Consider the following 249,371-nt stretch of genomic DNA (forward strand, 5'->3'; position numbering starts at 1 on the left):
CCCTGCACAAGTCGTGCAACCTCTCTGATTGGACCTGTCTCAGGTCACATGCCCATCCCTAAGCCAATCGCTGTGATGGGGAAGGGGATGCAATGTGTTGATTGGCCAGGCCTGGAGCACGGGCTCCAGCCTTGGTCCTGGGACATGAGGTTTCCGCAGAACCTCCGGGATCCCATGGGGCAGCGCCTGAACAGAAATCCAGGCTTCTGTGCTGGCGGGGGAAGAAAGAGAGGCAGAGGAGGCAGAGTGCAGGAAGCCGCTACAGCCCACTTCCTTCGCTGGAGCTTAGTGCTCCATTTATATGTTGTTTGACAATGATGTCATGTGTCAGGTTCTAAAGTGGGTTAGGTCCTTGAGGTCTCAGTAGGGCAGGGTGACGCCGATGCGAAATTCTTTTTTTTTTTGAGACAGGGTCTCACTCTGTCGCCCAGACTGGAGTGTGACGAAGTGATCTTGGCTCACTGCAGTCTTTACCTCCTGGGCTCAAGTGATCCTCCCACCTCAGCCTCCTGAGTAGCTGGGACTACAGGTGTGCACTGCCTCGCCCATTTAATTTTTGTATTTTTAGTAGAGACAGGTTTATGCCATGTTACTCAGGCTGGTCTTGAATTCCTGGACTCGAGCGATCTGCCTGCCTTGGCCTCCCAAAGTGCTAAGTGCTGGGATTACAGGGTTGTGCCACTGCGCCCACAGCCCTGGATGTTAGGACGGATTGCTAATAAATCTCTCATCAAGACGTGATTTGCATAGTTGTCGCTTTATTATATATTATTTTCCTTCTGTGACCTTTCCAAGTCTGAAACAGTCCCAGAGACTTCTTTTGGTTAGTTATTTGCAATCACCTGCAGGACACACACACAAGAAAATCATCAGGTTCACCTAACCGCGGAGCTGTGCATGGCAGTTTTCTGTCTCTGTCCTCCTGGGCTAAGCTACTCATGTGAGTTACAGGCAGCCCACACTACAGTAGCTCCTGCCTGAGGAGTTCTGATGATGCTTCGGAAAAAAAGATGTGATCAAGCTTTTCATTGACCTGTTAGGGTCTTCGTGTAAAGGGGGTCTTAGCCAGGAGTCCTGTGTGGGCTTCAGGGTAGGGGGCCTTTGAACCCCTAAAAATTATATTCCAAATGCGTGGATGGCATATTTTTAGATTTCATTTGTTTCTCAAATCAAAACTGCTGTTTGCAAGGCAGTTATGCACTGTAGTTGGGGCTATAACTGTTTCCAGAGGCTGTTGATCAGTGTCTGGTAAACGTTTTTTTTTGTTTTTTTTTTTGTTTTTTTTGAGACAGTCTTACTCTGTTGCCCAGGCTGGAGTGCAGTAGGGTGATCTGGGCTCACTGCAACCTCCACCACGCAGTTTCAAGTGCTTCTCGTGCATCAGCCTACCTGGTAGCTGAGATTATAGTCATGTACCACCATGCCCGGCTAATTTTTTGCATTTTTAGTAGAGATGAGGTTTCACCATGTTGGCCAGGCTGGCCTCAAACTGCTGACCTCAAGTGATCTACTCGCCTCAGCTTCCCAAAGTGCTCAGATTACAGGCCTGAGCCACCGCGCCCGGCCTGTTAAACATTTTGATATGCCAACTTCATGTTCCAGTGCTGTAAACGGCAGGAGATCCAGCTGCTACAGCACAAATACTCAGACCAGTGTGCAAGAATTATGTCCAAGGATGTTCATTGCACAATGTCAGAGTGAAAAATAGGAAACATGAAAGCTTCATTCATTATACTCAAACTATGGAATACTAGCTGTTCAAAAGAATGACATGTATGTACTAACATGTAAAATGTGATCAGGAGTTAAGTGAAAAACAGCTGCAGAACAGTATGAAGACTCAGATCCTAGTTTTTGCTTAGAAGACAGTGTCTATCTATGTAAATATATAGCTGTATATGCACATAAAGTTGAGACCGCACACAAGCTGTTAACAATGACAACTTGGCCAGGCACGGTGGCTCATGCCTGTAATCCCAGCACTTTTGGAGGCCAAGGCGGGTAGATCACCTGAGGTCAGGAGTTTGAGACCAGCCTGGCCAACATGGTGAAACTCCATCTCTACTAAAAATACAAAAATTAGTTGGGCGTGGTGGTGTGTGCCTGTAATCCCAGCTACTCAGGAGGCTGAGGCAGAAGAATCGCTTGAACCCGGGAGGTGGAGATTGCAGTGAGCCAAGATCAAGCCACTGCACTTCAGCCTGGTGACAGAGCGAGACTCTGTCTCAAAAAACAAAAACAAAAACAATGATTACCTCTGGAGAGTGGAATTAGAGATGTAAAATGAGGGGGGACTTCTACTTTTTTACCTGATACTCTCTTATATTCTTTTAATATTTTTACAAAGAGTATGTATTACCTTCTGGAAAAAGAATAAAAACTAAGGATTGCTGAAGTTCATGTGTGACTGTCATTCAGCAGACATTTGTTGAAAGGATGAATGCCCCAGGCCATTTGTCTCCTCTGCTTCTCTGCCCTTATCTTTTGCTTGTACTTCCTGACCTTGGCTTGTCACCTGTCTGGGTTTATCCAGCCAGGTGCTCTCAGGCACCCCCAGGGCTCTAGTGGTACTGACTCCAGGCTGCACACACTGTGTCCTTGGGTTGGGGCCACTTCAAGGTTTCACTAGCCCCTCCGCCGCTGCCAGGGGCAGCCCCCACGTAAGGACTGCTGGTTGCTTGGCTCTCCCCCTTCTGAAACCCATTACCGGGCATCTGTGCCTGTCCCGACTGCTATCCCATGAACACAGGGCCTCTGCCCAGCTGCCTCGGGAGATGTGCTGCCCCGTGGATCCCTGCTGCCATCTGGCCATGCTTTGGGATCTGGCCTGTTCTGTTGTGCTTGTGTCTGTGGCTGGGAACAGCTGATGCTGGGAACAGCTGATGCTGGGACAACAGATCGGGACATTTGCCCCTGCCCCTGCTTCAGGTCCCCAGGGAGCTGCCAGGACCAGCTGCACGGTGACTCCCACAGCAGCTGGGGCTGGAAAACGGTCTTAGGATTTGGCTGGGAAAGGCCCCTAAGCAGCCTTTCGTCCAGTCAGTCTCAGGCCAGACTCCTTTGACGTGCGTGGCGCCTCCAAAGGTGGACTCAGATGGGTTTTTCCCAATTTATATATAAAAAAGCACCAATTAATGATTAATGGCTACTGTCTTTTTGATTTTCCATTTTTCTCCAACAAACGTGTTTGGAATCTCTGCCTGTGACCACTTGTTTGCAAAAAGATGTCAGCAGACAGACAAATGAACAAGGAGCTGGCAAGAATCAGTGGGAACACTTGGAAGCAGCCACCTGCTTATTTTGACAGTTTAGTTTTCCTCCTATGACCATGTGCTCATGGCTGCAGTTTCATATTTGGCTTATAAGTGTCAGTTTAATTCAGTTTAACACTTCTCTGCAAATTAAACTTAGTGAAGTCAGATGCCAGCTTTCCCCTTCTTTGGGGGCTCTGCCACGAATACCATCACTCCCATTTGCTCTAGCGCCTAAATTGTGGTGGAGTCCTGGTCTAGTTCAAGTCCCATCTTACAGAAGAGCAAACTGAGGTGGTCCCTCATCGGCATAGTGTCCGACTCTTCCCTCGCAGCATCCAGTACCAGACATGGTGGCTCCTCTGCCCTCTCCCAGGCACCCGTTTCTTTTTTTTGTCTGGTTTTTTTTTTTTTTTTTTTGAGATGGAGCTCGCTTTGTTGCCGAGGCTGGAGTGCAGTGGCGTGAGCTTGGGTTACTGCAATCTCCACCTCCCAGGTTCAAGTGATTCCCCTGCCTCAGCCTCCTGATTAGCTGGGATTCCAAACACGTATCACCACACCCAGCCTATTTTTGTATTTTTAGTAGAGTCGGGGTTTCCCCATGTTGGCCAGGCTGGTCTCGAACTCCTGACCTCTGGTGATCTGCCCATCTTGACCTCCCAAAGTGCCTGGATTACAGGCGTGAGCCACCAGGCATCCCTTTCTTGTGACGGGGTTTCCTGTTCTGGCTGCTTTCACCTACTGCTGCATGTATCCATGGCTGCTCCTTAATATTGATGCCAGTTATTATTATCATTATTTTTGGAGACAGGGTCTTGCTATGTCGCCCAGGCTTAAGTGCATTGGTGCGACCTTGGCTCACTGTAGTGTTGGCCTCCCAGGCCCAAGTGATCCTTCCACCTAAGCCTCCCAAGTAGCTGAGACTACAGGCATGCAGCACCATGCCTAGGTAATTAAACAAAAAATGTTTTGTAAAGACCAGCCTTGCTATGTTGCCCAGGCTGGTCTTGAACTCCTGGGCTCAAGCAATTCTCCCTCCTCATCCTCCCAAAGTGCTGTGATTACAGGCATGAGCCATGGCACCTGGTCTATTATTTTTAGTAAATAATTTTAATGCTCATTGTTATAAACAAATATGTGTTCAGTGTTAAAAACAAATTGAGTTATTGTGGAAGCTGAAAGGAGACAGCTCTCTGAGTTTGCTTTTACAAGACAGGGGGACCAACTCGGCTTTATTTGCCTGAGATGGTCCCAGTGTAAAACAGGAAGTCCTGCATCCTGGAAAACCTCTCAGTCCTGGGCAAACCATTATGGTTGGTCACCCTACAGAATAGCTGGAGGACCCTCGAGGGGGACTAATTTCCAATAATTAATGCCAGCGGGGTCTCAAAGTATCAGATTTTGGGCTTTGCAGATAAATATACCTGTTTATGGCACTGGATGGTGGAGTATGGGCCTACTCACAGATAAACAAAAATAGAATCACCAATTCTATGGAACACACTTTTTTTTTTTTTTTTTAAGATGTAGTTTCACTCTTCTTGTCCAGGCTGGAGTGCAATGGTACAATCTCGGCTCACTGCAACCTCCATCTCCCAAGTTCAAGGGATTCTCCTGCCTCAGTCTCCTGAGTAGCTAGGATTACAGGCATGCGCTACCACGCCTGGCTAATTTTTTTGTACTTTTTTTAGTAGAGATGGGGTTTTGCCATGTTGGTCAGGCTGGTCTCAAACTCCTGACCTCGTGATCTGCCCACCTCCGCCTCCCAAAGTGCTGGGATTACAGGCGTGAGCCACCACACTGGGCAGAACTCACTGTTAATATGCCTGAGGAGTGTCCAACCTCTTTGGACAAGGCCACCCTCTGTGTTCCTTTTCACTCAGCTTTACCCACACAGAAATTTTGGGGACCCATGGGGGGCTCAGCAGTTGCCCAGGTCTGCAGCCTCCTCCACAGAGTTCCCATCTAGCTCTCAAGAGGAAGGAGGGGGTTCTCAGTCACCAGGTGGGCATGGCACTCCCGAGGCCGGGTGAGCAGGGCAGTGCCCTGGGGCTCAGGGCTGGTCTGGTTCTTACCGAATTGATCCAGTCATTGTAGTTGGAGACCCGCGTGAAGACGGAGGGCTTGTGGTAGTAGTTGCAGCCTAAGATGTACCCGAAGCTGACGATGCCATGCACCTCCCACCGGCCGTCAGACGCCTGACAGTTCAGCGGCCCACCGGAGTCTCCCTGAGGAAGGCCAGAGTTATAGGGAGGTAAAGGGAGAGAAAGGGGCTGCCCATTGGAACCATTGTTCTCAATGCATGTCTATTGTTCTGCTGCAGGTCACTGTCCTCTGAAGTCGGCCCTTGTGGTCATAGCTCAAGGTGGTACCATAATTCCAACAAGAGCCAACACTTATTCTTCCTATGTGGCCAGAGCTGAGCTAAGCATGTTCTATGCCTCATCTCATTAATCCTCGCAAAATCCTATGAGGTAAATATTCATAGTATCCCCAGGCCACGGAAGAGGAGAAACTGGAGTGTTGAGAGGTTGGGACTTGTCCAAGGTTGCACAGGCAGTTTGTAAAGGAGCTGAGGCCACATCCCAGACTTCAGCTGCCAGGCTCTTCCCCACTGGCTCCGTCTTCCCACGGGTGGTCTATGTGGGCAGAGTGTGTAGGGCACAGTGTGATCTGAAGGGCGTGTGGATCTCCTTCCTACTCCATCCCCACTTCACTGCTAAGTCCAACACAGAGCAATTCCTGGTGGTCAAGACACTGTCTCCAGGAAGGTTTCCGTGGCAGCTACCTGGAGGGGACACACTGCGCCATTGATGAGAGTAATTCAACAGAAAAGCCAGAAATCATCGTAGAAAGGCCTTAAGCCAGGGAATACTTTCCTTTGGTTCCCTTCCAGCATAGAGGAAAGGATATGGAATGACAGTCACGAGAGACCTTGATGAGACCCAGGGAAGGACTTCCCAGCAGTGAGATGGGTGGACACTACAAAGAGAATCTCAAAACATCTCAAAACAAGAACAAAAAAGAATCAAGATCAAGTTTTTTTTTTTTTTTTTTGAGTTTTGCTCTGTCACCCAGGCTGGTTTGTAGTGGTGTGATCTCAGCTCACTGCAACCTCCACCTCATGGCTTCAAGTGATTCTCCTGCCTCAGCCTCCCGAGTAGCTGTGAGTACAGGCGCCCGCCACCATGCCCAGCTAATTTTTGTATTTTTAGTAGAGACAAGGTTTCCCCATGTTGGCCAGGCTGGTCTCGAACTGCTGACCTCAAGTGGTCTGCCTGTCTTGGCCTCTCAAAGTGCTGGGATTACAGGCGTGAGCCACAGGCCTGGCCAAAGATCAGGTTCTGATATATCTGGAACATATTTCTCGGTACTTCTGCCAGGAGGTGGGAGGATGGACCTGTGGAGGGATGGACCTCTATAGCCTTATTCCCAGCCACATTTTGTCATGGAGTGGGTCCCCTGATTTTGGTACTCACGTTGCAGCTGGAGATCACGCCATCACCCCCAGCACAGATCATATTGGTTTTCACGCTGCTGCCCCACCAGCCAGAGCTGGAGCAGGTGGCATAGTCCACAACCAGCAACCGGCCCTGCTGCAGGACATCAGGAAGAGCCCCGTTGGCTGAATGAGATCAGAGAGAAGCCATTAGGAATGCAGGGACTCCTGAGAAAAAGGAAGTAGTGGACCCCTACTGGGTTTCCCCTGTTAACTGTCTTCCATCCATTGCAACATGCGAACAGCCATGTTTGTCTATACTGTGTCCTCACGGTTGATTGGTCCACAGTGAACACCTGACTCAAGCTAAGCCAATGAGCTCCCTCCCCTGGGATTCTGAGATGGGGTCTGAGAGATTCCGGTTTCAGAGGACATAAATCTGGGAAGCTGCTGGCAATGACTGACATTTTGTTTTATGTGGAGAATGAAGTAGACCCACAAAGAAAAGAAGTACTAAGTGAGTGTTTCCTGAGTTTCTTACAGGCTTCTAGCCCCTGGTTCTAGCCTGTTCCTGATGCCTGGCTATATCTCTGCCCTTGGGTTGAAAGTTTTCAATCCTTATAACAGTTTCCTTTTTTTTGCTGAGGTAGTTCCATGGCTTTCTGTCACTTATCTGAAATAAGAAAGTGAGCCTCCTGGCAGTTAGAGCCCCCTCCTTGGGAAAATATGCTGGTGTGGTGAAGAGAGGGCTTTCATAATGGCCCCCAATGACACAGCCACCATCACCTCCATTACTGTTACCACAGCTATGAGTGGCAAGGATGAGATTAACATAACTCTTCACTTCTGATTGAAGCCTAGGGAAGTTAAGCGTCGCTGGGCGCGGTGGCTCACCCTCTAATCCCAGCACTTAGGGAGGCCAAGGTGGGCAGATCATTTGAGGTCAGGAGTTGAGACCAGCCTGGCCAACATGGTGAAACCCTGTCTCTACTAAAATATTAACAGTTGTATAACATTTTGCAATGTATGATGCATTTCCACCTTTCACCTCTTTTAGTCTTCACCAACAGTGTTTCCATTTTACAGAGGAGGAAACTGAGGTTCGGAAGTGGCTTGCCCAAGGTTTCACCGTGACCGACAGAGCTGGGCCTAAAAGCCAAGCATCTGGATGCCTCCGTGCTCTCACTGTCTCAGATGAAATGCACTTGCCCCAGTGTTGTCTGGGGAAACAAACAGGTGGTTGTGCTTGTGTCTTAATAAGCATGAAATGCCTCTTCCACCGCCGCTCACCGCAGGATTTGATGTGTCCTTGTGTTTACAGATAAGTCAGTGAAGAGGCCAATGGGAGTTTATTTGAGTGTATGTATGTGGATGTACCCCTGGAAAAATATGTCATTATACTTATGGGTTTATGTCATTAGGAAGAAATGTCATAATGTCATTATCACTCATAATCTCATTATGGTCATAAGGTCATTATCACTCATCCCTTCCTAGAATCTTCCAAACCTCTGGTGATTTCAAAAGGGAAGGCGGGAACGCTGTTCCTCTTGGTGGCTACCGTCATTGGATCTCTGACCCTTGGAGTCTTTGTCAAAGGAAACCCGCCCGCAGCCAGGTTCTGAGCAGCAAGACCGAATGGCACAGGGGACAGCTTTTGCTATGGGGCACGGAGGGTCTGATGAGGGCTCCAGGGGCCTCAGGTCAGAGAGGAAAATGCTGTTCTGAACTCTAGCCTTGGGCCACACAGAAGATGTCACATGGTCTCTGTAACATTCTCTCCATCATAGGGACAGTGACAACAACTAACACACAGCACCTACCCCATTCCAGGCTTCCTGTGGATTATCTCCTTTAATCCTCTTGACAACTCTGTGATGTAGGTGCTATTATTATGCCCTTTTTTTTTTTGAGACGGAGTCTCGCTCTGTCCCCCAGGATGGAGTGCAGTAGCAAAATCTTGGCTCACTGCAACCTCCACCTCCCAGGTTCAAGTGATTCTCGTGCCTCAGCCTCCCGAGTAACTGGGACTACAGGCGCACACCACCACACCCTGCTATTTCTTTAATATTTTTAGTAGAGACGGGGTTTCCCCATGTTGGTCACGCTCGTCTCCTGACCTCAAGTGATCCGCGCTCCAGGCCTCCCAAAGTGCTGGGATTACAGGCGTGAGCCACTGCGCCCAGCCAATTATTTGCATTTTACAGATGAAAAAAGTGCTGCATGGAGAGGCCTAGTAATGTGCCCAAGGTGTCACAGTCATTAAGTGGGAGAGCTGACATTTGAACCCAGGCAGGCATCAGCCTATGCCATCCCGTCTCTCCGAGGCAGCCACACACCCTGGGATGACAGATGAGAGGCCCTGGCCAGACAGGAGTGACATCAGTCGCCTCCCTTCCCTCCCAGGCCTGGGGGCTCCTGGCTCCCACTTACTCTGCAGCCTTCCCCAGCCCGTGACGTAGCAGGGGTAGTTGTTGGGTAGAATGGTGCCGGCAGGAGGGAGGCAGGCCAGCTGGATCTTGTCGGTGAGGGAGACGGGGTTAGCCAGTTTGAGCAGGGCAATGTCGTTCCTGGGTGAGTGCAGAGGCGGAGCATGAGGACAGGGTTGACTTTTCCTGCCCTGTGGGCTTTGGAGGGCTGGGAGACCTTGTCATTTTCCCTGTATGTTACCCCAGGTTGCTCTGACTGGCAGGGCCCCAGGGCATCTTTGAAAATGCAGAGGGCCTTGTTGAAAGGGGGAAGGCAGGAAAGGCTGTGTCCTACTCCAGGGACAGTCACAGGGTCGACAGCACTGTCCCTGTGTCCCCAGGACTTGGCATGAAGTAGATACACACTCAGCGGACAGGGGCCCTGCAGGCTTAACTGGCAGCAAACCCAGGTCGCTCTGGCAGTCTTTGCTTCACCCTCCCCAGGTCACATCCCCACCCCAGACATCTTTGGAGCTGGTTCCACATCTAAGAGGCCAGAGCTCCTTCCCCCTCCCTATAGAAGAAGCAGAGGGTGTGTGGTGGAGTTGAGACCCTTGCCTCTGTGAGACCCCCATCTGTTCCCTGACAACCTTACCCCGAAGTGAACCCAGACAGAAACTAACCCTTCGGAGAGCTTGGAGTTCCAATCCGGGTGTACGACAATGTGAGAGACACTGACGGCCAGCGTGCCGGACTCCGCAACGTAGAGGTTGTGCCGGCCTAGCCCCACGCGGTAGGTCCTGGAGGAGCTGGGAGAAAGGGGGCCCAAGGAGAGGGTCACCTCCAGAGGCCTGGCTTTGGATAATGCTGGGGACAGACCCAAGTAACTGGCTGCTGCGTGAGCCACTAGATGGGGCTTGGGGATCTTTCCTCCCCTGGGACAATCAGTTAGTTATAATAGAGCCTAAAGTATATAACGTAAGAACTATGATCATATAATAATTGTTACTATACTAACTATAAACTACAATTTAAAATAAAAGTTATAATAACACAAACTCTATAGTATTATGGAGGGAATAAGATGAACACAGAGGAAACAGGAGTCATTTGCTCTCAAGGACAGTTTTCCCACCTTTCATTTTCAGATGGGGAAACTGAGTCCCAGAGAGGTGTAACCTGGCCCAGAGTCCCACTGTTAGTGAGAAATCAGAACTAGAAGCCAGGACTCCTGACTGTAGGCCTCTATTAGTATCCCCATCACCTCCTAGAGCTTATTATAAATCAGATGGGAGAAGGGATCACTCCTGGTAGGGAATCACACCGACCCAGCAGAAACTCTGGTGAGTTCCAGCTGTGATGAGCAGAGGTCACGGACAATGAAGAGGATAAGTGAACAACATTGCAGAACCTTGTGGGCCTTTATAATTCATCCATAATTCAGAATTAGCTTTCATTGAGCACTTACTAAGTGCCAGGCCCTTTGATAAATCAACTCATTGAATTCATACTAAATTCTGTTACTCCATTTTTCTGCAGGTGGTGGTACCAAAGCTTTGAGAAGTCAGTTAAGTTGTTCAAGGGAACCCAGTTCCAGATCCAGAGGCCACATGTAATTTCCCCAAGAAGGCAGAGATTAGGCCTTCCCCTTCTCCTCATCCTCCCTCAGTACCTGGCACAGGACACTCCATCCATGCCATGTACTGACATTGACGGGCCAACACACTGAACCATTGACTGACTGCAGCTTGTGTCTCAGCCAGGCTAGTGGTTATTTGCAAGGCTGCTTTATGTAGCGTGGTTGAGGCCCTTTGAGCCCCCAGCTCGGAAATGAGCACCGGCTGGTGAGCAGGCCAAGCCCCCAGGGAATAGCAGTTACCTGATGCAGTGGGCAGCCGTCAGGACCCAGTTGTTGGCTATCAGGGACCCTCCGCAGGTGTGGTACCACTTGCCATTGGAGCTGTACTGCAGGGAGACCTGCGGAGAAACACAGGAGCTTTGTGGCTGTGGCTGAAAAAGCAGGGCCTCCCTGCACTCCAATGTCCCAAGAACAGGGCTGGGACAAGGGTAAGGGGGAGTGAGGCACTTGCTTCAGGAGCACAAGTTAAGGGGGTACCCAAAACCCCATCTGATAAGGTTTGGGCTGTGTCCCCACCCAAATCTCATCTCGAATTGTAGTTCCCATAATCCCCATGTGTCGTGGGAGGGACCTGGTGGGAGGTAATTGAATCATGAGGGTGGTTACCCCCATGCTGTTTTCATGGTAGTGAGTGAGTTCTCACAAGATCTGATGGTTTTATAAGGGGCTTTCCCCCACTTTTGCTCGGCACTTCTCCCTGGTACCGCTGCGTGAACAAGGATGTGTTTCCTTCCCTTCTGCCATGATTGTAAGTTTCCTGAGGCCTCCCCAGCCACGCTGAGCTGTGAGTCATTTAAACCTCTTTCCTTTATAAATTACCCAGTCTCAGGTATGTCTTTATTAGCAGTGTGAGGAAGGACTAATACATTGTCTCTACAACAAAAATAGCCCAAAATGAGCCGCTGGGTGCGGCAGTGCATGCCTATAGTCCCAGCTACTCAGAAGGCTGAGGTGGGATTATTGCTTGAACCCAGGAGTTTGTGAACCAGCCTGGGCACCATAGCGAGAACTTGATCCTACCAAAAAATTAAAAAAAAAATAAAAATTAACTGGGAGTGGTGGTGCACACCTGTAGTCTCAGCTACTCAGGAGGCTGAGGTGGGAGGATTGCTTGATCTCAAAGTCCAGGTTGCAGTGAGCTGTGATTGCGTTGTGCTCAGCCTAGGTGACACAGCAAGGGCCTGTCTCCGCTCTGCCCCCCTTCCCCCCAACAAAAAGCAACAACAAAATTAATGCCAAAAATCTGGGATAAAAAAATAAAAAACATATAGACTATCAAAAAATAACTATTCTGCCAGGCTTGGTGCCTCATGCCTGTAATTCTAGCACTTTGGGAGGCCGAGGCATGTGAATCTACCTGAGGTCAGGAATTTGAGACCAGCTGGCCAACATGGTGAAATACCATCTCTACTAAAAATACAAAAATTAGCCGGGTGTGATGGCGGGTGTCTATAATCCCAGCTACTCAGGAGGCTGAGGCAGGAGAATCACTTGAACCCGGGAGGCAGAAGTTGCAGTGAGCCGAGATCGTGCTATTGCACTCCAGCCTGGGTGACAAGAGTGAGACTCCGACACAAAAAGAAAAGCAAAAAACCCCCAGAAAACCCTGTTCTGAACATCTTTCTGCAACTGGATTGGTTGGGATCTTCCCCTCCTTGGGAGCTCTTTACTTAGCTCCCTCCAGTTTAGTATGTCCAAAACAAAACTCCTGAATTATCCCAAACATGGTCCTTTCCCAGGGTCCTCTGTCACAGCCAATGGCAACTCTGGTGCTACTCGGGCTCCAAACCTTGGTGTCATCCTTGGCTTCTGTCTTTCCCTCTGATCCCTCATTCAAGTCCATCAGCAAATCCCATCAGCTCTAGCTTGGGAATATGTGGAGTGGTTGCTACCCCTTGGTCACTACCTCAACTGCGTGTCGCAATCATCCTCTCTTCTGGATGATCACTCTAGTCTCCCATCTCTTCTCCCCACTCCCGCCCACATTTTCTCAACACAGCAGCCGGAATGATCCTTTTTGAATGGAAGTCACATGACTTCTCTTCTCTGCTCAGGCCCTCCAGTGGCTCCCCCTTTACAGTTTATAAAACCTAAAACTGTCTGATGACCTACTAGGCCCTCCATGGCCTCTCTGACCCCATAGGCTCCCACTCTCCTCTCCTCCAGCCACACTGACTTCCATGCAGTTCAGCAAATACACCAAACCCGCTTCTGCCTCAGGGCCTTTGCACTGGCTCTTCCTCTTGCCTGGAATATTCTTGCAAATATCGATGTAGCTCTTTCTTTCACTTCCTGTTAGTCTCTGCTCCAGTTTACCTTCTCCATGGGGTCTTCTATGACCGCGCTAACCTAAACAGTGTGCCCACACACATACATGCACGCTCATGTACATATGCACACACACACACTCATCTCCTTCCTCTTGCTCTGTGTTACTCTTCATCATAGTATCTTTCATTTCCTGGCATGTTATGAATTTACATGTTTATTGTCTCACTCCTCTACTTTATTTTATTTTTATTTTTTGAGATGGAGTCTCGCTTTATCCCTCAAGTTGGAGTGCAGTGGCAAGATCTTGGCTCACTGCAACCTCTGTCTCCTGGGTTCAAGTGATTCTCCTGCCTAAAGCACCAGAGTAGCTGGGATTACAGGTGCCTGCCACCACACCTGGCTAATTTACTTGTATTTTTAGTAGAGACGGGGTTTCGCCATGTTAGCTGGGCTGATCTTGAACTCCTGACCTCAGGTGATCCTCCCACCTCGGCCTCCAAAAGTACTGGGATTACAGGTGTCAGCCACCGTGCCCGGCCACTCCTCCACTTTAATAAAGGCTTCATGAATTTTTTTCCCCCACTGCTATGTGCCAGGTGACTAGAACAGTGCCTGGTACATACTGGGTCTTTACCAAATGCTTACTGATTGAACAAGTGAGTGAATAAGCAAATGAATAGAATGAAAGAGATCACCAGGGGCGGGTGATCTTGTCTCCTGCTGGTCTAGTTTCTCCCTGAAGACCAAATCCACTCATAGGACCATGAGACTCTATAAGTGGACTTTACTCTCCTGCCCCCCGGCTCCTCATTTTTTTTAAAAAAATTTTTTTTCAGATTAAAAAATGGTTCCTAGGCAGGGCACAGTGGCTCACGCCTGTAATCCCAGCTACTCAGGAGGCTGAGGCAGGAGAATCACTTGAACCGGGGAGGCGGAGGTTGCAGTGAGCTGAGATGGCGCCACCGCACTCCAGCCTAGGCGAGAGTGAGACTCTGTCTCAGAAAAAATAAAATAAAATAAAATAAAAAAGGTTTGTGTTTAGGTTGACAGTTTAACAGGTGTGGGGTACAACTTTAAGGTGGTGGGGGCCAGGCACGGTGGCTCACGCCTGTAATCCCAGCACTTTGGGAGGCCGAGGTGGGTGGGTCACTTGAGGCCAGGAGTTCCAGACCAACCTGGCCAACATGATGAGACCTCGTCTCTACTAAAAATACAAAAAGTAGCTGGGCGTGGTGGTGTGTGCCTGTAATCCCAGCTACTTGGGAGGCTGAGGTAGGAGAATCACTTGAACTCAGGAGGCGGAGGTTGCAGTGAGCCGGGATGGCACCATTGCACTCCAGCCTGGGTGACAGAGTGAGACCCTGTCTTTAAAAAAAAAAAAAAAAAAAAAAAGAACTTTAAGGTGGTGACATTTGACACTGTTTTAGTCTCTAATGAAGCTGTTCCATGCCCTTCCTGTTCCTTCATTCCTCCTCCCCTGTCTTTCAATTCCCTGCCACGGCCAAGCAGACGGGAGGGAGGTGACAGTATGTCGTGGACTGCTCTGATCGGGCTTCCTATAACTGTGGGGAACGATGACCTGTTTGTTGGCAGATGCCTTCTTTTCTCTGAACATTCTTGTTTTTAATTAGCCATTCGGCATTTCTCGTTTGTGTGACATTAAGAGGTCTTAAAAAAGATGTTTAAGATTAGAAAAAGTGAAAAAAGATACTTAAAATGATGTACCCCCCCCCCATTTAAAAATGTGCTGAAACCATCCTACAGATGTGAAATTTAGTCCACATAATACGTATTACGTGTGGCCAGCAAAGTGTAGCTAAAAGAGGTAGCACTGAACCAAATTTGAATCCTCATTCCCCCCAGGCTAACTCAGTGCCTTTGGGCAATTCTGTAACCTTTCCAAGTCCCAGTTACCTTCTCTGGAAATGGGGAACATAAGCCACTGTGTAGGGCTCTCAGGATGATTAATACTGTAATTACAATAGCTGGCTGGGCGGGATGGCTCACGCCTGTAATCCCAGCACTTTGGGAGGCTGAGGCAGTTGGATCAGGAGTTTGAGACCAGCCTGGCCAACATGATGAAACCGCGTCTGTTACTAAAAATACAAAAAATTAGCCGGGTGTGGTGGCAGGCGCCTGTAATCTTAGGTATTTGGTAGGCTGAAGCAGGAGAATTAATTGCTTGAAACCAGGAAGTGGAGGTTGCAGTTAGCCGAGATTGTGCCACTGCATTCCAGCCTGGGTGACAGAATGAGACTCTGTCTCCAGGAGAATAAAGAAAATTGCATTAAAATATTATTCATTTTGGTTAGTGAGGTTTTTTTTTTTTTTTTTTGACGGCTAGCTATGTTGTCCATGCTGGACTCAAACTCTTGGGCTCAAGCAATCCTCCTGCCTCAGCCCCTTGAATAGCTAGGATTAAAGGTGTGTGCCACTGTGCCTGGCTGGTTGCTGAGTTTTGTGCTACCCCCTTACATTTTGCCTCCAGAGTGAATGTCTTACTTGCCTCATCTGAGTCCCCACCCAGCTAGATCTGCCTGTTATCTCAGTAAAAACATTTCCCCAGGGAAACCGAAGCACAGAGCATAGGGACTCTTCACAGACTAACATACACTGGTTCTCAAGGCAAGAATACCTTTGTGCAAGAGGGTGAGGAAGTATTTTTGTAGGCAGCAATGATTAGTTCTCAGCACAAATGCACCCGGTGCTATGGGGCCCTGTAGCAGAGGGACTGTGGCCCTTCTTCCAAATTCTCAGGGAAAAAATACTGTGGGACTATGAGAAAAGCAAAAGAACTGGCAAAAGTACACAAAGCCAAGTATATAAATTGCGAGGCTGGGTTGAGTGGCTCACGCCTGTAATCCCAGCACTTTGGGAGGCTGAGGCAGGAGGATCACTTGAGCCCAGGAATTCAAGACCAGCCTGGACAACATAGTGAGACCCCATCTCTAAAAAAAAAAAAAAAAAATTAACCGGGTGTGGTGGCACGCACGTGCGGTCTCAGCTGGTAGGGAGGCTGAGGTGAGAGGATCGCTTGAGCCTAGGAGTTCGAGGCCGCTGTGAGCCATGTTTCACCAGCCACTGTACACCAGCCTGGGTGACAGAATGTGACATTGTCTCAAAAAAAAAATTATTATGGCTGAGCACTGTGGTGGGTGCCTGTAATCCCAGCACTTTGGGAGGCTGAGGCAGGTGGATAGCTGGAGCCCAGGAGTTGGAGGCTGCAGTGAGCTATGATTGTGCCACTGCAGTCCAGCCTGGGTGACAGAGCAAGACTCTGTCTCAAAAAAAAGAAAAAAATGTGAAATATCTGCCATCATTCTATCATTCACAGTTTTTTTTGTTTTTGTTTTTTGACAGAGTCTCACTCTATCACCCAGGCTGGAGTGCAGAGGTGCGATCTTGGCTCACCACAACCTCTGCCTCCAGTGTTCAAGCGATTCTTGTGCCTCAGCTCCCGAGTAGCTGGGACTACAGGTGCCCACCACCATGCCTGGCTAATTTTTGTATTTTTAATAGAGGAAGAGTTTCACCATGTTGGCCAGGCTGGTCTCAAACTCCTGACCTCAGGTGATCCACCTACCTTAGTCTGCCAAAGTGCTGGGATTATAGGCCTGAGCCACCACGCCTGGCCTATCATGGACAGTCTCTTAATCAAGGAGCAGATGAATGAACGCTGGCCTCTCTAAACACAGGGACTGCTGCATGGGTCACTCTGAATGCTCAAGGCTAGTGGGCTGCTAGTTGCTCCTCCTACTTAAGGTAGAAACTCATCCTGATTCAGCTGGGTTTGCTCCTAAAGCAGTTTATATCAATTATGCTTGCAATAATGAAGTTTGATTAAACATGTAACCAATGAAATATGAGTTCAGAAAGACAGTCGTTATTTATATGGAAACAAAGTTAAATGCTTGGAAGGGACTGGATCACTGTGACTCTTAAAAAATTCCTCTTGAATTAGTGTCTGTGAGAAAATGGAAAGATTGGGGGGAAGAGTCGTAAAAGTCGGGATGGGCTCATAACTCAGATTGCTTTGTGAACGTCTCAAAGTTACTGCTCTGCTTAAATGGACTTGTAGATGAGATATTATGGGGCGTGGTTTATATGAAAAAGGCAGTTAAGAACTCAAGAAATTGTTTACATAGTCTAAGATAAAATGTTTACAACATATATGTATGATTTAAAATAATTTCTTTATAACCAACTTTTCAATTACTCAGTCCCAATTACATCAGATAAATGAGATTTTACTATATTTGTTTACGTCAATGTAAACTGTATACATTTCTCTTAAAATCCCCACCATTAACACGTCTGAGTAATTTGCACCTGTGCCCCAATCAGCAGTTTAGTCTCGATACCACTATGATGATATCAACTTAAGAAAACACTTTTTTCATTGGTAACATTGATTTGCCTGTAGTTAAAGATTAATCTGCACAAATAGCACTGATTGGTTCCTTAAAGCAAGGAATGTTTGCATAGGTAGTCTTGAATGGTTCCTAGACTAATGGTACATTTGTAAACAAGCCTCTGATTGGTTAATAGAGTAATACTATATTTGCTGCCTATGGGCAGTGGGGAGGGGGCAGCTCCTTACTGCAGCTGGAGGAGGCACCTCTCTCTCCACTCCCAAGGTTGGCCAAGGCCACAAAAATGTATTTTTTTTTCTTTTTTTTTTTTGAGACAGAGTCTTGCTTTGTTTCCCAGGCTGGAGTGCAGTGGTGCGATTTCAGCTCACTGCAACCTCTGCCTCCTGGGTTCAAGCGATCCTCCTGCCTCAGCCTCCTGAGTTGCTGGGATTACAGGCGTGTGCCGCCACGCCTGGCTAATTGTGTATTATTAGTAGAGACAGGGTTTCACCATGTTGGCCAGGCTGGGCTCAAACTTCTGACTTCAGGTGATCCACCCACCACGACCTCCCAAAGTGCTGGGATAACAGGCATGAGCCACTGCGCCCAGCCGGAAATGTATCTTGTTGGTGAAGTTGCCTGTGCTGCTCTCTGAGTCCCATCAATCCTCACTTTGCCAGCACAATAGACTCCATGGTGGAAGGGCAAAGCGGGGATGTAAATGGAGTGGGGCAGGGATGGGAGGAAGTACAGTGTGGTTGACTCACCTGCCAGGGCCAGCTGTTGGGCCTCGCTTCTTCACCTCCAACCACCCTAGTCACATAAGGCGGGTAAGTGGGGTCCCCACAACTGAGGGCTGTGAAAAGAGAAAGGGTCTTGAGTCAGGAAGCTGCGACCCACACAATATAAACTACACTTGCTGCATTCTGAACCCCCAAATAGAAAACCCTGGTTCTAGAAGGATCCCAAGAGGTCATGGAATCCTGCTCTTTGCTCCAATTCTTTGAAACTCCATTTCGGTTTTCTTATGATTACAGGTCTGAATGCAGTAGGGGTTAGGTGGGGGCGAGAGGGGAGGACAGGAAGATCCTATTCCCAGCCCCACCAGGGCATGAGAAACCAGTAGCTCTGGGTGACAGGACTTACCTCCAGCCACCAAAGTGGACAACAGCAGCGTCCTTATCATGGTGTGTCCGTGGGAGTTCTGTATGCGTGGCCCTGGATAAGGCCCTGGTTTTATGAGCGAACTTATCAGTGAGAGATACACTAGGAGCACGCAAGATGGGGATTTTCTCAAAGCCCAGTGGAAAAAAGAGCTTGTGTCCAAATATTTTTTTCCCATTTCCTCCCAACTGTCACCCTAGAAATACTTTGAAAAAGATGCCAAAGGTAGATATTGGAATATGGGTTCCATCTGTTTTGAAGAGATTATGTTTTGTGTTGAGAAGGAAGAAAAATACTAATTGTTGGTCCTTGGAGTTGTGTTTTCTTTTTTTTTTTTTCCTCCCTGGGTAAGACTGAGGAGAGGAGTTGTGTTTCCTTTCTTTCTTTTTTTTTTTCTTTCTGAGATGGAGTCTTGCTCTGTCACCCAGGCTGGAGTGAAGTGGAGTGATCTCAGCTCACTGTAACCTCCGCCTCCTGGGTTCAAGCAATTCCCCTGCCTCAGCCTCCCTAGTAGTTGGGATTACAGGTGTGTGCCACCATTGCTGGCTAATTTTTGTATTTTTAGTGGAGATGGGGGTCTCATCATGTTGGCCAGGCTGGTCTCAAACTCCGGGCCTCAAGTGATCTGCTCGCCTCGGCCTCCCAAAGTGCTGGGATTACAGGCTGAGACACTGCGCCCGGCCAAGAGTTGTGTTTTCAATGAAAAGATTAAGGTGGCATGCTGAACCCACAGTGTTCTAAGGCAGTATTTCTCAATGGGCTGGTTCCGCCCATCAGGAGACCTTTGACAACATCTGGAGGCATTTTTGGTTGTCATGGCTGGGGTTGATGTATATTGGCATCCAGTGGGCAGAGAGCAGAGATGCTGCTAAACACCCGACAATGCACTGGGCAATAGGACTCACCCTGCCCCAAATGTCAATGGTGCTGAGGCTGAGAAGCCTGTTCCAGGCCATACCAGGGGTTGCAGTGTGACCTTGACTGAGTCATGTAAGTCTCTAGACCCATCTGTGAAACAGAGAGAGAAACCTGTGCCCGGCATTGTTTCACAACACTGTGGTAAGGATTTGTATAATGTGGGGAAGGTGTGCACGTAGCAGAAGGCAAGGCTGACATGCACAATTAGGATCTGGCCGCTCTAATGATGGGGGGAAGCAGAACGCTGGCAGAGAAGGGCTTCATCTGGTGGATGAAAATGCACTTTATGGCCGGGCACGGTGGCTCACTCCTATAATCCCAGAACTTTGGGAGGCTGATGTGGGCGGACCACCTGAAGCCAGGAGTTCAAGACCAGCCTGGCCAACATGGTGAAACCTGGTTTCTACTAAAAATACAAAAATTAGTCGGGTGTGGTGCTGCATGCCTGTAGTTCCAGCTACTCAGGAGGCTGAGGCAGGAGAATCTCTCAAAACTTGGAGGTGGAGGTTGCAGTGAGCTGAGATCACACCACTGCACTCTAGTCTGGGCAACAGAGCAAGACTCCGTCTCAAAAAAAAAAAAAAAAAACCCAGCTCAAGACTCTTAAGACTTGAGTTCAAGTGGTTTTTTTTTTTTTTTTTTTTTTTTTTTTTTTTTTTTTTTTTTGGAGACGGAGTCTTGCTCTGTCACTCAGGCTGGGGTGTAGTGGCGCGATCTCGGCTCACTGCAACCTCTGCCTCCCAAGTTCAAGCGATTTTTCTGCCTCAGCCTCCCGAGTAGCTGGGACTACAGGCACCGGCCACCACGCCCGACTTATTTTTGTATTTTTAGTAGGGACGGGATTTCACCATATTGGCCAGGCTGGTCTTGAACTCCTCATCTCGTGTTCGTCCGCCTCGGCCTCCCAAAGTGCTGGGATTACAGGCATGAGCCACCGCGCCCAGCCGAGTTCAAGTCTTTGATCCATCAATTTTGAGTGTGGTGGTCTGGACAAGCCACTTACCTTCTGGGCCTTAGTTTCCTAGATAACCATCCAGGCCTGGATTGCAGGATTGTTGTATGGGTAAGAAAATGGGTGGGAAAGAATTCTGTAATCTCCCTAGGATGGTGCAAAGGTGAAAGATTAGGTGGGGGGGCAGAATCCCATGGGACTGGATGTCAGAAGACATGGGTTCCAGTCCCAACTCCATCCCATACTCCCCGTAACAGTTTGGACTCATTTATGGTCTGTATCAGTCACTAAAGCAACCAACTATTTCTTAAGTCTCATATTTTATCTTAAAGGTTCATGTGAATTTGGCATTCTGCTCTGTATCTTTGTTTGTTTTAATATAAAAATAAAGTGTCCTGTATGAGGCCACTGAACAAACACCTGCTGTGAATTTGCTGTGTGACCTTTGGCCAGTCCCACAGGCTTTCTGGCCCGGGTGCCTATCTACAAACAGGGAGAGGAACAGATGCTCAGTCTGTTCCATCATGTTGCTGTCAGGATTTTTTGTTTTGCTTTGTTTTTTTGTTTGTTTTTTGAGATGGAGTCTCGCTCTGTCACCCAAGCTGGAATGCAGCGGCGCCATCTCAGCTCACAGCAACCTCCATCAGGAGGTTCAAGCGATTCTCCTGCCTTTGCCTCCTGAGTTCCTGGGATTACAGGTGCCTGCCACCATGCCTCGCTAATTTTTTGTAATTTTAGTAGAGTCGGGGTTTCACCATGTTGGCTAAGCTGGTCTCGAACTCCTGACCTCAGGTGATCTACTTGCTTTAGCCTCCCAAAGTGCTGAGATTACATGCATAAGCCACCGCGCCCGGCCAGATGTGAAATTCTCACGGGGTTTGTGACTCATTCAGAACAACTACTCTGAGGAGCCACGTGGCTTAGGGGCTAGGGGCCTGGGCTTAAGACCCCCAGTGCCTCTGTGTAGTGAGTCTGTGGTTTGGCTCCTCTCTACAGAGTGTGGCCTGGGCCAGCAGCATCAGCACAGCTCAGTCGCTGGTTAGAAATGCAGAATTTCCCATCTTTGGTGTCTGTAGTTTAATAGGATCCCCAGATGATTTTGTTCCTCTGCATGTTAGCATTTGAGAGGCACTGGGCTAGGGTACATTTCACTCTCTATTCCTTGAGTTTCTCACCTATCAAAGAGAAACAATAACAATACTATTTATGTCTTAGGGTTGTTAGAATCAAACAACAGTTTATTCACTGAAAGCACTCAGAATAGTAACTGTGCAATTAACATTTACTCTTAATTCCTTAGACCTGCGGGCCTCAGATATTAGAACAGCACAAAATTCTTGAAACCTTTTCATCAAAGAATCCAAGTAGTTTAGCGGCTGGCAAACTTTCTGTGTAAAGGGCCAGATACTAAATATTTCAGACTTGCAGACCATATGGTCTCTGTCACAACTAGTCAACTCGGCCGTTGCAGTGCAAAAGCAGCCATATGGGCATAGCCGTGTTCCAATAAAACTTTATTTACAAAACAGATTTGGTTTGCAGGCTCTAGTTTGCAGTAAAGTGATGATCTGGGGTCTAGCACGCAGCACTAACAATAGCAAAATGTCTTGGAAGTCTCATTCTTCATCTGAAAGCTTAATTTGAATTTTGCAACTTCGTAATATAGCTGGGTTCATTTCAATGTAAAGTTTTTTCTTCCCTCCTGGTCTTCACAGAAATGGATGTATGGGAAGATGCTGCGTGTTTATTCTCTGCCTTCACGTGGTCCCCTGGCTCCCTGCCATGAGGAACTTTGTAGACTCAACCTGTATCTCAACTTGATAGGACTCAGTTTCTGGGAATTGGACCCCCAAGGATACGCCAGAGGCCTGAGGCCTGAGGCCTGTGAGGAATGAGGCTTCCTCTCCTAAGGAACAAAAAGAGAGAGGGAAGAGTGGGTGCAGTGGCTCATGCCTTTAATCTCAGCACTTTGGGAGACTGAGGCGGATGGTGGATGAACTGAGGTCAGAAGTTTGAGACCAGCCTGGCCAACATGATGAAACCCCATCTCTACTAAAAAAAATTAAAAATTAGCCAGGTGTGGTAGTGGGTTTCTGTAATCCCAGCTACTCGGGAGGCTGAGGCAGGAGAATCGCTTGAACCAGGGAGGTGGAGGTTGCAGTGAGCCGAGATCATGCCATTGCACTCCAGCCTGGGCAACAAGAGCGAAACTCCATCTCAAAAAAAAAAAAAAAAAAAAGACGGAAGATTTGAGTCCAGGGAGTGAGGTCAGTAGTAGTAATGGCCCCCTCCGCCCTATTCACAAGCCTCTGTCATTTCATTGGCTCCCCAGTAAGGAGACAGGGCAGGTGTCCATTTCACAGATGGGGAAAACTGAGGTCCAGGGAGGTTAAGTGACTCAGCCACTGACTGCCTGTCGGTGGTGAGTTCAGAGCTCCAGCCCAGTGAGTGCCCTCCCTCTGCCCTGCCCTAGTTTATGCTTCTCATTTGAGTCAGAGAGAATGTGGATGTGGTGGCTGACCAAGATGGCCCTGATTCTTCATCCTCCCTGCATCCATGCCCTTTGCCATGCAGTGCCCTCCCGGGAGGTGGGTGAGACATGCAGAGCCAGGCTGCCCAGTCTGACCCACACTGGATCAGCCAACCCTGGCTGACCCCTAAACATATGAGTGAGTCCAGCCCAAATTAGCAGGGCTGCCTGACACCCCCAACTGTGCCCAGATGTGTCAGCAATAAGTGCTCATCACTGCATGCCACTGGGAATTTGGGGTTGGTTGTTAGGCAGCATTATCACGCCTCTGGTAGCTGATACAGTGGCTCGAAGTCTTTCGTGAGCATCTGGGAGCAATAATTCTCCTCTCAAGCCTCTGTCTCCCTGGGCTTATTGCTGGTTTTATTGAGGCTTCTCGGCACCCCCACAGCCTACACCTCCCTGGTCACTAGAGGAGGTCAGCATGCAAGGGCATCCTTAGACTTTAGGACTCATGGTAGAACCACAAGTTGTTAGTTGCACAGGCTCTGGAGTTAGACTACCTGGGTTTAAATCATGGTGCCCCATTGCTAGCTGTGTGATCTGGGCTGAGGTTTGAAATCTCTCTGAGCCTCAGTTTCCTCGTCTGTAAAGAGGGATAATAAGCAGGGTTGCCATGAGGATGAAATGAGGTCATATATATGAAGCCTTGGGCGGAGCCTAACACAAATTAGCAAGTGCTCAATACATGCTAGCCACACAACGGCTATTAGGCACCCAATGGCACCCTAGTGGATCAGTGGCTCGTGGGGCTCTCAGCAGCCCCTTCCAGGCCTCCCAGCCCCTAGGCAGAAGGTGGAGGTGGGTGGGTCAGTACCTAAGTTTCCAGTTTCCCTCCCTTCCAGCCACCAGTTTGTGACCTCTGGGACAAAGTCCACAAATCCCTACTGTCACCCGAGCCAGATCCCAGCGAGTCCTTCCAGACCCCTCCTTCTCCCTCCCCACTACACCCACCACAGTGCGCTTTGGATTTTGCCTTCTAACACGGGAGGAAGGATGGTGAATTTGGTTCCTATTGCTGTTGTAACAAATTGTCACAAACTTAGTGGCTAAAAACACACACATTTATTATCTTGTAATTCTGGAGGTCGGAAGTCCACAGTTTGTCTCACTGGGCTAAAGTCCAGGTATGGGCAGGACTGTTCCCTTCTGGAGGTCTAGAGAAGAATCCATTTCCTGGCCTTCACCAGCTTCCAGAGGCCGCCTGCATCCCTTGGTTCATGGCCCCTTCATCTATCTTCAGAGCCAGCAGCGTAGCATCTTCAAATCTCTCTCTGACCCTGACCCTGACCCTCTTGTCTCCCTCTTCTAAGGACCCTTATTGATTACACAGAGCCCACCCAGATAATCCAAGATGGTCACTCCATGGGAAGATCCTTAATTTAATCATATCTGAAAAATCTCTTTTGCCGAGTAAGGTAACATGTTCACAGGTTCTGGGGATTGGGGTGTACACATCTTTTACAGGGAGCATTATTCTGTTTACCACACATAGGCATTGATTCTTGGGCATAATAGTGGATCCTGTCCCCAAAGCTGAGAATTTTAGACTCTTTTTTTTTTCTGGAGACAGAGTTTCGCTCTTTCGCCCACCCAGGCTGGAGTGAAGTGGCACGATCTCGGCTCACTGCAACTTCCACTCCCCAGGTCCAAGTGATTCTCCTGCCTTAGCCTCCCGAGTAGCTAGGATTATAGGCGCCTGCCACCACGCCTGGCTAATTTTTTGTATTTTTAGTAGAGACAGGGTTTTGACATGTTGGCCAGGCTGGTCTTGAACTCTTGACCTCAGGTGATCCACCCCCACCTTGGCCTCCCAAAGTGCTAGGATTACAGGTGTGAGCCACCACACCTGGCCAAATTTTACAGTCTTGTTGAACAAACTGAACTGTGGGTTGTGTTTCACCACGTATTAGCTAACAAATGGTAATTTTTGTTGTTGTTGTTGTTTCTCGTTTTCTGAGACAGGGTCTTACTCTGTTGACCAGGCTGGGGTGCAGTGGCACAATCACGGCTCACTGCAGCCTTGACCTCCTGGGCTCAAGTGATCCTCCTGTCTCAGCCTCCCAAGTAGCTGCCACCACAGGTACATGCCACCACGCCTGGCTAATTTTTGTATTCTTTGTAGAGACAGCTATGTTGCCCAGGCTGGTCTCGAACTCCTGGGCTCAAGCACTCCTTCTGCCTCAGCCTTCCGTGTAGCTGGGACTACAGGTGTGTGCTACCATGCCTGGCTCCTGACAAATAATCGTTTTGATAATTAATCAGATTCCTGGAAGTTTATGTAGATATGGGGCTGGAGGCCTGCTGCTTAACACTATAGTTGTGCCTCTTAAATAATTACTGAAACCTCCCTTTTCTCCTTTTATTACCACGTCCATCCGGGCTGCGTTATTTCTGGCCTAGACTGCTGCAGCAGCCTCCTTACTGGCCTCTCTGCCTCCACTCTTGCTTGCTCTAAATCACCCTCCCCACAGCTGTCTGAGGGACACTTTAGTGTACACATCGGACCACAGTGGCCACTTCTTTATCTAAAAGCCCTCTACAGCTCCCACTGCCCTCAGCATGAAGTCCCAGCAGCCCGTACCACTGCACAAGGCCTTCCTTAAGGGCGTTTGCTTCCTCTCCAGCCTTGTCGCTTGCCCCTCCCTGCCAGGGTGACCAACCATCTTGGTTTGCCTGGGACTGTTCCAGTTTTAGCATTGAAACTCCTGTGTCCTGGAAAACTCAGTCCAGGCAAACCAGGACAATTGGTCACTCTGCCCTTGCCCCTGACTTTATGCTCTGGCAACACCGGAGTTCTCTTCCAAGCAGTCACTATAGCTTTGCTCATGCTGTTCCCTTGGCTGGAAAGTGACCCATTCTGTTCCCTAATGAATTGATTAGCAAGTAACTGAAAACCTTCTTCAGTGGCTAAAACAAATGCAGATGTATTTTTTTCCACATAGCCAGACATTCAGAGGAAAATGGTGGCTGGCACTGGACCTACAGCTTGATGAGGTCTCAGCTGACATCTCTGTAATTCTCTTGGTCACAAGATGGCTGCCTTAGCTCCAGGTATCACGTCCATATTCAAGGCAGGAAGAAGGGGAAGGGGCAGCATCAGCTATGTCAGATCCTTCTTATCAGGGAAGTTTTTTTTTTTTTTTTCCAGAGGATGTTTTACATTGCAGGGCAGCAGAGCATGGTGGACAAGAGCACAGGCCCTGGAGTCAGATCACTAAAGTCTGGATTCCGGCTCCACCACCTTCTAGTTAAACATTGGGAAGTCACTAACCCTCTCTGGCCTCAGTTTTCTCATCTGTAAAATGGGCATGATGTTAATAGTAACCTACCTCATGGGATTGTTTTTGGGGATTGAGATAATGTAAAACCCATAGGATAGTGCTTGGCACATACTAAGTGCCCAATAAATGTTAGATATTATTTAACATTTCTTAAATAACATTGTAATATTAATTAACATTGTAATTAGCTCCCTAACTACAAGGGATCTGAGGACAGCAAGCATTTAGCATTTATAACCCCCAAAATAAAGACATACACAAAAGAAGATAGCTGGGAATGAGACCGGGCATGGTGGCTCACACCTGTAATCCCAGTACTTTGGGAGGCCAAGGCAGGCAGATCACCTGAGGTCAGGAGTTTGAGACCAGCCTGGACAACATGGTGAAACCCCATCTCTACTAAGAAAATACAAAAAAAAAAGCTGGGGCCGGGCGCGGTGGCTCATGCCTGTAATGCCAGCACTTTGGGAGGCCGAGGCAGGTGGATCACGAGGTCAGGAGATCGAGACCATCCTGGCTAACACGGTGAAACCCCATCTCGACTAAAAATACAAAAAAAAAAAATTAGCCAGTCGTGGTGGCTGGCGCTTGTAGTCCCAGCTACTCAGGGGGCTGAGGCAGGAGAATGGCGTGAACCTGGTAGGCGGAGCTTGCAGTGAGCCGAGATGGCACCACTGCACTACAGCCCAGGCGACAGAGCGAGACTCTGTCTCAAAAAAAAAAAAAAAAAAAAAAAAAAAAATTAGCTGGGCATGGTGGTGCGTGCCTGTAATCCCAGCTACTTGGGAGGCTGAGGCAGAAAAATCGCTTGAACCTGGGAGGTGGAGGTTGCAGTGAGCTGAGATCGTGCCACTGCCCTCCAGCCTGGGCATCTGAGCAAGACTCGGTCTCAAAAAAAAAAAAAGAGAGAGAGAAAAAAAGAAGAGGATAGGTGGGAATGAAGTTTAGATTAAGCAAACTTAAGAAGGACTACGTTCTGTACTTGGGTACCTTCTAGTCAAATTTTAAGACCAAGCTTGGGCATCATCACCTCCAGGAAGCCATCCTGGATTCCTCCCGCCAACTGACACTGGTTTAAGTGTCCTGTTTCTATGCTTCCGGTCTGTATTTCTGTTTTCAAATGTATACCAGGGAATTTAATGATCTATTTACTGGTCTGTCTCCTGCACAGCTGGGGTCCCCCCATCCTGGATTCCCGGGTCTGGGTGCTGCTGGGCTCCCGGTAGCCCCCACTGCTTGTTAAGTAAAATCAAGTCTTTCCTGAGACTTGCCTTGGCATCATGGGGGTGTGGGAGTCACACCATGGTCCCCACTCCCAGGCGACAAAGTCTGGTGGAGAAAAGGACAACTCTTGGGCCAGTCTGAGGTAGCTGCAGCCAAGGGCTCTCCAGCGAGGGATCCAGAGGCTGGGCTGGGGGAACCCCTACAGAACAGGACATTCCCAGGAGCAGGCCAGGCCAGAGGCCCCTATCATCAGGGTCTGATCCCGCTAGCATGTCCCTCCCTGGACACTGGGTCCCTCTCATCTCTGGCCGCCCCTGTCATCAGGGTCCGATCCCGTTGGCATGTCCCTCCCTGGACACTGGGTCCCTCTCATCTCTGGCTCCTCTTGGCCTCTTGTCAGCCTCAGGAGAACTCTCTTCTCCTGGATCAGGCATTGCCGGTTGTCCCAACTCCTTCCTGTCTCTGGGCCTCAGTTTCCCCACCTGTCTAATGCAATGAAAGCATATCCAGCTCTGACCACTGTCATTCTGTGTGGAAACCATTGCCTTCTTCAAACGTATGTCTCCTGAGGATGATGCTGGGGTCTCTTCCTCTTCCTCTACCCTCACCATGCCCAGCACAGGACTAGACACAGGGGCTCGCTCACTAAACAATTCTCAAAGCAGAGAGCCCCTGCCAACAGCAGCCGTGGGGTCTGTGCTGTGGAGTGGGGGTGGGGGGAGTCCCTGCTAGGGAGCCCCTTCCCCAGGGGTGGTTGTCCCTGAGCTTTGGCCATCCTCCTGTGGCCTGGTCTCTCTGGCCTGGGGGACGCTGCTCTTGGGGAGACCCTGTCTTCCACCTGCTGCTGGGGGGCCGTGAGGACTTCTCAGGACCCTCGGTGGAGGTAGGATCGGAGAAGCGAGTGATTTCGTCAGGGTCTCACCTGTTCGCAGCTTGTGAGATGGAGTGGGGAAGGTGTCTGATGTGTCCTTAATTCCCATCCCCTCCGGCTTCACGCGGGACTCCCCGGGCTCTCCACCGCAGCCCCCTGCCTCCCATTAATGCCCCAGCAGGCTCCTTCCTTGGCCGTCTCTCCGGGCCTCCGTTTCCCCAACTGTCTAATGCAGGGTGGGGGAAACTGGCTGAGTGGGGTCTCTCTTTGGTTCCATAGTGTGGAAAGGGGCAGCACCAGAGAGCTGGGAAGCAACAGAGGCCGCGCAAATCAAGGATCCAGGCGGCCCCAGGAGAAGGAAGTTTATTGCTGTTGCAGGGACTCGCTGCCGCCGCTCCCAGCAACAAATCACAGCTGCGTTTTCTGGAGGAGCAGAGAACAGTGTGAGAGACTCAGGGCTGTGCCACCTTCTGGGGCGGTACAGGGCTCTGTCCGGAGGGTGGGTCCATGGGAGCGTGGTCAGCAGGCCCCGGCCTTCACATGCCAGCCTTGTCCCTGTCCAAGGGGTCTGAGGCCCTCAGCATTTCAGGCCACTGTGCAAATGGGTCTTGGAACACACTCTGTCCCCAGCAGGGAAGCCCCCAGCCCAGGGTGACCCTCTGTTCCCCTACTCTCAAGATGATAAATGGCCATCCACACCATCCCTCTCCTCTGCTGGGCCATACCCTCAGGGGGTCAGTTTTTGGGGGAGACTGGTGTGGGGCCTGGATGGGGACATAAGTGCTTGATGAAGGCAGTGGATGGATGGATGGAGGAGTCGATGACTGTTTCCTTATTGGCACCCAACTCAAGGCCTGCTACTGGAAGCACTCAACCAATATTTCTTGAATGAGAGAGTGAATGTGTGAAGAAGTGCATGAATGAATCACTGTATGAATCACTGAATGAGCAAATGAATGAGTGAATACATGGATGAATGAGTGAATAAATGCATGCATGAATGAATGAATACATGAATGAGTGAATGAATAAGTGAATAAATGAATGAATAAATGCATGCATGAATGAATAAATGCATGAATGAATGAATAAATACATGAATGAGTGAATGAATAAGTGAATGAATGAATGAATAGATGTATGAATGAGTGAATGAGTGAGGGGATGGGTGAGTGAGGGGGAGGGGCTGACAGGTGCAGGGACAGCTGTGGAGGCAGCACCCACCTCGTTGATCCAGTCGATGTAGGCAGACACCCGGGTGTAGACTACCGGCTTCTTGCGGGTGTTGCAGCCCTGCCGGGAGCCAAAGCTGACGATGCCAAACACCTCCCAGGAGCCGTTCTCCAACTGGCAGTTCAGTGGGCCACCGGAGTCCCCCTGCACCAGACCAGGAGGGCATCAGCCACCAGGCACCCCCAGAGGCAGGCTTGGGAAGCAGGGCTGGGTTGGGGTGGGGGACGTGGGTTGGCTTCTCAGCCTTAGTTAGTGGACAGTTTTGGCCTCAGCCTGCCCATGGTGAGGGAGGCAGAGGAAGTGTGGTTTGGGGCTGCCTTGGCCTTATTCTGGGAGGCCCTGGGGTGTCAGACTAGTTCTTGGTTTGCTGTGTGATCTTGGGATGATATTAATCCTCTTCGTGCCTCAGTTTCCCTAGCTGTTCAGGTCTCCTTATCTAAGACTCTGTGAGCTACTCAGAGCAGTGAGGATGCTGGCAGCTGTGCTAGAGGCCTGGGAAGGTGAGGAAGGAGGGTGAGAATGGGGAGAGGGTTGTGTGTTTGAAAACAGGACATCCCTGATTGTCTTAGATGTTTTATGGTTCTGGTCTCCCTGGACTGGTGGAGCAAATGGCATGGAGGAACATGTGTAGAGACTTCAGTGAAACCTCTTCTGTGTCCTTTAAACTCATTTAGTCCTAACCCTGTGAAGTGGTTACTGTGACTCCATTTTACAGATGGAAAAACTGAGGTCAGAGGTTCAACGGCCTTCCCAAGGTTACGCAGCTCATAAATGGTGGGACTGGGGCTTGAACTCAGATACTCATGCTTAATGCTCATGCTCTCACCACAGTGATGGGGGGTGATGGGCTTACCCTGCGCCTGCTGGGCCCAGCCAGGGCTCGCTCAGTCTACTCCCAGGAGAAGGGTTTGGTCCATCGCACCCCCCTTTGCCCATGTCCACTTGGCCACTTGGAGTAGGGACAAGGTGCAGAATCTAGCCACTCACATTGCAGGCTGAGATGACGCCATCGCCCCCAGCGCACACCATGGTTTTCTTCACACTGAAGCCCCACCAGTCAATCCTGGAGCACGTGGCGTGATCCACCACGGGCTGCAGGCCCTGCTGCAGCTCATCAGCAATGGGGCCATTAGCTGGGGAAAGAGTGAGCAGTGACCAGGGAGGCAGCCGGGAAGCCCATCCAGCCCCTCCCCAGGCCTTCAGGGAGCAGAGGCCTGGGACAGGACCCAGGGGAGCGCCGGCTGAGACGCTGTGCCAACCACACACCTGCCCTTCATCAAGAGGCAAGCCAAGGTCCCAGAGGGTTGGGAGCAGGCTGCCGGCAGAAGGAAGCTACAGCGTTGAGTTGTCTTTAAATTGGATTCTGGGGGTTTAATTGTCAATCATTTCCTGTGGGTCTCTGTCTTTGCTGTCACCCATTAAAAAGCCTTTCTCACCCCCAAGATTTTCTATTTCTCTTTCCTTCTTTTTTTTTGTTTTTTGATACAAGGTCTCACTCTGTTGCTCAGGCTGGAGTGCAGTGGCAAGATCATAGCTCACTGCAGCCTCAAACCCCTGGGCTCAAGTGATCCTCTTGCCTCAGCCTCCTGAGTAGCTTGGGACTATAGGTACACACCACCATACACAGCTATTTAAAAATTTTTTTTGTAGAGGCAGGGTCTCACTATGTTGCCCAGGCTGGTCTTGAACTCCTGGCCTCAAGTGATCTTTCCTCCTCAGCTTCCTAAAATGTTGGGATTACAGGTGTGAGCCGCCACACCTGGCTTCTCCCCCAGGATTTTCTAAATAGTGATCTGCATTTTCTTCTAAATCTCCGATAGTTTCATGATTTGCATTTAACTTTTAATTCAGCTGGGACCTATTTGGGCATATGGTATACCATAGATGTCATCCCCTACCCCTAATGGTTTATTTTAGTTTATTTATGCGACACTTACTATGTGCCAAGTGCTGTTCTGAGCACTTGACAAATTCTAATTCATCTAAACCTTACCACATCTCTCAGAGACCCTTGTTAGTGTCTGTCACATGGTATGTGCTTAGTAAATATTAGCTGTTATTGTTACAAAGTTTACAATGACGTGAAAATGTGAAGGCAAAAAGGCAAAGTGGTGGGCAAATGTGGGTGGCATGCTGCTTCCTTCAGGAAGGCTCTCGGGATTTGTCAGGGACAATACTCACTCCAGAGGCGGCCCCAGCCAGTGACGTAGCAGGGGTAGTCCTTGGGGAGCAGGGAGTCCTTCTCCGGCAGGCAGGCCACCTGGATGGTGTCACTCAGCTCCACGTGCTCTGCAAGCTTGATGAGGGCAATGTCGTTGCTGGAATCCAAAGTGGAGAGGGTGAGTGGGCAGGACGGCCCTGGCCCCACAAGCCCAGGCTAAGGGGCTCGGGCTGTGAGCTGGGAGTCAGGCCCACGGTGCTCAGGGGTCCTTCACAAGCATCCTGACTGCCAGCTTCTTCTTGGCCTTTGGGGATATCAGGACAAACGATTCACCATCTAACATGATCACCCGCACTGTTGACATAGCTTCTTCTCACATGTCATCACCTCGGAAAAGGGTTAACAGAGGGAGGCGAGGGTGGGAGTGTTGGAAACCACTGCTGGCGGTGCGTCCATTGAAACAGAGGCCATAGCAAGTTGAGAACTCTAATGCCAAAAGACAGCACTCGCGGATGCCAGTTTTAATATTTTCATGTTACAAGAATAAAAGCTGGCCAGCCCAGTCAGACCTGGTTTGATTCCTAGTTCTGCCACAAAGTGGGCTGTGTGGCCCGGGACACAGTTCTTAACCTCTCTGAGCCTTGGTTCCTTGTCCAGGGCTGTTGTGAGGATAACATAACAGATGGCATATAAAGTGTCTATTGCAATGTGGGCATACAGTAGGCACTCAATAAAGGTGAGCGCTGGCCCAGCCTCTGGAGAGACACTGTGGGGGGGCCTTCCTTGTGGACTTTCCTGGGAGTCTTGGCCAATGAGGGGGATATGAGGGGGTATTTGTCTCCGCTTAGCATTTTGCCATTTTGTGTAAGACAGTCATTCGCTGGCTTTCCAGGGTGAGGATGGGGTGTCAGGTATGGCGTGCGACAGGCTCTGTGGCTCCGTCTTGGGGACCCCTCCTTCCACACTGCCCCCAGTGGCTGTGGGATGGGCAGTCTGTCACTCACCGCAACAGGAGGGCGTTCCATTTCTTGTGGACGTAGATGGTGTCCACACCCACAAACAGGGATCCTTCTTCGTCTTCCACCTCCAGGTTGTTCTTTCCCACGCCCACACGGTAGGTCCGGGTGTTGCTGGGCAGAGGAAGGGGACCAGGTCAGGGTGGCCCCCTGGTCTTCCCAGCCAGTGGGATAGAGAGGGAGCTCGGGGCTTTAGTGGGACTCATTTTGGGGGAAGAGAGTGTCCTCATTGTCCTTTCCCAGGGTGAGGGGAAGGGCCTGGGACTTGGGATCAAGGGACTTGGGTTCATGCTGTGACTTTGCTGCTCCTGGCTGTGTAGCCTCGTGCCTCAGTTCCCTCATCTGTAACGGGGAGGAAATGCTGGAACTTACTCCCAGGGTGGCTATGAGAATAAACTCATCCAAGCTTCCACCGCTCTTGCCTGCACAGTTACGGCATCCATCTATCTCTCACTTGTACGCTGGCCTACTCCTGTCTATTCTGAACCCAGCAGTGTGGGTTTAAAAATATCTCCAGCCAGGTGCGTTGGCTCACGCCTGTAATCCCAGCACATTGGGAAAGCCGAGACGGGAGGATTGCTTGAGGCCAGGAGTTTGAGACCAGCCTGGGCCACATGGCAAATCCCCATCTCTACAAAAAATAGAAAACTTATGGTGAGGTTTGGGCTTCTAAGTTAAAAAACAAACAAACAAACAAACAACAACAAAAAAAAACACAAGAAGAAAAATTAGCTGGGAATGCGTGGTGGCTTGTGCTTATAGACCCAGCTACTTGGGAGGCTAAGGTGGGAGGATCGCTTGAGCTGAGGAGGTCAAGACTACAGTGAGCCATGATGGTGCCACTAAATGAGACTCTGTCTCTACCAAAAAAAAAAAGTGTATATGAAATATATAAAATGAAATATGTTGCAATATATATTTTTTATAAAATATATTAAAAATATTTTATGGAATATATAAAACTATGTCAGCCCACAACTCTCGTTTGCTCAGAAACCCTTCCAATAGCTCCATCTTACTCAAGGTCAAAGCCAAGGTCCTGACACTGACCTGCACTTATTTCCTCTCTAGCTCACCTCCCACTCTCCTCTAGCACACGCTGCCCCTGCCACACCGGCTTCCGCGTTATTTCTCAACCATACTGACAGGTCTCTTCTCCAAGGCTTTGCATGGCTGTTCCCTCCAGCTGGAACACCCTTCTCCTAGATCCATGATTTCCTCCGTCCCTTCCTTCAGGCCTTTGCCCAAATAACCCCCTTTTAGCTCTCCAAAATGTCCCAAATATTTGCCAAATATCTCCCTTTCAGCTCTTCCCCTGGCCATCCCTTTTAAAATTGAACCCCTCATTCTATTTGTCCTTTTCTGACCTTATTTTTATTTTTTATTTTTTTGAGATGGAGTCTCACTCTGTTGCCCAGGCTAGAGTGCAGTGGCACCATCTCGGCTCACTGCAAACTCTGCCTCCCGGGTTCAAGTGATTCTCCTACCTCAGCCTCCCGAGTAGCTGGGATTACAGGTGCCCACCACCACGCCTGCCTAATTTTTGTATTTTCAGTAGAGATGGGGTTTCACTATGTTGGCCAGGCTGGTCTCGAACTCCTGACCTCAGGTGATCTGCCTGCGTCGGCCTCCCAGAGTGCTATGATTACAGGCGTGAGCCACTGCTCCTGGCCAATACCTTATTATTATTATTATTATTATTATTATTATTATTATTTTAAATCACCTGAGATGTTATATATTTGTTTAATTGTCCGCCGCTCTGCCTTCCACAAAAATATAAGCTTCCCGAGAGCACAGACTTTGTCTTCACTGCTGGTTCCTGGCACATAATAGATGCACAATGAATACTTGACTGACTAAATGCACAACTGAGTTACTGGGTGTGAGTAGCTTATGTAGCCCAGTGCCTGGAGTGTGGAGAAGCTGCTCAGAAAAAGCAGAGTATCAGGCTCCCGCCCCCGGGTGATGGCCAGGTCTCAGGGTATCATCCCCGCACACCTGATGCAGTGGGCGGCGGTGAGGACGAAGTTGCTGGCAATCAAGGTCCCGCCGCACGTATGCCACCACGTGTCGTTCTTGAGGTACTGGAGGGAGATCTGCAGGCGGGTGAGGAGGGCTGTGTGTCAGCCTGCGGGTCCCTGGGACCCTCACCCCACCACCCTCTCTATCTCTACCTCCCAGCCCCACACAGGCTTACCTGCCAGGGCCAGCTGTGGGGCCGGGCACTCTCTCCTCCCACCACACGGGCGGATAGGTTGGGCGGGAAGCTGGGCACTCCACAGCTGGAGGCTGGGGAGACAGGAGGCCAGAAGAGCCGGTGAGTAGGGCTGGTAGCCCACGGGGAAAGGGGTGGGAGGGTGAGCAGGTGGAAGAAACACAGGTTTGGGGCTGGGCAGACATGGGGTTGATATTTTACTGTGTCACGGGGGGAAGCCACCCAGGTCTCTAGGCCTTGTTTTCCCTTTCTGTGAAACATGAAGAATCACACTAACGCGGTGAGTTTGTCCTGAGAACTGAATTAGACAACACATAGAAAAGAAAGCATTTGGCCGGGCACGGTGGCTCACACCTGTAATCCCAGCACTTTGGGAGGCCAAGGCGGGCGGATCGCTTGAGATCAGGAGTTTGAGACCAGCCTGGCCAACATGGCGAAACCCTGTCTCTACTAAAAATACAAAAATTAGCCGGGTGTGGTGGTGCATGCCTGTAATCCCAGCACTTTGGGAGGCCAAGGCGGGTGGATCGCTTGAGATCAGGAGTTTGAGACCAGCCTGGCCAACATGACAAAACCCTGTCTCTACTAAAAATACAAAAATTAGCCAGGCGTGGTGGTGCATGCCTGTAATCCCAGCCACTCGGGAGGCCGAGGCAGGAGAATCGCTTGAGCCCGGGAGACGGAGGTTGCAGTGAGCCGAGATCGTGCCATTGTACTCCAGCCTGGGTGACAAGAGCAAAACTCCATCTCAAAACAGCAACAACAACAACAACAAAACAAAACAAAACTGTGGCTGGCATGTGTGCGAGTGCCTGGTACACCTGTGTTCTTCTATCTCTTTTTAGGCCCCGGCATCATGGTGTGTGTGTGAGAGAGAGCATTAAATCCACTGTTATAGCTGGGAAGCTGTGTGGAGCGGTCAACAACACGTGCTGTTCCGCGAGACAGACATGGACTCAAATTCTGCCTCTTCCGCTAACCTGCCATGTGATATCAGGCAAGATACTAAGTCTCACTGAACCTCAATGTCCTCTTCTGTAAAATGGGGCTATTAATAGACTCTACCTCTTTTTCTTTTTCTCTTATTTTTATTTATTTATTTATTTATTTTGAGACGGAGTTTCACTCTTGTTGCCCAGGCTGGAGTTCCATAGCGGGATCTCGGCTCACTGCAAACTCCTCCTCCTGGGTTCAAGCGATTCTCCTGCCTCAGCCTCCTGAGTAGCTGGGATTACAGGCGCCCGCCACCATGCCTGGCTAATTTTTGTATTTTTAGTAGAAACGGGGTTTCATCGTGTTGGCCAGGCTGGTCTCGAACTCCTGATCTCAAGTGATCCACCCACCTCGGCCTCCCAAAGTGCTGGGATTACAGGCGTGAGCCACCATGCCTGGCAATAGACCCTACCTCTTAAGGTTGTTTTGAGGATTAAATTGGCTCCTACATGTAAGGGGCCTAGCATAGCGTCTGGCACATAGTAAACACACAGGAAACAGGAGCTGTGATTATTACTGTTGTTGTTGTTAGCTGGAAGGACTCTTCATTAAGTGCTCTCCTTTGCCAAAAAAGTCAGTGAGATTTGGAGAGGTGAAATGACTTTTCCAGGTCCTGCAGAGAAGAAGTGGCATTTAAGCTAAGTCCCTGGGCTCCTAATCTGGGAAAACACCACCAAAATGATAGAATGGAGAATCCTCAAGGGAAAGAGAATGCTGGGAAAGGCAGGCCCCGATGGTCCCTGGGGTGATTCCGGGATGAGGCATCTCGTGTCCCTCCCCATAGCGTGGTGCTTTCCACGCCTCATTTCTAACTGGGGACAGGTCAGATCATCTTCCCTGTTTTGCAGATGTGGAAACAGAGTTGGCAGGCAGGCTGTGGCTTGTCTGACACACAGCTGGTTGGTAGCATCTGAACCCACAGGGGACCCCACAGTGTCTTACCTGGAGAGCAGAGGCCCCCCAACTCCCCATCCCGTCCTTGCCCTGGAGGCCAGCCCGAGCTCACAGCCTGCTAGCTGCAGCCCTACCCCACCGCTTACCACAGGCCAAGAGTGCAGCGAGGACAGTGATGCCCAACATGGTTAGGTGCTCAGGACTGGCTGACCATCAGGATGGGCTGGGGACACTTATAGGCAGGAGCAGGTGAGTCCACCTGGTCAAGGCCAAACCGCCCCTTGGAGAGAAACCTGCTCTGATAAGGCCCTTTCCCTGACCTTGGGTGGTTACTGTTTAATTTGGGCAGGAGACGGGGCTTTCTTAGAGGTATGGATTTTCCAAATATCCTGAAACAGAAAATTCTGAGTTGCAGTGCTTTTTGGCATCCCCCACCCCACTCTGTTTGATGTGTGTGTTCATTCTCTCTCCCTACCTTATACTATTTATTTATTTATTTGGAGACAGAGTCTTGCTCTGTTGCCCAGGCTGAAGTGCAGTGGCGCAGTCTCAGCTCACCGCAACCTCCACCTCCCAGGCTCAAGCGATTCTTGTGCCTTAGCCCCTCCGTGTAGCTGGGACTACAGGTTCCTGCCACCATGCCAGGCTAATTTTTTGTATTTTATTTATTTATTTTTTGAGACAGGGTCTTGCTCTGTCACCCAGGCTGGAGTCTTGGCTCACTACAGCCTCCACCTCCCGAGTTCAAGCGATTCTCCTGCTTCAGCCTCCCAAGTAGCTGGGACTACAGATGTGTGCCACCATTTTTTTTTTTTTTTTTTTTTGTATTTTAGTAGAGACAGGGTTTCACCATGTTGCCTAGGGTGGTCTTGAACACCTGAGCTTAGGCAATCTGCCTACCTCAGCCTCCCAAAGTGCTAGGATTACAGGTGTGATTACAGGCCGTTACCTTATTCTTTTTAGTTATTTATTGGGCACCTACTGTGTGTCAGGCATTGCGCTCAATTCTTCTTGCATTATCTCACTTAATTCTTCCAACAACATGAAATAGACACTATTATCTGCTCTGAGATGAGATGAGAAAGGACCAGGCGCAGTGGCGCATGCCTGTAGTCCCAGCTACTCCTGAGGCCAAGGCAGGAGGATCGCTTGAGCCCAGGAGTTCGAGGCTGCAGTGAGCCATGATCGTGCCACACTGCATTCCCACACGGGTGACAGAACAAGACCTTGTCTCTGAAAAAATAAAATAAAAGCGAGGAAGCTGAGACTCAGCGGGTAAGTGACCATCTAGGGTCACACGGCTGGGCAGCAGCAGAGCCAGACTTTGAAGCTGAAGATTCTAACACCAGCCTGGGGCTTCAAGCTGTGGAGACATGCTGCTCCTTCTCTGCCTTTCTAGTGCTATTAGATCGCTTCCTGGCTCTCTTTCTGTCTCATCTTTCTAATTTCCTGGGCTTGATGCAGTCCTGCACCTGCTTCCAGGGCTGTGGTTGGAGGCGGAGATGCAGCAGGCTCTGGAAGGTGCTTAGTTGGCCAGATTCCTTCCTGGAGTCAGCTTAGTTGTAGGTCCTCAGTTTCCCCATCTCTAAAATGGGCAGATAGGACCAGATGGACTTTCAGGCTCCTTTCAGTCCTACGATTCTGTGACTTGAATGTCAAGGTCAGTGGCAGATCTGAGGGCCCAAAGCACTGAGTGACAGAAGTTCTATCAGAGCCTCCGGCATTCGGGGTTGGCCATCCCTTGGAACATGTGGTTTGATCCGTTCGCCCCAAGGCCAGGCCTCAGCCTGATTGGTTAGATTCTGTCTTCCTTTTCCCCTCTACTCACACCGATCTCCCCTTGAAGGTCATTTTCTGAGCTGGGCCTACTGGCCACCTTAGGAATTCCTTCCTGATAGAAAAGTTCAGAGTGCTACACACCCCACCATTCATAGCGGTGATCTGGGGGTGAAGGAGGATTCTAACTTATACTTTTTTTTTTTTTGAGAGTCTCGCTCTGTGGTCCAGGCTGGAGTGCAGTGGCGCGATTTCAGCTCACTGCAACCTCCACCCCTGGGTTCAAGCAATTCTGCTTCCTCAGCCTCCTGAGTAGCTGGGATTATAGATGCTCACCACCACGCCCGGCTAGTTTTTGTATTTTTAGTGGAGACTGGATTTCACCATGTTGGCCAGCCTGGTTTTTTTTGTTTTGTTTTGTTTTGTTTTTGAGATGGAGTTGGAGTCTCGCTCTGTCACCCAGGCTGGAGTGCAGTGGTGCGATCTTGGCTCACTGCAACCTCTGCTTCCCAGGTTCAAGCAATTCTCCTACCTCAGTCTCCTGAGTAGCTGAGACCAGTGCCACTGGCTAATTTTTGTTCCTTTTATAGAGACGGGGTTTCACCATGTTGGCCAGGCTGGTCTCGAACTCCTGATCTCAAGTGATCCACTCACCTAGGCCTCCCAAAGTGTTGGGATTACAGGCGTGAGCCACCGTGCCTGGCCTCTAACTTATACATTTTTATGCAGCTTAAATTCTTTTTTAAAACAAACATATGTTACTTTGGTAGTATAAAAATCAATAGGTTTAATTTTTTAAGAAAGATACACAGACAAGGAGTGGGAATGTGCACTGGGGGCTTTGTTCAGCTGTGGTGACATCAAGGCCTCAGTCGTGGGGTGTCTGGGGACTTCAGCCTGTGGGGAATTTTCTGTTTCATTTTGAAGGTTGGTCATGCATGATACAGGTTTATCAGTGGCTACTGGCCAGTCTGCTTCAGACCCAGGGGTTTTGGTTGCCAAGCCTTGCAAAGGGTCATTCTAGCCTGGAGACTGGGAACATAAGCAGAGATATGGCTTGAGCTAGGTAATAGGTCTTGGAAATTAGCAGGGTCTGAAGGGGGGAGACAAGACACCTGGTTTCCATCTCAGTCAGTGACAGAATGGATGACCCAGACCCTGAGCAACCTCTTTGAGCCTCATTTTCTCTCATGTCCCTTGATCAACTTGGGAAAATGCATTAACTGGGCGTCTCCTCATAGGAGCTCATCAATTTATACTCGGAGATACAGCAACTTCTTAGCATGCATCTCAGCTGTGTATGCATGCCCATGGATTCACAAGTATACGTGGACAGGTGACGCATACACATGCCCACACACACACATGCCCACACACACACATGCCCACACACACATGCACACACACATGCACACACGCATGCAAACACATGCACACACATATGCAGACACATATGCACACACATGCACGCACGCACACACACACACATGCACACACACGCTCCTCCATGTCCACAAAAATGCACACACCAATGATATAATACATATAAAGCATTCGGTTATGTGTAGAGCCAAGCAGAGCCATGGGCCATGCATTCAAAGATGTACACAAACATAGAAATAGCCAAATGGATTGATGATGAGGTCCCAGGTGAAGAGAGTTATTGTTAGCTTTTTGAAGGTTCACAGAGAAACTGACCTTTTTTGGAGGGAGGTTGCTGGCTGCTCAGCTATAGGGAAACTTGCTTGTTTTGAGACATCTACAGGGAGGGACCTTTTATGTAAGGTAGCACCAAACAATTGTCCCTGGAGAAAACTGAGACCGCCCTTAATCTGTTTCAGATGCTGAAGACAGGATGTTGAGTGCTTTGCTTAGGGTTGAACTAAACCCACCACTATTGCTTCATAGCTCTATGGCCTTATACTTGTGACTCAACCTCTCTGTGCTTCCTCGTTTATAAAGTGAGAGTGAAAACAGTACCTCTGGCCAGGCACGGTGGCTGACGCCTGTGATCCCAGCACTTTGGGAGGCTGAGGCAGGCAGACCAGGCTGAGGCAGGCTGGTCAGGAGTTCAAGACCAGCCTGGCCAACATGGTGAAACCCTGTCTGTACAAAAATACAAAAATTAGCCGGGCATGATGGTGGGTGCCTGTAATCCCAGCTATTTGGGAGGCTGAGGCAGGAGAATTGCCTGAACCCGGGAGGCGGAGGTTGCAGTGAGCTGAGGTCATGCCATTGCACTCCAGCCTGGGTGACTGAGCGAGACTCCGTCTCAACAAAATAAAAATAAAAAGAAAGAAAATGGTACCTCCTTCCTAGGGCTGTTGGAAGAAGTGCCTGGCATATGGTAAGGACGTTCTAAATGTTTGCTATTACTATTATTATTGTTTTTATCTGGTTCTTATGAGAAAGCTTGAGACTGGACTTGGTCACTGAGTACTTTTGCCTTCATGGGCCCCTTTCTCCATTAAAAAAATATTAAAAACAGGCTGGGCATGGTGGCTCATGCCTGTAATCCCAGCTACTCAGGAGGCTGAGGTGAGAGGATCCCTTGAGGCCAAGAGTTCAAGACCAGCCTGGGCAACACGGCGAGACCCCTGACTCTAAAAGAATTTTAAAAATTACCTGAGTGTGGTGGCACATGCCTGTAGTCCCAGATACTCTAGAGGCTGAGGCGGGAGGACTGCTTGAGGCCAGGAATTTGAGGCTGCAGTAAGCTATGATCATGCTACTGCATTCTAGCCTGGGTGACATAGAGAGACCCCATCTCCAAAAAATAAAACATAAAAAAATGAAAAATTATGTTTCCTTAAAAAAAATAAAAATTATGTTATTATTCATAACATATTATAACAATGAATATAATCCAGTTTGGATCCTTTTCATTTTTTTCTTACTGATTTTAAAAAAATCAAAACATTTTTGTCGGCCCCTAAATGTGTCATGGGCTCCAGGCCCTGTGGCCCCTCCTTCCGTGAGGTTCTAGATGACCCAAGGGCTGAGAGAGAGTTTGGGGAATGGTCTATGGCTCCCCCTGAGCACCTTCTCCAGGCCCTGGAGGTGCCTTTAGCTGTGTCCCAGGGCAGCCAGGAGAAACTTGTTCTTGCTGGAAAAGGTGGATAGGCGTAGGAGCTGCCTTCGGGCACGTGCGTGGCTGGTGCCAGCCCCTCCTGACTCCAGGCCTGGTGCAGGGAGCAGCCAGTCAGGCGACACCATGATCCCAGTGGCTCAAACTGCCTAAGTTACGGTGGTGACGCTGGGTTGGCTGACCTGATTTTCTGGCCTTGATCACCGAGACTGAAGAAGTACCCCAGAGGGGGCCTATGGATATCTGCTGACGGAAGCCCTGGGAGGGTGGATTTTCTGTGATGGGAGGGGTCAGGGCTTGAAGTTGGATTAACTTGCATATTTATTTATTTATTGAGGCAGACTCTTACTCTGTTACCCAGGCTGGAGTGCAATGGCACAATCTCGGCTCACTGCAACCTCTGCTTCCTGAGTTCAAGTGATTCTTGTGCCTCAGCCTCCTGAGTAGCTGGGGGTACAGGAACAAGCCACCACGCCCGGCTAATTTTTGTATTTTTAGTAGAGACAGTGTTTCACCATGTTGGCCGGGCTGGTCTCGAACTCCTGACCTCAAGTGATCCGTCCACCTCAGCCTCCCAAAGTGCTGAGATTATAGGCATGAGCCACCACGCCCGACCTAACTTGCATGTTTAAAGAAGTGACTGTTTTGTTTGCCCAGGCTGTGAGTCACTGACATACCATATGTCATACACAGAAACATAACATACACAGAAAACATTCATTCACTCACTCATTCATTCACTCATTCATTCCTCCCACATTCACGGAGCAACTACTGTGTGCAAGCCCCATGATAGGATTGGGTATAGAGATAATAAGACCCGTTCAGCCATGGGGAGCTCCCTGCTGGACAGGGGGAGTGTTCCTTGGAGATAGTCTCCCTTGGAGAGATGGGCCAAGAGCGTGGAGTTCTGCATGAGAAGAGACTGGTTCTGGTGGGAGCCTGATGGGGACAAGCAGGGAAAGGATTCCTTCTGTACAGAGTCCATGTCCAAAATGAATCTGAGGCCTCGAGGGTGAGAGAATGCCAGAATCCACCCCCGCCCCACTGCTGAACCCTGGGATTTTTCAGGACCTGGAGTGGGGTCTCCCAGGACCCAGGACCTCAAAGTCCTTGAGCCACTTGGGGCCAGACTATGCTGGAAAAATAACCATGGGCGACTTGGCAGAGGCACGTGGAAAGGGGTGGGGGACGTGGTCAGGTGGTGCCCCGGGGCCTCAGGAGGAGAAATGCCAAGGTGGGGGTGGGGCGGGATAAGAGCTTGAGAAAAGAGGCAGGTGTCACTGACAGGGCTGGGATTTTCTGGCCGCTGGGACAGGACTCTCGGGCGGCAGCTGTTATGTTTCGGGTGAGGCCCACTAAGGGGCCGGCTGAGGGGCTGGCAGGGCTTCTCCTCCAAACCAGATGGAAGCACTGGGGGTTAGAGAGGGTTGTGGGGCCCAATGAGGGGTTGGTGTTCAGCAAGGGGTTAACAGTTCAGAGAGAGGGGCTGGGGGGTTCCATGGGGATTTGGAGCTGGGACTCAGTGCAGGGAGGCTTAATGAGAGGAGGGAAACTGGGAGTTGTTTTTTTTGTTTATTTGGTTTCTTTTAAGCGACAGGGTCTTGCTCTGTCGCTCAGGCTGGAGTGCAGTGGCACAATCATAGCTCACTGCAGCCTTGAACTTCTGGGCTTAAGTGATCCTCCTCCTGAGCTTCCTGAGTAGCTGCCCAGCTAGTTGTTTTAAATCTTTTTCTAGAGACGAGGTCTCGCTATGTTGCCCAGGTTAGTCTTGAACTACTGGACTCAAGTGATCCTCCTGCCTTGGCCTCCCAAAGTGCTGGAATTATAGGCATGAGACACTGTGTCCAGCCCTGGGAGGGTTTTAAGGAGTCCTCTCTCTTGGTCCTAGGATCACTCCAGGTCCCTTCCCTCCTCAACCTGCTTTCTCTGCCAGGGCTGGGAGTGGGGGTCTTGTGCAGACCCAGGCTGGGGGCTCCCGACAGGCTGAGACCCTTGGTGGAGGGCCCTGGCATGACACAGGTAGCCCTGGTCTCTCACGGTCCAAGGACTCGAGGCCCACGGCCATCACCATCAGGAGCTTCCTTTTCAGTACGATTTGTTATTATATTTTGTAGAGATCGGGTCTCACTATGTTGCCCAGACTGGTCTTGAATTCCTGGCTTCAAGTGATCCTTCCACCTCGGCCTCCCAAAGTGCTGGGATTACAGGTGTGAGCCACCATGCACTCTTTCAGCGTCCCCGTCCCTTGTTCCCGAAACCCTTTCCAGCAGGATGTCAGGGATGCGGATGTTCCTCTCTTGGGGAAGGGGTTTTGAAAGGCAGTGTGGAACTGAAAGTCCCAAGTTGGTGGTGGCGTACAGTGGCGTCTCAGGCCCTGGGTAGCAGGTGGGGAGGACACTGCCTTCCCCAGGCATCCCGGCTGCTGTAGTACCACCCCTGGCCACCTGGGGGCAGCGGTGCCCGGCCTAATCCAAACTCCATTTCCCACACCCTGCCTGGGAAGACCCCAGACCCTCGCCCACCCTCGCATGGAATAGATGGGGAGACTGAGACCCAGTGGGGGCCTGATCTGTCTAAATCCACACACAGACAGCTGCTGGTGTCCGCCCCATCACCCCTGGGGTTTTCCAGCCCGTGGAAGACTTTGGGTGTCTCCATGGCAGGGGTGCTTGGGGATCTCTGGGGTGCACAAACCATAATTCCCAGGGCCTTAATGCCACTGCAGGCCACCGTGTGGCCTTGTGGACAGGCAGCCCCTCCTCTCTGCTCACCTGGCAGGTTTGTGAGCCATGACCTCGACAGCCTGGGCCCTGCCTCTTGCCACCCCACTCGCCTGTGTGTCTCTGGGAGACTTTCCAGGCCTGTTTTTTTGTTTTGTTTTGTTTTTTGAGGCAGAATCTCTCTTTGTCACCCAAGCTGAAGTGCAGTGGCACAATCTTGGCTCACTGCAACCTCTGCCTCCCAGGTTCAAGCGATTCTCCTGCCTCAGCCTCCCGAGTAGCTGGGATTACAGGCGTGTGCCACCACGCCCGGCTAATTTTTGTATTTTTGGTAGAGACGGGGTTCCACCATGTTGGCCAGGCTGGTCTCGAACTCCTGACCTCAGGTGATCCACCAGCCTCGGCCTCCCAAAGTGCTGGGATTACAGGTGTGAGCCACCACGCCCAGCCACCTCCCTGTTCTTATCTGCAAAAGAGGAATAAAAATATCACCCTTTGCATGGGCTGGTTGCAAGGATTTAAATGAGTTAATAGACACAAAGCACCAAGACTCATGCCTGGTGACAGCGTCTGGGCATCAAACACCAACCTCCTCCACTAAGGCGGGTCCCCTCCCCTCCCAGGCTTTGACAGCACTGTCCCCACACCCAGGTGACCTTGTCATTTCCCTGCCCACTCACCATCAAGAACCATACACACGTAAGAATATAGAATTTTATCTTCTTTTAGTTAAAAAAAATAATCGTACCACGGAATGAAGAAGTAGCTTTTTTTTTGGGGGGGGGTGGAGTCGGGGAGAAGGGAAGGTGAGAAGGGGAAAAAAAAAAAAAGCAAAAAGCCCAAAGAAAAAAACATTTTATATTCATCTGTATAAACATATCCGCTAAGGCAAACGCAATCCGGGGCCGAGGCTGCTGCGCTGGGCTCGGTGCCTCCTAATTTCTGCAGATTCTAAGGCCAAAAAATAAAACCTCTGCAAGTCCGCGTAGCTGCAAGGACTCCTGGGGCATTTTACTAAAATAAAGAGTTATCGAGTTTAAAAAGCAGTGACGCTGTTATGACACACACTGAAAGTTGCATAACTGTGGCCTTGAGGGCCACTCACTTGTTTGGACTGAGTGACGGTCACAGTTTCACGACACAGCAACAGACACCACACACAGGCACACGTATGTCAGCAAGCACGTGGGAAGCTGTGGCTGAACCAGGCCAGTGGCGTGGGCCTGACCACGGCCTGTCTGGTGCAGGGCACCAGGGGGTTGGGGTCCCCATGCTTCCTCAGGGGGTGGGCATGACAGGCAGGTCGCTGGTGACAAGGCAGTGGACATCACTTGGGGAAGGATGGCGGGAGAGGGCTGGACAGGCCCCCGCTGCCCACCGCCTGGCGCATGCAAACACACTTAAAGCACTTCTCGGACGCTTCTCGGAGAATCAAGACAAAACGCTCGTCTCCTTCCCTAGGAAGGCGCCAATTCTTCCTCCCACCCCACTCTCTCCAGAGCCCCCTGAGACCCTCAGGGTGTTCTGGCTGGGGTGCTAAGCAGCGGTGTCTCCGACCCCCAGAGCCTTCCCTGCCTGTGATCCCACGGCATGCCCGGCAGGGGGTGGGCCTGTGAGGTAGATTGGCACAGCTGCCCCCACACCCTGCCTGGCTGGGCCCCAGAGATCTGGGGTTCTCCAAGTCAGCATGGGGTGCTGGGGGCCTGGGTCCCTTCACCAGAACAGAAGCTCCCCACCCCCTCTCCCATTTCAGTAGATGGAAGAGGCAGAGGTGGAGGAAAAGGCCCTGGGGAGGGGTCCCCTCGTGCCTCCAATAAGCCCCTTGAGTCCCACTCTGTGGGGGCAGCCCTGATTCTCTCTCTTCTGCTGTCTCCCAGCCTGGGAAGAGGCTGGCAGGGGGCCCCAGGGGCGGTGCGGCCTGCTGGAGGAGGGCAGCGGTTCCCAGGTTGGGGGGACAGGGATGTGTGGAGGGCAGGCACATGGGGCCGGGAGGGACCTAGGGCCAAGAGCTGGGCCCGGGGCAGTGCTGGAGCAGGCAGCGGGGCAGTTAGGGGTGCAAGAGAGCCCAGGGATTGCCAGGGAAGGCCAGACCGGGCAGGGAGACAGCGCCAGTGTCTCGGCCTCGTGAAGAGTGGAAGGGAGCGGGGAGGGGCCGGGCTACCTCCATGAACCCCTGAACTTGCTCCATTCACAGACATTTTCAGGTTTTTAGTAGTGGTCCCATCAGACACAGGCAAGGATTCAGGCTCGGCCTCCCATGCGCCACCCTCGCCCACCACACTGGGGCCGGAGCAGGGCGGTTGGCTGCAGCCCCCGCTACTTAAAGGTGGACTGCAGCTCCTTGAAGGCTGCTTTCCGCTGCTTCATCTCCTCCGCCTGCTTCTTCCTCTCCTCCTGCTCTGCCTTGATCTCCTCCTCGAAGCGGCTGGACACATTGATGGCCTGGACCTGCGGGGGCATGGGGGTGAGGGGGTCAGGGCTGGATGGTGTATGTTGGGGGTTCTCTGTGCTACAGCTGCTTTTTCTTTTTTAATTTTTTTGAGATGGAGTCTCGCTCTGTCGCTCAGGCTGGAGTGCAATGGCGCAATCTTGGCTCACTGCAACCTCTGCCTTCCAGGTTCAAGCAATTCTCCTGCCTCAGCCTCTTGAGTAGCTGGGATTATGGGTGCCCTCCACCATGCCTAGCTAATTCTGGTATTTTTAGTAGAGATGGGGTTTCACCATGTTGGCTGGTCTCGAACTCCTGACCTCAGGTGATCCACCTGCCTCAGCGTCCCAAAGTGCTGGGATGACAGGTGTGAGCCACTGCACCCGGCCTTATGATTGCTTTTCCTGGGGTCCCTTCTGGCTCAGGCTTCTGCTGAGTCCTACCCAGCAACACAAACAGCTTGACCTCACCAGCTCTGGCCCTGGGTCAGGCACTTCATTCACCTTCCTGAGTCTCAGTTTCCTCGCTTAGAACCTGGCACCCAATAACTCTGATCTTATGGAGTTGTTGAGAGGATTGAAAGACAGAACGTATACTCTGTGGCTGCTGCAGAGCAAGGGCGCTCGAAGGGGGTCGCTCAAGCTGCTGCCATCCTGATCCTCTGCTTCCTGTCTGGGGAGCCCAGCGGCACACCCAATTCCACTGATGAACCCTGAAAAGTTCCACCAATGCTCCGAAGCCCAGAGGGAGGTGGGAGGCAGTCTCTGGAAGGAATGTTCTTAGCCAGGAAAGACAGAAACAAGGTGGGAGAGCTGGGGCCCTGGGTGGGCAGGACCCAGGAGCCTCTAGATCACAGGTGTCTCCTCCATCTGAGAACCTGCTGAAAGGGGAGGGTATTGTGCATGCAGGTGGTCTCTGAGCCCCCAGGCTTCCTCCCAGGCTGGGGCTGGTGGGATTGGTGTCTACCGGGGACCCTGGAGAGCCAGTGCTGTGTTTCTGGGCCTGCCCTCCTAAGGCCCAGTCCTCTGCGTTACCGGCTCAGTGTGCCATGGCCAGGGCCAGGGCACCTCAAGGTAATCCCTGTCCCCTTTTCAAGAGTACACCCCCCTCACCCACCCCTTGGTGGCTGCCAAGGATCTCAGCCAGGAGTGGGAGGAGACAGAAGACAGAGCATGTGGGCCTGGCCCAGCCTGGCAGGGAGTCAGCTCCCATCTCTGTCTGCAGCCTCAGCAGGGACGGGAAGGGGACGTATTAACTTCGCACCAACCCAGGGTCCCCTTGTCCTGGAGCGTGGGTCAGAGCACCCCTCGGGCTCCTCACCTTGGCCTCAAAGAAGCTCTTGGCCCCCTTGACGCCCTCACTGGAGACGTCGATCTCGGAGAGGCGAGCCAGCACGCACAGCCCGCTGTCCTCCTGAAGCTCCCCAGCTGCTGCCTTGCGGAAGATCAGGAGGAACTGCAGTGGGGAGAGAGGTGCGCGGTGTCAGCAAGGGAGGGAAGGAGGGGAGCCGGAGTCCCTGGTCGCACCCAGGCCCCTGCCTCAGGCCTCCGCTGCAGAGAAGGACTGGGGGGCAGTGAGCTGGGTCTCGCCCCTTGTGCTCCTGTGCTCCCCTTCACTGGGCCTCTGCCCAGCTGTACAATGGGAGGTGATATGACTCATCTGCCACCCAGGATGCTGGCCTACTGCAGCCCTGCCCCGCCCACACCAGCTCCTGACGACACGGCCTCAGCCTACTTCTTACCTCTGTCTCCCGCTGTTGCCCAGTGAACCTACTCTGCGTTCCATGTATCGAGTCCTACAGCTGTCATGACAGAATGAGGGGGCCTCTGAGACAGTAAAAGACATGCCTCAAGTCTCAGCGCCTGAACGTGTCAGAGGGACGGAACTCTGCTCTCGAACTCTAAGCTGTTACCCTGCACTGCCCACACCTCCCGCCCAGCCACTCGCACTCCCCAACCTGCCCCTGCCACCTCTCTCCTTCCCTGTATCCTTCATGCTTCCTGCCAGACCTCCTGGGCCCCAATTGGGCCTCGAGTCCCCACACCTAACCCTGTGCTTCCTGGGGTCCATCCCTGTGCTTCCCGGGGTCCAGTATCATCGCTGTCTGGCTTGGGCCTCCATTTCCTTCCCTGCGAAACCGGCTTGCCCCTAGCTCCTGTCTTGGAGTAAGATCCTGGGCGTGAAGTCACCCAGTGCCGTGGCCCTCTTCCTCTGCATCACAGCCCTGATTTCCTTCTGTGGTGTCTCCCCCTCTACACTTCCAGGAACCTTCGCGCACAGGGCCTTTCTCTACCCCAGAGCCTGCACAGGATCAAGTATACAGAAATCGCTCAATATATGCTCCCTCTGTGAAGGAAGGGATATCCCTCCCTCCTCTTCCTCCCTGAAAGGATCTCAGGACCCTCCCTGGTGCCTGCTCTAACAGGCCCTCTGAAGCCTCACTCAGCCAAGCAGCAGCTGCTCACAGCTGCTGTTCAATGGCAATGTCATTCATTCATGGACAAAGGGTGGGGGTTGGTCTCTCTCGGGCCACCAGGTCCTCAGGTGAAGCCCTTGGTAGGGGAGTGGGGCTGGGGGCCGGGCTTACCTCCCGGAAGCTCAGCTTGCTGTCAAAGTCCTCATCAACCTCCTTGATCATGTTTTTCAGGCCCAGGTGGGTCTGAGGGGCCCCAAGTTTCTCCATCATGAGTTTTAGCTCCATCAGGTCGATGAAGCCGTCCCGCCCGGCATCATACCTGCAGACGCAAAAAGAGAGGACATCTTGGCACTGGCTCAGTCAGAGAGGCCGCAGGCCTGAGTGCAAGGAGACTGGGGAATTAGAGGGCACCTCCCACCAACCATATCATCTTGTCACTGCTGGAAGGGATCTCAGTCCAGGCAGAGGACCCATATATGGCTCAGCTCCTGCTTGGTCCCCTCTGATGACGGGGAACTCACCACAGGGCCTGGCAGCCTCCTGCATGTAGAATAGCGCTAACTTTTGGACAAGCCTGAGGCACAAGGAAGCTGAAATGACAGGCTCCGTGTGCTGAATGTGATGGCACAGACAGTGAGAAGGAATTCTCTGGGGTTTTTTTTTTTTTTTTTTTTTTTTTGAGACGGAGTCTCACTCTGTTGCCCAGGCTCGAGTACAGTGGCTCAATCTCGGCTCACTGCAGCCTCCGCCTCCCGGGTTCAAGCGATTCTCCTGCCTCAGCCTCTCAAGTAGCTGGGACTACAGGCATGCATCACCACACCCAGCTAATTTTTGTGTTTTTAGTAGAGACGGGGTTTCACCATGCTGGCCAGGCTGGTCTTGAACTCCTGACCTCAAGTGATCCACCCACCTTGGCCTCCCAAAGTACTGGGATTACAGGCGTGAGCCACCGTGCCTGGCCGAGAAGGAATTCTCAATACCATGGCAGGGTGGATCAGGCTCTGAGCTGAGCACTCGCCACCTCCATGACCAGCTGGCTTACTAGCATCTGCATGGGCACTTGGGGGGACATCTCACCCTCACCCTAGAGGCAGAACCTTGCAGGCAAGGGCATGGTTTCTCAACCTCAGACCTTAAACAATCTGGACAGAACAAATCCTTGCCGTAAGGGCTGTCCTGTGCATTGTGGGACGTTTATAGTAGCATCCCTCCTGAGTTGTGACAGCTAAAAATGTCTCCCAGACATTGTCAAATGTCCCCAGCGGGATGAAAGCATTCCCCGTTGAGAAGCACTGGAATAGGGGATGTGACGTGGGTATGGAAGGCGGCCTCTTTCCATGTGATAAATGACTCTTCTTACTCAGCACCCTCTGTACTGGGGGGTCTATTTCATGCCCCCCAGCTTGCCCTAGGTACTGGGAAGGAGGTTAAAAAGCACACGGTAGGTGCTCAAAAATGTGTAATGAAGAAATAAGACGTGAAGAAATGAAGGGGTATCTAAGGCAGGGCCTCTGCCTTTGTCGAGGGCACAGAGCAGAAGGGGGGCAGGAGGCAGGGCCAGGTGGCAGGAGGCGGCCTGGGTGTGTTCAGGGAAGCGTGGTGCAGTGCCTGCAGGGAGTGGCGGAGATTGGCGGGGTGATGGGGAAGCCGGGAACAAGCATCGGGCGACAGAGATGCCTCCCCTCCGCCCTGCACGCTCAGGTTCTCTTTTTTTCTACCACCAACAACCTGGCAGAGACAGGGGTGGGGTTGGGGGCAAGTCCCTCTTGACTGGCTTCTGTGTAGTAAGAGTCTAGGTGGCCTTTCTGCCTGTTGCCTGGCTGGGAAGGCACCACTGGTTCCTGGAGCACACAGCCTGGTGAAAGAGGGCGAGGCGCTGTTTGCCCAGCTGGGCTCTCTTATCAACCAAACACCTGCCCTACTGGTCTCTGGGAACAGCGTGTGAGGAAGACAAGATGGGGGCTGGGGAGAGTGATCCCAGAGTTGATAACATGGACTTTTCCTTTTTTCTTTTTTTTTTTTTTTGAGACGGGGTGTTGCTCTGTTACCCAGGCGCAATCACAGCTTACTGAGTCTCTACCTCCTGGGCTCAAGTGATCCTCCCGCCTCAGCCTCCCAGGTAGCTGGGAATGCAGGTGCATGCCACCATGCCTGGCCAATTTTTGTATTTTTTTGTAGAGACGGGTGTCAATATGTTGCCCAGGCTGGTCTCGAACTCCTGGGCTCAAGCAATCCTCTACAGCCTCCCAGAGTGCTGGGATTACAGGCGTGCACCACTTTGCCCAGCCAAAATGGGTTTTTCTGCACCTTCTTTAGGTCCTTGAACTGGCTGGGTGACAGTGCTGGTGACAGCAGCGCAACACAGGGGGCTGTGTTCCAGAACCCTATGTCCCGGGCGCTTGAGCTTCTGCATGAATATGTCTCATTTCTGCACCTTCTTCTGGGCTCCCCAGCTCCCTTCGCCTTCTCTAGTTAGGTGTACTTTGAACACCTGATAGCAACCATGTACTGAGATCTGTCTTTATGCTGGGAACTGCTTACTTTACTTAATCCTCCTAATAAGCTTATTTTACAACCAAGGCTCAGAGAGGTTGAATGACCCACCCACAGTCACACAGCAGTAAGGAGGGAGCTGGGCTTCCGACTAGATCTGCTGGGCTCATAAACTTGCACATTTGCTCTGTACCCAGCCCCTCCCCAACGTGTCCTGGGGCTGCTGCAGAACACAGACGGCTGCCTGGAGCGTGAGGGGAGCATTTGTGCGAGGGGTATAAATAGTTCACGAGCCAGTGAGTCAGTGGTTGGGAGTGACACAGCAAAGATGGGTCTTGGGAGCCCTGGAGGGAACACAGGGTCCTGAGGCCTTCTGCCCCACTGATGGATGAGGGTTGGGGTGGAGGTGGATGGGCCAGCAGCCCCTGTGGGCAGTGGCCACCTCTGTGGCAGTAGAAGGTGTGGGACTCAGAGGGTCAGGCAGGCCAAAGCTGCTGTGGTCCAGCCTCCACCTGGAGCTGGAGGGGCTCTGGGGGGCATAGTGGAGTCCCCTCCTGCCATCTCTGGACCCTGTTTGCTGCCCAGTGGAGGGCTGTGCAGGGGCACCTGGTGAGGGACTCAGTCTTTCCTGAGCCAAGTCACAAGGACTCCCCTCCTCAGTGCCCCCCAGGAAAGCAAAGCCCCTGCCGCTTTCTGACCCTGGGCTCCCATGAAGGTCAGCGATGACAGTCAGGCTCTGGAGCCAAATTGCCGGGCTCCTCAGCCACAAAATGCAGCATCTCATCTTTTTTTTTTTTTTTTTGAGACGGAGTCTTGCTCTGTCACCCAGGCTGGAGTGCAGTGGCGCGATCTAGGCTCACTGCAAGCTCCACCTCCGGGGTTCACACCATTCTCCTGCCTCAGCCTCCCGAGTAGCTGGGACTACAGGCGCCCGCCACCACGCCCGGCTAATTTTTTGTATTTTTAGTAGAGATGGGGTTTCACCATGTCAGCCAGGATGGTCTCAATCTCCTGACTTCGTGATCCACCAGCCTCGGCCTCCCAAAGTGCTGGTATTACAGGTGTGAGCCACTGCGCCCGGCCAAAATGCAGCATCTCTTAAGCTGGGGTGCATGTGCCCCTCAGGAGACATCTGGCAATGTCTAGAGATGTTTTTGGTTGTCATACCTGAGGCGGGGTGGAGGGGGGATGCCCGTGGCATCTGGTGGGTGGAGGCCAGGGAAGCTCCTATAGCACACAGCCTGGCCCCATCGCAAAGAATGACCTGGCCAGCTGGGTGCGGTGGCTTATGCCTATAATCCCAGCACTTTGGGAGGCTGAGGCACGCAGATCATGAGGTCAGGAGATCAAGACCATCCTGGCCAACATGGTGAAACCCCGTCTCTATTAAAAATACACCAATTAGCCAGGCATGGTGGCAGGCACCTGTAATCCCTGCTACTTGGGAGGCTGAGGCAGGAGAATCACTTAAACACAGGAGGTGGAGGTTGCAGTGAGCTGAGATTGCGCCACTGCACTCCAGCCTGGGTGACAAAGTGAGACTCTGTCTCAAAAAAAAGGAATGACCTGGCCCCAAGTGCCAGTGGTGCTGAGGCTGAGAACCTTGCTGCAATGGGGCCTCTCTCATGGGCCACTGTGAGGAACGACTGAGCCCATCCCTGTCAAGCACTCAGCACAGCTCCCAGCACACAGAGCTAGCTGCATAAATGGCAGTTGCCGCCACTAAAACGAGATTGAATCACCTTCACTAAACTCCCAACGCGCCAGCACTTTCCCTTTACAACTCCTGTGCTCAGCAATCCTCCAGGTCCGGATTAGGTCAGGAGGGCTGTTATCGGTGAGGCCACAGGTCCCATAACCAGCAGGTCAGGGGTTCACGCCCCAGCCCCTGGGTCCCCCCAGCTTTATTTATTGCTCAAGTGCATGGGTTTCTTCTGCAGCCAGGGGCAGCTCAGTTTCAGAGGAAGTGCAGATAAAGTGTCCAAACTTGGATGGAAACGTGGGCTGTGGATCCCTCTGTCTTTGGCAGCTCCCAGGCCTGGCTAGGCCGCAGCTCAAACCACGATTTGAACGGCCGCCTCTATCAATCAAGGGCCAATCAATTACTGGGGCTGGGCTCCATCCAGGGCAGGCTCTGGCACCCAGGGGGACAATATAGGGGCTGGCTGTGGTGCCAAAGAGTCCATCACCAAGAGGAGGTGACGGCGGCTGCGAGAGGCCAGGTGCTGGGGTGGGAGGTGAAGACCCCAGAGGTAGCCGTGGAGGAGGCCATTCCCAAGAGACTCCTGGAGAGTGGCCATCTGCCCTGTGCCTTGGGCACTGATGTGGTCTAGTGCAGGGGATCAGCCAGGTTCCAGGGTCAACCTGATTGAAGATGGCCTTGAGGGTTTGTGGTTACATCAACTCCGCTGAGACTGACCTGGGTCCAAACCCCAGCTCTGCCACCTGCTGGCAGAATAACCCTGGTCAAGTCACCTAACCCGACAGACCTCAATTTCCTCATCTACATCATGGAGATCAAAGAACTCATCTCAGGATGGAGGCAAGGATTAAAAGAGACAATACAAGCAGACTCTTGGCACAGAGCCTGGTCCACAGGAAGCACTTCATACATGCCTACTATGATACTAAAACCCAGTTATTATTATTCCTAACATCTACCTTTAAGATTATTAAAGAGTAAATGAGGCTGGACGTGGTGGCTCATGTCTATAATGCCAGCACTTTGGGAGGCTGAGGATCACTTGAGCCCAGGAGTTTGAGACCAGCTTGGGCAAGATAGGGAGACCACATCTCTATTAAAAAAAAAGGGCCAGGTGCGGTGGCTCATGCCTGTAATCCCAGCACTTTGGGAGGCTGAGGCAGGCGGATCACAAGGTCAGGAGTTTGAGACCAGCCTGACCAACATGGTAAAACTCCGTCTCTACTAAAAACATAAAAATTAGCCAGGCATGGTGGCACGCACCCGTTAAGTCTAGCTACTCAGGAGGGTGAGGCAGGAGAATTGCTTGAACCCAGGAGATGGAGGTTGCAGTGAGCTGAGATCATGCCACTGCACTCCAGCCTGGGTGACAAAGTGAGACACTGTCTCAAAAATAAATAAATACAAAATAAATAAATAAAAAATTAGCTGGGAGTGGTGGTGTATGCCTCTGGTCCCAGCTACTAGGGAGGCTGTGGTGGGAGGATCACCTTAGCCCGGGAGGTTGAGGCTGCAGTGAGCCCTGATTGAGCCACTGCTCTTCAGCCTGGGCAACAGAGTGAGAACCTGTTTAAAAAAAAAACAAACAAAAAAGGAAAATGAAAATGAGATTACAGATATAAAATGCCTGGCACATAGTGAGTCCTTAAAACCTGTTAATTTTATCATCATCATAATAGTTGTTATATTGAGAAGTTTGTGTGTGTCACATATACACATCATATACTTCACATATACAATATAAAAAGGGTGATGATATTAGAAATAATGATAAAAAACACACTGGCTTCTGCCACAGGCTCCAGTCCTGATTGGTGGTACATGGCTGGGAGGCAGGGCTTGTGGTGGCTTGGCCTGGAGGCAGGGGTGGACATGATGAGCCAGGGGATCCCTCCAGCATGACCTCTCCTCTGAAGGCCCACTTTTCCCCTACTAGGCCTGATGCAAAGCCCCAGCATCTCTGGGAAGTGGGAAGACAGATGGCCGCTGGACAGAGCCCTTGAACAGGGAGAGAGGAGCCTGAGAGAGTGAGGAACCTTCCCTCGGGGTTGGAGAAAAGTGATGAAGGGGCTACTCTCATGGTGCCGGTGTGTGTGTGGGACAACTGGCAGCACAGGAGAGAACGAGGTTCCATGATGGCTGGAAACAGGCATCTCCCGGGCTAGAGGGCTTCTCACCCACCATCCCTTCTCCCTGAGCTGGAACTGAGGTTGCAGGTGGCTTAGAGGATCCAGAAAAAGAGAGGTCAGCCCGCAAGATCCACCCAGATGGCCTGGTCTACTCGTTTTACATTACGAAGGGAAACTGGGGCCCAGAGTGGGTAGTGACCGGCCCAGGGTCACACAGCCGGCAGATTGCAGGATTCCAACAGCTGGAAGTTTTCTCCTCCCTGGGCCCCCTCTCTTTTTCCTGGTCCCATGGAGGGTCCCACATTCTCAAGCTTGCAGGGCCAGTGGAGGCTGGACTGAGAGCCCAGCTTGGTGCCTGTTTGGGAAGGCCAATGCCATTCGGCAGGACTGGCAGAAAGCACCCAGCCTGGGAGCTCAGCACTTTTCTCCAGCACCGGAGGGAGGCTGCGGGGCCTGGCACCGTGCCTGCATTCCTATCTGCCTCCCCTTGAATAGTTCTCGCCAGGGAGGGCTCAGCAGCTAGCTGCACCCTGGATGCTGGGGACAAAATCCCCATCCATCCCCCTCTTGAAAGTGGAGCAGCCAGTTACCCCCCAGGACGACCCCTTCCCTTTGGGGTGAGCATGGTCCCCAGCTGGTTGCTTCCCTGCACCTGCCCCTCTCCCCAGTTCTGATAACCAGGGAGTCACAGGAGTAGGCAGTGGAGGCGTCAACCATGCGTAGTGCAGATGTCCCAGCCTTGCATCCAGGTGAGCCCCACGTCATAACCTACCATCATTCCTGGCTACTCTGCTGAGCACTTGCTATGTGCCAGGCACGATGCCAGGTGTTCTGCATCAGATCCTCACAAGAAGTCTATGAAGCAGCATGAACATGAACCGACAAGGAGACTGAGGCTCAGAGGGGAAGCGACTTGGCCCAGGTCATAGGTGACAAGGGTGTCGCTGGGCTCTGAACCAGGCCTGATCAAACACATGCACTCTTAACGACTATGCTATGCCCTGATGCCTATCGGGACACAGCAGAGAACTTCAGGGTTGGAAGGGATATTGGAGGCCATCTTATTCAGTCCTTCCTGAAAATCAGATTCCTGATGCAGTTTGTTGTTTAGTACCTTGAATACATCTGAGGACAGGAAGCTCATTGCTTACTTACCTAAGGGGGCCCATCTTGGCTTTGGAACTATTAGAAAGTTGCGGCTGGGCACGGTGGCTCACGCTTGTAATCCCAGCACTTTGGGAGGCCAAGCCGGGCGGATCACAAGGTCAGGAGATTAAGACCATCCTGGCTAACACGGTGAAACCCCATCTCTACTAAAAATACAAAAAATTAGCCGGGCGTGGTGGCGGGCGCCTGTAGTCCCAGCTACTCGGGAGGCTGAGGCAGGAGAATGGCATGAACCCAGGAGGCGGAGCTTGCAGTGAGCCCAGATGGCGCCACTGCACTCCAGCCTGGGTGACAGAGCGAGACTCCATCTCAAAAAAAAAAAAAAAAAAAAGTTGCTCCTTGACCAGGCGCAGTGGCTCATGCCTGTAATCTCAGCACTTTGGGAGGCTGAGGCGGGCGGATCACTTGAGGCCAGGAGTTTGAGACCAGCTTGGCCAACATGGTGAAACCCTGTCTCTACTAAGAACACAAAAATTAACTGGGTGTGGTGGTGCATGCCTGTAATCCCAGTTACTAGGGAGGCTGAGGCAGGAGAATTGCTTGAACCTGGGAGGCGGAGGCTGCAGTGAGCCAAGATTGTGCCACTGCACTCCAGCCTGGGTGACAGTGAGACTCTGTCTCAAAAAAAAAAAAAAAAAAGAAAAAGAAAGTTGCTCCTCATGCAGGTCCCCCCAAGCTGCACTGCACAGTCTGATGGCAGAAGGAAGCAGAGTCATCGCAGCCACTGCACATGGGAAGGTAGGAGCACAGGGGACCCCCATCCCAGGCTTTGCTGATGGCCCCTCTGGGCATGTGGGTCCCAGGAGGACAGACAACTGGACGGGGTGGGTGTTGGGTATGGGCTCAGGAGCCCTCAGGCCCCTCTGGCTTCCCCACTTCCTGCATGTCCCCACCCCCAGACCGCCTGACTCATATGGGGAAAGCCCAGCGCTCGCCACTTCCTCTAGTCCTATCTGGGAATCTCACACTTGATCTGTTGCCCTGGGTCAGCTAAGTGGGGTATGGGGTGGGGGGAGAAAGAGAGAGAGAGACAGAGAGATAGAGAGATAGAGAGCACACAAGTGTGGTGCTTGGGGCTCCCCCACGGAGGATAAAGAGGGAAACCCCAAGTAATTTGCTGGGGGACTCTGAGGGCTCAAGGGCATCCTAACCTGGAGTTCAATAACCTCACACTGCACCCGCGGCACTCCCTGCCGGCCGCCCCCTTTCGCTTCTTGCTCTTCATAATCATTATTGTTATGATAGTGATTATAAAGAATATTTATTGAATGCCTAATATTAACGTAACCCAGTGTTTATAATGTAACTTAATCTTTACTCCACTCATCTTATCCTCTTAAGCTCAAACAAAGTCACCTGCCTAAGGATAACCTTAGGTCAACCTCAGGAAGTGGTGGGAAGACGGCTGTGCGGGGACCTGAGCTGCGGCTTAGCGCTTCTTAAACGTCAATGTGCACAGCTGGTGAAGCTGGTTACAGTGCGGATTATGGGCTGGGCGTGGTGGCTCATGCCTGTAATCCCTGCACTTTGGGAGGATGAGGTGGGAGGGTGGCTTGGGGCCGGGAGTTTGAGACAAGTCTAAACAACATAATGAGACCCCATCTCTACAAAAATAAAAAAAAATTAGCTGGATGTGGTGGCATGTGCCTGTAGTCCCAGCTACTCAGGAGGCTGAAGTGGGAGGATCACTTAAGCCAAGGAACTTGAGGCTGCAGTGAGCTATGATCGTACCACTGCATTCTGTGTGGGTGACAGAGCAAGACCCTGTCTCTTAAAAAAAAAAATGCAGATTACAGTCTGGTAAATCTGGGGTGGAACCTGAACATCTGCATTTCTAACATACTCCCGGGCGGTGATGCTGCTGGTGTTTGGGCCACTGTAAGGGTTCAGAGGACTTGGAGCCGGGGAGGCCCAGATTCAAATCCTGCTTCTGCCCCTCACTAGCTGTGTGACTTTGGACAAGTCACGTAACCCTTCTGAAAGCCCAGCCTCCTTAACTGTGAAATGGGCGAGGATAATGTTGCAGGATAAGTAAGGACTGAACGGGAGGCAAAGCATCTGGTTTGAAGCATCTGTGGCTCAGAACTCCCCGGGCGGCCCAGCTCCCATCTGGCCACACCTTTCTGGCACTGACCCCTGCTTCTCTGCTGTCCTTGAAAAGCGGAAGTCAGCCAAGGAGAAGGCTGCCCGGCAGTCAGGGGAACTCAGCTGCTCCAGGGTGGGCGGACCTTCCCTGCTGAGGCTGCAAAGTGACTCTGCCTCTGCCGGCGGGGCTGGCCTTGCAGAAAGGACCTCTGACATCCCCTGAGGCAGCAAAGCCTAGACTCTCACAGTGGAAGCCAGTCCAAGCCACCAGGCCTTGGACCCAGGTAGCATGGAGGAGAGCGAGGACAACGGAGAAGGCAGGAAGGGCGGACCAAAGAGGAACCAAAAGTCCTGGGCTGGGGGTGTGGGGAAGGAGAGGTGACTCAGAGGCTGATGCATAGCGGAAGTGGGAGGAACGGAGTAAGGACCGAGGCCGGGAAATCCTCCCTCCCCAGGGGTGCAGGGCATTCTCACCACCCACTGACCGTAAGCTGCCGGCGAAGGACCCCACCTCTCCACCTCTCTAAGGCTCTGGGAGGCTCCCTCAAGCCCCAGCCACAAACACGCCTTCACTTGGCCTCCAGGAGCTCCTTGCAGGAGGATCTGGTTCTAATTCTGTCACTGCCACTTAATATAATCTTAGACAAGTGACAATCGCCTTGAGCCTCAGTCTCCTCATCTGTCAAATGGGGATAAAAATGATAGTATCAGGCTGGGAGCGGTGGCTTTCATCTGTAATCCCAGCACTTTGGGAGGCTAAGGCGGGCAGAACACTTGAGGTCAGAAGTTCGAGACCAGCCCGGCCAACGTGGTGAAACCCCGTCTCTACTCAAAAATAAAAAAATTAGCCAGGCGTGGTGGTGTGTGCCTATAGTCCCAGCTACTTGGGAGGCTGAAGCAGGAGAATCACTTGAACCCAGGAGGCAGAGGCTGCAGTGAGCCAAGATCACGCCACTATACTTCAGCCTTGGCAGCAGAGCGAGACTCCATCTCAAAAAAAAAAAAAAAAAAAAAAAAAAAGGGAAAACAAAGACAGTATCAATCTCATTGTGCTGGTGTGAGAATTCAATTCAATTCTCTAAATAATATACATAGGCTCCTCCAGGAATGGCTAGAACTAGTGGCTCTGTTTAACAAGGAGGGGGCACAGAGGTAGGGGGCTGGCTACAAAGAGAACATCAGCATGGTGTCATTCATGAGAGCCTTTGGTCCTCATGGCAGAAATAAAGAAAAAAACCTTCCACTGCTAACCTTGTGGGTGCATCCTCTCTACCCCCAAACCTCTATACATGTTTGTTCTATATAAGACTGTAAGCCTCTTGAGGGCAGGAACTTGATTCATTTAATTCTCTGGATCTTGTAGCGCAAAAACTTAATAAAATATCTGTTGGAAGAATGATCACATACGAGAACCTTATATTTTTCAAAAACATCATCTATCATGCAAACAGCCCAGACACCATGATGGGCTCTTCACAAAGACTCAGGGTGTTTTTATACCTAATCCTCAGAACCTTACCAGGTAGGTTCTTGAGCCCCAGAGGAAACTGAGGCTCAGAGATGCTGAGTCCCCTGCCTGGAGCAACCCAGCTGGGTGGTGGCAGACGGGAATCCCCGTTGTGCACCCTCCAGAGCTGTTGTTTGTTCTCCCCTTTTTTGTGCCACCTGCCTTCCCTGTAACTAGGTGATAATGAATTCATTTCTCCCTTTTTGTTATTTATCAAAGCCATATGTAGCTGTCAATCAGAGTGGCTGTTCAGCAGGAGAGAAGGAGGGCTCTAACCCTGGGTCCTGTCACTAGGGCCCAAAGCAAAGGGTTGTCGACAACCTGGCAGACCTGGAAGCTCTGCTGGTGGTTAAGTGGAGGCAGCCAGTGGGCATTGTGGAGCTGCCTCTGAGCCAGCCACAGTGACCGCTGCCAGGGCCCTATGAGGGGCCCAGGAGAGGGTGTATGCTGAGCTGGGGATAGTGGTAACAGTCATTTAGTAACGACTTGCTCTGTGCCAAGCACTGGGCTAAGCGCCGTACAACAACCCTGTGATGTGGGTCCCCCTGTCCCCTCTGTTCCAGGATGAGGAACAGAAGCTCAGAAGGGCTCCATGGCCCACAGCTGTATTCAAACCCAGGGCTGCAGACTCCAGAGGCCCTGCCAACTGCGTCCAGGAAGGGCTCCTGGGACAGGTGTGTCCCCTGGAGGTGGAGGGGTGGAGAGGAGGGCAGGAGGCTCCCAGAGCTTGTGCAGGGAACAGCTGGCCAGAAGGAAAGGAAAGCCTGCCTCTCTGACGCAAGGTGTCCTGAGATGAAGTGGCTGGGGATGACGGTGGGGACAGGGCCTGCAAGGCTGGGCTAGGCGGGAGACAGGGATCTAGGGCATCGTCCTCAGATTCCGCGGCAGGTTCAGAATTACACGGCTGCCTACCTTTCCGGCAGGTCTCAACTTACAAAATCCTCCAGAGCCCCCCCCTAGGCTGTTGTCAGCCCAGGGGTGGGCACTCCCGAGGCTCTCCAGGGCCATTCTACTTGCCTCTCTGACAGGAGGGTTCCAGAGCCAGCCCTGGAGGAGCAAAGAGAGGGAGGGAGCAGCTGGGGAATCAGAGATGCTGGATGTAGCCTGAGGCCGCAAGGGGAGGGGGATGGAGAGTCCTGGCTGCGAGGGCCAGGGAGACGCAGAGCCTCCTCGTGCCTGGCACTGGGCCAGAACTCTAAGTGTGTCATGTCCTCTGAGCTCCACCCTGAGACACCGGGACCACTCTCCCCATCATACAAGGTTTCAGCCTCACTGAAAACCTCTCCGTAACCCTGAGCAAGTCACTGCCACACCCGTCTGGGTCTTGGTTCCCACTTCTGTCAAATGGGGAGAGGGGTTGGAGTCAACCCTCCAGGTCTCTCTCAGGAGGAACCTGAATGACTCTAGGTGTGAGACCAGTGATGGCCGAGAGTCTGTCTATCTTCCCCCATCCCCTCTCTTCCCCCTCGATCTCCAGCCTCAGGAAGTACCTGCTGAATCAACACGGATGGGTGGGCCAGAAGGCCCTGGAAGGCAGTCCCAACATCCAGAAGGGCTCAGGACTCCTCAGACATACGCAGGTCAGGGCTGACGGACCTTTGGGGGTCATGAGGGATAGCCTGCTCCTTTTACAGGTGGGTAGACTGAGGACCAGGGAGGACAAGCAGACTAGGATGGAAGCCCAGGTTCCTCGCTCCTGGCCCGCAAGGAAAGGCCGGCTCCCATTCTCCTGCTGACCTCACGGTCTCCTGCCTCCTGCTCCGGTGACTGGCCTCCCAGGAGGGCAGGCTCCCCTCCTCCCTGCCCTCTGCTGTCCCCAGAGCCCTGGCTCTGATGCCCTGGCTTTGATCCCAGGACCCTGCTTGGATCCAGGAGGCTGCAGCCCCACTCGGACAGCGGAAGCAGAACGGGGGTTTGTCTTCCACGAGAGCCCGTCTGTTGGCGGCGGGGTTGGGCTCGGTTGGCACAGTGAAGCCTTGTTTCCTTGAATACACAATCTGCAGCTTTCCACCCTCACCCAGGCCCTGGCGGGCAGCACTTGCTTCCCTAGAGGTCCAGCTTCCTGGCCCCTGCCTGCCCCATCAGCCCTCCTAAAACCCTGGCAAGAAGTGCTGGTGCCGGGGGTAGCTTGGAGGGGTCCAGCTCCCCTCAGTCTCCCTCAGAGTACCTCTCATCAAACTAGACCAGAAACAGCCTATGTAAAAAAAAGTGAGTTTGCTGTGCAAATGAAGCTTCCAGACTGTTCCCTCAGCCGTATGCCACTTCCAACCAAACTGCAGCCTCCCAAGTCCCGCTCATTTGAAGTGTCTGGGTTCTCCCAGAACAGCTCCATCTTTGTTTTGGTGGCCAGTGGGCAGGGAAGCTGTGGAAGCCCAGGAGAAGGCAGGCTCTGGGGGAAAGGAGAGACTGGGGCTGGGGGTGGGGACATGAGTGGACAATCCGCCACGAACACGGAAGCGGGTGTTGGAGAAGGTTTTCCAACGTGAAAGCGGATGTCTGTGATGGGAAACCCAGAAGGGGAAGAACTTGGGATTTGGAGTCACAGACCTGGGTTTCAATCCTGGCTTTATCATTTTCTAGCTGTGTGGTCTTGGCAAGTTATTTATGACTCCTCGTCTGCAGAAAGGTGACGAAGAGCTCTGTGTTACGGGGCTGTTTGAGGGACCTGGTGAGCGCCTCAGCACTATCAGCACAGGGATCTCTGTGGTGTCTGAATCAGCTCTGCATTCCCTGATGGGGGCAGTGACAGACAGTGATCCATACCCACCCCTGCGTCTGCAGTGACTGACAGTGATCCATACCCACCACTGCGTCTGCAGTGACTGACAGACAGTGATCCATACCCACTCCTGCGTCTGCCCACCCGGGAGCATTCAAGTTACTCTTCCAGGAATCCTGGAAATCCTGCTCTCCCAATCTCGCCAGTCTTCCACTGGGAAGAAACTTTAGAAGAACTCCAACCAAACACCGTGGCGTCAAGGAGGTGGGCGCCCTGGGACTTTCTTGAAGAGGTTCAGGGCACTGGGACTTTCTCAAAGAGGTTCAGAGGGGCCGGGGGTCAAGGACTTGATTTTCCCCCAGAAGGACCTTTGGAAAGTATGGGACTCCTCAGCCACCCCCAACTGGGAACCAGAAATCCTTCCCCCTGCCTTGGGGCCAAATGCAGAAGCTGCTGCAAGCTGTGGTGAGTAGGGGCAGAGGCTTTCTCAAACTGTGCGGTTGCAAAACGCCCCTTCCTGGGCTTCCGGCTTGATGTCTGGGCACTGACAGCTGCATGTGGCTGAGGCTGACACCCCTGGTCTGCCCCCACCTCCTGCCCAGCCAAGCGGGAGCCGGCCTTGCGGAATCCCTCCCTCAGCCTTGGGCTGCCTGTGCCGGGTGGGGCTAGACCTCCTGGCTCACCCCCAACACTCAGCCTCAGGCCAGTTCTATCCCCTTCCAGAACCACTCCAGACCAGCACCCAGATCGTGGAACAGAGGCTGTTCCCTCTCCAGGAGCCAGGGGCAGGGGGACAGGGAACAGGAGGTGGGGAAAGGTACCAAAGGGAGGGGCACTGGCACCTTCCCCATCCCCTGGGCACACACATAGCTGGGAGAGAGTGGCTGTGCATCTTAGACCCAACAGAGTGGGACCCAGGGATGGGCCGGACGGAGCTGGGCCCTCTCTCTCTAGCCCCTCCACAGAGACACTAAGATTGTTTTTGTGGGAGGACAGGGGGATGAGCCCACAGGCCTAGGGGTGCCCATCTACCCTGGTGAGGGCACAGAGTGTGGAATCTGATGGAATAAAGGGTAGGGGTGGGGGTAACAGGGCAAGTCACGTAGGAAGGGGCCCCTTTTGACTAGGGTGGGTGTGGGACATGGGGGGTTCCTGTGGGGAGGGAAGGGGATATATGGAGTGGGGAGGAGAGATGGGGGGCCTTGTGACAGAAGCAGGGGAGCGGTGACTGCAAGCTGCTGGGTGCAAGGGGGTGGGGCGGGCAGGAGGGGTAGGGAGGCCTTCCAAACCCGGGGGGGACTTGGCCCACAGAGACGACTGGAGTGAGGTTTACACCAGAGGGGGAACAGGGGCCGAGGGGTCCCTTCCTAGGTAGACCACTTGTGAGTGAAGGATTTGGGTCCTGGCTAATGAGTGGGTGGGGATGGAAAGGGCAAGTCTTTGCCCCCAGTTTGCTGGTAGACGCTAAATAACTGGAGAGGAAGTTGGGGGGACCCCTGCCCAGAACCCACCTTCAGGGAGACCTGAGATCGCAGAGGAAATGAAGAGACCTTAAGGGAGGGAATGTGGTTGGCATGTGGTGTCGAGGGGCACTGGGGTGGGTGTCTTTGGCCAGCGTGTGTTGGGGTGGGGGTGGGGAACGCGAGTAGCTGGGATCGGGGAAGGAAGGCCGCTGGGTCCTCAGCCTCGGTGTGTGCGGTGTGGGGTGGTGGAGAAGCCCCACTAACAGGGCGGGGGGCCCGGGACCCACACGTGTGGGGGTGGGGTGGGGCTCGCGGGGCCTGGCGATTATCTGGAAGGAGGCTTGGGGTCCCCCACTCTGTGGACGCGTCTATGGTGTACCGGAGGCAGCACAAATACGAGTCGCCACCGCGTGCCAGGGGCCGGGGATCCCCCAGACTAACGTGCGTGGTGAGATGCCGGGTCTCGATCTGGAAGGGGCCGCGGGGTCCCCAACCCCGGTGCGTCTGGGTTCGAGGAAGCCTGGCTGACGGCAGGGGTCCCGGGGCGGAGCGGGATCCGGGGATCGGGGGGTTCGGGGCCCGAGACCGGGTCGCGGGGCGGGCAGGGGGCCGGGTCGCGCGGGCACTCACTGCTTGAACATCTTCTCCATGTCCTTGATCTGCTTCCTGGAGAACTCCTTGAACTCGGTGTAGGGGTTGAAGACGCGGCGGCTGGGCGACTGGGGCTCGCCGATGCCCTGGTTGAGGTCTGCGCGCCGCAGCAGCTTGGCGCTCAGCTCGCAGTCCGCGCTGCCCAGCGCCTCGGCCGCCTCGTCGGGCGCCCCCGCCGCCGCCGCCGCTGCCCCGTTCAGCCCGGGCTGCTCCGGGGTCTCGCCGCCGCCCTCGCCCTCCATCTGCAGCCGCCGGCTCAGCTTGGTGGCCAGTTCGTCCGTGGCCATGGTGGCCCGCGCGGCACTCGCCTTGGCCGGGCCCCTGCTCGCAGCGCAGCGCCGCCGGCCGCGCTCTTCCTCTTCCTGACACTCCCCGGGCCAGGCACCGCCCCCGAAGGTGGGACTTGGGCCCTGGCGGGGACCGTGCGCCCCGCCCCCGCCCCCGCCCCCGCGCCCCGCCCCGGGCCCGGGCCTGCGCGGCGTGCGCGTGATCGCTCCCGGCCGCCGGGGGTCGAGTGTACTCTGCGCGCCCCGCCCGCCGTCGTCTGCCCCCCGCGAGGCTGGGGAGCGCGACGGAAAGCCATGCCCCTCTTCGTGCCCACTGTAGCAGCTGAGCGGGAGGGGTCCGGCTGGGGGCCCGGGCCCGGCGGGAAAGAAGAGGGCTCCTCCCCCGCGGCTTGGGTGAGGAGTGGGGCTTGCCGGGGGGCGGGGAGCGAGGGGGGGCGCCGCCCCACCCCCTTCTCCGGAATCCCCACGCCGTGAAGTCATAATCCTGTGTCTGTGACACCCTGTCGGTTGCTATGGAAACGACTCGCTGTTAAACACTGGCGTTCTCAATGAGGGTTGCAGGGGTTCCGAGGCGGACCTGGGGAGCAAAAACCCGTTTAGGGTGAACCGTGGCGGGCGCCGATGGCCTCTTGGAAGAGGACAGACTAGCAGCTGCGAGGGAGATGGGACTGGGCTTCACCCCTGAAAGGGCCCCTGGAGACAGCCGGTGAGGGACAGGGGAAGGGGCTGGTGGTCCTCTCTCCCGAGGCCCCGCACCATCACACGGATGACTTGGCAGAATAGCTGCTGGGCCAGTGTTGTCACCTGTGACTGTACTTTAGGGAAACTCACAGGGAGATCATGATGTCGCCGTTTTGATGGGGTCCCCAGAGGAGAGATGTCCTCCCCCATGGCTCCTGGACAGGACTGGGGAAAGAGTTCAGATAAGTATCTCTGTGGTCTGGGCTGTCACCTTACAACTGCACAACTCTGGACTTCCAGCATCAGAACCACTGGGGCCTAGGTTAATAACACAGATTTCCAGGCTCCAATTTGGACAGACAAAACTGATCTCTGGGGTGGGACCCAGGAATCTACGTGTAAACAAGCACCCAGGGGAGTTCTGCTCACCGAAATTTGAGAATCCCAGATTTAGAAGGAGGACTATGCTCTGTGCATGTTCTCTGAAATGTTGGGTCAATCAGGACGCGTCTACTGAAACTGCTCCAATCAGCCAAGGTGCAGAGAAAAGATGCGTGCAGGGCCCTAAAACCAGTGTGCTCTGGAGGCAGGGAGCTCTCGAGAATGTAATCCAGCAAGCTGTTACAGAGTGATTTGCACAGAACAGACACTCAGTTGATATTTGTCAATTTGCTGTGTTTAAGAACACTGCTGAATTAATTTAAAAGGTATTTTTAAAAGAATGAAATTGAGGAAAAAACCTACAAGGTTCAGAAAATGTGAAGTTCTCATTTACTTGTTTATGAAATTGTTTTTGAGTCCAATAAAGATGCTCAGCTAAAATGATTTTTTTTTAAATCTCAGAATTAAGTTTCTCTTAGTTTTGGGCAGTTTGGTCCAGCTACTTGCAAAAGACAGGCTTCCATATCTCCTGTATGCAGCCCTGAAGGACCCAACAGAAGTAAAATAGTTATTTAAGGAATGCAAAGGACTAGGGACAGGATGCAGATTAAAATGTTTAAGATGATGTCTGCAGATGATGTTTGTAGATGCTTAGGTTTGTTGAATTCTTAGTCTTCCTCACAAAGCAGCTACTTACTTTCAAGACTCTAGTGAGCCTCAATTTACTCCAACTTATGATTTCCAATGGTTCTGCATAAAACTGGGTTGCCGTTTTATGAAATTGTTTGCATCTGCTTGACGTGGGCGCAAACTTCACAGTGAGGAGATAATGTGAGGGTTTTGCCTTCTTGCAAAACAACTTACATATATATGTGAAAAAACTGGGGTTGGGGTTTGAATTATGTGGACTGCCTGTGCGTAGTAAGCTCGCTGGTCAGTTACCTGTTTGGCTTTGTGTGGACACAGCTCTTAGGAGGGAGGGTGGGGGAATTCCTGCTCATTATCTATAGCATCTTGCAGGAGGGCTGCTGAACGCCGAAGCCTTACAACTGTTAAACTCAGGCAGAGCTCAGGAAATGCTGCCCGGATGGGTGAGTCCTTTTAACACCTCTTGGGCTGATTTTTCTCACAGGTTTTCGGGGTTTGCAGAGCTCTGAGACTGTGACCACACGGTGAGACCTCAAGCTGCCCAGTACTGTGGCCCCATTTCAGAGGCCTTGGGCCTGGGGCAGAGGTGGACACTGGGGCTGCCTTTTACTCCAAGTTTTTTTCTTCATTGGTCATTGGTCATTGGGCTCCAAGAAAAGCACTTTTTCAGGAATCAAAGAAGCAGTGATGGAAGGAAAAGCAGAGAAAGCCGATGAGCCCTGAATGGAGGTGAAACTTCCAGGAAATATCACTTGCCTCTTGATTAGGGGAAATCACTTTTGAATGACCCTGAGTTTTGTGCCCCAAGCGCAGATTCTGGCAGAAAGAAACGATCTGGACTGATGACACACTACAGCATTTGGTCATGTGGAAAGAATGATCTTCAGGAAAAATCACACCCTTGGCTTTCAAAGGCTTTTTACAGAGGCAAGGGCGAGCCGGCCAATTCTGACAATATTCCAGTGGCAAGGGAGCCAGGCTGACTTAGTCATCATTACTTGTGTTTCTTCTCTTCCTCCCACATCTCCTTGTATAACTGTCTTTTGGGGAGGGGTGAAGTGATAGTAAGAAAAACAACAGCACTTTGAAAAAGGGACGGGGGGAGAAACAAGAATGGGAGAAAGAGTTGGGGAGAGCTCTTGGGTGATGGGGAGATAGCACTGGGGACGTTCTGAAGCCTGACAGAACTGCGTGGTCCCTCCAGCTGGAGATGCTGGGAAAACAGGAAGGGATTCGGGAGACGGTGGAGATGAAGTTGGCTCATGAAATGCAGGGCTCCCTTAGCACTTTACAAATACCAGCTTACAAGCACTCCACAGTCATCAGGAAACCCTTGATGGATGGAGAAAGATGCACAGAGATCAAAGTTCAGGGGCAGCACCAATATTCATTTGGGGCAATTGGAGTGAGAGCAGCACAGGATCACAGCCTGATTTGGCCTCAGAGGCTTTCTCATCTCTTGCAAGATCTGGAAGCCATGCAAAAGGTGTCATGGGGAGAGGCGCTGATGTCAGGCATTTATGGGACCACTGAGTGGGGGCAAAGAGGCAGGAGAAAAAGCCAGTGATGATGGGTCGACAGCTGCAGGTAGACCCATTTGCAGGTTATTAAACACTAGCTTATCTATTCAGCTCTTTTTTTTTTTTGAGATGGAGTCTTGCTCTGTCGCCCAGGCTGGAGTGCAGTGGCGCAATCTCGGCTCACTGCAACCTCCACCTCCTAGGTTCACGCCATTCTCCTGCCTCAGCCTCCCGAGTAGCTGGGACTACAGGCGTCTGGCACCAGGCCCGGCTAATTTTTTTGTATTTTTAGTAGAGACGGGGTTTCACCGTATTAGCCAGGATGGTCTCGAACTCCTGACCTCGTGATCCACCTGCCTTGGCCTCCCAAAGTGCTGGGATTTCAGGCGTGAGCCACTGCGCCCGGTCCTCCAGCTCTCTTTTTGTGGTTATCTTAGACACTATGAATCTACTTGAAAACCAAGACGATCGATCCTTCAAGTGAGCTGCAGGTGTCCACCTGGGCGTGTTTTCTGCTTCTAAGCCACAGGCAACTCGGTGTGCAAGTTTAACACCCTGATAGGCCCTAGCCTTAGCTCTGTTTTAAACTCCCAAAAAGTGTTTTTGTGTTTGTGTGCATGTGGGGGAGACACCTTAAAATCCAGCAGTGCTGTGTCCACAGTGCTCTCCTGGGCCCCTTCCAAAGATGGGAATAATATGGGCAGCTGGTTTCGATTTTTATACTTGCAACAGCTACTCTGTGAAAGCGGTGTGCAGCAACAGCCAGGCAATCCGGACATACTTATTAAATGTGCTGGGCACTGGGCACTGGGCACTGGTCCTGGAATTCTCCTGGTTGTAGGCAAGCTGGGGGACAGGGAGGTGAGAGCTGGAATAGTCATTTTGAAGTGTGATATTTATTGGACCCCATACTAGGTGACTGATGGAGAGGGCTACCACTCTTCCAGCTAAACTCCGCTCTGGTTGGGACCCAGCAATTATTTTCCATAGCGAATTGTTAATAAAATATCTGTTACTCCCAACACAACCTCCTGGGGGAAGGGACCTGTCTGTCTGCTTCAACTTTGGATCCTCAGTGCCCACATCAGGATACTGGCCTGAGGTGAGTGCTGTAGAAATAGTTGTTGAATGAATGCATGAGGGCCTGCTCTGCCTGAGGGCTGGGGACAGATTGGGTGTTTTCTGTGTCCCCTCCAGAGCATCCGGTGACCCAGTTTTAGGTCTCAAGGTCACTGCCAAGAAAGAGAAGCTGCTAAAGTGACACCTCTGTGCACCCACATGACTTAACACAAAAGTTAACAGGAGCTCTTCAAAAACAAGCCTCTCAAGTGTCTGTCTCTTGTTTTCCCTGAGGACAGCATCAGTGGCATCAGATAGGGGTTGGGGCTGGGTGACCTGCTGGTCCTCAGCCATCACTGTGGCCCAGAGGTCATTTAAGTAGCTCTCTGCTGAGCAGACAGGCAGAGGGAATAGATGGAAGGTACAGGTCAACACTGCGTGTGGTCACCGCGAGGACACCCCAGAGCCTGGGAAACAGACAGGGACATCGTAAAACCAACACATAATGGACCAGTGCAGAGACAGGTAAAACCAGTCAGAAGAAATAGCATGGTGCCTAGCCCAGGGACACCTGACTTAAGGTATTTTTGTTTGTTTGTTTTGTTTTTTGAGACAGGGGTCTCTCTCTGTCACCCAGGCTGGAGTGCAGTGGCATACTCACTGCTCACTGCAGTCTCAACCTCCCAGGCTTAAGCGATCCTCCCACCTCAGCCTCCTTAGTAGTAGCTGGGACTACAGGTGTGCACCACCACATCCAGTTAATTTTTGTATTTTTTTGTAGAGGTGGAGTTTCGCCATGTTGCTCAGGCTGGTCTCAAACTCCTGGGCTCAAGCGATCTGCCCGCCTCGGCCTCCCAAAGTGTGGGGATTACAGGCGTGAACCACCACGCCTGGTTGACCTAAGGTATTAACTAAGAAAGCAGGTGATTCTCAGGGGGGCTGTGAAAGCAGCATGCCTAAGGGAAGGGAACGTACCATGAAGGTGTTGTCTTTTGAGGCTCAGTCCAGGAGAAGCAGGTCTTTTAGACCCAATGACAACGCTCCCTAGTGTGCAGGTGCATCTCTCTGATGACAAAAGGCAGTGTGATTGTGATATTTTATATATATAGTTTTTGTTATTGTTGTTTTTGGGACAGGTCTCACTCTGTCACCCAGACTGGAGTGCAGTGGTAAGAATACGGCTCACTGCAGCCTCAAACTCCCAGTTTCAAGCGATCCTCCCACCTCAGCTTCCTGAGTAGCTGTAACTACAGGCATGCACCACCTGGCTAATTTTTCAAATTTTTTTGTAGAGACTGGGTCTCACTATGTTGCCCAGGCTGGTCTCAAACTCCTGGGTTTAGGCAATCCTCCTGCCTCGGCCTCCCTCAGTACTGGGATTACAAGCGTGAGCCACTGCACCAAGCTGTATTTTGTTTTTTGTCCACGGTTCCCAGCTTATAACGCCCATGGCCCTTGTTAAAGTAAACACGATCTCCCTCCCTGACATTCTTCTACCCTCCTTTCACCTGCCCGCAGCAGGACTCTAATCTGATTCTGGGTGTAATCTCATTGCAGAGAGGGGTCCTGCTGGATACCCTGGAGGAAGGAATGCTACACAGAGGCCGATAAGAATTTGGACAGGCCTTGCTGGGTTTACATCTCTTTTTGTCCAATCCCATTTTGACACAGTTGTCCATGCTCCAATCATGCTTATCCAATGAAGTTTCCATAACAGGCCTGAGAGGACAGGGTTCAGGAGCTTCCGGACAGCTGAGCAGGTGGAGGGTCCTGGAGGGTGGTGTGCCAGGGAGGGTGTGGAAGCTCCGCCCCTTCCCCCATACCTTGTCCTATGCATTCCTTCATCTGCATCCTTTATTTTATTTTTTTTGAGACGGAGTCTCGCTCTTGTCGTCCAGGCTGGAGTGCAATGGTGCGCGATCTTGGCCCACTGCAACCTCCGCCTCCCAACTTCAAGCGATTCTCTTGCCTGAGCCTCCCGAGTAGCTGGGATTACAGGCGCCCACCACCATCCCTGGCTAATTTTTGTACTTTTAGTATAAATGGGGTTTCACATGTTGGCCAGGTTAGTCTTGAACTCCTGACCTCAGGTGATCTACCCACCTCAGCCTCCCAAACTGCTGAGATTACAGGCGTGAGCCACAGTGCCCGGCCTGTATCCTTTATAATATCTTTTATAAACAACCAATCAGTAAATGTGTTACTCTGACTTCTGTGAGCTGCTCTAGCAAATTAATCAAATCCACAGAAGGGTCATGGGAACCCCAACTTGAAGCCTGTCGGTCAGAAGTTCCAGAGTCCTGGACTTGTGACTGGTGTCTGAAGTGGGCAAGTCTTGGGGACTGAGCACCCAGCCTGTGGGATCTGATGCTATCTCCATGCAGATAGCAATGGAATTGAATTGGCGGGCACCTGGCTGCTGCAGAGCTCATCGCTTGCTTGGTGGTGGAGAGAGGTCTCCCTCCACATGTGGTCACAGCATCTTCTGTCTGTGTTGATTGCCTTTGATGTTGATCGAGAGAACAGGAACAAGCACATTGAATGGTGTTCTTTTTTCCCCATATTCAAAGTGGTGTAATGGTTAGGAGGTGGGTTTGGAAATCCCAGTGGGGTGACCTTGGCCAAATTACCTTTCTGGCCTCAGTTTGTCTATAAAATGGGATCCTCTCAAGCACTCCTATCTCTTCCTGGAGTGCTTGAGAGGATTCAATGAGAAAATTTAAGGAAAGTGTTTACTGCAGTGCATGGCACATAGTAAAAGCTCAAAAAGGTCTCAATGATGAAGATGACAATAATCTGGCTTCTAGGTTGTTATGTGGCAGGCAACAGCTGTGCAGATCCTAATAATCTACTCTGGGTGACAATTTAACACAGGGGTTGGCAAACGTGGCCCACTTCCTGTTTTTATAAATAAAGATTTATTGAAACATGGCCATGCTGATTCTTTTACGTATCATGCTGCACTGCTAGAGTTGAGTGGTGGTGATAAGACACCTATGGTCAACAGAGCCCTTGACAGAAGAAAGGATTTACTATTTGGCCCTTTACAGAAAAAGTCTGTCATCTTGTCCTCATTCATTAGTAGACAACCAGCTGGTTCCTGGACTTCCTTGAGGAAAGTGCTATATTAAGCAGTTGTGGGTATAAAGTCTGGGCTCCGACACTTGCTCTGTGGCCTTGGGCAAGTTACTTACCTAGTCTGGGCTCATCATTTTCACAGGTATAACAGGAGTCATGACATGGTGGGGATGAAGTGGGAAATTGTCTGGACCACGCTTTGCATAGTGTCTCATGGCTAGGAAGTACTCTATACAAAGTAGTTACTATTATTAGCTATTATATTTCAACTGATGAAAGGTACAAAGAAACTCCCAGGAAGCGGGTCATTGCTGCATGCCGCTCTCTTTAAAGAACGCCCAGCAGTAATCCCATACGTAGCCAACAAGATATGTGGACGTCAAAAGTAAGTGCTCCTTGGGTGCAGCACACCAACATGGCACATATATACATATGTAACAAACCTGCACGTTGTGCACATGTACCCTAAAACTTAAAGTCTAATAATAATAAAATTAAAAAAAAAAAAGTAAGTGCTCCTATGCAACATACCCAGTAAATTAATGATTCCAACTTCCTTTTCAGTTAAAGCAGTGGATCAGAATTTGAGAAGGAGTAAAGGTCAAGGCTATGAGGTCTAACTAACATGGTAGCATCAGAGCCTGGCCCATAGTAGGCCCCCAGTGTCTACTGGCTGAATGGATGGAGGCTGGTTGTTTAACTGTCAAACCATACTCTCTGGGGATAAGACCACAGTTAGCCAGAAGATAAAGTTTCTGCCTCCAATATTTTTGGGTCTTAGAAAGGAAAACAGTTTGCTAAAGATGACAGGAAACTCAAAACAAGGACCTGTTAATGCTTCCCCCAACTGGACGGAGGCATTGCAAAAGGATTCCTGGGCAACAGATGGGCAAAGAAAAATGTTTAAAAACAAAAGCAGGCACATAAGGTCATGAATTGGCCCAAAATAACCTGGGACACTGAGCAGACGGATGCAAGCAGTGCACCTGATGGAAATGAGGCCAAGCTGATGAGCTGAAATAGCCTCACTGGTGCCCTCCGTCCTGCTTTAGGAGCCTCAGCATGGAAAAGAGGCATGCATTAGCATTATCAGGTTTAGGTTTCCTCACATCCTTAGTGGGTTGCTTTCATTCCTAAGTCCCTAAGAAATTGGAAACCACTCCACTTATCAGGAGCACACTTTGGAATGCAGATCTGGAAGCTATTTTTTCCCTCCAGACATTTCATGACTTTGGTTTCTACAACAGCAGGCGATGGTGATGCTGCCAAGTTTCAAGAGAAGGGCACCTTATCTGCAAAGTCACGAATCCAAGGATCCACATGGGTTCCCACTGGCAAGGGCGGAAGGAAGTTGTGTGTCTTAGCTTCTTGAAAGATCAGAAGAAGATTGGGAGGTTTGGGTATACAGGTACCTCATTGTACCATGGTGCAACCCCCAGGGGAAAGACTGCTGGTAGCTTCTCAGAATCAGTAGTGGGTGGGGGCTGTGTAGCAGAGCATCATAGTAAATGCCCATTTGGTTGCAATGAACAGAAACTCAAACCAGCTAAAGCAAAAAGAGGGCATCTATAGGGAAGAAAAGCCAGCTCCTGATGTCCAAGCCTGACTCTTCAGCTTTGCTTAGCCACTGATTCTCTGACCTTCCTCATTTCCTCCTAGTAAACTCTCTTTCTGTTTAAGTTAGCCACAGGAGGTATCTGTTGTTTACAACCAAGGGATCTTGAGTGATACAAAGGGTCCTAGTGGAACCCAAGGGCAGTCACTGGAACTGGCCTTTACAAGGAAGGGAACTGGGAATCAGAAAGTCACTGGGAATCAAGGTAACTTTCTTCTGGGTCGGCTGGGAATGTATTCAGCTTCAAATAGCAGAAAACCCAATGTGAGTAGATTGTAAAAATCTGGAGCTCCTCCCACACAGACTCTGGCTTTATCTGATGGGATATTAACAAACATAAGGCAAGTAGAGACTTGAAAAGTGCTTGTGCATTGGGGCTTGTTCTCACCTGCTGTTCTTGGGAACCTGTGGCCACCACATGTGAACGAGCCTAGTCCAGTCAGCTGAAGGATGAGTGGGCCTGCTGAGCAGAGACAAAGCGTGGCAGTGGAAGGCCTCTCTAGACCAGGTTTCTCAACCTCAGTGCTATTGACATTTTAGATCAAATAATTCTTTGTTGTGGGGAGTTCTTTTGTCCATTGTAGAATGTTTAGCAGCACCTTTGGCCTCTACCTCTAGAAGGGCACCTGCCCTTCCTTTGTTGTGACAACTAAAATTATGTCCAGACATGGCCAAAGTTCTCTTGGGGGGCAAAATTGCTCCTTGTTGAGAACTACTGCCCTAACCCAACTTGCCTGCCAAGGCCAGGTATATGAGGCCAGGTGTATGAAAGAGGCCATTCTAAACCATCCAGCCCCAGCCAAGACAGTCCAGACAGGAAAAGTGTGCAGCTTGACCCATGGAATCAAAAGAAATAGTATTTGTCATTTTAAGTCACTCAGTTTGGGTGGTTTGTTCCACAGCACAAATACATAGACCTGACTACAGTGGCTTAAATAGATAGGGATTTATTTGTCCTATACAACAGGAAGTACAGAGGTAGGCATTTCATTCATGGTTCAGAGCCCAGTGATTCTCAGAGAAGGCTCACCCGGGCCTTCTCGTCCCTCCACTCCACTATCCTTTGGCCTGCTGCTGGTGTCTGCTGATCCCCAAGGTGGCTGTTCCAGCTTCTGGTCTGAGCTCCAGGAGTGAGGAGACATGACAAAGGTACCAAGGGTGAATGCTTTCACCTCGAGAAGCTGGAAGGGAAGCCCTCCACAGGGGCTTTTCCTTACATGTCATTAGCGAGATTGGTCCAACATGGCCCATCCTAGCTGCAAGGGAGGCGGGAAAATCATGGCGATTAGCTTTGAGCCTATAAGGTAGAGGAAAGTGATGGCTGAGCAATGACTAAGTAGACTTAGTATCTGCTGAGCAGCTGCAGTATCTGCTGCACTGCCTCTGTGGGTTTTTTGTCTCTCCTTGCTGCATATCTATTCTAGCCTCCTTTTTTCTGAAGACTGGCTTTGTTTCCCTGAACACAAGTGGGGAAATGTCTGCTCTAGCCCTGGAACTGCATCAAGATTCTCAGCTCTATATTTGGGGATATAGTACAGTCTAATACCAGGTTCTTTAATATATTAGGTTTTTGAACATTTCTGAGATTTTCTAGAGTATTTGTAAAGTCAAGTTACACTCTCCTTTCTTACTGAATTTATTTTTTTTTTGAGACAAAGTGTTGCTCTGTTGCCCAGGCTGGAATGCAGTGGTACAGTCATAGCTCATTGCAGCCTCAACCTCCTGGGCTCAAGCGATCCTCCCAGCACAGCCTCCCAAATAGTTGTGACTACTGGCACACACCACCACACCGGCTAATTTTTAAGTATCTTGTAGAGACAGAGTCTCACTGTGTTGTCCAGGCTGATATGGAACTCCTAGGCTCAAGCAATCCTCCTGCCTCAGCCTCTCAAAGTGTTAGGATTACAGATGTGAGCCACCATGCCTGGCCTCTCACTGGCTTTAGATCCTAACCATGTGTAAGATGTGCCTCCGGTGGAATATCACACGGAGAGTTTGTCCTACTTCCCCCAGGTTTAATGGGTTTAAAGAATATATTTGGTTTTAAAATATAAAAAAATTTTTATTGTGGCTTTTTAAAAATAAAGTAGGCTGGGTGTGGTAGCTCATGCCTGTAATCCCATCACTTTGGGAGGCCAAGGTGGGTGGATCACCTGAGGTCAGGAGTTCCAGACCAGCCTGGCCAACATGGCGAAACCCCATCTCTACTAAAAATACAAAAAATTAGCCGGGTGTGGTGGCGGGTGCCTGTAATCCCAGCTACTTGGGAGGGTGAGGCTGGGGAATCGCTTGAACCCGGGAGGCGGAGGTTGCAGTGAGCGGAGATTGCGCCATTGCACTCCAGCCTGGGCAACCAGAGCGAAACTCCGTCTCAAAAAAAAAAAAAAAAAAAGTATTCATGATTTCTGGCTCTTCCATTTTTTTTTTTTGGCTGCCTGGCCACACAAGAATGGCAGTGAGGGCACGGATGGATGGAGAGAAGGCAGAACTTGGAAGGAGCAGAGAGTGCAGCAAGGAAAATGGGGGTCTCTCCAAACACCGTGGAACAGGAGTGTGTGTACCTAGGCAGTGTGTGCTCTTTGGTGACTAGGGACTTGGTCTGTCCTTGTGGCCTGGGACTGTAACAACTAGGCCATCTGGTGTATCAGAATGGACAGTATGAGATGGAATTAGAAACCTGGGTTCAAGACCCAACTCTTGAGTTGACTAGCTGTGTGATTTTAGGCAGGCCACGGAAGCCACGGAAGTTCTCAGGGCCTCTGCTTCCTCATCTGTCAAATGGGGAGTGTAATACTATTTACCTCCCAGGGATGACGGAGGATTAAATGAGATGTGTTTTGAAAATTGTAGAGTGCTATATAGACGTTAGTCATTATTACGGAAGCAATAAAACTGATTGGTGTTCTAAATTTATTACAATAAACTGAGATTTTTTTTTTTTTTTTTTTGAGATGGAGTCTTGCTCTGTCACTCAGGCTAGAGTGCAGTTGTGTGATCTTGGCTCACTGCAATCACCACCTCCCAGGTTGAAGTGATTCTCCTGTCTCAGCCTCCCGAGTAGCTGGGATTACAGGCCCGGCCATTTTTTTGTTTTTTTTTTAAGACGGATTCTCACTCTGTTGCTCAGGCTGGAGTGCAATGGTGTGGTCTCGGCTCACTGCAACCTCTGCCTCCCAGGTTCAAGTGATTCTCCCGCCTCAGCCTCCTGAGTAACTGGGACTACAGGCCTATGCCACCACACCCGGCTAATTTTTGTATTTTTAGTAGAGACAGGGATTCACTATGTTTGCCAGGCTGGTCTCAAACTCCTGATCTTGTAATCCGCCTGCCTCGGCCTCCCAAAGTGCTGAGATTACAGGCATGAGCCATCCTGCCAGGCCATAACTGAGATTTGAATTCACTATCCCAAGGCCCTGAGAGCTCCAAGGTTACAATTCTGCCCTAAGGCTCCAGTAGAAGTCTTAGGTTTTCTCAAGTGTGAGTCTGTTGGAAGTCTTAGGAGGTTTGATATTTGGGAACATCATGACCCAACGTGGACCACATAATTATATCTACCAGGCCTGGACATCTGGGTTACACACTTCTATTCTTCATATACCTGAGTCTGTGTACATTCATAGGTATTTTTAAAAAAGAACCCTTCTCCCCACACACTCCAAAATATAATATTGTTCAAAATACTGGTCTAGGAAGCGAAACACTAGGGTAACAATCTTTAACGTCCTACAAAAGCAACTCAGTATTTTGACACAGATGACACAGAAGAGTCACATGAACTCACAGAGGATCACACGAGGCCTGGTGGGACGAGGTTTCTCTAGTACTTTCCACTTTGCTTAGAATGCAAAAGGCTCTGGCTGGACTTGCTGGAGGTCTCTTTTCTCAGCATCCCTCTTTCTTGGTCCATCTTTAGGGAGGCTTTTCTGGTTCCAACCTTTAACAAGCAAGAGAAAAAACACACAAACTCCATTCAGCAAGACTCCAATTGTTCCACTCAAGTAGTTTTGTTATTTTTTATTTTATTTATTTATTTATTTTTTTTTTTGAGATGGAGTCTTGCTCTGTCGCCCAGACTGGAGTACAGTGGCACAATCTCACTGCAAGCTCACTGCCAGCTCCGCCTCCCGGGTTCCCGCCATTCTCCTGCCTCAGTCTCCCGAGTAGCTGGGACTACAGGCGCCCGCCACCACACCTGGCTAATTATTTTTGTATTTTTTTTTTTTAGTAGAGACGAGGTTTCACTGTGTTAGCCAGGATGGTCTCGATCTCCTGACCTCGTGATCCGCCCACCTTGGCCTCCCAAAGTGCTGGGATTACAGGCTTGAGCCACCGCGCCCGGCCTTATTTAATTATTTTTAACATGAGGAGAACTAGACACTTCCCATGTATTTTATTGTATTGAACTTATTTATTTACTTATTATTATTATTTTTTGAGACAGAGTCTTGTTCTGTGGCCCAGGCTGGAGTGCAGTGGCGTGATCTCTGCTCACTGCAACCTCCACCTCACGGAGTCAAGTGATTCTCCTGCCTCAGCCTGCCAAGCAGCTGGGACTACAGGCACATGCCGCCACACCCGGCTAATTTTTGTATTTTTAGTAGAGATGGGGTTTCACCATGTTGGTCAGGTTGGTCTGGAACTCCTGACCTCAAGTGATCTGCCCGCTTTGGCCTCCCACGGTGCTAGGATTACAGGCATGAGCCACTGCACCCGGCTGGTTTTGTTATATTTTTGTACATAAAATAAAATGTTTGTTGTAAAAAATATATATATACACACACACGTAGATATGAGCAAAAAAGAGATAAAATGACTCATCATTATCACATTACTCAAAGATAAGCCTTAGTAAGGTTTTGGGGTACACCCTTCCAGGTATACAGATATTGCTTTCCCTTTCTCTATTTTCTCTTGATATGGGGTCTCACTCGGTTGCCCCGGCTGGAGTGCTGTGGAGCAATCCCCGCTCACTGCAGCCTTGACCTCCTCAGGCTCAGGTGATCCTCCAACCTCAGCCTCCTGAGTAAGCTGGGACTATGGGTGTGCACCACTATGCCCAACTAATTATTTTATTTTATTTTATTTTTTGTAGAGACGAGGTTTTGCCATGTTGCCCAGGCTGGTCTCGAATTCCTGGGCTCAAGTGATCTGCCCTCCTTGGCCTCCCAGTGCTGAGATTACAGGCGTAAGCCACCAAGCCTGGTCCATTTACATATTTTTTAGTTTGAAACCAGGAGGTTCTTATGGTAAGCACATTCATTGTAATGGTGTTTCTCCTGAAAAGCTGTTACTGAATTGAATGTGTCTGAAGTCTCTGATGGCTTAGAACTGGGTGTCCAATCTTTTGGCTTTCCTGGGCCACAATGGAAGAAGAATAGTCTTGGGCCACACGTAAAATACACTAACACTAACGGTAGCTGATGAGCTAAAAAAAGAATTATCCCATAATGTTTTAAGAAAGTTTACGAATTTGTGTTGGGCTGCATTCAAAGCTGTCCTGGGCCGCGGGTTGGACAAGCTTGGCTTACAAGGAGAAAGTGAAGTATATTTAAGGGGGTCTGTTTAACCCCTTGAGCACTTCCCAGCTTGAAGGAGGGGGCATCCTGGTGGCCATGTGCATGACCCCACTCTCGGGCCATATTTGTTGGACACTTGGCACAGCTGGGCTTTTCCGACGCCCACTCCTAGGAGTCGGGGTAATGGGCTGTGAGATGCCACCTGCTCCCTGGGCTGGCCCTTTGAACTGGGGGACTGTGAGGCTGTCCCTTCTTGTCATACCACTGGAGAGAGAAGAAATCAGCAGAGGTATGGAGAGGGGCAGAAATGACACGGAGACGTGTGTATGCCCGAGCGCGTGCATGCACAAGAGACACGATGCCTGGGCTATCCTCCCAGTTCTCTCCTGTAGCTTTTTTTTTTTTTGAGACAGAGTCTTGCTCTGTCACCCAGGCTGGAGTGCAGTGGCGTGATCTCTGCTCACTGCAAGCTCCACCTCCCGGGTTCACGCCATTCTCCTGCCTCAGCCTCCTGAGTAGCTGGGACAACAGGCGCCCGCCAGCATGCCCGGCTCATTTTTTTGTATTTTTTGTAGAGATGGGGTTTCACCATATTAGCCAGGATGGTCTCAAACTCCTGACCTCATGATCCGCCCATCTCGGCCTCCCAAAGTGCTGGGATTACAGGCGTGAGCCACCGCGCCCGGCCTTTCCCATAGCTTTTATGAGGCATTCATTTCTGTATCTTTATAAAAGCCCCCCGCCCTGCCCCCTTTCTGAGTAGGTTTTTGTTAACCGCAACCCAAGATCTCTCTCGCAAACAATTCTGGACACACTATGGATAATACTGTGGCTTGCAAGTTTCTTTCCAACAGGATTTACCTTGCCAACTCTGTTCCTGCAAAGCTTTGCCACCAGCCTTCAGGCTGCACATACACCTGGGGCAAGAGGGCTGGGTGGCTAGTCGCGTTTCAGCTCTGCCACCCACTACATGACCCTCCGTTTCCTCATCTGCCACATAGGGATGAATATCGATCCTGCCTTCCTCAGAGGGCAGAGAGGAGATTCTGGGAGGATTTCAATGGAAGGGTCTGTTAGGACCATCGCTTAAGCTCTTTTCACCTTAAGATGGATTTAAAAATCACCTCCTGAGGCCTGTGACAGTGGCTGACGGGAGCCTCAAACGTGTTTTGAGACTCTGCATTCAAGATTGTTTCAGGGCAAGAAAGGGTAAGTCAGTCCCATACCAGCCCACAAAGTAAATATTGGTCCAAATGCGCAGGGAAAAAGAAAACAGACAGCAAACTCAAAAGCCTTCCCCTCTAAACAACCCTTACTTTATATTCCTTTTCATTTGATTTTCAATAAAATTGCTGACTGTGGATGGTTTCCAAATGCCAGTGCCTTGAGCCGGTGTGGAGTTGGCTGTCACAGCTGCAGCCAGGGAGTTTGTTAAAGAGTCCCAGGTCCCCGGGTCTCCAGCCCCAGTGCTGCCAGGAGCATGGGATGGGAAGCACCATGGAAGGGGCTTTGTTCTCTTTATGAAATGACAAAGGATGGGGCAGCAGAAGGCAGCCAGGACCGCTGACCTGGGAATGGGGAATGTGAAATGCACAGATTCCACTTGAGATATTTGGAACCACGTGCCTTACCCTTAGAATGAAAAGGCAGGGGTAGAAGTCGGTCATTTAAATAGCCACACCCAGGTGTGAATGAACTCAGGCCATCCTGGGGTGGCTGCTTCAGGAAACTGCAAGCCTCGGCTCTAGGAAGCCCCCTGCCCACTCCCACACAACCTCAGGTCTAAGTTTAAATATACGGTCCTCAGGGAGGCCTCTCCTGGAGCTTGGACTGGGGGTGAAGACATCCCTGTGAAATATGCTCAGCTCAGTTCAGGGGCCTTTGTCCTCCAAACACTGGGCACAAAGTTATTATTTAATCATTATGTGTATTTACTTTAAAAAAAAAAAAAAAAAAAGAGGCCAGGGGCAGTGGCTCATGCCTAAAATCCCAGCACTTTGGGAGGCTGAGGTGGGAGGATCACTTGAGCCTGGGAAGTGGAGGTTGCAGTGAACTGAGATGGTGCCACTGCACTACAGCCTGGACCACAGAGCAAGACCCGGTCTCCAAAAAAAAAAAAAGCCCAAGACTGTAAGCCAGGCAGGCAGGCAGGCAGGGATCTTTATGTCTTCGTTGGTCTAACTCTGTGTTTCTCAGCCTTTCTTTCACTATCAACCTCGCCCCCTGAGAATTCTTAGAGGTTTTTTCCCTAGCCCCTCACCCTTTTACAGATAGCAGTGTGTGTGTGTGTGTGTCCACATCTATGTAGATAGGTCTATTGCTTTATACATAAAAAGAATGAATTTTTGGCCAGGCGCGGGGGCTCATGCCTGTAATCCCTCCACCTTGGAAGGGTGGACCTGAGGTCAGGAGTTCCAGACTACCCTGGCCAATATAGTGAAACCCCGTCTCTACTAAAAATACAAAAATTAGCCGGGCATGGTGGTGCATACCTGTAGTCCCAGCTACTCGGGAGGCTGAGGCAGGAGAATCACTTGAACCTGGGAGGTGGAGGTTGCAGTGAGCCGAAATTGTACCACTGCACTCTAGCCTGAGCGATAGAGCAAGATTCTGTCTCAAAAAAAAAAAGGATGAATTTTTGCCCCCTCGGGGGTGATGCTGCCCCCATTGAGGATGCATCATCCAACCTTAACACCTGGACAGCCCCTGCCACGTTGCTGACTCTTAATATCTGTTGTGCGAATGAGGGCCAGGGCAGTCTCTCTTTTTGTCCACCCTTCTCTCCCCAGTGCTTAGCACAGTAGGTGGCCTAGCCTAGGTACTCAGTAAGTACTTGTTAACTGGAAGATTTTCCTTTTTAGCATATAGCCCACAAACAAAAGACTGTTGGCCAAAATGGAAAAAAAAAAAAAAATCAATGAATGGTATTTTGGAGGACAGAAAACAAAAACCCATAGGGCCTTGAAAAGAAAGGCACAAATCCAGTTCGGAAGCTTGTTAGGGATGGACACTTTTTTTTATAAGCAAGCAAGCCTGAAAGAGTAGATTTTCCACGTCCCATCTTCCTCAGGGTGGTGGTGATGACTCCATCACCTTAAGGACTCGAAGCACACTATAGAGGACGGAGACCCCAAGCTACATATTTCAAGGAACCTGGAGGAAACCTTTTTTTTTTTTTTTTTTTTTGAGACAGAGTCTCGCTGTGTCCCCAGGCTGGAGTGCAGTGGTGCAATCTCGGCTCACTGCAAGCTCCGCCTCCCAGGTTCACACCATTCTCCTGCCTCAGCCTCCCAAGTAGCTGGGACCACAGGCACCTGCCACCATACCCGGCTAATTTTTTGTATTTTTAGTAGAGACAGGGTTTCACCGTGTTAGCCAGGATGGTCTCGATCTCCTGATCTCGTGATCCGCCCGCCTCGGCCTCCCCAAGTGCTGGGATTACAGGCGTGAGCCACCGTGCCCAGCCTGAAGGAAACCTTTTTGCACCAAGGAGGTCCAAGCCATCAAACCCCTTTGCCTTTTGCATCAGAGAAAAATGGATTTTTTTTCTCAAGCTGTGGCTGGAGGGCTGCATAAATGGGAAGATGACTCTGTTCTTAGGCGAAGCACCATCTGCCCCCATTCTGTTAAGCCTGAAATTCCAGGGGGCTTCACATCTAAGAGCACCACAATATCCCTACATCTAGGGCCCATCCCAATGTCAACACTGTCATTTTACATCTCCACGTCATTCTCAGCCAATACCTGGCAGCAGGCCGGTGTCTGCCTGCTCCAGTCTCTCCAAGTGTGTGGATGAGTAAGCAACAGGCCTCCCCTTCATTCCCACTTTGCAGGTGGCAAAAGTCTCAGGTCTAGGGGGACCCTGGGGACACTCTCTACCCTCCTAACACCCAGAGCAGCAGCCACCTTCTAGTAGTCTTAAGACAATGGTGTCAGTTAAGAAGAGGCTTCTATTTTCCAAAAATGTCCGTTGCATAGAATATCTTCAGTTTTTCCAATGATAATTTTGTTGTCTCAGAATAACTGTGGCCTTTTATCAAACTTGTTAAATAAGCCTTTCTTATTCAACCAAAATGTGTTTTGCTTTCAAGCTTCCTGATAGCTTGCCTCTACTTTCTGCAAAGCAGGAGTGTGGACTGGATCAATTCCAGTTCCAGGGCTGATTTGTGAATGGCAATGATTCAACATGTTTAAGATTTTATAGACTTGATTAAAAAAGAGTGTTCAGCTGGGCGCGGTGGCTCACTCCTGTAATCCCAGTGCTTTGGGAGGCCGAGGCAGGCAGATTACGAGGTCAGAAGATCGAGACTATCCTGGCTAACACAGTGAAACCCCATCTCTACTAAAAATATAAAAAAAATTAGCCAGGCGTGATGGCATGCGCCTGTAGTCCCAGCTACTCGGAAGGCTGAGGCAGGAGAATTGCTTGATCCTGAGAGGTGGAGGTTGCAGTGAGCCGAGATCTAGCCACTGCACTCCAGCCTGGACAACAGAGTGAGACTCCGTCTCAAGCAAAACAAAACAACAAAAAAAGAGAATTCTAGAGGATGCTTTTTCTGCTCACCTGGGAATTTGAGTTCTGCATCCTGTTCTTCACCATCTCTACAAATACTCGTCTCTTCAATACACAAAGAATAAGAACAAAATTTAGCTTAGATTCCTCTTTGCCTTTTGCATCAAAGAAAAATGGATTTTTCTCCACTTTTAGATGCTACCCATTTGGAATGCTGGGCCTTCCCAGGGACAGCATTCCAAACAGGTGGCATCTGAAAGTGGAGAAAAATCCATTTTCTCAACAAGAAGGGGGCACAGCTTTTGGGAGCCACGGTGCCCCATCTTGCTGAGTCTCTTGGGGGTCTCTGTTCTAGATTCCAGCAGAGGTGGAGGCTGGTTAACCCAGGGCCTGTGAGGAACACTGCTCTTCTCGGAGGACACGTCTGTTTTAGCTGGAGGCAGCGCCTCCCAGAGCAGGTGGAAGGGGCTGCAGATGCCCAGTGGTTCACACCTCAGCATCCCAATGGCTCAGGGATGGTGGGGCCCATGATGGTTGAACTCCCTTCAGGGGGCCTGTTTGAATGTCATCATCACCCGGAATCTGAAGCTTGCTATTTCCCTGGGGTTTGGTTTACAGTTGCTGACCCTGGGGTCCCCAAGATGTGGCACCTCAGGGACAGTTCCCTGAAGAAAGAGCAGCCTCAGATACTGGGGACACCTCAGGGAGGGAGGGAGCTGGGCCCCCCTCTCAGAGATCCCCGACCTTCCGCAGGGGTCGCCAACCTCATGTCTACAGGGGCCAGGAAGTCAAAGAAGGCGGCGAGATGGAGATGGCAGCAAACCCAAGGGCCGAGGTCCTTTCTAAGGGGCTGGAAGCTGGTGGCGTGTGGGACTGTGGACCTAGTGTCACCAGCAGATCCAAGCAAAGAAGCCAGAAATCTGGAGTATTCTCTTAAAGTGCCTTTTTTTTTTTTTTTTTTTTTGAGACAGAGTCTTGCTCTGTCGCCCAGGCTGGAGCGCAGTGGTGCGATCTCGGCTCACTGCAACCCTTTGCCTCCCAGGTTCAAGCAATTCTCCTCCCTCAGCCTCCCAATAGCTTGGATTACAGGCGCCTGCCACCACACCCGGCTAATTTTTGTATTTTTAGTAGAGATGAGGTTTCACCATGTTGGCCAGGCTGGTCTGGAACTCAAGTGATCAGCCCGCCTCATCCTCCCAAAGTGCTGGAATTACAGGCGTGAGCCACCATGCCCTGCCAAAAGTGCCTTATTCTGAAATGGACCAAATGAGGCATAGCCGTGGGCTGCCATTTTGTGATGTCTGCCTCAGGGCTGCCCTGCTTGGCATCTAGCTGGTGCTCAGTGGATTGCTGGTGCGTTACCAGATAAAATACAGGATACCCAGTTACATTTGAATTTCAGAATGAAAACAAATACTTTAAGTATAACTATGTCCCATGCAATATTTGGAACATACTTAACACTAAATCACTATTTGTTATTTATCTAAAATTCAAATGTAACTGGGTATCTTGTTTTATTTTTTTCCTTTAAATCTGGCAACCCCATTTGGCATTCTCCAGACCCACGGGGACAGTGAGTCAGGCTGTCTTTTAGGATAGGGGCATAGGTGCTTGTAAGTCTCCACCGTTCTCCCAAAGCAACAGTCTGCGAAGACTCGTGGCCTGTATTTAGCTGACAGTTGCCCTCTAGAAGGCCTGGAACCTGCAGCCACTCAATATTTATCACAAAGTTAGCGAGAGGAGCAAATTCAGCAGACAGCCATCATTTCAGATATTGTCAAGCAATGGGTTTAAACCTCTCTTCCCTCCTTTCTCTTCCAGCAGGTTTTTTTTTTGGGGGGGGGGGACAGGTTCTTGCTCTGTTGCTCAGGCTGGAGTTCAGTGGCACGCTTATGTGGCTCATTGCAACCTTGAAATACTGGGCTCAAGACATTGTCCCACCTCAGCCTCCTGAGTAGCTGGGACTACAGGTGCACGCCACCATGCCTGGCTAATTTTTTGTGCTTTTGTAGAGCCGGGGTTTTGCCATGTTGCCCAGGCTGGTCTTGAACTCCTGGGCTGAAGCCATCCGGCTGTCTCGGCCTCCCAAAATTCTGGGATTACAGGCGTGTCAGTAGGATTCTTTACCCCCCCCCAAAATCCTTTGAGGAACTTGGTATGTAAAACATCTGCTCTGGTGGAAACAAGATGTGAGGGTGTTGGGACTCATACCCTTCCACGAGGCGCAAGGGCTCCAGGAACGCCAGGTGGAACACTGCTCCACAATCCATCCCTGGATTAAGTCTGCTCAGTGGATATCTGAGCACTGGAGAGCAGAGCCCAGCCCCGTACAGATCTGCTTTTACTGAACTTTACTGGATTCAGTGGGATGTCATGACATCGATCTGTCTCAAGATCTCAGCCACGGCTCAGCCACGGCTCAGCCCACGTCACCCCACGAAGGCTGTTCTTAAAGAAGCTGCTCTTTACGTCACACACCATCCCCTCTAGGGGGAAAGTCCAGCAAGGTCTTTGTTCTAAGAGCACTTGCGAGCATCCATCCATTGTATCTCATGGACACTGTGAACTGTGACCAAGTTTGTTTCCCATTTCTCGTTGGCTGCCAGGAAGGTCGGAGTCAAACAGGGCTCCCCCTTGGCGGGGGTAGAAGTGCTTAAGCAAGGCACTTTCATCCTTATTCCTGGCTCCGTTTTGTAACCACTCCCACCTTCTTTCACCCCCTCATTTCATTCTTAGGACAGGGGTTCCTGAAGCTCCTCACTCCTCCCTTCTTTCTTCTCTTAGGACCTTGCCTCCAAGTCCCCAAGTTACTTAGTGGCCTAGGATGGCTGCTCCATGAGCTAAAGCTGTGCTGGAATATCCCATCTGCCTTCTCACCTTAATGGATGGACGGGGTTGGACACGTGCTTGTCTCTTAGGTCATCTGTTCAAACTTCAGGCAGGTGGGCAGGGGCTGGGGAGGGAAGGGAGGGAGGGAGGTGGGGCAGGGCTTGGGGAGGGAAGGGAGGGAGGGAGGTGGGGCAGGGCCTGGGGAGGGAGGTGGGGCAGGGGCTGGGGAGGGAAGGGAGGGAGGGAGGTGTGCGGTGCTCCTTGGGCAGCGCGTGCAGGCATTTGCACGCCATGAACTCTTACCCCTAGTTGAGACTGTCTCTACTCTGTGTCTGCAACATCAGAACACCTCCCATACCTGCCTGTCTTTCTCTTTGAAGGCACAGTTGCAAGGTGTCGATTCTTTTGCGTTTCTCGGTTCGTGCTCCTCTACACTTTCCTGAGTGAAAAGTATCAGGTTAGCAAGAGAGTGCTAACCTTAGTGTGTCCTTACCTGTTCCAATCTGGGACAGGCCTCTGAGGTTTCTAGGAGACGCTGGGACTCACTGAGATAGGTGGGCAGAAGATAGGGGATCACTGCGGGGGAGTCTTTTTCTTTTTTATTCAAGACAGGATCTCACTCTGTCACACAGGCTGGAGTGCAGTGGCACGACCACGGCTCACTGTAGCCTCGACCTCCCAGGCTCAAGCGGTTCTCCCACCTCAGCCTCCCAAGTAGCTGCGACTACAGGCGTGCGCCACCACACCCAGCTAATTTTTTTAATTTTTAGTAGAGACCGGTTTTTGCCATATTGCCAGGCTGGTCACCAACTCATGGGCTCAAGCCATCCTCCTACATCACCCTCCCAAAGTGCTGGGATTACAGGTGTGAGTCACCACACCCAGCTAATTTTTTTATTTTTTGTAGAGATGGGGGTCGCGCTATGTTGCCCAGGCTGGTCTCAAACTCCTGGCCTCAAGTCATCCTTCTGCCTCGGCCTCCCAAAGTGTTAGGATTACAGGCATAAGCTGCCGCACCCAGCCTGGTGTCTTTTTCTTGAGCCATCTTCTATCCACACACTGCACCACTCTAGCCACATTTTACTTTTCCATTCTGGTGAGGGCGCGAGTTTACCACCCCCAAACCCCCATCCCACTCTCATCCCACACATCTACCAATTTCTACTTTTTGGTCAAAAACACATAGTGGCGCTGAGGAAACCAGGATCTTGAAAATACCTGGGCCCAAGAAAATCTTGGGAAATAGTGAGTTAAATAAAAGACTACTGATATGATGATGTATAAAACAGTACTGATATGATGGCTGAGTGTGCTGACTCACGCCTATAATCCCAGCACTTTGGGAGGCCAAGATGGGCAGATTACTTGAGCCCAGGAGCTCCAGATCAGCCTGGGCAACATGGTAAAACTCTCTACTAAAAAATACAAAGATTACTCTCTACTAAAAAAAAAATACAAAAATAAGCCGGGCGTGGTGGCAGGTGCCTTGTAATCCCAGCTACTTGGGAGGCTGAGGTGGGAGGATCATTTGAGCCTGGGAGGCAGAGGTTGCAGTGAGCTGAGATTGTGCCACTGCACTCCAGCCTGGGCAACAGAACAAGACTCTGTCTCAAACAAACAAACAAACCAAAAAACAAAACAAAAAAAGAAAAAGAAAAAAGAAAAAGAGAAAAGAGCATGATTGAGAGGTCGTGTTTGCTAAGGGTTTTATATGTGTGCCTTCACGGGATTGGCTCCTGTGGGTTAGGCACATTTTTATTTTCATCTTAAAGATGAGGGACTTGAGCTCATAATGCAGAGGGAAGGTTAGGGGTTCCAGCCCAGCTGAGACCGCGTGGCAAAGCTGTGGCCAAGCCCCTTGGGGAGGATTTGATTGGCTGGAGCCCGGAAGGGGAGCTGGGCTGCTCCCCAGCCAGAAGCAGCTAGTGCATTTCAGTGGTTCTCACACTCAAGTCCTAATAAAGGCCGAAGAACGGGCTTGCATCCTTCTCCAAGGGCAACTTCTGTGCATTTAAAATGTTCCTATTGAAAATCCCAGTCTTAACCCATTCACGAAAAGTGTCGGCTGTTTCTTGGCTGTAGCCCTAGCTGTATTCACTAAATAGAAAAGACAGCTTTACAAAGGCGCTGCCGGCTCTAGGAGGACCCGGGAAAAAGTCTCGGGGTCTGCAGGACTCGCCAGCGGGCAGGAAGCTCATTGAAAACGATGCAGACACTGCCCCCGCCCCCGAGTGGCCTTTTCTCTTCCCCACAGTAACTGAGTAACCGAGCTTGCTCTGTGACAGGCTCTGCCGGCATCACACCATTTAACCACCCCACAAAGCAGGTCCCGTTGTTTCCGCTATTGTTGCTGTTGTTGAGAAACCTGCGACAGAGGTAAAGTCACCTACTGAGGCTCACTCAGGGACAGAGGTGGACTTGAACCCTAAGCCCTATCTGTTTGACTCCAAAGTCTGCCTCTTATCTCAGAGAAACTCTGCCGCCTTGTTTAGTGATGTGGGAAGTGGACTAGATTGGGCACAGCCTGGGCCATTGTCACTGTCACACTGTCACTGCAGGGAGCTGTGGACCCAGGGCATCCCAGAGTCAGGAGGCTGATGACCACGAGGTTCTCTGTGAATGACCAGCACTGAGGTTTTCCCTAGCATTTATGTCAGGTCTGATTTGCACAGCTAGAGGTATTAGTATAGAACTATGCCTTTTTTCTGTTTTAAAAGAGACAAGGTCTTGCTGTGTTGCCCAGGCTGGAGGGCAGTGGTGCGATCGTAGCTTACTGCAGCCCCAAACCACTAGGCTCAATTGATCCTCCTGCCTTAGCCTCCCAAGTAGTTGAGATTACAGGTGTGTGGTGCCATACCTGGCTAATTTGTTTATTTTTATTTTTAGAGGTGATGTCTTTCTATGTTGCCCAGGCTGGTCTCAAGTGATCCTCCTGCCTCAGCCTCCCAAAGTTCTGATATTACAGATGTGAGCTACCCTGCCCAGCTGGAAGTATGACTTTGGACTCTGGGACGTTCTGCTCCGTGAAGAGATGTTCAAGTGCTAAAACTACAGTGGTTGTCTGTGTGTCAGGGGCGGGTAGTTCTGAAACTCAAGGTGAGTAATTTCGTTTCCCAGAGCCTCAACTGTTCCATCTTTATGAAGGGGCGCTGAGATCTTATACAAGAGACTTGGGAAAAAATTGACTCCTTGTGAAAATGTTAGGTGTGAAACTTAAAAGAATTCTACTTTCCTTTAACTTTCATTTAATGAAAATATACTCCTAGGAAGCAGCTGCTGCCCAAACAGATGTATACAGGTTCCCTTTTGAGTCTTGCAACACTGAAAAAAAACTGTTTTCTCTGATGTTGTCAAACTCTCAAACAGCAAGAAAAAAAAGATTTTTCCCCCTTTTTTTTCCCTTGACAAACAGGAGTTTCCGATGACATGTTAGTCACAAACCTTAAATGCAAACTGAGCCTGGGGATGAACCCCGAGAGAAATGGTGATGGAGTAGGCGGGGTGCACCCTAGAAAGGAATGGGGTGGATGAGTGGATGGGCTGGGAGGACCGGGATTGGAGGTCGCTGACGTCCCGTTTCTGTAGCTGAGTAGCCGGGTGACACCACCTTCCGACCTCCTCAGTTTCCCCTCTCAGTGGGCAGACGCCCGGCAGCCCTCCTCGCAGGCTGATGTGAGGTGAGGGTGGGCCGTGCCCTGTGGGGTGCGTGTGACAGCAAGTGCTCCGTAAATAATACCATCAGCCTTACTGTGATCGTGTCTCTACTTCCTATCAAATCTTTCCCTACGTTGTGAATTCCATGAATTTGAAAGTTCCCAGCTCCAGCTGGGGACCCTGACACAGGTTTGGCTTGGCCGCTTGGGACCTTCCTCCTCCCGCTCCGTGGAAGGCTGGCCAGCCCGCACTGTGTGTGCATAGGGAGGCCATGAATAATGCATGCGGACTGATTATGTAAATCTGCAGGTTTTCTTTCATTTTCAGCCAGTGCATGACAATGGGCTTTTTAGGGCCCTCTGCCATCCCGTTCTGTGGTTTGGTGTCTCTGCTGTGGGCCTAGCCGGCCAAGCCCTGGGGGACGCTGCCTCGGGAAGGAGCGAACTCTCCAGTGGGCACATCAAAGAACATCTCAGGACTCTGTTGCTGCCCAGATCTCCCTGGCATGGCACAGCGTCAAAGGAAACCGTCCTCTGCCCGAGGCAGCCCCACGACATGTGCAGATGGGGGCCTGTGATGTTTAATTCAGAGTGGTGAGTGCTGGAAAGGCCACGTCCAGAGCAGGGCGCTGCCTTCATTTTTGGGGGCTGCAAGCCAGCGAGCCTATGGTCTGCAAGGTTTGTGGGATGAAGGCCAGGCCTCTGCAAGGAGCTCACCTGGTTGGCGGAGGGGGCACCCTTCTCTGGGGGTTTGGCTGTCTGAGCTCAGGCAGGCAACACACACAAACACACACACACATAGCGTCACACACAGGCAAACCCTCATGCACATGGCACACATGTGCACACACACACGAGCATGCACACACACATAAAAGCTGACAGTTACAAGGAGGGGACTCAGGGCCAACCCCGCAGAGAGCAGGAGAACCAGGGTCAGAGGGATCTGGGGTCAGGTCCCAGCCCTCCTTGCCAGCCACTGTGTGCACTTGGGCGTCTCTAAACTCTCTGAGGCGCAGTTTCCTCATCTGTAAACTAGGGATCATCGTACCAGGCAGGGCTATTTGAGGCACTAATAAGCCCTATCACGGCTACAGAGCTCAGATGAGCCCAGTCCCTGGCCTGCAGACGGTCATGAAGAGACGGTGGCTGTGGTTCTTTCCCTTACTTGCCTAACCCCAGCCTCGTGATCTCTTCCACCTTAGGCAAGAGTGAATGAAGGGAGAGTCTGGCTCTATTTAGAAGTCGCTGTTCCAGTGTCTTGTGAACTGCAGGAGTGGATGATGAATATGTCAACAGCAAAGCAGACAGGAAAGCCCCTCTGCCAGCTTTCAGGGAGCTTCGGAAGCCACCTGGGTGCTGCTCATGTGTGACTTGCTCTGGGGAAACTTTCCAGTATGTAGACCCTACCAGGTCTGAGGCAGGACTCACCCAGGAGACCACGTGCGTGGGTCACAGGCAGCACGGGGAAGGCAGTGTCTACCGGCTGGTGCCAGGCCCTGGACAGGTGCTTCAGAGACAGGACAAGCACCCTCACCATCCAAAAGCACTTGGTTCCCGAGGTCTGACGACAGCAAGAGTGGACAGCAGATAGCGAGGGATGCCTGCATTCTTTCATCCTCACCATCTGCCTGCGAGGCAGGGGCTGGAAGCTCCCATTTACTAATGAAGAAAGCAAGGCTCAGAGAGGCGAAGAGACCTGCACGAGGTCGCACAGTTAATAAGCATGGGGATTTGAGCCCAGCACCAGCTGACTCCTGTACCGTGTTACAGATGAGATGTGTGTGTGTGTGTGTGTGTGCGCATTTGTGCACATGCGCACGCGTGTGTGTGTGTTGGGAGGGGGACCCATTTTCGCTGGGTCACCAGCCTGAGATTGGAATCTCGGTTTCTCAAGCCAGTGCTATTTCCAACTCTGTGCCAGGGAGCAAATCTCATCCTCATGCCTTTCCTCTGCGGCTCCTTCAGCCGGGAATGTCCACCCTCTCATCCCTTTGGTGCGCAAGCTCCAGCTCTCCTTTGCGATCACTGGCGGTATTGTGGCTTTGGCAGGCCCTCCCTGCATGTTCTAACCAGGCTGAGTGCCCTCCCTGGACTGCACAGCCTCGATACCCTTCAGCTATGAAATCCACCAGAAGTCAGCTCTCTGTTCCACACTAAGGGATATGTTCTTCGAGGACATCCATCTGCCTATCCACCTGTATACTCCTCAGTCCATCTATTCTTCCACCTGTCCATCAATCAACCTGTCTGTCCTTCCACCCATCCATTCACCAAATATTTACTGGATGTCTACTGTCTGCCAAGCACTCAGAATAGTGACTCCAAATCTCCACTCTCTGAGAGCTTATGTATCCCTAGCACCTGGCAGATTGATATAAATATGAATAACAACCACCATTAAAAAAAATACAGATGAGCACCATGAGTCTCAGAGAGGTTAAGAAACCTATCTAAGGTCACACAGTAAGTGGCTGAGCTCTGGTCTAAATCTAGGTCTGTCTGATGCAAAAGCTATCCAGTCGCCTCCCTTTGCATCCATCCCTGTGTTCTGTGCTACCTGGATACTCCAGGGACCTCCCTTGGCCATTGCTAATGGGAGCTGCAGGACAGCCTGGGAGGTTCTGCCTTGGGCAGCAGCTCCTCACCTTCTGCTGCCGGATGGCCCTGTTGATCCTCTTCTCCTGGCACAGCTGGTGCTCCATGCGCTCCAGGGCCTCCTTCAGCAGGGCCTTCTCTTCAGCCTCTTTGTAGATATCATCCTCCAGCTTTGCCACCTGCGACTGGTACATCTCAATGGACACTTTGCTCCGCCTGGGTGCACAGGAGAGATGGCGTCTCTTTTTCCCTTATCTTTCCCAATCATCATCAATGTGCCAGACCCAGAAGTCTCTCAAAATACAACCACAGTGGGGGCTCACTCGGGAGTGTCGTCACAAGCAGGAGAGCATGACGAAGATTTGGGGTACAGAGAGCAGAACGAGCCATTCATCAGCGGAATGTGTGTAGCAGGAGGGGATAAAGGATGTGCTACCAGCCCCTCCTGACTTCCTGGGGAGCAGGGAACTGTGACTCTTGAAAATGTGACGGAGCTGTCAATGCCACACAAGTGGGAAACCGTAAGTCCAGGGTCACGAGAGGTGCAGCTTGCACAGAAAATAGTCCACAGAATGGGGCAACCATGCACTTCTGCAGCCGTGATCTCAGGGACAGAATACCCTCTACCAGGCCTAGTCAGTGCCTTCCCTGTTCCCCTTCTGACATTGTAGGTATTCCACACTCGGGTCTCTGTCCTCCTGTCCCAGGCCTAGGGGTCTGCTGCTAGCCTGAGTTTAGCCAGGAGAAGGGAGGCCTGGGCCTTTCCGTGGGGACCTGGGGATGCCGAGGTACCTGAGCTGTTCAACGTCCTTTTCATATCCTCTCAACAGCTCCTCTTTCCTCCCCAGCTGGTTCTTGAGTTGGGTGATCTTATCAAACACCAGGTCGAGGTCCCTTTGTCGAAGCTGGTTGACCTTCTCCCTCTCCTGGCGGGAGAGGTATTTCATGGACACGTGGCCTGACATATTCTTGATGTTCATCAGACTTCCGAGGGTTTTGCTCATATCCAGGTACTACAAGGAAAACGTTCGCGCATAAGAGGCATTACCCGAGGCCGCTGGTGGCCGCTTTAAGGAGGCCAACGTCTAATTCTGTTTCATTCACTTTCTGCAATTGCAGAGAACACACACATGCTTTGAAAGGAGTGCAACTGGGGCTTTCAGCATGACTTTCCTTTCTCCCACATCCATTTACGCTATGCCTTTTTTGAGAACCGGGGGTGAAAAATGACAACAGATATAAACACTTCATTCTAACCACCCAGTTTTTCAAGGAATTTGGCTATGCGATTCCTGACCCATGCTGGGATAGTAGGTAGGTCTTGCAGAGTTATTAGAGCAACTAAACATGCATGTGAGGTTGATATTTAAACTATCCTGTGTTCAACACTGACTGCAGGGGACCCAGGCTTTGGATAGGAGCGGGTTGGATGCTGGATGTACGTACCAGCTTTTCACTGAGCTCTAAAGCCTCAGCCACATCCATCTTCCCTGACTTCTCCATGGCTGAGCTGAACCTTGCATTGCAAAGGCCATTCTGAGGCTGAAATCAGAAAGAAATGAAAGGCCTCTCTTGACATTCCATTATTACTTTCTATGACTGGAAGCTAAAGCACTGTGTGATTACCAAAGATTAACTCAAGAGAGTTGATTTTCAGTCCGCATCCCAATCATTCCGTCTGATTCCTTTGTCAACTGCTTTCTTATAATTGTATTCCTACCCTTAAGAGAATGACTGTCTTTGAAGTCTCTGTAATTATACACCACTTGTCTTGTTCTTCAATCACTGCCTGTCTTCCCTCTAGAACAGTGGTTCTCAGTTGGGGTGGTTTTGTCCCCTCCCCTGGGCCATTTGGCAGTGTTTGGACACATTTTTGATTGTCACAACTGCAGGCGGGGAGTGCTACTAGCATCTAGGGTGTAGAGAGCAAAGATGCTACTAGACATCCACACATCCCCCCACAAACCGCGCCAGATTGCGGGGCCCTAAAATATCAACAGTGCTAAAGCCTGGAAACCCTGGTCCAGACGAGAGTGCCATAGAAGCAGGGACGGTGTTGCTGTTTGCTCACTCTCCCCCTCCTTGTGCCCAGCGTGGCGCCTGGCACAGAGTGGGCATGTTTGTCAAAGGAATGAATACAGTTTAAATAGAAAATATCCCCCCTCCTTTTATTAAAAGAATGGCATTTTCATGCAGCGGAAACTGGACGCTCACTTCCGACCCTTTCCAGAGATGATGCAGATGGTGAGTGAGCATCACTTCAGACCCTTTCCAGAGAGGAGACAGCTGTGCACCTGCTAAGACCCTGCTCAGCCGGCTGCTTGCTGAAAGCCCCAGCCAAAGGCATAGAAAAGCCACCAGGCCAAGCGGGTAGTCTGGAGGCCACGGACAACCCCCATACATCCCCTGACAACTAAATTGGGTTTTAAGTGCTCGCCATGAACACCAAGAGCATGTCAGCTTGCAGCATTTACTGGCTCTACACTGTAAACCTGGGGGATTAAAAAAAAAACAGAAACAACCCATTCACAAAAATATAAAAGCCTAAAGGTGACTGGGACAGGTAAGTGTGACATATTTGTCCATATTAAGAGTGGACACATTTATCTATCTATGAGATGAGAATAAAGCAGATATTTAAAGATGACAATAAATTGGGCAGTTTTGCTACAAAAAGAACCTAAAACGCAGCTTGGTGTCTCCAGCTTCCTGAACTGCATCCTCTGCACTCCCCTTCAGAATCCCCTGTCTTTTCCTGCAGCCTGCAGGAGTCCGGAGAGAGGGTGACCTAAGGAAGAGTCCGGGCTGCAGGTTCGATCACACCATCCCCACCTCCTTCTCTGCAGACCAGCAGGCTGCAAGAGGCGGACCTCCAGGGACACGGTCCTGGCTCTGTCATTCATTATCTTTGTGACCTTGGGTGAGGTGCTTGACCTTCTGAAGCCTTAATTTTTCTTTTTCTTTCTTTTCTTTTCTTTTTTTTGACGGAGTTTCACTCTTTCGCCCAGGCTGGAGTGCAGTGGTGCGATGTTGGTTCACTGCAACCTCTGCCTCCCGGGTTCAAGTGATTCTCGTGCCTAAGCACGGATGTGCACCACCATGCCTGGCTAAGTTTTGTATTTTAAGCAGAGATGGGGTATCGCCATGTTGGCCAGCCTGATCTCGAACTTCTGGCCTCAAGTGATCTGCCTGTCTCAGCCTCCCAAAGTGTTGGGATTACAGGCGTGAGCCACCGTGCCTGGCCTAAAGTCTTAATTTTTCTTATCTGTAAAATGGGGATAACAATGGTAACTGACCCAGGCTGCTGTGTGGATTAAATGAAATAACACATGTGAAAGGCTTTGCTCAATGCCTGGTACACAGTAAGCACTCAGTAAATGCCAGCTGTTCTTCCTCCTGCTCTTTCTCTTCTTTCTTTTTTTTTGAGACAAAGTCTCATTCTGTCACCCAGGCCAGAGTGCAGTCATGTGATCTTGGCTCACTGCAGCCTCCACTTCCTGGGCTCAAGTGATTCTCTAGCCTCAGCCTCCTGAGTAGCTGGGACTACAGGCGTGAGCCACCAATGCCTGGCTAATTTTTTGTAGAGACAGGGTCTCGCCACATCGCCCAGGCTGGTCTCGAATTCCTGAGCTCAAAGTGGTCTGCCTGCCTCGGCCTCCCAAAGTGCTGGGATTACAGGCATGAGCCACTGTGCTTGGCCCCTTTCTCTTAATTTGAATTGCTGCCAGTGTTGTGTCGGAAGATTGAGGACTTTTGAGAGAGTGGAGAGGTTTCCTGCTGCGTGGTGTCCGGGGTGGCACTGAGGCCCTGTGGAGGGGAAGGCCCGTCTTGGGAGCGGGTCAGTCTGTGGTAGGACTGGAGCACTGTCGAGGGGACGGCCTGTCTTGGGAGTGGGTCAGGCTGGGAATCAAACTGATCCCAACCTGGAGGCTGTCCCTCCACTCCCACCCTCAGGGAAGTAGGGGTTTGATTTTCTCTAGAAAACCAGCTCATTTCCAAAGACCCTCTTCCTGGACTCTTGCAAATGTCCAGAAAAACTGCTGAGAGAATGTAGGATAGCCTCATTATTTCTTCTAGAAGCCTGTGTGGTGTGGATCCAGCTGTGGCAGCACACGTGCCCTCGGCGGGTCCTGGGACAGATGCTGACCTGTCATGTGTCCATCAAATGCCCAAACATCCATTTAGGGTAAAAAGGCACCTTCAACTGCACAATCAAATCACTTCTGGAAATCCTATTGTCCCCGCTGGAGAGCAGTGGCACGATCATAGCTCACTGTAGTCTCAAACTCCTGAGCTCAAGTGATCTTCCCACGTCAGCCTCCTGAGTAGCCAGGACTGCAGGTACCTGGCACCATGCCTGACTAACGTATTTTTAATTTTTTTGTAGAGATGGGGTCTCGCTATGTTTCCTAGGCTGGTCTCAAGCTCCTGACCTCAAGCGATCCTCTTCTCTTGGCCTCACAAAGTGGTGGGATGACGGGCATGAGCCACCACACCTGGCCTATTTAAATAATATTTAATAATAACATCTATCATTTATTAAGTTTTTCCTCTGAGCCAGGCACTAGGCTAAGCACTTTCCAGAATTATCTCCTTCAGTATTTTCGTCATCATTTTACAGCTGGGAAATGGAGTCCCAGAAAGGTCAAGAGCCTTGCCCAAGGTCACACAGCTTGCAGAGCTCGGATCTGGACACAGGTCCCTCTGACTCTAGGAACTTGTGTGCTCTGAATCACAGATCCCTTCTCCTGCCTTTTATGTGGTTGTGTTTTTCAGGTAACAGCGAAAAGCAAACTTTAGGCAAACTCATGGCATAACATGATCTATTAGCCTGCTGAACACGTTCTGCAGAATATCACCCGTGATCGGCCGGGCGCGGTGGCTCACGCCTGTCATCCCAGCACTTTGGGAGGCTGAGGCGGGCAGATCATGAGGTCAGGAGATCAAGACCATCCTGGCTAACACAGTGAAACCCTATCTCTACTAAAAATACAAAAAATTAGCCGGGCGTGGTGGCGGGCGCCTGTAGTCCCAGCTGCTCAGGAGGCTGAGGCAGGAGAATGGCGTGAACTTGGGAGGTGGAGCTTGCAGTGAGCCGAGATAGTGCCACTGCTCTCCAGCCTGGGTGACAGAGCGAGACTCTGTCTCAAAAAAAAAAAAAAAAAAAAAAAAAAAAAAAATAAATAAATAAATAAAAAGAAAAAAGAAAATAAAGAATATCATACATGATCTGGAAAGGGGGCCCGCCATGCTTCAGCGATTAACGAGGCCCAGTGTCAACACCATGCCAAACCATGCTGTGCACAAGTGGAAGGCTACCTTTCTGTGCAAACCTTGGACAACGGGTACGGTCGGGGCACCAGCTAGTGAGTACAGACAGCAGCCAGCCCCAAACCACTGACATGTATGGCTGTGCCAGGGAACGCAGCTAGTGTCTGCCCTCAGGCCCCTCCTCTCCACATGCCAGTCACAGCAGAGAGAATTTTCTGTGGTTACCGCTAGGATGTCTATTCTTGAGAGAGTTGGCAAATCCGGTTTTGCATCCAGTAGTATTTTCTGGACATTGTTTTCCATTCTGAGGTTCTTTAAATCTAGAAATGATTCATTCTTGTGGTCTTTATGATCTGTAAAAGAAATAAAGTAGACCCAAAAGAAAGGCTCAGGAAGAAGTCATTTCACGTAATAACCATAGCAACTATTTACAGGACACTTACACAGGCCTGTTTTGATCCTTACGACCTCCCGTGGCAGATGAGGACACAGACCTAGAGAGATTAAATGACCTGGCCAAGGTCACCCGGCTCATAGGAGGCTGCAGCCACACAGGTATCAGCGCCGAGGCCATTGAGGGTGGACTTTGCTAAGGTCCTTCAGCCACGGAACCAAGATGGAACTTGAACCCAGGTTTCCAGGTCCTAGACCAGTGCCCCAGCCTGCAGTGGGCCCCAAGTCTTAGGAGAGTTCTATCCCCTCTAAAGAGGGTACTCTAAGTGGTTCTCCAACATTGATCCTTAGACAGTCTTCATCCATGACAAAGTTCTCACCCAGCTGCCGTGAAATAAGAAAAAGTAGGCCGGGTGTGGTGGTTCTCACCTGTAATCTCAGCACTTTGGGAGGCTGAGGCAGGTGGATCCCAAGGTCAGGAGTTCAAGACCAACCTGACCAATATGGTGAAATCCCGTTTCTACTAAAATATAAAAATTGGCCAGGTGTGGTGGCTAGTTCCTGTAGTCCTAGATACTAGGGAGGCTGAGGCAGGAGAATCACTAGAACCTGGGAGGTGGAGGTTGTAGTGAGGCAAGAATGCACCACTGCACTCCAGGCTGGGTGACAGAGCGAGACTCTGTCTCAAAAAAAAAAAAAAAAAGTACAATAGTGAGTTATGCATGAAATCCTATTTATTTAATATCAAGGCCTGCACTTGACTCTGAGATCACGGTCTGCCCATCTTTTTGTGTATTACAACGTCCTCTGAGTTCTGGGATGATGCAGATAAAACACGGTAGTCCTGGCAAACTGGTCAGTCCCCAAAGTGAGCCGGAGTCTGGGGTCCACTGCTCTGACTAGGAAGGAGGAGACTTACCTGGTGAGCGCGCCTTCTCGAGTTCTTTAACTCGCACTCGAAGTTCAGATAAGGCCTTTTTCTGACGCTGAATGACCTCCTCGTGCCGGGACCCTTTGCACCTGACCCCTAGATCGCTGAAGGATTGCTGCTGTGGGCAGAATGGGGCGGGCAGCATTTGATCAGGGATTAGAAGATTTCTCTTACATTCACAGAAACGTGAACAATTCATGTATAGAGGAACCCAGTCACTTAGCACCTTTGGAAAAATAGCATTAGGGCTTCAGCAGAGATAGAATTTACATTTTTCATCTCAAATATCGGGTCACATGTAGGAAGACTTCCAACTTTCTTATTTAGCATTACTATAAATAAAAGAGCCCCTCCACGTTCCCTCTCCACGTTTTATTTTTTCTTCTAATACTGTTCTACGCCTAGGTTTCCATTTGCTGTCATGCTGGTCTTGTTTCTGAACAATCACAGCCAATTCTACTCCCAGAGGGGCATTTTCAGATGAGAACCCATGATGCTTTCTTTTAACTGGTGATAAGGATGATTATTTAATATTTGCTAGGGGGATTTGATAGATTGGCTCTTGGTTGGGCTGGAGAAATGAAAACCTTCCTCTGAGGCTTCAGAGCTTCTGGAACCCCACGGAACTTTCTGTGGTGAAGGGAATGTTTTATACCTGCACTGTCCAATATGGTAGCCACTAGACCCAGATGGACCATCCTAAACAGCTCAGGTTAGAGTTGGGTTTGTGTGTGTGTGTGTGTTGTTTGTTTTGGTTTTTGGATCTTGCTCTGTTGGGTCTTGCTCTGTTGCCCAGGTTGGAATGCAATGGCATGATCGCGGCTCACTGTAGCCTCTACCTCTGGGCTCAAGTGATCCTTCCAGCTCTGCAGCTGGAACTACAAGTGTGTGCCACCATGCCCGACTAATTTTTCTCTATTTTTTTGTAGAGACAGGATGTCACTTTGTTGCCCACACTGGTCTCAAACTCCTGAGCTCAAGCAATCCTCCTGCTTCCACCTCCCAAGGTGCTGGAATTACAGGCATGAGCTATTGCAACCAGCCTAGAGTTGGGTTTACTAAGAGCACAGACAAAGAAAGGCCTTTTTCACCTTTTTTTTTTTTTTTTTTTTTGACGGAGTCTTGCTCTGTTGCCCAGGCTAGAGTGCAGTGGCGTGATCTTGGCTCACTGCAACCTCCACCTCCCAGGTTCAAGCGATTCTCCTGCCTCAGCCTCCTGAGTAGCTGGGATCACAGGTGCATGCCACCATGCTCAGCTAATTATTCATGTATTGTTGGTAGAGATGGGGTTTCACCACGTTGGCCAGGCTGGTCTTGAACTCCTGATCTTGTGATCTGCCTCCCTTGGCCTCCCAAAGTGCTGGGATTACAGGTGTGAGCCACCGTGCCCAGCCGTCTTTTTCATCTTTTAAGGGTCATGTACCCTTTTAAGATTTGGAAGCATGCAGGGTTTTTTTCCTCCAGAAAAATTCACATCGACACAAATATTTGCATACAAAGTCCAGAGGGTCAAGACCTCCTGAAGTCCATTCATAAACTCTGAGCTAAACAACGCTTCTCTAGGGTAAGAAATTCATTCATTCATCTCACATCGATTTATTGAGCACCTCTATGTGCCAAGGCTTATTCTAGGCTCTGGGGATTCAGTAGTTGCTAAACCCAGCAACATCCCTGTTGTCATAGATTTTGCATCCTCATGTGGGCAGACAGACAACAAGGTGAAAATATCTGGTAGAAGTTATAAATGGTAAAGAGAAAATTAAGTGGGGAAACAGGGTGGGATGTTGGGAACGGTTTTCAGTTGTAGATAGAGTTGCCAGGGAAGGCTTCAGTCAAACTGGCAAGAAAGAGAAGAAATTGACAATCTGGCTCTTCTATAATACTTTTTAAAATAACAGTTTTGGTTCACTTCATGCATATACATATACATATATAGATAGCTATAGATATGGAAGATAATATATATGTAGTATGAAGTGAACCAAAATTATTTTAAAAGTTGCCTATCCATCTATCTATTGAATGGTAGCAGTGGCTGCGTGCCGGACACTGTTCTAGGCACTAGGGCGAGATCAGGGAGCAGGCAGACCAGCCCTTGCTGCTGTGGGTGCATTTTCTATGGGGCAGACAGATAGCAGACAGACAGGTGCACAAATACTCTGATTCTGGAGAATGATAAGTGCTCCAGGAAAAGAACGCAGAGGAGAGCAAAGGAGACATCTGTTTGTTCTTCCTCCTTTGATGGTTCAAATGCTTATCAGAGGCCTGTATGACACATCCCTGGCCCTGCGCTAGCCACACTGCCACCAGGGGAACAGGGCCCGTGGCCTCCTACGAGGGGTTCAACAGTGCCGTCTGAGGCCCTCCTGGGACGGTCCCCTACCCCCATCCCCATGTCCCTACCACTCGTTCCCTCCCTTCCTTCCGGCTCTGCTCCAGGTCTCCTCCAGCACAGGCCTCCCTCACCACCTGATCGCCTGACCCCCCCCTCCCCCCACGTCACTCTGTTCTGAATCCTGCTGTGCAGTTCCTCAGAGCCCTTATTCCCACTGGACATTTTACTTGATCTTGGCTTGTTTATTTCTGTGTCTCTCCTCCCAGACGACAGGCTCCGTGAGAGCAGTCTTTATCTCCTTTGAAGACTGTGCTATTCCCAGGGCCCAGCACTGTGTCTGAGCACAGTAGGTACTCAATATAATAACGGAGCCTGTCAGAAACAGGAGCTGTAAGGAGCTTGCCCTGGCTTTCCAGCTGGGACCAGGGCCCAGCAGCTGTGAGAGAGAGGCAGCCCACCCTGCCTGCGCTCAGTAGGGCCTCGCTTGTCCTCGGACCCTGGCTTCAGCCTGCTCACAGGACGCATGGCTGGTTCCCTTCCGGGGTTGGCTGTACACTGGCCTCGGTCACCTCTTGAAGATGCGTGTTTGCCCTGGGAGTAAACAACCTGGAACGTTCTCCCTCTCTCTCTGTCTCTCTGTGTATAGCAGGGGGCAGGAGATACTGAATTTTGGGGGCGTAGGGGTAGCCACGCATTAAGGCTGCGTCACAGCCTGTGCTTGGCCTGAGGGGTACCAGGGGCTCCACGTGACCCCTCCTTGCGGATCTCCTGGGAATTTATTTATTTAGAGAGGATGGAGATTCTTTCTCATACAATTCTTAAGCCCTCTGACCCACTCTGGCTTAGAAAGCAGGAAGGAGCCCGAGGGAGGAAAACCATTCTAAGAAGGAACAAATACATTTTCCCTTTTATCTTGCAGTCTCCCTCCCCCATCCTCCTCCACTAATCCTTCCACATAATATAAACTAAAAATCAAGGGCATCCCAGTTCAACAATCCAGTCCAACAGACGTGCACAGAGTCCAAGGGCGTTTGGTGTGGGCAGGACCCTGTGCGTCTTCTCCTATCCCTGGCATAGGCCTGACACACAGCAGGTGCTCAATAGTTGTTGAACGAGTGAATGAATATGGGTCAGGTTCTGCTCTAAGAGCCTGGGATTCCAGGAGTGCCACACACCCCCTGCCCCACGGAGCTTATGGCCACGTGGACCTGCTGCAGCCCCTGCCTTCCTGGTTGCCCTGAGCAACCAGGAGATACTTCTGTTAAAGTGCTCTGGACAGCAATCGATGCCAAGGACAGCTGGCTGGACCTCGAGCCCTTTCGTTCAAGCTGTTTGCGGCCCTGGCTCAATGCTGTCTGGCAGGGGAAAGGCATCTCTGAGAGAGCCGGAAAGCAAGCTGACACATTTGGCCTGGCTTTCCAGTGAAAATCCAAAGCCCATTACTGGAACGCCATGCTCTCTAGGCTCAAAAAGCCCTGGGGAAAGAAAGCCCCAGGCTCCAGGAAACCAGGGCCTTGAGGAACCACTGAGTCTCACAATTGCATGCTGTAGATCATGGGGAGAATCACAGCCCCAGCCATAGGGACAGAGTGTGAGCGCCCGCTTCCAGGACGGCCCAATGAAGGCTGTTCTCACTCAAAGACACACTCCCATCAGATGCTTCTGGGCAGGCGCATGGAACAGCTACCAAGACACAGCCATGGAGCACTCACTACGTGGCTCATTGGGAAGGCAGTTTGGTCCCATCAAGCACAATTCAGGAAGAACAAGTACATTAACTACAGCATTGCACAAGAGGAGAAACAACCTAAGTGTCCATCAAGAGGGGACTGGTTGGAAAAAAGAAACACAGTGGAATTCTACACAACCACTTAAAAGGGTGAGGCAGATCTTCATATACTTGCAAAGATGCCCATTAGTGTTATGTAAAAATAAACTCATGTTGCAGAATGTACATGGTTTGATACCTTTAGCAAAAAAATTATCTACTAAACAAATATCTATATGGGCCAGGTGGGGTGGCTCACACTTGTGATCCCAGCACTTTGGAAGGCTGAGGCAGGTGGATCTCTTGAGTCTGGAAATTCAAGACCAGCCTGGGTAACATGCTGAAACCTCATCTGTACTAAAAATACAAAAATTCGTCGGGTGTGGTGGCGTGTGTCTGTAATCCCAGCTACTAGGGAGGCTGAGGCAGGAGGATCATTTGAACCTTGGGAAGTTGAGGCTGCAGTGAAGTTGTGATTGCACCACTACATTGCTGCCTGGGTGACAGAGTGAGACCTTGCCTCAAAATAAATGAATGAATGAATAAATAAATATATGTATGGGTTTGTGTGTGTTTGTTCAGGTGGGTATATACATAAAAGGTATTTCTCAATCAACCCATAAGATGGGGGTGGTCATTACTGTCAGAGCAGGGAACTGGTGAACAGTGACCTCCCCAAGGTCACAGAGTTTCTAAGTGGAGGAGTTGGGATTCGAATGCAGGTGGAGTGAATCCACGCCTGATGTTCAGTCACTGCATTTTCTTGACCGTGTGAGAACGTGGAGGCCTCTCCGAGGGAAAGATCTCATGACACGCACATCACACCGTGGACAGCTGTGACCTCTGGTGACTGTGACTGAAGAGGCAGGATTCTGCAGTTTACTTTATACATTTCACACAAGCAAGCCATACTTTTGGAACTTAGAATGAAAATATCTTCAAAAGGAAAGAAAGCCACCACTGGGCCGTGTCTTAGCACATCCTTCCAGGTGCCCAGGAGTGGGTGGCACTCACCTCTTGGCTGCTGGAGAAGGCCTCAGTGTGAATGGGTTCTATCTGCACAGAGGTGTCACACATCTGGGTCTTCTTCCGGGGCTTCTGTTCCTTCTCTGTGTTCAGCTGGAGTCTGTGTTTCTCTTGGGTAGCCCTAGGGTACAGAAGAGGAGGATGGCACGAGGTTCTGGGAACCACAAATTACTTTTACACTCATTGGAAGACCAGGACATGGAGCTCTATTTTTACAGGAAACAGAATTATTTTGAGACTTGTTTCCTGTTTCCATATTTCTAGAGAATTCAGTTTCAGGGGACTTATGGGAGAGTGGCCAGGGCAGGGAGCACCTGCCCTTGGTTCCTGCACTGGGGCTGAGGACACCTGCTGTGGCTTTACAGGGACATTCACTGCATGCCTGCTGTTTCTAACACTTTATGTGTGGCTAACCCTTCTATCTCTCATAACAATCCCACAAGTTAGGTACTCTGCTTGTCTCATTTTACAGACAAGTAAAGAGACACACAGCAATCTGCCTGCAGTCACCTTGCTTGTAAGCATGGTCTGGCTATTTTTTTTTTTTAGATGGAGTTTTGTTCTTGTTCTTCCACCCAGGCTGGAGTGCAATGGTGTGATCTCGGCTCACTGCAACCTCCGCCTCCCAGGTTCAAGCAGTTCTCCTGCCTCAGCTTCCCAAATAGCTGGGACAGGCATGCACCACCATGCCCGGCTAATTTTGTATTTTTAGTAGAGATGGGGTTTCACTATATGTTGGCCAGGCTAGTCTCAAACTCCTGACTTCGGATGATTCGCCTGTCTCAGCCTCCCAAAGTGCTGGGATTCCAGGCGTGAGCCACCGGGCCTGGTCTAGGGTGTGGCTTTGAAACCAGGCAGCCAGGTCTAGAGTCTGCTCCTCTAGCCACTATGTAAATCTGCTTTGGCCACGAGGCACACAAAGCTACCAGATACCCACAAAACATCAATTTCAGTCCAACTCTTTTTTTGTGAAAACAGGACTCATTCTAAAATATGGATAAGCTGCGGGTAAAAATGCAACCACGGGTATTTTTAAAGATGAATCCACAGGACAATGACAATATTTTGTATGTATTTTAAGCTGACATCTCCAGCTGATTCATTTGTTAAATAAATATTACGTTCCCTTATGTGCTGGGCTGGGAAATCAATAGTGGGCAAGGTCTACACAGACCCTGTCCTCATGGGGAGGGCAGACAATAAACAGGCAATGGGGCTGGGCGCGGTGGCTCACGCCTGTAATCCCAGCACTTTGGGAGGCTGAGGTGGGTGGGTCACTTGAGGTCAGGAGTTCGAGACCAGCCTGGCCAACATGGTGAATCTCCGTCTCTACTAAAAATACAAAAAAATTAGCCAGGCGTGGTGGCTTATGCCTGTAGTCCCAGCTACTCCAGAGGCTGAGGCACGAGAATGGCTTGAACCCGGGAGGCAGAGGTTGCAGTGAGCCAAGATTGCTCCACTACACTCCAGCCTGGGCAATGGAGCAAGTGAGATTCTGTCTCAAAAAAACAAACAACAACAGCAAAACAGGCAAAGGTAGCCCTGCTGTGTGCTAAGTGGTAGGTTAGACAGAGTGCAGGGGCTGAGGAAGTCCAAGCACAGCAGGATCCCTTGGCTATGTTTGGTGAGGGTGATTGAGGGAGGGCTTCCTGGAGGAAGTGGCATTTAAGCAGAGACCTGTCATCTGGAATATTGGACAAGGAAGTTTGAGAAGCACAGAATAAGCCAAGCCATGAAACACATATCATTCATTCATTCAACTCCTCAAGCAGCATGTACTGAGCCCTCTCTCTGCAATACTCAGGGGCTCCCCACGCCAGGCAAACCATGCCCCCCACCCCACCCCCGCCCACCCAACCTGAGTGCCTCCTTGAGGGCCTTCAGCTCCCGGTCTTTCTTTTCTACCAGGCTGCTCATCTGGGCCATCTTCTCCTTGAGCAGACTCAGCTCCTTGCTCTGCTGCTGGACCAGCGCCACGTTCCACTCCAGTTCCATCTTCTGCTTCTCATTTAGCTCTCCTGGGAGTGACAGGAGGGCCAGTAAGGGGGTCTCTGCCTCCCGGGTTCAAGTGATTCTCCTGCCTCAGCCTCTTGTGTAGGTGGGATTACAGGTGTGCACCACCACTCCTGGCTAATTTTTGTATTTTTAATAGAGACAGGGTTTCACCATGTTGGCCAGGCTAGTCTCAAACTCCTGACCTCAGGTGATCCACCCGCCTCAGTCTCCCAAAGTGCAGGGACTACAGGTGTAAGGTAGCTACTATTAGCATCCTTACTTCACAGATGCAGAAACTGAGGCTCAAAGAGGTAAGGGACTTACCTGAAGTCACACAACTAAGAGTGAGCAGATATAGAACTGGGCCCAACATCTCCCGTGAACTTGGCATTGTGGCCTCTACCCCACACTTTCTCATATCTTATTACAAAAAAACTCAGCCATAAATGTCTTGGGAGTGTTAACAGGAATAGCTACAGGGAGCAGATACCCTGTAGGGTTTGGGATGGGGACAAGATAAGAGCATTCTTTTCCCTTCCTCCACTTCCCCGGGCTTAGTTCCATCTTCCAGCTCCTGCCTGTTTATGCCCTTTGGCTTGAGGGAGAGTAGAGATGGGAAAGAGAGGCTGCTATCAGATGCAAGAAGGAGGGAGGCAGAAGTAAAAGCACAGAGATAAGGAGGAACAAAACAGGAATATGAAGGCAGCATTGTTTGTGTCTGTCCAGAACAGCACAGAACTCAGTTATTTTGCCCCTAGTCTAGGGGCCACTGATGTCCATGTCAACCCTAGGAAGAAGGCGTGTTGTCTCTACTTGGCATCTGAGGAAGAGAAGTCCTGGAGAGGCCCCCTTGCCTTAGGTCCCAAAGCTAGTGAGTGCCGGGACTTGTGCAAACTGGCCTGCCGCAGGTATACCCCAGGATTGCCCTCCAAGCCTTTGCGTCCAGAAGCAAATCTGTGCTAAAGGAAAATTATCCCTGAAGAACAAAGTTGCATTTCAGTGCACAGGTCCAAAGTCCTCTGGAGAATGTGCCCTGCACCCCTTGGCATTGAGTCAGAGACTCAGTTGCGGGTAGGAATCAGGGACATATCCAGGATACGGCTTTTGCTGACCCTGAGTTACAGGTGCTGGGACAGCACAGGGAAGCAGGATTTTTTATGCCAAGGTTTTTAACTCTTTTTTTTTTTTTTTTTTGAGACAGAGTCTCGCTTTGTTGCTCAGGCTGGAGTGCAGTGGTGCGATCTCAGCTCACTGCAACCTCCACCTCCTGGGTTCAAGCAATCCTCTGCCTCAGCCTCCTGAGTTGCTGGGATTACAGGCGCCCACCACCACACCCGGCTAATTTTTGTATTTTTAGTAGAGGTGGGTTTTCACCATCTTGGCCAGGCTGGTCTTGAACTCCTGACCTTGTGATCCAACTGCCTTGGCCTCCCAAAGTGCTGGGATTACAGGCGTGAGCCACTGCGCCCGGCCGACTCTTAAGCCTCATCTCCTTCCTTTCTCGAGTGGGTCAGGAGGTCAAGAGACACCGGAAATTGTTCAAACCTCTCAAATCCGACATTCTGCTGTGGGCTTCGGTAAGGTCTTTCCTTAACTTCATGATGACCTCCTGCTGAGACAGAATTTCCTTCTGAGCAGCCAATAAGTCATCTCTGAAATTCACAAAAACAGGTGAAGTCAGTTCAACTCAAACTCCATGTTATCTCCTGAGTGTCAGGAAGGGGCCAAACACAAATGCAAAGAGATTCTCAATCATGGTCCATGCGATGCCAGGTCCCAGCAAAGGATGAGGACAGTCTTCAAAAACTCTAAAACAAAAATGACTTTTTCATGCACCTCATTTAAGAAAATACATTAAGGCCAGGCACCGGGCATGTGCCTGTAATCCCAGCACTTTGGGAGGCCAAGGCTGGAGGATCTCTCGAGCCCAGGAGTTCGAGACCAGCCTGGGCTACATAAGTCAGAACCCCATCTCTACAAAAAATAAAAAAAAAAAAATTAGCCAGGCATAGTGGTGTGTGGCTGTTGTCCCAGCTACTCGGGAGGCTGAGGTGGGAAGATTGCTTGAGCATAGGAGTTGAAGGCTGCACTCCAGCCTGGGTGGCAGAGCAAGACCCCATCTCTAAGAAAAAAAAAAAAAAAAAGAAAGAAAGAAAAAAAGAAAATCCACTGAGATAGAACACAGGATCTGGCTGAGTTGAGTCTGCGGCTCAAACATGCCTTGCATGAGACTGATACCCACTACCCACCATCATGAATTGATGTGCCTGTGGACTTCTGATGGTGGAGGGATGGGGAAGACTATTTTGGGGAGGTTCAGGGATTCTTTGGGGACAGGGAAGAAAAAAGAGAGGAAGACAATGTGGCTTTGTTCTCTCAGCAGCCCCTTTGAATTCCTGGTGGACAGAGGTGGGGCCAGATGTGAATGAATGGTGTTCTTCGGGGAGCCAGTGGAAGTGTGGCCCAGGCAACAGGGGGACAGTGACGGTGATGGGACAACTTCCCCTCCCACACCCCTGGAGGGCAGCACACCTTTGGCGCCCTGAGACTCAGGATGGTTGATGGGAGGGAGGCTGCGCCCAGTGGAGGGGTGAAGGGTGCCCAGCAGGAACAGCAGGGGAGGCGCCTTGGTGGGGAAGAACACAGGGTGCATGTCTCAGCAAGTTGAGAAACTGCAGCCTGGCGGAGATAGGTCATGTGTGTGTTGCAGGGAGTGGGTCTTGCCCTTTTGGAAGGGTGTTAGGAGCCTTAGTCTTTGGGCAGGTATTAATGCCACTTCATTTGAGTTCACAGGCTTTCGAAATCCAGGCTCTTCTTATAAATACTTTATTTTTATTTTTTTGAGACGGAGTCTTGCTCTGTCGCCCAGGAGCAAGTGGCATGGAGTGCAGTGGCATGATCTCGGCTCACTGCAAACTCTACCTCCTGGGTTCAAGTGATTCTCCTGCCTCAGCCTCCCAAGTAGCTGAGACTACAGGTGTCTGCCTTCACGCCTGGCTTATTTTTGCAGTTTTAGTAGAGACAGGGTTTCACCATGTTGACCAGGCTGGTCTCAAACTCCTGACTTCAGGTGATCCACCCGCCTCGGCCTTCCAAAGTGCTGGGATTACAGGTGTGAACCACTGCGCCCAGCCTTATACAGACTTTAGAAGGTACTGTGTTTATTATGAATTAAAGCAAAACACTGGCAGATTGCATGTCAAACAAACAAGCAAAAAGACTGGTGATCATCAGAATGAAAATAACTACATATATAGAGTATATTCTGTGTGTGCGTGCATGCGTGTGTGTCCATGTGAGTGTGTCCTTGGCTGCAACCAAAAATCTTCCAACTTGAGGATAAAACCTTAGAACTCAAGCACATTCACATGCCAAGGAAGTGGACCAGAGCAGAGCCGGGTGGTGCTGGGTCTTCTCCAAGTCATGGGCACCACTGTTTCTAGACTTTAAACAGGAGGAGGAATCAGGAACTTTTCACAGTGCGGAGGCTGAGTATCCTTGTCTTTTTGGGGTAAAAACCCTGTGACATTAGACTTTGGTCACTAGGATTTGGTGCAAGGGTCAGGCAGGTGGTTCTCCTCTTGGGGGAGCTTCTGAATCTCTCCACTGTGTCCCATCAGTGCCTCCTTCTTTATGTGCTGCTTTCTGGATCTTTCCCATTCACACGTTTGTTTCTCTGAAAACTGTCAGTTCTTTGAGGATAGACTTCTTTATAGACTCACTGGCTTTCAGGGTCAGGAGAGTTGAAATCATTTATTTAAGGTCATTTAGCCAACCCCTTAACTTCTTCCCCTTTACAGGGCCCCGCCCCACCAAGTGGTCTCCACTGTTTGAAATCTCTGTTTAATAACACCTATGAATGGGCTTCCCTCTAGCTGATCCTCGGGAAAACTAGCTAATAACAGTATTAGCTAGATTTCCCAAGCACTAGGCATGTACAGCCTTACTTCACAAACGTGGAAGCTAAGGCTCAGTGAGGTGGTGTGACTTGCCCAGGGTCACACAGCTGGAAAGTATCGAGTTGGAATCTGCTATGTTTGAATGTTCGTCCCCTCCAAATCTCAAGTTGAAACTTAACCCCCAATGTGGCAGTATTGAGAGGTGGGGCCTTTATAAAGCGATTAGGTCACAAAGGTACAATTATGGATTAATGGATTTATGGACTACTGAGTTAGTGGATTAATGGGTTATCATGGCAGTGAGACTATGGAATTATAAAAAGAGGCAGGGAGACCTGAGTTAGCACACTCAGCCCCCGGACATGTGAAGCCCTGAACCACTCCCAGACTCTGCAGAGTCCCCAACAGCAAGAAGGCCCTCACCAGATGCAACCCCTCAACCTGGGACTTCTCAGTCTCCATAACTGTAAGAAATGAATCTCTTTTCTTTATAAATTATCCAGTTTTGGGTATTCTGTTATAAATAGCAGAAAACAGTCTGAGGATCTGAATGTAGATCTACTTAAATCTTTCCACGACACTGCCCTGCCTTGCTGAAGGAATGGGGAAGTGGAAGCAGCACTGGGAAGGCAGCAGGCCTGGCTCCTTGTTTGGCTTCTGACAATGTGGTCTGGGCTGAAGGAATGGGGAAATGGAAGCAGCACTGGGAAGGCAGCAGGTCTGGCTCCTTGTTTGGCTTCTGACAATGTGGCCCAGGTAGGGGCTGGTTGCCTGTTTGCCCCCACCCAGGTGGCGCCGGTGAGAATGCCTGGCGCTCACACACCCGCGGGTACTCACATCAGATGTTCGTACGCCATGTCTTTGGCACTGCTCTCTGTCGTGGGAGCCACCAGAGGGTCTTGCGGCCTTTCCTCCTTTTGGGCTGTATCAGAGGGACATGTGATCGTTGTGAGAGGAAACTGTCCTTCCCCTTTGCTTACAAGCACACCTGTGTCTTTCACAACTTACAAACCCTGCCTCCACCTGCAGCCCTCTCCACCTTGTGAGACCTGCACGTGTGCCGTGTCACAGGCTGGGGGCTCTCCCCAAGTGTGTGACCATGTGATCTTCCCAGCTACTTTAGAAGGCAGGGGCCATCAAATCCACTTACAGACAGGGAAAGGGGTACCAGAGTGATGGAAGCTGCCAGCGAACAACTTGGCTAAGCTGGTGAGCAGTGTGGTCTCAGCCCCTGGTCCCACCGCCTGCCTGTCTCTCGTGGAAGAAGAATCTGTGTTTAGCGCCTTCCTCTCCTCACCTTCCATTTACACCTCAGTGCAGCGCCTCTAGCGTCCTGTCTCACTACTCAGTCACATGTTCACTCACTTGTTTATCCTCACGTGTTCACTCGTTTATCCCTTCAACAAACATCTGTGGAGTGCACACTGGTCTAAGTACGGGGGTGACAAAGATGCAGTCACCCTTCAGGTCCCAGCTCAATCTCAAACACCCTCCCTCCGACCTGGACGTCACCCTTCAGGTCCCAGCTCAATCTCTCTCTTTTTTATTTTTTTTTTGAGACAGAGTCTCGCTTTGTTGTTACGCTGGAGTGCAATAGCGCGATCTTGGCTCACTGCAACCTCCACCTCCCGGGTTCAAGCGATTCTCCTGTCTCAGCCTCCCGAGTAGCTGGACTACAGGGGCGTGCCACCAGGCCCGGCTGATTTTTGTATTTTTAGTAGAGACGGGGTTTCACCATGTTGGCCAGGATGGTCTCGATCTCTTGGCCTCATGATCCGCCGGCCTCGGCCTCCCAAAGTGCTGGGATTATAGGCGTGAGCCACTGACCTGGCCCCCAGCTCAATCTCAAACACCCTCCCTCTGACCTGGACTCTGGATTGGGAAACTGAACTCCACTCTTTGTCCTTGTCATGGTGCCCTATTCATCCTGGATCACCTGTCAGGGCAATAATTTTGTTACTACGGGGACAAAAACTGGTTTGTCCATCACTGGATCCTGAGTGCCTGCATGAGATTGGAACATAACAGAAGCTCCACCGAGAGAGCTGAGTGAGTGAATGAATGAGGTAAGTCCTGATGGCTTGCCAACTTGCTGGGGACTAGAGCCACGTTTCTTAACCAGGAGTGAGTTTGTCTCTAGGGGACATTGGGCAATGTCTGGAGAAATTTTTGGTTGTTGCAACTGGGGTAGCGGTGCCACTGGCAACTGGTGGGTGGAGGACAGGGAGGCTGCTAACACCCGATAGTGCCCAGGACAGTCCCATCCATGAAAAAACGATCCTGCTCTAAATGTCAACAGGGCTGAGGCTGGGATACCCTGGCCTGATTCCTCTACTTCCAGAACTTTCTTCAAGAGCTTACAATAATACAACTTACCTTGGCCATTTGGGGCAAATAAGTGCTCACAAATCTGAGTTCTTTTTTCAGCCTCTTTAGGGTTAATTTTTTAAGGGATAAATCCTGGCTGGTAATGAGTGCATTAGTGAAGATGCAAAAGGCCGATGGCAGAGAGAAGCCTTTGAAAGGCCCCTGCGTGAGATGTTTTCATGTGGAAAAGATGATTCCACTTCGTGCTGCTCTTGATGGCCCTGACAGCCCCGGTAGCCTGTGTGTCTCGCCGGCTCACTGAGTAGGCACAAAGGATGTCCCAACTCATTGCCATGACTTCTGCTGAACCTGGGCCTCGGAGGGTTTCTGACATCGTTGTGTAACAAGAACAAAAGGGGGCCTCAGAGAATGAATGAGCTTTCGAATGAGGCACAGCCTTTTTCTTAGCCATCAGCCTGTTGGGACCCAGCGGACAATCAGAATCTGCCCTGAACACTAAGATTTCCTTGGCCTCTCTTCGGACTTACCTGGGTCGTTGTCCTTCAATGTTGCAATCTCGCCTTCTATTTTTTTATGGTGCTGAGTGACTTTCTGGAGTTTCTCTTCAAGGCTCACAATTGTCTGGGAGTGCTGTCTGATTTGCTCCTTATATTCCATGATCTCATCTTCAAACCCGTGTCTCTGTGATTCCTGCTCATCCTGGAGGGCCTTTACCATCTTCTGCTGCAGGATCAGCCTCTCTTCCACCGTGATCTGAGAAACGGAGAGTCACTCAGTGAGGTCTTGGGAGCTGGGTATGACGACAACAATAATATGCCCCCTGGGCACACACACAGGTGCTAAACTGGGCCCCAACCCAGGGCCTTAGCACGTGCAGTTCCCTCTGCCCTGTACACTTCTTCCTCAGCTCCTTGCATGGCCAACTCCTTCTTGACTCTCAGGGCTCAGCTCCAGCATCACCTCCTCTGAGAGGCCCTCCCTGACCACCTATCAGGAGCAGCCCCAGACACTTTCTGTTCCAGCGCCTGTTTCATTGTTCCTGAAGCCTTTAATTTTGTTTCTTTGTTTCTCATGCCCGCTAGAATGTACACTTTTTTGTTGTTGTTGTTTGTTTTGAGACAGAGTCTTGCTCTGTCACCCACATTACAGTGCAGTGGCATTATCTTGGCTCACTGCAACCTCTGCCTCCTGGGTTCAAGCGATTCTCCTGCCTCAGCCTCCTGAGTAGCTGGAACTACAGGTGTGCGCCAACACATTCAGCTAATTTTTTTTTTTCTTGTTTTTTCTTGAGATGGAGTCTCGCTCTGTCACCCAGGCTGGAGTGCAGTGGCGCGATCTCAGCTCACTGCAAGCTCTGCCTCCTGGGTTCACGCTATTCTCCTGCCTCAGCCTCCTGAGTAGCTGGGACTACAGGTACCCGCCACCACGCCCGGCTATTTTCTTGCATTTTTAGTAGAGATAGGGTTTCACCATGTTAGCCAGGATGGTCTCGATCTCCTAACCTCGTGATCTGCCCGCCTTGGCCTCCCAATAATTTTTGTATTTTTTTTAGTGGAGATGGGGTTTCGCCATGTTGGCCAGGCTGGTCTCGAACTCCTGACCTCAGATGATCCACCCACCTTGGCCTCCCAAAGTGCTGAGATTACAGGTGTGAGCCACTGTGCTCAGCCAGAATTTGCATTTCTTGAAAACAAAAAATTACTAATGACCTCCGAATGGCAAATCCACTGCTTTCCCAAGCCTACAACCTCCTGAGGCTCCCCTTGGCGTTTCCATCCCAGCACCTCCTCCTCACTGCCCTCCTTCTGCTGCCACCTCACCCTGTCCTGCTCCCTATTCCCAGGTGATGTGCTGGGCCTCGGCCTCTGATCTCCCCATGACAGGTACATTCTTTGCCTGAGACACTCACACATGCCTGCTCTTCCAAGGACCCTGCCTAGGAGGCTGCCTTCCAGATTAGGCTCTTGTCTTGCTTTTTCTCCCAAAACTATTGTGCACCCACATCTTGGGGGCTTTTGAACTTTGATGCCCTATCCTCGCCTTCCTCCTCTTGTCTCTTCTCCAAAAGAGGGTCGCTCCAAGAGAACCCCCAGCCATGACCCCAGACCTCCATACTCCCATCCTTATGTCGTCCCTATGCCATCAGGTCCCCAGGCGCCCTGGCCTGAAGTGTGCAGTCTCCTTCGGCACTGTCCTCTCCTTGGCGCTCACGTCCTGCCAGCAGTTATCAAGTCCTGCCATCGTAACTCTCTCCAGTGACTCCCTCCCTCCCACGCCTCCCTCAGCTCCCGCCAAGGTCAGGTCCTTATGATTCTGGTCCACACCACGTGCCACACCCAGAGCTGTTCTCTCCAACGCCACACCCTCGTGAAATTTACTTTGTGCTCTTCTGGGAGACTCACCTTCATGACTTCCTTGCCCAGATACCTGTCGGTTGAACGTGTGGATGACAGAGGGAATGCACATCGAGCCCTAATTGTGGAGGGCCTCGAATGCCGAGCCTATGCTTTAATGCATTGTCTTAAAGCCTGTGAAATCGTCATTCATCACTCAATCCTGAGGCTCTCCAGGCGTTCTGATCCTATGAGGACCCTGCATTACAACATCTCAGAACACCCTGCAGAGAGGGCATCCTAGCTCTGGGTACGTTTCGTTCTAAACCAACGCTTCTCATTAGGGGGCCATTAAAGGACACTTGGCAATGTCTGAAGACATTTTTGGTGATCACAACTGCGGGGAGAGGGCTCCTGGCATCTGGTGGGTAGAGAACAGGGGTGGTGCTAAATATCCTAAGATGCTCAGGACAGCCCCTAACAGGAAAGAGCTACTTGGCCCAGAACATCAGCAGTGATGAAGCTGAGAAGCCCTGGTTTAAACCACACATTCTCGCGGCACTGTAATCTTCCACTGAGAGAAAAATTCTCCCGTTCCCAGAAGGCATCGACTTACCATTTTTGTCTTGGTAGTTTCCAGTTCGGCTAATGTTTCATTTAATTTCAAGGCGAGGCTCTCTGCTTTTAGACTTTCAGTTGCCTTTGTTTTCTGAGTCTCTTCAACCATGGCCAGTGCATCACTTAATTTATTATTTAAAACTTCCTCTTTTTGCTCTTTTAATTCTAATTCCTAGACAAAAAACAAGTAGCAAAATAACAGACATTCAGGAATACACATTTACCCAGTCCCCTTATCTCCCACCTTCAGGGACGGGGCAAAGTCTATTCTCTAATTATTCTGTCGATTCTTTTAAAGCACAAAGTCCATGCCTTCTCTGGAAGGTTCCAATTATTATAGAACTCGTCTTTATATTCAGCGGAGATCTGTCTCCTTGTGATTTCTGGTCTCTGAGCTCAGTTCTGTCACCTGGAGCTCATTGAGTACGTTTTATTTCTCTTTTATGAGACAGCCCTTTAAATATTTGAGGAGGGCTGTCATGTCTGTCTCTAAATCTGTTCTCCAAGATGAATGTGCCAAGTCCCTTCTCTCCTTCACTGCAACACCTGCCTCCAGGACACCCCCCTTTCCTCCAGGGCTCCAGCGGCCCTGTCCTGGGCATCTCTTATCCCTCCTCCTGGAACCCATTCTTTTTTTTGAGACGGAGTCTCGCATTGTCACCTGGGCTGGAGTGCAACGGTACTATCTCAGCTCACTGCAACCTCTGCCTCCCAGGTTCAAATGATTCACCTGCTTCAGCCTCCCAAGTAGCTGGGACTACAGGCGCACACCACCACACCTAGCTAATTTTTGTATTTTTAGTAGAGGCGGAGTTTCACCATGTTGGCCAGGCTGGTCTCGATCTCTTGACCTCGTGATCCACCTGCCTCGGCCTCTCAAATTCTGGGATTACAGGCGTGTGCCAGCGCGCCTGGCCCCATTCTTTCGATCTTTCATAGTCAACATTCCATTCTCTTTGAGTCCCTCTTGCAACAATGCGAAGTGTGGGCTTCTTGAGTGGCACTGTGCTGGGCATCTTATGAACATTATTTAATCCGATTTAAAATATATTCGAAGTACTGGGCATTCTTAAACTCTGTTGGTAGAGGTGCAAACTGCTGTGACCTTTCTAGACACTCAGGAATGTGTATTATGAGCCTGAAAATGTGCATATCCTGTGACTCTGCAATTCCACTTTAGGGCATTTTTCCTAAGGACGTAAAGACTGATGCACAGGGTGGGTCAGCCAGGCAGCTGCTACACTAGTGAAGAGTGAGAAACCACCCCAGGGGAGAAGAAAACAAATCGGGTTCCATCTAGCACAGTGCAAACCCAGGCCATGGAAGATTGTTCGATGACATTGAGACATTCTACGCAACATGAAATCATCCAATTTTTTTTTTTTGAGATGGAGTCTCGCTCTGTTGCCCAGGCTGGAGTGCAGTGGCGTGATCTCAGCTCACCGAAACCTCCACCACCTGGGTTCAAGTGATTCTCCTGCCTCAGCCTCCTGAGTAGCCGGGATTACAGGCACCCACCACCACGCCCGGCTAATTTTTGTATTTTTAGCAGAGATGTGGTTTTGCCATGTTGGCCAGGCTGGTCTTGAACTCTTGACCTCAGGTGATCTTCCCACCTCGACCTCCCAAAGTGCTGGGATTACAGGTGTGAGTCACTGTGCCTGGCCAAAATCATCCAAACTTAAAGCGGTTGAAACCTTAAATTATTTTGAGACTCGAGAGGAATGTGGCTGTGTGGCCTGGGTCACGTAGCAAGCACCTGCAACTTCTGTTCTTTTCTGTAAATGAGTGGGAAAGCCCTGGCTGCGCCAGAGACGACTCCTTCAGATGATCACCCCTCATCCTGGAATAGTAAAGCGATTTTCCCAGGAATGTAGCAAGCCGTAACCAACCAAAGGGCTATAACCGCATGTGCTGACCTTGTGTGGAAGACGTTGCGATCCTGTTAACTCCTATCAAAGTGAAATTTTCACCTCCCTGCTTTGGAACACTGACTCATTCTTTTGAAGTCTGTTTTCTGGGTTGCCATCCTCAAGCTTTGAGCTCGAATAAACTCTATACTTAGAGAATCTCATTATTTAAGGTTGACGCATCATATGGTAAATATCAAAAATAGCATCCGAAGCAGTGTGCACAGTGTCACAGTGTAAATCACTAACTTGGTCATAAATTGGTATTTATCGATGTCAATGCTTAGGCTCAACACAAAGGCTGTCTGGAAGGAGTCACATCAAAATGTCGATAGTGGCGACTGTGCTCAGTAGACTCTCTGTTAGTCACTATTTTCTTCGGAGTGATTTTCTGTTTTTTTTTTTGTTTTTGTTTTTTTTCAAGTTTTCTAGAATGACAGGTGTTTTTTTTTTATAATCAGGAAAGAAAACACTTTTTTTTGAATAAATTAAATCCCTATACCATTTTCATCGTGTTACTCCTGCAAGCCTCGCCTGGGAGTTGCTGCATTCTCTGTGTACCTCCGCTTAACTCCGTCTGATCCTTTTTCAGGGTCTTAACCTCGCTGTTACTGTTGGGATATTCCACGGAGGACCTCATGTAGACTTGGCCTATGGAGGTGCTCACTGGGGACACTGGCAGGCATCCCATGGAGTAGCTTGTCACGTACAGCTCAGCGACGCACCCCAGGGGTCCCAAATAATCCACAACAAACTGCAATTGTTTCTTTGAAGAGCTGTGAAGCTGCCCTGCTTACAAGCAGATCATGCAGCCTGCCATCTTTGCTCCCTGGCAGCTACTCAGCACCTTGTCCAAGGATAGGAGAACAAAGTTCACCGGTCCCATGCGTTTGAAATTCTTTTCCTCTCTCCTCTCTCCCTTTCCTATTTTGCCTGTATAGATTCATCTTTGATGAATCTTTCAGTAATCTTTGATTACTCTTCCGAGTGTACAAATAAAATAATGTGCAAACAAGCAACTCTCTGCCTGACTGTACTTCTGTTTCCTTGGATTTTCCTGGTAAATGGTGAATCCCTGGGCTGGGTCCTGTTCCTGCTTGTCTAGGTTAATGTCACCTGTCTACTTTGAGGGATGCCATAAGACCCCACTTTTTTTTTTTTTTTTTGAGAAGGAGTCTCACTCTATTGCCCAGGCTGGAGTGCAATGGCGTGATCTTGACTCACTGCAACCTCTGCCTCCCGGGTTCAAGTGATTCTCCTGCCTTAGCCTCCCAAGTAGCTGGGATTACAGGCATGCACCACCATGCCTGGCTAATTTTTGTATTTTCAGTAGAGACGGGGTTTCACCATGTTGGTCAGGCTGGGCCTGAACTCCTGACCTCAGGTGATCCACCCGCCTTGGCCTCCCAAAGTGCTGGGATTACAGGTGTGAGCCACCGCGTCCGGCCAAGACTCTACCTTCTGGTGTTACTGTTTTAAGGACATTGCTGAGAAGGTTGCTTGTTGCAGAATCCTCTAAGTAATGACCCTTAGGAGAGATTCTCTCTGGTCTAGTACCAAGAATGGTCATATTTCCACGAGCAGTTGGTCCATTTTTGTCTAGTAAATTGTACAACCAGCTGGGCCTTCCCTTGCACTGTAATTGCTAGAGTAAAAATTGTGACTCATTCATTGATTTCATGATATAATTTTTTTTTCATTAGTCTCATTCTGGATCCCTTTTATGTCCCAACTTACCTACTTTTAAAACTTTAACCTCTCCTTTTTGCCTACCCATAGTGTATTTCACGGAAGATTCATGATACATCATTTGGGGGACACGGCTGCTTGGGAAGAGACTGCCTTTCTCGGGCTCTCCCACAGCCTGCAGCATGTGCCTCCCTGCAGGGGTCCTCTGGGCTGACAAGTCCGGCATCGCTTCACCCAACTCTCGTCTGCCTTCTCTGGACACATGCCAGTTACTCAAGGCCCCTCTTAAAGACTCGTGTCCAGGGCTGACGTGCAATCTAGATGTGCCTTCCTGACTATTCTCCCTAGAGCAGCGTTGTTTAACGTGCATCAGAGCCACTCGGGCTGCTTGTGAAACATGCAGCTTCCTGAGTCTGTCCTCCACCCAGGGGGTCAGAATTTCTTGGGGTGGGGTCCAAGAGACAGGCATTTAAAATAAATTCCCCAAAGGTTCGAATGCATGCTAATGTTTGCAAACCTTTCTTTGAAGAAAATGATCCAAGGTTGATGTGAATAGAGACCTTTTTAGTCCTAGCTGGTCCTGAAAATCCTTTGAAGTCATAGTCACCTATATTTAAATTTAACCCACTATTGCCAGGTTGCATGTTTATCAACTGCTTTGACTTTGACATATTGGTCATTGTGTGTGTATTTTGTACTGCTGGGACCCAGAAGAAATGAATTATGCTCTATTGCTTATGAGGTACCCAAGACAGGGTCAGGTGCGAAATCCACTTCTATTCCTACTGTATTTACAATTCTCAGTGATAACAGTAAATGCATTTTGATTATGAAGGTGATGACAATTATGATGACAAACTCTGCTGGGAAAACTGATATCAGCCTGATCAGAAATCCAGGTATCCATACCCTAACGTCCCTCTCTTTTTTTTTTTCTGAGATGGAGTCTTGCTCTGTCACCCAGGCTGGAGTGCAATGGCGCAATCTCGGCTCACTGCAACCTCCGCCTCCCGGGTTCAAGCGATTCTCCTGCCTCAGCCTCCTGAGTAGCTAGGATTACAGGCGCGTGCCACCACGCCCAGCTAATTTTTGCGTTTTTAGTAGAGATGGGGTTTCACCATGTTGGACAGGCTGGTCTCGAACTCTTAACCTCAGGTGATCTGCCCACTTCGGCCTCCCAAAATGCTGGGATTACATGTGTGAGCCACCGCGCCCGGCCAACATCTCCTCTCTTAAGCCAGGCAGCTGAGCCCACACAAAGCTGAAGTGCAGTAGAGAGGGAGGGGTGAAGATTTAGCGTTGGGGAGTCAGACAGTCCAGGCTTCGGATCCTGTCCCTCCACTTCCCAGCCATGAGTTCGCCATACTAACACGGGCAGCTGACATATACGTGTGGAGTGCTGAGTGCTGGGTGCCTCTCCATGTGTTCTGTGTGTATAACAGTAGTCATGTCTCATAACAACTCAAGGAGATTGATCTGTGTGTATTGAGTGTATTTCATAAGTGGGTAACTAAGGCACAGAGATGGTAAGGTACTAGCCTGAAGTCCAACAGCCAGGGATGGGGAGAGGTAGGATTTGAACCCAGAGCCTGGCTCTAGAGCACTGCCCTTCGCTGTGCTGGGCCCCTCTCGTCTCTCCCTCCCTGCAGCTCATACCTCTTTCTGCTGGGTTAAGCGATTCTCCAGGTCTTGCACCTTTTTCTTTTCCTTCTCCACGGCCTCCTTTGCTTTGCGTTTCTCGTAGGCAATGTTGCTCTCTGAGATCTGGAAGTCAATGAAAGTGGTTTGAGGGCCTGTGCCCTCAAAGGGAAATGACACCGGAAAGGGAAACCAGGACGAGTCACTGTGGAAGCCACCAAGTCAGGGCTGGGGAGAAAGATCTCAAGGAACAAAGCACCCACTGGGGACAGAGGTGAGAACCGTGGCACGCCCACCATGGTGAGAACCCGGGAGCCATATCTTAGTCATGTGTGTAAAGGAGAGAGTGAGTCATCATTCAAGACTGCAGGGCTGGTGTTCAGGAAGTGACATGCTGGTGAGTGGTTGGGTCCTGGTGTTTGGCACTGAGTCACTGAATAAACTGGCATGTGCTGGCACCGATGCTGGCCTTTGTTGGAAGTACCTGGCTCTTTGGGAGGTGGGGCAGGAGAGACAGTGCTGGGGAGGTGCCTTCTGTCCCTGCAGACGCATGCCAATGGCTGCAGAGGAGGACCCGGGCAGCCACTTCCGGTCTACAAAGGCACGTGTTTCCAAAACTCCTGTCTAGGTCGGTTTGGAGCTGAGAACACAAACGCCATCGACCTGGTGATGGGGAGGGAACTGGAGGCCCAGACTCACCTCTACACGCCCTGGGAGGTAAACAGCTAGAGAGGGTTTGAAAAACTCTATCTGCAGCTGTTGAAACTCTTGCAATTATACACCTCCCCCCGACCAACATAAAGTTCACAAGAAAAGGATTTTAAATATACGTGTATATGGACAACAAAAGACCAGAGGGGTATGTACTGAAATGTAAGTGATGGTTTTTTGGGGGGAATTGGGATTCTAGCAACTTTTATTTTGTTCTTTTCACAGGTCTATATCTTCTAAATTTTCTTTAATGCGCAGGTATTATTGGCAAAAAGAAAAATGAATGAAAATCTTTACAGGGCATGCAGTGATTGGAGATGGGAACATCCTAATTCAAGGGACAGTATGAGACTCGAGGTGTGTGTGGCCCTGAAGGAAAGACAATGTTCCCAATGTTCCCGGTTTTAACATCACGTGTGTGGCACCCACCCACCCCACTCGGCTCTGCACATCCAACTCCCAGGCCCCCACCTCAACCACATCTCCCAGTGCAGACCTGGCTTTTTCTCACTGTCGAGTCTTGGCTTAAGACGGTCCAATCCTTGCCCTGGAGGGCTAAGTCCTGCCTGTCCTACAAGGCCACCCACACTCTTCTGCATGCCCCGTGGTGAGGGCTCTTTCCCTTCTCTTATTATGCACCGCTTGGTGCGTTACAAATGAAAACAGTCACAGTGACCCTGTGCACAGAATGTATTAGTGCATCCAATCTGCAAACCCCCAGAGAGCATCTATCTGATTATCCCTGTTTCACAAGAAAGGAAACGCAGGCTGTAACCGAGGCAATATAAAGACAAGCAGTGTTCCAAGGTCACACCACCAGGAAGCAGTGGTGCAGGCTTAGATGCCAGTGCCCTTGTCTTAACCACTCAGCCTCTGGGCCTTGATTCAAACCCCGCCCACTTGGAGGCAGGAGTCTTTTTCTTTTTAATTTTTAATTTTAATTTTTTTTTTTTTTGAGACGGAGTCTCACTCTGACACACAGGCTAGAGTAAAGTGGTGTGCTCTTGGCTCTCTGCAACCTCCGCCTCCCAGGTTCAAGTGATTCTCCTGCCTCAGCCTCCCGAGCAGCTGGGACTACAGGCGTGCACCACCAGGCCCAGCTAATTTTTGTATTTCTAGTAGAGATGGGGTTTCACCATGTTGGCCAGGCCAGTCTTGAACTCCCAGCTCCAAGTGATCTGCCTGCCTTGGCCTCCCAAAGTGTTGGGATTACAGGCATGAGCCACCGCGCCCAGCAAGATGTGTTTATATGTTCATACCCAGGCTGGCACAGAGCCCAAGACACTGCCTGGCTGTAGCCTGAGCTTCAGGACCCCATCCCTGGCTCGTAGGTATAAGGGAGGCTCTGGGGGCAGTGGTGACCACAGTTTGGGTCCCACCCCTTAGCGTGTCTGTGCTCCCTCTGCCTACCTGGACCCTGACCTCACTTCCCTCATGGGCTTGGCATTGTCCCACTGCCAAGGGCTTCGCTTAAGGCTGTGCAGCCCCACCCTGCTGTGCCCACTCAACTGCCCACCCCACTTGGACTCTGACCTCACCAGGGCAGGTGCATCCCAAGCCATGAATATACTGACTCCTCATGTTACACCTCTAGGGCGGTTCTGCCACCACATCCACATGGCAGATGAGGGCACGGAGAGGGCAAGGGGCATGCCCAGGGTCACACAGCCTGTTAGGGCAGAGCTGAGATTTGAGCCCAGAATGAACCCTTTAGCCCACCAAGCTCTGCGGTTCCTTCCCCACCTCTCCCACCTATTTCCTTCCCCTGCGCCCTGGTGCCTCCCATCTTGGGCCAGCTTTGGTTTCATTCCTCACACCCAGTCTCCCCCGTCTACCTCCTGGCAAGCTCAGGTCCTGACCTTCACACCTGTGCCACTTTATCCAGTGGTCCTCTCTGCCCCCAGGCTCCTTTTCCCTTCCAGTTCTCACTGGAATGTCACTTCCTGAGTGGTCCTGCCCTCTGGCACTCTCTAGCCTGCTTCTCGGCTTTGGTTTTGTGGCCCTGGAGCCACCCCTGCTTCCGCAGCCTGTCTGTCTCCCCTGCGCTAGGATGGAAGCTCTGGCAGCCTGGCCCTGGTCTGTCTTGCTCACTGCGGTGTCCGTGGCACCCAGAACCGGGCCTGGCCCACGATGGGTGGATGAATGAAACTGAAATCGGTGGGTGGATAAATGAATATTTATGGGCAGATGAATGAAACTGAATTGAACCATTCACTGAGCCATCAGCTCTGTTTCTGGAAGTTCTGTGGGGGCCGGCACGTGTGTGTCTGTGCCACCTCTGTCCCCGAAGCCCAGCTCATGGAGATGCCATGTGGGTCCCTGAGTGACCTCCTCCTGGCCCCCTGGCTCTTACTTCCAGGGTGTGACTCGGGCATCCGGGCTGACCTGAGGGCCTGCCTTTCATGCTGCTCGGGGCAGGTGTGTCTTGTGGGCTGGGTCCCTAGGTTGGTGGCGTTGGGGTGGGTGGATGTGGATGTCTCCAGCTCTGACCCCTCCTTTCCTCCCTGTGTCATTCTGTCCTGGGGTGCCCATCTTCTCGTCCATTCCAGAAGGCACTGATCCCTGGGGCTTATCTGATGTGACAACCATACGTGCTTACTATGCACCTACCTGTGCCATCTCTCTTTGTGCTCTTTGTGTCTTTTACTCCTCAGCCAGTCCAGGGAGGGCCTGCTCCGGAGTCCATGACACCAGGAGGCCGGGCCAGGGGCAGTGCTTTCTCCCTTGGCCATGCCAGGTGTGGCATACATGCCTCTCTACTGTGAGAACCATGCTCGCTAAGCCCCTGACCCTGGCTGAAACCCAGGGTTCTCTCCTGGGAGGATCCCTCTTTCCTAGGTAGCTGAACCAGAGAGCAGAAAAAACTTCCTGAGGGCCCTCTAGGATGCAGGGTGCAGTCCTATGTACTTGACACCTGAGAGCATCTAATCCGATGAGGCAGGGACTGTTAGCATTCCCATTTCATAGATGAGGAAACTGAGGGATGGGGAGGTGGCAATCTGCCGGAGGTCACACAGCCAGTAAATGGCAGATCTTGGCCACTTCAAAGGGAGGCACAGCTCTGATATCTGCCCGATTTCCCACCGTACTCTCCCTGGGATCGGGCTTTGTAGTTCCTTCCAGAGGATTCTTTCCTGCTGCTGCTCATACCTCCTTCTGTTGGGTTAAGTGGTTCTCTAGATCCTGAACTTTTCTCTTTTCCGACTCCAAGGCTTCCTTTGCTTTTCTTTTCTCATGGGCTATGCTGCTCTCCAAAACCTGAAAATCAACGACCAGTGTTCTTGGTGGCCAGCACATTTGGGGGGAAATTGCTAGTAATGATAATAACAATAGTAACAATAACAGCCAAAGTGTTGGGGCGGCTATTAGATACGCCTGGGCCCCTGGCCAGCCCTTCAGTCTCACAGCAACTCTGTCAGAGAAGTGCTGAGAGTGGCCCATTTTACAGATGAGAAAACCGAGGAGCAGGAAGTCAGAGAGGGCCCAGAGCCACACCCTTTGTCAGTGGTGAGGCCAGGATCTGAAGCTTGCGCAGAGGAAAGCACGGAGCCTGAATAAAGAGCTCTCGACAGGGGACCCGGGAGCAGTGGGGGCAGCTTCCTATCACGAGGCCAGGCAGCCTCTCTGATCAAAAGAAGAGTCTCGTTAATATTGGAATTTCCATTATTGAAATAAGTCTCTTCGACACAACCCGGTTTCAAGAGAAGGGCAGTATGTTGGATTAATGAGCCACAATATGCCAATTTCTGGAAGGGACAAGCAATGTTCTGGTAGGATGTAGGGAAGAAAGTGTGGCCAGTATTTAGTGGCCCTAATCAAGGAGTTTTCTCTGGGAAGTTACTTGCTGGTAAGCTATTCAACTAAACAGCTTAATGCAAATCACCAAAGGAAATACATTGCCAGCCTGTTTCCAGTCACCATGAGAAGGGCTACCTCGGTTTTCCAATGGTTTGTCTTTCAAACACCAGGTTCACTGTCAGGCATTTAGAACTTGGAACATGGTTTCCATTATAACCAGTGGTTAGGGCCCCAGATGAGCCTGTAAAGAGTGTTTAATCCAGAATATGGCTGAGATATTGTATACTTTGCAGTGAAAAGTAGTTGACAAAACTGTAACACTCTGCTGTCCCAACACCAGCCTTAAAGCAGAAGAAAAGTGACATCATAAGAATTTCACATTTATTTGGATCCTTTGAAGTGGATTTCAGGGTAGGACATTTTCCTGTGAATTGTGAAAGAGACTTTGAGGCACTTCCTAGGGACTTAGGGTTGGCTCTGCCATGTCTGACTCTGCGTCTACACTCGCCAGGCCTTCCTCTGGGCAGCTTCTCTGCAGCCGGGACAGGTACTACTGGGAAGAGAGGCCTTGCCTGGCTGACACACAGGCCCTACATGCTCAGTTGCTGTGCTTCCAAGTTCACAACGGATAATGGGGATTAACTTTGAACATGACCTCAAGACCCAGATTATGACCTAGTGATTCTGTTGACCTTAAAAACCCTGATGATGTGGCGGAAGATCTAATGAAAAGAAAATCAGGCCGGGCGCAGTGGCTCATGCCTGTCATCCCAGCACTTTGGGAGGCCAAGGCAGGCAGATCACTTGAGGCCAGGAGTTCAAAAGCAGCCTGGCCAACATGGTGAAACCCCATCTCTACTATAAATACAAAAAATTAGCCAGGCATGGTGTGTGCACCTGTAGTCCCAGCTACTTGGGAGGCTGAGGCATGAGAATCATTTGAACCCGGGAGGCAGAGGTTGCAGTGAGCCAAGATCATGCCGCTGCAGATCAGACAGAAAAAAAGAAAATGAAGTAGCCACTGGCAGTTGAATGGAGCCTGTGGCTGGGGCTGCTCTTTCAAGTTCTCCCGATAGGAAGCCACAGAGAAGTTCTGCCAGAAGTAGGCTGACATTTTAACAGACGCGGGGTGACCCAACCACAAATCCTCTTTGCAATGAAGCTTGAATTTTTCTCCTGAGCCCCGTGGCCTCAAAGTCTCTAAATTCAAGGATCTTCCCCAGGCCTTTGCTGTTGACATCTTGGGGCATTTGACTCAAGTGACTCTTTGGAGACCCTCCTCCTCATCCCCACCCCTGGAGAAATCACTTGGGGGCAAACCTCAGTGACGCTCTATGAGAGGGCTGCAGGGCACAGCTGTGCCAGAGACTCCAAGGGAGAACCGACATGTAAACTCCTCCCTGTCCTGGGTCAGATCAAATGGCACAGGCTTTGCCCAGAGGTCTTTTTATTTCTCCTGCAGCAGTGGGTGGGCAAGGATTTTACTCGAGGAGTCAGTGTTGATGAAAAACAAATGCCCAAACAGAAGAAGGGGCACAAGTGGCAGCAGAAACAGTAGTAACAGCTGCCATCTACTCGGCAATAATTCCGCAGGCCAGGCCCTCCGTTATACACTAGATCTGAGCCCACAGCCGCCCCTTCGAGAAGGGAGGTAGCGATAGGTCTGCTGCAGCCAGGAAGTAGCCCAGCTCAGATTTGAACTTGGGTCTCATCTAGCTGCAAAGCCCGTACTCCTCTGTGCTGTGTCAGGATTGAGGAATTCATAAGCAGATGTGAAAAAGGATCAGGGATCTGAGGGTGACCACAAGCTAAACATGAATCCACAAATGTGACAGAGCTTTCCCAAAAGCTAGTTTGGATGCATTAACAGAAGTGGAACATCTTCAATGAGGGAGGGAAGAGTCCTCCCCTAGGCTACTGTGGCTGGAGAACAGTGGTTCTGGCCACCTCCCTTTAGGAAGAAATGGGTGATGGGTGACAAACTCAAATGCCTATGAAGCCCAGACAGATACCAAAAATGATGTGGGCTGTGTTTAATGCAATAGGGAGTGGTGAGGACTCTGGCAAACTGCTGCTACCCAGTAAGGCTTCTAGTCCATTTTTGCTGAGTAGAAACAAGGGCTAGATTTTCTGACTTTTCAGGAGAAGCTGGAAATCTGAACTTTTAAATAGATTTTATGAATTCAAAGTAAAATATTCCAGGGCCAAATATAACCTCCACAGGCCCTTTTTAGTCGCTGAGCTACCAGTCTGTGACTTCTGGAGAGCAGCACAGGCCACAGGAGGTGGCCAGGGCTAGGCTCCAGTCCTGTGAGGGACCTGAGGAACAAGGGCGCTTGGGCCTGGGGAGGAGCAGACGTGGGGTGCAGGTGCCTCTATTTTCACACAGCTGAGTCATCGTGTGGAGGAGGAAGTGGACATGTCTTGCGGGAGCGCAGGGGAGGGCGGAGGACTGATACTCTTCCGGGGCGTAAGAGTTTGACCCAACTCAACCTAAAGGGAAAACTTTCTGTTGGCCTGAGGCATCCATGCTGGGACGGACTGTCCTGGGGTGGCGAACATTCCTCAGTGGTGGTGCTGAAGGCTGGAGGCTTTTAGGATGCTGGTGGAGGGTCCACGCAGCCCTGAGGTCCCATGACTCTGTCATTCTCCCATTTCTGTGCTTTGGAACACAGAAGATGCCCATGTCACCATTCCTACTTGTTTCCCAAGCGCTCTCTCTCTCTGACTGTGTTTTACACTGTTTACAATTTTTTCCCAACTGGTTGTCAAGGCTACAACTCTGGGGTTCCCTCCTTGAGTCTCCCACGCTTTCCCAAAGTAGCTGAGCCCACCCAAATGCAAACTCCACGAGGAACGCTCCACCACACTCTCACCCCCATCATCGCTGCTCTGAACTTCCTTCCACACGGCCCTCAAGCTGACTGGGGCTCAGCCGACTCTATCTCCCCGAGCGTACCTCCTTCTGGCGGGCCAAGCGTTTCTCCAGCTCTTGGACTCTTGTCTGCTCTTCCTCTAATGCTTCCTTCACTCTGTTCTTCTCCTGGGTAATGCTTTCCACCAAAGCCTGAGTCAACGATCATTGTTCAATAGACATGGTTACCATGGCAGGAATCTGGACTCTGCCAGGCACCACACAGGTTTCCTTTTCCCTCCTGACTGCACCTCCCTGTGGGGACTGCGGGCAGCACAGCCCTGGAGCTCAGAGCCGGTGGGCCCAGACCAGAGCCCCACATCCACCCCTTCTAGCTGCAGTGGGGCTCGAGCTGACTCTGTCTCCCTGAGCCACATACCTTCTGCTGCTGGGCCAGGAGGCTCTCCAGTTCTTGCATTCTCTTCCGTTCTTCCTCTAAAGTCTCTTTCGCTCTGTTTCTCTCCTGAGTAATGCACTCCTCCAAAGCCTGGAAACCAATGACCATTGTTTAATAGACATGGTTACCATGGCAGGAATTTGGACACTGCCAGGCACTGCATGTGCTACCTCTTCACTCCTCACCACACTCCCCTGGGGAGGCTGTGGGCAGCACAGCCTAGGAGCTCAGAGCATGTGCTCTGGAGTCAGGAGACCCAGGGTAGAGCCCCAGGTTGATCCTTTCCAGCTGCAAGGCACTGGGGAAGTGAAGCTACCAGAGCCTCAGTTTCCCTGCCTGTACAATGGAGACAGTAATAGTCTTCCTGTGTTGGGCTGATGTGAGGGGTGGATGGGATGATGAACATGAAATGCTTGGTATAGTGATAACCATGCTTCCCACCTTGCAGAGGAGGAAACAGGCTTACATTCAGGAATCCACCCAGTTTACCAGTAAATCACAAGAGGAGGGATTCTAACTCTGACCCATTTGATTCTGAAGCCTGTGTTCTAAACCAGAGGTTAGCAAACTACGGCTTACAGACCAAATCTGGTCTGTTTTTGTAAATAAAGTTTTATTGGAACACTCTGTGCTTGCTGTGTACTGTCTATGGCTGCTTTTGCAGAAGAGCAGAGAGCATATGGCCTGCAAAACTGAAAACATTTACTATCTGGATCTTTATGGGACAATTTGGCCAATCCCTGATCTAACGCATTGGTGTGTGCACAAACCAAGGGATTGTTGTCAACAACTAGCAATAAGAAAAGAATGCTAGATTGATAAAGGAACATAGAATTTTTTTTTCCCTTTGAAACAAAGTCCTCAAACAAGTCAAGATTCATGAGAAGGAGACTACTTAATGACCCTGGACACATGTATTTTCAGAAAGGGCAGGTGATGGGAGTCAGAAGGTCTAAGGAAGGCTCATTTAGTCAGGACACTTGGCACTGAAGTCGCAGAGGTAACTTTCCAAGGAGTCCCCAGGGTCAAGTCCATCAATCCGAGTGTCAGAGGAAGGGCGACCTTCGAGTGTCACAGTCTGTCTGGCAGGGACCTGATGTCGCTTCCTTCCTCTGCAAGGAGGGTGGGGTGCACCGAGGTTTGCAGGTTTAAAAGAGGGGCTGACACCAGCTCTTAAAACACTCTGCCAGGCCAGTGTCGCCATGGGTGTCTAGGAAGACTAGGAAGGTGCCCAACGCAGTGTTTAACATGGTGGGGCTGAAATACCAAACCCTGACAAGGGAAAAAGTCCATCCAAAATTAAAAAGAGAAAATAAGGCATTTGGAATGCTGATGTTAAAAGGAGAAGGTAATCAGAGAAGAAAAAAGGAAGTCAGTGGAGAGTTCTGTGAAGATTTTGAAGATTTCTAGGTACTTTCTGGTTTTATTTTCTTCTCTATGGAACGGTGCTGGCTTTTTCCATATCTAAATGCCCTTCAAAATGTGCTCGTCTGGATTTATAGCTATCATTAATATTACCCTTATGCGGATTGCACATGATTTGGTCAGATGGCTCTTCTTTTTTAATCTTTTATTTCGTGAATGCAGAAAAGCAGAGAAAGAGGCAAAGAAAAGAGGGAGGAGGAGACTGATGTCTTGGGGTAACTGGACACATATGTGAGGATGGAGATGAAAGAGGGAGAGGTCTGGAGGGCAGGTGTGTGTGGTAGAGAAGGAGCTGGGGAAAGATGGAGAAGAGGGCAGGTCCAGTACTCTTCTGGGGAAGAAAGGAGATATCTGGGAAGAGTTGGGGTCCGGTGGATCTGGGGGGCTGCTGTCTTGAGGGGCTGTGAGGAGGGGCAGCATGCACACGCTGCTCCACACCCACCCACAATGGTGGCTCGCAACCGTGGCTGCACTTTGCGACCACCCGGGAGTGCTTAGAAATCCCACAGCAGGGCCCACACCCTCACCCCACTTAGATCAGAATGTGGAGAGTTGGCGGGGAAAGGTGCAAGGCATTAGTAATTTTTAATCTCCTAAATGATAAAAGTCATAAAGACAGTGAAATTCATGGGAGGGGTCCCTGAATATCAAAAAGGGAAAATGCCTGTAATCCCAGAACGTTTGGAGGCTGAGGTGGGAGGATCATTTGATGCCAGGAGTTTGAGACCATCCTGGGCAACATAGAGAGAGACCCCATTTCTACAAAAAATAAAAATATTAGCTGGGTGTGGTGGTGTGTGCCTGTGGTCCCAGCTACTTGAGAGGCTGAGGTGGGAGGGTCACTTGAGCCCAGGAGTTCAAGACCAGCCTGGGCAACATAGCAAGATCCCATCTCTACAAAAAAAAAACCAATAATAGCTGGGTGTAGTGCCATATGCCTGTGGTCCCAGCTACTTGGGAGGCTGAGGTGAGAGGACCACTGCAGCCTGGGAGTTCGAGGCTGCAGTAAGCCATGATCACACTATTGCACTCCAGCCTGGGCAACAGAGCAAGACTCCATCTTAAGAAAAAAAAGGGCCAACTCTAGGACAGTGATGAGAATCAGCTCATCAAATAATACAGTTTCCTGGCCCTCTCCAGATGTTCTGATTTAATAATGGGTCTGGGGTGGAGACCAAGATCTGTATTTTTAGCAAAGCATCTGGATGGTTCTTATTGGGAAACTTTGGGAAAACCTTCCTCTAAGACTTCGCCCTAAGAAAATGTGGATCTGCAGACTGGTAGCGTCAGTACCATCTGGGAGCTTGTTGAAAATGTAGCGTCTCAGACCTGCCGAGACAGAATCTGCATCTTAACCAGATCCCCAGACAATTCATGGGCACGTTCGAGTTTTAGAGATGCTGCTATCTTCTAACTGGCTTGGTTTCTAGAAAAGTCAGTAGCAATTTTGGCCATTTGTTTCCCCCGATATGTATAAAGAGAAAGCAAAAGACTGAAATTTGTCATCTGAAGTTGATATTGCCCACATTTAGAAACAGTCTGTCAGCTACAAACCAGGACCTGCAGCGATGACTCAGATTTCATAAAGCCGACTGCAATATATACACAAACAAGGCACCGTTTCCTGAAATTTCAATCATGTTGCCTTTTCAAGTTGATTTTGCTGTGAGTTTTAGAATTCAAACTTCATGTTAAATCCTCCCCAATTATTCACCCTGTTTAATTAATTTAGTTTCATAGCACCAAACAGAGTAGCTGAGATTTCTCTGTCTAAGTACATGCCCTCAATTTCCCATAGAAAAGGCCATTTCATCAGTTTCCAGTAGTAAAGCAAATGGCAGGGACCACCTTACCGCCTTCTCTTCCGTCAGTTGCCTGATTTTGGCTTTGTGCTTCTCCTCTTGCTCAAGCCTCTCCTCGTTCAGCTTCTCCTTCTCTGCCAGATGCTCCCGCAGCTTTTCTTGCAGTAAAGACTGCTGAGTTTCCTGAGAATTGTTGAACTTGATCTGACATGCGAGAAAAGTAAACCGATGCTGATGGGGGACAGGCCTAACTAAAGAGTCTTTCCACATTTGTTTACCAATTGTTTACCTTTCTGGGGACAAACATTTACCCAAAAGTTTCTTAAAATCACAGAACACTACAGCATGCTGTGGTTAAGAATTCAGACTCTGGATCTAGAAAGAATCCCAGCTCTAGTTGTTTCTAGATGCTTCCTCATTTAGAAAATGAAGTTAATAACAGTATTGACCTTTTAGAGTTGTGAGGATTAAGTGAGATAATGATGGAAAGCTTTTAGCACAGTACTGAGCACATAGTAGGTGTTCAGTAAGTGGTAGGTGGGTGTGAGGAAAAAAAGCAGTCATGTAGGAGCCAGGAGGTTTGAACATTTGTCTTGATTCTTCACCCATTAGCTGTGTGACACTAAAATTGTCCTTATCTGAAAAATGAGGAGAAGGGACTAGACCAGGGGTTGACAAACTACAGCCCACAGGCCAAATTGGGCCCACTGCATACTTTTGTAAATAAGGCGGTGTTTTTGTTTTGTTTTGTTTTGTTTTTGAGATGGTGTCTTGCTCTGTCGCCCAGGCTAGAGTGCAGGGGCACGATCTTGGTTCCCTGCAACCTCTGCCTCCCGGGTTCTAGTGATTCTCCTGCCTCAGCCTCCTGAGTGGCTGGGATTACAGGTGCCCACCACCGCACCTGCCTAATTTTGGTATTTTTAGTAGAGACGGGGTTTTACCATGTTGGCCAGGCTGGTCTCGAACTCCTGACCTCAGGTGATCCACCCACCTCGGCCTCCCACAGTGCTGGGATTACAGGCATGAGCCACCGTGCCCACCGTAAATAAAGTTTTATTGGAACAGTGCCATGCTTATCATGCCCATTGCTTACATATTGTCTATGGCTACTTCCATTTTACCATAGCAGAGTGGAAGAGGTATGAATATGGTCTGCAAAGCATAAAATATTTACCATCTGGCCCTTTACAGAGAACGTTGCCAATCCCTGGACTCATGCCTCTGTGGCTGATTGGCATGGTGGTCCCTTCTTCACCCCACTCTATCCACGTCTAGGGCTATGTAACTTGCAGTGCCCGCCCATATTTTGCCTCCAGACACTGAACTCAGCCATGTGACTTGCTCTGGCCAATGGGATCTTAGCAGACATAACACAAGCAGAACGTTGAAAAACACTACGTGATTGGGCCACTTTCTCTTGTACCTCGCAGTCTCGGTGAGAACAGCCTAGGCTTGCTTGCTGGGGGATGAGAGACACGTGGAGCTGAGTCGCTCCAGCTGAGGCCAGTCTAGATCAACCAAAGGCCAGCTAACACCCAGACAAGTGGGTGGGCCCATCCAAGGTCAGCAGAGCCGCCTTGCCACTGACCCCAGACACGTGAGCAGTAAATAGCAATTGCTGAATGCCGCTGAAGTTTTGTGGTTGTTTATTATATAATACTATTATGGCAATAGCTATCAGAATGATATAACCCGTAAAGCTCATTTGCCTCTAGAATATTTCTTTTCTTTTAGTAATTCTGCTGCCTGTGCTATAGACAACTGTACTTTGTCCACTGGATTTAGTAAACACAGTTTTCAAAATCTGATGGCATTAAGGCCGGTGCAGTGGCTCACGCCTGTAATCCCAGCACTTTTGGGAAGCTGAGGTGGGTGGATCACTTGAGGTCAGGGGTTCAAGACCAGCCTGACCAACATAATGAAACCCTGTCTCTACTAAAAATACAAAAATTAGCAACACATGGTGGCAGGCGCCTGTAATCCCAGCTACTTGGAAAGCTGAAGCAGGAGAATCACTTGAACCTGGGAGGCAGAGGTTGCAGTGAGCCGAGATTGTGCCACTGTACTCCAGTCTGGGCAACAGAGCAAGACTCAAAAAAAAAAAAAAAAAAAAAATCTGATGGCATTAAGTCTTCTGGGCCTTTGACAGAGGAAAACAAACAGTGTGGTTGGCCCAGGAGGCCAGAGAGAGGGCAGCACCCTGTCATTGTCCTTACCCTCCTGGGAGATCTTAGCCAACCTTTTCTGTACCTCTTTGTTGTGCAAATGGAGAAATCATTTCACCTGTTGGAGGGTGTGGACTGGACTAGCTGATAAAGAAAAAACAGGTTTCAAATGCACAGTGCTATATAAATGCCAACCAGGGGCCGAAATAAACTTTGGAAAAAAAGAAATTAAAAGAATTACCTGAAGTTCCTGGGCCTGGCTCATAAGTTTTTTATAATGTTCCAGAAGATATATCAGATACAAGGAGAACCCTTAAAAAAAGAGAAGCAGGAAGAATGTAAGTATTAATTCAATTCAACTCAACTCCGAAGCTTGCCAGACAGGTGGATGAAGGCAATGTTGCCATCCCATCAAAACAACATGAGTTGCCATCCAACCTGTGGTTTTAAAGTAGTTGATAAGCAGCCGGGCACGGTGGCTTAGGCTGGGCATGGAGGCTCATGTCTGTAACTTTGGGAGGCTGAGATGGGCAGATCACCTGAGGTCAGGAGCTTGAGACTAGCCTGGCTGGCCAACATGATAAAACCCCATCTCCACTAAAAATACAAAAACTAGCTGGGTGTGGTGGCGTAGGTTTGTAATTCCAGCTACTTGGGAGGCTGAGGCATGAGAATCGCTTGAACCTGGAAGGCAGAGGTTGCAGTGAGCCCAGATTGTGCCACTGCATTCCAGCTCAGGCGACAGAGCGAGACTCAGTCTCAAAAAAAATAAAAATAAAAATAAAGTAGTTGATAAGCATTGGTTGAGCTCACATCCAACTTTCTTTTTGGAGGTGGAAAACAACCCATCAACAGAACACCTATTTACTGTCTACTGTGTGCGAAGCATGGTGCTGAGTGTGGGGGATGGTCTAAAGCCAAGACCTCCAGGGGCTTACAGTTCAGTCTGACAGACAAGGTGTGAATGCCTGCTGGAAACATGCAGTGACCCCAGGTGGCATGTAAGTGACTGCTGAAGGAGAGGGGAGGGGGAGGGTGTCAGAGGAGGGAGAGATCATCCACCTGGAGTGAGCGAGTAAGACCACTGGGTTGAAGAACCACTGGGTGTGGGTGCTGTTGGGTGGGCAGAATTCAGTGAGCCAGGGGAGGGCGCTTCAGAACAGGGGTGTGCGGGGCTGAATGACGACCCCCTACGATTCCAGGTCCGAATCCCTGGAACCTGTGGGTGTGACCGTACAGGGCAAAAGGAGCTTGGCAAATATGATTAAGTTCAGGATTTCGAGATGGGGTGTTATCCTGGATTATCTGGGTGGACCCAATGTCATCACACGGCTTCTTATAAGGAGACAGAGGGAGGCTTGACTGCAGACAGAGGGGAAGGTGACGTGATGGAAGCAGAGAGTGGAGGATGCCACATCGCTGGCTTTGAAGATGGAGGGAGGGGCCACGAGCTAAGGAATGTAAGGAATGAAGCTCTAGAGGCTGAAGAAGGCCAGGAAATGGATGCTGCTCTAGAGCCTCCGGAAGGAACTTTAGCCCAGTGAAACCGAATTCATCCTGAATGCTAAGAGAATAATGTGTTGTTTTAAGCCACTCTCTTGTGGTCGTTTGTTACAATAGTCACAGGAAGCCACAGTTTTATACTGGGATGTGGGGGTGGTGGGGGTGGGATTAGGAAAAGGCAGTGCTCTTCCCGGGAAGTGCTGAGCTTACTTGGGCTGGAGTAGATGACGGGAGAGGGAGGATCAGACAGTGGAGGAGGCACGGAAGGGTGAGGTCAAGCCGTGACACGCCTGAAACCGTTGCCTTGAGAGAGGAAACTTGATTTAAACATGACTGAAATGTGCCCAGTGGGTCCCCATTTTATAGATGAGGCAGTGGCGTTCTGAGACGCAGGCCTGCCCAGTGCCACACAGCAGGCCAGTGGCTGAGCCAAGACTAATTGGTGTGACTCAAGGTCTGAGTCACTCCTATTCCAGTGGCCGACAGAACAGTGAAGTGGCCTGATGAAGAGCGTTGGTGTTTTTTTTTTTTTTTTTTTTAAAGAAAAATAACTGGGCTGCATTCGAGAGGCTGGAGCTGGCAGGGTATCTTTGCTGCAGCACTGCTGCTATGTCAGGCTGTATTGCTGGTATTGCACTGCTGATATTGTCGAGTCTTTGCTGTTGGGGCTGTCTTAGGCATTGTGGGATGGTTAGTAGCATTCCTGGTCTCTACCCACTGGACGCCAGGGGCACCCCTACTCACCCCACCCCAGTTTTGACAACCAAAAATGTCGCCAGACGATCCTGGGTGTTGCCTGTGATAAGCTCCCCTCCTCTGAGTGAGAGGCAGGGAGCTCTGCTAAGGGCCCGAGAGACGCCCAGGTATTCGGTACTCATCCTCTAACCGAGGGTGGGAGAAGCGAGGATGAGACAGAATAAAGGGAACGCCTTTTAAAGGGGTAGAATGGTGGCCTCGTCATCAGACGGGAGAGAGACAGGTTGGGGTTGGGGTGGGGTGTGGCAGGGAGAGAGAAGGAGCCCCAGGCTGTTTCAGACATGCTGAATTTGAGGCGCTGGCAGGACTCCAGGGAGGGAGGGTCAGCAGAGAGCTGGACATGCCAACTGGCAATGCCGGCCCAGCCCAGCCCATCCAGGGTCCTTGTGTGAATGAAGAAAGAGGCCCCCTTCCTCCTGGTGGCCATGGCCCCTGGCCAGGGACCCCACCTGCTGCCTCGGCTGGACTGCCTACACCACTTTCCCGGCAGCCCCTCCTGCAGAGGCGTCCGTGTGGATAACACACAGGAGTGGCTGGGGAAGCCTGGAAGTGCAGAGTTTCTTCGTGAGAAAGGAGATGGGGTGGACCAAGGGCTGACTGCACAGGAGAAAACACCCTCCTTAGGGACAGGAGTTGGTGAAGGGGGCTGCTGGGAATGAATGGAAAAGATCAGGAGGGAAGCAGAGTGCCAAAAGGGTTTCGAAAAAGAGAATGATGAGTTTTGGGCAGGTCAGAGACACAGTCCCCGGGAGGGTGGTGGCCTAGTCAGTGCTGCAGGGGGCCCGTGTCAGTTACTTGGCAGAAAGGCCAAGAAGCTGGCAATGAAGACTGAGGGTGCAACACCCTTCTTAAAGATCACAGGTGAAGGCAGGAGTAAGAGCAATTGAAAACGAGCGAAAGAAGCGATGGATTCCAGAGAAGAATGATTTTTTCAGGACGGTACAGTCATCTTGAAGTGCCCCTTTGATGGCAAAGGGAAGGAACTAAGAGGAAAAGAAAGGCCGCCGACGCCAAAGAAAGAAGAATTTTGTGCACAAGTTCCCTGGGAAGGAGAGGAAAGGGGAGACAGGGCAGGGTACGTGCTGCGTCTAGGAGGAAGACCTAGTGGGGATAATGGAGGGAAGGAATAAAAGATGGGCAAAGAGAGAAAAAGGAAGCGAGGAGAACATGCTCTTGTGTGGGGCAATGCACCATTCAGAGGATTTCCAGCACAGAAGCGTGAGAACAGCAATATTATAATAATAGCACACCTGCTGCGTGCCAGTGCTATGCCAAGAGTTTGATACATTTTTCTAATCATTATAAACAACCCGGCAAGGAAGTGTGTTCATATTTATAGGTGAAACGACAGAAGCTCCCCAAGATTAAGCTACAGAGCTGGTAAGTGTTAGAATCAGAATTCAGACCTAGATCTGCCATTCTCTTTTCAAAGGGTTTGGAGGCTTGAGAGTACAGGGTTGGGTTGGTGAGTTGGAGAGGTGCATTGCAAGGATACCAAGATGGCAGAGGAGGTGAGATGGCCGGGCTGACATTGGCTTGGCCCATTGAACCTGGTGAATACAGGGATTTGTGGAGGCTCTGTTGGGATGAGTCTGGGATTTTGCCCGGCTGCAATGTGTGACCCAGGAATCAAAGGGGAAGGATGAAATCATGGTTGGGATCTGAGGAGGACTAAGGGGAGAGGTAGTTGAGGATGCTGAAGGGGAGGCCAGTATTTGATCACATTTCTATTTCTAGATTAGATGACTAACTGTAATAATAATGGGGATTTTGCTCTTTGGGGGAAGGAACAAGTCTTTCTTATACTTCTGTTTACAAAAGTTATATATGTTGGTTATAAAAACCCAACTGTTACAGAAATTCATAAGGTGGGAAGTGTTTGCCTCTGCATCTTCATGTTCTGCACAGTGGCTGGCACACAGGGGTCCTCAATGAACAGTTGTTGAACAACTGAATGGAAGTCAAGGTCCAGTGCAATCCCACCCTGCTGGGATAATACTCCTAACAGTTTGATGTCTTTTTCTCAAGGTTGTTCTTTTGCTCAGATACTGACATTTTAAAAAAAATAAAAGCACACCAAGAATATTGTATTGCAACTTGCTTTCTTTTCATTTAAAGACACAGTGTATCTTGGATAGTTGAGTGATTTGCCATTCATGCAAGAAAAGTCTTTTATTTGTAACAAAGTCTTGCAGAAATAGACACAAACGACGGAGCTTGTGGAGAAAAATGTAAAAAATCCTTTCCTTCCCTTATCAGAGGAACCCTGAGAAACCAGGCAGGAGGAGTATTCAGCTGACTTTCAAGGTGCCGCTTAAACATTCTTATCCTCCCAGCTGAACCACACAGCAAATCCTCCACCCTTCCAAACACACTGGACCCCAGCAGGCCTCACCTTGTGGGCTGCACGTGACATCTCCCAACAACACCGCAAGTTGTTTCCCTGACATTTACCCGGCCTGGATTCCCCTGGGGGATTCATTTCAGGATTTCCGTCCTAGTTTGTGACGCGTGTTTTATCTCGTAGGAGGATGTTCTAAAAGGCAGGTAGCCTGGTGGTCAAGAGTAGGGAGTTTGAGGTTGGAGGGGCGTGGACTGAGTTGCAGCTTGGCCACTTGGCAGCCGGGACCCGAGGCCCACTGTCAGATTCTAAGGAGGAGGCCTCTAGAAAGGGCTCTTGGCTTCACCCAATTGAGGGCTTAGGGCTAAAGAAACCCCATTTGCTGCTGAATGGAGACAGGGCAGAGGCTCCAGAGGATGTCACCTGGGTGCAAGTAAACCAGGCTATGCGGCCCACATGCCTACCTGGCTGCTGGCTACCCATGTTTAGGTCAGATGAAGTCAACAAGTATTTGAGGCTGACGATGACAGCAGCCCCCACCGATTACGAGCTAACTGTGACCAGCACTGCATGCATGTATCCCATCACTCAGTCCTCATATGCCGCTAGGAGAATGGATGGCCATTTCACGAGCAAGTAAATGGAGACACAGCCATGTCACGTAACTGCCCACACAGCTAGTAGGTGCACAGCTGAAATTGAAGCCTTGGCAGTGGGTACCCAGAGTCCCAGCTTGGAACATTACTGTGATACAGACAGGGCTTTTCGTGGTTATGGCTTAGGGGAGGAATCAGATGCGGTTTACCTTAGGGAAAGACAACTCTTAGCTGTGTTGCTGCCCGAGCCAATGACAGCACCCATTCTCTAGTGACTGGACATGTGCCTGGTACCTTGCTGCATCTTCAGAGGAAGTGTGTATGTGTGTAGGGGGTGGGGGTGAAGGGGCAGGGGTCATAGGGAAGACACAGGTGTTAGGGTCACAAAGACCTCAGTTTGAGTCCTATCCCTAATGTACCAGCTGTGTGAACCTGGGCAACTTTTTAATGTTACTGTGTCTCAGTTTCTTTACTTTTAAGATGAAGGCTGGGCGCAGTGGCTCACGCCGGCAATCCCAGCACTTTGGGAGTTGAGTGGGTTGATTGAGCCCGGGAATTTGAGACCAGTTTGGGTAACGTGGCGAAACCTCATCTCTACAAAATCACAAAAATTAGGTGGCGTGGTGGCACATGCCTGTAGTCCCAGCTACTTGGGAGGCTGAGGTGGGAGGATCGCTTGAGCCTGGGAGGTGGAGGTTGCAATGAGCTGAAATCATGCCACTGCACTCCAGTCTGGGCAACAGAGCAAGACTTTTACTTAAAAAAAAAAAGATAAATAAAATAAAGATGGTAATCATACCTGCCTCATTGGGAAGATGGGAAGATAAAAGTACACAGTGCGTGTGAAACACTGAACACAGTGCTAAATCCCCAGGAGGAGCTAAACAACCCGTGCTTTCTACCCTTCTCTTAGGAGCTAGAAACGCAGGCAGCTCCTGGGAGTGTGCGGGATTGCGATGTATAGACTGGGGACTCCCTGTCAGCCTCTGTAACATGAAGTGCCTCAAATCACCTTATCCTGGTGGAGTAATCAGAAAACCAGCTTTGAGCCAGTTTCCTCATTTCTAAAATGAGGAAAATGGGCAAATTATTAACTCATAGAATTATTGTGAGGATGAAATGAGATCATGTGTATAAAATGCTGAGAACCGTATCTAGAATATAAGTCCTCAGTGATGAATGACTGTCGTCACCATAATCACCATCATCACTGTCATCATCATCGCCCTCCTCCTTCCTCCTCTTCCCTCCTCCTTCCTCCTCTTCCCTCCTCCTCCCCATCCTTCCTCCTCTTCCCTCCTCCTCCCCATCCTTCCTCCTCATCTTCCTCTTCCTGCTCCTCCTTCTGGATTAGCTCTGGGCTAGGAATTAGGTACAAGAGTAGAGAATATGGGGCATACTCTAGCTCACCCTTTTCTTTCAGTCTTTTGGGTGCTTGACGTAATATTGCTTGTACTGGAAGAGAAGATGCCTTTTACCATCAACTTCCTCTTCTGCTGAGTAGACAAAAGATGGGCCCTGCTTACTAACCTTTCTGTTATTCTCTATTCTTTTTTTCTTGACTTCTTAGAAACAACTAGTTGTAATCACAGAATATGTAGCCAGCAGACCACCGTTTCCCCAACGAGTGTTCCATGGAACATTATTCCAAGAGGTTAGTTGGGGGGGCAAGAGCATCAAGAAAGGAGACTAGTAGTTTGGAAATACTGTTTTCTTTATCCCCTTCTTGTTGACCCAGGGTGCGTGTTAACAAGGGAGGGACTCTGCAGAAACCTGCTTAATGTTGTTCAAATCTCACGACTCCATGAAGTCAGGAGAAGAAAATGGCTGGTCTGAGGAATGCTTGCCTAAAATCAGTCTTCCTTAGCCTTGCTGGAATTACTGGCCTGAAAGCTTAACTTTACAATCCGTGTTTATTTATTTTTAGACAAGGTCTCGCTATCACACAGGCTGCAGTGCAGTGGCGTAATCATAGCTCACCGCAGCCTCGAAATCTTAGCCTCAAGGGATCCTCCTGGCTCAGCCTCATGAGTAGCTAGGACTACAGGCCTGTGCCACCATGCCTGGCTAATTTATTATTATTTTTTAAATTTTTTGGAGATGAGGGGTTTCACGATATTGCCCAGGTTGGTCTTGAACTTCAAGCCTTAAATGATCCTCCTGCCTCAGCCTCCTACATTGATGGGATCACAGGCATGAGCCACTACACCTGGCAACAACCCACATTTCTTAACAGTAATATATGACTAGATTTATAGACTTAGTCTAGATGACTAAAATGGTCTTGGGAGTGGGAAGGGGACAGTGCACATGCAGCTTGGCTCTATTATTGCCAGGATGGAGATCATAGTCTTTGTTTTAGTCCCGGTCTTGAAGAACAACGAGAACTCTGCTCCGTGTTTTACCTCATTTCAAGTAAGCTCACGACTCTGCCTTGATTGCAAGAACAGTAACACTCTCTGCTATATGATGAGGGGAAGGTTCCTACATAAAAATTAATGTTGGTTTTGCTTTTGCTTTTTAAGAATGTTACCCCACCTTCTGGATACTTTGGAAGCATCCTGCTGCAGATGTTGAAGCGCCAGGGTTGAAAATCACTTCTCTATTCTTATTCATTGTGGAAAGAATATAAAACTGATGCGGGCTCTCTGGAGGGTGATTTGGCCAGAAGCAGTAGCAACAAGCTTCAAAATGTTGGAGTTCCTTAAGGTGAGGCCCTGTGCTCTTTCCCTTCTCTCTCATTACTTTCATGTAGGTCATGAGCTTACATGAAATCAGGCAAAACATGGAGCAAAGTTCCCTGGCTGTTCTTCAAGAATGAAGAATAAATAATCTTCCTAACTGATTCCGTTCACATCTACGGCTTTAATCTTCCTTCCTTCCTGCCTGCTTGCCTTCCTGCCTTCCCTCCCGCCTTCCCTCCTGCCTTCCTTCCTGCCTTCCTGTCTTCTATCCATCCATTCATCCACCCACAGACCCACCCACCCTTCTATCCACCCACCCTTCTTCCCATCCATCCACCCACCCACCCACACTTCCATCCACCCACCCACCCACCCACCCACCCACACTTCCATCCATTCTTTCTTCCATTTTTATTTATTTTTAGACAAGGTCTCACTATCACACAGGCTGCAGTGCAGTGGCATCCATCCATCCATCCATCCACCCACCCTTCCATCCATTCTTTCTTCCATCCGTCCGTCCATCCATCCATCCACCCACCCACCCACCCTTCCATCCATCCTTCCTTCCATCCATCCCTCCATCCCACAGATATGTATTAGGCCCCCGCTGTGTGGCACATGCTCTCTGGATGCTGAGGATACATCATTGTTACCTATCCCCAGACAAGACACCCGGGGAAACAGCTGTCTCTTGGGCATCTCATCTCAGATGTCTCACAGGCACCTCACACTCCTCTTCCCCCTCAAACCTGGGCCTCATCCTGCATTCCTTGCTCTGAGTTTTAGTGAAGAAATCACATCCGTCTTTTACACACACCAGAAACCTAGAGGTCTTGTTGACTCTCCTCTGTCACTTTCCTTCCAACCATCTCCAGTCCTACAACTAAGGCCTGTTGATTTACCTCTTACTCGCCCCTGAATCTTCTTTCTCCATCCCCACCCTGCCCTAGGGCAGCCTTGTCATCTCTTACAGGAGCCTGCCCACCCTCCAGGACGTTGTCCACTTGCCACCAAGATGATTGTCTCAGAATGCAAGCTTGTCCAGCTCCTTACTGAAGGCCTTTCACAGGCTTCTCTCTGCCCTTAGAATAAAGCTTCTTACCAGGGCCCTGCAAGACCCCACATGCATGGCCCTGGGAAGCTCCCTGGCCAGCCTGCCCTGCCCTGTGCCCATTTCTGTTAGCCCCTTGTGCTCTCCATGCTACCTCTGCCAACATGCTGCTCCTGTGCTCAGAATGCTCTCTCCCCCTTCTTTGGCAAACAACTCTTATGCATCCTGCAGATGCCCTGCTCTCCCTGACCAGATCGAACCCTGCACTTCATAGCAATTGTCACCACTCAACTTTCCTGTTTGTTTGAGTGGTTTTCCCATTAATGCCCACCTCATCCTTCCCCCTGAGACCATAAGCTCTTGCAGGGCCTGTTTTTTTTCCCCAGTATTTTATTATAAAAAATTTCAAATGTATGGATATATTGGAAGAATTTTACAGTGAACCATACAGCCATGACCTGATTCTACCTGTTCCTGACCCCGTTACGTCTCTGCCCTGCACAACATGTGGCGTCTGGTAAGCATGCATGCAATCAATCTTTGTTGAAAGAAAGCGGTTCATACCTCTCCACCTCTAGGAGAATAAAGATAATATGAGCAGGTATGTGTGCAACAATGTTCATCTCAGCATGATTTATGAATGTGAAAAACTGGAAATCACCTAAGTGCCCATGATAGGGGATTGTCTAAAACAATGGCACATCCTACACAATGGAATCAGTAACCGCCGTCAGTAACAGCGATGATGTAGGTCTGTGTCTACTGACATGGATGACATACCATTAGGAATAAACCAAAGAAAATTGAGGGTAACGTGACACTATTTTTTTGTCAAATTAAAAGTCAATAAACATTCAGTAATGCCTATTGTGTGCCAGGTACTATTCCAAGCACTTTCCATATATTCATGCATTTTAATGATCACAACAGCCCTAAAGGGTGGGTACTCCCTATTAGCCTCATTTTACAGATAGGGAAACTGAGGCATAGACAGGGTAAGTGACTTGCCTGGAATCACGTGGCTATTTCCATGGGAAAATGCCTTGGAAGTTAAACAGCATAATTAGACTTTGCATAATTTTGATTTAATTTTCCTTTTGCCTCTGTTTTGTTTCATTTTTCTTCAGTTATCGTGTCTCACTTGTATGTGTGTGTGTGTGTGTGTGTTTTAATGGAAAATTATGCCTCAAGCAGAGAAGCAGGGGGTTCTGGAGAAGGGAATAGACTTGGCCAGATACCCAGGAAGACTTCCTCAACAGATGTCCCATCATGCTGAGATTCAACGCGACATTTTAGAGTCATGCAACCATGTGAGAAAAAAAGTCCCAATAACCTTTGTTGGGGCTGGAGCGCGAGATCCCGAGGTCCTGGAGGAGCTGCTCCACCTCCTCCAGCCAGGACAGCGAGTGCCTCAGGACGTCCAGCACCACCTTCTGGAGCCCCGAGACAGGTGGGCTCACCTGGAGGTGCTGAAGAAGGTCGACCTCCTTCTTCAGGTCATGGCTGCAACAGGACATTTTCATGCAAGCCTGCAAAGAGGTGAGATCATGAGGAGCCCAGGCCCTGTGGCCAGAAATAGCCCCCGACGTGACCTTGGAGAAACAGCGTTCTCGACTCTGCCACGAAGCAGGCAGCGCCACGTATTGGCCGCCTTGGGAGGACTCAGTTTTTTTCTTTTTTAAAATTTTTATGTTTTGACAGGTTTTTTTTTATACTCTAATTTGGACTTTTGATGGTCAAAGCAAACCCCCTTTTAGGTCTATGAAACCCCAAAGCCAAAGTACCATCAACAGTTTGGCTGCAATGAGAAGCAAATGTGGCTACTTCTTTTTTCCATTCGTCAGAATTCCTGCCAAGATCAACACACAGGCTGGTGGGAAAGCGTGGTTTCCTGATTTGAAAGAGTGCTGACAAGCCAGCATTTGCACAAACTCCCCAAACAGGAGCTGCTGATTTCCAGAGAAAGCAGAAGCCACCGCCTGCTCTGATAAGCCATGTCCCAGGGTGGGGCCCGCAGGGCTGTGGCCAAGTCCTCCCGTCCCTGCTTCTCCAGAGTCAAAGGCAACGGTATGGAAACTGCCTTTTGTGGCTGGGCTAAAAAAAAGAAAATGCAAATAAAAAGCAGGAATGTTTCTTTGGTTTCTCTGGAAATAACATGGGGGTTATGAAAACAATTTCTTTTTGGCTGGGGATGCGGGCTGCTCAAAGTCAGTAATTGAAGATGCTCAGGCATCTTTTTTGGACACGCCAAGTTCTCCTGGGAGGCATTTTTTGAGGCCCTTTGTTTTTTCTTCTCCAACAAGTTTCTCCAACAAGAGGAAAAAGTGGATAGAAAAGCCAAGCATTTCTGCCCAACTTGCTCCAAAAAAAGCTGGGCAATTTCCCAAATAAGCCGCACAAAAATTAGACAAAGAGACCATTTGTGGAAAGCATAAGGAGGGGCCACCTGGCAGCTGTCCAGCGACGTCCTCAGCTTCTCGATGTTCTCGGTGGTCTCCTCCTGCTTGGAGTTGCTCAGCTGGGTCTCTTTCTGGAGGGTCCACTTTTTCTGCTGAAAACTGATGTTGTCCTCAGTGACCTGGGTAATTTTCTCTATTAACTGGTGAGAAAAAGAAAAAGAAAAAGAAAAAAAAAAAAGATGTAACATACAGGGGTGGGGGGCCCTGGGGGAAGGGGAATGGGAGAGGGAGAGATGCAACTTAAGTTCCTGCCTCAGCACGGGAGGACAGAGGTCCTGATATATCTCGGTGATGGCTGTTAAGGGGAACGTTGGTCCTGTCACCAGGGAATGAGTCCCGGAATCAGAGGTTTTCTTTTCTTTTCTTTTTTTTTTTTTTTTTTTTTTTGCGATGGAGTTTCACTCTTGTTGCCCAGGCTGGAGTGCAATGGTTTGATCTCAGCTCACCGCAACCTCTGCCTCCCGGGTTCAAGCGATTCTCCTGCCTCAGCCTCTGAAGTAGCTGAGATTACAGGCATGCACCACCACGCCCGGCTAATTTTGTATTTTTAATAGAGATGGGGTTTTACCATGTTGGTCAGGCTGGTTTCGAACTCCCGACCTGAGGTGATCCGCCCGCCTCGGCCTCCCAAAGTGCTGGGATTACAGGCATGATCCACCACTCCCGGCCGATCAGAGATTATTTTTACGATCCAAAGGTCTGTCTTGTGGCCTTGAGTTTGTTCCAGATTCTTCCGTGTTGTATAGGGATTCAGAACACTGAGCCTGATATTATGGGCTCATAAGCAGCAGGTCAGGTTCTCCTATGCCTGCTGAGGGCAGCCCGCGGCACATTTTCCCATCTGTGCTTTGACACAGGGGGCTAGAAAGTGTAGTGGAAGAACAGCAAGGCAATCATTACAGCCAGACGTCCACCCTCACTGCCACTGTCAACTTTTCTCCTCTGAAGGAACGCGCCAGAACGCACTGGCTGTGGGGAGGCAGCTCCCTTTCTCCCAGTGCTAATGGAGGCTAAACATGCATGTCTGGAGACCAGAAGTAAGCCCGAATGGTTTAATTTGATTTTCACAGACACATTTCAAGGGAGTTTTAACTGGCTTTTACTTTAAAAGCCAGGAAATCCCATAAAATCAAAACAAATCTTTATGGTGTAGCAACAGTGTGAAAAATATGCCACCAACAAAAACAGAAACATATGCTCCCAGGGTCTGGAATCCAGATCCCCGAAGAAGAAGAAGAAGAAAGTGAAGGAGCCATGTGGTACGGACGGCAGACTAACCTGTTGGTCGGTGACGGGCTTGTCCGGGAACGGCTTTGCCCGTCCGTAGGTGGCCTTGATGACTTGACTTCTGAAGTGCTCCAGCTGCAGCAGAAAGGGGGCAACAGTGTCAGGAGGGCAGCGGGGGCCAGCAAGCGGGGGCAGCGTTTCCATGGCAGGGTGTGGGAAAAACCACTTAGCAGGGTTTGCACGCCTGAATGACCATTCCGCGTTATCAGAATCTTCACCACTCACGGGGAGTGGCGGGACCCACAGAAGAAAAGAGAACAGCAGGCTTTAATTACTTTTTAGGCACGCCTGCCTAACCCGAATGATGCCCGTGGTCAGTGCACACACATGTCTCAAACCCTCAGAAGAGCCTCTTGCTGCCAATTATCCAATGGGAAGTCTGGGGCCGGGAGCGCTCTTCCATAATTGCTAAGTTGGCACCAGACTGTGAAATAAATATTGAGGCTGTCAGTCCAAGTAAATTGTGTAGTCAGCAAGGAACGCCGGGGAGAGGAGAATGTTCTCTCTTTCTCCATTTCGTGCCTGAGCCCATACGCATCCTGAAGACTATGCCCACTGTGTTCATCTCGGTATCCCTGGAGCCCACTACAGTGCCTGGTGTAGAGGAGACACTCAGACACCCAACTAACCTTTGCTGGATGCCTGTACACTGAAACATGAACTAAAGCCAAGGGCCTCTACTTCTAGCGGCTTTCATTGAGCCCCTCCTGGGTGCTAGTGTTTTCAGGTTAAGGCTGATGAAATAGCAGTTACATTAAGTCCGGGCTTACAGAATGACAGGTCCAAGGTGTCCCGATTCCATTAGTAGTTAGAGGTAAAACGGAGCCCGACTTTCTCTGAGAATTTACCAACATGGCAGCCCCTGGCGTGAGTCTCTGGTTCACTGGCAAAATGTGGTTATTAAAGGCTCCAAAGCAGAGCCTTGAAGGGACCAAAAGGGCTACTGCATCAACCTGGGGCCCAAGACACAGGTATTTACTGCACAGGGGAGTTCTAATGGGAAATGTCTTAGGGACATCTCTGCAGTGACCCTGCCATGAGAAGACCAGGTGACATGAGGTTCTCAAAGCCATCCTCTGGTTTCATGGCCAAGCAGAGGGTCCCAGCTCACCCAAAGAATTGACTGTGTAGAGGAGGCCTTGTGAATGATGGTCCCCCATTGCCATCAGGGGCTCCCCACAGGAATGGCTGCCCAGGGCCATTGGGAGGGAGAGGTCATCTTAGACGTGGCCTTGGGCCTGGGGTCACTTGGCTGGGGAAGGGCAGACTATTGGACAGGGAGCAGGGCCTTGGAGATACAGGAGCGGGAAGGTGCTGGGAGGCAGAGAGAGGGCTTGTCCTTTCTCTCAAGTCTAGACCTGGAGCAGTCTCAGGACCTCCAGGGCTCCTCCCGGATGACCTCTGCTCAGAGCTGGAACAAGAACCTTGGCCCTTGGGCAAGGAGTACAGGTCAGACCCTCAAATCAGGTATGTGTTGGGGGGAAGATTGGGGGTAGCCAATGGGCACAGGGAGAGGCCCAGATGGGCAGGTTCTCTGCCCTTGATAAGGGGCTGGTGCCCCCACAGGAGAAATGGTGCTGGCAGTGACAGTGGTGAATATTTGAATTTTAGGGTGCAGGGACAAAGGCCTGGTCACACTGCCTGGTAAGGCTTGGATAGTAGAAAATGGAAGGGCTTTGGGGGCTGAGCTGGGTGGTTTGAGAGATCCTGGCTTTTAACCTTTCTTGGTAGTTCACAGACAGTCCTGAGAACCCAGTGGGAGACATGGGGGGCCCTCCTTCCCAGTAATAAAAATACACACACACACACACACACACACACACGTGCGTGCGCAAACCATTCTGTGGATCCCCTGGAGTCACGGTTTCCAGGAGAAGGACCCCTGTGGAGGAATCTAGGGTGGGCTGCCCCTGGGGGGCCACATTCCTGAGGGTCACATGCCCTCCCATCTTGGTTTCCTGTTTGCTTTCCCTTAGCTTTTGGTAAACTCTCGTCTGCACATTCTGGCCCCCACAACTGTGTCACATGTGCCAGGAAGGGCCACCGGTGATTTCAGGCCACAGCATCAGAGAAAAGGCACCTCCAGACCAGGTAGGAGTGGCTCACCTGCAGCTGGGAGCTTCTCCATCCAGCATGCACTTTGGACACTCTGGGGTTTTACCTTATTAAGAAAAGTGGCAATTCCTTATAGACACTGACTGTAATGTCTGCTGGGGCCCGAGGGGAAGAAAGACTGTGGTAAATGTCAGGACTAAAAACATTAGAGAGAAAATGCTAGAAACACCACCGAGCCGGGACTGGCTACTTGGTCCGGGTCTCGGGTCATCGTAAACTATTTGAGTGGGAGGCCTCCCAGCAGCAGAAACCTGTTTAGCGATGTCCACGGGGGTGGGGAGCTGCAGACAGCCTCTGCTCATGAGATAAACGGGAGAATTAACGCACGTCTGTTTTTCTACCTTGGGCGTCCTCCTCTCTCACCCCCACCAACTGCTTGCGTGCAATCATTGGGGAGCGTGGGCCAATAAGGGGGGCTCTGGAACACGCCTACCTGACCTACTGCCCTCTCCAAATTGATTTTAATGAGGCTCTCTCTGTTCCCCATTTCTTGCAGCTGAAGCAATTTCCTTCTGGAATCCTCCTGAAGCTTCTCTTCAACCTGAAATGACGATGAAAGCGAGCACTTGCTGCTAATGTGATCATAATGCACTCTGAGGAAATTCCTCTAGGATGTCTAATGGCTGTGGGGGGTCCCAGAGGGGTAGGCACAGCTGCAGCCCATGTGGCAGGGGTCATAGGCGTGCACGGGGTAGAGGCAGGCTCGGGGGGCACTGTCTGTTGGGGGAAAGGGCTAGGCTCTGCACCCTGGGCTCAATATTTGTCCTACCCCAGGCTCTAATCCCAGCCTGGTCCCTAACAAGCTGTATGACCTCAGCAAAGTCATTTCACTGCTCTGTGATTCAGTGTCCTTATCTGTCAAATGGGGTGATACTAGTTCCCTCTTCGCAGAGTTATTGTGGGGATTTAAAAAAGCTTGGAATAGTGACAGCGCTTCATAAGGGCTCTACAAGTGTGTTAGATGTTGTGACCTAGAACAGGTGGATGACAGCAGCTACTATGCAGTGTCATCCTAACACCATAAGGAACCACCGCCCATCGTGGGCACTTGGTAAATGTTAACTGCTGGGCTTATTATTGTAACTGTTTATTGCTACCACTTCTAGCACACTTACCAAGGGAAACTGCTCTGGGAGACTCGCTAAGCAATGGCTAGTAAAGAATTGTAGCATGCAAAAGAAGGCGTTTAAAGTGGGGAAACGTGCCCATTTTCCCCCGCTTGCTCGAGTAATGGACAACTCGAGGTGAGCTTGGGCGTGTTCGGTGCTGCCCTCTGCTGGCCATTACAGGACCCTGCAGCTGCTCAGTTCATATCTGAACCATTAACATTTTGGGCATCTGCTGAGCCAGGGCTCAGGCACTTCCAGGAAATGAGACAAACTCTCCTAGATGAGAGGATTTTGTTCTGAAACAACCTCACAAGTGGTTTATTAGGGGGCTAGAGAGGGGTCACACAGACTTCATGTAAAACACCCAGAGCAACCTGTAAAGCTTTCTTCTGAGTGGCAGGGTGCAGCCAGTCCCCAGCGAGCTGTTTTCCGGGAAGGCCGGCTAAGCTTGCTGGGCCTCAGTTTCCTCACTTACATCCTCTCAGGTGTCAACATACCCCAGCTTCTGTTTCGGCAGACGTTTTTCAAATGCTGTGAAAGCAGAGGCTGTCCAGGGCTCTGTTCTGGCTCCTCTCAATGAATGGCTTCCCCGCCCCCAGCCCCAGCTCTGGCAGTCCTGTTCCTCGTATCACTGCCACACAGCAGGCCCTTGGCACCAGCTGTCAGAGATTTATTTATTGAGCTCCTCCCCTGTGCATGGTGATAAGGTTTGGCTGTGTCTCCACCCAAATCTCAACTTGAATTGTATCTCCCAGAATTCCCAAGCGTTGTGGGAGGGACCCAGGGGGAGGTAACTGAATCATGGGGGCCGGACTTTCCCGTGCTGTTCTCCTGATGGTGAATAAATCTCACGAAATTGATGGGTTTATCAGGGGTTTCCACTTTTGTTTCTTCCTTATTTTTCCCTCGCCACTGCCATGTAAGAAGTGCCTTTCGCCTCCCGCCATGATTCTGAGGCCTCCTCAGCCGTGTGGAAATGTAAGTCCAATTAAACCTCTTTTTCTTCCCAGTTTCGGGTGTGTCTTTAACAGCAGTGTGAAAACGGACTAATACACATGGTCTCAGGCTAGGCCCTGAGCACCTTTGGCCGTGACGCCTCCTTGCCTCTAATTTATTTCCTTCCAGAACATCCTTCATGGTCCTGTGAGAGGGTTACCAAGTGGTGGGGCAGCACTGTCTGGTAGAACTTTCTGCAATGATGAAGTGCTCTAACTCCATACTGTCAAATAGGGTGGACACTGGCCACATCTGGCTATTGAGCACTTGAAGTGTGGCTCATGTGACTGAGGGACTGAATTTTACATTATATTTAATTTCACCTAAATGGCCACACGTGGCTAGTGGCTGTGCCACAGTAACTGGAGTCAGACAGGCCTGGCTTCCCCCAATCTTGGCTTTGCCACTTACTGACTGTGTGCCTTTGGGTAGTGACTTGACTCTATGCTTTGACTCCCTCATCTGTAAAACAGGCATCTTGAAAAGCTCCAATATATTAAAAAAAAATAAAATGGGCATAATAATTTCTAGGTCAGAGTTGTTGTGAGGATGAAAAGAGATGAAATGTTTGGCAGAATGCTGAGTCCATGCAAAATTGTGGCTATCATTTTCACCATTATTATTAATCACAAATTTAAACATATTAGTTCCCTGTTCAGGAGCCTCAGTAGCTCCCCACTGCCTAGGTAGTACACAGCCCACACTCCAAAACTAATGAAAAACAGCAAGCCAAAGATTCAAGAAGCCCATACGAACCCCAATAAGATAAATAAAAACGAATTCACACCTAGATACATCCTAATAAAACTGCTGTAAATCAAAGGAAAAGAAACATTTAAAAAATCCAGAATATAAAAAGATTATACAATGGTGCAATAGTTAGGTTATAGCTTACTTCTAAATAGAAACAATTGAAGCCAAAAGACAATGGAATGATAGACTTACTGTCATCTATAATGTGCTGAAAGAAAACAACTGCCAGTGCAGAATTCAATTCCCAGTCAAAATATGTTTCATGAATGAAAGATAAATATAGAAATTTTCAGACACATACACATGCATACACACACATGCACACACATGCATGCAAATATGTTCATGCACACATGCACAATCACACATATGCACACAAGTGCTTGCACACACAAATGTACACACACACTTCTGAGAGACTATGCACCAGCAGAACCATGCTGAAGGAAAACACTAAAGGATGTTCTTCACACTGAAGAAAAATGATCTAGATGGATGATCAGAAATGTAGAAAACACATAATAGTAATGTGTAGATATGGATGTTGACTATAGAAAAAATATTAATAATGTCTTTTGGAGTTTCAAATATAGAGAGAAGTTTAGAAAATGACAATGATGGCATGTAAGTCTGGATGGGGTAAATGAAGTTAAAGTGTCAATCTCTAAGTCATTGTGTTAAGAAGAAGGACATAATTATTAATGAAGATTGAATTTTGGTAAGTTGAAAATACATATTGTAAAATTTAGAATAACCACTAAGTAAAAGAGTTAAAAACTCACTAAATATTAGATTTTGATAAGTCATGAATGCATGCTATTGTCTTATGATTACTAAAAGAAGAGTAAAAGAGAACATTTCCAAGCTAATACAGGGGAAAAGGGAATGATAAAAAAACTATCAACTCGGCCAGGTGTGGTGGCTCACGCCTGTAATCCCAGCACTTTGGGAGGCCAAGGTGGGCAGATCATGAGGTTAAGAGATGGAGACCATCCTGGCCAACATGGTGAAACACTGTCTCTACTAAAAATACAAGTTTAGCTAGGCATGGTGGTGCACGCCTGTAGTCCCAGCTACTCGGGAGGCTGAGGCAGGACGATTGCTTGAACCCAGGAGGTGGAGGTTGCAGTGAGCTGAGATCACACCACTGCACTCCAGCCTGGCGATAGAGCAAGACTCTGTCTCAAAAAACAAACAAACAACAACAAAACAAACCCATCAACTCAAAAGAAGGAAAGAATGGGGAGAAAAAGGAACATAGGTAGTACACCTGGCCCTGAGCAAGAAGATAAATTTAAATCCCAATATACCAGCAATTATATTAAATATACTTGGACTGAAAGACAAAGATGGTTAAACTATATAAAACCTATGTGCTGTTCACATGAGATACACATTTTGTAAAATAAAGATTGACATAAAAAGTATGAAAAAGATAGTCTATGAAAACTCGAATCAAAAGAAAGCTAGTGTAGCTGATGGAGCTACCTTAATGATAAAGACTTTAAGGGAAAAACATCTCTAGCAATGAAGAGGAACATCTTGTGATAGCCAAAGATTTGATTCGATAGGAAGTAATGAAATGGTAAATACATATGCATCTACTAACACAGCCTCAAAATACATAAAGCAAAGATTGACAATATTAAAAAAAGAAACAGACAAATCCACGATCATGATAGGATCTTTAAACAATATGCCTCTCTCAGTGGCTGACAAAACACACTGACAAAAAAAATCAACAAGAGCATTTAAGTTTTGAGCATTATCAGCAAGCTTCATTTAATGTCCATATATAGAATACTAAACCCAATGACTGTAGGATGCATATTCTTTTCAAGTGTGCATGTGTAACTGCAGTTGGCCACATGCAGGCCATAAAACAAGTTTGAATTAATATCAAAAGACTGAAGTTACACAGAAGATGTTCTCCAACCACATTGTAATTAAGCTAAAAATCAGTAACAAAAAAGGTAAGCAGAAAACTCTCATATATTTAGAAATTAGGAAATAAGCTTCATAGTAACCCATGGGTGAAAGAAGAAATCACAAAGGGATTTGGAAAATATTTTGATCTGAATAATAACGAAAATACTACGTACTAAGACTTGTGGAATGCAGTCAAAGCCTTGTTTAGAGAAAAATAGCCCATAGAGCATTTTGACTCCATGTTCATGACTACAACTATTTAAAAGAAAAATATACCATAGCAAATTCATTTTCATTGAGAGGGTATTTTCTAAAGCGAAGTTCATTAAACCAATTGTTTAACAGATTTCCAAATGTTTCCATTTTCACTTTAGTCTCCTGAAATTATTTTGATCTGGATCAGTTCTTTTGTAGGTAAATTATACAATTATGATTTGATTCATCTATAAGTTTTTCTGGACCCTATCAAATATTTACCAATCATAGGTCTGTCACTGTGTGTTTTATTTTTTAGTTCTCATTTCTACCATGTCCATTTTCCCCAGATCATATTTTACAAATCTAAACTTTTTCAAGAATATTTGATTTTTTTAAGTGACTATTTTAATTTTTTGTAGAGACAGGGTCTCACTATGTTAGCCAGGCTGGTCCCAAACTCCTGACCTGAAGCAATCCTCCTGCCTCAGCCTCCAAAGTGCTGGGATTATAGGTGTGAGCTACTGCACCTGGACAAGAATATTTGATTTTTCTCTTAAGTTTTAATCGATAAATAAATTTTACTCTGTGTAGTTTTAACTGTTGATTTTAATTTTGTGTTAATTATTTCTGCCAAGTCTACTTATGTCTGGCCATTTTTGCAGGCTTCAATACTATCCATAAGATGTGATTCTTGTGTAGTATACATTTCAGCTTGTGAGGTTTTAATGATTTGACCTCTGCTGACTATATTCATATTCATATTGAATAAAATTGGAGAAAAACTAGATCATTTGCTTTTATTTCTCAGATCATCCCTCAGAACCTCCCTTCACATAGAATTCCTCTGCCTTTTAGATTTGTTCTTAAAATATTCTCAGTTGTGGTTGGGCGTGGTGTCTCACGCCCGTAATCCCAGCACTTTGGGAGGCTGAGGCGGAGGACTGCTTGAGGCCAGGAGTTCAAGACCAGCCTGGGCAACATAGTGAAGCTCTGTCTTTATTTATTAAAAAAAAAATTCTTAGTTTTCTCAATGACAACCATCTTCTAATCAAATAAACTAGATGATTCAAATGGAAAGAAAGAGATTCTGTCCACACTGCTCAGGACTCTTGAAGATATTTTCAGTTAAAAAAATTAAAATATGTGTGATCAATAAGCATCTTTTATACAACTCTTCAATTGGTTATGTTGCTAAAAGAGGTCACCATTAGTTTAAAACAATAGGACTTGTTGTGCTGATGGAAATTTCCATATCTGTGCTGTCCAGTGCAGCAGCCACCAGCTACACGTGGCTACTATGCACTTGGAATGTGGCTGGCAACTGAGGAGCGACGTTTTATTTATTTTTAATTAATTTAATTTTTTTTTTTTTTTTTGAGACGGAGTCTTGCTCTGTCACCCAGGCTGGAGTGTGATGGTGTGATCTCAGCTTGCTGCAACCTCCACCTCCCAGGTTCAAGTGATTCTCCTGCCTCAGCCTCCAGAGTGGCTGGAATTACAGGCCTCCGCCACCACATCTGGCTAATTTTTGTATTTTTAGTGGAGACGGGGTTTCACCACATTGGCCAGGCTGGTCTTGAACTCCTGACCTCAGGTGATCCATCTGCCTCGGCCTCCCAAAGTGCTGGGATTACAGGCATGAGCTACCGGCTTTAATTTAAATGTAAATAGCCATGCACGGTTAGTGGCTACTGTGATGGATAGCGCAGGTCTGGAGTATGCAATACAATTTTTTTTCCCATGATGGGAAGGGACATTAAAATAATTAAGCAACACTAAACTCAAAACTGGGATTGGGAGGCCGGAGGTGGGTCTCATTACCAAAAAGCAAGAAACAGTTTTAGAAGGCAGTGAGGAGTAGTGGGGTTACTCACAGGGGCCTTGGAGTCAGACCAACCTGGGTTCAAGTCCTGCCACAACTAGTTTATGGAGTGAATCTGGTCCCTGTGCCTGTGTGAGCCTCAGTTTTCTCAGCTGTAAGAAGGGTTAATATCAGCATAGGCCACTTAGAGGACTAACAGGGATGATGAGTGGGGAGCTACCGCCCACACCGCTCTCTGGGCCTGTTGTCCACCACATACCTTGCTTTTTTCTCTCAGAGTCCTAGAGATCATGCTTTGTTCAGTACAACTCTTCCTCAGCTCCGCCCTAAGCTTCTTCATTTCTTTCTCCATGCCTTGGATTTGCTGAAAAAGTTTCAACAACAGAGTGAACCTCCCTGATGGGGGCAGGAGCTGCCTTCTCGGCCAAGAGGTCTGAGCCCTCGTCATCCCCTGGCATCCCATCCATTAAGGTGGAAACCTTGTCTGGTATCACCTTGTTTAATTCCTTCTCCTGGAGGAAGGTTTTATATCTCTCAGCAAAATAGACTTTATTTTTCAACTGATATATTAAAAGTTCTGGATAAAGGAAATTAGTTTATTTTGGAAGTCAGTACAGCTCCTGGATTAAGGACTACAGGACATCCATCAACTCATTTGAAACCCTGCTCTTGGGGTATATTTTTGAGTTCAATCTAAAGGGCCAACTGTTTGGAAGACTCAACAGGCAAGGTCTGGAAGAACAGAACAATGAAATGTTTTTTGCTTTTTTGTTTGAGGTGGAGAGTAAAATGTTCCTGGCCTGGAGGAACGGCGCTGGCATGGGGAAGAGCAAGTTGGAGAAGCTGAGCTTCCCAACGAGTGGAAAACGCACACCTGGTGATGTGCAGGGTGGATTCGGAGGGCGTGAGGAATACACCTCCTTCGCATTTTAATGGTCCTATTTTCATTGTATTTATTTTTATGGTTACCTTCTATATAAGGCAAATAACTTTTTTTTTGAGACGGAGTCTCGCTCTGTTGCCCAGGCTGGAGTGCAATGGCATGATCTCGGCTCGCTGCAACCTCTGCCTCCTGGGTTTGAGCAATTCTCCTGCCTCAGCCTCCCAAGCAAGCAAATGGGATTACAAGCACCTGCCACCATGCCCAGTTAATTTTTTTGTATTTTAGTAGAGATGGGGTTTCACCGTGTTCCCCAGGCTGGTCTAGAACCTCTGAGCTCAGGCAATCCACCCACCTTGGCCTCCCAAAGTGCTAGGATTACAGGTGTGAGCCACTGCCTTGTTTTGTTTTTACAAGCGGGTGTTAAATAGTTGTGTTTAAATAAAAATACTTCAGGAAGTGTCAACAATGGTGCCTGTGGCTAGGATAAAACTTGGGACAGTGGAATACATGTTTGGGAGTCACAGGTCAGGGGTGGGGCAGGGGACCATGTGGTGGCCAGCTGGCCAGCCTCCTGTCCCTGTCCCCGGTCTCAACCCCAACCTGGCCCCAGGGGAAACCCTTGAGGGAGCTAGAGCCAACTGCCCAGGGAATCCTGGGGCCCCTTCACCCATCTCTTTCTTGCAGATGCAGCAGATCAAAGAGCAATGAGACTATGTTAAACAAGCAAGCACAGAGCCCCAGAGCTTCATACTTAGTGATGGCCCAGGATCCCACCAAGAACCTGAAGGTCAAACTCCATTTTTTCTGGTGGTACCTACGAAGGAGGAAGCTCAACTCACAGTTTTGCAGAGTTTTAACTCTTTCTCCTGGGCTTCCCTGAGCTCCCTGTGAGCATCTTCCTGTTTTAACTCTTCCTTTAGCACCGAGCACTGTGGAGAAAAGGGCAACAGAGAAAGAGGCCAACATTGGCCAGGTAGGGTTGTCGGGGGAAGGAGGGGCTCCAAGGCCCCATGTGAGCCCCTGAGAGCATTTCCTGCTGTTTCCATCCAGTCACCCACTGAGATCCCAAAAGGCATACAATGGTGTATGACGGGCACACAGGATCCCACAGCTGTTCCTGCTTCTCCACTCAGGAAATCAGAGGAATAAAGCCACTACTCTCATCTTCAAAAGCCAGCAATCTAAACCATAAGGAAAATTCAGCTTTGGAGAGTCTGTGCTGAGGAATAAACACTGATGTCCTTGGAGGGCCACTAGCGAGCTTGGACGGCTCTCAGTGCTTCATGCAATTTACTCCTCCAAGACACCACTGCCCTGGGAGCGGCGGTGAAAATGGAACAGCCGTTCCGGAGGGCAATTTGGCAACGGGCATTAAGAACATAAATAATGGGCCTCCTTTTTGACCCAGAAATTCTGCTTTAGAAATGTATAAGGACAATGGCCAGGCAAATCAGCAAGTCTGTAGGTTCAGGGATGTTTTTGAGAGTATTGTTAGCCATAGTGAACAAAAAGGAAATAGCTGGCAGGGCGCGGTGGCTCACACCTGTAATCCCAGCACTTTGGGAGGCTGAGGTGGGCAGATCATGAGGTCAGGAGATTGAAACCACTCTGGCTAACATGATGAAACCCTGTCTCTATTAAAAATACAAAAAAATTAGCCAGGCGTGGTGGTGGGCGCCTGTAGTCCCAGCTACTTGGGAGGCTGAGGCAGGAGAATGGCGTGAACCCGGGAGGCGGAGCTTGCAGTGAGCTGAGATCGCGCCACTGCACTCCAGCCTGGGCAACAGAGCGAGACTCCATCTCAAAAAAAAAAAAAAAAAAAAGAAAGAAACACCCGTGTCCAATAACCCGGGGGCTGTTTGATTCCATTGTGCACAGACAAGAGAATATCATGGAGCTTTAAAGACCCATAAGAAAAGCTCTTATCCATGTGGGGAAAGAGTAATTGTTTAAAGTTTAAAAAATATATATAGTATAAATTTGTTGTTATATATCTGTTACAGATATATTTTTTCCAGGTAATTTTAGAAACAAAACAGAAGGAATATGCACTCAAGTACTGACATAGATTTCTTGCAGTGGCATTTCTCTTCTCTCTTTAATTTTGCTTTCCAGTTTTATCTACTTTTTATTCTAAAATTAACACAGCACATGTAATTTGAAAAACAAAGACAGTCATTCGGATGTTCACATGAGCAATACCCTTGGTCACGAGGAGCCCACGTGCTGATGAACGCCAGGTGCGGCCTGGAGAAGAAGGCAGACCTGTTCCAAGGTCAACGGGGAAGGGAAATGGAGACACAAGTAACCCAAATGCACTTCATGGGCAGAAGAGCCCCGGAGCTGCTGTTTCTCCGTTATTTCTTCCACCTAACATCAGCTCTACAGCCCCGACACACATCCACACACCCCACGCACCCCACACGCACCCCCACACCACACCTCCACACCCACACATCCACACACCCCACGCACCCCACATGCACCCCCACCCACACACTCACCTTACACACATCCACACCCCCACACACCCAATCACACCACACCTCCACACCCACATACACCCACACACCTTCACCCACACACTCACCTTACACATATCCACACCCCCACAAACCCATATACCCCATCACACATCCATACCCCCACACACCCATACACTCCCACACCACATCCACACCCCCATACACACTTACACACATCCACACCCCCCACACACCCATACACCCCCACACCACACCCACACACACACCTACACACACCTACACACATCCACACCCCCACAGACCCATACACCCCCACGCCACACATCCATACCCCTCACACACCCATACACCACACCACACCCACACACACCCATATACACCTATACACACCAACACACATCCACACCCCCACACACCCATACACCCCCACCACACCCACACACACCCATACAACCCATACACACTCATACACTACATTCACCCACTCACCTACACACATCCACAACCCACACACCCATACACCTGCACATATCACACCCACACACACACCCATATACAGCTACACACATTCACACACCCATACACCCCCACACACCCACACACTCACACACTCACCCACACACTCACCTACACACATCCACACCCCCACACACCAATACACCAGCACACCACACATCCATACCTTCCCACATGCATACACCCCCCCACACCACACCCACACACCTATACACACCTACACACATCCACATCCCCCACACACTCATACACCCCACACCACACCCACACACACCTATACACATCCACACCCCCCACACACCCATACACCCCACCACACCCACACACACCCATACACACTCACCCACACACCTACACACATCCGCACCCCCCACACACCCATACACCCTCCCACACCACACCCACACACCCATACACTCATCCACACACCTACACACATCCACACCCCCACACACCCATACACCCCCACACACCTCCACACCCACATACACCCACACACACCCATACACACCCACACACCTACACACATCCGCACCCCCACACACCCATACACCCCCCACACACCTCCACACCCACATACACCCACACACACCCTCACACACTCACCTACACACCCACACCCCATACACATTCATACACACCGCACCCACACACACCCTTACCCACACCCACATGCACCCACACACCCCCACACACCTACACACATCCATACCCCACACACCCTTTCCTCCCACACACCCTCACCCACACATCCACACATCCTCCACACACCCATACTCCCCCCACACTCACACCCATACACCCCCCACGCTCACCCATACACATCCCACACACACCCTCTCACACACCCACATTCATACATCTCCACACCCCCACATCCCCCACATACCCACACAGATCCACACCCTCACACACCCTCCCACACACCCACACACACCCACACACATCCTCACCCTCACATACTCACCCTCCCACACACCCACACACATCCTCACACCCACACCCACACACCCACACACCTGAAACAGTGACAACACATGTAATCCAGGCGGTAACCCTGCTCGGGGGATGGATGCAGAGGGCTTGGTGAGGCGGGCTAACCAGGCACAGAGGCGCAAGCGTACAATGAAAACCAGCCTCTCACTTCTCAAAACTGATTTTGTTATTCCCATTTCGCTGAAGACAAAGGGGAGGCCACATCAGTTATAACAAAAGCCCACTCTGGGCTCGGACCCTGGTCTGTGTGCCCCCAGGGCTCCTGTCCTGCCTTTCCCCAGCTCCAGTTGGGGCACTGCAGTCAGCGCCAGAGGTCACTTCTGCTGCTTCTTCCTTGGACCCCCAGATCCACCCCGCCTGGGTGCCCGTGCAGACTTGGCGAACTCATCAGGCACACCTGAGATGAAAGCTGTTAGGTTCTACCTTGACTCACCGAAACAGACACATGTGACAAATACTGAGAAATCCTATACGTTCAGGATTCTAAAGCCAGAGCATTGAGGTAAATTTTGCAAACAGTTATTATTATTATTATTTGAGACGGAGTTTCACTCTTGTTGCCCAGGCTGGAGTGCAATGGTGCGATCTCAGCTCACTGCAATTTCTGCCTCCCAGGTTCAAGCTATTCTCCTGCCTCAGCCTCCCGAGTTGCTGGGATTACAGGAGCCCGGCTAATTTTTGTTATTTTTAGCAGAGACAGATTTTCACCATGTTGGCCAGGCTGGCCTCAAACTCCTGATCTCGTGTGATCCACCCACCTCGGCTTCCCAAAAGCGCTGGGATTACAGGCATTAGCCACTGTGCCTGGCCTCAAAATTACTTTCAAACAGCCCTTGACTTGCCTACCAGGTTCACTCCACATAGAATATTCTTACGCACACTAAAGTCTAAGGGAAGAAATGAAAGTCTGTCTAACTGCACTTGGGCCTGCAAACACTCTGCTTCGAAGGTGACTATGCAAACCAGTGGTGACTGGGATGAGGTGAAGCCCACCGTGTCCTCTTTTGCATGCAGTGACTCTATTCTGCTTTAATATTAAGCCTTGCCATGGAAATAGCCATGCTGAGAGGTGCATTTGCTGCTGGAATTAACCAAACTCATTTACAACGGGCATTAGAAAATGTGTCCTGGAGTTGAAGCTACATCTTGCTTATTCTCGGGCACATGCACGCCAATCTTTGAAAAGCTGCAAAGAACGTGGCCAGCTGTTTTAGTTTTTCTAGGTGGGCATTTCATGTTTTGCCCCCCACCCCCCCCGCCCCCAGCACAATGGTGTGAGAGGAAGGAATGAAATTTAAACTAAGGGCCCAGGGCGAATGAAACAAGCATATCACGTGACTTCACTTTAGCTGCTTTTCACCCGACGGCTAACAAGGTGATACAGTCATCCTTACTCACTCTAGAGCCAAGGGCTTCCAGCTGGTGGTCCTTGTCCTTGTTCTGACTTTTTAGGTGACTGACCTCTTCCTTTAGTTGTTGAACTTGCTCATCCTTTGCTAACATGTCTTTTTGCAAAGATGACACCATCCCTGTAAAAAAGAAGACTCACAGAGGTCAAAGAGGCAGTGAGGATGACTGTCATTGCTGCCGCTGTTAACCAGTTTGTGACGAGGCTGGCACTGAGAAGGGAGGTGTCTCTAAGGATCCCAGGAGCTTGAATGGGGTTGAGACCAATATCCACTGCACATCGTTTGTTCAAGGTCTCAGTGAGAAGGAGAGGTCAGTGCGTGTTGCTGGAGACAGGAAACATCTGTCGGGGTGCTGTGGGCATCGGCCCTGCCTGAGAACAAAGGCTCAGCAGAGAGAGGGACCAGGAGGGGCCACGAGATGGGCCTGTGGTGGCAAGGGACGTGTTGATTCACACTCATCTGAGTTTGGAAACCGTCTCTAGCACTTACTAGCTCAGTAGTCTTTTTTCTTGAGACAGGGTCTTACTCTGTCACCCAGGCTGGAGTGCAGTGGCACGATCATGGTTCACTGCAGCCTCGACCTTCTGGACTCAGGCGATCCTCCTGCCTTGGCCTCCCAAGTAGCTGGGACTACAGGTATGTGCCACTATGCCTGGCTAATTTTTGTATTTTTTGTAGACGTGGAGTTTTGCCCATGTTGCCCAGGAGGGTCTCAAACTCCCAGGCTGAAGCAATCCACCAGCCTCCATCTCCCAAAGTGCTGGGATTACAGATGTGAGCCACAACGCCCAGCCTAGCTTAGTGGTCTGAACAAGTTATTTAACCTCTCATTGTATCTACAGAGTTGTATAAAGAACATAGTAGAGTGCTAACACATAGTGTTTATTCCCTGCCACCCACGACTATATGTGGTAGCCAGCTTGCAAAATGGTCCCCCATGATCCCTCCCTGTTAGAATACCTGGCCTTGTGTAGCCCCCTCCCACCTGAATAGGGCTGACATGTGTAACTCATATGGCACTGTGGAAGTGGCGAATGTGACTTCCCAGGGTGAATCATCAAAGATGTTGTGGTTTCTTCTTTGCTCTCCTTGGATCACTCAGTCTGGGGAAAGCCAATCGCCACGTTGTGAGGACACTCAAACAGCCCTAGGGAAGGACACACATGGTGAGGAACTGAGGCCTCCAGCCAACAGGCATGTGAGCGAGTCATTCCAGAAGGGGATCCTCGAGCCCTAGTCGGGCTTTAGATGACATGACAGCAGTAGCTCCTGCAACCTCATGAGAGACCCTGAGCCAGACTAAGTCACTCCCAAGTTCCTGAACCACAGAAACTGGGTAAGATAAACATATTTGTTGCTTTTTTGGGATAACTTATGTGACAGCAGATAGCCAATATATTATTGTATTATCACATCGAGAAAAAGTGAGAAGGGTGCATAATGCAGTGGTATTGGATTATCTCATACGGTCCTTTTCTTAGAAAAACATTCATCCTAGTTTTATTGGTGGGTATCAATCAAGAATCAATCTTTATTGCACAATCAATGATGTGTAATAAAGAACAACATGATTCAGAATTTCATTGTAAAAATGAGCTTCGTCCGGCGACACAGTTAAGTTCCTTGGAAACAGACTGCTCTCTCTGGGGCTTGCCTGCATGCTTTGTGAGGCGGGACCAGAGTGACCTTTTCTCTGGAATGAATTTGGCTTGAGTCTCTACCAGATGCCTTGTGTAGCGCAAGGTTGCCCCATTCTGGATGGTGGGAAAGTGAGCTGCTCTCAGGCCCACGTGGGCTTCGAGATGGTTCCCTCTGCTCCTCCCGGGTGGTTCCTTCCCTGCCCACATGCACGTGCTTATCACGCCTGACTCTGGTGAAGACTTGAGGGGGACCCTCGGAGATCTCCGGGGTGCTCTCCATGCAGCCCCTTCCCGCCTGGCACGCCGCCCAGCAAACTCAAGCTGTGCTGGCTTCTCCACCTCCATCTCCTCAAGTCGGGCTGACCACTGGACTCTGTCTGGCTTCCCCTCCCTGCTGTGGTCTGGAAACTCTCTCCAGCGCCAGCCAGCCGGGGGCAATCGTAGGTTTCATCTTGTTTGTTTCCACTCCCTCCCAGATCACTGTCACAATGCTTCTTGGGGCCAATATATGGAAACCATTATTTCAGACATTTTTGTTTGTTTGTTTGTTTTTCATTTCTTTGTTTGAGTTGTTTCAGGCAGGTGAGGAAATCCAGACCCTATTCCTCCATCTGCCTCTCTCGCCATGGAAGATGGGGTTTGTGATGTGTTGTGATGTGTTGTGATGTGTTGTGATGGCTTCTGTGAGCCTGGGTCACTGAGTGGCCACAATGACCAAAGCCGTGACTGACCCATGATGGGCCCAGGGTGGAAGCAGGAGATGAACCTGTCTATTGTGAGCCACTGAGACTTGGGGGACTGTTTGTCACTGCAGTGTAACCTGGCCCAGTGCTTCTCGAGCTTGAGTGTGCACATGCAGCAGCCGGGAGGCTTGTGGAAATGAAGATTCTGATTGGAAGGTCAGGAGTGGGGCCTGAAATTCACAGTTTCTCACAAGGATCCAGGTGATGCTGATGCTGCTGGTCCAGGGACCACACATGGGGCCGTGAGAGTGTAGCCCATCCCAGGCCATACCTGAGCCCAGGTCTGTCTGACTCCTTGATTAGAGAAGTGATGTCTGAGACAGGCTTGCAGCGTGGATGGGGTGTGATGGGCAGACGCCAGGGAGGAGGGCAGGGCCCAGCGAGATCCCCCTGGGATGCCTGGTGCCCAGAGCAGCCCTGCCCATAGGGCTTACAAGTATCCAAGAACATTCCATGTTAGGGAAGAGCAGAGGTAGAAGCCTGGAGTGGGGAGGGGGACTGCAGAGTGAAGCAGAGGGAAAGCCACGGCCAGGCGGCCTGGGTCCTGCAGAGACAGCGATTGTGTCTGACTCAACGCTACGCTCTGCTTTCACAGCCATGGGCATGTTTCCTGTTGTGCAGGGGGCACTTTAGGAGCAATATGCCCAACCTGGACTCATTCCCTCTCCACCACCTGCTTTTCTCTCTTCCCTCTTTCTCTGTCCATGGCCCTATCATCTGCAGGTCTCTAGACATGTCATTCTCTGCCTTAAAAACCCTAACGTGTCCCATCACACTTAGAAGAAAACCTGAATCCCTCCCATGTAATGTGGCCCTGCCTCCCCGCTGATCCCACCAGGTCCCACAGCCCCTTGTTCCCTGACCCCAGCCACACTCGCTGGCAGTTGATCCAACACTGTGGTTTGGTCCAGCCTCGGGGCCTTTGCACCTGTGCTCTCTGCCCAGCATACCGTTCCCAGGGGCCTCCCGACAGCCCCTCCCACCTCCTCAGAGATATCCCTGCCCAGGCACTAAGCCAGGGGTGTCCAATCTTTTGGCTTCCCTGAGCCACTCTGGAAGAAGAAGAAGGGTCTTGGGCCATGCGTAAAATACACTCACGCTAATAATAACTGATGAGCTAAAAAAAAAAAAAATCGCCAAAAAAAAAAAAATCTCATAATATTTTAGGAAAGTTGAGGAATTTGTGTCGGGCCTCATTCAAAGCTGTCCTGGGCCATATGTGGCCTGCAGGTCGTGGGCTGGACAAGCTTGCACTAAGCTATTCTCCTTCGCTTCACCCCCTGAAGTGCTTCCCCACCACGGTGTCCAGCTTTATTTCCTCTGGAGCACTGATCTTTCTCTGGTATGGACTTGTTCATTTATCTGTTTACTTCTTATTGTCTGTCATCCTCTCCCAAGTGTGAGCCCCATGAGCAGAGGGGTTGAGGGATCTTGACTGTTTGCTCAGGGCTCTCTATCCCCAGTGCCTAGAACAGTGCCTGGCATCTAGCAGCTGCTCCATAAATGTGCTCAATGAATGAATGAATGAATCCAGGCTACGAAACAGCTGTGCCTGGCAAGGGTGGGCCATGAGTTGGCTGCCCCCTTGCCCACCCAAGTTATTGAGTATCCAGCTACCTCTCAATTAGCAAAATGCTTTCGCTCTGGCCCAAGAGCACCAGTGTGAGATGGGTAAGAGGCTGGGTGCCTTAAATTGGCAACCCCATTTTAGCCACATTCTAGTTTGCATTCACAGCAAACTGGCTCATGGGACTGCCTGAGCCGCAGCTTGTCCTGTGTGCTCCCTGCTGAGGTCCATGCTTAGCAGGCCTTTTAGCTAAGAGATAACATTTGCTCAAATATTTATCAAGGGCTCACTCCAAACCAGGCCCTATGCTAGGAACTGGATGGCACATAAACCTCTAAGGGCAGACTCAGATTCATGGACAGGAGCTGCCTAAAGGGCTGCTGGGAAGAACTCTGAGGCTGCAGCCAAGTTCAGTAACAAAAAGTATGTGGTTGATTGGGGATGTCTGCTGTGGCCAAGAACATCGGGTGTGGGAGTGGCAGCTCCCAGGCCCGACTCCAAGGGCTCACCTGATGTGATAGCGTTGTCTCTCTTTAAGTTCTCGCCCTCATTCTTCAGGGATGTGATTTCTGAGTACCGCTCCGACAGGGTCTGGCACAGCACCTGGCTGTAGCCTTTCTGTAGGGCACTGATCTGTGGGAGGAGGTGGCACAGTCAGAGGGGGCTGGCCCACGTCTGGGAGACACACAGGTACTTCTCACAAGCTTGACAGAAAGATTCAGATTGACTTTTGGCTGGGGTGTTGGGGAAACCAAGCTTTTTAGTTTTAACCAGTGGAAGGGACAGGGGAGGGCCTGTTCCTTCAAGGACCACCACTTCCTGTGTCATCAAAACATGAACCTTATCTTTGTGCCCATAAAGGGGCCCAGGCCTGGCTGCCACTGGGGATACCTGGTTCCTTAATTTGCCTTCTGATGACCTTTGGACTCTCAGCCATAAACAGACCACCTGTTGGTTCCAGGTTGCCCAGTACTGACTGGATACAGAGCAAAGTTCAAGAGAAGGAAGCATGTTATAAAATTAATTCCCTCAAATGATAACAATAGGTTATATCTCATAGAACACTCTAAAGCTTACGAAGCCCACTCACAGATACTACTCCTTCAACAGAGTCTTATGGCGGCCTCTCTGCAGGAGGCTCCTGGGAATGCTCCCGTATTAGTCTGTTTTCACGCTGCTGATAAAGACATACCCGAGACTAGGAACAAAAAGAGGTTTAGGCTGGGCGCAGTGGCTCACACCTGTAATCCCAGCACTTTGGGAGGCTGAGGCGGGCGGATCATGAGGTCAGGAGATCGAGACCATCTTGGCTAACAGTGAAACCCTGTCTCTACTAAAAATACAAAAAATTAGCCGGGCGTGGTGGTGGGTGCCTGTAGTCCCAGCTACTCAGGAGGCTGAGGCAGGAGAATGGCGTGAACCTGGGAGGCAGAGCTTGCAGTGAGCCAAGATCACGCCACTGCACTCCAGCCTGGGTGACAGAGTGAGACTCTGTCTCAAAAAAAAAAAGGAGAAAGAGGTTTAATTGGAATTACAGCTCCACTGGCTGGGGAGGCCTCAGAATCATGGCGGCAGCAAGAGAAAATGAGGAAAAAGCAAAAGTGGAAACCCCTGATGAACCCATCAGATATTGTGAGACTTATTCACTATAACGAGAACAGCATGGGAAAGACCAGCCCCCATGATTCAATTACCTCTCCCTGTGTCCCTCCCACAATATGTGGGAACTCTGGGAGACACAATTCAAGTTGAGATTTGGTGGAGACACAGCCAAACCATATCATTCTGCCCCTGGCCCCTCCAAATCTCATGTCCTCACATTTCAAAACCAACCATGCCTTCCCAATAGTGCCCCATAGTCTTAACTCATTTCAGCATTAACCCAAAAGTCAAAGTCTCATCTGAGACAAGGCAAGTCCTTCCCACCTATGAGCCTGTAAAATCAAAAGCAAGCTAGTTACTTCCTAGGTACAATGGGGGTACAGGTATTGGGTAAATACAGCCATTCCAAATGGGAGAAATTGGCCAAAACAAAGGGGTTACAGGGCCCATGCAAGTCTGAAATCCAGCAGGGCAGTCAAACTTTAAAGCTCCAAAATGATCTTTTGACTCCAGGTCTCACATCCAGATTATGCTGATGCAAGAGGTAGGTTCACACGGTCTTGGGCAGCTCCACCCCTGTGGCTTTGCAGGGTACAACCTCTCTCCCAGCCGCTTTCATGGGCTGGTGTTTAGTGTCTGCGGCTTTTCCAGGAGTATGATTCAAGCCATTGGTGGATCTACCATTCTGGGGCCTGGAGGACGGGGGCCCTCTTCTCACAGCTCCACTAGGCAATGCCCCAGTAGGGACTCTGTGTAGGGGCTCTGACCCCACATTTCCCTTCCACACTGCTCTAGCAAAGGTTCTCCATGAGGGCCCCAACCCCACAGCAAACTTCTGCATGGGCATCCAGGTGTTTCCATACATCTTCTGAAATCTAAGCAGAGGTTCCCAAACCTCAATTCTTGACTTCTGTGCACCTGCAGGCTCAACACTATGTGGAAGCTGCGAAGGCTTGGGGCTTCCACCCTCTGAAGCCACAGCCCGAGCTCTATGTTGGCCCCTTTTAGCCATGGTTGGAGGGGGTGGGATACAGGGCTGCACACAGCATGGGGGTGGGATACTATGTCCCTAGGCTGCACACAGCATGGGGACCCTGGGCCTGGCCCACAAAACCACTTTTTCCTCCTGGGCCTCCGGGCCTGTGATGCGAGGGGCTGCTGTGAAGGTCTCTGACATGCCCTGGAGACATTTTCCCCATGGCCTTGGGGATTAACATTAGTCTCCTTGGTACTTATGCAAATTTCTGCAGCTGGCTTGAATTTCTCCCCCAGAAAATGGGTTTTTCTTTTCTACTCCATCATCAGGACGCAAATTTTCTGAAATTTTATGCTGTTTCTCTTTTAAAATGGAATGCTTTTAACAGCACCCAAGTCACCTTTTGAATGCTTTGCTGCTTAGAAATTTCTTCTGCTGGATACACTAAATTATCTTTCTCAAGTTCAAAGTTCCACAAATCTTTAGGGCAGGGGCAAAATGCCACCATTCTCTTTGCTAAAACATAACAAGAGTCACCTTTGCTCCAGTTCCCAACAAGTTCCTCATCTCCATCTGAGACCACCTCAGCCTGGGCCTTATTGTCCATATCGCTATCAGGCTTTTTGTCAAAGCCATTCAGCAAGTCTCTAGAAAGTTCCAAACTTTCCCACATTTTCCTGTCTTCTTCTGAGCCCTCCAAACTGTTCCAACCTCTGCCTGTTACTCGGTTCCAAAGTTGCTTCCACATTTTCAGGTATCTTTTCAGCAATGCCCCACTCTATTGGTACCAACTTACTGTATTAGTCTGTTTTCACACTGCTGATAAAGCCATACCCGATATGGGGAAGAAAAAGAGATTTAACTGGACTTACACTTCCACATGGCCAGGGAGGCCTCAGAATCATGGCGGGAGGCGAAAAGCACTTCTTACATGGCGGCAGCAAGAGAAAATGAGGAGGAAGAAGCAAAAGCGGAAACCCCTGATAAAACCATCAGATCTCATGAGACTTATTCACTATAACGACAACAGCACAGGAAATACTGGCCCCCATGATTCAATTACCTCCCCCTGGGTCCCTCCCACAACATGTGGGATTTCTGGGGTACAATTCAAGTTGAGATTTGGTGGGGACGCAGCCAAACCATATCAGCTCCCATTTTGCAAGTGAGGAAATCAAGACTCAGAGGGGTGAGGTTGCTTGCTTGGGATTGCACGGATCAGTCGGTGGTAGAGTTACGATCCAAATCCAGGCTTTAGTTGCCTACTTCCAGTTCTTTCCACGTGGCTCTAGGAACCAGCATTAAGAGCCTGAGGCCGTGGAGCATGGTAGGGACTCAGGAGCCAGACTGCCGTTTGCAAAATCCGTCTCTGCGTGAAGGTAGGGAGGACACCAATTCTGTCCCATTTTTTTATTCTGTAAGTGCGGTGACGGTCGTAATTTCAGGGTTGTTGAAAGCATTTTAATAAGTTAGTATGTGTAAGAGTACATAGACCATGCCTGGCTCTCCACATAGATACTAGCTCTGATTATTCTACAGTGCGTTTTAGCTTCTGCTTCTCTTGCCTGTCTCCAGGAAGGTAGATTGATAGTATTTTTGTGTGCATTTGTAAGCCTTGCCTAGGCTCACTTAAACACCACTGTGATTGTTATTAAGAGGAGTGCAAGAATCCCTGTTAATCATCTCATTGTGTTGCAGGCATATCATAAGATATGACAGGGTGGGAGTGGGGCGGGGGGGACCCCGACAATGCAGATACGGTGTGCCCTGCATCTGGCCACCAGGTGGCGCTCACAGTCTGTTTTTAGTGTCTGTCCCTGAAAACCTTGTGGCTATGACTCGGTGGTAGAATTAACAGAAGGATCAAGGTTTCACAATTTCTACAGCCCATTTCGTGCACCAGTCACATTTTCCCTGGGGCATCTGAGACACTGGAGAAGGGGTGCTCACTAGAAGATGGAGGGACATGGACTGCAATGTCCCAACCCTCTCCAAGGCCATACTTGTGCAGGTCTCCACTTTGGAAACTTGGAGTGAAAAAAATTATTTCACCTCTTCCTGTTTTCTGTGGGGACATGCAACTCTCCCATAAAAAGGCACTTGGAATTTTTTTTAAAAAACTTACAGCTCTTCTCAGCTTAATGCTTTTGTTTGTATACCAGAGGCACAACACAGAGAGAAACTTCCAGAAGGGATGGGAAAATACATCCCCCAGACTCCAGTGCTGTCTGACAGATATGAACTGTTTCAATCTAAGTACCAGAGCTTTAGGATATCAGACTGTGGGAAAACTCCAAGTAGTCTTCAAACATCTTCATGAATTTCATGACCAAAATAAATATCCATATTGTCTATAATTGGCATAAATCCCCAGGTGTTTAGTGCCTATTATACTGTGTAATGAAATGGGCACTGGGTCATAAGAAAGTTAACAGTGCTAGGAAGACTGATTGCTTCAAGATACTAATTCAGCTTCTAATTAGCACAGGCAGTGCAGGCCGCATGGCGGTACGCATTGTCTTGGGGTATTGTATTAGATCGAAGGGCTTTGAGAGCAAATCGTTATGCACACACTTTCAGGAGACCCAGGAGAATAAAGTAATCAGAACAATAAATCAACCTGCCATGTGGCTTGTACGTCTGCTTGAATGTTCTGTTAGCAATAGAATATTTAAGAGACTAAAATGTGAGCAGATGAAACTTGATTTGGATTCAGACCAACTATATCCTTTAGCTCAGAGATGCTTTGTTATAAAACATCATCTTTCAATTATGAGCCAAGATGAAAGTGGGGGGAGGAGTATTAATAAGTCAGAGTAATTCTTTCTTTCTTTTTTTTTTTTGAGACAGAGTCTCGCTCTGTTGCCCAGGCTAAAGTGCAGTGGCATGATCTCAGCTCACTACAACCTCTACCTCCCAAGTTCAAGTGATTCTCCTGCCTCAGCCTCCAAAGTAGCTGAGATTACAGGCATGCACCATCACGCCTGGCTAATTTTTGTATTTTTAGTAGAGACGGTTTTTGCCATGTTGGCCAGGCTGGTCTCGAACTCCTGACTTCAGGTGATCCGCCCGCCTTGGCCTCCCAAAGTGCTGGGATTACAGGCGTCCGGATACAGAGTAATTATTTCTAGATAATTTCTTGGTGAAAGACAAGTTTCCAGATAATGTGAGCACTTCAAACAATACCCAAAATGTGGACACAGACTCAAAGAGATGTGACAGTTACTCATCCTTAACCTTGTGCCTGGACAAGACGCTTCACTTAGTGCAGGAAAGCTCTGAAATGGGAGAGTTACTGAAAAAGATGGAGATCTGGTTGCAAAACTGGGTTCAGATGAGAAGAGAAAGAGGCTCCTCAACGAGTTAGAGACATGTCCAGGCAGCTGTCTGCAGCAGTATTTCCTATAGGACCACCTCCTTTCATTGCTCTTTCAAAAACAGGTCTGAAAGAGGGTCACTGCCTCAATATTAGGACATATATTTGTCTGTTTTCTTGTCTACTCTGTCCCCCTCATTGGAACACAACTGTAAGAAGACAAGGATCAGGTCAACCTTGTTCTCTGCTGAATTCCCAGAGCCCAAAAGAGGGCCTGGCACTGGGTAGTCACTCAACAAACATTTGAATGAACGAATGAGTGGATGAATGAATGAATGAACAGACACTGTCCTATTCTGGAAGATAACTAGGCCCAGCCCTTGCCCTTGTGGAGTTCATAGTCCCGGAAAGACTCTTCTAGGTTCACCATGTCTAACCTAGGCTTTTTCCAGGGCTGAAACTGTGCACCCTGAATTGGGTACAGAAGGGAGAAGCCAAAAGCAGTGAATCGGTGAACAGAGGCCCCAGGCATGTCCACAGTTTAACCAGCATGATGCATTGAGGGTGAAATTCACCAGTGGCCCATTACTCTTTTAACAACTTTGTTGACTGATATACAATATCACTGACCAATTTTTTTTTTTTGAGATGGAGTCTCGCTCTGTCGCCCAGGCTGGAGTGCAGTGGCACCATCTTGGCTCACTGCAAGCTCTGCCTCCCAGGTTCACGCCATTCTACTGCCTCCCAAGTAGCTGGGACTACAGGCGCCCGCCACCACACCTGGCTAATTTTTTGTATTTTTAGTAGAGACGGGGTTTCACTGTGTTAGCCAGGATGGTCTTGATCTCCTGACCTCGTGATCCGCCTGCCTCAGCCTCCCGAAGTGCTAGGACTACAGGCGTGCACCACTGCGCCCGGTCATCACTGATCAATTTTAAAGTAAAAAAAAAAAAAAAAAAGGAATTTGAATCAAGTTTCAAGAGAAACGTAGATGACTAGTAAATTCAGAAATTCCAGGTGAAGAATTTTTGTTTGATCAAATTCCCTATAAGTGAACCAGTAACTAACTGCCTTTTCAGAGTTTGGTAAGGGCCTCTGTGTTTGGAACACTGGGTGGTTCCTTCTCCCTACTTAGCTAACTTCCCATAGCTCTCTCTGGCTGGGGCTGGATTTGGGTGAGACACGGTTACTAAAGTGACAGCATTGTGGGGAAATAGGAAATCGAGGTGAGAACATGGGGTCTGTGAGAAGGCGGACCTGAGTTCAAATTGCATCGCCACCTCTCACGTGCTGTGCAAGCTGTAAGCAGTTCCTGGGTGTCTCTGGGCCTGTCTTAGACTTTTTTCTTTCTTTCTTTTTGAGACAGCGTCTCACTCTGTCACCCAGGCTGGAGTGCAGTGGCGCAATCTCAGTTCACTGTAACCTCTGCCTCCCAGGTTCAGCCTCAGCCTCCCGAGTAGTTGGGATTACAGGCATGCACCACCACGCCTGGCTAATTTTTGTATTTTTAATAGAGACGGGGTTTCACCATATTGGCCAGGTTGGTCTCGAACTCCTGACCTCAAGTGATCCGCCTGCCTCGGCCTCCCAAAGTACCAGATTACAGGTGTGAGCCACCGCGCCCGGCCTGGGTCTGCCTTAGACCCTTCATCTGTAGAATGGATGTGTCAGAGGATTGTGAGGTTTAAATAAATTAATCTAAAGTGCTTTGCACTAGTTCTTGCACACGACCAGTGCTGAACAAAGGCTGATCTTGTTCTTGCCATGCTAGGAAACTGCCGAATCTCCCAGTCTTGTGGATCTGTGTTCTTAACCACCATGCTCCACTGACCACGTGTTCCCTAACTCTGGGTGGCTTACCTTGGTTGGTGGTCCTGGCGCCTCCCGGGCCTTGGCCTGAGAGCTGTGCTACAGCTCTCAGGCTCTGCCTACCTGGCTTTTCAAGCTCTGGATCTCTTTCTGTTTGGCATCAATGTCTTCATCCAGAACCTGACACTTCTGCGAGACCTCCCTCTCATTCTGCCTGGAGGTGGTGGTCTCCGACACCTTCTGACTCAGCTCAGCCACTTCATTCCGCAGGTTTGCTATTATGACGTCTTTGTATTTGGATTCAATTTCATAATCTGAGAGACGGCTGACCTCTTTTCCCAGCAGCACAATTATTTCATCCTGGGTAGAGATCAGATGGGAAGCTTACTAGGTGTGGGCCTAGGTGTGAGGCTGAGCCCATTAAAAAAAAGGTAGGGGCTGGGTGCGGTGGCTCACACCTGTAATCCCAGCACCTTGGGAGGCCAAGGTGGGTGGATTGCCTGAGGTCCAGGAGTTCAAGACCAGCCTGGCCAACATGGCGAAATCCCATCTCTACTAAAAATACAAAAATTAGCTGGGTGTGGTGGCGAGTGCCTGTAATCCCAGCTACTTGGGAGGCTGAGACAGGAGAAGCGCTTGAACCCAGGAGACAGAGGTTGCAGTGAGCCAAGACCATGCCATTGCACTATTGCCTGGGCAACAAGAGCAAAACTGTCTCAAAAAAAGGTAGGAAAATTATAGTGTAATTCTTTTGGGAAAGTAAGGGCAGGCAGGCAGGGAAAAGGCAGACTTTGAGGCTCTCTCTGTCACTTGGCAACTCATAGACGAGAGTTTGGTTAAAATGACTACTTGCATATAGACTCCTATAATGCATGTGTATACCTAAGAGGGACAGAAACTTTCCTTTCCCCTAAAATTATACTTTCATATTAAGAACCACCATCCCACCTGGGAATTTTTGTTGCCAAAAAGTTTATTTATAATATTTTTAGGAATCAACTTACCCGGCCTCAGTCTAACATCTGGGGACCAAGGAAAGGTAATTAAGGAAATGACTCTATTCAACCACATTCTGACTATAATAGGGCTATTTAACTTTACAAATTTAATACATTCTGAAATAGCTTTTCCCCTTTCCTCTCTTCTGTTATTCCCTGGCTCTTTTGATTATTCACATAAAAATGTATTCCAGGTAACTGAGTCATGAAAAATAAATGAGAGGGGAATGGTGATTTATGTATGTAGGCTCTTGTAAATTTCAGGCTGGAAAAAACTTTGGGCTTGGCAGGCTGTACCCACAGGTATCATTAACCCAGTCCCCCATCTCTCCAAAAGAAAAAGCACTGTAGCCAAAGAATTTGTTAGGTTTCCCAAAAAAGGGGAAAAAAATCCCCCAAACTTCTCACCAGAATGCATCAATAAAATATCAGGAAGACTGAGAACAAAAATTCCCCGATGTGCTTCATAGGCAGCTACAGAGTTGCTGATCAGTTACTTTGAGAGGAAACTCTGCTCTCCATGCAATTTTCCACTGGTGGGAAGGAAGCAGGTGGGCAGTTTCTAGGCCAGCTCATTGCCTGGGGAGCTCGACCTTCTAGCTTGCTAACCTGGGGAACCACAGGGTTTTGGTCATAATGGAGCCCAACTGCTGCCCAGGGTCTGTCATTGGGTCCCTGTGAGCGCTTATGGCAACATTTCAAAGGACAGCCTCAAACAGAGTCTATGCTCTGGGGCAGCCCCTTGCCTTATCCAATATGAGTTACCCGAGGGCTCCATTTCCAGCCAGGTGTTTGTTCAATATCCACACAACAAACATGTATTGAGCATCTACTGTGTGCCACGCTCGTGCTGGGCACTGAAGTATAGAGAAGCCTGCAGCTTATGGTGCACAGCTATGGTTCCTGCCTTTCTGGTGAGGACCCTGTGACTTCCTTGAGGGAGAACCCCCGACCCTTCCACATGGTCTTGGTAGGAGGGTCAGTTATGTGCCGTGATCCTTCCTGTCCCACCTGCCATTGTGCATGTGACCCAGCCTGGTCAATTGGCATTTTCTCAGAGATTTCATGTATTACTTAAAAGAGGAAGAAGCTCTTGCTTCCTTTTGGATCATAAACTTTAAACTTACAGACTTCAGTTTGTCTACAGTCATGTTTTCCAACATAAGAAGCCAGCCTGCTGCAGAAAGCAAAACCATGAGGGAAACAGTGGAGGGGAAGCTGATCATTCAAGCTCCTGGATCCAGTCATGCCTGAAACTGGTTGGCCTTTACATTTTCCAATAAGATAAGACAATAAATGCTTTCTTTCTTTCTTTCTTTTTTTTTTTTTTTCTTTGAGACAGGGTCTTGCTCTGTCACCCAGGCTGGAGCACAGTGGTGCAATCACAGCTCACTGCAGCCTTGATCCCCTGGGCTCAAGTGATTCTCCCACCTCAGCCTCCCTAGTAGCTGGGACTATAGGCAAGTTCCACTATGTGTGGCTCATTTTTTGTTGTTGTTGTTTTTTTTTTTTTTTTTTTTTTTTGCAGAAATCGAGTCTTACTATGTTGCCCAGGCTGGGCATGAACTCCTGGGCTCAAGTGATTCTCTTGCTTGGCCTCCCAAAGTGCTGGGATACAGGCGTCAGCCACTGAGCCCAGCCTATTTTTTTCTTAAATCAATTTGTTTATTGTCACTTGCACTTGAAGGAGTCCTGACAAGTCAGGGCATAAATATTTCATAAACAGTAAAAATTTAGAAATGTGGTTGGATCCTATTTCCAGCTTAACAACTGTGGTGGATTAAAAATGGCTACAGGTAACTTTGCAGCTTCTCCCATCAAGCAGTGGAGTCTATTTTCCCCAGCCCCTAAATCTAGGCTGGCCCTGTGATCTGCTTTGACCAAGAAAAAGTGATAGACATGATATTGGGTGGTCTCCAAGCAAGTTCTTAAGAGGCTGTACAGCTTCTGTCCTGGCCCTCTGGAAACCCAGAGGCCACTGTACTGCTATGAAGAAGCCCAGGATGAAAAACCATGTGCAGAGAGGGCTCACAATTCCAAGTGTCCTTTAGTGGTGATTTTTAGTGGTGAGACTTTGGTACACCTGTCACCCAGGCAGTATACACTGCATCATATTTGTAGACTTATATCCCTTGCCCTGCTCCCACTCTTCCCCCTAAATCCCCAAAGTCCACTGTATCATTCTTATGCCTTTGCGTCCTCATAGCTTAGCTCCCACATATAGGTGAGAACATACGATGTTTGGTTTTCCATTCCTGAGTTACTTCACTTAGGATAATAGTCTCCAGTCTCACCCAGGTCACTGCAAATGCTGTTAATTCATTCCTTTTTATGGCTGCATAGTATTCCATTGAATATATATACCACAGTCTCTTTATCCACTTGTTGACTGATGGGCATTTGGATTGGTTCCATGATTTTGCAATTGTGAATTGTGCTACTATAAACAGGCATGTGCAAGTATCTTTTTTGAATAATGACTGTTTTTCCTCTGGGTGTATACCCAGTGGTGGGATTGCTGGATCAAATGGTGGTTCTGTTTTTAGTTCTTTAAGGCATCTCCATGCTGTTTTCCATATTGGCTGTACTAGTTTACTCATGTAACCAAATACCACCTATACCGCAATAACTTATGGAAAATTAAAAAAAAAGAAAACTATTAAAAACTCTATAAAAACTTGAAAAAAAAATCTGTCTGTGGGAAGAAACTAAAAAAACAATAACAAGCAAAAAAACTAATTCCAGGTGTCCCAACCGAGGTCCCAGACATGGGAATGAGGCCTTCTGAGACCATCAGCCCCTGCCACGCCACGGACTGACTGCAGTTGCATGAGTGAGGCAGAAGACACCAGCAGGAGAACCTTCCAAGGCAACTCATAGAATTGTGGGAAATAAATTGCTCTTTTAAGCCACTAAGTTTTGGACTGGCTTGTTTACAGCAGTGGGTAACTGACAGAGCATCCAAACCTGACTTCCCACCTTACTCACCATTGCTGCAGATTCCTGGACATGTCACTCCCGTGTGTGACAAGAGCTCCAGGTGGTTCTGCTCCTTACAGACTCTGAGAATTGCTGCAAGGGCAGGCCCTGATCTTTAGGGGAAGCAAGGCATTGTGGATCATTGCTTTTAGTATTAGGTTGGTGCAAAAGTAGTCGATTATAATATAATTTTCAGGTTGTGGCTAAGTGAGGCAAAATCAACCTGGATCCATCCTTCCCAAGTTTGCTTCAATTTATCTGTTCTGACCTCTCTTCCTGTCTCACTCCCTAAACCTCTCTGGTTCTTTAACAAGTCTTTCTCATTTGCTTAGTCATCTCTGACCTCAGTTCTCACTTCCTCCTAGTAGGGAAGTTAACCAGACCTGGGTGTGAATCTCAATTCTGCCCCTTGTACTGTGCAAACTTGGGCAAGTTACTTAACTTCTCTGAGCTCCAGTTTCCTCACTGTTAAGTGATGGTGATAAAAAACCTATTTTTAAGACAGCAAAGATTAAATGAGTGAATGAATGTTAAGTGCACAGGACACAGTCCAGCTCACAGTAGATGCTTAATAAACAGTGGTTGCAGAGGTCGTAATTTAGAATAAAACATTTGGTTGAATGTCTTGGGGAATAAGAGGTGGTTTCTTGGAAACAGGATAAGGGTACTCCTGGGCCACAGAGAACAGGCATCGGCAAGTCCCTCTGCAGTGCGCTTGCTGCTGCAGCTCCACCCTTCCCCAGACCCCTCCCTCACCTTGTCCTGCTGGGCCAAGTCCTCCTCCACATAAATCTCCGCGGGGGGAACTGCCCCAGGAATCCCGTCGGCCACTGATTTTTCTGACAGTTTCATGGCTTTGGTCCACACTAAGGCGAGAGATCAGCAGAGAGCACAAAAGACATCATGAGTTTCCCTGAGGCCTGAAGAAGATGTTCACATTAGCCTTCCTGTTTGCTTCCCCCCAGAGATTGACATTTTATGTAATTTAAAAATTACAGGCCGGGCGCAGTGGCTCACGCCTGTAATCCCAGCACTTTGGGAGGCCAAGGCAGGTGGATCACGTGGTCAGGAGATTGAGACCATCCTGGCTAACATGGTGAAACCCCATCTCTACTAAAAATACAAAAAATTAGCCGGGCGTGGTGGCGGGTGCCTGTAGTCCCAGCTACTCTGGGGGCTGAGGCAGGAGAATGGTGTGAACCTGGGAGGCAGAGCTTGCAGCGAGCCGAGATTGCGCCACTGCACTCCAGCCTGGGCGACAGAGCGAGACTCCGTCTCAAAAAAAAAAAAAAATTACAAAGTGGTATGTGTGTTCACTGAAAAGCTGTGAAAGCATCACGGAAGTACTAGAAAGAGAAAGGGCCACCTCCTTCCTTTGCTAACTGTGCTGTTACCCAATGTGATGTGTCTCTTTCCAGACCTTTTTCCTATGCCACAGAAGAGCTGGTGATCTTAGGCAGATCATTTAATCTCTTGGGCCGGTCATTTAATCTCTTTTAGCCTTAGTTTCCACACATATCATTTAGGGGCATGAATAGTCCCTATCATAAAGGGCTACTGTGAGGAGTAAATGAAACGTTAAGTAGAGCAGGGATTGGCAAACTACAGCCCTGGGGCAGAATCCAGCCTATGACTGAAAGTACAGTTTTATTGGAATGTGGCCACAGTTACTCATGTATGTATCATCTATGGATGCTTTTGTGCCACAAACACAGAGTGGAGTAGTTGCAACACAGACTGTATGGCCCTCAAAGCCTTATTTATATCTGGTTCTGTGATATTGGGATTTATAACAAGAAATAGATACAGCTGGCCCCCCATATGTGTGGGTTCCACATTTGTGGAGTCAACCAACTGTGGATTGAAAATATATATGTATGTGTATGTGTGTGTATATATATATATTTAGAGAGAGACAGACAGACAGACAGACAGGGTCTTGCTCTGTCACCCAGGCTAGAGTGCAGTAGCATGATCATGGGTCACTGCAGCCTTGACCTTCTGGGCTCAATTGATCTTCCCACTTCAGGCTCCCAGGTAGTTGTGACTACAGGTGCATGCTACCGTGCTTGGCTAATTTTTAATTTTTTTGTAGAGACAGGATCTTGCTATGTTATCCAAGCTGGTCTCAAACCTCTAAGCTTAAGTGATCCTCCTGTCTCAGCCTCCCAAGGTGCTGGGATTACAGATGGGAACCACTATGCCTGGCCAAAAATACTTCTTAAAAACCCAATAAAAAATAACAATACAACAATAAAAATACAGCATAACAACTAGTGACATGGCATTCATATCATATTTTGTAAGTGAGGGAACTGAGGCACAGGGATGTCAAGCACTTGCCGAAGGTCCCACAGCTGGTGAGTGATAGAGTCAAGATTTGAACTCATGTTCACTGCACCAATTTATTTTTTTAAGTTTTAGAGGTTGCAAGATCAAGGTGTTGGCCAGGTGGCTTCTCCTGAGGCCTCTCTCCTTGGCTTGCAGACGTCCACCTTCTCACTATGTCCTCACATGGGCTTTCCTCTGGTATCGCTTGTGTCCTAATCGCCTCCTCTCACAAGGACAACAGTCAGATTGGATTAGGGCCCACCCTAACTACCTCATTTTAACTTAGTTACCTCTTTAAAAGGCAGGTGGATCACCTGAGGTCAGGAGTTTGAGACCAGCCTGGCTAACATGGTGAAAACTCGTCTCTACTAAAAATACAAAAAATTAGCTGGGTGTGGTGGCGGGCGCCTGTAGTCCCAGCTACTCGGGAGGCTGAGGCAGGAGAATGGGGTGAACCTGGGAGGCGGAGCTTGCTGTAAGCCGAGATCGCGCCACTGCACTCCAGCCTGGGCGACAGAGTGAGACTCCGCCTCAAAACAAACAAACAAACAAAAAAACCCCACAAAAATTAGCCAGGCCTGGTGGTGGGTGCCTGTAATCCCAGCTATTTGGGAGGCTGAGGCAGGAGAATCACTTGAACCTGGGAGGCAGAAGTTTTAGTGAGTCGAGATCATGCCACTGCACTCCAGCCTGGCCGACAGAGTGAGACTCAGTTTCAAAAAGAAAGAAAAAAAGAAAAGAAGGAAGGAAGAAAGGTACTCTCTCAATACAGTTAGGTTCTGTGGTACTGGGGATTAGGACTTCAACATATAAATTTTGAGAGAACACAATTCAGCCATAACAGAGCTTATCTATGTAACCAAGGCTACTGGAGAAATGATGGAGTTTGACTCCTGAGGCTGGATCTTAAGAGACATGTGGCTGCTGCTTTTCTCTCTAGGACCACTCTCTTGGAGGAAGCTGGCAGCCATTTCATGAGGAGACTCAAGCAGCCTAGGAGAGAGATGGCAGTGGGGAAGAACTGAGGCTTCCTGCTGTCAGCTAGTAAGGAACTGACTGGACAGCTAGTGAGGAACTGAGGCCTCTTCACACACGGATGTGAGTGAACTACCCAGGAGATGTGTCCTCCAGCCCCAGGCAGGCCTTCAGAGGACCACAGCTCTCGTCAAAAGCTTAATGCAACCTCCTGAGAGTCCCTGAACCACAGCCATCCTGCTAAGCTACTCCCAAATGCCTGACCCAGAAACTGTGTAAGATAATGCATAGGGTTCTGGTTTGTTTTAGGGTGCTATATGTTAGGATAATTGGTTATAAATTGGTAACTAATACACACCGTACGTTAATTTTACACAAAAAGACAAAAACTGTCGAACTCCAGTTAATGGTATACGTGCTAAATGTTTAGGGGAAAGTCTACAGCTGTAGGAAACTTATTTTAAGTCTCCAAAATTAAGATGAATTAATGAATTCACAAAATGATTGATAGACAGACACACAATAAGAGTATAGCAAAATGGGCCAGGCGTGATTGGCTCACGCCTGTAATCCCAGCATTTTGGGAGGCCAAGGTGGGCGGATCACTTGAGGTCAGGAGTTTGAAACCAGCCTGGCCAACATGGCAAAACCTCGTCTCTACTAAAAATACAAAAATTAGCTGGGCATGGTGGTGTGTGCCTGTAATCCCAGCTACTTGGGAGGCTGAGGCAGGAGAATCACTTGAACCCAGAAGGTGAACTCTAGCCTGGGCAACAGAGTTAGACTCTGTCTCAAAAAAAAAAAAAAAGAGTATAGTAAAATGTTAATGGTAGATTCAGGTGGGAAGGGGGTCACTGTAAAATTATTTTTACTTTGCTGTATGTTTAAAAAATGTTCATATTAAGGCCGGGCGCGGTGGCTCACGTCTGTAATCCCAGCACTTTGGGAGGCCAAGGTGGGCGGATCACAAGGTCGGGAGATCGAGACCATCCTGGCTAACATGGTGAAACCCCATCTCTACTAAAAATACAAAAACAAAAAATTAGCCGGGCGTAGTGACGGGCGCCTGTAGTCCCAGCTACTCGGGAGGCTGAGGCAGGAGAATGGCATGAACCCGGAAGGCGGAGCTTGCAGCGCGCTGAGATGGCGCTACTGCCGAAATCCTGCCACCGCACTCCAGCCTGGGCGACAGAGGGAGACTCCGTCCAAAAAAAAGAAAAAAGTTCATATTAAAATGTTGGGGGAAAATGGCTGAGTCATTTCTCAGTGTGGGTGGTAGGTATGTGGCAGTGCATTTGATGATGGTGATGATGTAAACCGTGGAGACACATTGCCTTTACTCTTCAGCTTGCATATGTCACAATAATAATTATTATTTTAGTGACTGAGGAAGGTGACTACATGAATGGTCTTGAGCAAGACCGGAAAAAGATATGGAAGCCACTGGGAGATACCTGGGGACTCAGAAGGGCCTGGGGCTGGGACAAAGAGGACAGAGAATGGGACCTTGATGCCAGAGGCTAGGGAGGAACTCTGGGAACCATGACTGGGGACTAAACTGACGAGCTCTTCTGCTGGTGAGGCTGCTGAGGCCAAGAGGACTGTGACAGATGGGTAGTTTCCTCCCCAAGTGCCATGAGGCTTTCGACGGGGTGGTGGGGAAGGAAGGACACCCTGAAGGTTGTGTGTGTCCCAGAGTGACCAAGCTGTGAGTGGGCTGTCACCGAGCTCACCAGCCTTAAATGGGACTGAAAAACGTTAGATTAGACGGGACTGAATACACTTCCTCGAGAGAAGTCATTTTCCTTGATAAGTGTCAGTCTCCTCTGACCTGTAAAATGGTGGTAAAATATTTTAAAACCTCCTAGGGCTGTTGGGGGCAAAGGGGATTGCAATTACTAATATTTTTGCACAACTGAGTCAAAGTGTGTTGACGTGATCCTGTGACACACTCATATGTACACACACACAGAAGCCACATCCACTGCAGGTGCCCTTGTGTGTGTATATGGACACAGCACCGAGGCCACACCCACTGCAGGCGCCCTGGTGTGTGTATACGGACACAGCACAGAGGCTGGAGGGATACGCAGCAGAGAGTCAACAGGGAGACCCTGGGGAAAAGGATTACGGCTGATTTTTAACTGTTTTCTTACTTTCTGCTTATCCTGAATTTATTTTTATTTTTTACAATTGAACATGTTCTACTTTTAGAATCAGAAAGTAAACCAAAACCAAGACCCATCCACATGGCTGTGAACCACCCCCAAGCCACCGATGGCAGCCCTGATGCATACCTTGCTTGATGACAGGGGGCTTGCGGGCGTCGTCCACCACGAATGAGAACATCTCCTTGCTGGCGCTCACAGGCCGCCTGTGGGAGGCCGGCAGGACCACGGTGGGTCTGGGGAAGGCCTGGGACCAGCTCCTTTGCATCGGTGCTGGCTGGACACTTTGGTGGAAGGGAATATGTGGCGGCGGGGGGGCCTGGTTTGGCTGCTGTGTGGCACGAGGTGGCTGTGGCCCTGGCCATGGTGCTGGGCCCCTCATCCATGGGAAGGAGACCTGCAGGGGCAGACAAGGGTCAGGGGAGGTTATGACCGGCTGGGATGGTCTCCATTTCTTTGTCTTGGGCAGCATTGCTGCCCAAGGTCTTGGTTTATGAGTCACTTCTGGTCAGGCATGGTGGCACACAACTGTAATCCCAACACTTTGGGAGGCCAAAGTGGGAGTCTAGCTAGCTTGAGTTCAGGAGTTCAAGACCAGCCTGGGCAACATGGCAAAACCCTGCCTCACCAAAAATTCAAAAATTAGCTGGGCCTTGTGGCCTATGCCTGTAGTCCCAGCTATTGAGAGGCTGAGGTGGGAGGATCACCTGAGCCCAGGAAGTAGAGGCTGCAGTGAGCTGTGATAGCACCACTGCACTCCATCCTGGGCAACGGAATGAGACTCTGTCTCAAAAATAAACAAACAAAAAAACAGTGAGTCACTTCCCCCGGGAAGCCTTCCTGGACTCTCCTCAACTTTGGGATGGGGGTCCTTGCCTGGACCACACAGCACACGATCACACCACTATTGAGTGAGTGCATGCTTTACCCAGGCATTCTGCCGAAAGAGTCACCTGCATTAACTCATTTAATACACTCAACACTCTGCGATATCAACACTTGAAGGACACAGGCCAGGCAAGACCAAGGGACTCCGAACACCATAGACGCAGTATTGAACTGCTGAGCCAGGAGAATGTTCCCTCTAAGGAATTAGGGACTTTTCATCTACGTTTCTTACCACTGTATTCTCAGCCCCTAGAATAAATGCTTGGCACATACCTAGTAGGTCCTCAAATGTTGGTCAAAATAACAGACAAGCCAATCGCTGAGATTCCAGTCCAGCTCCCTGGGACTCCACAGCCTTTTCTCTTTCTGTCCACACTGTGGGTCCCTCTATCCCTCAAAGTTCAGAGCTCTGGGATTGCAGGGACGCTGACTGTCTGAATAGCCTTTGCTTTTCCACACCAGCACACCTGATTCTGGCAGAGGCCCCGGGGAAAATGCTACAGCTACTTTCAGTGGAGAGCATGTCAAAATCCATCTAACCGTGGATGAGCAAATGTGGAGTGGTGCTGACACCTGGCTTTTGCCGTGGATTAATGCTTAGTGGTGGTTTCTCCCTGGTGCCTAGTGGTTGAATGGTGGCATTGATGAGCACTATTACTTATTGCACTGAGCTTATTGATTCCTCACCATGACGCTTTGTGTGAGGGTTCTCCTTATTCCTATGTTAGAAGTGAGGCTTGGAGAGGTTAAGGGATTTACCCAGCACAGGCAGTGGTGGACAGGGAACTGGGATCAAGATCTGATGGCCTCTCCCTCCTCTCTCTCTTTCTCTCTCCCCTCCTCTGTCTCCCAATCCTCTTGGCAGAAATAACGCTTTCCAGGTAAGAGCTAAATTCAAAGGTTTGCTTCCTAAGCAAGAACTCATCCCTATTTTCCCAGGGCTCATGGTTCTCCTTCTGTAGCCCAGAGAGAAGATGAGCTCAGACACACACAATGAGGAAAAGGACAGAATGCTTCCAAAATCAGAGCTCCAGCAGACAGCAGTTCCTAGAACTTCGGCTGGGTTTTATTGAAGAGGAGAGCTCTCCACTCACTCAGGATCCTAATCTCCAAGCTGCAGTCTGTCTACAGCTACTCAGGGACCCTATGCATTCCCCCCAAGGCTCTTTCTTGGAGTCAGTGAGGAGTGTTCTGGGAAATCTGGCACCAAACTCTGATCACCTGGTGATTTATGGTTTGGCTGTGCCCCACCCAAATCTCATCTTGAACTGTAGTTCCCACAATCCCCTTAGGAGGGACTAGGAGGGACCTGGTGGGAGGTAATGGAATCATGGGGGCAGTTACCTCCATGCTGCTCTTGTGATAACGAGTGACTTCTTGTGAGATCTGATGGTTTTATAACGGGCTTTCCCCACCCCCTTGTTCTGCACTTCTCCTTGCTGCCACCACGTGAGGAATGACACGTTTGCTTCCCCTTCTGCCATGATTGTAAGTTTCCTGAGGCCCCCCCAGTCCTGGGGAACTGTGAGTCTTTTGTTTTTAAATTTCACAGTCTCTGGTATGTCCTTATAGCAGTGTGAGAATGGACTAATACATCTGGGGACACCTGGCCAGGCATTCATAACGACACTGGCCCACTTGAAATCTGTTTTCAGGAGTGGGTCTGGGCAGAGTTCCAGAACTCTGTTACCTTACGTGTAGTTTCCCATTTCTCTCCACTGTCAACATCTCAGCCTCTCCACCTACCCCCTTTTCTGTTCTTTGGTTTCAGAAGCTGAGCCACTGTGCCCCTGCCCTGGACTGACTTCTCCATCCATCATGTCCCTCCCCATCCTCGGGGCTGTCTTGCCTCGCTCATTCCCATGACCTTTTCCTATGGGTTTAATAAGTACTCATTGAATGAATGGGCTGAAGGTGAGAGCGGGCAAACCCCAACGTGTTTTACTCCAGCCTTCTGGAACACAAATGTAGAGATTATTGGTTGTGGTGGAGGAATCCACTTTCATGCTAGGACATTTGGTGGGCGGGGCTCTAAGGTAAGGGTGCCTCATGCCAACTAACTGCACAGGTGCTAATGGGAGAGAGCGTGTTTCCTGCTTCAAGGGCAACATTTCTGCAGTGGCCAGGCCAGAATCCACTCGGCATCTTTTGGAGACTGTGGGTAAATCTCCCTCCCTCTCTTGGCCCACTGTTGAGGGTGGGGCTAAGCAACAAATCACATTCACTGGCCATAGTGATTGGCCAGGGGTGGGGCATGCGATCCAATCAGAGCCAAGGAGACTAGGCTGGACACCAGAATCTCTAGCTACAGAGACCTGGGGACTTGAGAATGTAGGCAGCACCAAGGGGTGCAGTCCAGACGTGGAGAGAGGGAAGCTGTTTTTCTTTTCTCGATTTTTTTTTGAAACAGGGTCTCACTCTGTCATCCAGGCTGGAGTGCAGTGGCGCAATCACAGCTCACTACAGCCTAACCTTCCGGGCTCAGGTGATACTCCTGCCTCAGCCTCCCAAGTAGCTTAGACTACAGGCGCAGGCCACAAGGCCCAGCTAATTTTTGTATTTTTTGTAGAGACGGGGTTTCGCTGTGTTCTGCAGGCTAGTCACAAACACCTGGGCTGAAGTGATCCTCCTGCCTCAGCCTCCCAAAGTGCTGGGATTACATTCATGAGCCCCGACACCCAGTCTGTTTTTGTTTAATTATAAAAAAATACATAACAAAATTCTCCATCTTAACCATTTTAGGTGTACAGCTCAGTATTTTTAAGCATAGTCTAATTGCTGTGAAACAGATCTCCAGAACTTTTTCATCTTACAAAAGTGAAAATATATTCTCATTAAATAACTCTCCCTTCTCCTCTCCTCAGAGCCCCTGGTAACCACCATTCCCCTTCTGTTTCTATGAATTTAAATACTCTGTCCCTCATATAAGTGGATTCATACAACATTTGTCCTTTCGTGACTGGTTTATTTCACTTAGCACAATGTCCTTAGGATTCACCCATGTTGTAGCATGTGTCAGAATGTCCTTCCTTTTCGTGGCTGAATAATATTCCATTGCACGGACAGATCACATTTTATTTATCCATTCATCTGTCCATGGACACTTGGGCTGCGTTCACCTCTTGGCTATTGTGCATAATGAACAAACAGAGAAGCTGGTTTTGAGCCCTGGCTCGCATTGCACCCTGCACTAACTGCTCAGTACTGTGAGGCTAGTTTGAGCTGGTTTTGTCACTTGTAGCCCCCACAGTGCTAATGAGAGGGTCTCTAAAGGGGCCGGTGCATGATGTGTAAATGCAGCAAAGACTGCAATCAGCTCTTCCAGTTTAAAAAAAAAAAGTTTTATTTTGTTATTTATTTATTTATTTATGGAGACAGAATTTCACTCTTGTCACCCAGGCTGGAGTGCAGTGGCGTGATCTTGGCTCACTGCAACCTCTGCCTCCTGGGTTCCAGCGATTCTCCTGCCTCAGCCTCCCAAGTAGCTGGCATTATAGGCATGTGCCACCACGCCCAGCTAATTTTTTGTATTTTTAGTAGAGACAGGGTTTCACCATGTTGGCCAGGCTGGTCTTCAACTCCTGACCTCAGATGATCCACCCACCTCGGCCTCCCAAAGTGCTGGGATTACAGGCATGAGCCACAGAGCCCGGCATTGTTTGTTTGTCTTTTGAAAGCATGTTGATTTAAGGTGGCTTTAGTTGGAAGGTTAATGTTGGTCTTCTCTACTTAACAGGCCTACACTATCATAAGCAAGGTAAAGGTTTTCTCAGAAATTGCTGCTGGTAACTACAAGGAAACAGTGAGGAGGATAAACAAACATAAAAAAAAAGACTCCTGAAAAACTGGCTCCTGGCTGAGCTCGCATTAGAATGTACATAGAGTTTGGGATCAAGGTCAGTTATCAACAAGTCTGGTTTAGAAATATTAGTTAAAAAATACTTGCTAGTGCCTTCTTTCTTTCATTCTCTTTCTTTCCTTCTTTCCTCCTCTTTCTTTCCCTCTGACCATATGGTATGTGGCGTGGTGGTTTTTTCTTTGTTTATTTTTGAGGCCGCATGTGCTCTTCCGGATCTCTCCCACACTGTCTAAAATAGCAGGTTGCCAACCACCTGGACCACACCCACGGCTGAATTTCTATCAGCTTGAACAAACACCCAGCCAGTAATGTACTCGAGAACTCCAAATCCATTGTTTCCGGATGATCTCCTTGTTTCTTGTGTTATCACACTAACATCTGCTTCTGACCCTGTCAAGGCTTCAGGGTGAGAAGGACACCCTAAAATGCCCAGGGAGTTTGCCCAGAGTCCCACAGGACCCATGCATTCTTCCAGGAAGCCCTGGAGGCTGTGGACAAGGTGGGGAAGTGGACCTTGCCCTTGGAGCATCTGTCATGTTTTCTGCTGACTGCAATTTTTTTTTTTTTTGAGATGGAGTCTCGCTCTGTCGCCCAGGCTGGAGTGCAGTGGCGTGATCTCAGCTCACTGCAAGCTCCGCCTCACGGGTTCATGCCATTCTCTGGCCTCAGCCTCCCGAGTAGCTGGGACTACAGGCGCCAACCACCACGCCCGGCTAATTTTTGTATTTTTAGTAGAGACAGGGTTTCACCGTATTAGCCAGGATGGTCTCGATCTCCTGACCTCGTGATCCGCCCACCTCGGCCTCCCAAAGTGCTGGGATTACCGGCGTGAGCTGCCGCGCCCGGCCTCTAATTCTTACCACTTGGCTTTGAACCATCAAGGAGAGAAGGCTCTAGGTGCTAGGATGTGCTGTGCCCTTCGTATATGTGGCCTCATCTAATCACGAGAATAGCTCTGGGGCAGGGGAAGCATTTTTACCCCCATTTTGTGCATTAAGGAGCAGAGGCTCGGTGAGGTTCGGAGACTTGCCCAAGGTCCTGAAGCCTGGGAGTGGTGATGCTGTTCGACTCCAAACTCTGTGCCCCTGGAGCTTCCAGGTCATTTGAAGTCATGATTTACATTTACTTTCCATACTTGCAAAAGGATCTTAGATGACTGGCTAATGAAGAATAGATTTTCTGAGTTAAAAAATGAAAATGAGAAATAGATGGTGTGAAAATCCCCAAGATGGTGCATGGGCTGTGTGTGGACAGGATTTTCCAGGAACGCTATAGGCTCCCTCAGGCAAGTTTGAGTCACAGGGTATGTGCAGCACCCTGCATGCCACTCAGAGAACCACAGTCTCCCCCCAGGCAGGGCTGTAGCTGGCTCACTGCTGTGCCAGAGGAGAGCTGGGGCCTGTTGGTGCTGGCTCATGAGAGCCGATGAGTAAATGTTGAGAATTCTGTGAGCTGGCTGATAAACACAGCCATTAAAAAATAAATTATATATACTTACAATTAAATTATACCAGAAACAACAGTAATAAATACTTAAAACTTAGCCTCCTAATTATTTTACTATATTTCATGATAATCTGTGCTCTTAATGATTATTCTTCTTACTGTGTCTGTGTGTTGGCAGTGCTGTAGAGTGATGTGCTGTTACACAGCTCTCTGTGGCTCTGTGTTAGTGAAGCTTGAAATTGGCCAGGATGGTGAGGTAGGAGGTGGGACTCAATTCTGGAGGTTTGGCTCAGACACCAGACCAAATTGAGGACCAGCTAAAACAGGGCAGCAGTGGAAGCAGCTTTCCATAAGACATGCCCACCAGTGTGCCATGTCAGTTTCGCATTGCCATGGCAACACCCAAAAGGTACCACCCCTTTCCATGGCAATGACCCAACTACCTGAAAGGTAATACCCTTTTCCTGGAAATTTCTGCATAAACCACCCCTTCGTTTCTGTGTAATTAAATGTGGATATGAATATGATTGCAGACTTGTCTTTGAGCTGCTACTCTGGGCACACTGCCCATGGGGTAGCCCTGCTGAGCAAGTAACAGCCCCGCTCCTGCCACTGTGCACTGCTGCTTCCATAAAAGGTGCTGTCTCACACTACTGGTTTGCCCTTGAATTCTTTCCTGGGCAAAGCCAAGAACCTTCCCTGGCTAAGCCCCAATTTTGGGCCTTGCCTATTCTGCATTAATGGGAGTATTTACACCACAGAAATCAGGAAATGCTACAAATCAGGGATTGATTTTTCGTTTTGTTGCTTTTCTATTCTTAGGAAGGTGTTGGATAAAATATTAGTAATACAGATGAGATTTAAAAGTGTTTTGTGTCTGTAGCCATCACATTATGAGTAGCACAAAAGATATGGAGGAAATTTTCTTCTGATATTCAAAAACTGTTATCGAAGTTTCTTCTGGCATTCAGAAACTATGATAGCAAAGAAGGTGCTCATGTCATTGATGAACATGTGAGGTTCCAACACAAATCTTTCTCATTTCACTTTCGTCTTACTCACAAAGGTAAACAAATATATCCACCAGTATTCCGGTTGGAAACTTTTTCATCAGTTGCTACCATCAGTTGGCTAGGGATACAAGAGTTTGGCAAAAATCAATAAAAACCCTCTGTGAGAATCAATGGCTGTATGGAATTTACGACAAATTTGCCATAAAGAGTCTTGCATATTTTGTTATTATTTGTAAAGAATGTGCTACACATTCTTTGTGTCAGTAAGCTTTATACCATACCTGCATACTTTACTTTTTCAGACACTCATCAGCATAGCACTGGCTGGACCCAGTGCCCAGTGAAGGGCCTGGCACACACTCTAGGTGCCTGCTGACCGAACTGAATTGAACAATTGGCAAACAGAGCCAAAGTTAAAAAAAACCCTTCAGCTGATTCTGGGGCTGCGGCAGGGAGAATACACTATGAGCCCGGGGCATCTTGTAACAGCAGAAAGTGAGTAAGTGCTCAAAAACAGAAGGTACAGGCCCTGTTAGAGGGATGAGCACCAACCCAAAAGAGCTCCAGTGGCCAAGTCTAGAACAATATGAGCTACAAAATAAATAACATCAGATGGATTATAGCACAGAGAATCAAATAAAGACACAGGAGTCCGTACTGATATAAATACATGAATGAGTAAATAATTCAACGGTGGAGAAGAGACACTTCCTTACAGAAGAATGTAACACACATAGGTAATCCCCAACCAGGAGGTGTAGCTGAGTCTTAATCAATGCCCCCTTCCTCCCCTCTCCTTTTTTTTTTTTTTTTTTTTTTTGAGACAGTGTCTCACTCTGTCACCCAGGCTGGAGTGCAGTAGCGCGATTTTAGCTCACTGCAACTTCCGTCTCCTGGGTTCAAGTAATTTTTATGACTCAGCCTCCCAAGGAGCTAGGATTACAGGCATGCGCCACCACACCTGGCTAATTTTTTGTATTTTTAGTAGAGACAGGGTTTTGCCATGTTGGTCAGACTGGTGTCAAACTCCTGGCCCCAAGTGATCCACCCACCTTGACTTCCCAAAGTGCCAGAATTGCAGGTGTTAGCCACCATGCCTGGCCAGGTTATTTAATTAAAAAACAAAAACAAAATTCTTTTAAGGGACCTTTGAGTTACCAGAAAAAAATAATACAAAATCCACATGGAACCACTAATGTCGCTTATTCATACAAGTGGTCCTCTAGGTCTACTTTCAGCCTCTACTTCCTCTGATCTTACTCAATTTTACCCTAATAACTACACAATTACAAGGACGGGAAGGGGCAAGAAAGAAGGGGGAAAGGAGGCACACTGATCCCAGCAGAGAGCAGGAACTGACTGCCAGACCCTAAAACGCAGACAGAAGAGCCCCAAGACAGCAGAGGGTGCTATGTGGGGCCCAGGAAGACAGCCTTCTCCATCTCAACAGCCCCTGGCGGGTGCCAGGATTCAAAATGGGGCAATAATTCTAAGTCTCCAAGAAAAGGATCAATTATGTCTAGGATTTTCCATTCCAGAAATCGGGATTATACATGTTAGAACACAGAGCACCCAAGTTACATACTACTTCCACATTTTAGAGCTTAAAGAAGTAGGTCCCTTTGAGCTATTCAAAAAGGCCATTCATCTGGATTTTGGCCAGGTGGGTTAGGGGACACCTAAGTGCATTCTGGCCCATCTTACTTTCCATCTTTGTAAACCTTCTAGCTTAAAGTTTCCTTTTCCTTTAAGTTCTAATTCATTTCCTGGTCAGTCCATAAAATGGGAAAGATAATCTAAGGAGAAAACACTTAGATGTTTGCAAACTGCTGTTTCTACCCTAGACTCGGCCTGCTGGAGCTCAGTCTTGCCAGATTGCGTGACTGAATGAACCAATGCATGATCAACTAACTTAGGAAAAGCGGCGATGTGGCTGCGGTTTGGGAAGAGTGTGAACTGCAGGAAACAGCCACGGTTGATCCCTGGGGTTTTGGGCCGGGTCGTCCGTGTTCTGTTTCACCAGGATGCTAAGGCTTCCGCCTGCGCTCCTCCCTGCAGTCCCCTATGCTGTCTGCACACTCTGTAGACATCTGAGAACGAAGCAAACTTCAGGAGTCCTTCTGTGTTTTTGCCGAGGACATTGTGCCTGAGGCTGTCCGCTGCCCCGTGCCCTTCACTTCACGGGCTTTGGAAAATGTCCTTTGATATTAAAAAAACCTGGTCTCAGGATCTTTCATCACATCAGCAGGTCCCCCCAGGAGCTGTAACAGCATAGTGTAGAGGAAAATACTACACGATCGGGCTGGGAGATGACAAAGCTTGGCTATCGAGACGTTTCTTCTGAAGTGTGCCGTGCTCTCTGGTTCTTTGTTCAATCCCCAGTTACTCGGCCTGGTTACAGGCAAAGCCACATCCTTCTCAAGAACGGGGAGTACTCAACGGTCCCATGAAGCTGGGAACTGCCACCTTCCCTGGGATGGATGACAAAACCCCCAACTCTGTGTCCTTCTCATCATACACAGAGGAGAAAAACAAGCCACCCTACTTCCTTGGAGACCGGCCTGGAACTTTCCTGATAGAGAATGGATTATTCATCATTTTCTTTCCCCAAGCTCCTAGCCCGGAATCTCATTATGGAGGCTCACCTTAGGCAGGAGGAATGCTTTCTTGCCATGGGCTTTTTTTTTTTTTTTTTCCTCCCTACATTGCATCCATCTCCTGCATGGGTGTGGGGGAGACACCCCTCCCTCCCACAATTCTGAGTCCATTAATTCTGGTTGGGCTCATCCGCTCCACTCCAGGGGAGGGAGTATGTCCCAGGCCTGGCCAGAGCAGTCCATGTCTCTGGCCTCAGTGATTGGTTCGGGGATAGTCACGTGATCCAAGCCAAGCCAATGAAGAAGCTTGCTCTTTTCCTAGAGCTGCTGAGTTTGGAAGGTGCTGGGGTTGCCAGTGGCCACCTCATTACAGGTGGGGCAAGAATCTGCTTGAGACTATGAAGCTCACAAAGATGAAAGAGACAGATTCCTCTTTTTTTGTTTGTTTGGTTTTTTTTGTTTGTTTGTTTTAAGGGTCGGAAAGTTTAATAGGCAAGAAAGAAGGAAGAAGACACAAGGAAGAAGCTCCCGGTACAGAGAAAGAGGAGAGGGGCTCCAAAGCCGAGAGAGGTAACCCCAACAGACAGATTCCTGAGCATCCTTGAGCACCTGGATCTAGCCAGGCCTGAAGCTGGTACTTCTGGCCTTTTCAGTTACATGAAAAATAACTTCAACTACTTCTTCTCCTTCTTTTGCTTAGGCTAGTCTGAGTTGGGTTTCTGACACTTGCAAACAGTAAAATTTCCTGGAAAATATGTTTATTGACACTCGAGCACAAATATCACTGTGTACTCAGAATGAAAGGTGTTAATGTGGGTTCTGACTTGTTTGAGTAAAACCCACCAGGCTATAATCATGCACAAAGTTTACCTTTAAACTTGTAAGAGTAAAGCAGTGGCCCCAGAGAAGAAGTGATTTAAGACCAAGGAACCAACCACAGGTAGTAAAACATTAGGTGGAGAAATCTGGAACAAATAAACAGTTCTCTAGCTACAGCAGCCTCTGGACTATAAACCTCAAATTTCTGTTTCAAAAGTTATACCAGGGAAAACATTCCAAAGTTTTTTAAAAAAAACTTCCAGTTGAAGAAACAGGTAAAATTTATAAACATTCATCTGTTGTGTATATTATACATTAATGTCAAGCATATTTATCAGATGTATCAATATGATTATATTACTATATATGCAAATGCATATACATGTATGTGTATATTTAGAACCACATATCTCCAAGTTCTGTTTTAAAGAGGTAATGAAGGCGGGTAATCCCAGCACTTTGGGAGGCCAAGGTGGGCAGATCACCTGAGGTCAGGAGTTCGAGACCAGCCTGGCCAACATGGTGAAACTCTGTCTCTACTAAAAATACAAAAATTAGCCAGACGTGGTGGCGGGCGCCTGAATCCTAGCTACTTGGGAGGCTGAGGCATGAGAATTGCTTGAACCCAGGAGGCAGAGGTTGCTGTGAACCGAGATCGTGCCACTGCACTCCAGCCTAAGCAACAGAGTGAGACTCCGTCTCAAAAAAAAAAAAAAAAAAAAAAAAAGAGGTAATGTAGACTGTTCAAAGCGTATTTTCCCTTTTTCCTATTCCTCAGTTAACTAAGTAAACTATTAACCAGCGCAGTTCCTAGCAGATAGCGGGGGCATTCGTTCTTTCTCCTATCCCCAGAATCTCCTATCCTCCTTTTTAGGCCTTCTTTCAGACACTGGGTAAATGAAAGAGGCAGAATAGCATAGTGTTATGAGTGGAGGTTGGTTAACTTTTGCTTAGAGGGCCAGAGAGTAAATATTTTTGGCTTTGTGTGCCATATGATCTCTGTCTACTCAACTCTGCCATTGGAGCAGAAAAGCAAACACTGGCAACACCAATATGAAGGGGCATGGAGGTGTTACAATAAAACTTTATTTATAAAAACAGGAGATGGTCTCAATTTGGCCCATGGAATGTAGTCTGCCGACCTCTGGTTAAGAACATGGGATTTAAAATTAAGCAGAATTGGTTCATCTACCTCCTCTGCCTCCTACCATCTATAACCCCGAAAAATGTGTTATGTTTTGTGCCTCACCTGTAAAATGGAGATGACAACAGACACTTCTTACTTTGTGAGAACTGAATGAGATCGTATATATTAAGTACTTAGAACACTTCCTGGTACATATAATAAATGCTCATTAAACATTAGCCACCAGACATTATCATCACCATCAAAAAAGAAACTGAAAGGGGGGAACTGAGTTTGTCCAGGAACTTCAGCAACATCCCTGGTGAAAAGATAGTGGAGGCGAATGAGGAAGCCCCTATCTGAAACTGCATTTTCTTCTATCATTGGTGGCTTTCATTTCTACCCACATGATAGATCATCCCCCATGAGCATGTGAAGTGGCAGGCTGGCAGCACTGCAGTGAGGAACTTGCCTGAGCTCTCAGGTGACCGAGGTGCTCTGGGCTGTTGGGAAAGACTCCCAGACCGGGACTCAGGAGACTTAATCCTGGTTCTGGCCGTAACTGATTACACAATCTTGGGAACATTGCAGAACCTCTTTGGGCTTCAGTTTATACAGTGATGGGATGGTCCCAAAGGCATGTATGCAGATTCTGAAGGGGGAAAGGGAGCCTGTGGTTAATGTGTTCCTGCCCGGCAAAAGTTGGAAACTGAGGCTCAGAAAGGCTGGATTGCCGTTGGAGTTTGAACTTCAGTCTATCGTACTCCAAAGCCTTTGTGTTCTTCACTGCACTCCCAAAGAGCTTCTCCTTTAAGGCAGTGAGTAGCCGGGCATATGCGCACTCTTTAGGTTGGGCAGGATGTCATGAGGTTGCAAGAGGGTCAAAGGACTGCATCCAGAAGTCATGTGGGAAGCTCTGGCTGGAATGGGAGCAGGGCAGAACAGGCCAGCGTAGGTTTCCTTACCTAGCTGCTTTATAAGAACAGCACTAGTGTTCACAGGACAACCCTCACTCACAGCTCCTTTCCTGGAAATCATAAAGCACTAAAGAAACCAACAAGCAAACATCATAATGGCAGGCACAACATGGCAAGCACATCTGACTTTGACTTGGATTTCACATGCCTGACACTTAGGCAGGGAATCCGTGTTACTACTCAACAGTTGCTTCAGGGCATCGCAAATGGCCCTGTAGGTTATGCCTCGCACAACTCCAGGGGGTGCCATCTTCGTGGACTCTACTGTGAATGGTGACTGGAGTTGTGCAAGGTGGTGGTCCTAGGCTATACTTTTTTTTTTTTTTTTAGACAGAGTCTTACTCTGTTGCCCAGGCTGTGGCATGATCTTTACTCATTGCAACCTCTGCCTCCCGGGTTCAAGCAATTCTTGTGCCTCAGCCTCCTGACTAGCTGGGACTATAGGTATGTGCCACCACGCCTGGCTAATTTTTTGTTTTTGGTAGACATGGGGTTTCACTATGTTGGCCAGGCTGGTCTCGAACTCCTGGCCTCAAGCGATCCTCCTGCCTTGGCCTCCCAAAGTGCTGGGATTACAGGCATGAGCCACTGCGCCCGGCCCCTAGGCTATACTTTGGCAAAAAAGCTATGATATATAGCGTGTACTCTTAAGCATACCGTGGGTGCCAAGGTACTTTGTCAACCAAGAGTTTCTTTCTGTTTTTCTACCTTGTATGTCACTCCATGGGTAAGTTATTTGCAAAGGCTTCCATCTGGTAGTTGGGAGGTCTTGGGAGGTTTTCTGTCCATGGGAAGGCTCACAGTGGAGGCAGGTGGCTGCTAGTGTGCTCCTCTTACCTTCCTGCTGTCATAGGCGCCAGATGCTGGGCTAAGCAATTTGCAAACGATGACCCGTTTAATACTATACAGTAACCCCACATGGGAGAAACTATTAGGATTCCAATTTTACAGAAATGGGAACTGAGGCTTTGAGAGGTGAAGCAACTTGTGCATGATCCCACAGCTGGTCAAGAGCAGGGCAGAACTGTGGACACCCACGCTAGTCACTGTGATGTCTACAAACACATTTGGGTCTCTAACTTTTGCCTCCACCTCCCATTTCCTATTGAAATGGCTGTCACGTCCCTCTCTGTTGGTTATGGTCACCACAAAGCCTGAAATAAATTTTTCCGTTTGGGAACTCTTTCTTGGGAAAAGAACAGCTAAGCCTTACAATATTAGGACAATCCTCTTCCAAAGGAAACAATCCTTGAAAACTCTACAGCGGGGAAGACACAGCGCCCTCTCCAGGGACTCAAAGAATCAATAAGAGACAAGAACATGCTAGAATCAAGACAGCTACACATTTCTTGGAAAAACTGGACCCCAAAATGAGATGAGGTTTGATGAGAGACGCTCTTCACTACCTCCTTTTTTCTTTTTTCTAGCTCACAGGTCGAGGTCATCGAACAAATAGAAAGGGAAGCCATCAGAAGGAGAAACTCAGTCCACATGGCTGTCCTCACTCAGGCCTGCAAAGGACCCTTTGTCACTAAGAGCTCAGAGGAAGCCTGCATGAATGTCTCTCGATCTAGGAATGCTCTGAAAGGGAGCCAAGAGCAGTTTTGTGAGGATGGGGTGGAGGCGGGGGAGTCTTCTGAGGAAAACCTGGTAGGGACAGAGGCTCGGCTTGCCCCCTGGAAAGGCTCAGGCTGCTGTGAGGTGCCCTGGGCACGGGCCAGGGGGCAGATGTCTGGCAGCCAACAGTCCCTTAGCTAATAAAGCAGGAGGCAACTGCATGTAGAAATAAGAATTTTTAAAATTCATGTACAGCCAAGTGACTGTAAAAGTGTGCTTTGTTGGCCGGGCGCGGTGGCTCACGCCTGTAATCCCAGCACTTTGGGAGGCCGAGACGGACGGATCACGAAGTCAGGAGATCGAGACCATCCTGGCTAACACGGTGAAACCCCGTCTCTACTAAAAATACAAAAAATTAGCCGGGCGTGGTGGCGGGCGCCTGTAGTCCCAGCTACTCCGGAGGCTGAGGCAGGAGAATGGCGTGAACCCGGGAGGCTGAGCTTGCAGCGAGCCGAGCTCGGGCCACTGTACTCCAGCCTGGGCGACAGAGCGAGACTCGGTCTCAAAAAAAAAAAAAAAAAGTGTGTTTTGTTGTCTTTGAAAACCAGTTGATGATACTGCTACAGCTAGCAGCTGACCCAATGGTTTTCTCCCAATTGTTACCTGCAAGTGGAGACAGAGTTTAATTCACAGTGACTAGCTGTGTGGTCCTGGGCAAATTACTCAACCTCTCTGAGTTTCAGGTTCCTTGTCTGTAAAATGGGGATCATGAGAGAGCCCATGCCATAGGCTGTTGCATTAAATAAGGGAAAGCAGGTAAATGCCTTAGCATAGCATCCCTCCTGCTCCTCCTCATTATTCCATTATAATAACTCTACCGTTCTCGTTCATCAACAAAATATAAACTATTATACAAAACAGAATCTTTTTTTTTTTTTTTTGAGGCGGAGTCTTGCTCTGTCACCCAGGCTGGAGTGCAGTGGCGTGATCTCAGCTCACAGCAACCTCCACCTCCTGGGTCCAAGCAATTCTCCTGCCTCAGCCTCCAGAGTAGCTGGGACTACAGGCACCCGCCACCATGCCCGGCTAATTTTTTTTTTGTATTTCAGTAGAGACGGGGTTTCACCGTGTTGCCCAGGCTGGTTGCAAACTCCTGAGCTCAGGCAATCTGCCCGGCTCGGCCTCCCAAAGTGCTGGGATTACAGGTGTGAGCCACTATGCCTGGCCAAAACAGAATATTTTATAATACATTCTTTTACTCCTTCAGTAGTGAAGGTTGGACGTCTTTACCACTGGGTGACACACTTATGTGATTAAAACAAAATACTCCTCCCCAAATTTGTACACTTAGGTTCACAGCTGCATCATTTGCAACAGGCAAAAGGCGGAAGGAGCCCACGTGTCTACCCATGGAAGAACGGATAAGCAAAATGTGGTCTCTCATACAAGGGAGCATTCTTCGGCTTTCAAAAGGAAGGACAGTCTGATGCATGCTACAACATGGATGAACCTTGAGGACTTGGTGCTAAGTGAAACCAGCCAGACACAAAAGGACAAATATTGTACGATTTCGCTTATACAAGGTACACAGAGTAGTCAGCTTCACAGAGACAGGGAGTAGAACGGTGGTCGTTAGAAGCTAGGGTGAGAGGGCAACAGGGAGACAGTGTGCTCTTGTTTAATAGGGGCAGAGTTTCAGTTTTGCAAAATGAAAAGAGTTCTGTGGATCGAAGGTGTGACAGCAGCGCCACAATGTGAATGCACTCAACACCGAACTGTTCCTTGGAAGCGGTGAATATGGTGAATTTCATGTTACATGTATTTTACCACAATTTATAACATAAAAAATTGCACAAACCAACACAAAAAGTCAAGTATCTCACGGGTGTCTTTCTAGGATGTGGTGATGGCAATGTGCTGAAAGTGGCTTGTGGTGATGGCTACACCCCTCTGTAAATACACTGAAATGTGTTGAATTGTAAGCTTAAAATGGGCGGGGTTTATGCTGCATAAATTATACTTCTATAAAGCTGTTCAAAGCAAGGAAGCAAACAAATGCTAAGTTCATGAGGAACCCTGTAGTGTGATGGGTGCACTTGCTGTCTTGGTTGTGGCAATGGCTTCACAGGTATATCCATGTGCCCCAACCTAGCAAATGATGTACTTTGGACATGTACAGTTTTACTGTATGTCAACTATACCTCAATAAAGCTGCATTTTAAAAAAAGCAGCATAGTTATCCACATAAGAATGAACCCCTTATATTTTATTAAACAATGCCCCTTTTGATGGGCATTTAGGTTTCAAATGTTATGCCACTACAAATAATACTTCAATAAATATCTTTGTATGAAAAAAAAGAAATACAGATATTGTGCGTCCTCCTCTTCCCCCACTGGCAAGTCACAAAATTAGAATTTCCCATGGAGGGGCCCCGGGAACCTGTCATTTTACTGAACAGTCCCCCTCAAATTCTGATAATCAGACATGTTTAGAGAAACACTGGCTCGGACTTCACAGACTTGGCTTATGTGTTGAGAGCGTCTACTTGGACACTGAGTTTCAGGCTCTACAGACATTCTCTCGATGCCATGTGCCGTCAAGAAGGCAGAGACCTGGGCATATGAAGAAGTCTGGCCCAGGTCACAGAGCTAGGAAAGAGCAGTGCGCTGATCTGCCTAAAAATGAAATCCATCTCTGCATTTTCAAAAGCACACCTTGTTTTCCGCCTCCTCTCAGGAAGTTGCACATTTTTGGAAAACTGGTTCTATGTGAGCCAAGATGCAACTCCAAGAAATGCCCAGAAGAGGGTGCTAAGATTCTCTCCTTCCCGGGACCTGCCAGAATGACTCAGAACTCCACAGGGTCGACTCTGTGTCTCTGCTGCATGTGTGCAGCGTGCGATCACAGTGGCACCAATGTGGATGAGCGCCACCCTGCAGCTGCATCCGAGCGCCGGGCTGCACGAAGGCGACATGGCCCCTCTATCCCCCAGTGGCCCGGACTCACCGGAGGTGGATTTTCAATGACCAGTTCATAGGTCAGCCCTGCAGACCCAAATCTCAGGATGTCTCCAGGGATGAGCTTCACAGCCACGTTTTGAATGTGGCACTCGTTGACAAACGTGCCATTGCGGGAATTGAAGTCCTGGAGAACAAAGCTGCACTCCGCCTCGTTATATTCAATGAGTGCATGGTGGTTGTCGATGTCAGGAGACTGCAACGGAGAAGGAGGACAGTCGTAGCCATGAAAACAAAAATGACACGGCCCCTAATGTTTCGAGCTGAGTGCTTTACCTGTTTTGCCGCCGCCTGATCATCACAACAATCTTCATTTTAAAAGGAGGACGCTGAGGATCAGAGAGGTTAAGCGACTTGCCCAAGGCCACACGGCTAGTGCGTGAAGGAGCTTGGGATATGTGCTCTGTCTAACACCAGACCTGGGGACAGGTACCTAAGTTGTTGAGTGGGGAAATCAGGCAACACAAAGGCAAAGGGATCTTGGGAGAGTCATACTGGGCAAATATGGGACCAGGGAATTGGCCATTTTCTTTTCCTTTTGTTTGTTTTCATTATTTTTTTAATTTTACCAAAACCGAAAATGGTCAAGGAATTGGCCATTTTCTTTTTCCCTGATTCCACATGGGTATTTATGGTGGTACTCAGTACCAGGGCAGGAAGCAGAAATGGCCCAAACAAGAAATAGAGAAAAGTACTAAAGAAGCCATTACCGTTACTTATAATCCCACCCCCACCAGTGGCAGCCATGGTTAACATTGAGGTTCACATCCTTCAGCGTTTTTTTTCTATGCTTACGTTCTTTTAAATTTTTTTTTAAACAAAATTAATCACACCCTACATACATAGTTTTATAACTACCTTTGAAAAACCTTGATGTACAATAAACATTTCCCATGCGATTAGTTATTTCCATTGCTTCTTAAAAGCTACTCAGGATTTGCCTAACCACAGATAACCTGCTTTTCAAAAGGGGGCTTGGTGTGACCACGTTTCCCCAAAGGAAAGGGGCCCCAGCCAGTGCGTCTGTGAACTGATGGCAGGGGACAGAAGCTCCTCTGTAATTTCACTTTAATAAGAGGACTGAGTGAAGCTCAGCACAAAGGAGGTGACTGCATGTTCCCCTGGCCGCAGGGCCCTGGAGGGATGAAGGGAAATGTTCCGACTGTGAGCTGCAGGGCACACTGAAGTCTTCGTCTTTTTTTTTTTTTTTTGAGACAGAGTCTCGCTCTGTCACCCAGGCTGGAGTGCAGTGGCAGGATCTCGGCTCACTGCAACCTCCACCTCCCGGGTTCAAGGAATTCTTCTGCCTCAGTCTCCCACAAGTAGCTGGGACTACAGGCGTGCGCCACCACGCCCAGCTAATTTTGGGTTTTTTTTTTTTTTTTTTGTCTGAGACAGAGTCTCGCTCTGTCGCCCAGGCTGGAGTGCAGTGGCGCGATCTTGGCTCACTGCAAGCTCCGCCTCCCGGGTTCACGCCATTCTCCTGCCTCAGCCTCCCGAGTAGCTGAGACTATAGGCGCCTGCCACCATGTCCGGCTAATTTCTTGTATTTTTAGTAGAGGCGGGGTTTCACCATGTTAGCCAGGATGGTCTCGATCTCCTGACCTTGTGATCCACCCACCTCAGCCTCCCAAAATGCTGGGATTACAGGCGTGAGAGACAGGGTTTCACCATATTGGCTAGGCTGGTCTCAAACCCCTGACCTCATGATCCACACGCCCCGGCCTCCTAAAGTGCTGGGATTACAGGCGTGAGCCACCGTGCCCGGCCAAAGTCTTCATCTTTTAAGGGCACTGTCAACCAGACATCCATGTCAGCTTGAGACTTTGCAATTATTTTCTAAGTTTATCTTCTCAGGGCGCCCTGTCCAGCTTTTATATAAAAGTACTTGCACTTAGACATATAAAGTTCCATCATATAACAACCTAGAGCTTATATTAATAATAGAATATATTAATATGTATACTAGAGTAACAATAAAACATATTACTTACACCTTACAAGCCAGGAAATTGCTTAGTGCTTTATTGCATTGCCCTATTTCATCTTCACAACAATCTAGGGATAGTTTCCCATTTGGTAGATAGGGAAACTGAGGCACAGAATGACTTTACCCAAAGTCACCCCACTTGACAAGTCACCTGGCTTGTACTCAGCTTCGCCTGATTCAAATGTCTGTGCTGTTAGCCACTTTCCAAGTTTCCACCACTTTGCCACCCAAAATATGAAAACACAAAAGAAAGCTGAAGCAGCCATACTAACTGCGGCCAAGGCAGTTTCAGAACAAGAAAAACTGGGGATAAAGAGAAGCATTAGGCCAGGCGCGGTGGCTCATGCCTGTAATCCCAGCACTTTGAGAGGCTGGGGCAGGCAGATCCCCTGAGGTCAGGAGTTTGAGACCAGCCTGGCCAACATGGTGAAACCTCATCTCTACTAAAAATACAAAAATTAGCCAGGTGTAGTGGTGCACACTTGTAATCCCAGCTACTCAGGAGGCTGTGGAAGGAGAATCGCTTGAACCCAGTAGGTGGAGGTTGCAGTGAGCCAAGACCATGCCATTACACTCCAGCCTGGATGACATGAGTGAAACTCAAAAAAAAAGAGCCATAAATAATGGTAAAGGGGTAATTCTCCAAGAAGAAATAACAATGCTTAATGTGCATGCACCTAACAACAAAGTGCCAAAATACACAAGGCAAAAACTGATAGAACTGCAAAAAAAATAGATAAGCCCAGTATGACAGCTGAAACTTCCACAACCCTCTGTCAGTAATTAGCAGAGCCAGCAGGCAGAAAATTAGTAAAGGCATAGTTAAACTGAACAACATCGCCAATCAACAAGATCTAATTGATATTTATAGAACACTTAACCCAACAACAACAAGGTGCACGTTCTTCTTGGGCTGACATGGAACACTCACTAAGCTATACCACATTCTGAGCCATAAAACACACCTCAATGAATTTAAAGGAATAGAAATCATGTTGAGTATGCTCTCAGACCACAATGGAAGTAAACTTGAAATCAGTAACAGAAAGATAGGTGGAAAATCCCAAAACATTTGGAGATTAAACAACACATTTCTAAATAACACACGGTGTTATTTAGAGAGAAGAACTCTCAGGAGAAATTAAAAATTATCTTAACTAAATGAAAATGAAAATACAACTGAAAATTTGTGGGAAGCAGTGAAAGCAGTGCTTACAGGGAAATTTACAGCCTTGAATGCACACATAAGAAAAGAAGAAAGATCTGAAATCAATAATCAAAGTTTCTACCTTAGGAGACTAGAGGAAGAAGAGCAATATAAGCCTAACATAGACAGAAGAACTGAAAGAAAGATTAGATCAGAAATGAATGAAATTGAAGACAATAGACAGAATCAAAGAAAACAAAAGTTGGTTCTTTGGAAAGATCACTAGAACTGATAAACCTCTAGTAGGTAACCAAGAAAAAAAGAGAGAAGACACAAATTATTGATATCAGACATGAAAGAGAGGCCATCACAGCTGATCCCATGGATATATTTATTATAGAATATTTATAAAAATATATTTTACATTCCTATTTATATGCTATAAAACATATTTTATATATTTATATAACATATGTTTTTATATCATATCAATATATATATTATATTTATAATATATAACATATTTATTTTATAAGTATGTTATATAAATATTTATATTTATAATTTATATATCATTTATATTATTATTTTATATATTATTTATAATGATATACAAAGGAATATTATAAACAGCTCTCTGTTCACAAATTTGATAACTTAGATGAAATGGACCAATTTCTTGAAAGACACAATTTACCCAAACTCATACGAGGAGGAAGAGATGATCTGGGCCCTTGTCAAAGAATTTGAATCAATAGTTAATAACCTTCTAAAACAGAAAGCACCAGGCCCAGATGGGTTCCCTGGTGAATTCTATCAAACATTTGAGGAAGAAATGATACCAGCTCCCTACAATCTCTTCCAGAAAATAGAAGCAGGAGGAATACTTGCTAACTTATTCTGTGAGGCCAGTATCACCTGAATATACCCAAACAAGGTAAAGACATTACAATAAAGGAAAACTACAAGCCAATCTCTCTCATATACATAGATGTGAAGTCTTCAACAAAATATTAGTGAATATAATCCAATAATGTATAAAAATAATTACACACCACAACTAAGTGGGATTTATTCCAGGTATTCAAGAACTGATTTGGCGTTTGAAAATTAATGTAATCCATTGCATCAAGAGGCTAAAGAAAAAAAAATGGGGAGATATATTCTTTTATTTGTAATTGCCAAGTGAAATATGACGTTTAAAATCTTTTCATATGCTTATTTGCCATCTGTATGTCTTCTTTGGCAAAGTATCTGTTCAGATCTTTTGTCCATCTTTAATTTGGGTTGTTTTCTTATCGTTGGGTTTTAAGACTCATTTATTTTGGATAAATGTTTATAGCATCTTTATTCATAATTGCCAAAAACTGGAAGCAACCAAAATGTTCTTCAGAAGGTAAATGGATAAACAAACTGGTAGAAACATCAGTCAATGATAAAAAGAAATGAGCTCTCAAGCCACAAAAAGATACAGAGGAACTTTAAATGCATATTGCTTAGTGAAAAAAGCTAATCTAAAAGGGCTACATATTGTATGATTTCAACTACATGAAACTTTTAGAAAGATAAAACTATAGAAAGATTTGTGGTTGCCAGGGGTCAGGGGAAGGCTGGGGGCTGTGTTGAACAGGTAAGCACAGGGGATCTTTAGGGCAGTGAAACTATTCTGTATGATTCTGTATTGGTGAATACCTGACATTATGCGTATGTCAAAACCCATAGAACTTTATAATGTGAAGAATGAATCCTAATGTAAACTCTGGGCTTGAGTTAATAATAACATATGAATATTGATTCATCAATTGCAACAAATGTATCATACTAACTAAGATGTTAATAATAGGGGAAACTGTGTGTGTATGTGTGAGTGTGGTGGGAGAGGGGTTGTTATATGTAGGAACTCTCTGTACTATCTGCTCAACTTTCTGTGAACCTAAAACTGCTAAAAAAAAAAAAAAAGTCTAGGCCAGACATGTTGGCTCATGCCTGAAATGCCAGCACTTTGAGGGGCCAAGGCAGGAGGCTTGAACCCAGGAGTTCAAGATCAGCCTAGGCAACATAGGGAGACCCTAACTCTACAAAAATAAAAGAATTAGCCAAGTGTGGTGGTGCACACCTGTGGTCTTAACTACTTGGGAGGCTGAGGTGGGAGGATTGCTTTGGCCCAGGAAGTTGAGGCTGCAGTGAGCCATGATGGCACCACCACACTCCAGCCTGGGCAACAGAGCGAGATCCTGTCTCAAAACAAACACACAAAAATAATAAAGTTTATTAAATAAACATGAAAACATATTCGCTCTTTGGGAAATGCTACCCACATCATCTTCATCTCCATTCCTATTGACCACATTTCTTTGTGATCTAAGAACTCTCTCTCTCTCTCTCTTTTTTTTTTTTTTTGAGATGGAGTCTTGCTCTGTCACCCAGGCTGGAGTGCAGTGGCGCGATCCTGGCTCACTGCAACTTCCACCTCCCAGGTTCAAGCAATTCTCCTGCCTTAGCCTCCTGAGTAGCTGGGATTACAGGGGCGCACCACCACATCCAGCTAATTTTGTATTTTTAGTAGAGACAGGGTTTCACCATGTTACCCAGGCTGGTCTCAAACTCCGGACCTCAGGTGATCTGCCCGCCTCGGCCTCCAAAAGTGCTGGGATTACAGGTGTAAGCCACCGCACCCAGCCTATGAATTCTTAATAACTCATCAAAGAGATAAGTTCTATGTGTTGCATTTTGTTTTTCTCTTCCCAAATCCCATTACTTTCAGCTCTTCAGAAGCTGTCAAGCTGTGATTAAGAAATCAAAGCCAGGAGGAAGTTTTGGATGATACCACAAAATGGGACAAGCCTCTGCCTCGTGTTAGGCCAAGGGAGAGTTTCTGAGGACTGCCTGATAATACCACTCCCTCCTGTATTTAGATAACTGCAAAAAACTGATGTTGGTAGAAAGCTCTGCTGCCAACATAGGCTGAATGTACAAGCTCCACTCTGCTGAGCTGTCTCATTATGAGATTAACTGCTGTTCTGTTTTTATTATTATCAGCTAACATATTTTGAGAAGTTCCTGTGACCTGGACCTTACCAAAGCACTCTGTGTTCATTCCCTCATTTAATCTGCAAAACAGCCCTTTACAGGGAGTTCTACTATAATCTGCATATTACAGATGGAGAAGCTGAGACTCAAAAGGCGAAGTAAGAGACCAGCATTACCCTGTCAGTAAAACCAGAGAAAGACATTATAAGAAAAGAAAACTACAGACCAATATCCCTAATGAATACTGATGCAAAGATCTTCAACAAAATATTAGCAAACATAATTCAACAGCTTATTAAAAGGATTATATACCATGACCAAGTGGGATTTATTTCTGGAATGCAAGGATGATTCAACATGAAAATCAATCTGTGTAATATAATGCATTAACAGAATGAAAAGGAAAAACCAGGTGACTATCTGGACTGATGGAAAAAAAGCAGTTGGCAAAATTCAACACTCTTTCCATGATGAAAACACTAAAAAAATACTAGGAATAGAAGAAAACTACATCAACATAATAAAGGCCATATGTGAAAAGCTCATAGCTAACATAATTCTCAGTGGTGAAAGACTAAGACTTTTCCTCTAAGACCAGGAATGAGATAAAGATGCCTACCCTCACCACTTCTATTTGAAATAATACTGGAAGTCCTAGTCAGAGCAGTTAGACAAGAAAAAGAAGTGAAAGGCATTCAATATATCCCAGAAATAAAATTACCTGTATTGTTGGACAACATGATTTTTATATGTAGAAAGCCCTAAAGATTACACACGCACACACACACACACACACACATATACATATAACACTGAATTCATAATAAATGATACAAAATCATTTATTTTGTACTCAGGATACAAAATCAGCACGCAAAAATCAGTGGTATTTCTATACACTAACAATAAACAAGCTGAAAAGTAAAGTAAGAAAGCCATTCCATTTACAACAGCATCAAAAAGAAGAAAATATTAGAAATAAACTTAACCAAGAAGGCAAAAGACTTGTACATTGAAAACTACACAATGTTGCTGAAAAAAATTAAAGAAGATACAAATACATGGAACGACAACCCATGTTCATGAATTGGAAGACCTAATATTGTTTAGAACATCAATACTACCCAAGCAACCTACAGATTTAATGCAATCTTTATCAAAATTCCAATGGTGTTCTTTTTTCCCAGAAATATAAAATTTTATTCTAAAATTTATATGGATTCTCAAACCCTGAAGAGCCAAAACAATCTTGAAAAAGAAGAACAGTTGGAAGTGTCATACTTCCTGGTTTCAAAAGTTATTAAAAAGATAGGGTAATCAAAACACTGTGGGCTTAGTATTTATGCCAGACACATAGACAGTGAAACAGATTAGAAAGCCCCCATATAAACCTTTGCATATATGGTCAAATGATTTTCGACAAGGGTGTCAATACCATTCAATGGTGGAAAGGACAGTCTTTTGAACAAATGATGCTGGGAAAACTGGATATCCACATGTATTAGTAAAAGAATGAAACTAGGCTGGGCACAGTGGCTCACGCCTGTAATCCCAGCACTTTGGGAGGCTGAGGGGGGCAGATCACGAGGTCAGGAGATCAAGACCATCTGGGCTAACACAATGAAACCCGTCTCTACTAAAAATACAAAAAATTAGTCGGGCGTGGTGGCAGGTGCCTGTAGTCCCAGGTACTCGGGAGGCTGAGGCAGGAGAATGGCATGAACCCGTGAGGTGGAGCTTGCAGTGAGCCGAGATTGCGCCACTGCACTCCAGCCTGGGAGACAGAGCGAGACTCTGTCTCAGACAAAAAAAAAAAAAGAATAAAACTGGACCCTTAACTTACACCATAAACAAAAATTAGTTCAAAATGGATCAAAGACCTAAACGTAAGAGCTAACACTATAAAACCCTTAAAAGAAAACATAGAAGAAAAGCTTCAGGACAATAGATTTGACAGTTATTTCTTGGCAATGACACCAAGAACACAGGCAACAAAAGTAAAAATAGATAAACTGGAATACATTAACATTAAAACTTCTGTGTATCAAAGGATACACTCAACACAGTGAAAAGGCAACCTACGGAATGGAAGAAAATATTTACAAATCACATATCTGAAAAGGGGTTAATATCCATGATATATAAAGAACCCCACAACTCAACAGTAACAAAACCAAAATAACCCTATTAAAAAATGTGCAAAGGATTTGAATGGACTTTCTCCAAAGAAGATACATAAATGGCCAACAAGCATATGAGAAGAACGCTCAAGATCACAAATCATTAAGAAATTCAAATCAAAACCACAAGGAGATACCACTTTGCACCCTTTAGGATGGCTACTATAAAAACACAGAAAATAATTGCTGGCGAGGATGTGGAGATGTTAAACCCTCGTGCACTGTGGCTGGGAATGTAAAATAGTGCAGCCATTGTGGAAACAATATTGTGGTTCCTCAAAAATATAATAATAGAACTACCATATGATCTGGCAATGCCACTTCTGGGTATATATTCAAAAGAATTGAAAGCAGGGTCTCAAAGAGACATTTGTACAGTCATGTTCCTAGCAGCATTATTCACAGTAGCCAAAAGGTGAAAGCAACCCAGGTGTCCATGGACAGATAAAAGATAAACAAAACGTGGTGCATCCAAACAATGGATGTCATTTAGCTTTTAAAAGAAAGGAAACTCTGCCACAACATGGATGAACCTTGAGAACATATGCAGGTGAAATAAAGCAGTCACAAAATACATGTTGTGGCTGGGCAGGGTGGCTCACACCTGTAATCCCAGCACTTTGTGAGGCTGAGGTAGGAGGATTACTTGAGCCCAGGCATCAGAGGCCAGCCTGGAAACATAGTGAGACCTCATTTCCAGCTCTCCTACTTCCTAGTGGGGTGACCCTGGGCAAGTGATCTATTCCCTTGGGACCTCAGTCTCCTCATCTGTAAACAGACATAATAACAGAATGGCCCTTACGGGTTTGTGGTGAAGAATAAATGAAACAGTATATATAAAAATCACTTAGAAGAGTATTTTAGCCCAATAGCAGGTGTTAAAATGTTCGCTATTATGCCCAGAAGGATGGGCTCTGCACTTAGAAAGCTCTGAGTTCAAGTCCCACCTCTGCTCCGTTCCTGCTGTGCAACCTGGGACAAGTTTCTTTGCCTCTCTGAGGCTGCTTCCTATGCTGCAAAAATGAGTGTGATAAGCTCTACCTCAAAGGACTGACAAAAGATACTATTTGGCAAAATTTTCAGTGTGGTGGGATAACATTTTTGAAATTAACTGGTGTGTCAGTGTGTGTGTGTGTGAGCTAAAAACACAGGGACTTGCTATGTTGCCCAGGCTGGAGTGCAGTAGCTATTTCCAGGTACCATCAAAGCATAATACAGCCTTGAACCCCTGGGCTTGAGTGATCTTCCCGCCTCAGGTACCCGAGTGTCTGGGACGACAGGCACATGTGCGTATCGAATCATATTTCTTTTTACCTTTTGGTCCTTGACCATCCTGCGCCCCCACTGTGACCCCGTCACTGCCTCAGGAAAGGGATGTAATGCAGAAACAGAACAAGCTGGGGTTTTCAAAGGAATAAGGATGTGAGGAAATGGCCAGGGCTCTGGTAAGACTGTGAGTCTGAGAGCAGAGGGAAAGAGGAAGTTTGTTGGCTTCCCTCCTGTCAATCAGAGCCTTGCCCAGCTTCTCTGGGAGAGTCTTGAGGAGCAGGCAAATCCCCGAGAAGATGCTGTTTCAGGGGTTATCTCTGAGAGCTCCCCAGAATCAGTGCAACCCTGAGAGAGGGAGGGGAGAGTTCCGAGAGTCCTGAGTAATGGAGTCTGTGACATTTCCCCCCAGTGCACTGACAGCTCGAAAGAACCTAGAGCTGAGACAGCAATGCGTGCCCACTTGCTAGGCACTCACGACAGAGCAGCGATTAGTCATCCTCGTGTCCACACCCCCATTCCGGAAGTCCTCTTTTCCTGAAGCTCCTTGTCCCTGCACGGTCCCAGACAGCCTGATCATGAATCCCAGCCCTCTGTGCCTGTCATATGTGACCTTGGGCAGGCTGCTTAGTCTGTCTGTGCCACAACTTCCTCATCAGTAAAATGGGGGAAGGGAGATCCCTACCTTGTAGGGTTGCTGAAAGGATTAAACGAGTTAATACACACAAAAGTGCAAAGAACAGTGCCTGGCACAAAGTAAACCCGCAATAACACAAGTGATAGCATCATCCTCTTGGCTCATCCACCATCTTTCTCCACTGTCCCTGGCAGTGACCCTACTGATTCCTCTGAAAAGCGCTCAACTTCCTATATTATTGTTTGCCTCTCTATGGCCAGAGTCCAAGCAAGAGATGGTAATAACTGTGGTTGGCAGAATGGTCCCGCAAAGGTGTCCATGTCCTAATCCCTGGAACCTGTGAGTGTGCTGCTGCCTTACATGGCAAAGGGATGGTGCAGATATGATAACGATGACTGATCTTGAAACAGGGAGGTTAACCTGGATTATCCAGAGGGGGCTAATCCAACCATGTGAGCCCTTAAAAACAAAGAACTTTCTCTGGCTGGAGTTGGAGAGATGAGTCAGATGGGGAGGTCAGAGAAATCTGAAGCATGAGAAAGACTAGACCCATTGTTGCTGGTTTTGAAGATAAAGGGTCCTTGAGCCATGCGGGATTGGGAGGCCTCTGAAGCTGAGGCTGGCCTCCAACCGATGGCCAGTGAGGACACGGAGGCCTCGGTTCTATAGCAGCATCTAGCTAAATTCTTCCAACGAAGTGAGTGGGGCTAGAAGCAGACGATTCCCTGGAGCCTCCAGCCAAGAGCCCAGGCGGCCAACACTTTGATTTTGGCCTTGAGTGACCTGGGGCAGAGGAACCAGCTGAGTCCACCCAGACTTCTGACTTAAGGAATTATGAGATAATAAACATTCATTGTTATAAATAGAAAACGAATACAATAACCAAAATGTACTGTAGTATTAACCACCTGCCAGGCACTGTCCTAAGCACTTCATGGTAATTCAGCCTCGTAACACAGTTCCCCACCATACACACACAGAAGTTGCAGCCGAGAATGGCTGGGTAACTTGCCTGGGACCCTACAACTCAGAAGGCAGAGCCAGGATCACAGGCAAGAGGCCTAGCACTGAGTTCATGCTCTTACCACCCTGTTCTAGAGCCGCCCTTCTGTTCTTTGTCCACCCATTCTGCCTACATTTGTCAGTGTTCTCTTCAAAATAACAAAGACAATCAATTTCTCCCCAGCTCAAAGCCTTTTGAGGAGGGGGTTCCATTTTCACAGCAAGTTAAACATGAAATGCTTAGCCTAGCTTACGTGGCCTTTTTGCATGTGGGTGGCAGGGCCATCCAGCCCTCATCATGCCATGCCAAGTGCTTCACACAACACCTCCAGATCTCTATGTGTGCCGTTTCTTACACCTGGCGGGGAGAGGGGGGCCCTTTCTGGCCTGCCATACCTGGCAAAACCAGGCTTTCTCTTGTAAGAGGCAGCTCCAGCTTGGTCGGCTCTGAGGAGCTGTCCCCGACACCCGAGACAGGATCCTCGTGGGTCATCTACGCAGCCCCCAGCACACCTGTTCCCAGGAAACCACCTGCAGCCTCGGTCTACCTTTCCTCTTTACCCCAATCCCACACTAGAGGGCGCCACCTCAGTTTGTTGCATCAATGAGGACCACAGGAAAAGTGATTTTCTCTGTTCTGCTGATAATCCTCACCTAGGAGTCCAAACTGTGGAATTTCACACTACCGATTATCTTAACTGACTCACAAGGAATTTCAGATATTTAGATTTTTAGATGTTCCCTAAAGCCAAATTTACAACCAAACAATGAAGCATCTTTGTCTAGAAGCATTGCACCAGATAGCCCCAAGTCTGAAACTCCGCCCCACTGTCCCCGACTAGATGTGTGATTTGGGGCAAGTTATTTAACCTTTCTGAGCCGCATTTCCACATCTTTACATGAGGATAATAATGATAATAGTAGTTCTCGCCTGATAGGGCTGTTTGAGGATACAACTCTCTAACACATACACAGCATATACATAGAACACATATAAAAACACACGAGATGTCTCATAAGTAGTCTATACATGGGGGTGTGGCTGTTTGTATTATCTGTGCTAGTCAAAAGAACCTTGAGCTGAGACAGCAATGTGTCTCAAAAGATTATGATCTTCTACCTCACACTCATTAGGATGGCTACTGTAAAAACAACCACCACCCCCAGAAAATACCAAGTGCTGGCGAGGATGTGGGGAGACTGGAGCCCTTATGCACTGTTGATGGGAAAGTAAAATTGTGCAGCCACTGTGGAAAACAGTATGGCAGTTCCTCAAAAAATTAAAAATAGAACTGTCATCTGATCTGGTGGTTCTGCCTCTCTTCCGGGTATGTATCTGAAAGAATTGAAAGCAGGGGCTTGAAGAGATGTCTGGTGGTGGCTCACACCTGTAATCCCAGAACTTTAGGAGGCCGAGGTGGGTGGATCACCTGAGGTCAGGAGTTCGAAACCAGCCTGGCCAACATGGTGAAAGCCCGTCTCTACTAAAAATACAAAAAAATTAGCCAGGCGTGGTGGTGCATGCCTATAGTCCCAGTTGCTCAGGAGGCTGAGGCAGGAGAATCACTTGAACCCGGGTGGCAGAGGTTGGCAGTGAGCCGAGATTGTGCCACTGCACTCCAGCCTGGGCAACAGAACGAGACTCTGACTCCATTTAAAAAAAAAAGAGAGAGAGAGAGAGATATCTGGACACTTATGTTTATAGCAGCATTATTCACAGCAGCCAAAAGCTGGAAGCAACCCAAGTGTCCATTGACAGATAAATGGATCAACAAAATGTAGTACAGACATGCAGCAGCCACTATTCAGCCTTCAAAAGGAAGGGAACTCTGACACATGCTGCCACAGAGGAACCTTAAGAACATTATGCCAAGTGAAATAAGCCAGTCGCAAAAGACACGTACGATACGATTCAGCGTATAGTATAGTCTACGAGGAACCTGCTATAGGCAAATTCAGAGACAGAAAGTACTTTGTCAGAAAGACGGTGGCTGCCAGGGACTTGGGGGCTGGGAGGGGAAGGGGAATTCTTCTTCAATAGGTACAGAGTTTCAGTTTTGCAAGATGAAGAGAGTTCTTGTGGATGGATGGTGGTGGCAGAGTAACAATGTGAGGCCAGGTGCAGTGCCTTGCACCAGTAAGCCCAGTACTTTGGGAGGCTGAGGCGGGTGGATCACCTGAGGTAGGGAGTTCGAGATCAGCCTGGCCAATGTGGTGAAACCCCGTCTGTACTAGAAATACAAAAATTAGCCAGGCATGGTGGCGCATGCCCATAATCCCAGCTACTCAGGAGGCTGCGGCACAAGAATCACCTAAACCTGGGAGGCAGAGGACGCAGTGAGCCCAGATTGTGCCACAGCACTCCAGCCTGGGTGACAGAGCAAGTGAGACTCTGTCTCCCCAATCCCCACCCCCAAAAAAAACAACGTGAATGCAATGAATGCCACTGAACTGTACACTTAAAATGGTGAAGATGGTAAATTTTACGTTATGTGTATTTAATGAAAAGAGAGATGATGATCTAGTCCTTTTCTTGGAACTTCTTCCTCTTGCCAGCCCTCCACGTGCTGAAGGGAAAGTAGGCCCATGCATTGCTGTGTTGGGAACTGACCAGTGACATCAGGGGAGAGAAAAGTTCCCCGAGGACTGACGAGATCAGACGAGGCACGTCACAGAGCTCAGGATGCCTGGTGGGGAGCCAGGGCTGAGTGTGCGAGCGCAGCTGAGGCAGGAAGGTGAACGGGCGCGTCTTGATGGGACAGCGGGCGGCTGGACATCCCCCAGGCCTGCTTCTTTTGGTGGATCTCGTCACAGGACCAGGGAGGGGTGAGCATCTTTATCCAGGTTCATGTCCACCTGTCACCTTCTCTCTCAAAACTTGAGGGGTTCACGCATAGCATGGGAAATGTGAATTAAAATGTCACGGATACCATGTTTCGCCTCTTGGATGAGCAGAAATTTGTCAGGTAGGTCACATGCTCCACTCGGGAGGGGAGGGGGTGCCCTCACTGTTGGTGGGGAACTGACCCTATAAGCCTTCACTGGAGGGCAGTGTGGTGATGCCAAGAGCTGCAGCCATACATGTCCTTCGACATGGCACATGGACTCGCATGTCCGTGAAATGATGGGTAAAAGGTATTCAGTGCAGCATTGTTTAATAGTAATAAAAAAGATTTTGATGCAGGCTCTTATAGTTCTTATAGGCAGCCCAGAAACGGCAGGTGCCAGGCAAAGGGATATGACTCATTGGGTTAGATGGTTCTGTTGTGTTTGTTAGATCACTCCTGTGCCCTGACCCTCTGATCCCATATGAGAAGGGGCTGACGTGCTATAGAGAACATTTCCCCTAGAGAGAAAGGAGTCAACTAGAAGGATGCTGTCCACAAAGGGCAGAGGGGCAGGCATGAGCGTTTCACCTACATCCCCCTGCAGTTTCTGTCCTTTGCTTTTCTCCATGACCTTCACCCTCCTAGCCGCGGCGCTGCATTGACTCTGGCTGCCCTACGAGTCAATTGTAAAGGGAATCCTGAAATCTCCTCGGCGTAGGGCAGCGCAGGGCGAGGTCCTAAGGAGGAGGTCAGCTCTCCACTATTTTTTTTTTTTTTTTTTTTTTTGGACAGAGTCTCTCTTTGTTGCCCAGGCTGGAGTGCAGTGGCACAATCTCAGCTCACTGCAATCTCCCAGGTCCAAGCAATTCTCCTGCCTCAGCCTCCCAGGTAGCTGGGATTACAGGCGTGCACCACCATACCTGGCTAATTTTTGTATTTTTGGTAGAGATGGGGTTTCACCATGATGGCCAGGCTGGTCTCGAACTCCTGACCTCAAGTGATCTGCCCACCTCGGCCTCCCAAAGTACCGGAATTACAGGTGTGAGCCACCGTGCCTGGCCGTGCGGTCCTGGAAGCATCTCCGTGGGGACCCTCACCTGAACCTGCAGAGCAGAGAAATGGACAGATTCCTGACCTCACCTAACCCCACTGTGTCAGAAAGCCTTGGATTCATGTTTAACAACCACACTCAGGCACATGAAAAACCCAGCAAACATTGGCTTGTGACGTTGCTGCATTCTGGAAGAATTAAGTCCCTTTCTTATCAGTGTTCAAGTAACAGCCACATCCAACTATAAACATTACAGTTCAAAAACCACGTCAAATTATACAGACTATAACCAGAAGGTTTAGCTCTGAAATGAGCGAGGCTGGTGGCCGAGGTATTCCAGCCCCATCCAATGCAGGTGGGGGCAGGGGCAGATTCTGAAAGGAGCTCCTGATTTCTGCACAAGGCAGCCAGGGAGCCCATTTCAACAGTCAGGCCTTCCAATTGCTGAAAATCCATCAGTGGCATCTTCCCATTGTTTTTCAGATCAAGATCAAAATCCTTACGGTGGCATGAAGGAGTCCTGCCTGTCTCTTAGCTCTCCCCCTTCCCACTCTGACCTCTACACCCTGGTTTTCTTTCAGTCCATCAGGCTCTTCGTATGCTCTTCCACCCCAGGGCCTTTGCACACACTGTTCCTTCTCCCTTTGTCTAGTTAAGTCCTTCTCATCCTCCATATTCCTTTCCTTTAGAGCCCTGACATAGGCTTGAAACCATCCAGGCTCTGCAGATCCTCTGACCTATGTCTCTCTCCTAGCAGCTTCCTGATTGCAGGGACCATGTGTGAGTATCCCCAGGCTTGTCTCTGTGCTGGGGCTCCAGGCGAATGTCCGTGGAATGAATGAGTGATAATAACGGCAAAAACCAGGCTGGCTAAAACAGGCTTCCTATTGCCATTAGGAAACCACACTCCTTTCATGATACAGAAAAAAAAGGTCTGGAGGGCAAAACCCTACAAATATCAATATTGATTGCCCCTGAGTCACATGATTACAAGTGATTTTTATTTTCTTCTTTACAGTTTGCTTTCTCCCAATTTTTTAAAAAACAATAGGCACATAATTACCTTCCATTATCAGAATATGTGAATGATGTCAGAATATTATAATATCAATAAGCAAAAAAAAGGCAGCTTTGCAAATGAATATATTAATAAATCTTTAGAAGCATAGCTCCCTATTCTTTAGGATTTATCCAAGTAAATAAAACAATCTTCTTTCTTTGCTAGATGTAAATGCTGGGTAATTTCACAGCTGATTTTTTTTTTTTTAAGATTCCTGAACTTTATTTAGTGGAATGACTTCTAGCAGCACAAATCAAATGATAAATTGACTGTTGAATTATTACTCAGGGTGGCTTCTAGCTGATCAAGCATGATTCTCAGGTTAATCAGAAAGGCCCAGTGAAGGCAGAAGAGGGGAAATTTTCACCTTATCTTGTCTTATAAAATATTTTCTGAAAAATATGGACACGCCTGTAGGTTTCAGTTCTTCAAAATAGACCTGTGTCCCCGACATCCCTTCTTAAAGCAAATCTCCTCTCCCAAATCGATTTAAGCTTTGGGAAGAGGATTTGTCTAAGAGAAGATATAAAAGCCCATTAAAAGTCTATTCACAAAGCATTTGGCAATTCATGTATCATCTGTTCTCTCGGGAGCCAGTATAAGCTCATGCTTCTGGAAATGCAACTGATTCCTTCATAAATCAATGGAACTGTTGCTGACAGTGGTGACTTACTTTTTAAACTAAGGCCAAGGAGCAGTAAGCAGTCAATTATTTTTATACAATCAATGCTGCTCAATTTCTGTCTATATATACAATAATCGTCCTCATTAGTTCCCGTTTCCAAATAGCTTGTTAGTATCAGTGGATATCCACCTTAACCCTGTGAACAAAAATTCTCAGTCTCCACTTTATGTGACTATAATAATGATTGTGGCGCCATTTGCTTAGTACCATATGCCAGGTACTTTATATGCATTTTCTCATTTAATCCCTACAGCCGTGTGAAATAAGTGGTTTACAAATGGAGAAAATGAGCTCAGCATGATTAAGTAGTTTGCTTGAAGTCACACAGCCAGAAAACAGTCTAAGAGATTCAAATCCAGGTCTACCTCCAAAGCCTGTGCTTTTACAAATTACTACAGTTTTCTAATATCATAGTCCAGTTCAAAACAGAGATCACTGTCTCTCTACCTTGGCCACCCAGAAAGTAAAGCTACCTTAAATCTATCCCTTGTTATGATACAGAAGAAACTATGATTCTTTTTATTTGATTTTTCCACTTTGTACACTGAACAGTTTTCTGTGTCCTTGTAGGGAGACCATGTCACAGATGAGAATCTCAAAGGAAGGTATGTTGAGTTATTTTAAAATCGATTGCGTTTATAACTCTTAGAAAACTAGAAATGCAGGGGGAATGTTCTCCATTTGATAAAGAACATGTATAAAAAACCTACAGTTAATATAATATTCAATGATGAAAGACAGAATGATTTTCCCTTAAAATCAGGAACAAGGCAAATATAAAGATTTATACTGCTCTCACCACTCTTATGCAACAGAGTACTGGAAGTCCCAGTCAATGCAATATCTCAAGAAAATAAAATTAAAAGTGTACAGATCAAATAGGTAAAAATAAAACTTTTAATTTGCAGATGACATGGTAACATCCTAAGCAGGCGACAAAAAAACTTCTAGAAAGTTCAGTTAAGGTTGGAAGATACCATATAAGCATACAAAAATCAATTATGTTTCTATATACTGGCAATGAACAGGTGGCCACTGAAATTTAAAGTATAATACCATTTACCAACACAAACAAAAAAGGACAAATTAAGTACTTAAGTATAAATCCAGCAAAACAGGCACAGGATTTGTATGCTGAAAGCTACAAAGTATTCATGAAAGAAACCAAAGAAGACCTAAATCAACACAGAAACATACCATGTTCATGGATTGAAAAACCACATAGTAAATATATAAATTCTTTCCACATTGATGTATAGATTTAAACACAATTTCTATCAAAATCTCAGCAAGACATTTGATAGATATAGACAGACTTATTCTAAAACGTATATGGAAAGGGAAAGGAAGCAGAAGAGGTAAGACAATTTTTTGATTGCTACACACAAATCTATTAATACACATGTGATCTATAAAATGATACAGAACTACACACATTGTCCTCTCTCTCTCTGACACACACACACACACACACACACACACACACACAGCACTTATGTCAGTTTCCTGGTTTTGATATTGCTATCGTCACACATAGTATGTAACCACTGGAGGAAACTGGGTGAAAGGTAGGTGTGATCTCTACCTACTATTTTTGGAACTTCTTGTGAATCTCTAATTTCAAAATGAAGGGTTAAAAAAGTCTATTGAGTGAGGTCTGAAAGAGATCTGCTTCTCACAGTTATAAGAGATTCCACGGCATTTTTTCTCTTTCCACTTCAATATTTTAACCCCCTTTCATGTTTAAAAAGGCTCAAAGCCACTGTTTCTATTATTATTCTCCTTTCAACTTCCTTGGTTGTCAATGAGCTGAGGCTTTGGACCAAACCACAGCTAATTCAGAGAATGAAATGAGAGTGCCCAGGCTAAGCCCGGGGCTTGGAGCTCCGTGGCCTCCCTGGCCTCTGAGGGGCCCACCGCAGTCCCATGGGGTCTTGAAAGGAAGAGAGGTCTAGCCCAGAGCAGGCAAAGGCCAAAGCACCAGCTCTGTGCCCACCTTCTGAACCACACATCAGGCTGCTGGGGAGATGACCACAGGTGTGAGGTAGGAGGTGGCACTTGACTCCAGAGGTGGGGCTCAGACACCAGACCAGACTGAGGACTAGCTAAAATAGGGACAGGGTGAAAGCAACTTTCAATCAGACCTGCCCACCAGCATGCCATGTGAACGTACTGTTGCCATGGCAACACCCAGGCATTCTCTCCCCTTTCCATGGCATCCAATGATCCCAAAGTTATTATCTCTTCCTTGCATAAACCAGCCCTTAATCTGCATGCAGTTAAAAGTGAGTATAAATATGACTGCAAAACTGCCCTGAGCTTCTACTCTCTGTCTACAGGGTGGCCGGGCTCTGTAGGAGCAGCCACACAGCTGTAACACTGCTGCTTCGATAAGGCTGTTTCCTTCTACTCCTGGCTTGCCCTTGAATTCTTTCCTGTGCAAAGCCAAGAACCCTCTCGGGATAAGCCCTACTTTGGGGCTCATCTGCTCTGCAACGGGTTGGACAGTGACAGATGTGTTCAGCAAAGGATGGGAGTGCATCACGCTCTGCACAGCACTCAGCTTCATTCCTTATGCCAGGGAAATGGGGTACCCTTGGCAACTGGCTATTGGTAGCACACCAAGGAAAGGTATGGCTGCTTGCCCAGGTTGTGGTGTACAAGAGACTGGAGTCCACATAACACTAAGGACTGTTAGAGAGGGAGAAGGAAGGGGTCAGGGAGGGGATGGGAACAGGTGGGAAGACTTCTTACCTGTAAAACAAGGTCTGAATCTTCATGCCTTCCAACTGTGGTACTTTTATTTAGGACAAAAAAGCCTTCTGCGCTCTTTAGATAGGCCTTCATCCTCTCTGTTTTCCCTATATAAGGTTTTCAGAAAGAATTTTGTTAGAAAATGCAGTCCTCTAATTATTCAACAACATCATACTTAGAATGAATGAAATAACCACAGAGTCATGTCCAAAGTGAGAAATCAGAAGAGGGGGGATTAGATCGATGAGTCAACAATGACAAGGACAATTCTGCAGGTTTTTAAGACAATCTCTTCTAACCATGATATCTAGCATAGAAAAGCCTGGTTCTAATAATCAAACAGAGGGCATTTCTTAACTAACTCAGGACACAAACAAAAGCTAAAACAACCTGACAACAAATCTGAGTTCCACTGATGATTGCTCTCCACCTCCCATCAAGCTTAGTATGAGCTTAGTGATCTGACTTACCAAGTATTCAAGTTCTGTGTTCCTAACCCATCCCTTACTAGCTCTGTGACTTTGGGTGAGTTACTCATTCTCTGTGACTCAGTTTCCCAGTTTCCTCATCTATAAAATGGGTGGGTTTTTTTTTTTTTTTTTTTTTTTGAGACAGGGTCTCACTTTGTCATCCAGGCTGCAGGGCAGTGAGCAATCTTGGCTCACTGAGGTCTCGATCTCCTGGGCTCAAGCAATCCTCCTGCCTCAGCCTCCCGAGTAGCTGGGATTACAGGTGTGCACCACCACACCTGGCTAACGAGACAGGGTATTGCCATGTTGCCCAGGCTAGTCTCAAACCCTTGAGCTCAAGCAGTCCTCCCACCTTGGCCTCCCAAAGTGCTGGGCTTACAGACATGAGCCGCCACACCCAGCCTAAAATGGGTTAAATGCAATAATACACGTGAGGTATCTAGAATGGTGCCTGGCACACATTGAACACTCATTTGTACTACTCTTATTAGTGTTGTTAACCTGGGCTTCTCAAACTCTGATCCAAGGAATCCTAAACTTCTATAGAGCTTATTTTATTCATTCATTCATTCATATTTAGAGATGAGGTCTTGCTCTTTGCCCAGGCTGAGTTCAGTGGCACAATCATAGCTCACTGCAGCCCTGAACTCTTGGGCTCAACTGATCCTCCTGCCTCAGCCTCCAGAGTAGCTAGGAATACAGGCACACCACCATGTCTGCTTTTGGAGTTTCTTAAAGAGTTATCATTGGAGAGGCAGGCATTAGATGATGTTTTTCTTTTTAAATCGCTGCATTTCTTCATTTATTTAGTTAGGGGAAAAAAGATTACTTCTAAAGGCAAAATATCAAGATTTTAGCTCAGCCATGTAATCAGGACCCTGCACAGTATTCCCCCCAGCATTTTACTATAAAAATGTCAAACATACAGAGAGGCTAAAGGAAGCAGATAGTGAGCTCCTATGTACCCACCACTAGATTCTACCATTGGCATTTTGCCATATTTGCTTTATCACAGATCTTTCCATCTATCCATGTGTCCATCCATTTTATATTGTGGTACATTTCGAAATAAGTTCTATACACATCTTTTAAGACACTTCAGTGACTTCAGAAAGTTCTAAAATGTAGACAGTAATTCATCTCGATGCTTGAATCCGATTTGAGATTATGTCTAAAGATGCAGTGTGATATCTTCCACCTCAATTCCTTGTCAAAGAACAACAACAGTCTCTCTCTTTTCCTTTCTATTGAAAAGTCACTGAAATGCCAAATTATTGGACTATGGATAAAAACAAAAATCAACTAGTTGTGGTGGTACGGACTCTCAGGGCTGGCTCTGCTTTTCATCATCATCTCTATCATCATTTATGGAGTCCTTAGTAAGTGCTAGGCACTTTTCCTTGAATATACTCTTTTCATCCTCAGAGAAACCCTGCAAGGTAGGTGTCACTATTGTCCCTACTTTACAGAAAAGGAGACTGAGATGCAGAGAGGTTAAGGTCCCCTAGCATTCGGGCAGGGAGATTGATATTGCATGTCACCACTATATAATCCTCAGGCAGCTCAACTTTTTACACCTCCATCACTGCTGGGTGGGGAGGGGATGGGATGGGGGAGCAGAGAGAGTGACTGAGTGGGGGAAGGGAGAGGTTGTCACTTGGGCTACTGAGGTTGTCACTGTTTTGTTGACACTTGGGACATGAAATAGCAGATAGCCCTTAACACCAGAATTCTATCCTCTGCAAAAAAGAAAAGACCCTTGGGAGTAAGAGAAATAAAAACAAGCCAGATAGTTTATGTTTGTAAATTCTGAAGCCTATGAGAAATCCTCAGAAATATTAATAATTTCATATAATGAGAACTTTATTTTTAAGTCTGCTGTCTTTAATAGGGATAAAAAGACACTTCTTTTTCCAAAAGAACCATGCCCTGTTGCCCTCAAATTGCCTGAGTTATTAATCTTCAATTGCAGAGGACTACATCATCAAGCACCACATCCAAACTAAAAGTAATATAAAGTCAACTTTCGAGAAATGTCTCTTTCGTGGGAAAGCCACAGAAAATGCCTCCAGAGTAAAACCCCAAATCTGAATGACTGGCTTTTTTTTTTAAGCTCTTCCCCGAGATGTTCCCACAGCTAGTGCCTTGTGGTAGCTACCTGACCACCCAGTTAAAGGCGTCACCAGTCACTTTGTTGTCTAGCTAGCATGTGTCACTGCTGTGGCTCCTTCCTTGAGCTTATCATTCTCTGTCATTTTCTTGTTCTTTACTTAGCTATGTGTTTACTGTTTCCCTTTCACTGAGATATGTTCCAAGACAGCCCGAACTGTGTTGTTTTTGTTAAACTCAATTCTCCACGGGTTTCCTGTGTTTGTACCCATCTTCAGAGCAAAGACACTGACAGATTTTGTTCCAGACAATCTTTCCAAGAACATCTGTAGGGCAAATATCCTGAAAGGACAGGGATAGTGTCCCTATCTAGGGCAGAGTGCAGATTTGTTTATGATAAAAATGTCATCTCCTGCCAGGCATGGTGGCTCACGCCTGTAATCCCAGCACTTTGGGAGGCCCAGGTGGGCGGATCACCTGAGGTCAGGAGTTCGAGACCAGCCTGGCCAACATGGCGAAACCCTGTGTCTACCAAACACACAAAAAAATTAGCCGGGTATGGTGGCGTGCACCTGTAGTCCCAGCTACTCGAAAGTCTGAGGCAGGAGAATTGCTTGAAACCGGGCAGCAGAGGTTGCAGTGAGCTGAGATTGTGCCGCTGCACTCTAGCTTGGGAGACAGAGCAAGACTCCATCTCAATTAAAAAAAAAAAAAGTCATCTCCTTCCAGGGCAAAGGTTGGGCACTGGCTAGCAGCCCCTCTTAAAAGACTGGAGTTTCCTGAGCTTGGGGTTCCTTAGCCAGGACACAGACTTGCAGTGTGCACAGCATCCACCTGAGCTATCCTGCATCACCCCGGGGTACTTGCAGGGCAAGGGGAACCAACGCAAACATGAAGCTCACAGTGCCTGCTGTGCTGTGAGTAATAACATCCTTTGTCTCTGGTCCTGGAGTCTCTGGTCTTCTGCTAGCATCATTAAACAGTGGCAGGCTAACTTAGCTTGCAAGTAGTGTAAAAATCTCAGACCCTTTGCAGTTCCTCAAAGTCTGTTCATTATTCCCCTCTGGCCCCCAGAGCTGCCATGCCTGACACATAGTGGTGCTCAGTAAATCATGAATGAATGAAAATACAAAATAATGCTTAAAAGTAAGTCAGGGTAGCCTAAGAACCTCTGACAGTAACTACCTTTCATTATCCCCTTCAGTATTTATCCTAGATGACATTTTGGAAAAAAAAAAAAAAAAAAAAAAGTCTATTTCTTTAGCTGAATGGGTTGGGCCCTATTTCCCCACTTTAATCTTGCCCTGTGCAGTCACTTTCCTACCTAAAAACACTGCAGAAAGTGATTAGATGCGTTAAACTCTGTAAATTAGTTCTAAGACATAGGGCACCGACCACGGAAAAGAGCAAAAGAGCTTCAGGCATCTGCACTCCCTGCTTTTGGGTCGTAAGTGAGACAGAGAAGCAAAATTTCTATTGAGGGGTTACCAGACCTTAAGTGGCCTGGGAGCCCTGGAAATTCCTCAGTATTGTATTTGGGAAGGGAGAGGTTAGGCAAGGGGGGAGTCTCTCTGACCGCTGGATGGGTGTCATTCGTAAGTCAGGGGCAGCAGGGATGCCCCTCCTAATCCCAGCTGTACCCCCCAGGACTTCCCAGAGTGGCATGGCTGGTGCCAAGGAGGGGTCTAAGGCTCCCGGAGGCTTCCTCCGCGGGCGGGGTGGGGCCTGCACCTGGAAAGGAGGGGTTGGTGTTGGGGCAGCTGCTGGGGTGCTCCTGGGGACCGGAGCCTGGATCCGGGAGGATGGGGCCGGGGAGCCACCCCTCCTCCTCCCAGCGCTAGTCCTCGCGGGGCCGCCCCTTCCGGTCCCCGGTCTCGGCCCGCCACCCCTTCCCGCGCCGCACTCACCTGGCGGGAGGAGGAAGCCCACGCTCCGACCTCAGCCGAGAGCCCTGCCAGCTCGGGAGGCGTCGGGCCCGCTCCGGGGCCAGGCCTCCCGGCTGCGCTCCCGCGGAGTCTCCAGCCGGCACCCGGCACCCCGCGCGCCGGGCCGGCCTGTGTACGCGCGTTGCCATGGCAACGCCGCCAGGCGCCGCGGGGCCCAGTCTAACAGGTGAGGGCGTGGCCTGCGCGGCAGAGGGGGCGTGGAACCGCGCAGGGAACGCCCACCGAGTTACCGCCTGCTGAATGCTCCAGGCCCCACGAGCCTGCCCCATTTCACAGATGGGAAAGCCGAGGCTCAGAGGTCACAGAAATGGCCCAAGGTTTTACAGCGAGGAAGGAACAGGGAGGAGATTTGATTCAAGAATCCTTTCCATTACCCCTCACTGTAAGCTGGATGCGTTGAGGGATGGTGGGGGGCGATAGGGAGAGGTAGGAGATTGATGGAGCTGAACTCATGAGACCCTTGGAGGTTAGTATGCCCCCTGCCCTACCCAAATCTCTAGTCCTTTCCGTTACAGACCAGAAGATAGAAAGAGTAAGAAGAGGGGATCTCTGGGAGTGGGGTGGGGATTGGGAAAGGGATGGGGTGGAGTGAAAAATTTTGAAAGAATGAGGATTTCTTCCATGGGCTGGGGAAAAAATATTTCCAAACTCACAATCCTGCTGCCTCTGCTCCTCCCTGTTAAGAGTGACATTTATTCATTCTTTTGCCCTTTCTCTATCTCTGCAAACATCTTCTGAGTCCTATGAGTGTCACGCGCTGGTCCCAGAATACACCTGTAACAGTTACTGTCCTTAAGAAACCCCTTGTCAGCCGGCACAGGACTCGCGGGATGGAGTGTGTTGAGTAGATGTGCAAATCCGATCTCCCACCACCTCCCACTTCTGCTTGAGGGCAGAGCAACCTGCTGACTCTACCTAGAGTGATTCCTTTCACTGGCAGGAAATGGCTGACCAGACACCTCAAGAAAAACTCTAAACGTTTTTCTAAGAGAGATGAACTATGGCACACTCTGCCCTAGTGATAGGGTTTCGCTGGGTGTCCCCACCCAAATCTCATCTCGAATTGCACTCCCCACGTGTTGGAAGAGGGGCCTCCTGGGAGGTGATTGAATCATGGCGGCAGACTTCCCGCTTGCTTTTCTTGTGATAGCGAGTGAGTTCTCACGAGATCTGATGGTTTAAAAGTGTGGCACTTCCACCTTTGCTCTTTCTCTCTCCTGCTACACCTGCTACACCATGTTACAACATGCTAGCTTCCTTGCTTCCCCTTGGCCTTCCGCCATAACTGTAAGTTTCCTGAGGCCTCCCTAGCAGTGCAGAACTGTGAGTCAATTAAACGTCTTTTCTCTGTAAATTATTCAGTCTCGAGGAATTGCTTTATAGCAGTGTGAGAACAGACTAATACACCTAGTCAATAGGAAGAGGATCTGAGAGAGAAATCATGGACATCGATTTGTGGTGGAATATACAGTGAAGATGCTCAAACGTGCCTGGAGGCTTTTAGAAATGCGAACTTCTGGGCACAGACCCCAGAGATTCTGATTTAGCAGGCCTGGGACATAATCCAGGAATGTGCATTTGCAACAAACTTGACAAACCCTGATTTATGCGGCTGAACTGCAGAGACCTCTCCTGGAGCCTGTCCCTACAAATCTCTTCCAGGCCCTCAGTCTGGAAGGTTCTGCCTGGATCAGTTTCCTACAACCACAAAGATTCTAGGCGTAAAATGCTAGCAGTGACCACAAGGGCTGGGACCCAAGTGATGGCTTCACAGGAACAGAGAGGGTCAGGCCCAGCTCCCCACACGTTTCTGCCTCAGAGCCTTTGCTCTTGCCCGTTCCTCTGCCTGGAATGCACTTCCCCCCAAGGAGTCTCCTTTGCCTTCTTTACTTCAGCTTTTTACTCACATATCATCTTTTCTAAAATTGGTTTTTTGAAAAAATAAAACAACCACCATGAAAGCTAATAAACAACAAAAAAGAGCAAATAAAAGCAACAAGAACAACAAAAGCAAATAAAAATAAGAACAACAAAAGCACATCCAAACAAAATAAAAACCTCAACACTCTATCCCTCTTCCCTTCTTTTTGCCACTTGCTATAGTTGGAATATTTGCCCCTCCAAATCTTATGTTGAAATTTGCTCCTCAGTGTTGGAGGTGGGGCCTGGCAGGAGGTCCTTGGGTCATGGGAGCAAATCCCTCACGGATGGCTTGGTGCTGTTCTTGTAGGGTGCGTGAGTTCTCACTCTATCAGTTCCCTAAAGAGTTGATTGTTGGAAAGAGCCTGGCACCTCCCCCTTGCTCACTCTCACTTCTTCTCTCATCATGTGATCTCTGCACATGCAGGCTCTACTTTCTGCCAGGAGTGGAAGCAGCCTGAGACCCTCACCAGAGGCAGATGCTGGCACCATGCTTCTTGTACAACCTGCAGAACCGTGAGCCAAATAAATCTCTTTTCTGGATAAATGACCCAGCCTCAGGTATTACTTGATAGCAACACAAATGGACTAAGACATCACTTATCATCAACTCACATACTATTTCTTTTATTTATTTATGTTATTTATTGTGTCTCCCTCCCTGACCCCTGGTAGAATCTAAACTCCATGAAGGCAGGGATTTTTTTTTTTTTCCTGTTTTGTTCGCTGCTGTGCCACCAGTCCCTAGAACAATGTCTGAATGAATAAATACGCAGGGGGAAGTCCCTGCCACCCTTCTGAAGCCTGGCCTCCTGTCCTCTGAGGACTGCTGGGCTGACCTGTCCTCGCCCCAGGATGTCGGCTTCTCTAGTCCCCTGCCCAGGCCTGAACACCACCTCCACCCCTATCACCACCCCTCCATGCTTGTCTTTAGTCAAACTCTTGTCATTAACATGAACCCAGGACACAGACTTGCTATCAGACAGACCCCAGTGAAACCCAGGCTGGCCATGAGCTGGAACAGCCCATGCCCCTCACCAGGCTTTGAGAGATCATCTGTTGCTGTTAGCTGATATCTCAATGAAAAACAAAAAATCCTAAACCGAGAGCAAAGCTGACACTCAGAATCAGTGGAGCCGAAGTTGCCAAATCTTAATTGGATCCTCTCTCCCTCAGGAAGCCACTGTTATCTCAAGGGTGTGCAAAATTCTTGAAACCCAATTCCGTATCATCCATTTTTGTTTCAAAAACAGAAAATCAAATACCCAATAACTTAGGGTTTTATGATATAATTTCCTGGGCTGAGTAAGAGAGTTGTACCTTGCAATTAAACAGTGATGGGGCATTAAAAATACTGTCCCTGAAAAAAAAATAGATGTTTCTAGATTATTTGTGCTTCTTGGCAGTGCCTACAGTTAACCTTTACTGAACTCATGGTGACTACCATGCCCATATTGTAGGAAATAAGGCTCAGAGACAGAGAGAAATGTGCCCCAGGTCACACAGCTAGAAAATCTGGCAGGATTTGAATCTAGATGAATGTGACAAGGAAGGTATTTCCCCTGGGGAACTACAGGTGACAGCTGTCACAATCACAAGATGCCACTTACAACTGCTTTCTCTCACTTCTGAGCAGCCTGCACTCTTGTCTGTCCAAAGATTCAGGCAGTGCCCAGGGCAGGGAGGGAAGGGGGCATAAGCCAAGAGGAGGCAGCTCAGGCCTGCCACCCACATTACCTGCTGACACTGGGTGCTGGGCTTCCTTCCTGCAGAACTTCTGCCCCCGTAAAAATCTCATTCCTTCCCAGCCACCTTCCCTGGGCTGTTCTTGCCTGGGGAGAGCCTACCCCTGTGCTCCATCCTCAGAGACCTGAGTGATGTTTCTCCTCTGTCCTTGCATTCCAACATGAAATGAATGCTGGCTTCAGGCCCCAGCCCCGGCCAGGAGAGGTGCGGAGGCTTCCTCAGCCTCCATGGCATGAAAGGGAGCCAGAGAAAGAGCAAGAACGAGAGAGTACAGCGTGCAGGAAATAGCCAAGCTGTTGCGCAGGGTGACGGATGACAGAGAGCAGAGGGCCCACTAGAGACTCCACGGCCCATTAGTAACCTGACCATATAAGCTTAGAAAGTACAGATTTTTATATACAGACCTACACACAGAGACTCATAAAAATAATTTCAAACCATGGAGAGAATAACTGGTAACTGAGGCTTTCTGCAGCCATCCTTGCCTTTTCCCATGGCAGAAAATGAGAAAACATGGAGCTTCATCTCATGTCGACTTCCTCATGTTGGCTTCCCTAGTCCCCTGGAGGCTGGAGTTATCTTGCAAATCGGTCTTCAAAGTCACTTCCCCTTGGTTCCTTGCGCTTTGCTGTGGGGGGGTCTGTCTGTACCATCCGTTCAAAAACTACAAAATGTTCTGGCCCCACCTGTCCTGGGCCTGGTTTTTGTTGTATTTTGTTTGTGCCTCACTTCCCTCACCTGTAAAATGGGTATAAAACAACATCACTGACTGAAAGGATTAAATGGGTTAAGATGTATGAAACAGTGGATCAGTGGCTGGTACAACTGAATGGCTCTATGAGTGTTTATGATTATTGCCTGTTTTCTTTTTCTCTGTTGCTGTGGGAAGAGAGCCCCAATCTCAACCCAGGTCACAAACACTCTGGAGAAACTTTGATTTGCATCAAGACTCAGTCCCACTCCAGAACAAACCTGATCTCCGGATGACTAGTCTCATATTATCTGGCCGGCTGCTCTGAGACCTTTCTAGATGTGGATACGGATATAAGAGATAGGATGTGCTCCTTCCTGTAGTCACAACTAGAGGTGATTCTTGGGAACCCAGCAGTCTCTATGGGGTGGCACCTGCTGGACAACTCCATAAATTCTACTTCCAGGCATGTGGGCAAACCTTCACTATATTTTTGTGAGTGACAATGAACCTTTATGAATGTGGTTAACAAATTCAGCTCATGTTTATTAAGGCTAACAAGGTACCAACCACCATGTCATGCACAGTTTTATTTAGTTCTTAGCCCAACTCATTATACAGAAAGAGAAATTGAGGCACAGAAAAGTCAAGTAACTTAACCAGTTACAAGTCTTGCACATGGTGATTCTGGAATTGAAACTCTGGCTGCCAGATTACAAAGTGCTGTACTTTTTGTAAACTTTTTTTTTTTTTTAGATGGAGTCTTGCTCTGTCGCCCGGGCTGGAATGCAGTGGTGCGATCTCGGCTCACTGCAACCTCCTCCTCCCGGGTTCAAGCAATTCTCCTGCCTCAGCCTCCTGAATAGCTGGGACTACAGCCACACGCCACCACACCTGGCTACTTTTTGTATTTTTAGTAGAGACAGGGTTTCACCATGTTGGCCAGGCTGGTCTTGATCTCCTGACCTCGTGATCCACCTGCCTCGGCCTCCCAGAGTGCTGGGATTAGAGGTGTGAGCCACCGCACCCGGCCTTTTTGTAAACTTTTTATCGAAGATAATATACATTTTGAAAATATACATTTTGTCTCAGGTCATAATGGCACTTTATAGCATTACAAATGGGCTGAGACACCATTTGAATTTTTACTAAGTGTACTCACCCATCTAACCAGAATGCAGATCAAGAAGCAAAACATCACCAGCACCCCTAGAAGTCTCCGTGTGACCCCTTCCAGTCATTACCCACCCCCTGGGGTAGCTCCTATCCTGACTGCTAATGTCATAGATTCGTTCTGTTTTTTTTGTTTTTGTTTTTGTTTCGTTTGTTTTTTTTGAGACAAGAGTTTTGCTCTTATCACCCAGGGTAGAGTGCCATGATATGATCTCACTGCAACCTCTGCCTCCCGTGTTCAAGTGATTCTCCTGCCTCAGCCTCCCAAGTAGCTGGGATTACAGGCACCTGCTACCATGCCCAGCTAATTTTTGTATTTTAAGTAGAGGTGGGTTTTCACAATGTTGGTCCGGAAGTCGAACTCCTGACCTCAGGTGATCCACCCGCCTCACCTCCCACAGTGCTGGGATTATAGGCGTGAGCCACTGTGCCTGGCCAGTTCTGTTTGTTTTTGAACTTTATGTAAATGGGATCCTACAGATTCCATCTTCTGTCTGGTTTCTTTTGCTTGACATTATGTTTGGGAGATTCAAGCATGTCTTTTCAAGTAGCTGTGGTTCATTCATTCTCATTGCTCTGTTGTATTCCATTGTATTGGTTATCAATGGCTGCTTAACAAACTACCACAAACTTAGCAGCTCAAAACAACCCACATTTATCATCTCACAGTTTCTGTGGGTCAGGAATTGGGCAGGGCTCAGCAGGGTCCTGTGCTTCAGGCTCTCACAGGCTGCAAGGAGTTGGCCAAGCTGGGATCTCATCTGAGCCTCAACTGGGGATAAATCTGCATCTGTTTGCTTGCTTTCTTTCTTCCTTTTTTTTTTTTTCTTTGAGACAGAGTCTCGCTCAGTCAGCCTGGCTGTAGTGCAGTGGCATGATCTTGGCTCACTGCAACCACTGCCTCCCAGGTTCAAGTAATTCTTCTGCCTCAGCCTCCCGAGTAGCTGGGACTACAGGCGAGTGCCACCACCTCTGGCTAATTTTTGTATTTTTAGTAGAGAAGGGGTTTCACCATATCGGCCAGGCTGATCTCAAACTCCTGACCTTGTGATCCACCCTCCTCGGTCTCTCAAAGTGCTGGGATTCCAGGCGTGAGCCACCACGCCCGGCCCGATCTGCTTTCTTTTTTTCTTTTTCTTTTTCTTTTTTTTTTTTTTTTTTTTTTTGAGACAAGGTCTGTCCTGTTGTCGAGGCTGGAAGTGCAGTGGTGTGATTGTAACTCACTGCAGCCTTGATTTCCCAGGCTCAAGTGTCCCTCCCACCTCAGCCTCCTGAGTAGCTGGGACCACAGCCATGCACCACTAAGCCTATTTTTTTAATTTTTATTTTTAATAGAGATGAGATCTCACTATGTTGCCCAGGCTTGTCTTGAACTCCTGGGCTCAAGCGATCCTCCCACCTTGGCCCCCCAAAGTGCTGAGATTCCAGGCATGAGCCACTACACCTGGCTGGATCCAGTTTCAAGCTCACATTGTTACTGGTAAGATTCATTTTTTTGAGAGTATCAGAAGGAGAGCCTCAGCTCTTTGCTGGGTATTAGCTGAGCTCACCCTCAGTTTCTTGCCATGTGGGCCTCTCTGGAAGGTGGCTTGCTTCATCAAAGTCAGTAAGAGTCAGTAGACAGAGTCTGTGACTCTGGACCCTCAATAGACTCTCAATAGAGAGATGGAAGTTATAATCTTATGTAACATAATCACAGAAATTACATCCCATCACCTTTGCTGTATTCTGCAGCTTAAAATAAGTTACAGGTCCTGCCCCAACTCAAGGGAGAGGATTCCACAGAGGTGTGAACACCAGAGATAATTGGGCGCCACTGTATATGTCCACTGGTATGCGTATGTGCACATGTCTATTAGATATAGACCTAGCAATAGAGTTGCTGAGTTGCAGATTCAGCAGATGTTCAGCTTTAAAAATTCTGCCAAACATTTTTCCAAAGTGCTGGTACCAATCTACACCCCCAGCAGTGCATGAATACTTGAGTCACAGCACGTGCCTTCAAATATTATTCTCCCCTCTCTTCTTACAGAAGGAGTTTGACCAGGAGTTCCTTGGAACAGGAGGTCCTAAACCTGGCCCCATGTCAGAATCACTAAGTTCCTGGGCTGCACCTCCAGACTTTCTGATTGTTGGATGGCTGGGATATAACCTGGAAGCTACACTCCATGTGGTGAAGGGTCTTTGTTTTTCTGTTTTTCTTTTGAGACAGAGTCTTGCTCTGTCACTGAGGCTGAAGTGCAGTGGCACAATCTTGGCTCACTGTGAACTCCGCCTCCCAGGTTCAAGCGATTCCCCTGCCTCAGCCTCCCAAGTAGCTGGAACCACAGGCACGCACCACCACATCTGGCTAATTTTTTGTATTTTTAGTAGAGATGGGGTTTCACCGTGTTGGCCAGGCTGGTCTCGAACTCCTGACCTCAAGTGATCCGCCCACCTTAGCCTCTCAAAGTGCTGGGATTACAGGCATGGGCCACTGCACCCAGCTATTCTTTTCTTGTTCACCCAAGCATCCCTGGTGCTCAGAGCAGTACCTGACATGCAGCCAACATTCAATAAGGATTTAAAAAAAATAAATGAATGAGTTTAGGGGCTGAGCATGGTGGCTCATGCCTGTAATCCCAACACTTTGGGAGGCTGAGGTGAGAGGATCATGTTAGCCCAGGAGTTTGAAACCAGCATAGGCAACATAGAGAGACCTTGCTTTTACAAAAAATAAAAAAGTTAGCTGGATGTGGTGGCACTTGTAGTCTCAGCTACTCTGGAGGCTGAGGCAGGAGGATTGCATCAGCCCAGGAGTTCAAGGCTGCAGTGAGCTATGATCACACCACTGCACTCCTGCCTGGGTGACTTAGTGAGACCCCCGTCTCTTAAGATAAAATAAATGAATGAATGCGTTTAGGACTATTGTCCAAGAAGACCTACTGGTGGCCTCAGGGAAGGTGTGAACCGCTGAAATTGGGAGGAAGCTTTGATGTGTCTGGGCCAATGTGTATTTTTCTGGAAAGAGGGCCCAGAGCCTTAACCAGATTTCTCCTCAGCAAAGGTTAAGAGCCTCTGTGACTGGATGTGGTCTGGGGTAGTTGATGTATCCTATAAAGAAACAGTTGGGCCTGGGGAAGGAGGCACAGGGGCTGTGTACAAGGCTTTGTGGTGCTTGGCAGGGTTTAGGAAGTGAGAAGAGAGACAGTCTCTGCCTGGGGTGGCTTATAAGCTGACACCCCTGCTCACTTTGTCCTTTGACTTATGGTGGCTCTTTTGGCACATCTAGCCACTGCTTGGCCTCCTGTGCCCTCCCCTGTGTCTGTTTATTGAATAGCAAATTCCAGAAGGCTTTGGTGGCCCTGAGTTTCCATCAACAGCAAGCTGACACGATCCCTACCTTTTGAGAAAGCTGCTTCCAATCAACAGCAGGCCTCCCTGTTGGTCTAGTTTGAGATGACCTCAGCCCTTGTCACCTCTCTGGGTTTCTGGAGGTTTTGTAGCATCTCACTGCCATCTGCATTCTCTTCTCATTTCAACAGTGCTCCTTTTTTTTTTTTTTTTTTTGAGACGGAGTCTCACTCTATTGCCTAGGCTGGAGTGCAGTGGTGCAATCTCGGCTCACTACAACTTCCGCCTCCTGGGTTCAAATGATTCTCCTGCCTCAGCCTCCTGAGTAGGTGGGATTACAGGTGTGCGCCACCATGCCTGGCTAATTTTTACATTTTTAGTAGAGATAGGGTTTTACCAGGGGTCAGGCTGGTCTCTAACTCCTGACCTCATGATCCGCCCACCTCGGCCTCCCAAAGTGCTGAGATTACAGGCATGAGCCACCACACCTGGCCAACAGTGCTCCTGTCTTAGGCATTTTGCTGTTGTTTCAGGTCATCCCCATCACTCGCTGCTGATCTTCCTTTCTGAGCTGATCAATCCCCTCACGCTGGACATTTCTTCTCAGGTTTCCTCTGAATCATTTTATTTGGTCTAAACATGTCCAGTTTTTCCACTTTCCTTACTGCACTCAACACAGACTCTCTCTTTTCCCGAGAACAACTGTTCTTTTTTTTCTGATACTTTACCCAAATCCTCACCTTTCACCGTGTTTTCTGACCTCTCCTAAGAACTGATTGTTTTTTGAAACTTAAGTCTCAAAGATTGTCCCTTCTAATCTGGCTCTGAATTTGAATCATTGTCAAGAAACAAGGGGGACAGTAATGTTCCTGGGTCACTAGGATTCTCAGTAGAAGGGCTGAGTGCTCACCGGGGGCTGAGGGGCTGGGGTTGGAGAGGGAGGGACGTGCTTCCACATGGGGTAGAGCTTGTGGGGTCAGGAAGGGCTTTAAGAAAAAGGAATCACTTGACCTGAGTCTTGAAGGCTGGAGGATTTCACGAGGGAGAGAAGGAAGAGAAAGGCATTGCAGGAGGAAGGAGCAGTGGGAACAAGAGCTGGAAGATGGGAAATGAGGGAGGCTATGCAACCGTGGGACAGAGGGAGGCAGGGCCAGGTGCTGAGACTGCAAACTGAAGGCCACAGTCAGCCTCCATGTTTCTTTGGCTCACAGTGCGTTAAAATACTTTTAACTAGTTGATGGAGGATAGAGCATCTTTCTGTGGAGTGACAAAGAGCCCGTATTAGTCCATTCTCATGCTGCTATAAAGAGCTGCCTGAGACTGGGTAATTTATGAAGGAAAGAGGTTTAATTGACTCACAGTACTGCAGGGCAAGGGAGGCCTCAAGAAACTTACGATCGTGGTGGAAGGGGAAGCAAACGCGTCCCTCTTAACATGGCGGCAGCAAGGAGCAGTGCCAAGCAAAAAGGGAAAGCCGCTTATAAAACCATCATGTCTCCAAGAACTCACTCAATACCAAGAGAACAGCACGAGGGTAACCGCCCTCATGATTCAATTACCTCCCACTGGGTCCCTTCCACGACATGTGTGGATTATGGGAACTACAATTCAAGATGAGATTTGGTTGGGGACACAGCCAAACCATATCAGAGCCCAGTTCAAACTAGCTTCAGCATGAAACCAAATTAACTGGTTACCGTAAATGAAAAGTCTGCAGGGCCCAAGTAATGTCATCAGACCTCAGTCTCTCTCTGGCTCCTCAGCAATGCTTTTGACCATGTGGATCCAGCCTCAGACAGAATCTCTGTATAACGGTCACAGAAAGACTGCTGCAGCTCCAGCCCTTACATCTTCTCAGCTTTGAATCCCAAGGGGATGAGAGAGAATTTTTTCCTAAGATTCTCCCAAAGGCCTTGTGGCTTCTCATTTTCTCTAATTGAATCACTGGCCCGTTTCTAAGCCAATTAGTGTGGTCCAGGGGATTGCTCTGCTCTGATTGGCCAAGCTTGAATCACATGCCTAACCCTGCAGCCAGAGATGGAGTCAACTCAACCAGGAAGAGACTGAGACTGGGCTGAGAATAGGAAAGGGGGTGGTCCCCAAAGGGGAATCATACATAACACCGTAATATTTTAGAAGAAAGGTGAATTGATATTGGGTGGCAGAAGCTTCAGGTGTCTCCTGCAGTAGCTAATGTACAAATCATGTTGACTTACTTTACAATTTGGATTTATGTCTTTTCTGGGGAAATTGGAACATCCAGTAATACTTGGGCTCTGTTCCTGCACACAGAGCAACAATCTGTGAGGTGTGTGGAGAGGCTGCCGCCTCCAGGTACAGCCTGTGTCCTCTTTGTCCGCTGTGCTTATTCTTATTCCTTCTCTGTTCTATAACTGCTTGAGTTTTTACCCCTGATGTATTTTGATTATGTGGATCTGTTTATCCTACCAGAATGCTAAAAGTACAGGGGTCAAGTAGTTCTCCCTGTGTTCCCACAAAGTTCTGAGGTCAAATGCCTGCCCGTTAAAAAAATTCAACTTTTAGCTGGGCACGGTGGCTCACGCCTGTAATCCCAGCACTTTGGGAGGCCGAGGCGGGCAGATTACTTGAGGTCAGGAGTTCAAAATCAGCCTGGCCAACATGGTGAAAATATCTCTACTAAAAATACAGAAATTAGTAGGGCGTGGTGGCGGGTACCTGTAATCCCAGCTACTCTGGAGGCCGAGGCATGAGAATCGCTTGAACCCGGGAGGCAGAGGTTCCAGTGAGCTGAGATCGCACCACTGCACTCTAGCCTGAGCGACAGAGTGAGACTCTGTCTCAAAAAAAAAAAAAAGAAAATTCAACTTTTATTTTAGATACAGAGGGTAAATGTGCAGGTTTGTTACATGGGCACATTGCACCCAGGTAGTGAGCATAGTATCAAATAGGTACTTTTTCAACCCACCCCCCCACCTCCTCTCCCCTCAAGTAGTCTGCAGTGTTGACTGTTCCCATGTTTATGCTCATGTGGGCTCAGTGTTTAGCTCCCACTTCTAAGTGAGAACGTGCGGTATTTGGTTTTCCGTTCCTTTGTTAATTTACTTAGGATAATGGCCTCCAGCTGCAACCATGTTGCTGTAAAGGACATGATCTCATTCTTTCTTATGGCTATGTAGTATTCAGTAGTGTATATGTACCACATTTTCCTTATCCAGTCCACCATTGATGGGCACCTAAGTTGATTCCATGTCTTTGCTATTGTGAATAGCAAATATAGCTGCAATGAACATAGGAGCATATGTGTCTTTTTGGTAAAATGATCTTTTTCTTTTTGGGTATGTACCTGGCAATGGGATTGCTGGGTTGAATGGTAGCTCTGTTTTAAGTTCTTCGAGAAATCTCCAAACTGCTTTCCACAGTGGTGGAACTAATTTACATTCCCACCAACTGTGTATAAGCATTCCCTTTTCTCAACAGCCTCGCCAGCTTCTGGTTTTGTTTGTTTGTTTGTTTGACTTCTTAATAATAGCCATTCTGACTGTTGTGAGATGGTATCTCGTTGTGGTTTTGATTTGCATTTCTCTCATGATTACAGATGATGAGCCTGGCCATTTTTGATCATCTCATTCCTTGCTCATTTTTAAATCCTTCTTTTAAAAACTATTTAACACAAAGTAGAATCAGTATCTGGGAATTCCAACACCTGATGTCCTTGGGGTGGGAGGAAGTGTCTCAATCTACTATTTGTTTTCTGCTCACTCTTGCTCATACTGTCTTGTTTCTTGGAGGGTTAATAATTTGAATGTGATCTCAGTTTTGATTGAAATTGATCTGCGGGAGTCCTGAGGAGTCTGATTTCTGGCTGCGTTCCTCTAGGAAGGATTTTTGTTTGTTTCATTTGGATGCCAGGGCTGCTACCAACCTGTGATCCCTGACATTTACTTCCTCAGCTTGGCGTTTCCCCCTTGAATGCACGGAGTGTTAAACTAATTCCTAGTCCCATGTGGTTACGAATCCTCAGGGTTAACAATCGTCATTATTATGGTGGCCATTGTTAATTTTCCCCTCCAGAAACCCTGCAGAGCCCATGGGCTCCTTTTTCTGGCAGTCCAGAAAAATACACTTAAAGCCTTCCCTTTCTCAGGATGTAGAGCACCTTTCAAGGTCCTGGCTTAATATGGGCATTGTAGATTTTGCTAGCTCAGTTTGCAAAGGCCTGAGGTCTGACTTCTTATTTCCTGTACCTGTTAACTCTCCACACTGATGGAGGTATTTATCCTCAGGAATTCCTGGCTTCTTCATTCGCTTATACTTTGGTTATAGCTAGCTCTGCCTATGGTGTGTGTGTGTATGTTCCTTTGGGACTACTTACTTAAAAAAATTGGGTGTCTTCCAGCAATCTCATTACCGAGTATGTACTCAAAAGAAAATAAATCATTCTACCAAAAAGACACATGCATTTGTCAGTTCATTACTGTGCTGTTCACTATAGCAAAGACATGGAATCAACCCAGATGCCCATCAGTGGTCAGTAGATTGGATAAGGAAAATGTGGCACATATACATTATGGAATATTGTGCAGCCATAAAAAAGAATGAGATCATATCCTTTGCAGCAACATGGATGGAGCTGGAGGCCATAATCCTAAGCAAATTAACTCAGGAAAATAAAACTACGGCATTTTCTCACTTAGAAGTGAGAGCTAACCATTGAGCACACACAGACATAAATATATAGGGACAATAGACCCTGCGGACTCCTAGAGGGTGTGGGGGCGGGAGGGTTAAAAAACTATCCATCAGGGCCGGGTATGGTGTCTCACGCCTGTAATCCCAGCATTTTGGGAGGCCGAGGCGGGCGGATCACGAGGTCAGGAGATCGAGACCATCCTGGCTAACACGGTGAAACCCTGTCTCCACTAAAAATACAAAAAAAATAGCCGGGCATGATGGCATGTGCCTGTAGTCACAGCTACTCGGGAGGCTGAGGCAGGAGAATTGCTTGAACCCGGTAGACAGAGGTTGCAGTGAGCCGAGATTGCACCACTGCACTCCAGCCTGGGTGATAGAGTGAGACTCCATCTCAAAAAAAAAGAAAAAAGAAAAAAAACCTACTCAATAGGTGGTATGCTCACTGACAGTGTGGCAGGATCCATACTCCAAACCTCGGCATCGTGCAGTATTCCCATGTACTAATCTGCACATGTACCCACTGTGTCTAAAATAAAAGTTGAAACTAAAAGAAATGCTGGTAGTTTGGGGGCTAGAAGTAGCTAGAAATCAAATTAATCTCCATGTCTGCATTAGAAATGTCTCATAGAAGAGAGTTATATTTTTTAACATAAACATATTGCTTCTCTATGGAAAAAAATTGGGGTTTATAATGGAGTTTTTGAAACATACAAAAGTAGGGAAAAGAGTATCATTAACCCCATGTACCCATAATCCAGCTTCAATACTTATCCAATCTTGTTTTATCGCTTTTTTCTTCCTTTTTGATTAACTTCCTTTTGGATGAACTTAAAACACATTGTGTCATTTCATACATAAATACTTCTTAACTAAAAGGAGCTTCCCCACCTTTATGACGTTATTTTCCCCCATGACATTATCACACTAACAATACTAGTAACAGTTCCTGAATATCATCTAACATCCATCCATGCTCACATTTTCTTGATTCTCTGAGAGATGTTGTTGTATTGATGATTTGTTGACATTGGGATCTAGATGCCATCCACACGTTGTGTTTGGTTGTTATGTCTTTGAAATATTTTTTATTCCATAACAGCATCCCCTACCTTTTTCATACCACTGATCTGCTGGAGAAACTGGGTGTTTCGTCCTATAGAATATTCACACCCTAGATTTGACGGATTGCTTCTTCATAGTTTCAATTAACTTATTCCTCTCTTCCCCATGTTTCCTGCAAACTAAGAGTAGAATCTCGAGGCCTGATGAGATCCGGTCTTCTTGTTGTCAAGAATACTTCATAGGCAAGCTGTGTGATTCCTCCTGTGTCACATCGTGAACATATAACATCTTGATTGGCCCATTTTTAATGATGCCAAGATGACTCAGTAGAATCAGTGCTGACAGGGTGATCTGTCCATCAGAAAGTTCCCATCAAATTTTTCTCCAGTGGCTTTTAACTTTTATTTTTAATTTTTTTTTTTGAGTTGGAGTTTTGCTCCGATGTCCAGGCTGGACTACAGTGGTGAGATCTCACCTCACTGCAACCTCCACCTCCTGGGTTCAAGCAATCCTCCCACCTCAGCCTCCCAAGTAGCTGGGACTACAGGTGCACACCACCACACCTGGCTAATTTTTTAACTTTTAGTAGAGACAGGGTTTCGCCGTGTTGGCCAGGCTGGTCTCAAACTCCTGACCTCAAGTGATCCTCCTGCCTTGGCCTCCCAAATTGCTGGGATTATAGGCTTGAGCCACCAGGCCCAGTGAGTTTTTATTTTTAATTGTGGTAAAATACACATAACATACAATTTACCATGTGAACCATTTTTAGCCTACAGTTCAGTAGTGTTAAGTACATTTACATCATTGTGCAACCAACCTCCAGAACTTTTTCATCTTGCAAAACTGAAACTCTGTACCCACCAAACACTAGCTCTGTAATTCCCCTTCCTCCCAGGCCCTGAGAAATATCATTGTACTTTCTGTTTCTATGAGTTTGGCTATTCTAGATACCTCGTATAAGTGGCATCACACAGCATGTGTGTTTGTGACTAGCTTATTTCATTCTGTATAATGTCCTCAAGGTTCATTATGTTGTAGCATGTGTTAGAATTTCCATCTGTTTTAAAGCTGAATAATACATTGTATGCATAGACCATATTTTGTTTGTCCATTCATTCATCAGTGGACACTTGGGCTTATCAACTTTTGTGTTTTTTTTTTTTTTTGGAGATGGAGTCTCCCTCTGTCACCCAGGTTGGAGTGCAGTAGCAAGATCTCGGCTCACTGCAACCTCCACCTCCCAGGTTCAGGCAATTCTCCTGCCTCAGTCTCCTGAGTAGCTGGGACTTTACAGCCAAGTGCCACTATGCCTGGCTAATTTTTGTATTTTTAGTAGAGATGGGGTTTCACCATGTTGGCAAGGCTGGTTTTGAACCCCTGACCTCAAATGATCCTCCTGCCTCAGCCTCCCAAAGTGTTGGGATTACCGGTGTGAGCCACTGCGCCCAGTCTCATCAACTTTTTCCCTAATAGTTTTAGCATTCTTTGAGGATCATTTGTTGGCAAGACTGATCTCGAACCCCTGACCTCAAGTGATCCTCCTGCCTCGTCCTCCCAAAGTGTTGGGATTGCTGGTGTGAGCCACTGTACTCGGCCTCATCAACTTTTTACCTAATAGTTTTAGCATTCGTTGAGGATCATTCCCTAGCTCCATTCTTTCCTTTGAGGTTGCAGAATAGTGATCTTCCTGATATTCCTTTGTTAATTATTGCTAGAATTCTTCTTCATCAACTATTAATGAATTTTCTTCATCAACTATTATTATTATTATTATTATTATTATTATTATTATTTTTGAGACAGGGTCTCACTCTGTTGCCTAGGCTGGAGTGTAGTGGTGCTATCATGGCTCACTGCAGCCTCAATCTCCTGAGCTCAAGCGATCCCTCCATCTCAGCCTCCCAAGTAGCTGGGACAGGCACACACCACTACACTCAGCTAATTTTTAAACTTGTAGAGACAGGGTTTCTCCGTGTTGCCTAGACTGATCTCAAACTCCTGAGCTCAAGCATCCTCCAGCCTAGGCCTCTCAAAGGGTTGAGATTACAGGTGTGAGCCACTGTGCCAGGCCAATTATATGTTTACCATAAAACACAGTTTGTTCAGGAAAGGCAGAATAAATGATGGATTCTTTCCCTTTATGTATCAATATTCACAGTAACAAGCAACTTCCCAAAGTGACCAATGAGTTTTTAAAAGTAACATCAGGAATATTTTATTTGGAATTATGTAGATGTGTTTCAATCCATTGAAGTCACCATTTGGTTTGATGCTCACATGGTGCCACCTCAAGGGGTCCATTTGGGTTGGATCCTGTGTTGTTTGTTTTTCTGGGTGGAAACAACTTAATATTTCATTATAATCATCTGTGTTTGTGAAGCATTACTATGGTCTTTAGGGAAACATCTTTTTACTCTGGTTTTCTTTCCTGTATGAGGAAGCTGAGCAAGAACTCTAGAACCATTTCTCCTTAAAATTCTACTTTTTGTAGCATTTTGTAGTATATAATTTAACTCATTTGATTCTCTCAGTCTTGTGGCTCAACGCAATAATCAATATTTCATTTTTCAAACATGGAAATTGCCACTGAGATGACAATCTTTTTTTCCACTTCATACTACATTCTGCCCGCAACCCCCCGCAGCCAGTAGACCTAAAGCTACAGTTTGTACAGTTTTTAACCACGGGCGTTTTGCCCCCTGACCCAGGCCCCCAGAAGACTTTTGACAATGCTTCGGGACATTTTTGATTGCCACACCTGGGCAGTGCTTCTGGCATCTAGTGGTAGAGGCTAGGGATGCTGTAAAGTTCCTATAAGGAACAGAGCAGCCTTCCACCTAGCCACGCCTTGCCCAATGTCAGTGTTACCCAGCCCAAAATATCAATAGTGCCAAGGTTCAGAAACCCAGAGTTGAAGCAATACACGGAGATAAAATCATATTCCATTTAATTCAGTGTTTATTCACTGGAGGGGTGTATGATAATGTACACATCTATGAAATTACTACACAGGAAGTAGGAGCATGGGATAGTCTGCCTTCAACATACACGTAGGACTTAGTCAATGGTGTTCTTCTCCTCCTTCTCCCCATCTGGTCTCATTCCTGGTTCCTATTTTGCCCCGTGAGACCTTTCTGTTATTGGCCTAAGGGAAGATTAGTGGATGATTTTTACTACTTTCAGCCATTGGAAAAATTTTAGGCATTAAAACTTTTTTAACTGGAAAAATAAACATCAAAATCAAGGTTTATTCCAAATAGCAGCTAGAATGTTTGTCCTGATTTCTCCTTGCCAATTTTTTTTTTTTTTTTTTTTTTTTGAGACAGGGTCTCACTGTGCTATCGAGGCTGGAGTGCAGTGGCACAATCTCGGTTCGCTGCAACCTCTACCTCCTGGGTTCAAGCGATTCTCCTGCCTCAGCCTCCCAAGTAGTTGGGATTACAGGCGTGCACCACCACACCCAGCTAATTTTTGTGTTTTTAGTAGAGATGGGGGTTTCATCATGTTGGCCAGGCTGGTCTCGAACTCCTGACCTCAAGTGATCCCCTCACCTTGGCCTCCCAAAGTGCTGGGATTACAGGTATGAGCCACCACGCCCGACTCCTCCTTGCCATTTTCATTGATTCAATGGATGTTTTAAATAAATTTAGGATTACCTTTTAAAGTCAATAAAATTATTGCCCTCATATGCCCCAACTTCTCCTATAAAATGTATATTCCTATTTCCTTTTCTCTACTGTATTTGTGCTGATTTAAAAAAAAAAAAAAAAAGCCCAGTTGGTGCTAAATGAATGTACCATTGGTAACTTCTAGGACAGCATGTCCCTTCCTGTTCAAAAAGTCAATTGGTGAACCAGTACTTTGAATCTGATTTTTTTTTTTTTTTGAGACGAAGTCTCGCTCTGTCACCCAGGCTGGAGTGCAGTGGCACAAACTTGGCTCACTGCAAGCTCCGCCTCCCGGGTTCACGCCATTCTCCTGCCTCAGCCTCCTGAGTAGTTGGGACTACAGGTGTCCGCCACCACGCGCGGCTAATTTTTTTGTATTTTTAGTAGAGACGGGGTTTCACCATGCTGGCCAGGCTGGTCTGGAACTCCTTGACCTCGTGATCCACCTGCCTCGGCCTCCCAAAGCGCTGGGATTACAGGCATGAGCCACGGCGCCCAGCCTGAACCTGATTTTTAAAAGGTAACTAATTTGTCAGAAAGCAAAAGATGCAGATTTCTCTCTCTCTTTTGGTTTAATTTTGAAAGCTGCAGCAATTAGGTAAGGTGGGGCATTTATTCACTGGCTTATGTCAAGTATTTATACAATTTCTTTTATGAACACACATACTTGACTTGTCATACTTTCTCTAAAAAGTAAAAGAAGAATCTTGCTATCATGTTATTCCATTGTTTATCTCTCTTTTATGCTTTGTTAAAATAGATGCTAATGATTTTTCTTGACCAGATAGAATCACAAGGATACATTCTGAAATAAGACATCTTGAGAATAAATACTAAGAACATTTTCTTCTTCTTAAAGTTCCTGCACAGCTCCTAAATTTTACAAAGTATTAAGCCCACGGGTGCGATGACTCATGCCTGTAATCCCAGCACTTTGGGAGGCTGAGGCGGGTGGATCACTTGAAACTAGGAGTTCAAGACCACCCTGGCCAACATGGCAAAACCCCGTCTCTACTAAAAATAGAAAAATTAGCCAGGTGTAGAGGCAGGAGCCTGTAATCCCAACCATTCAGGAGGCTGAAGCATGAGAATCGCTCAAGCCTGGGAGGTGGAGGTTGCAGTGAGCTGAGATTGCACCACTGCCCTCCAGCCTGGGCGACAGAGTGAGACTCTCTGTCTCAAAAAAAAAAAAAAAAAAAAAAGGAAAAAGAAAAAAACTCCACAAAACAAAGTACTAAGCCTAGCTTATCTCTCAGAATCATGCTGTATTATCTGATACTGTTTTTCTGAGATTTATAACCCAGAAAAAGTCACGCTATAATTTTTGCTTCTGAAATTGTATTCCAGTTGTTTTGTTTTGTATAAGTATTATACCATTATTTTTCCCACACCCTTTATATTACAGTTGCTACATACCAGGTTTTTAATGAACAGATGTTTGGCTGAGAATGGATGGAGAAAAGGAGAAAGGAAGATAAATTTGTCCATACCATGACATGGAGAATTAGATTTACAGTTCTGGGATGGGGGGAAGGACAGAAAAACAGTCTTGACAGGTTTTTAAAAGAAAAATGACAAGCAATGCAAGGATGACTGTTTCTTGCTTTTTTTCGATGGGGTCCACACTGAGTGGCCAGGCTGTATGACTGCAGTCCCCATGTCCAAGAGCATCTAGGACAGGGCTTCTCAACCTCTGCACTAGTGACATTTGGGGCAGGATAATTCTCTGCTGTGGGGACTGTCCTAGGCGTTGTAGGAGGGTTAGCAGGATCCCTGGCCTACTAGATGCCAGTAGCCTCTCCCCCACCACTGTCACATTGCCAAGTGCTGCCTGGGAGCAAAATCAGTCCTGGTGGAGTCACTGACCTAAGGTGAAACAGAGAGTTCTGGTGTTGGTGCAACTGTTTCACAGCCTTCCTGGGAGCGGAGAATGTTTCATCGCATATGTTGTATCTGGGGGTTGGTTGGTTTGTATGGACGTGTGTTCCGTCTGACTGTCTTCCTGGAATGTGCAGAGTTCCAGGGGCTGCGTGTCCCCTGGGGCACTGGTGTGGAGGAAACACATGTGGCAAGCAGCCTGGTTGGCCCTGAGGAAACCTTTGTTGCAAGGGCCACGTTTTCAAGGCCTCTCGTGTAGGGATGTGCGTTCTCTCCAGTGACTTTTCTGGACGGTTGCATCCACATATTGTTTTTTTCCTCTGTCTCTTGGGGTCTTTTCCTCCCTCTCCTGGCCAGCCTGCTCCACGGTATCTGAAGAGAGCTGGTATCTGACTTCTCCATCCATTATTGGAGAATCTGAGATTGATGTGTTGCAGCTCACTGTCACATGTCAGCGGCAGGCATTCCCAGACATCATTTCCTAGATGCATTGCTACGAAGAGACGGGGACACAGCTTTCCCCTGTTAGCCTGATGTGAAGGTACTTCTGAATGAGCTGGAGGTGACTCGAAAACAACCCCAGAGGGCAAACTGTCATCTACACAGATGGCAAAAGCTCGAGGAAGCATCCACTCCTCTTCATGGTGGGGGCTGTCATGAGGGGTGCAAGCCTCCCTTCAGAGGTACTTCCCGATCAGGGTGGGGTGGACACAGGAAGGTCTGCAGTGGGTCTGAGAGCCAGGAAGCCCCAGGCACCTGTGTCTGGCTTATCCTGGATCTACGGTCTTGACCACCTCCCGCAAGTTGTCAGGGGATGGGGTGATCTTAGTGGCTTGCCTCAGCTGGTGATCTGTGATCTGAATGCCACACAGTGAGGAGGCTAACGGGTATCTTTGCCCACAAGCTGTGGGACTTTGGACAAGTGTCTTGTCTTCCCTGGGCCCATTTCTTTCTGCTGTAGAAGGACTGTGTTTGGCTCAATCATCATTTCCTGTTGCGTGTTCTGGGAATGCTGGCCGTGGAAAAGGCTTTGTGGGGAAAAAGGGCCTGTGTTAAATTGGTTTGGCAAATGTTATGTCCTGCAGTACTTCCTTTGAGATTTATAATGCACATGAGAATATGAGAGGCTTTCTGGAATTCTCTGCACCCAGATGCCCATGAGGCTTACTGCCTACTTTTCTCCAGTGTTACCCCCCAGAGCCTCTTCCTGATCACCCTGAAAGTGAGCCCCTCTCACCTCCTGTTCTTCACCCTGCTTTATTTTTCTTCTCATTTTCTGACATTATACCGTATACATATTTTTCATCCTCTGTTCTGGCTGCACCGAAAATGTCACCTCTGTGTCAGCAAGGACTTGGTCCATTTTTTTTTTTTTTTTTTGCAGCTTTATCCAGAGCACCTGGCACATAGTAGGTGCTGTCACTTTCCGTCTCAGCTTCAGGCATTCTTGGACATCATTTCCGAGGTCAGCTACATTGCTGCACAGAGGCAAGCACACAGCTTTCTCCTGCTGGCTCCTAGGTGCACAATAAAAATGTGTTGAATGTATAGACTTTGTTTCACTCAGGGATTTCCAAATGTATCTAATTAGGGACCTTTTCCACACCCACCCATTAAAATCCAGCAGAACACACTTGAGGAATCGCCAGGAAATCGAAAGTCCTGACAGCTGTGGCCTCCTGAGATTCATTGTCTTAGGACGAGCTGCTCCCTTCTGAATGTGCTGACAACATGGCATCAGACTGAAAACCAAACCAAACGGACTGACTTGACCACTCTCCATGACGGAGGACCCAAGCCCTGGGCCAGGCTGACCCCGGGGGCTGCCTCAGTTGGCCTTCGTTACGCGGCCTGGCTGCTGTTTCCCTGAAGCTGGCTTTCTGTGAAGATGCCTCACAGACTTGTGGCGTTTGGTGAATTTTCTCTGAACACACTTGTAGAAGTGAGTGTGAGGCTCATGCAGGGAGAAGTGCTTAGATCTCAGGTCAGTTTTCCCTCCGACTGTGGCTTGGTCACAGCTGCACTGTCCTTCCTTCCTTCCCCTCCCCTCCCCCACTCCCTCCCCTCCCCTCCCCCACTCCCTCCCCTCCCCTCCCCCTCTTCCTCCCCTCCCCCTCTTCCTCCCCTCCCCCTCTTCCTCCCCTCCCCTCCCCCCTTCCTCCTCTCCCCTCCCCCTCTTCCTCCCCTCCCCTCTCCCCTTCCTCCCCTCCCCTCCACCTCTTCCTCCCCTCCCCTTCCCCTCTTCCCTCCCCTCCCCCACTCCCTCCTCTCCCCTCCACTCTCCCCCTCTCCCCCTCCCTCCCCCTCACATCCCCTCCCCCCTCCCCTCCCATCCCCTCTGCTTTCCTCCCCTCCCCCTCCCTCCCATCCCCTCCCCCTCCCTCCCATCCCCTCCCCCTCCCTCCCATCCCCTTCGCCCTCCCCCTCCCTTCCCTCCCCTCCCCTCCTCCATCCTTCCTTCCTTCCTTCCTCCCTTCCCTTTTTTTGAGACACAGTTTCACTCTGCCTTCCAGGCTGGAGTGCAGTGACGCAATCTCGGCTCACTGCAACCTCCACCTCACTGATTCAAGTGATTCTCGTGCCTCAGCCTCCCCAGTAGCTGGAATTACAGCACTGCGCCACCACACCTGGCTAAATTTTGCATTTTTAGTAGAGACGGGGTTTCACTATGTTGGCTAGGCTGGTCCTGAACTGCTGACCTCAAGTGATCTGCCCACCTTGGCCTTCCAAAGTGCTGGGTTACAGGCATGAGCCACCGCGCCCGGCCCCCTCGCTTTGTCTGTGCCGGGTGCAGTGGGGGCACTTTACCTGTGTTGGCCTCAGGTACTCATCACAAAATGAGGAACTTCCATTTTGCTGGTGAAGAGATCAAAGCTCAGATGGGAAGCCTTTCTCCCACCCTCCGTGCTTGCAGACATAACAAGCGCTGTCCTTCTGTAACTCCACACCGGAATATGCAGCATGGTTTTTCCTAGGAGCTAAATGGTCCTTGTCAGGGGCTTTAGAATAAGAAATAAGTCCACGAATCCTCAGAAGGGCTTTTCATGTACTGCCTTTTAGAGCCTGTGGTTCAGTTGATCCACGCATTTCCAGCGATACAGCCGCGTCCCATTTTCAGTATCTCAGGACACTTGTGGATTGATTTCGGCTTTGCCATCTCATGCTTGTCCATGCGGAAGTGAGTCATTTCAGGACATGTGGCTTCAAATGACAGAAGCCCACTCCAACTTGCTTAAGGAAAGATAGGCATTATTGAAAGCAGACTGGCACGTTGTGTATATCTGAAGGTCACAGTGTGTGGCCAGGCTCCCCAACCAGGAACTGCAAAGCAGCAAATCTGTCTTTTTCTGTGGAGGGCTGTTTCCTCCGTGCCCTTCTGCTTCCTCCATCTCTTCCTGCAGGACTGGCTTTCTCTGTACGTGTGGCTACCCTGCAGCTTTCAAATGTATTGCACCCAGTTCAACTAGTCAGTCCCGAATGACCACACAAAGGTGACTGTCACCCAAGGCCACAGGACCTGCTTTGGGAAGCAGTGCCCAAGCACGAATCTTGCATGTGAATGGCAGGCTTTAGCTTCACTGCTGTATCCTGGAGCCTAGAGCAGTACCTGGCAGCTAACAGGCACTGAGTAAGCATTCGTGGAAATGGATGGGTCCAGCTGGTTCAGCTGCACTCCCCAGGCAGTGGTCTACACTGCAGACACAGTCATGCTCCAGTCTTGTGCCTTAAGCACCTGCTCGTGGCTCCCCTTCATTGGAACTGCAACCAGTCAGAGGAAAGGAAAAATCAAAATCGAGGTTAGGTGGAGTACCAACTGTGGGCCCAGTGCTGTGGACAATGGAAAGGCCATTCTGTCCTCAAGGATTTCAGTTAAATTCAAG

The 249,371-nt window shown here is 48.6% G+C and overlaps 4 protein-coding genes across 40 annotated transcripts; all 4 read right to left on the reverse strand.

Moving 5' to 3' along the window:
* Window positions 1–738: 738 nt before the first annotated feature.
* On the reverse strand, window positions 739–18,568 carry LOC129007084 (chymotrypsin-like elastase family member 2A). The gene is made up of 8 exons (XM_054437371.1): window positions 18,507–18,568; window positions 18,128–18,216; window positions 10,978–11,075; window positions 9,782–9,907; window positions 9,124–9,260; window positions 6,731–6,876; window positions 5,327–5,479; window positions 739–842 (listed from the first exon to the last, which is right to left on the reverse strand). Exons 1-8 carry the CDS (start codon window positions 18,544–18,546, stop codon window positions 825–827), a joined length of 807 nt encoding a protein of 268 aa, XP_054293346.1. The 5' UTR covers window positions 18,547–18,568; the 3' UTR covers window positions 739–824.
* A 7,477-nt stretch (window positions 18,569–26,045) lies between these two features.
* Window positions 26,046–37,026, reverse strand: CTRC (chymotrypsin C). Its single transcript, XM_054437383.1, has 8 exons — window positions 36,965–37,026; window positions 34,914–35,005; window positions 34,715–34,812; window positions 32,702–32,827; window positions 31,718–31,854; window positions 30,524–30,669; window positions 29,528–29,680; window positions 26,046–28,726 (listed from the first exon to the last, which is right to left on the reverse strand). Exons 1-8 carry the CDS (start codon window positions 37,002–37,004, stop codon window positions 28,712–28,714), a joined length of 807 nt encoding a protein of 268 aa, XP_054293358.1. The 5' UTR covers window positions 37,005–37,026; the 3' UTR covers window positions 26,046–28,711.
* Window positions 37,027–45,113: 8,087 nt separating this feature from the next.
* EFHD2 (EF-hand domain family member D2) lies at window positions 45,114–65,552 on the reverse strand. The gene is made up of 4 exons (XM_054437680.2): window positions 65,145–65,552; window positions 49,421–49,568; window positions 48,154–48,288; window positions 45,114–46,853 (listed from the first exon to the last, which is right to left on the reverse strand). The coding sequence occupies exons 1-4, from the start codon at window positions 65,450–65,452 to the stop codon at window positions 46,722–46,724; spliced, it is 723 nt and encodes a 240-aa protein (XP_054293655.1). The 5' UTR covers window positions 65,453–65,552; the 3' UTR covers window positions 45,114–46,721.
* A 9,805-nt stretch (window positions 65,553–75,357) lies between these two features.
* Window positions 75,358–225,488, reverse strand: FHAD1 (forkhead associated phosphopeptide binding domain 1). 37 transcript variants are annotated; one of them, XM_054437397.1, is made up of 35 exons: window positions 225,307–225,479; window positions 220,821–220,927; window positions 201,180–201,386; window positions 184,018–184,285; window positions 179,171–179,280; window positions 174,561–174,797; window positions 167,244–167,367; window positions 162,774–162,904; window positions 158,217–158,306; window positions 156,754–156,858; window positions 150,121–150,228; window positions 147,564–147,647; window positions 146,273–146,425; window positions 145,160–145,355; window positions 135,134–135,204; window positions 132,779–132,931; window positions 129,483–129,590; window positions 129,149–129,256; window positions 125,542–125,649; window positions 121,699–121,806; window positions 116,442–116,615; window positions 114,020–114,245; window positions 112,002–112,086; window positions 108,811–108,917; window positions 107,129–107,288; window positions 105,259–105,391; window positions 100,130–100,259; window positions 99,043–99,170; window positions 94,993–95,088; window positions 94,339–94,559; window positions 93,597–93,762; window positions 87,654–87,734; window positions 84,515–84,568; window positions 78,216–78,368; window positions 75,358–75,690 (listed from the first exon to the last, which is right to left on the reverse strand). In XM_054437397.1, the coding sequence occupies exons 2-34, from the start codon at window positions 220,911–220,913 to the stop codon at window positions 78,252–78,254; spliced, it is 4,440 nt and encodes a 1,479-aa protein (XP_054293372.1). In that variant the 5' UTR covers window positions 220,914–220,927; window positions 225,307–225,479; the 3' UTR covers window positions 75,358–75,690; window positions 78,216–78,251. The 37 variants fall into 37 exon arrangements, 36 of the variants coding, with proteins under 36 accessions (XP_054293372.1, XP_054293392.1, XP_063515517.1 ...); XM_054437417.1 differs by having other exon boundaries at window positions 100,130–100,256; window positions 225,307–225,450; XM_054437406.1 differs by having other exon boundaries at window positions 75,368–75,686; window positions 225,307–225,450.
* Window positions 225,489–249,371: the final 23,883 nt, after the last annotated feature.

This window comes from Pongo pygmaeus, chromosome 1 (genome assembly GCF_028885625.2).
Source record: "Pongo pygmaeus isolate AG05252 chromosome 1, NHGRI_mPonPyg2-v2.0_pri, whole genome shotgun sequence".
Classification (NCBI taxonomy): Eukaryota; Metazoa; Chordata; class Mammalia; order Primates; family Hominidae; genus Pongo; species Pongo pygmaeus.

Bases quoted from the DNA above. Each gene is read 5' to 3' on its own strand.
- LOC129007084 (XM_054437371.1), bottom strand. From the start codon at position 18,546: ATGATAAGGACGCTGCTGTTGTCCACTTTGGTGGCTGGAG. The intron at 11,076-18,127 runs GTGAGTCAACCA...GTTTCTCCGCAG, and splicing joins CCAACAGCTGGCCCTGGCAG to GTCTCCCTGCAGTACAGCTC. The intron at 5,480-6,730 runs GTGAGTACCAAA...GGCCTTCCTCAG, and splicing joins GCGTGATCTCCAGCTGCAAC to GGAGACTCCGGTGGGCCGCT.
- EFHD2 (XM_054437680.2), bottom strand. From the start codon at position 65,452: ATGGCCACGGACGAACTGGCCACCAAGCTGAGCCGGCGGCTGCAGATG. The intron at 48,289-49,420 runs GTAAGCCCGGCC...TCCCCACTGCAG, and splicing joins GCAAGCTGAGCTTCCGGGAG to TTCCTCCTGATCTTCCGCAA. The intron at 46,854-48,153 runs GTGAGGAGCCCG...ATGCCCCCGCAG, and splicing joins AGAGCTTCTTTGAGGCCAAG to GTCCAGGCCATCAATGTGTC.
- CTRC (XM_054437383.1), bottom strand. From the start codon at position 37,004: ATGTTGGGCATCACTGTCCTCGCTGCACTCTTGGCCTGTG. The intron at 35,006-36,964 runs GTAAGCGGTGGG...CTGTCTCCCCAG, and splicing joins CGCTGCACTCTTGGCCTGTG to CCTCCAGCTGTGGAGTGCCC. The intron at 30,670-31,717 runs GTGAGTATTGTC...CTCTTTCCCCAG, and splicing joins TGGCTGGGGCCGCCTCTGGA to CTAATGGCCCCATTGCTGAT.
- FHAD1 (XM_054437397.1), bottom strand. From the start codon at position 220,913: ATGAAGGCCTATCTAAAGAGCGCAGAAGGCTTTTTTGTCCTAAATAAA. The intron at 87,735-93,596 runs GTGAGGAGCTGC...CTTTTCACTCAG, and splicing joins GGGCCATCCGGCAGCAGAAG to GAAAGTGTAGAGGAGCACGA. The intron at 84,569-87,653 runs GTATGGGAGGTG...TGTGTATTGAAG, and splicing joins TCAAAGAGAAAGACAGGCAG to AGACGAGTATTTGTAGAGAT.